We start from the raw sequence: 286,757 nt of genomic DNA, 5'->3' as shown, positions 1-286,757 counted from the left end.
CGTCCTCACTATAAACACATACTGTACATAACATCCTCACTATAAACACATACTGTACATAACGTCCTCACTATAAACACATACTGTACATAACGTCCTCACTATAAACACATACTGTACATAACATCCTCACTATAAACACATACTGTACATAACGTCCTATAAACACATACTGTACATAACACTATAAACACATACTGTACATAACGTCCTCACTATAAACACATACTGTACATAACGTCCTCACTATAAACACATACTGTACATAACGTCCTCACTATAAACACATACTGTACATAACGTCCTCACTATAAACACATACTGTACATAACGTCCTCACTATAAACACATACTGTACATAACGTCAAGAGCCAAAGGAAAATACACCTGTGAGCTGCACTGGACGGGAATATATGGAACACTTATTCAAAGCATTTTATTAACTTCACTGCACTTATTCAAAGCATTTTTCAAAGACAGAGACTGAGAGGAGCAGATGCATCTAAATGAGCTCCTGGTCCCTGAGGGCATTTATGAGCAAATAGTGTCTCAAAGAGAAGATCAGGATTGTTTTGGCTGTATGAATCAAAAGCTTCCCATGAATTGAATCCCAGTATTAACCCCCACCCTCTCTCTCTCGCCCTCTTTCTTTCAGGAACTCAAACACACACACCCACACATACACACACACTCACACAAACATACACACACTCCCCCACCCACACTCCCCCACCCATCTTCACAAACACACTGATCCTCTGTGTGTTATCCCTTAAACCAGTCTCTGAGCAGGCAGCAAGCAGCCTTCCACCAAACTTGTTGCGCCACACTGCCTGTGTCTATCTTACTCTGTATTGTAACTATTGTTATTTATCTTTCCCGTGTCTCCATCCTTCCCCTTTCAGTCTATGGGCATTATGTCTGTGATAAGAAGGTACTGTAGATTAACTATAACATTACCCAACCAATAAACCCCTGTGTAACTCTGGACCCCCCTGTGTTTCACTCCCTGCAGTCAAACTCAATTATCTCTCCAGGACACCAGTGACCACTCAACAGGCCATAAACCACTGCAACACCACCTCCCCTCAACCAGACTCAATCTGTCCCACTCCTCACTCTCCTTTCTCTAAGTTGCATGGTCTGGCTCCACATAAAACCCAATGGGGTTAGTGTGAGACAGTAGGTCAGGGTTAGAGAGTTCCGTTCATACACATCAAATTACAAATCATATATGTATACATATAGCTATAACAGATTTTCTCTGATATCACTAAGCCTTCCTGTTAAACACAGTGCCCTGTTAGTTGTGAGGGGGGATGGGTTGAGCTTCTCTGGTGTATAGAGAATATATGTCTGTATGTCTACAGTATATATATCACCTCAAATTAACCTGGGGGAAAGAGGGGTAGGATTTGAGTATAGCTGCTTTTCTCGTGTCTGCATTGTTGGGATCCTCCCAATAAAAACTGTGTGTTTAGCCTGATGGAGTTCTGAATGTTCCTTCTGGAAGGACCAGAGAAAGACTGTTTAAATGTGTTATTGATGGCTAAAAGGCCTGTATTGGTTGGGGGGAAGCTCTGTTTAAGTTGGCCGGTAGGGGACAAAAAGGTGGAGAGTCCAAAATGATAAACATATATGTAACCAGACATTCATCTGTTTATTTTAAACTCACTGCCCCATGATGTATGGATTCTCAGAACCACTTATGGTGCACATTTAAGTCCTTGCGTTTCATCTCATGCATAACCATGTGCCTGTGCTGTGGTGCAGATTTCACATTAGTTCACATTAATGCATGTAGCCTATATGCCTTTGTCAAACACTGTGTTATAGTGTGGAAAGTTTAGTATAGTGTAGTTCAGTGTAGTTAGTATAGTGTAGTTTAGTGTAGTGCGTATTAGGTGCAGCTTGTGTACTAGATCTATTCAGTTGATAGTGAAAAGATGGAATATTTGCTTTGATTCATTTAAACCTGTGTAAATCGACTGATTCAGTGCTTTCAGAGGCAGTTGGAATGGGCTTAGTTTTCTCTTTATCCCTGGTGTAAAGTGGAAATGTGAATACTTCTTGCAATGGAACCCTAGTAAAGAACCTGAGGTGTGGGGTGTGGACCTGAGAGAGAGATGAGGGAGGAGAGTTAGTTGCCAGGGAGGAAGAAGTATTGTTTGGTTGGAGAGTCGGGATAGATGTCAGAGTGGTGTGATGACAGAGAGTCGGAATAGATGTCAGAGTGGTGTGATGACAGAGAGTCGGGATAGATATCAGAGTGGTGTGATGACAGAGAGTCAGATGAGGTCGGAGATAGATGTCAGAGTGGTGTGATGACAGAGAGTCGGAATAGATGTCAGAGTGGTGTGATGACAGAGAGTCGGGATAGATGTCAGAGTGGTGTGATGACAGAGAGTCGGGATAGATGTCAGAGTGGTGTGATGACAGAGAGTCGGGATAGATGTCAGAGTGGTGTGATGACAGAGAGTCGGGATAGATGTCAGAGTGGTGTGATGACAGAGAGTCGGGATAGATATCAGAGTGGTGTGACGACAGAGAGTCGGGATAGATGTCAGAGTGGTGTGACGACAGAGCTTCGGAATAGATGTCAGAGTGGTGTGATGACAGAGAGTCGGGATAGATGTCAGAGTGGTGTGATGACAGAGCGTCGGAATAGATGTCAGAGTGGTGTGATGACAGAGAGTCGGGATAGATGTCAGAGTGATGTGATGACAGAGAGTCGGGATAGATGTCAGAGTGGTGTTCAGAGAGTTGGAAGAATGAAAGGGGAGAGAGGATATGGTTCTAGGTGCTGACTCACCTTACAACTGGGAACTGGGCTGTTCTGTGAAATCAATAAGTTGTTCATTGTGCAGACAGTACTTGGCCTCTCAGACAGTATGTTTGTAAGTGTGTGTGTTTATGGCTAGGATTGGTGTTTGGGTTTCAGAGTGATTAGGTTTACGTGTGTGTATGTGTCTGAAAGAGGGTATGCGTGTTTATAGCCAAAGCCCCATCCCCTGTCTCTTCCTCCTTCCCTATACTCCCAGCTACAGAAATAAACATCACCCACAGACTGACAGACTGCACGCTTTTGTCTGGAACTGAATTCCAAAGCCTCAGGGATGTGCTATTTCTATGGCCCTGAGCCAAACAGACAACCATATACTCTACCCCTTTCTGTCTCACACTGCGATGGAGTCCTGTACATGCTCTCTCCCCTCTCTCTCTCTCTGTCCCTCTCTCTCTCTGTCTCTCTGTCTCTCTCTCTCTCTCCTTCTCTCTCTCTCTCTCTCTCTCTCTCTCTCTCTGTCTCTCTCTTTCTCTCTCTCTCTCTTTCCCCCCTCTCCCTCTCTCTCTCTCTCCCCCCTCTCTCTCTCTCTCTCTCTCTCTCTCTCTCTCTCTCTCTCTCTCTGTCTCTGTCTCTCTCTCCCGTCTCTCTCTGTCCCTGTCTCTCTCTCACTCACTCTCTCTCTCTCTCTCTCTCTCTCTCTCTCTCTCTCTCACACACAGCCATGGAGTCCTGTACATGCTCTCTCCCCCTCTCTCTTGCTGTCTCTCTCTCTCTCTTTCTCTCATGTCTCATATGGATATAAACATACTTAGCGATAGGGCATTAATGTATATACACACACTAATTTGTATAAATAAAGTCAGGATTTACTGATCTCTCATAGGAGAGCCTTGGTTTGCTGTCTCTCTGTCTCTCTCCATCCTACAGCAGCCTTGGTAAATAAACAGCAACATGGCAGGAAGAAAACATCTCAGTGAGCTAGCCTGGGCCTGGGCTGGGCCCGAGGTGAGACAGGAAGAGAGAAAAAGTGGAATGTTAGTGTATGTATGCCTGTACGTGGGACTAGAGAACCATTTCCTTGTTTAGATTCGAGAGGATCTTCAATAGGCCTTTCTTTCTGTTTGCTCAGAATGGGTTGCATGTGTTTTACAATTCAAACCCCCTATTGTACGAACTCCACTCTGACGCAAGTGAGGTTTTCTCTTTCATTCCAATCAGCACCCCTCCCATCCCTCTTACCCCTCCCCTAAGTCTTAGATGGAATGGGAGAAGACAGAGACAGAAGTGTCTCTAGTGAACTGAGTGACCCCTTCCTCTATTTTGTTATTTGAGAAAGCCTTACTACTTTTATCTGAGTGGTTAAAAGTGAGCCACAACGACTGTGTTGAATAATGTACCCAGATCTGTGCATTCATTTAGTAGTATATGTTTTCTTAGATGAGCGTGGTTGTGTCTGCAGGTGTACCTGAAGGCCCCTATGATCCTGAATGGAGTGTGTGTGATCTGGAAGGGCTGGATAGACATGCTGCGCCTGGATGGGATGGGATGTCTGGAGTTCGATGAGGAGAGAGCACAGGTACTGTAGCACATCATTTATCACACCCCTGGTCCCCAAGCACCACCAACACAATACACACAACTAGATATAACAATTATCTACTATATATACACACATTTACATACAGTACACCTCTAGACGGACTACTTTTAAAATTGCTTAACTAGAACTAAACTTAACATGTTGTGCCCCTGCCCCTACATATACAACCAAAACAACCACTCACTGGTCCAAACAAACTGTGTGTCTCTCCCCCTCTGTGTGTGTTCAGCATGAGGATGCCCTGGCGCAGGCAGCCTTTGAGGATGCACGTAGGAGGACCCGGGACTTTGAGGACAGGGACCGCTCGCACAGAGAGGACCTGGAGGTGAGAGAAATTGGACAGACTGGGGATGGGGTGGGGTGGGCTGGTGGTTTGACAGATTCTGAATGTCCCCGTCACATGATTAGTGCTAACGAAAAATTGTGATGTTGGAAGGTTGTGATTGTTTGTGTCCCCTGTGTGCTGAGAGATTGTTACCATGAGAACCCTTGTAAGTTTCCCCTAAGGTAGCTGTAAATTACCATGACAGTTGTGTGAATAACCCGGTTTGTTTTAGATATTTAACTCTCGAACACAAATCTTGAACTTATTGTGTATTTGTCTGAGTTATCGGGTGTGTGTGTATTTTATTCCAAATGATTTGTTATGGTATCTACAGTAGGTTTAGTGCATGAAGAGTCTATTCATAATAAGAACACAAAGAAACGTATTCATTTATTCTCAGATTGATCCTAAATGCATCCTCCCTAAGATGAAAACCAAATTGTGTTTTTTAGGACCCTGTGGCATCAAAAATCTGGGACTGATGGCATTCAAGGACTAGGGTCTGTCTTCTTTGCTTTTCAATATCACTCTGTCATGCACTAAACCCTGTGTGTGGTATGTGTGTGTTGGATGCGTGAGTGTGTTTGTGTGCGTAGTGAGGTGTCTGTGTGTTTGTGAATCAACACGAGAGCATGTGCATGTATTTGAACAATTTCAAGTATCTGAGTCTGCCTGTTTTAGTGCCTGCATGTGAATGAGTGAAGAGAGAGAGAAAGAAAGTTACATGTCAACAGTATTTGTTGAGTTAACACACTGTGTAATGAATGCTTAGTGATAATGTGGGTTCCTTCTCTCTCATTCCCCAAAATCTCATGGTCAGTCATATGAATATGGTTTCTGGATTTAAAAAATGCATTTTCTGATTTTATGATAGTTTGATGTGTGCAGGCCAGGAAATCCTACCAGGGTATAAGCTAGAAGACAGACCCCCCACACACACTCTCCCCCCAGTGCCTAATGGAGAACAGACCTCCTCACACACACACCACCCACCCTCACCCTGCTGCCGGAGGAGTCCGCTGCAAGGCCTGCTGGGACATATCTGCCACAGCTTGGCAGCACATGATTCTGAAGAGAGGGAGAGAGAGGGAGAGAGGGAGGGAGGGGGAGAGCATCTGAAGGAGTGCTTTCATGTTCACGTCTAGTATTTCCTCCCTCAGTAACATACCCTCAAGCTCCCTCAGGAAGAATGGACTCCTTTCTTCTGAAAATCAATAAGCTATGGAGGTATTATTGGTCAAAGAAAAAGGAAAATGGACATCTCTGACATGGAGCCTGGAGGAGATAGTCTCAAACAGGATTGTGTGGAAGGTGTGCATGTAGTCAATGTATGACACATCTTCCAACTAAACCCTTTCCATGCCTTTCATTCTCAAATACTGACTGTGGTGGAAAAATGAAACCCCATAATCATTTTCTTCACGTTTTTTTCCATCCAAGTTATGTTGAAATAGCAGAAAGTCGTCTCCTGAACTGCTCTGATTCAGAATTTTCTGATTGGACTGTAGCATTTAGCAAATTCTCTAATTGTTGAATCCCCCTGCTCTGGAGTCCTCTCAAGGAGGGAGGAAGCTGATATTGTTGTTTTTATTTTAGATAAAAGATAATATTTGCATTTGGACAGCACAGGACCCTGTTTTTATGTGATGTGGGCGCCTGGCTCTAGAGGACATTCAACCATTACATTTCTGTGGTCTGAACTTGTGATCCTGTACTCAGTCCACCATAACTCAATAAAGGCCAGCAGCACAATGACAGTATGCCATAAAGTGGGAGCTAGGAGGCCTCTAAAGGGTTTAGAAACCTGTCATTTAGTTCCAGAATCACAGCTCTTTTCTAGCAAGGTTGTCAGTGTCAGCTTTGGGTATATGTGTGTCTAAGTAAAGCATATATGGGTAATTCCCATGTTGTGTGGCCTTTGCGTGTTTTGTTCATGTTCTTTGTTCAGGTATTGTGTTTTTCTTGGTGTCTGTGCATGTGTGTAGGAGCGATACAGGACAGGACAGTGATGGCCATCTAGATGATTGAGGAAGATTAGATGGATGAAGAATAAATAGTACATTTTTTATCAGCCTGGAGCCCCATTCTGCAGGTGGAATTAGAGGATTAATACTCTCCCTCCCCCTGTAATTACGGTAGCACTCCACTCAGGGTTGAGGCTTACTGTAATGTGTATCATCAAAACTGTAACTGGTGTGTTTTGGCTGAAAGGGGGAACCTTTACATAGACGTTCTTTCCTCTGACTCAAGGACACTTCAAATATTTATTTTCCTTCATTTTTTAACTAAGGGAGCAGAGCACATGTGTATGCGTGTGTATGCGTGCATGTGTGTGGTTGTTTTCAAAATCACTCTCCAACAACCTAGTAACACTGTGATCGGCCAGTTCATAAAATGTCCTAAATTGACAATATTGCAGTAATAAATAACTACGGTATAATATATATTATTAATTGTTTTGAAGACACTATTTCCATTAATGATTCTGAAGAGGAAGAATGGATGAGCGTTAGTGTCTCATTTAGGATTAGAGTAGTAGACTAAACCAGACCAGGTTTAAAAGAAGCTATTATGGTGAGTCATTTGGATGACGACTACATGCCATTTCAGCTCAGAGACTTGTACCAGCGTCTGCTTTCTCCCTCTGTCTGTCTGCCTGTCTGTCTGTCTTACATATATCTATGTTGGGAGAGATTTAGAAGTAGACGCATAAACATATGTATCTGTGACAGGCAGACAAGTCATTTTTTATTTTTAAAGCGTGTAATGTTGATGACTCCCCCCCTTAGCCTCAGCTGGAAACTCTCTGGTGCCCTCTGCTGAATGTACTGCACTCATTGATGCCCCATCTGAGGCCACTTTCAACACATTACACACACACAAACACACACACTCATTATGGTATTTTTGACTGTATTAAATATGTTCTCTCTCTCTCTCTCTCTCCCCCCCCCTCCGACACAGCCCAGGCGACAGCAGGACCCCAGCCCTGGCACCAACATGGGTAACAACGCTGATGATCACAAGATGCGCTAGAGGCCAGCGAGACACAGGGAGTGGGTCAGGGTGATCTGTCCATCATACTATGTCAGTCTCACACCCTGACATCAAGCTGTTAACTGGAGAGACCAAAGTCCACATTGCTGGGGATTTGGGGGTGGGGTGGGGTGGGATTCCTTTTAGTTTTAAAGTGTGGGTTAAGGGGATCGACCCAAACCTCGTTGTCTTCTGCGGGGTTTTGCACTATGTGATACATTCAGTTTAGTCCCCACTTCGCCTTCTGTATGCATGGAGCGCCTATCTATGTTTTCTTTTGTTCCCCTATGCAAAATATTTCGGAGGCACTTTCATTTACAATGCTTTATAAATAGGAAATGACTGGGTGATTATTAAATGGAACATTTTGTTCTTAAATAATAACTTATTTTCTAAATTGATATACTGTATTTCTAATGAATCCAAATGTCTGTTTCCATCTCCCTTATTATTTCCCAGAAATGTTATTTTCAAGGAGCACCTGAGGAGCACTGAACATACATTAGTTTTTGTTTTTCAAGTTTTGATTATTATTTATTATCAACTTCCATCAGGTAGTTTGGAAGTAGGCCATTAAGTTCAAATAGTTACTATTCAATCACCTATTTATTTTCTATTAATAAAGGACTGTAAACGATTGCCTAAAAGCTATCTCTTATCCTATTATAGCACTATTTTAATGAAATTGTATTTGTTATTATTTTATTCATGTTTCGTTTGAAAGTCATGATGTTTACTTTTTGTATTTCTTTTCTCTATATACATACTGTATTTGTCAGTCTTTCTGCTTTCGTATGGGATGTTAGTAGAATATAGAAAGTTGTGTTCTAGAAAAGTTACTTTTACAAAGAGGCACTTTCTGTCTTCCTGTCTCCTCTTTAATGTTGTTGTAACAGTCTTTGAACATGAGACTAGCAGCACAGAGCACACAATGAGGTCAGTGCTGAGCTCGCTCTCTATAAATTGAGGCAAATAGACTTTCTCCTCTGCATTGTTTTTTTATTTTTATTATTCTCTTTATTTCACGTTTCATCCAGATCAGGGTTTATAACGTCTAAGCAGTACATTTCTCCCAGAAAATGATGCAAAGGCACAGCAACATTGTCTCACTAACATACCCAACAGTTTTGTTTCGTATGTTTCAGGTTATCTGAATATCCTTGAGTTTGATCAATTATTTAGCTGTTGTCAGTGTTTCCTTCTCTTCCCCTAGCGGAATAGTTGTAACGGTTTATTCAAATAAAGTTGTCGGTCACACTTTATTTGAATAGTCCCGTATAGATGATATACAGATGGACATACGTTCAACAAGCTATCTGATGATAAGCAACTGCTTGCTAAAGTTATGGTTAAAGTTAGGTTTAGGTTAAGAATTTAAAATAAGGATTAGCGTTAAGGTTAGGGCTAGGGTTGGGGTTAGTGGATAGTTAGTTGAAATGTTGTTGACAGTTATTGAACATCTACGGACCATCTACTTAGGACTACCCAAATAAAGTGTTACCAAGTTGTTTGTACTAGAGATAAGAGAGAGTAAAATCTTTATAAGAGATAGAAGGCTTGCAATCCAACTCTGTTTCAACCAGTCATGAAATATTGGGATGAAATATGTAAAGAGTCAGTGAGGAGATGAAATAAGTAAGATAAATCACAGGAATACAGGTGTGTATGTTATTCAGTTTGAACAGTGATGGATTGTACAGTCTGAGGCTCAATATTTGAAATGAAAGGAGAAAGTTAAGGTCAAGTCTAGCAGCAGTAATGTACTGGTGGTTTTCCACCAGTCATTTGTAATGTATCAGCTCAGTATTTTATTCAAAGTTCATTTGCTTTAATTTGAATAAAGAGGAAAGGTGGAGGAAGTAGCCTATGTTTTGTAAAGGGATGAATGGTAGACATCAAGTTGTAAGATGTGGATGTGCAGGTCAGAAATAATGGGGTTTAGGTGGACAGTGGGAGAGGCATGAGTTTGTCACACTTTGCTGGGGAATCAAGTTCTAATTTCATACTGCATGTGATTGTATTTCCTTGGATTATGTTCTTAGGTTTTTATCCTAAATACTTTCATATCACATACTTGCATAATGTTTTACATCCCACTAATGATGCAGTTCTTTTGCATTTCTAGCTCATTAAAACAATGTGTATGGTCTTAGCCTGTTGCTTTAGTAAATCAAATCAAATGTATTTATGAAGCCCTTCTTAGATCATCTGATATCTCAAAGTGCTGTACAGAAACCCAGCCTAAAACCCCAAACAGCAAGCAATGCAGGTGTAGAAGCACGGTGTGTCACCTCAAGTTAGCATACCAATGTAGGTAGCAGGAACGAACAAGTATATGCTACCTTCCACAGTGATGTTTATGCAATGTGTACAGTATTTCACCATTTTCTGAGAGCTCTATTTCAAATGGTTTGTTTGATATCTACTCCAGTGTATAGGGTACCCGATTAAAGTATCAGTGCTCTTGAATAGAATTACAAAATGTATTGGACACTCAGAAACTAACTGGCCTACCTCCAGCTACAACCAAAAACAAATAGAAATATTGGGTATTTATTACTTCTCGATTTTGTGAACCTTTATTTGATTGAACTGTTGGTTAGATAGTACGATATGTTTGCAGGAGGTCAGGAATGTCCAAAAAAACACTGCAGTTATGACAAATCCCAGCCTTGATTTCCAATATAATTCATCTTTCCCTTCATGTGTAGGCCTACTCCCCTGAGTCCCAGTTAGCTGTAGCCCTGTCTGAGCTTCACCCTTCACTTAATGCTGGCATTAAGGCAAGTTACACACCAGAGACTATTTCCTAGTTTGCTCACTTAAAAAAAAAAAGGTTTATTTTCTTATTTGTTTTAAGTTATTGATACAGGTTGACCTTTGTTGTGTTCAGGTTATGCTATGAAGAACTGTGTATTTCTGTGTTTAATGGCCTACCTTTTAAGATTTTACTGAAGAATTTAGTTTAGTTCTTTCTGTTTTATGGTTTAGCTTGTTTAGCTTGTTTTGTTAAGGGGCAATTTAAATCTGAAGTGTTGAATTTGATGTGTTTCATAATAAACTTGTAACAAACGATTTACTAGGTCTTGTGCATTTTTTAAGAATCACCATTGCCAGAAACACTAATTTATCACTGACTTTATGACTGTCTATAATTTAAAGGCTGTCTGCCTCTCTTTGAGGTTATTTTGTCCTATGAATAATTACTATGCTCAACAAGTTGCTAGTCTCAGGTCTAGCCAGGTCGATGTATGCTCCGAACTTGAACTCAGATAATCTTTCAAGATGGCATTGTTCAGTCACAAGACTCTGAAGTTTGTAAACAAGTGAGATGGTAAACAGAACTCATCACCCGAGTCAGACACTCATAACAGGCAATCTTACAACCATGAACTACCAGCAAACATGATACCAGTGCACCATGAATAGGCTACACCTGTATGCTCATTGAAGTCAGCATAATAAGCATTTAAGTCGAATAGTTTAGTTTTATACTGTATCTGAATATTAATGAATAGTACTTAAATTGCACAATGTATATAGCCTGGCCATAGACAAGTTTTTGATTAGCATACAGTTTGATGAGAAATGATTCGTGTTAATTGCACTAATTATAGAAATGTGCAAACATAGACATGTTCACATAGATATTATAGCCTATAATTTAAACATGATAAGCGAGAAAAACATATTTTGAAGAAATATGTTGGTCAGCTGACCAGGAAGTGGCTGTTTCTTCACGACACACAGGAAGTTGAATAATCAGCTGATAGTGGTGGTGTTTTGTTGGAAGTTGCCGTTGTTTGTGAAGTGTTTATATTCCTGTCTCTTCAATTCACGATAAAGACACAACAAACGAAAAAAGGAATTCGATGGACATTTAATTATTAGTGATGTTATGAAAATTAGCTAAGTGACTCACTGTTACAATTTCAATTCATAGCTAGCTAGATTGCTGTTGAATCCTCGGGAAGAAAGAAAACAGCAACGTAACGTCAGTCAACGGGTTTGAGACGTTCTTTGTTTTTGTTTTGTCAGACAGAATTGCAGTATTTGGTTTCTTCTTTTTGAACATCGTTTTATATGTATTTATAATTGTGCGTGGATTTTGATAACAATAACTATACAGGAGAGCTAGCTAGCATAGTTACAAGTCGCCGATAATTGTTGTCAAGCTCCCGAGTTGTCTAATCAGAAGCGAGACAACAGAGCTGTTTAGATAGTGACGAGTGTGGAAAGATTTCTAGCTAGCTAGCTAGCTAGTTGTTGTGGTGTGACCGTCATTTGCACATCACTCAGTTATCTCAACTGCGACCTGTTCGTAGAGTTATAAGTCAGCCACCAACCTGTAATTATCAGTTAGCTTTGTGTGCAATTTAGCAAGTTTGTTGCGCAATTCCTGAATGCCAACGTTGTCAGCAAGGATCGCTGGTCCAAAAGTATGGTAACAGCAATGTGTCGTAACTAAGTGTTGGAGTGTCTTGGCCTCTGAGAAGGTGTCATTTGTCCCACTGTCAATATATTTCAGGGTGTTTTATGTAAACCCGTATTGTGTATGCCTATGAATTAAGTATTATTTTATTGTGTTAATAGCTTCATGTTGTGTAGAAACCGTGCAATTGAAAAGGAGTGATTTAAGAAGAGAAGGGTCAGGCAGTCTAATATTAAAGAACGGTCCAGTTCTGGGACAGGCACAGAACCTCCTTGAAAATCCTTCTCCCTACTTGCCAATGCTGGATCTGGAAGTTGTTCCTGAAAGATCTTTAGGACATGAGCAATGGGAATTTGCATTAGGTAAGCGACTCAGAAGATAATAGGTTATTTGGTATTTCTTCATCCGATCACACACCCTAAATGTTTTCCCTGTCCGTTATTTGACATATTTGTTTGTAATTTGTAAATGCGGGCTAAATCTATCTCGTATCTTCTCCATCTTTTTGTCACAGGGATGCCATTGGCCCAGGCCATTTCCATTTTACAGAAACACTGCCGCATCATCAAGAATGTCCAGGTTCTCTACAGTGAACAAGTAAGAGATGAGATGACTGCTCTTTGATATGATGTAGGGTGTGGGCTGTCAGATTAATGTCACAGATTCTTGATTGACTGTACCCTGTAATTACATGTTATCTTTCTGTGTTTCTAGATGCCACTCAGTCATGACCTCATACTCAACTTGACTCAGGATGGAATGAAACTGCTGTTTGATGCCTGTAACCAGAGACTGAAGGTGAGGGAGGGGTGCTCTCGTGACTTTAGACTTCATTCAGTAAATACTGTATGTTGAACACTAATCACGTCTCTTGTTGCTGTAATGTTTAGGTGATTGAAGTATACGACTTGAGCAAAGTGAAATTGAAATACTGGTGAGTGATCATCTGTTCCTAGTGTGAATAGCTGTGTGAGTATTAACAAATGTATATGTGAGCGAGGTGGGAATTTGTCAGACTGGAATTGTTTATTTTACTTAGTGAGAATAGTTTGTTTTGCACATTGTTCATCTTATGTTGGATGTGGGACTTTGTGCTACTACAAAAGTACGTGGACACCCCTTCAAATTAGTGGCACATCAAATGAGTGGACTCTGCTATTTTGCTATTTCAGCCACACCTGTTATTGACAGGTATATCAAATCTAGCACACAGCCATGCAATCTCCATCGAAACACTTTGTCAGTAGAATGGAAGAGCTCAGTGTCTTTCAATGTGGCACTGTCATAGGATGCCACCTTTCCAACACGTCAGTCTGTCAGATTTCTGCCATGCTAGAGCTGCCCCGGTCAACTGTAAGTGCTGTTATTGTGAAGTGGAAATAGGAGCCACAATAGCTCAGCTGCGAAGTGGTAGGCCACACAAGCTCACAGAGTGGGACCGCCGAGTGCTGAAGCGCTTAGTGCATAAAAATCATCGGTCCTCGGTTGCAACATTCACTATCGAGTTCCAAACCACCTCCTGAAGCACGCAAGCCTCAGATCACAATGCTAAGCGTCGGCTGGAGTGGTGTAAAACTCGCTGCCATTGGACTTTGGAGCAGTGGAAACGTGTTCTTTGGCGTGATGAATCACGCTTCACCAACTGGCAGTCTGACAGATTAATCTGTATTTGGCGGATGCCAGAAGAACGCTACCTGCCCTACCTGGTTCGGGCTAGGCCACTTACTTCCAGTGAAGGGAAATCTGAATGCTACAGCATACAGTGACAATTCTGTGCTTCCAACTTTGTGGCAACAGTTTGGGGAAGGCCCTTTCCTGTTTCAGCATGACAATGCCCTCAAGCACAAAGCGAGGTCCATACAGAAATGGTTTGTTGAGATCGGTGTGGAAGAACTTGACTGGCCTGCACAGAGCCCTTAACTCCATCGAACACCTTTGGGATGAATTGGAACGCCAACTTCGAGCCAGGTCTAATCACCCAACATCAGTGCCGACCTCACTAATGCTCTTGTGGCTAAATGGAAGCAAGTCCCCGCAGCAATGTTCCAATATTTAGGGGAAAGCCTTCCCAGAAGAGTGGAGGCTTTTTATAGCAGCAAACTGGTGACCAACTCCATATTAATGCCCATGATTTTGGAATGAGATGTTCGATGAGCAGGTGTCCACATACATTTGGTAATATATTGCAATAGTATCTAAGCCTAAATGGTGTCATTGTCTTGCAGTGGAGTACATTTCAACACTCAGGCTATAGCACCCACTATAGAGCAGATTGACCAGTCCTTTGGTGCCACACACCCTGGAGGTAAGGGAAAGACACTCACCAATCAGCAGATACAACTTGGTTTCTTATTGATAGTACTGTAGAATGCTGCAAGGTATGCTTGTGTTTGACCATGTTTTCCTCACTCCACAGTATACAATGCTGCAGAGCAACTGTTCCACTTGAACTTTCGGGGACTCTCCTTCTCCTTCCAGCTTGACTCATGGAATGAAGCTCCCAAGTATGAGGTGAGACTATTACCTGTTCCTGTTGTATTTATCCCTAGTATGCTGTTTCTATCTGACTGGCTTTATAATTTCCTTATAAACCCTGTTTGACATACAGTATCTGCCACACTGCAAATGTATTCCGTAACTTGCTCTTCTTGTTGTACCCTTAAAAGTTTCCCTCATCTATTTTTTCAAATGGACTTTACCTGGCTGACAACCCGTAATAGACCTTGTTAACCAGATAAAGTACTAGTCTTTTTGGCTTGGATTATTTGTTAAATAATGAAAACCCCTGTGTCTCATTTTGACCCCATGGGAATTAACAAACTAATTGCTACATCACCAATATGCTGCATGTGTATTTGGTTTTGAAGCATTTGATAATGCTGGAAATACAAAATAAATCTGCCAAAAATGGCTTATTATGTATTGTTTTGTGAAAGTGCATTGCTACAGTATAAAGCTGTTGATGTGAGTGCTTGTGTCTCTATATGATGAATGTGAGCTGTTGAAATGCACACGCCAATCTACTCCCAGTTGTTTTGCTTTGACAGCCTAACTTTGCCCATGGCTTGGCCTCCCTGCAGATTCCGCACGGGGCCACAGTGAAACGGATGTACATCTATACTGGGAACAACCTACAGGACACCAAGTAAGAACATAATGTATTCACAAGCACACCTGGAATAATGTATGAGCGTGGCAAGTTTATGGGGAGATTGAGGAAGCAGGTGGAGTATAAGGTGAAGGGGAAGATACTGTGTGTTTGGTGAGCTTGTTTACTCCAATGGAAATGCTTCAACTAACACCATCTTCTCCTTTGAATATGGTTAGGTTTAAAAGTATTGCGAGATGTGTGATCTTGGATTGCAGAAAAAAACATGACTGTGACTCACTCTGTCGCTCCTCAGGGCTCCAGTGATGCCCCTTGCCTGTTTCCTTGGCAACGTGTATGCAGAGTGTGTGGACGTGCTGAAGAATGGTGCGGGACCACTTGGTCTGAGACTTCGCATCCTCACTGCAGGTACATAGCAAAGGGACATCTCAACCCACTCATGTCTATGAGTACAACACCATCAGAACTGTGTAATTGAAGCTAATTCTGTTCGGGTTGATATTCATTTTGAGGCTCTCTGAACACATACCACTGACGGGACTGGAGGACGTAGGTGTTCTTTTTCCGTAGCTCAATCCATCCACAATTCTAATTGGATCAGGCTAGTATTCTCTCCCTTCCTTTAATTAATTCCTTCCTCCAGCTCTGTTGTTAGGACTGTAATAGAGCCTCCTGCTGGAGCTACAGAATAGTGCTTTCCTTCAAGTCCCTCAGTTCCATGCCCTCTCCAGTCCATATGTAAAGCCCTGCTGATCTCATCACCAGATATCACCTCTGACAGGCCCCTCCCCTGGAGAGGCTGAGCTAAACAAATAACCTACAGGAGGAGCCATGTACTCTACGCCCTTTAGTAGATGGGAAGAGGGCTGTCAAAATATGTTAAGTCATCTGAAAGTCTCTTGGAATCCCTCATCCAGTGTTTAGACGTGTGTCTTTTGACCAGCTGTTTTTGTTGTCTCTGGTTTGATGTATTATATGCATTTGTAATGAAATTATGTGCTCCAACAGTTTTGCAACATCAGGTCATATTCAGCTTGGATAATGAGTGTACTTGTGTCCTGTTGTCAGGCTGCGGGCCGGGGGTGATGGCTGATGCCAAGGTGCGTGCTGTGGAGAGGAACATCTACTTTGGAGACTCCTGTCAAGATGTGCTGAGCGCTCTGGGCTCGCCACACAAGGTCTTCTACAAGTCAGAGGACAAGGTAAGGCCCTTAACTCTCTTCCCTGTCTCCCTCTTTTACCCTGACCCCCTTTTCTCAGACTTGACTTGCTGCTCTCTGTTTATAAACAAGCTCTCTTCATGTTTTGGTTTCCTGTTTCAGATGAAGATCCACTCTCCGTCGCCTCACAAGCAGGTCCCGTCCAAATGCAATGACTACTTCTTCAACTACTTCACCCTGGGGGTGGTAGGTCTTGGTGTTATATGGGGGGGGGTAAAAAGGGGGCTTGTCTTTTTTATGTTGACATTAAAGCTCAATGTGCAGTTTTGACCTCTGATTGTTCCCTCTTCCTGTCGTTCCAGGACATACTCTTTGATTCCACCACACACCTGGTGAAGAAGTTTGTCCTTCATACCAACTTCCCTGGTCATTACAATTTCAACATGTAAGTCTCTCTGCCTCAGTTAAGACTGGCACTTTATTGGCCCTTGGCTCAAATATGCAATGTTCAGACATATGATTAATTTGAATGAATGATTTGCAGTAGAGCCATAAGAGGCTATTAACTCTTTAGTGGTTGAAGTAATGTAGTCGCAGGACTGAACGGCTCCCCACTCAGTAACATGTCAAATCTCTCAATACTAGATATCATCGATGCGATTTCAAGATTCCACTTGTCATTAAGAAAGGTGAGTTTCTAATCAGCTTTTGTATTGTATTTCCTGAGTTTTTTGGTGCTCCTTTTGTACTCTGCCTGTCTCCTCTCTGACCTATGTCAAGTCTCCTCATGTAATCTTGTCTGTGTCTTTCAGAAGCTGCTGATGCTCAGTGGGAGGACTGCATTCTCACTACCTACAGCAAGGTCAGATATGCCTGACCTGCTCAGTCTTTGCCTAACTGAATGTTTTCCTACAACATACTGTATATTTTTGATAAAGAGTTGTGAAAAACACCACACAAGCAACTATGTTTAAACTTTATAGGTATCTGTGACTTCAGAGAAGGTTTGTGTTCTCCTGACTGACTATGGTTGTGTCTCCCTTAGTGGGATCAGATTCAGGAGCTTCTTGGACACCCCATGGAGAAGCCTGTCGTGCTCCACAGGTAAGAGATATCTGGGTTAGAATATACATGACTACTTTCTGATGAAGTGTTTTCACTGACTGCTGGCTCTGCAGTTACCAAAAAGGTGTTCATTTTTTCTGTCTCACAGGTCATCCTCGGCAAATAATACCAATCCCTTCGGCTCTACGTTCTGTTTTGGACTACAGCGAATGATCTTTGAGGTAAGAACTTGGTGTGTTTCCTGAGTCGTGAGTGATGATGGCATTAGGTTGAGTAGTACAAAGGCCTGTATGTAAACTGTGTCCCAACTGTGCAAACTTGTCGTCCCAGGTGATGCAGAACAACCACATAGCTTCAGTGACTCTGTACGGTGCCCCCAGACCCAGCAGCCGGGTCCGAGCCGAGGCCAGCGCCCACTGAACAGCATCCTACTGCCAACCCAGGCTTGGCCTGAGGGCTGTCTCTCCCCTCCTCCAGGCCACACCACAGCACCCCTAGGCTGATCAGAGCAGTGTACTCTGTCTCACTCAATCTCTCACCCACTGCCATGTTCACACCAGAGAGGAGCTCCTCTGGACCCATCTGCCCCACTCTGACAGGCACCTCATCCAGAGGCCTGCTAGGAGCCTTACGTCAGTCTTCATCCCACCCCCCTCCCACCTCTGACTTACCCTGTCCCAATGGTCTTCATCATCAAAACACTCATTAGATGTGTTTCATCAATGCACATTTGTATGCCGGCATGCACAAACACATGCTCACCTGCATACACAAATGAGCACCTGCGTGCATGTTACAGTTTTTAAAATGACTTAATACATGCTTGACATGCACACATATATCATAAACTGATACCAAAATCATTTCAATCCTTTCTCCACTATATGTTCATGTTACCTGTTAATACACATGAATATGGATGCAGGCTCATCTCATATCTGCAGCACTAGCATAACAAGTACACCATTACATACACAGACAGTTACAGAAACAAACATGCATGCACACAGACAATTGCATGAATAGAGAAGTTGTTGTTTTTAAAAGGAGAGTGGTAAAAGATGACTAGCACAAACTGGCCTCCCCATGGAGGGTCCTAGTGCTCTGCATGCTTTGAGGGGGAACTGTCTTGGCACATGATCAAACACAGACACACATATACTGGTCCACATACACCACACACACATTCATACACTCGTGTCATGAACAAGTCCTCAGCATAAGCCACCTCCTATTGCAAGGCCGTAAATCACTAACTGCATTTGTAGTTAGTTTGTTTTGTGTTTATTTGCCAGGACCGATGGAAACATTTGAACATTTGCACTAAGATACACCCTATTTACTTTCTTGTTGTTTCCTATCCAGTGAGGAGTATTGTGCATTTTATTTCTATTAGTGATGGCAGAGGAAAGGCTCCAGCTCCTCTATCCCATGACTGACTTCCTTTCCTTCCACATGTACACTATCCCCTCCACTGTCCACTGCTACCCCTGTCTTTACAGCCTTCCTCCCCATGCTATCTCATGATTTCTCTCTTTCCCCCTCCATCTCTCTCTCTTCACAGGAGACACACAAATGAATCCCTCAGATTTACTTCATCATTGCTATCATTATTCATTTTTAAAAAGTGTTAAATTGCCAAAAGTTTTGCCAAAGATGGTTCAGCATGTTTTAAGTTATCCAGACATTTTAGTTTGTCAAAATTGGACCTTTTTCTAAGAAGAGCAGACATTCCCTCCTAAACAATATTTTTTTTAAATTGTAGGCCCCTGACCCATAATCTTAATCTCTCCTAAAGTACTTCTTGAGTATATAATCTTTATTATTTGTGCTTTTTAATGCAGATATTTTATCATTCAGTTTTTAGTCTCCTGAGACTCCTCCCTATGTGTAGCAGGTAGATTTGGGACTATGTGCAGCAGCAGTCTCTTCTGGTGTTTTGTACAGATTTGTAAATAGTGTGCTCTTTTTTTTTGTCATTTTAAGCTAATGGTACAATGTGGGTCTGAATTGTTTTAAGGTCAGAGCACACACCAGACGTGACACTTGTATTACTTAGGAATTCTGTTTGATGTCTCTCTCCCTAGTGGAGAGAACAGTGGCGCTCCTAAGCCCTGGGCCTGGAGGGTTCATTCATCTCTCTAGTTCAGCTTTAACCACTTAGTACTAGAGACCGATGCTGAAGATGGGTTAAAGCCGAGACAAGGAGGGGTTACTGTTGGATAGGGAAGGGAGCCCTGTACAGTCTATGATGTTTAGAACCCCTGGATGTGTGTGTGATCAGTGTTACAGTGGGTTGATCGTGTTCTGGTGCTAGATCAGAGGTGTGACTGAGGCTTATGTGTGTCCTCCCATCTTGTGTATCTATCTGCCATTATGTCAGCCCCTGTCAGACCAGCCCTCCAGGCCTCAGCTTTACAGCGTGTGATGCAGGCTTATTACATGGGCATTGTTCATTCTGTTACATTGACTTGTTTCATGAGTTGCGATTGGGGGGGGGGCCCTGTACTGTTGTTTTTAATTTTATCCCTTGCTTTGTGCAAGTTGAATAAAAGAAAAGGTAGAATGGCTTGTTAAAGTTGTGCCTCATCTCCCACCAAGCCTGTCTTGACTTCTCTCTGTAAATTAAACTAGGCTATAGAACTGCATTGTGTATGACTTGAGCATGAAAAGTTAACATGGTTGGCTGACTGTCACCCATAGTCATCATTGTCCTCTTGCTCCAGAAAACATAACAGTAAAGAGTAGATTAAAGACTTGGGTCACTATTCAATCTGTATCACTGAAGTGTTACAGCAAGCACGATAAATGTAAAGGTAATTCATTTTCAATTACTCTGTAACTCAACTTTCTCGATATGGATTGAATAGAGCCCTTGATGTAGAGGTCCTGAGCTCAGTCATGAAGGGCATCGCTGTCATCCTCATCACATATCCCCCTGGTATTCTGATTGGAAGATTTGCACAGTACACAATACATTGTTTTGTCTGGTCTTATGTTATCGTTGCAGGACACAGAAACATGTATATCACTCTGAACATCTCACAGCAAGACAATGGTTATAACATCAGTTTGAGCACTCACTGGCCAGCCCTTCATGACCTGAGATGGATACACAGACTGGTTGTGTTGGAATTCAAATACAATGCACACTCAGCTTTGAGCGAGAAAACAAATGCAACACCACCAATGTTGCAGTGATGTTTCTGGAATGTTACTGCTGAGAGTGAGTAGCTAGTGTGCTGGGCTGTGCTTGCCCAATCTCAGGTGGACATATCAGATATTTTTTTAATGCCAGGAGCAAGTGAATGCTTAATTTTCATCAGTTGGTTTTAGCTATTTTATTTCCTCTGAGGTAATCCTATTTTTCCATTGGAATGAATGAATGGTTGTCCTTAAGATTAGAAATGGACAACTTCAGTTTAGTGTAATACTCGTATTAATTCTATGTATTGTCTCCCTTTATATTGTGTGTTATCCTCCTCCCCCAAAGTAATTATTTTTGGTGGATTCAGTACAGTTAACCCATTTCTGGAAATGGGAATTATCCTTAATTAAACTTGTGAATCAAATTCATTGGAATGTGGTGTTTTATATTTTGGATACCTTTACTTCTGTACAATAAAGAACATGTATAGATCAACATTATCAAGCATGTCATAGAAAGCAATAACCATTACTGCGGTGAATCAGAACGGTCTGCTTAAAGCTTGCACAATGCTTCCGACTGAAACGATGCAAGATTGCTGTGATAAATTTAGATGAGCTCCTCATTAAATCTACTGAAACTCAACATTTATAATTTTATAACACTGCTCATTATGAATTCTGTTAATTAAAAATAATCCTGTTACTGTATGTACAAAAAGGATATGAACAAATGGATGTAATAAATATGACACAAAAAGTTTTGTTTTATTTATTTACTAAGAGCAAGAAAAAGCAGGACATGCAGTTTTTCCACCAGGGACAATTTCAGTGTTAACAGATTGCTTTCTATTTTCATATCAACAGCATGTCGTGTAAAGAAAGCATTTGGACTACAGTTGGAGGTGTAGCTGAACATACAAGTTTAAAAAGGAACACCATGTATGACGTCTGATTATCAGAAGTATTGTAAATGATAGCACACCACCCACCCACTCATGTTCAGGCTTTACTCTGAGCTTTGGTTTGTTGCTTGGTGATTGTCGTCTTCAGTGTCTAATTATGAACTAAAAAAAAAGAGGTTCTGTGCACATAACAAGGTGTGAACTGTTTCTTTGTGTTCATACCTCTGCTGGAACATTTCTAGGAAAGTTCCCCCAGAGTGTGGAACTATATAACGAGGTCCCTTGGGGACTTCCTACCACAGCTACAGTTATTTTTTATTGAACCTTTATTTAACTAGGCAAGTCAGTTAAGAACAAATTCTTATTTACAATGACGGCCTACCAAAAGGCAAAAGGCCTCCAGCGGGGACGGGGGCCTGGTATTTAAAAAAATATAAAAAAATACAATATAAATATAGGACAAAACACACAACGCTACATAGAGACCTAAGACAACAACATAGCAAGGCAGCAACACATAACCACACAGGATGGTAGCAACACAACATAACAACATGGTACAAACATTATTGGATACAGATAACAGCACAAAGGGCAAGAAGGTAGAGACAAGAATATATCACGTAAAGCAGCCACAACTGTCAGTAAGGGTGTCCATGATTGAGTCGTTGAATGACGAGATTGAGATAAAACTGTCCAGTTTGAGTGTTTGTTGCAGCTCATTCCTGTCGCTAGCTGCAGCGAACTGAAAAGAGGAGCGAACCAGGGATGTATTTGCTTTGGGGACCTTTAACAGAATGTGACTGGCAGAACGGGTGTTGTATGTGGAGGGGGGAGTTAGGCCTAAGAGGGTTTTATAAATAAGCATCAACCAGTGGGTCTTGCGACAGGTGTACAGAGATGACCAATTTACAGAGGAGTATAAAGTGCAGTGATGTGTCCTATACAGTTGATGCATTGAGCTTTGCCTCCCCTAACTTCCCTTTCAAGTTTATGTACATGTGTAATATGATGTGTTATCACACACAACAATTCATAATTGACAACACTGTAATGTACATTCAATTTCACAAAATCAACCTGGCACATGCTTCAGTCAATATTGACCTTATTGAGGCTCTGTGCAATAAAATACAAAAATGAATTCAGTCATACTGTACCTAAATGGAGCAGGGATATTTTAAACATTACCACCAGTATACAGACTGGTTTTACATCCAGGATGTTAATGAACAAGATAACATGTTTTTTTTCTTAGACAAGGAGTACATTTAAAATGGCTGTAAACTTTTAAGCAAAAACCTCAAAATAACTAGCAAACATTCAATCACAGCTTCCATATCCCAATGGCTTTCACAGTGTAGTCCCTCTGATCAACTTAAACCAAACCTCTCAATGCTTTACAAACACTGTAACATCATAGTCCTGTTCCACTGTAGTCTCTGAGTCCTTTTGTCCTGTTGTCCTGAGTACCTTGCCCCTCCACTTGAAGGGCCACAGGGTGGGGGTCGGGTTACTGTGACAGCTCAGTTGGGGGTCATGCAGCAGGTTCCACATGAGCCAGATCTGTGGCACTGTCAGGCTGTGTACCACCATCAGCTCCCTGCAGAAACAAGGGTCAAACACCTGGAGGTGGGGAGCAGCAGAGGGGCGCACAATGCCAAACGTACGAAAACCCTCATGGTGTGACGGTTTCACTCCCATTCTCTGTAAGCACATGCCTAAGAACACATCGTCGATAGGGAATAGTTCTACCTGCTGACACGCTTCACTCAGCCGCCTGGCGGTGTGACCAGACATCACAAAGCCTCCCCCTCCTGCATATGACGGATACATCGTCTGGCCGTACACAAACTCAGGCACAAAGTACTTGCTGCTGCGCCAGCGGATGGGGCAGGCATGGTGGATTATATCACCCACAAAGAGGTCCTTATCAGGCTTCTGACCCTTCACCATCTCCACAATGTTCTCAATATTCACATAGACATCAGCGTCACCTTTGAAGATGAACTGGACATTGGAGCAGCTGTCATTCACCCACTGGAGGAAGTGGGTCTCTTTAAGTGTCAAGTTGAAAAATGTGTCATCAAAGTCCCAGAGGAGAATGTCCCCAAAGGTGTGGCTCTCGTAGGCAAGGAGCCGGTCCCAGAAAGGCAGGGCGGTCTTGTTCCTGGGCACCCCAAGGAGGAATACAGTCTTTACTGTCTGCCCATCCTGGAGAACACCCTCTCTTCCCCAGGTGCGCCGCACTACCTGTCTCCTTTCAAAGTCTGCCACTACTGACTTGATAGCAATGAGCATGTAGGGCTCGCCTGAGCACTTCCCTAGCTGGTCCATCAGCAGTCTGAAGTCCCGGTTGTCCTTATCCCTCAGGTAACCCTCAAAGTCAAAAGGTGGTCGTGTGGGTAAAACCGGAACAGCCTTTGTCCCCTCATCTTTCTTTGACTTAGATTTGTTCTTGGTCTGAGGTTTGGATTTAGACTGAAGTTTAGACTTGGGGTATGTCTGAGACTTAGAATGGGACTGATGCGGAGACTGGCACTTTGTCTTGTCTGGGGGCGTAGAAGGGACCCGTTTAGTTACATGGCTCTCTGGTGGGGGCCCTAAAAGAGCGCGGGAGCTTGTACAGCCCTGCTCTAACTGCCAGGTGTCCCAGATGGAAGTGAAGCCTTGATGGGCATACAACATCAGACAGAGTAGCCCCAGCATGAGCAGGGTGCACAGAACATCTTTTATATGAATTCTCTTCATTGTGTCCGACTGAACATATTTCCCTCTGATTTTATTTACCACTCTTTTCCCATTTATCTTTATTTTCCTCTCCCTCAGGATCTGAGATCAGAAAGCGCCACACAGCATCCTGGGAGGATTTCATAATACTGATCATCCATGCAAAGGTTTTCCGGATGTTTTCCAACCGGATTGTTTCCATTCATTGAGTGAACATAATGACAGGGAACAGTTATGACCCTGAGGTCCTGACGATTTATTCTCCGTAACCCAACACTCTGCAGTCTTGATGTTTCTCCTGCAGTATGTGAGGGGTTTTCCCTTTAGTTCATGACACTCATTCCATCCCATCTCATTAGCAGGCTCTGCTCCTTGATATGAAGATATATCACGAGTATTAAACATAAAAGGAGAAAAACAAAAGTACATTTTATATTTTACTTTTATATTTACAGTTATTTACATTGTATAATTTATTTTCTGTTTTTCATTTAAGTTATTATTAATATATTATCTCTGCAGTTGCAATCGTTCAAACTAATTTCCCCAAATTCACAGAACTATTTGCAAGAATAAATCTTCCTATAGCAGACACGCCCCCTACGGTTTCCCGATTACGATTTAGGTTTAGGAGTGTTTTAATTATGCATATTTTGTACAACAGCCGAAGCTGTAACATGTGTTTACCAAAACAACATGCAGAGAGAACATTCACTAATTGCGTCTGAGGCATATGTCGATTCTGATACGCTCGCATGAAAGGCAGCGCTGCTCTCGGATCAGTATTCTCCCTTTCAAATATTTACCTACAAATCAGCTCCTAGAGAGATATCTCCTATGGCTACAAATATTGCGGCAGCTTATTCTAATGCTCACCCTAAAATAATGCACTAAATCAAGAGGTTCCACATCATTAAATATATTGAGGCAAAAATTACAGACAGTAACGTACAAATAGCTAAATAAAACTAAATTGAATAAACATGGCATTTGTTTTAATATAATTGAAAAACAGCATATTGGTATACGTAGCCAATCTGTATTCGAATAGACACCGCGGTTTTCATTTAATCATATTTGTATCCTTCGCATTTAGTAACAATTGCAAAGAAATTGGAAACCTTATATTTGTAGTCACAGTCTCTTTAAAGTTATCTGTAGTCACAGAAAGACAAATAAACATCTGGATTTTGTTTAGCGGAGATCTTCTGTGTATAAAGTGAGGCGGAAGGACAAAAAAACATCTAATGGACGACCCACTTAGCTGTTCTACGACTGTTCTGAGACAGTCGTTAAATAACGAGCGTTTTCAAGAGTAACTTTACTGATGTATGGTTTTGGGAAACGGATTTGACGATGTTCCTACGAAAGTTCTAACGATGAATTTAGCCTTAAAATACGTTTGGGAAAACGGACCCAGACCATCTCCCAGTTGTCTAGCATTCAAATGACACCTCAGAAGAAGCAATGGAAAAACGTGATTCCCCAAAAACACGCCACTTTCAATACAGCTACCACCGGAAATGACGTTTTCGTAGCAGGTTGGGAGAAATAACGTAGCAGTTTAGGATAATTAGGTTAAGGTTAGGAACTTGGGTACGGTTAGGTTAGATCAAACGCTCTCCTAACCTGCTACAAAAAGTCACTTCTGTAGCTGTGCTCCATCGAAGTGGGGTGTTTTTAAAATAAAATGTTCCAAAACATTTCGAAGAATGACTACATTGACATTCCCTCTTATAGGACGTAGCCCCAAATAGGAGGGGGAGTGTCGGATCTTATGTTAAACTGTACATAAGATTCCTAAATAGAAAAGCATGTCCTGTGTTCATTAGAACAGTGTTCCTAACGTAATGCTCATATTAATATCCTTCATAAATGTAACTATCGGTTAACCATGCAGTTTATAGCTTGAAAAAATGCATCTTTGAACAAAACAACTAAACGTATTTTACGCATTTTGCACATGCTTTTACCCTCAAAGGAATAATTGTGTTGCATATATTATATATCCTACCATGACGCATTACATTTACATGTAATTGCCAGACTGTTGCATATTTGCATATCACAGGGAGCCCTATATTGAATAACCGCGTTTGTATTGTAATCAGTATACGGTATGTGTACAAAGTATCCTGCACATCAGTCATCATACTTACCACGACAGATTAAAGTCACCAAAGCAATTATATAGCGCCACTGCCAAACCCGGGAACATCTGGTTTCTGTATGAAATCTGCAGTCTCAGACTGTAGGAAAGCTGGGGTCCAACATAAACGAGGTTTAAAATTGAGAGAAAACACATTAAATGAATACAGACGTACTTGGTTTGGAGGCTCTGTAAGAAGGAGTTAACTTTTGGAGAAATGTGCAAAACTGGCACGACACCGTTTTAACCGTGTTCTTTACACTGGCCACGTGACACGTGTGGGAGTCGCAGGTTCAGCTAACAGCTAAGCAACTGGAGACAGACTCCCAAGAATTTGGAGGAAGGGGAAGGGGGCATAATGATGAAGACCTAGCATACTTATTTGTCCGACGGTGTACTTTTATGGTGGTGATCGTTGCAATATGGGACAATCTGTTCTTTTAGCCCTTAGCGGTCTAAAATGGCTGCAATTTAGGAGCAGGACTCACTTCGCATGGTGAGACAGACATGAAATACATTTATTTAACCGAGAAGACTTGAATACAAATACTACAAAGAAAAACTCAAAACAGAGAAAAATTAACTTATAAGACAGTCATTTAATTTAGTTACATTTCTTTCTGCACACACATAATACAGTTCCCTGTCTATTTACAATCTACAAAAAGTAAACATGTATCTCACTCTGCTGGTCCCATTTAACATTCAAGGAGTATAGTTCTTTGGCTACAAAACAACATATACAAGTTGACAGTTACTCCCAACCACTGACTCCTCTAAAACATCACTTCTGCCCAATGGCACCTGGGGGTCCAGGTGAGGCCTGTTTCTTCTTCTGGCCAAGCCACTAGAGAACTAGTCTTTCTTCTCTCATGTAAAGCCTCCCCCCATTGCTCCCCCAGACTGGCCTCTCAGGGATTCCAATCCCTTCAGGATTTCAGGCAACCAGAGTGCGGTGCTCTCAGGAAGAGGCTGTGCCTGCTTTCATGATCTTGAACAGGACGTTGACATTGTTGTTTTTGATAGCGTCTCGGCAGGCTGTGATAACCTGATTCTTTGGCTTTCCCACTGAGAGAAACAAAGAGGAAGAGAGGTTTGCAGAGATCTGAAACCTTTAAAACACACATTAAATTCTCTTCAAACCTGATGCTTCACTAATCTCCGCCAACCCCTACTCACCTCTCAGTCTCCCTGCCCTCTGAATGGCCTGGTTGACAGACTTAAGGCAAGCGAGGAGAGCATTGTGATTGTTGGATCGGATCTTGTACTCATTGATCAGGTCTCTGTTCAGGTCATAGAGCTCAATGTAGCGCTTCTTCATGTTCCTTCTGTCAGGCACAAAGAAAGATGAAGGGATTAAAAAGAAAAACAGGTCATTATCACCTTATCGAACCATGCAAATGAATCCTACAGAAAAATCATGGAGCTGGTGGTTGGTGTGTTGTCACTCACATGTCACCCATGAGCCGTGCGTCCTCTGCCTGCACCAGCATGTTACGGATGTGATTAGAATGATCTGCTATGGCCGCCGTCAGCTTTTGGTGGACAGAGTGATAGTCATCTACCTGTTAAAACAATTGATTACAAAAATATGTTAGGCCTACCACACACAATAATGAGAGAAATGGTTGGTAATGAGATAAATACTATTGGTGTGGAGGCTGAGGTGGGGAGTTTACCTCAGTTAGGGTCGTTCGCAGCTCCCCAAAGTATGTGGGGAAGTCTGCCTCTGCCTGTAGGTCCTCTATGGCCAGGAAGGAGGCCAGTGATTGGACTAGATCCCCTGCCAGGTCTATGTCATCTGTGTTTAGTGTGATCTGATTGTAAAGAAAAGGGCAGGTGAAGGGTCCATTTTGAAATACTAGAGATATCCTGTGCACAGCGATACGTGTTAGGACATGTAGACATACCTCTCCACTAGTGCTTAGCATGCTGATGGTGAGTAGTCCTCCGCCACGTAGAGAGGTGAACGTCACGTCTGGGGTATCAATGCCCTCTAGTAGAAGGAAGTTCTGGTTCAGCCACATGACCACCTAATGACAGAGAATACAGCCATTTGATAGTGACAGTAACATTACTATGGAGCAGAACGCCAGAAGGGCTCGGAAGTCGCCACAGGTGACAGCACATGAAAGTGTGTGTGTGTATAAGAGTAAGTGAGAGAAAGCGATAGAGTTTGTGCTCACTCTCTGTGGCCTGTCGTTGATGGTGAAGGTAACTTTCCCAGTAGGTTGGGGGGCCTCAGGCTCAACATTAAGATCATACATGGAGAAGCGAGGCAGCTGACGTGTGATCTCAAAGACGTGGAACTGACTGCTGCAGGAAACAGAAGAAGCACAATCAAATGACAAAATAATGTTTTTTTTTTATTGGACAGAGCTAAAGTTCCACTGAAACTACAACGTTTGGATAATAAGAGTGAATTTCATTGGCAAATCAATACATTAACACATCTATGCAGAGAACACATCTATGTCTCTTTCATCATTGAAATATGTGTACCTGCTCTTGCCGCCAACAAAAGCTTTGATGTGTAGATCCACAGGGATATCTTTGGGGGGAATGATGGGAACACAGATAGAACCACATAGATTCTGGGCACTGGGATGTACCACATGACTTTCACCCTCAAAAATTCCCTCTGCAAAAATCAGCACGGCTCGAATTATGGTCTCTGTAGAAGGAATGCCAAGAGGTCAGTACCCAGCCCACTTACCACAGTAAGTCACATCAAATCAAAATCAAATAACATCACGTTACTGGTCGCATACACATATTTAGCAGATGTTATTGCAGGTGTAGCAAAATGATTGTGTTACTAGCTCCAACAGTGCAGTAATAAATACACGATGCTGAGAATTCTGGAATTATAGGATGGTGAGAGTCATTGGTTTCAATGTGGGACAGGCTGAGGTTTGGTCAGCTTGGTGAGTTTCTGTGTGGTTTTAGCTCTGTGTAAGTGAGCTGCTTACTGGGAATTGATGACAATGTAAATCTAGGGCATGAGTGTGTTAGTGGTCCGTGAAGATGGTAAGGAGGGTATCTGTGTGGGGTGATGGTGTTTACCATTGGGCGTGGAGATGCTGAGCTCTATGTGTGACCTCTGGGACTCCGTGGCAGCTCTGACAGAGAGGACAGTCTGGAGCTGGGTATTGGCTGGTATCACCCCCATCTGGGTGTCCCGTTCTGAAGCTCCTGGGACAGCCTGCTACAGAGACACAGTCACACAGAGGTATTTTACACTATGACACAATCACCATGGGTGTGTAGTCTGTACAGAGTTAAGAGGTGGGAGGATAGTAGTGTTCTCCTCACAGTAACTGAGAAAGTTTGTCTTTGAATGTTGGTCTGGGGTGTGGGTGTATGCTTGTACGTGTGGGCTTTAGCATTATATTCTTATAATATTAACTTCAGAGAGTTTCAGCACATCAATGAATGTAAAAGTGTGTTTGGTTGTAGCTTTATCCTCAAAGTTATTTCTGTGAAAGTGTTTGTCAGTGTGTGTTCTTAGAAACCTTGGCATTCTCCTCATAGTTGCGTAGTTCCAGTAGCAGGTTCTGCCTGCGCTGACTCAGCTCTCGGATCAGATCCTGCTCCACACTGGAGTCCATCAGATTCCCCTTCATCTCCTTACTGGCAGGCAGGTAGCCACGCACTGACAACCAGTACACAACATATTGGATGTCACTTACTGAAAACATACACACAAATAAACAATATTCAATAGCCATGGTGTTCCACATGTCTTTACCTTCTCCCTCCACAGAGGTACAGATTAGCTGTATCTGTCCATCCATGCGATAGTCCCCTTCCACCACTCCAGCCACAGAGGACGAGAAGTTGTCTTTGAAGATGACTTCACCTGTTCGATCGCTCCGTGCATCAATCTGTAAATGATGGTGAAGTCAAGGGGACTTACAACATTCCTTACACTTGGAGGAAAGGCTGGTGCCAAGTGCCAACCAGTTCCAGACAATGTGACAAAGTGAAGGATTTAGAGAACTTTGGAAGACTCTCCTTGATTTGCGCTGTACTCATTTTAACAAATAGGTGCTAAATTGATTATCGACTGACACATCAAGGTGGTTTACCTTTCCATTGGACCAGCCTGTGATGAGTTCTACAACACCGTCAGCGTTAAGGTCAAATGCATGGATGCTCATTGCATGGTTCTTAGACTGCAGGGAGAAGGGGTAACCTTTACTGGCACATCTTTAAACATAAAGCTGGTGCAAGTTTAATATGCTTTGTGTAAAGTGACAGGGATGCATTTAGACAGAAAACTACCTAATATTCAGCCAATTCAAAACTTGCAGTACCTTGATTCTCCAGTAGCGGGCAGTGCGGTCATATACACCCACAGTACCGTTGGCCAGAGCATAACCAAACCTGCTGCCATGCATATGACAGAGGGAGGTAACCGTCTGAATGACACAAAGAGAGAGCAATCAGCATACATTGTCTCTTTGCTGACACACAATGTACTATAAACATCAAGATCATAAAACATAATCAAATAGCATTAGAAACAACATGGCCTCATGTAAGATGAGCAATACCTCATTTTCAGCAATCTCAGACACAAGTTCGTCTTCTTTGAATACCCTAATGTCAAAGTCCTCTGATCCGACAAGAAGCTGTAAACACCAGACAAAAAAACACAATATATTACCCATTTTAGGATCTAGTATATGCCTATCTATTTAATAACACAACATCTGAAATTGTTGAGTTTTATATTGCAAAGTATTTGCTTTCATCTTTGGATAAAAAATTAAATGCAACACCTCATTTTTTCCATCACTAGTAAAATCACAGAGCACCAATGATCGCACATTATCCCCCGTGACCTGAAAATGAACCCATAGAAACAGACATCAACAGTTATCACTTTTCTATTGCATAAAATTATTTTAATTTCAATTTCATTTTTGCACAACAGTTCACATAATCAAGAGAGTAAGAGGAACGCGAGCCATACTGTCCAGAACTGGTCATTCCCCTCATAGTCAAATCCTTGCAAAGCGCAGTTTCCTCCGATGATGGCGAGGGGGGACTCAATGTTCCCCAATTTCCCTAAAACAATGGCATTGGCCCCATCTGTCACCTACAGAGAATATGATGTGAAAAAGGACATTACATCTTCATTTGCAACTTTGTATTCAGTTAATGATTCAGCAGGCAGATGGCTTATGTAATACTGCTGCTACAACATAATCATGAGGCTGTATTGATATGTTATAACATTGTGTCCAGTCCTTTGTATTGTCCTTGGTTCACCTCTCTGTAGAAGATGTCAGCATTGTCGTGTACGTCATAAGCCAGCAGGTTTGTCTGGGTGCCCACGAGGAGCGTGTCTCCAGTGGTGTTGGGTCCTAGTGTGCCAGCTGTCAGGCAGCTCACAGCCTGGTTGATATTGAGCAGAGAGATGTCCGAATCCTGGGCACTCTGACTCAGACGGTGGGCTGCCTGCCGCTGGCCACGTGTATGAGGGTTATGGATGAACACCTGATGGATAAGAGAAGATTGAATAACTTCACTGGAGTGCTATGCTCCAATGCATACTTCATGCATACATGTAAATGGAGAAACTATGAAAGAGAACTGAGTGAGGCCATACCTTCCCTGCTTGTGTAGCTGCAGTGAGGCATGGGTGGATCCCATCAAACTTGCCCATTGTAACCATGCGAGGGTTGATTTTATGGTTCAGCTTGAGGGTGAATATAGGCACCAACATGGTGGCACAATCCTACAACAATAATAACCAATCATGGTACATATGGTGTGTGTGTGTGTGTATGTGTTCTGCTGGTTGCTTGTTTTGAGACGAGTATGAAATCGAATCATTACTGCTGGAGAAACAAGGATGTTGTATCCCTCTTTCAATCTAGCAGATACTTGCAAACTACCCTAATGTTATAAACAGCTTACTCGTCGCCCGCTGGGTGTCCCGTTACCTAGCAACACTGGGCAGCTTGTCAAAGCTTTTCATCTACCTAATCCCTGTAGTTTGCTCTCTAGTTAGCTATGTTCATTGGCTCCTCATTATCTTCAAAACTTGCCAAAATTAGATAAACAGATAACTACAAAGATAGCATAGCTATGACCAATTAAAATAATGTTAGTACTCGAGTGCAAAATTTCAGTAGTTCACTTTCCCAATCATGAAGACATCCACGACTGGCACAAAACAGTCAGATTGATTGTAAACTCATCACAGCTATCTACGTTAACGTTAGCCAAATAGCTAGCATGCTAGCCACCATTTCCAGCTGCAACAAGACACGATATTTTTCAACAACATAAAAAGCATTGCATTTTACGCATATGAATGGAACATGTGATAAAGTGAAATGATATCTTACCGAAGTCCTCGATGTTTAGCTGTCTTTAACTGTCAACGTTTATGGGTTAGCTAGCTACAAGCATGCTATGCTAACGTCCGAATACAAGGCAACAAGATGCTTTCCCTCTTGCAAATGACGTAACTTGTCACTCAAATCTTCTGAAGTTACTGAGGGGGTTCGATGAATCTCGCCCGGGCGCTCGTGTAAGCGTGTTTTGCACCGGATGAAGGTTGATTGCGTTCGTTTTGTAACCGTGCCGCGTTCAACGAATCAGATAATCGAAACTTTCCGCGTTTCCTAATTCCGATTAGGATGTGAACGCAGTGATGTGAACGCGAAATCAGCTCAAAACAAAGTGATTTAGGAGCACGTGGAGTAATGAGTAGGATTCTGTTTCACATGCAAAAGTGATTGCTTTTGAGCTTTATTCCCAATTAAAACGAGTTAGAAAATTCAAACATGTATTTCATGGACAAAACGATGTTGGAGGCTTCTGAACGATACACCATGATGCCTTGTTGACAAAATGACAGAGCAAGGAGCAGATTTGAGAAAGGCGCTCCTCCCTCCCCGCTTTCGCCCGATGACGTGTGGGGTTTTGCCCGGTTCAACCTTGGTCAGTATAAAATAACTCCCTCACTTTATCGCGAGCGCAACACTACAGTACAAAGTGCTGCGAAGTAATCGTTGAATAAACAGGCTTCATTCAATTCTTCAACAATAAGTAAAAAAAGGTTTAAATTATTTTTACTCCAAAAAACAAGTTCCTCACCGGGAAAACATGTATTATATTTCATTATACTATATGCTTCTGTATTGACTATGATTCATATTATGGTAAAGTACATGCTTAACTTTAAAAAAAGTTAATATATCTTCATTTTATATGATGAAATATATATATTTTCATGATAGACTATCCTTGTTGTAGGCCAATGACAGTTCTGGTAGCATCACTGTTTTCATTACGGTCGTTTGTAATTAATTGTAGCTGGTACTGTCAGTGACTATTTGTATAACATTGCACAATGTTTGTGGTATGACACAGCTCAATTACTCAGGCAGCAGATTCTGGAAAAATACTAACACTCAGTCGACGAGCGCAAAAATACTAACACTCAGTCGACGAGCGCAAAGTGATTCATTCTCATTCGAATGTTGCTCACGAGTGCTGCCCGTGTGCAAATAAGGGAAGCATGGACATGGAAGCTCTCAACACAGCACCAATGACAGCAAATTCCCCCGGAAAAGTGACAAAAGAACAATTGCCCAACTGTTGTGTACCGTGTGCACTGCGCACAATAACGCCGACTGTCCAGTCGAAAACCAGTCAACAATGTAGTGATTTATAGCCTAAATCGTCGTTTAAATCTATTTGTCATACACACTATACATTCAAATGATTCACGACAAGTTTACATCTAGAATTACATACATTTCTCTCATTCTAATCTATAGCCTACTAGTCCTAGATTAGATATGCCTATAGGCTATAACACTTTAAATCATCATGAATTTGAACAATACATTTAGTGTGTCTGTAAAATAACAATATCTGGTAACTAAACGTTAACGAAAGTCCAGACCCAGTGGGTTATTTGAAGGCATTCATAAATAAATAAAAATACTAATACATGTTTGCATAGTAACATAATGGGTAGCCATATTTGAATGAATCAATTGTCAACATGGTAATTAGGCTATGTAGGCTATTGAAACAATAGGCTACTATTCCCTTGATGGGCATGTTTTCGCGCTAGATAATAAACCGTGTGCAAGCAAGCCTATTAATGATCTGTCTGCGTGAACGCGCGACTCTGTTCTGCACACGGCACCTGTCTGCCCCGGACCATATAAAGTCGAAGTCTCGCTAGTTAGAAATTAAAAGCTGACAACACACCACTGACACCCAGCCAAACTACTACGATCCATTCGGATAAAGAAGGGAACTCAAAAACTGGAAAATGGATCCTTGTGAATGCTCCAAAAGTAAGTTATGTATATTGATCAATTTATTAAGACTATAGGCTATGGATACGCCTTAAACGTATTTCTAAAATCTTAACAGGCTAATTACCAATTACCTAACTCAACTGTTTATTTATAGCTGGATCTTGCAACTGCGGTGGATCCTGCAAGTGCTCCAACTGCGCATGCACTAGTTGTAAGAAAGCAAGTAAGTGGTTCTATTCTAAATCCAACTAGTGTTATTAGGCCAATAGTATTTTTCTTATCGCTGGTGGCACTTTAAAGCCCCATGGTAAGCCTAATTAACCTCAATTGCCTCATTAGGTGGCAACTAAATAGTCTTTGGTCATCACTAATCGATTATTTTTCGGCCCATCAGGTTGCTGCGACTGCTGTCCCTCCGGCTGCAGCAAGTGTGCCTCAGGCTGCGTGTGCAAGGGCAAGACTTGTGATACCAGCTGTTGTCAGTGAGGCCTGTGTATGACATCACAATGCAGTCCATTCCCTATGACTATGAAGTTGTACCATGTTGAGCATAGCTTTTGTTCTTTGTCAAATGTAAGGAAATAAATTGCATGTAACTTATTCAAGTTTCTTTGACTAACTTGGGTTACTGGAGTTGGGCTTTGGGACATAAGAGGTCAATCATGTTGTCTGTGCTCCAAAAAGAGTGATTGCACACTCCTAGGAAACCAGTTTTTCATTTTACTAAAATGGTTCAGTTGAGGCACAATTGCAAGCTTGATCACCTTAACCAGCCAGCACAGCAGATGGCGTGACAGCTGACTACTACAAAGTGTAAGATCTTGTTGGAAAATGAGGCATGATCGCTGAGTGTTATAGTCCTTGGTGGAACCAGAACTCTTTAACATGAAAAAGCGTATCGGAAGCTATTGCTAAAGATGCCGCAGTGCTATTTCAAGTGGGATGCACTGATGGGTTCGTGCTGACTGTGACCGCCAGGTAAATGGCATCCTTGACTGCATGAACAAGATGTATGTCAAGTGGCATATAAGGAGATGTATACCTAAAATATGGAGGGTGAGGTAGGTTGGAAGGGGGTGAGCATGAGCCAAATGGGGGAGGGTTTGTTAAAGTGTGAATTGGAGGTGACGTTTTCAGGTCAGGATGAATAAGTGGACCCTTGCCTTTCGGCTGATCTATTTGTGGTTTCAGTGTGGGTGTAAAGTGTTTTGGTGCTGTGGATTCGGTGTGGGTAACCAGAAGTGGTCTTGAGAGTTTCTGCTGGTCAGAAGGAGCAGGCTCTCCAAATGGGGACAAAAGATATGAATTGTTTCAAGAAAGGTGCGCCATTGAAAGGAGTGATTACTGGGGTAGCAGTGAAAGTTAACCAACTGAAGGGGGAAGATTCTTGGTACGACGTGGAGTGAGTGGTGAAACGAGTTCAGTTCTTTTGCGTTTTGAGATTGAGTCTTTGCCCGACAAAGTGATAGAATGTTATCCTGTTCGAACCTTTGCCGAATACATTACGTTACAGGTGTCAAGCTTATGGGCATGAGACAAATGTGTAGCATTGGGGAAAGTAGTGGTACGTGTTAATTGTTGGGGTGGGGAAATGGGGATCTGAAATGTCCGGTGAGAGGCAGGTTGATGTTTCCAGGGTTATAGTGCAGAAGTTGTCATGCTGAGGAAGATGGGTCAAGGGGGAGGGATCCTGAGAGGAGTGGCGTGTAGTAGATCTGTACCAGTACAGATCGATAGGACAAGTGAGGTTTCAGTAAGATTAGATTTATAGCAATGGTTATCAATTGTATTGCAGGGATGGAACATCAAGGTGCAGAAAATGGAGGTTGTGGTGGCAGCTGCAGAGGTATTTTGGTGTGCAAGCTCTTGACGTCAGAAGAATTACAGGATGTGTTGAGTGGTAGGGTCCCACCCTTTCAAATGTTATTGGTCACGTGTTTAGCAGATGTTATTGCGAGTGTAACGAAATGCTTGTGCTTCAAGCTCCGACAGTGCAGTAATATCTAACAAGTAAGATCTAACAGTTTCGCAACATATACCCAAAATACACGTACATCGAAGGAATGGATTAAGACTTATTTTATTTAACATGAACTACACAAGTCAGTTAAGAACTAATTCTTATTTACAACGACGGCCCAGGAACAGTGGGTTAACTGTCTTGTTCTGGGGCAGAATGACAGATTTTTACCTCGTCAGCTCGGGGATTCGATCTAGCAATCGTTTGGTTACTGGCCCAACTCTCTAACCACTAGGCTTCCTGCCGCCCCTATACATACAGTGCAGTGAAAAAGTACTTGCCCCCTTCCTGATTTATTTTTTTTGCACTTTTGTCACACTTAAATATTTGAGATCAAACAAATGTAAATATTACACAGAGAAGCCAAGTAAACACAAAATGCAGTTTAAGTGAATTTATTAAGGGGGAAAAAAGCTATCCGAACCTTCATGGCCCTATGTGAAAAATTGTCCCCTAAACCTAAACTGATTGTGCCACCCTCAGCAGCAACAACTGCAATCAAGTATTTGTGATTACTGGCAATGAGTCTTTCACATCGCTATAGAGGAATTTTAGCCCATTCTTTGCAGAATTGTTTTAATTCAGCCACATTGGAGGGTTTGAGCATGAACCGCCTTTAAGTTCACGCCACAGCATCTCAATCAGATTCAAGTCCGGACTTTGACTAGGCCACTTAAGCCTTCATTTAGTTTTTTTAAAGCCATTCCGAGTTGGACTAGCTGGTGTGTTTTGGATCATTGTTCTGCTGCAGAACCCAAGTGCGCTTCAGCTTGAGGTCACGAACAGATGGCCTTCGGGATTTTTTGGTAGAGCAGAATTCATGGTTCCATCAATCACAGCAAGTGGTCCAGGTCCTGAAGCAGTAAACCAGCCCCAGACCATCACACTAACACCACCATTTTATTTTTTATTTTACCTTTAACTAGGCAAGTCAGTTAAGAACAAATTCTTATTTTCAATGACGGCCTAGGAACAGTGGGTTTAACTGCCTGTTCAGGGGCAGAACGACAGATTTGTACCTTGTCAGCTCAGGGGTTTGAACTTGTTTGAACCTTCCGGTTACTAGTCCATTGCTCTAACCACTAAGCTAACCTGCCGCCCCACCATATTTGACTGTTGGTATGTTTTTTTTCTGCAATGCTGTGTTACTTTTACACCAGATGTAACGGGACGCACACCTTCCAAAGAGTTCAGCTTTTGTCTCGTCAGTCCACAGAATATTTTCCCAAAAGTCTTGGGGATCATCAAGATGTTTTTTGCCAAAAGTGAGACGAGCCTTTGTTCTTTTTGGTCAGCAGTGATTTTCGCCTTGGAACTCTGCCATGGATGCCATTTTTGCCCAGTCTCTTATGGTTGAGTCATGAACACTGACCATAACTGAGGCAAGTGAGGCCTGCCGTTCTTTAGATGTTGTGGGTTCTTTTGTGACCTCTTGGATGAGTAGGCGCTGCGCTCTTGGGGTAATTTTGGTAGGCCGGCCACTCCTGGTAAGGTTCACCACTGTTCCAAATTTTCTCCATTTGTGGACAATGGCTCTCACCGTGGTTCGCTGGAGTCCCAACGCTTTAGAAATGGCTTTGTAACCCTTTCCAGACTGATAGATGTCAATTACTTTGTTTCATCTGTTCCTGAATTTCTTTGGATTGCGGCATGTCTTTCTTTTTGAGATATTTTGGCCTACTTCACTTCGTCAGACAGGTTCTATTTAAGTGATTTCTTGATTCCACAGGTCTGGCAGTAATCAGGCCTGGGTGTGGCTAGTGAAATTGAACTCTGCTTTCCAAAAAATGTGATTAACCACAGTAAATTAATGATTTAACAAGGGGGGGGAATTACTTTGTCACATAGGGCCATGAAGGTTCGGATAGCTTTTTTTCCCTCAATAAATAAAATGATCACTTAACTGCATTTTGTGTTTACTTGTGTAATATTAAAATGTTTGATGATCTGAAACATTTTAAGTGTGACATGCAAAAAAATACGAAATCAGATAGGGGGCAAATACTTTTTCACAGCAATGTATATGTCAGAGCGGCATTGGACTAAGACTCAGTGTATAGAGTACAGTATATACATATGAGATGGGTGATGCAATATGTACAAACAAGTAAAGTGACTAAGATACCATAGAATAGTATAGAGTACAGTTTACACATGAGATAAGTAATGCAAGATGGGAGACATTATTAAAGTGCCAAGTGTTTAATTTCCTTAAAGTGGCTAGTGATTCCTAATCTATGTCTATAGGCAGCAGCCTCTGATGTGCTGGAGATGGCTGTTTAATAGTCAGTGGTTTAGGATAGAATACACTATATACATATGTAACAGCATAGCTTCCGTCCCTCTCCTCACCCCTACCTGGGCTCGAACCAGGGACCCTCCGCACACAACAAGTGACACCCACGAAGCATCGTTATCCATTGCTCCACAAAAGCCGCGGCCCTTGCAGAGCAAGGGGAACAACTACTTCAAGGTCTCAGAGCAAGTGACGTCACCGATTGAAACACTATTAGCGCACAACCCGCTAACTAGCTAGCCATTTCACATCGGTTACACATATGAAATGGGTAATGCAATATGTAAACACAATGTAAAAGTGACTAAGATACCGTATAATAGTGTGAAGTGCAGTTTATACATATGAGATGAGTAATGCTGGATGTGGAACATTATTAAAGTGGCTAGTGATCCATTTCTAAAAGTGACCAGTGATTCCTAATCAGCCTCTGATGTACTAATGATGGCTGTTTAGCAGTCAGATGGCCTTGAGAAAGAAGCTGTTTTTTACACTCTCGGTCCCAGCTTTGATGCACCTGTACTCAAATCAAATCAAAATCAAATGTATTTATATAGCCCTTCGTACATAAGCTGATATCTCAAAGTGCTGTACAGAAGCCCAGCCTAAAACCCCAAACAGCAAGCAATGCAGGTGTAGAAGCACGGTGGCTAGGAAAAACTCCATAGAAAGGCCAAAACCTAGGAAGAAACCTAGAGAGGAACCAGGCTATGTGGGGTGGCCAGTCCTCTTCTGGCTGTGCCGGGTGGAGATTATAACAGAACATGGCCAAGATGTTCAAATGTTCATAAATGACCAGTATGGTCGAATAATAATAAGGCAGAACAGTTGAAACTGGAGCAGCAGCACGGCCAGGTGGACTGGGGACAGCAAGGAGTCATCATGTCAGGTAATCCTGGGGCATGGTCCTAGGGCTCAGGTCCTCCGAGAGAGAGAAAGAAAGAGAGAAGGAGAGAATTAGAGAACGCACACTTAGATTCACACAGGACACAGAATAGGACAGAAGTACTCCAGATATAACAAACTGACCCTAGCCCCCCGACACATAAACTACTGCAGCATAAATACTGGAGGTAGAGACAGGAGGGGTCAGGAGACACTGTGGCCCCATCCGAGGACACCCCCGGACAAGGCCAAACAGGAAGGATATAACCCCACCCACTTTGCCAAAGCACAGCTCCCACACCACTAGAGGGATATCTTCAACCACCAACTCCTCACCCCTACCTGGGCTCGAACTGACCTCGCCTTCTGGATGATAGCGGGGTGAACAGGCAGTGGCTCGGGTGGTTGATGTCCTTGATTATCCTTTTGGCCTTCCTATGGCATCGGGTGCTGTAGGTGTCCAGGAGGGTGGGAAGTTTGCCCCCAGTGATGCATTGGGCAGACCGCACCACCCTTTGGTGGTTATGGGCGGTGCAGTTGCCCTACCAGGCAGTGATACAGCCCAACAGGATTCTCTCAATTGTAAATCTGTAAAAGTTTGTGAGGGTTTTAGGTGTTAAGCCAAATTTCTTTAGACTCCTGAGATTGAAGAGGCGCTGTTGAGCCTTCTTCACTACACGGCCTGTGTGGGTGGATCATTTCAGTTTGTCAGTGATGTGTAAACCGAGGAACTTGAAGCTTCCACCTTCTCCACTGCGGTCCCATCGATGTGGATAAGGGGGTGCTCCTTCTGCTGTTTCCGGAAGTCCATGATCATCTCTTTAGTTTTTTAAAATGTTGAGTGAGAGGTTATTTTCCTGGCACCACACTCCCAGAGCCCTCACCTCCTCCCTGTAGGCTGTCTCATCATTGTTGGTAATACTGTTGTGTCGTCTGCAAACTTGATGATTGTGTTGGAAGTGTGCTTGGCCACACAGTCATGGGTGAACAGGGAGTACAGGAGGGGGCTGAGCACGCACCCTTGTGGGGCCCCAGTGTTGAGGATCAGCGAAGAGGTGTTTCCTACCTTCACCACCTGGGGTCGACCCGTCAGGAAGTCCAGGACCCAGTTGCACAGGGTGGGGTTCAGAACCAGGGTCTCGAGCTTGATGATGAGCTTGGAGGGTACTATGGTATTGAATGCTGAGCTATAGTCAATGAACAGCATTCTTACATAGGTATGCCTCTTGTCCAGATGGGACAGGGCAGTGTGGTGGCGATTGCATTGTCTGTGGATCTATTGGGGCGGTAAGCAAATTGAAGTCGGTCTAAGGTGGCAGGTAAGGTGGAGGTGATGTGATCCTTGACTAGTCTCTCAAAGCACTTCATGATGATAGAGGTGAGTGCTATGGGGCAATAGTCATTTAGTTCAATTACATTTGCTTTGTTAGGTACAGGGACAATGGTGGCCATCTTGAAACGTGGGGACAACAGACTGGGATAGGGAGAGACTGAATATATCTGTGAACACACCAGCCAGCTGGTCTACCAGCCGGCTGATCTGCCAGCCAGCTGGTTTGCGCATGCTCTGAGAACGCTGCGTTCTCAGAGCATGCGCAGACCAGCTGGCTGGTGTGTTCACAGATATTTTCAATCTCTCCCTATCCCAGTCTGTTGTCCCCACATGCTTCAAGATGGCCATCAGGGCTGGCAGCCTTGCGAGGGTTAACACACTTAAATGTCTTACGTCGGTCACGGAGAAGTCCTTGATAGCGGGCCACGTCGGTGGTACTGTATTATCCTCAAAGCGAGCGAAGAAGGTGTTCAGCCTGTCCGTGAGCAAGACGTCCCCAACATGACTGGTTTTCCTTTTATAATCTGTTATTGTTTGTAGACCCTGCCACATACGTCATGTGTCTGAGCCATTGAACTGGGACTCAACTTTGTCCCTATACCGATGTTTAGCCTGCTTGATTGCTTTGCGGAGGGAATAACTATACTGTTTGTATTCTTCCATATTTTATATTTATTTTCTAAACTTTATTTAACTAGGCAAGTCAGTTAAGAACAAATTCTTACTTACAATGACAGCCTAGGAACAGTGGGTTAACTGCCTTGTTCAGGGGCAGAACGACAAATCTTGACCTTATCAGCTCGGGGATTCGATCTACCAACCTTTTGGTTGCTGGCCCAACGCGCTAACCACTAGGCTACCTGCCGCCCCAGTCTTCTTGCCCTGCTTAAATGTGGTGGTTCGCGCTTTCAGTTTTGCACGAACGCTCCCATCCATCCACGGTTTCTGGTTGGGGTAGGTTTTAATAGTCACAATGGGTACAACATCTCCTATGCATGCACTTCCTGATAAACTCATTCACCGTATCGGTATATGTGTCAATATTATTTCCTCAAGCTACTCTGAACATATCCCAGTCCACGTGATAAAAACATTCTTGAAGCATGGTTTCCGATTGGTCAGACCAGTGTTGAAATAGTCCTTACCACGGGTGCTTCCTGTTTGAGTGTCTGCCTATAGGAGGGGAGGAGCAAGATGGAATCGTGGTCCGATTTGCTGAATGGAGGGCCGTATATGTATTCTGGAAGGTAGTATAGCAATGGTTGAGGGTTCTAGCAGCTCGAGTACAATAATCAATATGTTGATAGAATTTCGAGAGCCTTTTCCTCAAATTTGCTTTGTTAAAATCCCCAGCTACAATAAATGCAGCCTCGGGATATGTGGTTTCCAGTTTGCATAAAGTACAGTGAAATTCTTTGAGGGCAGTCATGGTATCCGCTGGGAGGAGACTTAAGTTTCTGTATATTATTACAGTTACACCATAAGTCGTTAATCATAAAATATATACCTCCACCCTTCTTCTTCCCAGAGATATATTTGTTCCTGTTGGCGCAATGTACTGAGAACCCAACTGGCTTTACAGAGTCAGACAGTGTATCTCGAGAGAGCCATGTTTCTGTGAAGGATAGTATTTTACAATCACTGGTGTCTCTCTGAAAAGCAACTCTCGCCTTGAGCTCATCAATTTTATTATCCAGAGATTGGACATTAGTGAGTAAAATACTCGGGAGCGGTGGGTGGTGTGCACGCTTACTAAATCGTATCAGAAGAACTACTCGAGTACCTCTTCTCCGCCGGTGTTGTTTTGGGTCAGCCTCTGGAATAAGTTAAATTGTTCTGGGGAGAGCAAACAAAGGATCCACTCCAGGGAAGTCGTAATCCTAGTCGTAATGCTGGAAGTTCTGGTCGGTTATCTTCCTGGCTGTATGTAATGACACAAAACAATTCCTGAGCCAATAACGTAAAAAATAGTACTAAAACAAACAAAATACTGCAGAGTTGCCTGTTGTTGGCCTGAACTAGGACTAAATAGATTAATAGTGGGATGGGGTTTTTAAAATATATTTTTTAGTGAGTTTACTGTTAGATCGTAGGGTATTTGTTTATTTGTCATGTATTTATTTCAAGCAATGTATAAGGGGTTTATACTCCAGTCTAGTAGGTGGCGGTATTAGATGCCAACCGCTATTAAACCTCATCGAAGAAGAATAAAACGAGGCCTCATCCAATCAGACTAGACCTCAGAAGTGCCGGGGTAAAATGTATGTCCGACTGGAAAACAAATGAGATGAGCACAAAAGAGTGAAAACAACTGTCAAAACGACTATTTGTGGAACAGGAAAGGATCATTTGCTATCTAGGATTAATGTAAGTTACCCAGCTAATACGCGTTACAACTAGTTATGAACCTGCCGTTGCATGTCACTAGCTTAGCTATAATGAACTTGCTAAAGTGCTAGCTTGCTTTGTACCTGTAAACGAACTGATTCTTAAATGTGTAATTCGTATTAGTGTTGTTAGCTTTGGGACACAATATCGGGAGTCTAATACACAGACTCCCGATGTTGTTGTGGGCAGTCATCAAAGTCAATTATTCTAGGCTTTCCACGCTAGTTAGCTAGCCAGCCTAGTTGCTCATCGTGCCAAGGGGGCATGCGCGCGCTGGTTTCGATTCAGCTGTCATTGCGTGGCTGCATGCATCTTGATGCAAGTAGTTCGCAGAAAAGTCACAACTAGGTGAAACGCTATGTCAGTTATTTACGCCGACATTGTGGATAACAGAGCAAAAGGCTCCAAACAGAAAAATGACAATTCACATGCTATGGCAGAATAATAAACACTGACCAGTCCATTTCGACAACACAATTATCATGTTATTTACAAAATGTACGTTTCGAAAGATACATACGACGCTCAACCGAACAATCAGGTTACATTTTGTGTAATACGCAATTAATTGGTAACGTAAACTCGTACATCGCCTTGGTCCGTACAATTGCCCTTATTTTAGCGCCCCCAAAACGTAATACTTCCAGATCAACTGTAATGTCAATACCATCGCAAAGCACAATTTCTCCCCTTTCCAACATAATCAATTACATGTCCTAAACGCTTCCCGTTTCTGCATAATTCATGCAGGCAATGAGCCCCGTCGTTAAAAAAAATGGCGGGTGGGGAAGCGAAACTAATGCTTGATGGTGATGTTGAGTGGGAAAATTGCTTTTTTTTTACTCGATCTGTCCAACTTTATCGCCTCTAAAATGTAAATAAAACACTATAAAGTGTTTTTATATAATGTGTCATTACATACCTATTTGAAGGTTTGTGTCGAATTTGAATCGGGATTTTAGGGCGGTGCTAAAGTGATCTTAGACGTAAGCGGCGGCTTTGAGAATGATGATCGCATGCAATGATGACGCAAAAAATGACTAGGTATCCCCCCTTACACCGTCATTGTCCAGTTCTTGTTTTTAAACGATGAGCGAAGTGCTACACCTGGTGGAGAGATTGTAAGACAGAAATAGTTGCTTTATGCGTGCTGTACATTACGATATGACACGTCCCGATGTAACGGAGGGTCCATTTTTTTCAACTTTTCTCCAATACTATAGAGGCATTACCATGTCGATCAACGCTTGAATAGAAACCTAGTTCACACCCCAGATTTTGAAGTCAACACAGTCGCTACAGTCACATTAGTTTTCTTTGTAGCCTCGTTTGAATGTCTCGGTTACGCATATTTGTACGTTTACGTTATATACAGGGTGAAACTAATGACAGCAAAATCGTCTAAATGTTACTTACAAGCCAGAATGTTTAATAAAATTACATTTGAACTTACTCTACCGGTTGTCCGGTGGTGTTGGTACTTCAGATGTTGAAATTTGAGACAAAATGTCCACAGGAAAGTATTGTTTACCAGACTTTTTCAAGTACGGGTACTGCAGTAGAAATTTCTGGCACATGCAAAATCATAGTCTTCTATGATATTGGCGATCCCCACAATTTAATGTGCATCCCACAACCTACTATGCGGGATGGAAATATGAGTCCCCCAAAACTGAACTCCCAAAAAAGAAATCCAACAACTTTCTGTTAAAAATCAATAAAACAGATCTGAATCCTACACAGACTCCAGCGGAACCTGGGAGGGCGGGTCTTCCGCCGCCAGTACTTCTTGCATGTCTTCCGATGTAAAATCCTTGAGTCCCAAAAACCTTTCTGCTGCAGCCACAATAATGTGCCGTTGACTTCTTTGAGACTTGTGCTGTACAGTTTGACTGGAAATGAACGCAACAAAATACACTTTAAATTTTTTTTTTATTTTTTATTATTCTACAACAATACAACACGGCAAGAGTAAGTACTACGAGAAAAGGTAAATCAACACCCCCCCCCTAAAAAAATACATTAAAACAATGGCAAAATACAAATGAGTTCAATTGGAATAGTAATAATAATAATAACTAAATAAGACTAATGACAAGAGATACCAACATATGCACAAAGCAATATAAACAGTACATTACAGAGAGACAATAGCTACATTGATCTACAAGCTCACATCCACCAACCTCAATGGAAGTGTTTCCATATAGTCCAGGAAAGGTTGCCATATTTTCAGAAAGTGGTTGAATTTATTTCTTAAAGCATAGGTAATTGTCTCCATAGGAATACACTTACTCATTTCAGAGAGACATCTTGTAATTAGGAGAGGGGAATCCGATTTCCATGTCAATGCAACACATTTTCTGGCAAGGGTGATTTTTCTGTAAATTTGATTTTGAAATTATTCCTCAAAATTACATTTGAAGTTATCCAGAATGCATATTTCAGGGTCAAGTGGGACAGGGACCTCTATAATAAAGGCCAGGGTGTCACAAACATCATGCCAGAAGGCTTGTCATTTAGTACACTGCCAAGTAGAATGCAAAAAAGCGCCTTCTGTTTTTCCACATCTAAAACACATTTCTGATATTTCAAGGTTATATCTACAGTGAGGCAAAAAATTATTTAGTCATACACCAATTGTGCAAGTTCTCCCACTTAAAAAGATTAGGCCTGTAATTTTCATCATAGGTACAGTTAAACTATGACAGACAAAATGAGAGAAAATCACATTGTAGGATTTTTAATTTATTTATTTGCATATTATGGTGGAAAGTATATAGGCACTTTACATCCAATAGTCAAAGGTATATGAAATACAAATGGTATAGAGAGATAGTCCTATAATTCCTATAATAACTACAACCTAAAACTTCTTAACTGGGAATATTAAAGACTCATGTTAAAAGGAACCACCAGCTTTCATATGTTCTCATGTTCTGAGCAAGGCACTTAAACTTTAGCTTTTTTACATGGCACATATTGCACTTACTTTCTTCTCCAACACTGTTTTTGCATTATTTAAACCAAATTGAACATGTTTCATTATTTATTTGAGACTAAATGGTTTTTATTTATGTATTATATTAAGTTTTAAAAAAGTTAATTGTTCATTCAGTATTGTTGTAATTGTCATTTATTACAAATATATATATATATATAATTGGTATCAGATTTTTTTTGGTCCTCCAATAATCGGTATCAGCTTTGAAAAATCATCAGTCGACCTCTACTCCCAACCTCTACATTAAGAGCAAACATTTCCATCTCAGTCGAAGATGGGGCTGGTTCATTTTCAAATAGTAATGAAATTAATCTAATTTGCGCTCCCCAATAATACATCTTGAAATTTGGTAGGCGTAGACCTCCTAGACTATAATCCCACGTTAATTTGTCCAGGCTCACCCTTGGGGTTTTGCTCTTCCATACAAATTGTCTTATGGTCTTGTTAAAGAAACTCTTTGGTAGGGATATGGGTAAAGATTGAAATAGGTAGAACGTTTGTCTTAATACAGCTAATTCTCCCAAATAATGTGAGAGCCAGATCTGTCCATCTATTCAAGTCATCCACCACCTTCTGACCCAAGACAGAGTAGTTAAGCTTGTACAAATTTCTTAAGTCATGATCTACTTTAATTCCTAGACATTTGAACCCCTGTGGCAACCATCTGAAGGGATCCATTTGTTCACAGATGCTATAGTCAAAGCGAGTCAGTGGAAGCATTTCACTTTTGTCCATGTTGACTTTGTAACCTGATATAGAGCTAGCTGTATGTACCCCAAAGCGTCTGTAGTTTTGATGGGTCGGGTCAGAGAGGAACAAAATAATGTAGTTTGCGAACAATGCGATCCTATGCGTTATCTGGCCCACCTGAAAGCCCTTTATGCCAGGATCCGTTCTTATGGCCTCCACCAGAGGTTCAATGGCTAGCACAAAAAGGAGTGGGGAAAGTGAACAGCCCTGTCTACTACCTCTAAAGATTGGGAATGTGGCTGACATCATGCCATTAGTTTTGATATTGGCTTGCGGTTTATAGTATAAAGTCTTAGCCCAGTTGACAAACAGAGGACCAAAGTTAAATTTAGCAAGTACCTTGAATAGGTATGGCCACTCCAGCCTATCAAAGGCCTTTTCAGCGTCTAGAGATACTGCTATACTAGGATCGCTCCTCACACTGGCCATGTCAATTACATTGAATAACCTTCGCAAATTATTGGTGGAGGATCTTTTCTGTATGAAGCCTGTTTGATCGGTATTAATCAGGTTGGCCAAATATGGTCCTAATCTATTAGCCATCGCCTTAGAAATCGATTTATAGTCATCATTGAGGAGCGAGATCGGCCTATAGGAAGAGCATTGTAGAGGATCTTTATTTTTGTATGTGTAACTGTTATAATAGCCGTGGAAAAGGAGTCCGGTAGGCTATGCGTCTCAGCTGCTAAAGTTAGAACATCCATCGAGTGGAATAAGCAAATACTTAACTCCTTAAAGCCATCGTCTCCTGGTGATTTGCTGGATTGTAGCAAAGAAATTGCCTTTTCAAGTTCTGTGAAGGGGCGTTCTAGTTCGTTTTGGTCTTCCTGTGTGAGGTACGGTAGATCAATAGTAGACAGAAATGTGTCTCATTGCTGGTTCCGTTCCATCAGAAGTGTATAACTTAGAATAGTATTGTTTAAATTAATCATTATCTTCCGGGTTGTGAGACACTTGACCGTTCTCTATTTCAATAGAGTTGATGGTTCTCAAATTCTCAGCTTTTCTGTCAGGCCAATACTTTGTGTGTGTTCTCCCCCAATTCATAATGTCTTTGCCTAGTTCTAAGAATAGCCTTTTCAGTTTTGTTATTATATTTTAGTTTTTTATTCACCAATGAGCGAGCGGTATGTTTCTTTAGAGACACATTTTTGGTGTTCTTTTTGTATTAATAAGATTTCATTCTCTAATTCATCCAATTCAGCAGTGCATTTCCTTTTAAGACCTTTGGTATAGGAAATTATTTGACCCCTAAGAAAGGCCTTTTGTGTATCCCAGAGTACAAAACTATTGGGAGAGGACAGTTTGTTTCACAGACAAACATAATTTGGTCTCTGATAAATTGACAAAATTCTGCCAGTTTCAAAAGAGTTGGGTTTAGGCACCATCTATAAGTCCCTTGAACTCTGCCTGGCATCCAAACAGAAAGTTTGAGGGGAGAATGATCTGAGATAGTTCTGGATAAATACTCAGTTTCCACAACTATGGGTTACCTGTGCTGATAGGAGAAAATAATCAATCCGGGTATAAGAGTTAGGTGGGCAAGAGTAGAATGAGTAATCCCTATCTTGTTGGTGGAGCTGTCTCCCTATGTCTTTCATAAATGATAGTGCATTTGGCGGACTTGGTCAATGAGGTTGCTTTAGTTGAGGATCTATCCAGAATCGTGTCCAGACAAAAATGAAAGTCGCCCCAAACTAAGTGTTCCCTGAAATTGCGCTACCTTGAGGAATATATCTTGAATAAAAGTACAATCATAATTAGGTGCATATGCATTAAGCAAGGTCCAATATTCAGAATGCATTCTGCCATGGACCCCTACATAACATCCCAGTGGATCAAAAATTGTTTTCGTAACACAGAAGAGTAAATTCTTATTAATCAACACAGCTACTCCCGGTGTCTTTGTGTTTTATGAAGAGGCAAAGACCTGTCCTACCCATTCCCTCTGTAACCTTTTATGTTCTGCCCCTGTCATTGCCTTCTTTGATCACTTTGAGGATGTGAGCTAGTCTAACTTCTTCCTGGGGTGTCATGGTGATATCTTGGGTTTCCGAGGAGGCCATGGTCAGAGGTTCTTTTTCCATTGTTTCTTGGTCTGTTTTGGTGCTTCCCTTTCCTTTCTATCTCGTAGGTATATCACCACTCATGGCTACAATGTAGTAAACTTTATCCATACTGATATCAAGTTTTAGGATAAGTTTGTTAAAGATTTATCTGGAGTTCTCGGTCACGCTTCTTTCTAGCTTTGCTGCATCACGTAATCCCCCAAAATACACCCTTTTAACACACCTTTTGTCTGGCAGTAAACATTTACTACAGGCTGTTGTGTATCCACTAGCATCACTTGTTTTCTCAATTTTTCACCTCCACATAGGATATTTGATTGAGCGCTCTAACTTTTGCCACCTCAATTTCCTTCACCCTTGCAAGGCACTCCGGATCATGATCCCCACCACAATTGCAACAACGTTGTCCTTCTACACTCCATTCTTCAGTATACTCTGTTTGTCTACACACACTTGAAACATGGCCAAATCCTTTACAATTCTTACACTGCAGTGGTTTGGGGTGAATGCTCTTCACATGCGTAGGTATTTGCTCTTTATCAAAAAACAACAGGACCGACAGACTTTCTTCTTTTCTCCATTCACCCAGCAGGTCAGACGCTGGGCACAAACCACGCCAGGAATTCTCTTCAGGTATTCAACGGGTGCTCTACTACAAAGTTCCAAACGCCAAACTAATGTTTTCTGGATTCTTTTGAGGCCCACTGCAATCTTCCTCTGCTCTTCAGAAATACAAATAATCAAAATAAGACCATTCCTGGCCACTCTGAAAGACTCTTTTCCAAGCACATACTTCACCATTTAACACCTCAAACAGGTTTCCCACATATACATTCTTACTCAACAAACACATCCCAAAAAGAAGTGATTCATTATAATTTACACACGTATCCTCCACTCCAATTTTAGGCAATTTCCTTTTTGTTCCAGTTTGCAATATTACTGTTGTCCATTCAGGACATTCGTCTTCACCAAATTTACTCGACGCGCTGCTTAATTCGAACTCAGCGTCCACTACCGCCATCTTCCCACTACAGCATTCTGTGCAAAATCAAATGCTTACATACTTCAGTTAATTTGCATGCACTTCAGTCTTGTGCACATGCCTTCGGTCATGAGCAAACTCATGTCTGAAGTCTGCAGGTATTTATACTAAACCAATATATGAACGCAACTATTTCAACGATTTTACTGTGTTCCAGTTCCTAATAAGGAAATCAGTAAATTGTCTAAAACTCATTAGGCCTTAATCTATAAATTTCACATGACTGGGCAGGGGCACAGCCGTGGGTGGGCCTGGGAGGGCATAGGCCCACACACTGGGGAGCTAGGCCCAGCCAATCAGAATGAGATTTAGGGCTTTATTACAGACAGAAATACTCCTCAGTTTCATCGGGTGTCTGGCCTCAGACGATCCCGCAGGTGAAGAAGCCGGATGTGTGGAGGTCCTGGGCTGGTGTGGTTCCACGTGGTCTGCGGTTGTGAAGCTGGTTGGACATACTGCCAAATTTTCTAAAATGACTGGTGGTGGCTTATGGTAGAGAAATAAACATTAAATTCTCTGGCAACAGCTCTGGTGGACATTCCTGCAGTCAGCTTGTCAATTGCATGCTATCTCAACTTGACACCTGTGGCATTGTGTTATGTGACAAAACTGCACATTTTAGGGTGGCCTTTTATTGTCCCCAGCACAAGGTGCACCTGTTTAATGATGCTGTTTAATCAGCTTCTTGATATGCCACACCTGTCAGGTGGATGGGTTATCTTGGCAAAGGATTTTGCACAACAACTCTAAATGCAATCGTGTGTTAAACAGTTTTGTAAAATAGTCATTTTTATTTCTCAACTGGTAATTGAACTGCACATCCCATTCAACATTCAAGTGCATAGGCAACAAGCTATCAGTGCTACACCCACCACTATACAATGCGGGCTGGAGGCATTATGTATTCCGAAACCTGAATGTTTTCTTTCATATTATGAGCCATGTCTTACCTTGCTTTAAAGTAGCCTATAGGCAAAATCTGACCATGGAAACTTGGAGGCAATTCTTCAAAGGAGGTACATGAGTTTCAAGTTTGGGGAGGAATACAATTTATTCTACCATTCTGCGTGCCAGTTGATTTTCATATGCGCATTTTTGTGGAACAGTTTCATATTGCTTTTGTTTCTCAATCATTTTCACATGGTTAATGATAAAAATCTGTTTTCATGTTATGAAAATCTAAAAGTTAAAGTCAACTAATGCGAGATCACCAGCCTCTGCCATACGGACACATTGATACACCGTGATCCATTGGCGGCTAAAGAAATAAGCTCGTGGAACTCAGCCTATAGACCAATGCAGTAGTAGGCCTATAACGTTGTTCTGTCACACAGTGGATTGGTTATTATAGAGGGGGATTGTTGGAAAGTTTTTCAAATAGTTGTGAGAAACTTTAGTTTTAATATATTGTCATTCACAATGGATGTTAAAAATAAACACTTTCCTACATTTCTGCACGGCAGGCCAAGGTACTTCTATGCTTGCTCAGGCGCGTGCACTCCCTCAACATTATCAGAACTCGCTCGACATTATCAGGACAGAGAAACAATTAAACAAGGAATGCGTAAGAATTGGCGGGAGACAGCTGAGAGACTCACTTATTTTGCCACACCTGCCCTTGTCTCAACATTTTACTCAAGAAACATCTTCACACGTTAGATGCCTTTCACTGACATTTGCAACTCAATCAGATAGGCCTATTGCCACCCGCCCTGCCCAAATGCCACAGCCCAGTCAAAACTGTTGCCCAAACTCCCTCACGACGCCAGGACAGCGGAGTCAATCACCACCTTCCCGGAGACACCTGGGAATACTTCCCAAAAATATTTAGATGCACTATTGTAAAGTGGCTGTTCCACTGGATGTCTTGTGATTTGAAACAATCCACATCAATTTTTTATAGAAATGAATGATCCTCGATTCCTCTGTGGCTCAGTCATGCTTTCTGTTGAAGTATTTTGAATTATTTTATTTATTGCTGTATAGGCAGGAGTAACTTTTTTATATAATTTTGACATTCATTTCCATTTACTTCCTTATTGGACCCACCATTATGCCATTTATCTCCTGTTCTATTGGTGCTCATATCAACTTTCTTTCATTGTCCAGAACCCAAAGGCACAATCCTGGTTGTTGCATCTTTAGAATCCCCCTCTTTCTAAGTTTCTAACAGATTTTCATCTCTGTCACGTATGAAATCGCTATCAGGTGCGCAGGTTTAGAATGGTGTTTTCCTGCGAATTGCATTTTGGTAAGTGTTTGAAAATAGTCCAAATGGGATTCATGTCATTCTGAGCACCGTGGATGGATGCCCTAATGGGTTATGCACCCAATGCATATGCTTACATTTCTCAAAGGGCCAGTAAATTAAAATCTTCCTGGTCACATTGTCCAGCGCCACATCTTCCTAATGGAAACTCTGGTACAGGCGCTCTAAAAAGTTGGATTAACAATACTTTCCTGTGGATTATTTGTCTCAAATTAAAAGCAGCTGAAGGACAAACCGCACAGACAAGCGGTAGAGTAAGTTCAAGTGTAATTTAATGTTGTAAGGAACATTGTGTTGTAAGGAACATTTACATGATTTTGCAGGCGGCATTCTGCCTTCTTCCTACATTTTTTAACCATTAGCTTAGCCCACGATCACCTCATGTGAACTACAATCCCAACGCTGTATTTTAACATTTACAAAACATCAATCATCATCACTTGCGATACAGCTTTCGTAACATTTAAAAATATATATATTTTTAAAATTAACCAGATCAGCCAGTTGAGAACAAGTTCTCATTTACAACTGCGACCTGGCCAAGATCAAGCAGTGCGACACAAACAATACAGTTACACATGGGATAAACAAACGTACAATAACACAATAGAAAAATCTATATACAGTGTTTACAAATGTAGTAACATTAGGAAGGTAAGGCAATAAATATGCCACAGTGGCGAAATAATTAGAATTTAGCATTAACACTGGAGTGATAGATGTGCAGAAGATGAATGTGGAAGTAGAGATAATGTGGTGCAAAAAAATAAATAACAATATGGGGATGAGGTAGTTGGGTGGACTATTTACAGATGGGCTGTGTACAGGTGCAATGATCAGTAAACTGCTCTGACAGCTGATGTTTAAAGTTAGTGAGGGAGATATAGGACTCAAGCTTCAGTGATTTTTGCAATTCGTTCCAGTCATTGGCAGCAGAGAACTGGAAGGAAAGGCGGCCAAAGGGGGAATAGGCTTTGGGGGTGACCAGTGAAATATACCGCTGCAGCGCGTGCTACGGGTGGGTGCTGCTATGGTGACCAGTGAGCTGAGATAAGGCGGGACTTTATCTAGCAAAGACTTATAGATTACCTGGAGCCAGTGGATTTGGCGACGAATATGAAGCATGGGCCAGCCAACGAGAGCATACAGGTCGCAGTGGTGGATAGTATATGGGGCTTTGGTGACAAAACGGATGGCACTGTGATAGACTACATCCAATTTGCTGAGTAGAGTGTTGGAGGCTATTTTGTAAATGACATCGCCGAAGTCAAGGATCGATAGGATGTTCAGTTTTACTAGGGTATGTTTGGCAGCATGAGTGAAGCATGCTTTGTTGTGTATGGCCCTTTTATCAATGAGAGAAAGAATCCTTCAAAAAAAATACACTTACTGTAGCAGTTTTGCACCAATCCATACAGCTATGGAGCATCCATCTGACGAAACTACACTTCCCGAGTTCCGCTTACACATAGGTGTTCGGAGCATACAAGATGGCTAATTATCACAGGTGGTTGCCTCTTGTAACATGGAGATAAGTCCGTGTGGGAACACTAACCTATCAAGGGGTATATCAATTTAACTTTTATTTTTTAAATAATTTCTCGTGATATGAAAGATAAGGTCCTTATGCTTCCAAAACTGTACCGCAAGTGACACGTGTTAATGTTCAGATTTGAGCGTAGGGGCTCTTAACAAAACTCCCCCGTACAGAACACGCCTTCGTCCATGACTCTTTTGTGTAATGTAATGGAACTAAGAGTCATGATCAAGGGCTCAGGCTGTATATACCAATGAATTGTGTATCTAAATTTGCTGCAACCACCGTCCAATCAACAATAACATTACATGCACTGACATTACGTACTGTGTACTTGGAAAGTATTCTTCCCACATTTTGTTACGTTACAGCCTTATTCTCAAATTGATGGGGGAAAAAATATTTAATCAATCTACACACACTACCTCATAACGACAAAGCAAAAACAGGTTTTTAAAAATGTTTGCAAATGTATAAAAAAATGAAATATTCTATTTACATAACTTGTACTCAGTACTTTGTTGAAGCACCTTTGGCAGCAAGTACAGCCTCGAGTATGACACTACAAGTTTGGCACACCTGTATTTGGGGAGTTTCTCCCATTCTTCTCTACAGATCCTCTCAAACTCTGTCAGGTTGGATTAGGAGCATCGCTGCACAGCTATTTTCAGGTGTCTCCTGAGATGTTTGATTGGGTTCTAGTCCAGGCTCTGGCTGGGGCACTCAATGACGTTCGGAGACTTGTCCCGAAGCCACTCCCGTGTTGTCTTGGCTGTGCTTAGGGTCATTGTCCTGTTGGAAGGTGAACCTTCGCCCCAGTCTGAAGTCCTGAGCGCTCTGGAGCAGGTTTTCATCAAGGATCTCTCTGTACTTTGCTCTGTTCATTTTTCCCTCAATTCTGACTCACAGTCCCTAGCGCTGAAAACATCCCCACAGCATGATGCTGCCACCAATATGCTTCACCGTAGTGATTGTGTTAGGTTTCCTCCAGACATGACGCTTGGCATTCAGGCCAAAGAGTTCAATCTTGGTTTCATCAGACCAGCGAATCTTGTTTCTCATGGTCTGTGAGTCCTTTAGGTGCCTTTTGGCAAACTTCAAGCAGGCTGTCATGTGCCTTTTACTGAGGAGTGGCTTTCGTCTAGCCACTCTACCATAAAGGCTTGATTGGTGGAGTACTGAAGAGATGGTTGTCCTTCTGAAAGGTTCTCCCACCTCCACAGAGGAAATCTGGAGCTCTGTCAGAGTGACCATTGGGTTCTTGGTCACCTCCCTGACCAAGGCCCTTCTCTCCCAATTGCTCAGTTTGGCCGGGGGAGCAAGCTCTAGAAAGAGTCTTGGTGGTTCCAAACTTATTCCATTTAAGAATGATGGAGGCCACTGTTTTTGGGGACCTTCAATCCTGCAGGAAATGTTTTGTTACCCTTCCCCAGATCTGTTCCTCGACACAATCCTGTCTTGGTGCTCTATGGACAATTCCTTCGACCTCATGGCTTTTTTTTTGCTCTGACATGCACTTTCAATTGTGGGACCTTATGTAGACAGCTGTGTGCCTCTCCAAATCATGTCCAATCAATTGAATTTACCACAGGTGGACTCCAAGTTGTAGAAACATCTAAAGGATGAACACTGTAAAAACGATGCACCTAATCTCAATTTTTAGTCTCATAGCAAAGTGTCTGAATACTTATGTAAATAATGTATTTCTGTTTTTTATTTTGAAAACATTTGCAAAATGTCTAAGAACCTGTTTTCAATTTGTCGTCATGGGGAATTGTGTGTAGATTGTTTAGGAACATTTTCTATTTAGTCCATTAGAATAAGGCTGTAACGTAACATAATGTGGAAAAAGTCTAGGAGTCTGAATACTTTCCGACTGCACTGTAACACACTATCATGTGATTCAATCTGTTAAGGCCATAAAGACTGCATGTAATTGAATCCAGAATAGTCATTGGTTTTTAACCCAGCCATTCTGTCCCTTAACTTCTAGTGGTTGCCATGGAAGCGGAGGGCTTTGGAGAGCTCCTGCAGCAGGCGGAGCAGCTTGCAGCGGAAACAGAGGCTGTGTCTGAGCTTCCCCATGTTGAGAGGAACCTTCAGGAGATCCAGCAGGCTGGAGAGAGGCTACGTTCCCGCACCTTAACCCGAACGTCGCAAGACGCTGCTGACGTAAAAGCGTATGTTCTCTCTTGTGTATCAGTCAGTCACAGATATTTATTTTATTTTAGAGATGACCCACACATTGAAATCACATGTGACGTGTAGGCCAGTTCCCTTTTTCTAGTAATATCTCATTATTTCCCCTGTAATGAATGAGGCTGATGGTAGTAAGATGTTGAAGTCATCTGCACAAAAGCTTATCATTATGATTGGTTATTTTTCAGATGTCAATATATCTGACTGCGTTTGGACTACTTGCAATTATGTGATCTTGTCACTATAGCGTGTGAAATAGAAGATAGATATGTTTCATCAGTATTTGTACTCTTGGACACCCAGTTTATTGGAGCTATTCTGTTATGGGAGATGTCTTTAAGAACTTATTTATGATGGCGGGTTAACCTCTTGCTCCTACTGAGACGCTTGCGTCCCATTTAGAGCTCTGGAAATGCAAATGCGCTACGCTAAATGCTAATAGTATTAGTTAAAACTCAAACGTTCATTAAAATACACATGCAGGGTATTGAATTAAAGCTACACTCATGGTGAATCCAGGCAACAAGTCAGATTTTTAAAATGCTTTTCGGCGAAAGCATGAGAAGCTATTATCTGATAGCATGTAACACCACAAAAGACCCGCAGGGGACGTAAACAAAATAATTAGCATATTCGGCGCTACACAAACCGCACAATAAAATAGAAAACATTCATTACCTTTGACCATCTTCTTTGTTGGCACTCCTAGATGTCCCATAATCACTATTGGGTCTTTTTTTCGATTAAATCGGTCCATATATAGCCTAGATATCGTTATATGTAGACTGTGTGATCAACGAAAAAAAACAGCGTTTCATAACGTAACGTCATTTTTTTAAATTCAAAAAGTCGACGATAAACTTTCACAAAACACTTCGAAATACTTTTGTAATGCAACTTTAGGTATTAGTACACGTTAATAAGCGATAAAATTGATCAGGAAGGCGATGTAAAATCCTTAGCTGTCGTCTGGAAAAAAATGTCCAGAGAAGGCTCGACAAAAATAGCTGGGCGGAGACTGGAGGGAAGTGGTTCCCTTGATTCGGTTCAACCAAGAATCAAAGCTGAATCAAATGACAAGACTCTAGACAACGTGTGGAAGCTGTAGGCGTTGAAATCTCGGTCTTATGTAATTCGGTTCACTTTGAACAATTGCTGGAAGTAGCGCAAGGATATTTATTTCCATTTTCAGTGATCAGGTTTTCCTGCGCTTTTCGATGAAACTCCCGTTCTGGTAAAGCCACATCCGTGATTTAACCAGTTTTATAAACGTCTAAGTGTTTTCTATCCACACATACTAATCATATGCATATACTATATTCCTGGCATGAGTAGCAGGGCGCTGAAATGTTGCGCGATTTTTAACAGAATGTTCGAAAAAGTAGGGGGTAGGCTTAATAGGTAGCTGCTCCCCACATTTCACTGGCATATGAAACGCAGTGTAGCTTTGTTATGTTCTGCATTGCAGTGAACTTACTTCATGCTCCTCATGCCCTCGAGCAGTGGTTTCCAAACTTTTTATAGTCCTGTACCCCCTTTAAACATTGAAACTCCAGCTGCGTACCCCCTCTAGCACCAGAGCACCACTCTCAAATGTTGTTTTTTTGCCATCATTGTAAGCCTGTCTCACACACACACACACACACACACACACACACACACACACACACACTATACGATACATTTATTCAACATAAGAATGAGTTTGAGTTTTTGTCACAACCCGGCTCGTGGTAAGTGACATATAGCTCTTCTAGGACCAGGGCACGAGTAATAATAATAAATAATTTAGCCCTTTTATTTAGCCATCTTACATATAAAAATGTATTTGTTCATCAAAAATGGTTAATAACTCAACACAGGTTAATGAGAAGGGTGTGCTTGAAAGGATGCACATAACTGCAATGGGTTGTATTGGAGAGGCTCTGTCTTAAATCCTTATCCACAAACAGTCTGTGCTTGTATTTAGTTTTCATGCTAGTGAGGGCTGAGAATCTATTCTCACATAGGTACGTGTTTGCAAAGGGCATCAGTGTCTTAACAGCACAATTTGCCAAGGCAGGATACTCTTGAGAGCAGCCCTATCCTGATTAAATACTATTTTCACAGAACCGTCTCTCTTGTTCAGATATCGGTATGTGGACTGGAGGCAAGGCATGAAAGGGATAACGAATCCAGTTGTTTGTGTCATCTGTTTTGGGAAAGTACCTGTGTAATTGCTCACCCAACTCACTCGATGCTTTGCTATATCACATTTGACATTGTCCATACGCTTGAGTTAATTTGCACACAAAAAAATCATACAATGATGGAAATACCTGTGTGTTTTCCTTGTTAATGCAGACAGAGAAGAGCTCCAACTTCTTAATCATAGCCTCAATTTTGTCCCGCACATTGAATCTAGTTGTGGAGAGTCCCTGTAATCCTAGATTCAGATCATTCAGGTGAGGAAAAAACATCACCCAGATAGGCCAGTCATGTGAGAAACTTGTCATCATGCAAGCGGTTAGACAAGTTAAAATTAAAGAACACTTTAAGCTTGTCTCTCAATTTAACAAACCTGTCAATACTCTACCCCTTGATAACCATCGCACTTCTGTATGTTATAAAAGTGTTACATGGTCGCTGCCCATATCATTGCATAGTGCAGAAAATACATGAGAGTTCAGGGGCCTTGCTTTAACCATTTTCACTGTAGTGTCCAAAACGTCTTTCAAGCTGTCAGGCATTCCTTTGGCAGCAAGAGCCTCTTGGTGGATGCTGCAGTGTACCCATGTGGTGTCGGGAGCAACTGCTTGCACGCACGTTACCACTCCACTATGTCTCCCTGTCATGGCTTTTGCACCATCAGTACAGATACAAACATGAGTAGCAGCTATGTTTGGCTACACACGGACCGTTAGTGGAATTCCCGCGAGAGAGTAATGGTTAATGTGATTGGATGTTAATTATTTGACTAGGCTACCTGTATTTGACATTGTGTTGTTATTTTGCTGAACATCTAGAAGGTTTAATTTGATTTTTTGACAGTGAAACTAGGCTACCCAGGCAAAGAAAAAACTCACCCACATCTATAGCCCCGTTGGAAAATATAAATGAACTGTTAAAATGTGAAGAAAAAAATGAATTAGTCAAATGTGAATCACATTTTTATTAGGCGTACCCCAGATTGGGAATACCTGCTCTAGAGGATACTATACTAAACAAACACAATCTACTCTTCCTCTGTTCCCTGTAGCTCTATCCTCCTGGGTTCCAGAGGTCTGGACATATTCCACATCTCCCAGCGTCTGGAGAGCTTGAGTGCTGCCACCACCTTTGAACCTCTGGAGCCAGTGAAAGACACTGACATCCAGGTATTCATTTCAGACTGTCTCTACGAGTGTAGGGCTACTTTTACATCCTTACCTGTTCTCTGGTATGTCACAACCTTCTCTTCTGCGTTTTTCAGAGGCAAAGGCAGCCGGGCAAGTGATGGTAATGAATGTTTTTGAGTTGGTAATGATGCTTTAGTCAAACTGGCAGTTTCATATCTGGTTCTGTTAATGTCACAGCTGAGGTTTACTGCGTAATGATTTTTTTATGCTAATAGGAAACAAGCTGACGGATTCTGTTGGAGGATCATTGCAGTTTCTTATTTTTGGAAGTATTAGAAATGTGTGTCTAGGAAAAGATGTCTGACGTGGATTGTGTCCAAATCTTTACTCATCATTCTGTATATCAAACCCACTGCCTGAAGTGCTGAGAGTTTGCAATTCAAACGCATGCACAAAAGTTAACCCAACGTCCTTTGATTGGATTTTAATTGTCTTTGGTAGATGTCTATGTGATTTACATGTGGGGGTATTGAACTGTCTCTGGTACAGTTGAAGTCTGAAGTTGATATACACCTTAGCCAAATACATTTAAACTCAGTTTTTCACAATTCCTGGCATTTAATCCCACATTTAATCATTTAACTTCGTAACTGATGTCTTGATGTTGCTTCAAAATATCCACATAATTTTCTTACCTCATGATGCCATCAATTTTGAGAAGTGCACCAGTCCCTCCTGCAGCAAAGCACCCCCATAACATGATGCTGCCACCCCTGTGCTTCACGGTTGGGATGGTGTTCTTCAGCTTGCAAGCCACCCCCTTTTTCTTCCAAACCTAACAATGGTCATTATGGCCAAACAGTTCTATTTTTGTTTCATCAGACCAGAGGACATTTCTCCAAAAAGTACGATCTTTGTCCCCACGTGCAGTTGCAGACTGTAGTCTGGCTTTTTTTTATGGTGGTTTTGGAGCAGTGGCTTCTTCCTTGCTGAGCAGCCTTTCAGGTTATGTCGATATAGGACTCGTTTTACTGTGGATATAGATACTTTTGTACCTGTTTCCTCCAGCATCTTCACAAGGTCCTTTGCTGTTGATTTGCACTTTTTTGCACCAAAGTACGTTCATCTCTAGGAGACAACACATCTCCTTCCTGAGCGGTATGACGGCTGCGTGGTCCCATGGTGTTTATACTTGCATACTATTGTTTGTACAGATGAACGTGGTATCTTCAGACATTTTGGAAATTGCTCCCAAGGATGAACCAGACTTGTGGAGGTCTCTCATTTTTTTTCTGAGGTCTTGGCTGATTTATTTTGATTTTCCCATGATGTCAAGCAAAGAGGCACTGAGTTTGAAGGTAGGCCTTGAAATACATCCACAGCTACACCTCCAATTGACTCAAATGATGTCAATTAGCCTATCAGAAGCTTCTATAGCCATGACATCATTTTCTGAATTTTTCCAAGCTCTTTAAAGGCACAGTCAATTTAGCGTATGTAAACTTCTGACCCACTGGAATTGTGATTCAGTTAAATAATCTGTCTGTAAACAACTGTTGGAAAAATTACTTGAGTCATGCAAAAAGTAGATGTCCTAACTGACTTGCCAAAACTATAGTTTGCTAAAACTTCTTCAGGATAGCCCCTTTTTTCCCCCCAATTTTCACCTAAAGGACATACCCAAATCTAACTGCCTGTAGCTCAGGCCCCGAAGCAAGGATATGCATATTCTTGTTACCATTTAAAAGGAAACACATGGAAGTTTGTGAATTGAATGTAGAAGAATATAACACACTAGATCTGATAGAAGAAAATACAAAGAATTAACCAACTAGTTTTTTTTTACCACCATCTTTGAAATGCAAGGGAAAGGCCACTGTTATAGCCATCACTCTTGTTGTAATTCCGATGGTGTCCACAAGACGGCAGCAGTGTGTGTGCAAAGTTTCAGATGGATAACTTGGAGTATGAGTGATCCTCAATACTTTTAGTGTGAAGTCCCCAGGTTCATTTGGGCAAATTGTGAAAAAGACATTCCTATTCCATTTTTCTGCAAGAATATCGTCAAATCTGTTTACTTGGACTTTGCTTAGCTTTTCAAGTATTAGTAGCCATATTATAAGTTCAACATTTGCAAAACAACCAGTTTTCATAACTTCATAACTCTGAATATCCTTATTTTTGTCCAAAATGAAAAGGCATGCAGTCGTACAAGGTTAGTACCTAAATTTTACGACATATACATGGTTTCCGGATACTCCCGGGAAGCCCAGCTCATTGGCTATCTAGTTAGCTTTGTTTGACCCGGCTTGGTGCCTATTTGACAAAGATGCATTCGTTCAAGTGATGGCCGCCCGCGTCATCGGTGTGCCATGAAGGTGTCGCTCTCTGACCAAATATGGTGCCCTATAGGATATACTACACCCCTAATGAAATGGTGAAGTCTTGTTACCTTCTAGGACCTCTGAGGAATAGGTATGAATGTGATTTGACTCGTTCAAACAACATTTAGGTTTTCAAAGATTATTTTCTTTGCAAATTGAAAGAGTGGAAATACAAAATCGATCGTGTGTGCTATATGGACCTTTTTAGGAAATAAAAATGATTTTATCTAACAAAACGACACTTCATGTTATCTCTGGGACCCTTTGGATGATAACTCGGAGCAAGATTTCAGAATGTAAGTACACATGTCACCTTCAGAGGTTAATTTATCAATTTATCAAACCTATTGCGTTGAAAAAAGTGTTTTGATGTTAGGAGCTCTCCTCAAACAATATCATGGCATTTTCTTGTAGTAATAGCTACTGTAAATTGGAAAGTGCAGTTATATTAACAAGAATTTAAGCTTTCAGCCCATATAAGACACTTATGTGCTGACGTTTGTTGTTTCTCTAAAATCTGCTATCTTGACATAACTCGTGCATGATTTACAACTGTCCCGTTGACGGAATGCCGATTCTTATTTAACAAGACATTTGTTATTGTTGAAAAGCAAGTTTTAATGACTCCAACCTATGTGTATGTAAACATGGGGCGGCAGGGTAGCCTAGTGGTTAGAGCGTTGGAGTAAGGTTGCAAGTTCGAATCCCCGAGCTGACAAGGTACAAATCTGTCGTTCTGCCCCTGAACAGGCAGTTAACCCACTGTTCCTAGGCCGTCATTGAAAATAAGAATTTGTTCTTTAACTGACATGCCTAGTTAAATAAATCTAGATGTCTATGTGATTTACATTTGGGGGGGTATTGCATTACAATACCCCTCAAATCAGAATTTGCCTAATTCCTCTGCCTTAACCAATGAAAAATAGCCCTTCATTAAATATATCCTAAATAAGAGACAGGACTATCACATGATAAATATCTGTATAATTTAAAATGGGTAAAATATAAATTTGCCTAATTTCTCAGAGCATTTCCAGTAGGAATTATGGTATTAAAAATTGCAGATCAAGATAGTTATTGCTTTCTGAACTTCTGCTCTTAGCCCTGACTCCTAATAATTTTTAAAAAGTTACATGGACAAATTTGTGGATATTTTCATAATAATCAGGGATCAGAAACAACCATACGCTGAGTATACAACATATTAAGAACACCTCTTTTCCTGACTTAGCTTTCACCTGGTCAGTCTATGATTCTTTATTGATGCCATCTGTTAAATCCACTCCAATCAGTGTAAAAGAAGGATTTTGAAGCATTGAGACATGGATTGTGTATGTGTGCTATTCAGAGGGTGAATGGGCAACACAAAAGATTGAAGTGCCTTTGAACGGCGTATGACAGGCGCACGCACTGGTTTGCACAAGTTTTGTGTCAAGAACTGCAACGCTTCTGTTTTTTTCACGCTCAACAGTTTCCTGTCTGTACCATGAATACATTTGGAAACCTGCATCCCTGTAGAACGCTATAGACACCTTGTACAGTCGTGGCCAAAAGTTTTGAGAATGACACAAATGTTAATTTTCACTAAGTCTGCTGCCTCAGTTTGTATGATGGTAATTTGCATATACTCCAGAATGTTATGAAGAGTGATCAGATGAATTGCAATTAATTGCAAAGTCCCTCTTTGCCATGCAAATTAACTGAATCCCCAAAAAACATTTACACTGCATTTCAGCCCTGACACAAAGGAACCGCTGACATCATGTCAGTGATTTTTCTCGTTAACACAGGTGTGAGTGTTGAGGACGAGGCTGGAGATCACTCTGTCATGCTGATTGAGTTCGAATAACAGACTGGAAGCTTAAAAAGGTGGGTGGTGCTTGGAATCATTGTTCTTCCTCTGTCAACCATGGTTACCTGCAAGGAAACACGTGCCAACATCATTGCTTTGCACATTAAGGGCTTCACAGGCAAGGATATTGCTGCCAGTAAGATTGCACCTAAATCAACCATTTATCGGATCATTAAGAACTTCAAGGAGAGCGGTTAAATTGTTGTGAAGAAGGCTTCAGGGCGCCCAAGAAAGTCCAGCAAGCACCAGGACCGTCTCCTAAAGTTGATTCAGCTGCGGGATCAGGGCACCACCAGTACAGAGCTTGCTCAGGAATGGCAGCAGGCAGGTGTGAGTGCATCTGCACGCACAGTGAGGTGAAGACTTTTGGAGGATGGCCTGGTGTCAAGAAGGGCAGCAAAGAAGCCACTTCTCTCCAGGAAAAACATCAGGGACAGACTGACATTCTGCAAAAGGCACAGGGATTGGACTGCTGAGGACTGGGGTAAAGTCATTTTCTCTGATGAATTCCCTTTCTGATTGTTTGGGGCATCTGGCTAAAAGCTTGTCCGGAGAAGACAAGGTGAGTGCTACCATCAGTCCTGTGTCATGCCAACAGTAAAGCATCCTGAGCCCATTCATGTGTGGGGTTGCTTCTCAGCCAAGGGAGTGGGCTCATTCACAATTTTGCCTAAGAACACAGCCATGAATAAAGAATGGTACCAACACATCCTCCAAGAGCAACTTCTCCCAACCATCCAGGAACAGTTTGGTGACAAACAATTCCTTTTCCCGCATGAAAGAGCACCTTGCCATAAGGCAAAAGGGATAACTAAGTGGCTCAGGGAACAAAACATCAATATTTTGGGTCCATGGCCAGGAAACTCCCCAGACCTTAATCCAATTGAGAACTTGTGGTCAATCCTCAGGAGGCGGGTGGACAAACATGAACCCACAAATTCTAACAAACTCCAAGCATTGATTATGCAAGAATGGGCTGCCATCAGTCAGGAAGTGGCCCAGAAGTTAATTGACAGCATGCCAGGGCGGATTGCAGAGGTCTTGAAAAAGAAGGGTCAACACTGCAAATATTGACTCTTTGCATCAACTTCATGTAATTGTCAATAAAATCTTTGACACTTATGAAATGCTTGTAATTATACTTCATTATTCCATAGTAACATCTGACAAAAATATCTAAAGATACTGAAGCAACCAACTTTGTGGAAATTAATATTTGTTTCATTCTCAAAACCTTTCTTCACAACTGTAGAGTCCATGTCCCGAAGAATATTGCAACTCAAAATTAGGAATGTGTTCCTAATGTTTGGTATACTTGTATTTTTACTAGCTATGGAATAACCAATTGATGATCAAGTGGTGCTGTAATCTGTTCAGAACCTAAATGGATACATGCCATATTATAGTGGGTTTCAAACTAGGGCCGAGAATTGCCGGGGACCTCCCAATACAATATTATCACAATACTTTGGCGCTGATACGATTCGTGTTGCGATTCGATGCTGTGAATTTATTGTAATGTTCCAAACATATTGCTCACCATATGTCTGCTGCAGAGGGACGAGAGAGCCTTGAGAACATTTTGTTTTGATCAGTCATGGAAATTAAAGTGCTGAAAACAAATTGGTACCCTATTTCAAAAGAAGTTGGAGAACAAGCTATGAATAGTGCTGAGCGGTTTACTGAAACGTTGGTTATTTTACTTTTTTAAAGAACTCATTGACCAACATCCGTTCAATTATTTGAATTCCATTTTGGAGTTTTTTTTTGTGTGACCTCATGAGTTTCTCTAGAGATGAATCATATCCAGCCCAAACTGTGCGATGTAGCAGTGAGTTAGTTTCCAACAGGACAATATTCTAGATAGTTTAGCTCATAAAACGTGTTAATTAACTACAATGACCATAATCCCGTGCACATCTACTTGTCCGGTCTGTTTCTTTTACACCTGCTATGGAAGAGGGGGGGATACAGAGAGCAGCTGTTTCTTTTACACCTGCTATGGAAGAGGGGGGGATACAGAGAGCAGCTGTTTCTTTTACACCTGCTATGAAAGAGGGGGGGATACAGAGAGCAGCTGTTTCTTTTACACCTGCTATGGAAGAGGGGGGATACAGAGAGCAGCTGTTTCTTTTACACCTGCTATGGAAGAGGGGGGGATACAGAGAAGCTGTTTATTTTACACCTGCTATGGAAGAGGGGGGATACAGAGCAGCTGTTTCTTTTACACCTGCTATGGAAGAGGGGGGGATACAGAGCAGCTGTTTCTTTTACACCTGCTATGGAAGAGGGGGGATACAGAGCAGCTGTTTCTTTTACACCTGCTATGGAAGAGGGGGGGATACAGAGCAGCTGTTTCTTCACGAGGTATCTCTATCTGAAAATACATGATCTAAGTGATTGATAGTTGGTATTCAGCAGTCATAAAAGTATTCCTTATTTACTTCAAAATAGTGATTTTTGTCAGGCAGCAGCTCTGCAGAGATGAGAAGACTTGGAATTAAATGTTAGAGTAATCAAATAATATACACCTGACATTTTTTATTAAAGTAAGGTGAATAAATTGTTACTTAACCTTTTTATTTAAACTAGGCAAGTCGCTACTAAGCAGTAATTGGCAGTTACAACCATCATGGGACTTTTTTTAATTGATAGTTTTATTCTGTGTTACAGCATTCAACCCACGTAATGCATAGTGCAAATAATCGAAACCGGAATCGAAAACCGTGATAACAAATCTAACCGAAACTGAACCACCCCACTGAAAAAGCACTAATTGCTCATCACTAGCTATGAAGTTTTGATGCAGTTACAGCCAACTAGCGCAAAAAATAATATTATAATATTGTCAAAACAATATGATGTATCATCAAAAATAATATCCCAACATGTAACTATGGATTATATTTCTTCCCCATCACTATTCCAAACTCTGTCCAGTGTCCCACCTGCGAGCTGTGGCTGTTTTACAAAAGTCAATATGGAGGCATTTTATTTGTTTTTCTTTTGTGTCTACACACTGGCTTTTCCCCATTCTCCATGTGTGCTGATGAATTGCAGCTGGGATGATGTTCCCTGGGTTTTTATGCAAGTCAATGAAATGTGAAATGCCTGCTAATCAGTTAATGGTAGCTCTTACTTTCTGCCAATTGTTACATCAACAGATGATGTTTCTGCAAATCTGAAGCCATTTAGTGGGAACAGTCTGAACTGTCTCAGATAAAGGGAAACGGGAAGAACCTCCAGTCAATGTGCAGTATGTTGAAAAAGAAGATTAGCACCAGTCTATACTGTTATTCCATTGTGTTAGTAGTCACATGTAAAAGCACATGAGAAAATGAGGCTTGAAGACAGAGTTCCATCCTCTGGCCACACCCAGACTGTCAAATGTTAACACACAATGTTCTCTTTTGCTCTTAACTGGTTTGACCCTACAATATTAATTTTAGCAGTGTGTAATAATATTGTTGCTGTATCAAATGCATTGATTAGCCTATTCTAGAAGAGGGTGTCGTCCACACATCAGGAAATGATCATAGAAATTAGGCCTATGACAGGGTTGTGGGGGATGGGAAGGCAGGAGATAGTCAGTGAATGATTGGGGTGTTATATTTCTGTATTGATCGCCTCATTTTTCTGATGAACCCAGTGCTACCTCTCCCACTCATAATCCCCAACCTTACATGTGGTGGGCCGGCCGGATGGAGCCTTGGTTTTACTGGAAGTGCACTTAGCCCTGTTGCAGGATTTAACAAGGCCTTTTTAGCTGGACTCAGTTGAGTGCGTGGGCCAGACACAGTGGGAAGTGGCTGGCCTTCTACTGTTCTGTACTTTTTATCCTCCCCCTCCACTGTGCATACCTTTGCATTCCTGTCCATTTTTTCACATGACAGTTTTCATGGGCAATTAATGGAACATTTATTTAGAAAAACTGTGTGACCTTGCTGTATAAAGCTAGTATTACTCTCACATTACTGGTGTCTCGTGTTATCCTTACGGGCAGGGAGCCTCTGTAGAGTTAAGTCAAGCCACAATGAAAAGCTATTGAAGATTTATCATCAAACTGTTGGACAATAAAATTCACTTTTCTTCAAATATCCTATGTTACAAACTGTGTGCCTTGATTGCTAAGTAATATTTTATAACTAGTCAATGGATTGCCACCCTTTTCAGCTATTTATTAGTCACGACAATTAGGCTAGTCCAGGAGATGATATTTGTATGTGGTAGCCTATGTGCAGTCAGTGAAACTGCATGGTATTTTCCCTATTGTCTGCACTGCATTCATAGCTTAGTCATTTCAGTAGCCTAGGCACTGGTAATAATATTGTGTGGTATTCTTTACATTGAGTGTGATTTCACTGTGTAGTACTGTATGTTCAAGTGCTCAAAGGGAAGCTTAAGAAGACAAAGGAAATGCTGGATGCTGATGAGGCGTAGCCGCTCTTATCTCTGTGGGTGGCTCACAGAGAGGAATTGGGGTGTGAATGATGTCTGTAGTATATTTGGGTGGTAATGCATTTGATTTCCCACATTTAAGTTGAAGGTATGTATATAGCCCACCGCTTTTACATTTGTTATATTTGTATGTGTTGAGGCATGGCTCACCAGTGAGGATGGAGATGAAGAAGGAATGAGAGTGAGAAAGGGGTGATAGACATATCCATGGGAAAAATACAGAGAAGGAAGAGAATTGACAATGTAACTGAAATGAAGATCGAATAGAGGCGAGAAAGGCATGGAAAGAGAGCTGGATCACAGTCCAATGATAAAATGGCGAAAAGGAGAAGTGTCTTTCTCTCTTTCCCAGTTTTTCAATTCCATATTTTTCTGTTCCTGCTTTCTCTCCCTCCCCCTCTTTCTCTCCCTCCCCCATCTTTCTCTGAGAGCAGCTATAGTGATGGCATGTATTCTCTGGACAGTCTGATAAGCGCAGCTGCTGCTACAGCAGACTTTGGTTAAATAGCTTCACATGTGCAGCATGTCTGGTCTGTGCAGCTGTGTACTCTGTATGCCCCCCTGAGAAGCCACTGCACCCTTCTCATTAACTAAACATGACTCCTTAAGAGGATTATTAGCCCAATTTCTGGACAGGATGTCGGAAGCCATCAGCAGAGGGGAGAAAAACCATTACCATAATTGCATTGCGCTAGGGGAGGAGGAAAAGGGGAAGGATGCATAGATGTATAAAAAAAAAAAGGGGGGAAGAAACGAGTGGCACTGAGAGAAGAGGACGGCAGGGATGCTGGAAAGAAGCAGGCGGCGGGGGAGGATCTGCTGATAGAGAGAGGAAGGCCTGTGAGGTTGAGCAATTACTCCTCCTTGATCTCCCCCCTGCGTCTGAGGGCTGACTTGGTATAGTCCTCCAACAATAAAACAGCCTACAGTAACCCTTCATGTGGCACATCTCTGGGTTCACACCGGTGGCCCACATTGAGTGAGGAAGGTGCAGCGTCTGCGATGCGGGCCTGTCAGAGGATGGTCCGAAAACGCCCCAGAATGGCGCCTGCTCAGTTCTTCAGATGGAGACGGGGCTGTGTGTTTAGTGTCAGGCATAGGTCTGTCTACACCTGGTTACCTGCACCTCTCCTCTCTCTCTCTCTCCCTGCCTGGCAGGCTGAGCCACAGCATGAGTGAGTATTGCCTCCACACACAGACACTCTGCGTTTCTACATCTGCTCTGTCTCTGTCACGATCTGTCTGTCACCTTCTCTTTCCTCTATCTCACTCTGTCACCATCTCTGTCTGTGACTATGAAGATGGTGATGGTCAGTTATATGAATGCTTATTCTCCACACAGGAAGTGGTGGAATAAGGGTGGGGTTTCACCTCCCCTGCTCCGCTCATTGTCACAGAGTAAATGAAGATGCAGGTTTTCAGCTACTGACCCATCACACTTTTTTCTTTGTATCTCTGTGGAACTGCTGAGCATCAGTACATTACATGCAGAACTAAGGGAAAAGGATGAAACATAGAATTCAACATGTAAATCCAGATGGTAGAGAATTGATTTTAAGATGTTCTAGAATGCTTTCTGCGTGTGATGTTGTAACTATGTACGGACACAGTAAAATCACTATGATTTGTGAACCTTTAGACTGCTCGTTTGACTGAGCCCTGGAAGAATTGCATGTATGTGACACGAATCAGCACTGTGATATGGCCCATGTGTTACATGTACATTTATTCCTATGCTGTCCTTTTTTTTCTTGAGTTCTACTAGTGAACTATAGTGAATGTTTTCTGTTCTTGCGAACATACGGCACACAAATTTTGAGGGACAATACAATTATGTAGGAGAAGGTTCTCGAGTCAGACCAGCTGGCTATATATGTTACATACTGCACATGTGTATTTGGCTGGATATATGCCAGGAATAAAAGATCCAGGGAGTTTACAGCTTCTTTGTCCGTTACTCAGGGAGTTTAGAACCTAAATATGAAATGATAGCCTAAAGTGTACGCTTTTTAAATAAAAAAAATGCGGATAAGTTCCCCCTCCCTTTTGACCCTTCACTTTCTGGAAACCATAGAATGAAACGCATAGCCTAATCTTGGTACTCTGTTATATTCTTCCACATAATGCCAGTTCACTAGGAAATATATACATTTATTCAGATGTATTCTCTGTGTGTCTTGCTGTGTTTGGAGACTTGACCTGAGCTCTCCTAGTATATAAATAGCTCCATTGTCAGCTCTTTGGGTGCAAACTGGGTAGAACCTGTTTCGTTTGGAGAGCAGAATCTCCTGAGGGGGGCGCTCCTTTCTCTGCCACAGACGATGGGAGGACCGAGCACAATGACTGAGCAAGAAATGTAATTGGCAAGATATAGCAGGAAATCTTCCTTTGATTTATCTTTTGAATAGAGGATAGGTACTGCTCTTATTGCTTGCGATACTGAAAAGCCTCAGCCTCCCCCCTCCTCCCGCACTCTCCGCACTGTTCATTTACACTTGTCATTTGACGGTCGGCTGCTGAAGTAATAAGTCAATGATAATTTCTAGCTGTCAGTCAAGATGCGGACTGCTGCCACTCTGATGTCTGGTGATGTGATGGATTCGACAGACTGGGGCAAGGGTTTGAGCCTGTGGGGAAGGTTTGAGCCTGTGGCGAAGGGGGAGGGGCTGAGGCAGGGAGAGGTGAGGTGGCGAGGGCTGGACGGGATGCTGCGTGGTCCGTCCTAGAGATGACAGGTGCCGAGAGACAGTCTGCAGGAAAAGGCCCATTATCTGAGAGAAGGGGATAGACTACTATATATATCATACTGACACCTGGAAAATTCGAAATCCATTAGGCTTCCATTTGCTCTTTTCTTTTTTTCGCCAGTTCTACCGTTTATTTAAATTTTTTACATATTTCAATAGTATCTCCTATTGCTGTGCGAGGAAGTGTAAATGTGTGCCATTGTGAATTGCAGGCCTTAATCGCAGACTAAAGTATGACATTACCCTTTTCAGCTTTAAAAATATCTTGTCTGCATAAAAGGAAATTCCACTCTAAAAGGCATGAGATTGTTTGTTGGTTATTCCACTGAAGCAGACATAATGGAAGGCAACGATAGACAAAATTATCAGATTTTTAAGGCATATAAATGTCCTCACATTGTAAAAGGGTGTGGCTGGCATTTAGCCTAGTTGTTAAAGCCAGTGTCCACGATCACAGAGAATGGGCGTAGTGAGAGTGACATCCATTGTGCTGACTATCAGGGTATCTGTGTCATTGTGGCAAGCTTGGTCACCACTGTGGTACCATTCATTCATGGCCTGGAATTTGGTTTCCTAACGATCCGCGATGGCTCTATGGACGATTCAGCACCACCATTTTTCATATAGTAGGCTATATCTTATTCTTAGCTTCTAACCCCACCCTGGTTTAGATGCATTGACCCCTCAACCACCGCCCTCTTTTACATTGCTGTATGTCTGGGTGGGTGAGTTTTATTCCCCCCACCCCTCCCTCACCTCGGGCTGGCTGGCTGCCTTGTGGCAACGTCCACTACGAGGGCGGTTCTGCCTGTTCTGGGTACAAAATGTTTTCTCTTCGGACATCGGAAGGAGTGGAGGCTGATGTTTCTCTGTGCGTGCCAAAGTGTACATTAATTCGCTTACTCTATGTGAGATGGTGAGCACAGTCTACGTGCACCTACACAGCTGTGTGCAAATTTGCTCATGAATTAAACCCATGACTAACATGACAAAATAAGATGTTCAATTTGAGTTCCTTGTATGTAGGTATTGCAATAGTAATGGCATTTTATTTTATTTTGGTACTGAAAGGTAGGCTTGTTATATCACCATTTTGACCCCTTAAGGAAGTGAGACAGCAGACAGACGAACATTTTAGTCTCTTCAAGATGCATCCATCCGTCTCTTTTATATCATGTTAGTCAGTTGAATGTAGATGCTGATGAATCTCAGCCCACTGTGGAGTTTGTTCCCTAAGGTAGGAAATTGAAGATGGGATGATACGAGGACAAAGGGCCAGGTGCGGTGCGTCTAATCGACTGGTGCTCATCATCAGTCAGGCTTCGTTGAATTAGCTGTAAAATGCCTTGAGATGGGCTCTGGGTTTGTGGGGATGGGATGGAGCATGAAAATGGCTTAACGCTTGACAAGATACGTAACAGGAGTTATTTTTGAGTGGTTAGAATGTCAGGTCAAGAAGAGGCTTCTACGGCTACTAAGAACATGAAGTTGCTATGCCCTGATTGCTGGCCTCATATTTAGCACAGCGTTCATGATGATAGTTCTTCTCCTTAGTTAGCCCTTGCAGCTAGCATTTTGCAGGGACCTGACTGTGGTCAAGTGGAATATTGGTTAAAGCCATTCTAACCTCCAGCATTTCTGTCTTTCCAGGGCTTTCTGAAGAATGAGAGGGACAATGCGCTGCTCTCTGCAATCGAGGACTCACGTCGCAGGGTAAGTGGCACTCTCTTGGCTGACTGGTTTGCCATGACCACACCCTCTCTGCACCCCATGTTCACATCTAATAATCCCATTTGGCTTTAACATACCTGGGGCTTCATTTATCAATATTGCGTTGAAACTATTCTAAAATACTACTTACGGAAGGAAATTAGATTGTTCGTACACAGAAAAAGTGTGATTTGTCAAACAATCCTATGAGCATCATACGTACACTGGTAGGAGATATGTTGACAAATACCAATTGTTTGCACAACCTAGGCTATTAGCATTTCGAAACACCCCTAATTAACCATATAGACAATCATCCCTTTAAACCTGTGGGAATATACAACGCTGTACCATGAAATGGCCTACAACGGCACAACCCAAAAAAGCTATTAAAAAAATAACTTTTCCGAGACTGAAATAGAGGTGCTAGTGTCAGAGATTGAATACAACAGAAAGGTTTTATTTCACTCGCCCAGTTGTGGTTTGACCAGTAAAATGTAATAAAGCTACAAAGAGAGGACCATTAGGACAGTTCTAAGTTGCTTTACCAATGGCAATATACTTCAAATCAGTAGGCAACACTCGCCAATAAGCCATTCATCCTCAACAGCACCCTCCTGTAGATGTGTAGACCAGCATGGCTGTTTTGCAAAATGAACGAGTTGTGCGTTCCACCTGGCTGACACATTCAGCAACGTTTTATTACGTATCACGTCACCTGCACATTGAGTGGAAGCCTTTTCTGTTCACATAGTTTTAACTCGTTTTGCGATGGCGATTATGGGTCCCGTCTATTGCGCCGTTCGTATTTGGGAACCCATTGGTGGCAAAGAAACCCCTGTTGTGCTGTGGTTTATGGAAATTGTATGTTGCGGTTTGTATGTTATTGCATACAAAACATTGGTTCATCAAGGGATGTGAGATGCCAATGGGCAAGCTCCCGCTGAAAAGTACCCGTTGCCAAAAACCTGAGGGTAGATAAACACTTTGAAGTGTACCGGACTGGCCTTTCTAAATGGGTTTTAAATCCACGCAAGGATCCTATAAGATTGGTTTTGGGAAACGATATCTGATGAGCCAATCTGTCGTTTCTGCAAAAATAGTCCTACCTGTTTCTAAAAACGCTCACTCTGCGAAATGCAGCGTGTGCTAAATCTTCCAACTGAGCAAAATCAGCCATCTCTCATTCCATTTCCCATTATCTCAGTCTTTTATAGTATTTCATAAAGTTTAACTTTCATATGTGCCACTAATTTAACAAATGACTGTACTTTATAGGGATTATTATTGTAACAAATGCACTGATATGGTCACAATGAAAATACAATTAACTCTCACATATATTTTCCGCATCCTACGCTTGACAAGCAGTTCCTTTTATTCCATCACTGGTCATGGCTATGCGTAAATCTACGCACTGGCTCAAGCAAACGTTCATATTGATAAATCTCACACTCTGCTCTTGTATAGCCAAAGGTTTCCCTCCATGACATCTTGACATACCAAATGTTCTCCTGAAAAGGCTGTAGTTGCAATCTGTCTCACACTTTTTAATAAAAAGAATAAACCCATACCCTGTGTTGTCAATCATGACTTGTTCACCTTGTACCAATATAAACCCTTTGCCTATTATCTTTCTAAAACGGTTTCCTCTGCATGAGTTCAGACCAGGTTTAATTAGGAACAGTTCTAATTAGTATCCACTGTCCCGGTGGGATTGAGATAGATAAGGTCTCTGGATTCTAATCGGTTCTTGGCTAAATCTGGACCAGCCATAAATGCAGACCCACTTTAGCGTCACAATCCCATCCCTCCACACACCCAGGCATCACAGGGCGTGAGCCAGTTTGAAGAGCCCGCATAGTCCCAGATCTCACTTTTACTGTGTGGGGCCCCAGGATGCCTGCATGGGTGATTGGAGGTGTTTATTGTGCACAGATAAAGTGCCTTCAGAAAGTATTCATACCCCTTGACTTATTGCACATTTTGTGTTACAGCCTGAATACTTTTTTTTTCTTTTTTTTTTCTAATTCATCTATACCCAATACCCCATAATGACAAAGTGAAAACATGTTTTTAGAAATGTTGGTACATTTATTGCAAATGAAATACAGAAATATCTCATTTACATAAGTATTCACACTCCTGAGTCAATACATCAATACATGTTAGAATCACATTTGGCAGCGATTACAGCTGAGTTTTTTTTGGTTAAGTCTCTAAAGCGTTTCACACCTGGATTGGACTATTAAAAAATTCTTCAAGTTCTGTCAAGTTGGTTGTTGATCATTGCTAGACAGCAAAGTCTTTTCATAGATTTACATGCTGATTTAAGTCAAAACTGTGACTAGGCCACTCAAGAACATTTCTCTTGGAAAGCAACTCAAGTGTATATTTGTCCTTGTTGTAGGTTAATGACCTGCTGAAAGGTGAACTTGAAAAACAGAACCAGGTTTCCCCTAGGATTTTGCCTGTGCTTAGCTCTATTCCAATTCGTTTTATCCTAAAACACTCCCTAGTCCTTGCCGATGACAGGCATATCCATAACATGATGCAGCCACCACCATGCTTGAAAATTAAGTGGTACTCAGTGGTATGTTGTTGGATTTTCCCCAAACATAACGCTTTGTATTCAGGACATAAAGTGAATTTCTTTGCCATATTTTTGTAGTTTTACTTTAGTGCCTTATTGCAAACAGGATGCGTGTTTTGAAAAGAAGGAAGCCTGTACAGAATAAAAATATTCCACTCTGTCATTTAGGTTAGTATTGTGGAGTAAGTACAATGTTGTTGATCCATCCTCAGAGTTTAAATCAAATCAAATCAAATGGCTGTGATTGGAGAAAACTAACTGTTTTAAGTCAACATTGGCCTCTTGGTGACATCGCTGAGCGGTTTCCTTCCTCTCCGGCAACTGAGTTAGGACGCCTGTATCTTTGTAGTGACAGGGTATATTGATACACCAACCAAAGTGTAATTAATAACTTTGAAATGCTCATATACAATGTCTGCTTTTTTTATCCATCTGCCAATATGTGCCACCCTTTGCGAGGCATTGGAAAACCTCCCTGGCCTTTGGTTGAATCTGGGTTTGAAATTCACTGCTTGACCAAGGGACCTTAGAATTTTACGTATGTGTGGGGTACAGAGATGAGGTAGTCATTTAAAGAATCTTGTTAAACACATTTGCACACAGTGAGTCCATGCAACTTATTATGTGACTTGTTAGGCAAGTTTTGACTCCTGAACGTATTTAAGCTTGTCTTAACAAAAGGGTTGAATACTTATTGACTCAAGACATTTCAGCTTTTCATTTTTTATTCATTTGCAATGATATCTAAAAACATAATTCCACTTTGACATTATGGATGGGGTATTGTGTGTAGGCCAGTCACACACAATCTCAATTTAACCAATTCAAAATGTGGAAGAAATCGAGGTGTGAATACTTTCCTCAGAAAGTATATCCCCCATGGCGAGAGTTTTTGCAGCGTTGGCTATTTTAAACAAATCATGTGGTTTCTAACCCATTTATGCAGCCTAGCCTGGTTCTCTCAATTATTTTCAAATTGGTCTGTCCAAATTAAATTGGTTCTCTCTCTCTCTTCATACTTACGTGTTCTCTTTTCTTGTTCTCTGTCAGACGTTCCTCCTGGCAGAGGAGTACCACCGTGAGTCCATGCTGGTTCAGTGGGAGCAGGTGAAGCAGAGAGTACTGCACACCTTGCTGGGAGCAGGGGAAGATGCTCTGGACTTCAGCCAAGACGTAGAGGTCAGTGTCTCCATCTGATGTTTATCATTGTCCTATAAACCCTATGAACTCCAGTGCATAAAGCACACATCCAGATATAATCTATATACATATAATATATGACTTGACCACATTGAGATAAATACGCACTAATCAAAAATGTTTACTAACCCAGATGGATGTTGCAGAATTCAATAGGCCCCTCCATTTGCAAGATTTTTCCTTAAATATTTTATTTTTCATAACTTAAATGGCAAGCACTCCTGTTTTTAATAATGGATAATGATCCAGCACATTCAGTTTGGTTCTCCCACAATGTTATCAGTCTTTACCAAAGCTATGTTTGTTTTATGTAACTGTTTAGATAACCTTCAGGGCTCCAGATATTTAGCACAGTAGGAAAACTTGCTGTGGTAATCACAATTTCCTAACTGTAGTTCTTAAACATTGTCCTGTGGAGTTTGTGTTAGAGTTGATTTGGATTTGTCTTTTCCTGTGCTTATTGAATTATTAACCAACAGTTACATTTTAAATTTGTGACCTGCTGTTCACTCTCTATGCCAGAAACGCACATCTTCTGTGTTCAGTTGTTGCTGTCTATACTCTCTTCTCTTATAATGCCATGTCTCATACAGCATTTATACTGCCCTATACATGGAATATACATTTATACTGCCCTATACATGGAATGTACATTTATACTGCCCTATACATGGAATGTACATTTATACTGCCCTATACATGGAATGTACATTTATACTGCCCTATACATGGAATGTACATTTATACTGCCCTATACATGGAATGTACATTTATACTGCCCTATACATGGAATGTACATTTATACTGCCCTATACATGGAATGTACATTTATACTTTATACTGCCCATGGAATACATGGAATGTACATTTATACTGCCCTATACATGGAATGTACATTTATACTGCCCTATACATGGAATGTACATTTATACTGCCCTATACATGGAATGTACATTTATACTGCCCTATACATGGAATGTACATTTATACTGCCCTATACATGGGAATGTACATTTATACTGCCCTATACATGGGAATGTACATTTATACTGCCCTATACATGGGAATGTACATTTATACTGCCCTATACATGGGATGTACATTTATACTGCCCTATACATGGAATGTACATTGTATGGGTATGTCCCTTTTGTTCTCAAGAATACATTGTTGATCTGGATAAATGTTTATGTGTATACGTGCGTGCATTTTATAATGCGAGTGCATTCAACCGTGAGCTTTGTTCACAATGGCTTTCACGCTACGTTGGTCACAACTACAATTATGAGCAACAAAGATTGAGGCGATAACCCTTCGTTTCTCTCGCCATCACATAACTACACACTTTTATTCACAATTTTTTTAGGTTTACCCTGTCCTCTCAGGGCAGCTTTCTATTTAACGTTCAGTGAAATGACTTGTATCGTCTCCTTGTCTGTTTGTGTTGCAGCCCAGCTTTGTGAGTGACGCAGGGGCTCCTGGGCGGAGTGCTCTTGACAGCGTGGAGGTAGCCTATGGACGACAGGTTAGTAATTTGGCCTGACGCTGATTGCAGTGCAGCACCACTTAACGTGAGATACCTACAGTACATAGCAAAAAAAGGGAAGTGCAGTCTGCAATTAGTCTCACTTAAAATGTTCAAAGATGTAAATCACCAAACCTGTTCTCTCTGGTGTATTTTATAAATTTCCCTATGTGACGATATTCGACTTTAATAGGCTGTAATACATCCAGTCAGCCTGAGGCTAAGTGCCCTGGAACCTCGTGGGCTGAAATGGATGCACAGCCTCAGTCAGGATGCAGCTGCACTGTAGTGCACTTCACTTCATAGTTATGGGGTCCTGCTAAACAAGGCAGCAATAGATCAAAGAATTGATTAGCTAGCAGAGCCAGTGCATGTTGGGTCATTTCTCTGCCCCATTTCACAGGGGTCAGCCTGTCTCTGTATCGTCCTCCCCAGTCACTCGATGAACACAGGAGTTTTAGTCCACTGGTTAAAGAGGACGGAATGTGTCGCCATATCGCCTGCGGTGTCATCATGCTGCTCTTTGTGATCTTCTTTGATGACCTGCTGAACGTTTTCATCCTTTTTGTCCTGTTTTTCATCATCCATCACTTCTCTATGCGGTCGTAGTGTTCCCTGGGGACGACTGGGACCGAGGTGCGGATCAGGGCCCCCTGGTCTTAGTGCTGAAACGGACAGCATTCAGTACCTCTCTGTCCTCTGACCCATCTGTAAGTGTTTCTCTGCTTTTGTTCCGCCTCAGATCTACGTCTTCAATGAGAAGATAGTGAACGGACACGTCCAGCCCAACCTGGGAGACCTCTGTGCCTCAGTGGTAGACAGCCTGGATGACAAGGTTAGCTTCACGGAACCATTCCACATTCCTTTGTCTCTGTCTACGTTTGTCTTCCGCAGGGTTGGTAAATTCTCCAATGGCCAGTTGTGGACATTTTGGATAACGAGTGTGTATATCTGAACGAGTATATATGTTTGTCTCTACAGAACGTGTCAGATATGTGGCTGATGGTGAAGCAGATGACAGACGTGCTGCTGGTCCCAGCCAAAGACACGCTGAAGAGCCGCACGTCCGTGGACATGCAGATGGCTTTCGTCACGCAGGCCCTGCAGTTCCTGGAGAACAGGTCAGAGGGGAGAGCCGTAGAAATAGAATGAGAACACTCCCTAAATGTATTGCAAAATACACTCATGTAGTTACCCCTCCACTAACGTTTCTCTTTGTGTTCCCTCTACGGCAGCTACAAGAACTACACCATGGTAACGGTGTTTGGGAACCTGCTCCAGGCCCAGCTGGGCGGAGTCCCTGGCACCTATCAGCTGGTGTGCAGCTTCCTCAACATCAAGCTACCAGGGCCTCTGCCAGGCATGCAGGTACTATTGCCCCTCCGCACTGCAGCACATTCTGCTAGAAACGACATTAGCACTGTGCCCAGCCTTACATAGCCCTGGACTATTCCAGTTGGCGCTTTTACTAAGTGTAGTGTAGAGACATGCAGGTTAACTCCGCTGTGTGTGTGTTTATCATAGGATGGTGAGGTGGAGGGTCACCCAGTCTGGGCTCTGATCTACTACTGCCTTCGCTGTGGGGACCTGGGGGCTGCCATGCAGGTGGTGAACCGGGCTCAGCACCAGCTAGGAGACTTCAAGACCTGGTTCCAGGAATATATGAACAGCCCTGACAGACGGTAGGAACCTCACACATAATGTACCTCCGCTGTGTTAGTAAACTGGTCAAGGCTGATTAGCTTTCTGTTTCACTTTCTCCTGGAATTTGACGTGCTGTAACTCTATGGCTCAGAACACCAAAGCACCAGTGTGATTTCTTTGCTCATATGAATCAAATCGAATCTCCTTAGTACTCGTTTTCTCTCCATCTCTTTCTGTCTACTGCTTTCTGTCTGACCTGTGCTGTGTCCTCTCCTCAGCTTGGCCCCTGCCACAGAGAACAAGCTGCGTCTCCACTACCGCAGAGTGCTGAGGAACAGCGCTGACCCCTACAAGAGGGCCGTCTACTGCCTCATTGGGAAGTGTGACATTGCAGACAACCATGGAGAGGTGGCCGACAAAACCGAGGACTACCTGTGGCTCAAGGTGCTTGCCTGATGACCAGTCTGTAGAGTCAGGATATTAATATTTTACCACTGTACATGATACGTAGCGCTAGTTGAGGGAGAATCAGGTCAAATAGGTTTGCCTATTGTAAATGAGCCCTCACATTAACGTAGACGTGTCCCTTCCTCCATGCCCACAGCTCAACCAGGTGTGCTTCGATGACGACGGCAGCAGTGCTCCTCAGGACAGACTGACACTGGCCCAGCTACAGAAACAGCTTCTAGAGGACTATGGTGAGTTCAGAACACTTCTGGGTACATGACAGCTAGACTACTAATTTGAACAAAAATAGACCTTCAATACTAATTCTGTTCTAAGAGAGAATACTGTCTAGGACATGAGGACTCTATTAAAGTAGAGTTTTGTAATATCACCACTTCTCAGTCCCCCCTGGGAACTGCTCTGCTCAGATAAAGAAGTGCTTCACTGTTCACTCTTAAGACTTAAACTTTTCTTAAGTTTTATCAGACATAAGGAGGCAAAGCTCTGCCACCTGAAGGATGAATCATGGCTTGTTATCTCGCTCATTTCAACACAGTGCAATACAAGGTGACTGTGACTCATAGATAAGCTTGCTGCCTTTCAAAATGGCTGATGTATTCATGTTTACTTCCTACTTAGTTGAAAATGAACTTTACTGAGAGGGATTAATGCAAGTTGATGACGAAGTAGTAGAAGTGGAATAGTTTTGGTTTGTTTGTAATTGTTTAGAATCTTTGTAATGCGGAGCAAATACATTTCTGACTTTATTAATATATATTCAATTAGCATGTTCTATTCCCTTTCCCATAATGTGATCCTAATAATTTAGAGTTTATCTGCAGGAGAGTCCCACTTCTCAGCCATCCAGCAGCCATTCCTGTACTTCCAGGTGCTGTTCCTCACGGCCCAGTTTGAGGCTGCTGTGGCCTTCCTGTTCCGGGTGGAGCGTCTACGCAGTCATGCTGTTCACGTGGCTCTGGTTCTCTACGAACTAGGGCTGCTGCTCAAGTCCTCTGGACAGAGCGCACAACTGTGTACGTCAGGCCCACGTGTTTGTCTTCCTCTACATTTGCTTAATGTCTAGTCACACACCTTTTGAAGCTGATGGCTACTGATAAGTGAATGTTTTTCTACGTTTCAGTGAGTCAGGAGGCTGGGGACCCCCCTATGGTCCGACGGCTCAACTTCATCCGTCTCCTCATGCTCTACACACGCAAGTTTGAGTCCACAGACCCCCGGGAAGCTCTACAGTACTTCTACTTCCTACGGTTCGTTAGGTTACATTGCAGCCATCCTCCTAAGAGATGCTGCTCTCAGTTGGGGAGACCTCTCCACCACTCCACTGTGTGTCAATAACACTTGGAGGCACGGCGGTATAAAGGGAAAATGAAGTCTTTGTTAGGGGATTTCTGGGTGATTGAAGAGATGAGGCCTCATGAATAAGCCAGTGGGCCATGAATCCAGTTCACCATGAATAATACAGAGGCTTTCACACATACCCTTGGTTAGGTCATTTACTCTTTCTATTGGGGTTAAGAGAATAAAGAGTTTTGATTAGAGCCTTCAGACCTCTATTGTTAATTAAACGCTGTAATGTGTATCAAATAATCGTTTTTTTATTTTTATATCAAATATGTGATTGTCTATCCTCTCTTCCTTTTGGGTACAGGAATGAAAAAAACAGCCAAGGAGAAAACATGTTTATGTGCTGTGTTAGCGAGCTGGTGATTGAGAGTCGAGAGTTTGACATGCTTCTGGGAAGACTGGAAAAAGATGGCAGCAGGAAGGTAATGGTCACACTTTTGTTCTCACTCATGATAAATGTATGTTTTAAGAGAAGAGACTCGGTTCAAACCCCTCTTTAAATGTTATTCACTTCATTGTGCATAATGATCCATTTTGTGAAAGCAATCATGGTGCTGCTGATTTTTCCATTGTGCTCGCGGCACCCGGGAATGTGTATTCGGGCTGTTCAAAGAGCTGATTGTGCCTTGTGCTTCTCCCCTAGCCTGGAGTAATTGATAAATTTGCCGGAGACACGCGAGCCATTATCACAAAAGTGGCGCTGGAGGCAGAGAACAAGGGCCTGTTTGAGGAAGCAGTCAAACTGTATGAGCTGACCAAGGTGAGCAGGGCTTTGGGTGGCAAACGTTGGGGTCAAGCAGTGTCAGTGGGTTTACTCTAGGTGAAGGAATGGGCCGCGTTGATAGAGACGAAGAGTAGAAAAAATCAAATGTCTCCTCACATTTCTCTATTTTCCTCCTCTGATCTGTAGAATTCAGACAGGGTCCTAGAGCTGATGAACAGGCTGCTGAGTCCTGTTATTGCCCAAGTGGGCTCCACCCAGTCCAATAAGGAGAGACTGAAGAACACCGCTGTTGCCATCGCTGAGCGGTAACATCCTGGCATCATCTACATTCTGTATTACCACTGAAATTAGAACTTGTTTGACATTGCATCTTATAGGCTTACTGAAAGCAATTGTGTTAGAAAAGATGAGTGGACCATTGAGGCTAAGTTCTCTAACTTTAGTGTGTGGTCTTGTTCTCTGTTTCAGGTACCGGACCCAGGGTGTTGCTGGAGAGAAGTCTGTGGACAGCACCTTCTACCTGTTGCTGGACCTCATGACCTTCTTTGATGAGTACCATGTTGGTCACATAGACCAAGCCTACGATGTGAGTCTGACACCCAGTTCTTCCTGCCTGATGGCTTACAATGCTGTTCATTCAGATGGAACTGATAGTAGTTATGATGACCTCTTCTTTAACTGTCCCTAACTTCTCCCCTGTATCTCTCTATTTGTGTCAGGTTATGGAGAGACTGAAGCTGGTCCCTCTGAGTCAGGACAGTGTGGAGGAGAGGGTCGCTGCATTCCGTAATTTCAGTGATGAGGTGAGATACTGCACTGTAATTACACTCGGTATGCAGCACCACACATCCAAAGTGTACATGTAATCTTTTATCCTTTTATTTTAATTTGATTGATTACATGCTCAGCAAACAACAGGTGTGGAGTAGCAATGAAATGGTTATTTATTGACCCTTCCCAACAAAAGTAAAACAAATAATAGATACAAATGCTATATACAGTACTGAGTCATTGTGCAGGGGTATGGGGTAACTGGCGTAGATATGTACATATAACTAGGAATAAAATTGACAGATAGTAAATGGTAGTATCAGCATATGAGATAAGTCAAAGTTAGTACAAAAGGGTCAATGCAGATAGTCCAGGTAGCTATTTAACTATTTAACAAACTATTTAGCAGTCTCATGGCTTGTGGGTAGAAGCTTTTCAGGGTCCTCCTGTTGGTTCCAGACATAGTGCATCTTGACTTCTTGCCGTGCAGTAGCAGAGGGAACAGTTTATGACATGGGTGGCTGGAGTCTTTGAGCATTTTTAGGTCCTTCCTCTGACATCGCCTGGTATAGAGGTTCCGGATAGCATGGAGCTCAGCCCAGTGATGTACTGGGCTGTAAGCACTGCCCTCTGTAAGCGCCTTGGATGCCAAGCAGTTGCCATACCAAGCGGTAATGCAGCCAGTCAAGATGCTGTCAATGGTGCAGATGTAGAACTTTTTGAGGACAACAGCCTGTTTGAGGAAGCAGTGAAACTAAATGAGCTGGCCAAGGTGAGCAGGGCTCTGGGTGGCAAAGGTCCCTGTCTTACCTGCGTTGTCCTTTGCATGTTGTTCCAGGTCAGGCATAATTTGTCGGAGGTTCTCCTGGCCACCATGAACATCCTGTTCATGCAGTACAAACGTCTGAAGGGCGCCACAGCAGGAGCCCCTGGTCGACCACAGAGATCCATGGAGGACAGAGACTCGGTGAGGAGATGGTGACCTCTCAGGGCAATACTTTCCATGGGATAAAAATGGAGGGACTGTGTTAAGTCTTTGAGGGACTTTTGGGGGCTGTGTGTTGTGATGGACTGGGCAGTAGAGACATGCCTCTGCTCTATTATGTGTTATTTCATTGAATAATGAGTACCGCACCGTCTTGTTTTGACACAGGGTTGATTTCACTGTCAACTCTAAGATGTTAACATGCCCTTTTGGCATTTTCTGTGTTTGTTAACAGCAACTGCGCAGCCAGGCTCGAGCACTGATCACGTTTGCTGGGATTATCCCATACCGCATGGCAGGCGACACCAATGCCCGGCTGGTGCAGATGGAGGTCCTAATGAACTGACTCCAGAATACCCCAAAGCCCCAGCCATACCCACCCTTCTCATCAACTGTCTGATTTATTTGATTTTTTTCAGCATTTTTCCCATTTCTTTGTCCTTATGTTGTTCCATATTTGTATTTTTTCACAAGTCGAAATAAAATGTCAGTTTAATTCATTCATTTAATTATAAACCCCACTATTTGATTCATTTTAATTTAGTTTGGCAGTTTGCTTATTGTTTTTTCCATTGTTATGCATCATGGATGGTCATCTATTAAATGATTAGTGGTGTGAGTACCTCCTGGATTTAAAGAAAACACTGAAAGAAATATTTTTACTCTTAGATTAATTTGGGATTATTAATTTAAAGAATTAATTGTGGCTTTTGATATTATTTTATGGTAAAAGGGATAGTTAACATTTTTGGCAATGAAGCCTCCCCCCAGAGTCAGATGAACTCATGGTGCTCAAACTGCAGGCAGAGACATAAAAATCGTATCCATCAGTATAGGAAATGTTTGCACTCACTGTAAATCGTTCTGGATAAGAGTATCTGCTGAATGACTAAAATGTCAAATCTGACTGGGTAAGTAGAAAAAAGGGCTTGGTTGCCAAAATCTCAAACTATCCTTGAGACACAGTCTATAACCTATAGTCAAGAAGCAACAGGGAATTGGGATTCATTGCACAAGCCATAATCCAGTGGTCCACGAAGAACAAAAGCTTGCAAAACATTTTAATTAAGGTATTCACAAGATGTGTGTTCTACATTAAAATACACCTCAACTGGCGATTTAAAAATATATATTTTGAGAACTCATTGATAATGAGATTTTGTGGGTGCTAGAACGAAAATTCAACATCCACTGTATACTCTTTGTTGATGGAACGGCACACAGAGACAAAATGTATCCCTGCTGGTGGCTTTCTATTAGGAATAAAATGATAATGATATGTCTCTTTGCTACTAGTCATACTGGATTGATTGCCTTAGAAAGGCCAATATGTTTCTTTTGATAATATACTTTTTTATAACTATGATAATATCACAGCAGCTGAAGAAATGACACCGAGTAGGTAATAACTGAATTGAAAGAACATTGTGATGGGTCTTGTCATGTGTGACACTGCTGCACTTATTGACAGATGGTTAGAAGGGAAGGAAATGCCCTGAGAGAACACAGAAGGGAGTCTTTGCTTCACTTGGCTGCACTAGATTGTTGAAGCTGTTCCCTCTCAAACTTAACACATTGTCACCACAGGGGACTTGTGTTCATTATGGAGAGAATCAAACTTGACTGTGCTATTTTACTGCTCTTTTACTGTAGTGCTTTAACTTTTCACTCACAGCCCTTCCCGTCATCATTGGATCTGTGCTGGAGTTCGTTACCTCCTCGGACTATGATCCTCTTTCCTTTGTTATTGAGACGGTGTTTTTACTTTGCACCACATCACAACCTGCTCTAGTGAAGATCAGTCTGTGTGTGGAGAAGACATGGACTGGGAGCTCCTTTTGCCACGGTGGATCCATTCTAAGGTGTGTGTGCTGCAGCTGGTGTTGTGAATCAGGCCGATGCCACACACCTGCTATAACCCGGCTATTTCACAACACCAGGGTGGCACTGCACCACTGCCAACGAGACGCCAAGGGCAAGCAACAAGCAGCTTCGAGGAGCCGAAGATTAAATGACCTACTAGAGTACCTACAGTTCATTTGATGAAATGTCTACTGTGATTTTGATTTCAATTACATGTACAAGCATTTGATTAAATGTGTTTTTACTTTTGTGTCAGATTTAATACAATTATTCCCCAATGAGGCAAAAACACTATACTTTGGAAGATTCCAGGAGGTATTTGATCATTTGTTAAAAATATATGTTTTCAGGATATTCATTTTGAAAAAGTTATATTTTGGAGCAAATGCAGTCAGGGGGATCAAGAGTTTAGAATAGCGAGGTTTCTGTACCAGGGCTTGTCTGCCGTGTCAGCTGTATTGTAGTATGCTCAACTGTGCACGTTAATGAGAGACTCGATGAAAGGACTGCTGGCACAACATCCCACTGTGCACACCTTTGTTGAATCAACGTTGTTACAACGTCATTTGTCAACGTATTGTGACGTGAAAACAACGTGGAAAATACATTGGATTTGAGAAAAGTCATCAACCAGTACCTGTGTATTGGGTGAACAGTCCGTGTAGTTTTTGGCCAATTAATATTTTCTATTAGATGACAAGATAAAAAACGAGTAAAGGGCTGTTCCTCATTTATTTTATTTGAATCCGAATTCAAACACATAAACAGTTTGTTTTGTGTTTTTTATTGTCTAACGGAAATGTTAAATAAAGATAAACGGAATAATGATTTGATTATTCAAATGTGTTTTTAATGGTCGGTTCTGGTTCAACCCATGCACTGTATGTTTTGGCAAATTGGTGTCTTCCTGACAACACAGAAAGTTATAAATGGGTCTTTGTTTTATGCATATATAATGGTTATATATATATATATATATATAAAAATGTTTCTCATTCCAATGATTTGATTATTGACTGTCACTGAAGTGGGTCATGTGACCAGTCCTGAGTCCAAAATTGGCCTAGGTCAGTGAGACAGTTACTTCCACCACCCTAACGACTAACATGTAACCTACATCATTGTGGATAGGCGCTATAACAAGCCACCGATCACCACACGCTTCAGTGCCTACGAACTTAGACAACATGACCGCAAGCGCAGTCAGCCACCGTGCTGTGAAATTCGCGCGTCTTGACCAATGATCTATACCCATGGAGAACAGTTTTTAGTTTAGCCTATGTCAGGATCTGGCCATTTGTGATGAGCCTATTAACGACATCAATAATACGGTATGAAATCAACTCTGACCACGGACCTATAGTGCTTTGAAACTCCGATGGGCAACCGTGCGGAAAGACCAGGGCCCGGTTTCACAAAATAATCTTGGTTCATAGTTAGAATGGTTCTAACGATTAACTAAGCCTTAAAATGCCTTTGGCAAACCAAGCCCCGTGCCCCGTTTTCCAGAGCCATCGTATAGCGTTAAAAATCTTCGTTAGAACCATCTTACGATGCATATTTAGCAGTCGAGGTGTTTCCCTGAGCCTTCGTTAGTAACGTGGCTCTTAAAACCCTTGCACACCTACGACCACTTATAGAGCAGCCAAAGTGCACGGTTAGGCTTTATCTTGTCGGTACAAATTGGAAACAACTGGAACACTATAAACGCCAAGTCATTGTCAGACGTCAGAACAACAATAATACAGCATATGGCTGCTATTCAGCAGATTGTTGCTCTCCGAGATAACCGGCGGGGCCGGTGGGTGTATTTAAATGCACGTATTCTCAACAAACTGAGCCCATTGCAGCCTCAATGATGGGGCAGAAATACAGGGTCCCACGAGACGAGATACTTAGACTGCTCGACCTTGTTTCTCCTTCAAACAGGTAGAGTTTTCTCCAGGTCCTTTGTGATAGACACGTCATCATAACGTTTAAAAAATCTAATAAACAAGATGTGTGCAATAGAGGTTTAGTTACTGTATATATACTGAACAAAAATATAAACGCAACATTCTTTAATACAGTTCATATAACTGGGAATGCAGATATGCATCTTTTGGTCACAGATACATAAAAAAAAGTTAGGGGCGTGGATCAGAAAAAACGTCAGTATCTGGTGTGACCACCATTTGCATGACCTTCGCATAGAGTTGATCAGGCTGTTGATTGTGGCCTGTGGAATGTTGTCCCACTTCAATGGCTGTGTGAAGTTGCTGAATATTGGCGGAACTAGAACACACTGTCGTACATGTCAATCCAGAGCTTCCCAAACATGCTCAATCGGTGACATGTCTGGTGAGAATACAGGCCATGGAAGAACTGGGACATTTTCAGCTTCCAGGAATTGTGTACAGATACTTGCAACATGGGCAGTGCATTATCATGCTGAAACATGAGGTAATGGCAGCGGATGAATGGCATGACAATGGAGCTCAGGATCTCGTCACGGTATCTCTATACATTCAAATTGTCATTGAGCAAATGCAGTTGTGTTCGTTGTCCGTAGCTTATGCCTGTCCATACCATAACCCCACCGCCACCATGAGGCACTCTGTTCACAACGTTGACATCAGCAAACGGCTTGCCCACACAATGCCATACACGTGGTCTGCGGTTGTGATGCCGGTTGGACATACTGCCAAATTCTCTAAAATTATGTTGGAGGTGGCTTTTGGTAGGGAAATTAACATTCAGTTCTCTGGCAACAGCTCTGGTGAACACTCCTGCAGTTAGCATGCCAATTGCACGCTCCCTCAAAATTTGAGATATTTGTTGCATTGTGGTATGTGACAAAACTGCACATTTTAGAGTGTCCTTTTACTGTCCCCCGCACAAGGTGTACCTGTGTAATGATCATGCTGTCTAGTCAGCTTCTTGATATCCCACACCTATCAGGTGGATTGGCAAAGGAGAAATGCTCACTAACTAGGATATAAACACATTTATACAGAACATTTGAGAGAAATAAGCATTTTGTGCATATGGAACATTTCTGGGATCTTTAACATGGGACCAACTCTTTACATGGTACAATTGAATAGGCCAAAAGAATAGCCAATCCATTTAGTGAAATGAATGATTGAGGCTGAACTCAAATGCTACATTGATTTAGGGCGTATGCCTGCTGAAGACAAGTCACATAGGCCTGCTGGCTATGTCATCGCTGGATGGGCTAAATAATGTAAAGCTATTTTTAACAATGTATTTTTGTTGCAAATTGCTATAGGCCTATACTTAAACCTAATTGCATTGAAACAAATTCATCGATCCAATGATCTATAGGACAAGGTGCAGGTATATGGTTTGATGCGGTTTTGTGGACTTCCCCACTGATAACCGGTAATCCCTTGTTAAATCGGAACAGCCTCGGCTCATATATTTAGGCATATACTAAGCTCCTATATGTCCTCACGTGATGACAGCTGCTGCTTATATGTGGAGGCGTTGCCTGAACAAAAGTGTGCACAATAGGCTTGCTTAATAACCAAGTTGTTTATCATCTCAGGCACTGGCCTCTGATTGACACAGCTGTTTTACCTGTATTCTGACAGGTTCAGGATCCTGGACAGCGTTGATAAAAAAAAATGTAAGTGCTGAGAGTTCAGGATGAGAGGTAACGGGCGAGACTATTATAGAATCTTTATTCAAAAGATCTAAAAGGCCTTCTGGCTCTCTTACATGTGGAACCTATTTCCTGACTTCTCATAGTCTGCGGGAAGATTTCAATTGCGTCCTCTCTACCTTGTCTCCTCAAAACCCATTTTTTATTTTACCTTTATTTAACCAGGTAAGCTAGTTGAGAAAAAGTTCTCATTTACAACTGCGAGCTGGCCAAGATAACGCAAAGCAGTGCGACACAAACAACAACAACACATGGAATAAACAAGTGTACAGTCAATAACACAATAGGGAATAAAAGAAAGTCAATATACAGTGTGTGCAAATGGCGTGAGGAGGTAAGGCAATAAATAGGCCATAGTAGCGAAGTAGCTGAGCCACACATGTCAATCCCTGATTGTGCATTAGCTGTACTTTTTGTATTCTATGCCGTTAACCTCTCTCTCTCTCTGCTACCCTGCTGTGCCAAAAGGGAGGGCCTTCTCCCTCAGCTGTGGACGCTGCCAGTAGCAACAGTCATGTGCCTCATCTCCATCGCTGCAGTAGTGAGATCTAGTAGAACAATGGTCTAGATCCAGTTAATCATGTGGTTCCATACTGCAGGATTTAATTAATGTGTTATAATTTATTCCCCCAGGGTGCAGGTTTGGTCAGATGTCCTCCTGATGTTGTTCAAAAGGAACTGGCATAAAATCAAATCAAAAATCAAATCTTATTGATCACATACACATGGTTAGCAGATGTTAATGCGAGTGTAGTGAAATGCTTGTACTTCTAGTTCCGACCATGCAGTAATATCTAACAAGTAATCTAACAATTTCACAACAACGACTTTATATACACAAGTGTAAAGGAATGAATAAGAATATGTACATATAAATAAATGGATGAGCGATGGCCGAACGGCATAGGCAAGATGCAGTAGATGGTATAGAGTACAGTATATACATATGAGATGCGTAATGTAGGGTATGTAAACATTATATAAAGTGGCATTGTTTAAAGTGACTAGTGATACATTTATTACATAAACAGTGGCTAGAGATTTGAGTCAGCAGCCACTCAATGTTAGTGATGGCTGTTTAACAGTCTGATGACCTTGAGATAGAAGCTGTTTTTCGGTCCCAGGTTTGATGCACCTGTGTTGACCTCGCCTTCTAGATGATAGAATCATCCAAGATGGCGTAGCAGTCGGACGTGTGTTTTGTCTTGTCCCGTCCTGTATAGTGTAAATATAGTTTTTTTCCTCTTTTTTTCCGTATATATTTCGTACATATTTTAATCTCACTTCCCAACCACAGGCTGAATATACTCTCCTGCAACCCGCATCACCCAATGTGGTACGGATCTGCTTTTTCTATGCTTTAGAATCGGAACCCTCATCAGAAGCTAGCCGCTAACTAGCTACTAGCTAGCCACTGCTAGCGGTCTTCAACGCTAACTAGGACACCAGCGCGACATCTACCCAAAGCATATCAGACTGCTTTTTCTCTACCACATCTCCGGATTCCTACCGCAAGCTCTGAAGCTTTATACCGGATCATCGTAAATAGCTAGCTGCAATCCGAGTGGCTACTCCTGGCTAACGTCTCTGTCCCAGAGCAAGCACCAGTTAGCCTGGAGCTAGCCTCGAGCTAAACCCATCTCCCGACTACCCGAAGAGGTCCAAAATACCTAATTTGCCAATTGGCCTGGACCCTCGACTGACCCTCTACTGCCGACACGGAGCCCCGCCGATCCATCACGACTGGTCCGCCGACATAATCGTCCGAGGGGTTTCAACAGGCTTCTCCGCTGCGACATCGCCAAAGATCCATCTACTGGCCAAGGCCCGCGAGCTTTCTGAATCGCTGTATCTCCAGCTCACCGCATGAAGAGGAATAAATAAACAGACTCACCCCATCGCGACGTCCCCCAAAGGTTAACTCTCTAGCCCTCGCTATCTCCCTGCTTGCTAATTCGGCCTGCTAACGGCTAGCTTGTCAAGCTCCGGTCCGCTAACTGCTACCTTGTCTAGCTCGGGCCTACGAACTGTTAGCTTGTTAGCACAGGCCTGCTAACCGTCTGTACCACCGCGTCCCAATCACTCTCTGACCCCATTTACTTTCTATCTCTTTTTGATTTTTAATTTGTTTATACCTTCCGGAAACCTGCCTCACCCAATGTGATACGGAATCGCTATTACTTTTACTCTTATTTTTATTTTTATGACACTCAAGAACCTCCAGACGCTAACCAGCTAACTAGCTACAAGCTAGTTAGTCATTGTTAGTTAAAAAAAAAAAAAAAAAAAAAACCTGAATCACTCGCCAGCCCCCCTGCCCATCCACCGCTGCCCCCTGGACACTGATCTCTTGGCTACATAGCTGACTCACGCTGGACTGTCCATTAATCACGGTACTCCTTTCTGCTTGTTTGTCTTACCTGTCGGCCCCGTTGCCTAGTCAACGCCATTTTACCTGCTGTTTGTTGTGCTAGCGGATTAGCCTCGCCTACTGTTTTTAGCTAGCTTTCCAAATTCAACACCTGTGATTACTGTATGCCTCGCTGTATGTCTCTCTCAGATGTCAATATGCCTTGTATACTGTTGTTCAGGTTAGTTATAATTGTTTTAGTTCACAATGGAGCCCCTAGACCCACTCTGCATACCCCTGTTACCTCCTTTGTCCCACCTCCCACACATGCGGTGACCTCACCCATTACAACCAGCATGTCCAGAGATACAACCTGTCTCATCATCACCCAGTGCCTGGGCTTACCTCCGCTGTACCCGCACCCCACCATACCCCTGTCTGTGCATTATGCCCTGAATATATTCTACCATGCCCAGAAACCTGCTCCTCTTATCCTCTGCCCCCAACGCTCTAGGCGACCAGTTTTGATAGCCTTTAGCCGCACCCTCATACTACTCCTTCTCTGTTCCGCGGGTGATGTGGAGGTAAACCCAGGCCCTGCATGTCCCCAGGTACCCTCATTTGTTGACTTCTGTGATCGAAAAGCCTTGGTTTTATGCATGTCAACATCAGAAGCCTCCTCCCTAAGTTTGTTTTACTCACTGCTTTAGCACACTCTGCTAACCCTGATGTCCTTGCCGTGTCTGAATCCTGGCTCAGGAAGGCCACCAAAATTCAGAGATTTCCATACCCAACTATAACATCTTCCGTCAAGATAGAACTACCAAAGGGGGCGGAGTTGCAGTCTACTGCAGAGATAGCCTGCAAAGTAATGTCATACTTTCCAGGTCCATACCCAAACAGTTCGAACTACTAATTTTGAAAATTACCCTCTCCAGAAATAAGTCTCTCACTGTTGCCGCCTGCTACCGGCCACCCTCAGCTCCCAGCTGTGCCCTGGACACCATTTGTGAATTGATCGCCCCCATCTAGCTTCAGAGTTTGTTCTGTTAGGTGACCTAAACTGGGATATGCTTAACACCCCGGCAGTCCTACAATGTAAGCTAGATGCCCTCAATCTCACTCAAATCATCAAGGAACCCACCAGGTACAACCCTAACTCTGTAAACAAGGGCACCCTCATAGACGTCATCCTGACCAACTGGCCCTCCAAATACACCTCCGCTGTCTTCAACCAGGATCTCAGCGATCATTGCCTCATTGCCTGTATCCGCCACGGAGCCGCAGTCAAACGACCACCCCTCATCACTGTCAAACGCTCCCTAAAACACTTCTGTGAGCAGGCCTTTCTAATCGACCTGGCCCGGGTATCCTGGAAGGACATTGACCTCATCCCGTCAGTTGAGGATGCCTGGTCATTCTTTAAAAGTAACTTCCTCACCATTTTAGATAAGCATGCTCCGTTCAAAAATGCAGAACCAAGAACAGATACAGCCCTTGGTTCACTCCAGACCTGACTGCCCTCGACCAGCACAAAAACATCCTGTGGCGGACTGCAATAGCATCGAATAGCCCCCGTGATATGCAACTGTTCAGGGAAGTCAGGAACCAATACACGCAGTCAGTCAGGAAAGCTAAGGCCAGCTTCTTCAGGCAGAAGTTTGCATCCTGTAGCTCCAACTCCAAAAAGTTCTGGGACACTGTGAAGTCCATGGAGAACAAGAGTACCTCCTCCCAGCTGCCCACTGCACTGAGGCTAGGTAACACGGTCTCCACCGATAAATCCACGATTATCGAAAGCTTCAATAAGCACTTCTCAACGGCTGGCCATGCCTTCCGCCTGGCTACTCCAACCTCGGCCAACAGCTCCGCCCCCCGCAGCTCCTCGCCCAAGCCTCTCCAGGTTCTCCTTTACCCAAATCCAGATAGCAGATGTTCTGAAAGAGCTGCAAAACCTAGATCCGTACAAATCAGCTGGGCTTGACAATCTGGACCCTCTATTTCTGAAACTATCTGCCGCCATTGTCGCAACCCCTATTACCAGCCTGTTCAACCTCTCTTTCATATCGTCTGAGATCCCCAAGGATTGGAAAGCTGCCGCAGTCATCCCCCTCTTCAAAGGGGGAGACACCCTGGACCCAAACTGCTATAGACCTATATCCATCCTGCCCTGCCTATCTAAGGTCTTCGAAAGCCAAGTCAACAAACAGGTCACTGACCATCTCGAATCCCACCGTACCTTCTCCGCTGTGCAATCTGGTTTCCGAGCCGGTCACGGGTGCACCTCAGCCACGCTCAAGGTACTAAACGATATCATAACCGCCATCGATAAAAGACAGTACTGTGCAGCCGTCTTCATCGACCTCGCCAAGGCTTTCGACTCTGTCAATCACCATATTCTTATCGGCAGACTCAATAGCCTCGGTTTCTCGGATGACTGCCTTGCCTGGTTCACCAATTATTTTGCAGACAGAGTTCAGTGTGTCAAATCGGAGGGCATGCTGTCCGGTCCTCTGGCAGTCTCTATGGGGGTGCCACAGGGTTCAATTCTCGGGCCGACTCTTTTCTCTGTATATATCAATGATGTTGCTCTTGCTGCGGGCGATTCCCTGATCCACCTCTACGCAGACGACACCATTCTATATACTTTCGGCCCGTCATTGGACACTGTGCTATCTAACCTCCAAACGAGCTTCAATGCCATACAGCACTCCTTCCGTGGCCTCCAACTGCTCTTAAACGCGAGTAAAACCAAATGCATGCTTTTCAACCGATCGCTGCCTGCACCCGCATGCCCGACTAGCATCACCACCCTGGATGGTTCCGACCTTGAATATGTGGACATCTATAAGTACCTAGGTGTCTGGCTAGACTGCAAACTCTCCTTCCAGACTCACATCAAACATCTCCAATCGAAAATCAAATCAAGAGTCGGCTTTCTATTCCGCAACAAAGCCTCCTTCACTCACGCCGCCAAGCTTACCCTAGTAAAACTGACTATCCTACCGATCCTCGATTTCGGCGATGTCATCTACAAAATGGCTTCCAACACTCTACTCAGCAAACTGGATGCAGTCTATCATAGTGCCATCCGTTTTGTCACCAAAGCACCTTATACCACCCACCACTGCGACTTGTATGCTCTAGTCGGCTGGCCCTCGCTACATATTCGTGCCAGACCCACTGGCTCCAGGTCATCTACAAGTCCATGCTAGGTAAAGCTCCGCCTTATCTCAGTTCACTGGTCACGATGGCAACACCCATCCGTAGCACACGCTCCAGCAGGTGTATCTCACTGATCATCCCTAAAGCCAACACCTCATTTGGCCGCCTCTCGTTCCAGTACTCTGCTGCCTGTGACTGGAATGAACTGCAAAATCGCTGAAGTTGGAGACTTTTATCTCCCTCACCAACTTCAAACATCAGCTATCCGAGCAGCTAACCGATCGCTGCAGCTGTACATAGTCTATTGGTAAATAGCCCACCCATTTTCACCTACCTCATCCCCATACTGTTTTTATACTGTTTTTTTATTTTATTTATTTATTTACCTTTCTGCTCTTTTGCACACCAATATCTCTACCTGTACATGACCATCTGATCATTTATCACCCCAGTGTTAATCTGCAAAATTGTATTATTCGCCTACCTCATGCCTTTTGCACACATTGTATATAGACTGCCCATTTTTTTTTTTTCTACTGTGTTATTGACTTGTTAATTGCTTACTCCATGTGTAACTCTGTGTTGTCTGTTCACACTGCTATGCTTTATCTTGGCCAGGTCGCAGTTGCAAATGAGAACTTGTTCTCAACTAGCCTACCTGGTTAAATAAAGGTGAAATAAAAAAAATTAAAAAAAATAGCGGGGTGAACAGGCAGTGGCTCGGGTGGTTGTTGTCCATTTCAGTTTGTCCGTGATGTGTACGCCGAGGAACTTAAAACTTCCCACCTTCTCCACTACTGTCCCTTCCATGTGGATAGAGGGGTGCTCCCTCTGCTGTTTCCTGAAGTCCACGATCATCTCCTTTGTTTTGTTGACGTTGTGTGAGGTTATTTTCCTGACACCACACTCCAAGGGCCCTCACCTCCTCCCTGTAGGCCGTCTCGTCGTTGTTGGTAATCAAGCCTACCACTGTTGTGTCGTCTGCAAACTTGATGATTGAGTTGGAGGACAGAGCAGACCATCCTGCATTGACAACTACATTGGCATTATACAGTGAGTGAATCACTGTCAAATCAGAAAGATGAGTTCCTTATGGATGTGTTAGTGAGAATGAAGTTTAATGTGTCTTTGTGGCTGTTTTTCAGTGACTCATTTGACCTGCAGTATGAAGTGTGTGGGCTGCGGATGAGGGCGTTAACCCTGGGTTTGAGGCCCAGAAAGGGGTGTCGACACCTGTGTGCACACCTGCAAATGTTTTATGATGTATGTATGATACCATTCAGAGTATACAGTTTGTGGTCTATGACGTTCATTCTTTTTTTAATTGTATTGACAGAGGGATGTTGTCTTGGTTACAGTAGACCCTGATGCCTCATACTGTGTTTCAGTCCAAGCACAGTATGAAAATCAAAATACCATTGATGTGTACTGGCTGTTCGATGATGGAGGTGAGTTTATTGTTGTGAATCGGATTATGCCCATGCACAAATCTCAAAATGTACAACATAATCAGACTGATAATGTGGCGTCATAAATCATACAATGTTGTTAAATGTCAAGTACCACAAGTCAGAGAGATAACATAGGAGAGAATTATGTCACGGCCATATCAGGCAAAGGGGTCAATGTTATGTGTGAAAGGTAAAAGTGAAGGCTGTTGAGACGTTGCTAATTCCCTACTTGCTCACACGTAAGAAGCGCTGGGTAAGGTGCAAGGTACTCGTCTTTGTGGGCGGAGACATCCTAGCGAAGGGAGGAGCAAAGGAAAGAGTCAACTCACCATCAGTACGACCAAGAATATGATTTTCGCGAAGCGGATCCTGTGTTCTGCCTTTCAACCAGGACAACGGAATGGATCCCAGCCGGCGACCCCCCCCCCAAAAAAAAAACGACTCCGTAAAAGAGGGAAACGAGGCGGTCTTCTGGTCAGACTCCGGAGACGGGCACATCGTGCACCACTCCCTAGCATTCTTCTCGCCAATGTCCAGTCTCTTGACAACAAGGTTGATGAAATCCGAGCAAGGGTAGCATTCCAGAAGGACATCGGAGACTGTAACGTTCTTTGCTTCACGGAAACATGGCTCACTGGAGAGACGCTATCGGAGGCGGGGCAGCCAGCGGGTTTCTCCACGCATCGCGCCGACAGAAACAAACATCTTTCTGGTAAGAAGAGGGGCGGGGCGTATGCCTTATCGCTAACGAGACGTGGTGTGATCAAAGAAACATACAGGAACTCAAATCCTTCTGTTCACCTGATTTAGAATTCCTCACAATCAAATGTCGACCGCATTATCTACCAAGAGAATTCTCTTCGATTATAATCACACCCGTATATATTCCCCCCCAAGCAGACACATCGATGGCTCTGAACGAACTTTATTTGACTCTTTGCAAACTGGAATCCATACATCCTGAGGCTGCATTCATTGTAGCTGGGGATTTTAACAAGGCTAATCTGAAAACAAGACTCCCTAAATTGTATCAGCATATCGATTGCGCAACCAGGGCTGGAAAAACCTTGGATCATTGTTACTCTAACTTCCGCGATGCATATAAGGCCCTGCCCCGCCCTCCTTTCGGAAAAGCTGACCACGACTCCATTTTGTTGATCCCTCCCTACAGACAGAAACTAAAACAAGAAGCTCCCACGCTGAGGTATGTCCAACGCTGGTCCGACCAAGCTGATTCCACACTCCAAGACTGCTTCCATCACGTGGACTGGGATATGTTTCGTATTGCGTCAGATAACAACATTGACGAATACGCTGATTCGGTGTGCGAGTTCATTAGAACGTGCGTTGAAGATGTCGTTCCCATAGCAACGATTAAAACATTCCCTAACCAGAAACCGTGGATTGATGGCAGCATTCGTGTGAAACTGAAAGCACGAACCACTGCTTTTAATCAGGGCAAGGTGACTGGTAACATGACCGAATACAAACAGTGCTGCTATTCCCTCCGCAAGGCTATCAAACAAGCTAAGCGTCAGTATAGAGACAAAGTAGAATCTCAATTCAACGGCTCAGACACAAGAGGTATGTGGCAGGGTCTACAGTCCCAGTCACGGACCAGGATGTCTTGCTCCCAGGCAGACTAAATAACTTTTTTGCCCGCTTTGAGGACAATACAGTGCCACTGACACGGCCTGCAACGAAAACATGCGGACTCTCCTTCACTGCAGCCGAGGTGAGTAAAACATTGAAACGTGTTAACCCTCGCAAGGCTGCAGGCCCAGACGGCATCCCCAGCCGCGCCCTCAGAGCATGCGCAGACCAGCTGGCCGGTGTGTTTACGGACATATTCAATCAATCCCTATACCAGTCTGCTGTTCCCACATGCTTCAAGAGGGCCACCATTGTTCCTGTTCCCAAGAAAGCTAAGGTAACTGAGCTAAACGACTACCGCCCCGTAGCACTCACTTCCGTCATCATGAAGTGCTTTGAGAGACTAGTCAAGGACCATATCACCTCCACCCTACCTGACACCCTAGACCCACTCCAATTTGCTTACCGCCCAAATAGGTCCACAGACGATGCAATCTCAACCACACTGCACACTGCCCTAACCCATCTGGACAAGAGGAATACCTATGTGAGAATGCTGTTCATCGACTACAGCTCGGCATTCAACACCATAGTACCCTCCAAGCTCGTCATCAAGCTCGAGACCCTGGGTCTCGACCCCGCCCTGTGCAACTGGGTACTGGACTTCCTGACGGGCCGCCCCCAGGTGGTGAGGGTAGGCAACAACATCTCCACCCCGCTGATCCTCAACACGGGGGCCCCACAAGGGTGCGTTCTGAGCCCTCTCCTGTACTCCCTGTTCACCCATGACTGCGTGGCCACACACGCCTCCAACTCAATCATCAAGTTTGCGGACGACACAACAGTGGTAGGCTTGATTACCAACAATGACGAGACGGCCTACAGGGAGGAGGTGAGGGCCCTCGGAGTGTGGTGTCAGGAAAATAACCTCACACTCAACGTCAACAAAACTAAGGAGATGATTGTGGACTTCAGGAAACAGCAGAGGGAACACCCCCCTATCCACATCGATGGAACAGTAGTGGAGAGGGTAGTAAGTTTTAAGTTCCTCGGCATACACATCACAGACAAACTGAATTGGTCCACTCACACAGACAGCATCGTGAAGAAGGCGCAGCAGCGCCTCTTCAACCTCAGGAGGCTGAAGAAATTTGGCTTGTCACCAAAAGCACTCACAAACTTCTACAGATGCACAATCGAGAGCATCCTGGCGGGCTGTATCACCGCCTGGTACGGCAAATGCTCCGCCCACAACCGTAAGGCTCTCCAGAGGGTAGTGAGGTCTGCACAACGCATCACCGGGGGCAAACTACCTGCCCTCCAGGACACCTACACCACCCGATGTTACAGGAAGGCCATAAAGATCATCAAATCAAATCAAATTTATTTATATAGCCCTTCGTACATCAGCTGATATCTCAAAGTGCTGTACAGAAACCCAGCCTAAAACCCCAAACAGCAAGCAATGCAGGTGTAGAAGCACGGTGGCTAGGAAAAACTCCCTAGAAAGGCCAAAACCTAGGAAGAAACCTAGAGAGGAACCAGGCTATGTGGGGTGGCCAGTCCTCTTCTGGCTGTGCCGGGTGGAGATTATAACAGAACATGGCCAAGATGTTCAAATGTTCATAAATGACCAGCATTGTCGAATAATAATAAGGCAGAACAGTTGAAACTGGAGCAGCAGCACAGTCAGGTGGAAGTTGAAACTGGAGCAGCAGCATGGCCAGGTGGACTGGGGACAGCAAGGAGTCATCAGGTTAGGTAGTCCTGGGGCATGGTCCTAGGGCTCAGGTCCTCCGAGAGAGAGAAAGAAAGAAGGAGAGAATTAGAGAACGCACACTTAGATTCACACAGGACACCGAATAGGACAGGAGAAGTACTCCAGATATAACAAACTGACCCCAGCCCCCCGACACATAAACTACTGCAGCAGATCTAAACCAGGCCAGAACATGTCCGTGTAGACCAATTTGGGTTTCCAATCTCTCCAAAAGAATGTGGTGATCGATGGTATCAAAAGCAGCACTAAGGTCTAGGAGCACGAGGACAGATGCAGAGCCTCGGTCCGATGCCATTAAAATGTAATTTACCACCTTCACAAGTGCCGTCTCAGTGCTATGATGGGGTCTAAAACCAGACTGAAGCATTTCGTATACATTGTTTGTCTTCAGGAAGGCAGTGAGTTGCTGCGCAACAGCCTTCTCTAAAATTTTTGAGAGGAATGGAAGATTCGATATAGGCCGATAGTTTTTTATATTTTCTGGGTCAAGGTTTGGCTTTTTCAAGAGAGGCTTTATTACTGCCACTTTTAGTGAGTTTGGTACACATCCAGTTGAATATTATCTGCTATGACTACAAGGTCCGATAGGAATTCAGGGAACTGTATATGGCCCAGGAGGCCTGTAAACAGTAGCTATAAAAAGTGATTGAGTAGGCTGCATAGATTTCATGACTAGAAGCTCAAAAGACGAAAACGTCATTTTTTTTTTGTAAATTGAAATTTGCTATCGTAAATGTTAGCAACACCTCCGCCTTTGCGGGATGCACGGGGGATATGGTCACTAGTGTAGCCAGGAGGTGAGGCCTCATTTAAAACAGTAAATTCATCAGGCTTAAGCCATGTTTCAGTCAGGCCAATCACATCAAGATTATGATCAGTTCATTGACTATAATTGCCTTTGAAGTAAGGGATCTAACATTAAGTAGCCCTATTTTGAGATGTGAGGTATCATGATCTCTTTCAGTAATGACAGGAATGGAGGTGGTCTTTATCCTAGTGAGATTGCTAAGGCGAATACCGCCATGTTTAGTTTTGCCCAACCTAGGTCGAGGCACAGACACGGTCGCAATGGTGATAGCTGAGCTGACTACACTGACTGTGCTAGTGGCAGACTCCACTATGCTGGCAGGCTGGCTAACAGCCTGCTGCCTGGCCTGCACCCTATTTCATTGTGGAGCTAGAGGAGTTAGAGCCCTGTCTATGTTGGTAGATAAGATGAGAGCACCCCTCCAGCTAGGATGGAGTCCGTCACTCCTCAGCAGGTCAGGCTTGGTCCTGTTTGTGGGTGAGTCACAGAAAGAGGGCCAATTATCTACAAATTCTATCTTTTGGGAGGGGCAGAAAACAGTTTTCAACCAGCGATTGAGTTGTGAGACTCTGCTGTAGAGCTCATCACTCCCCCTAACTGGGAGGGGGCCAGAGACAATTACTCGATGCCGACACATCTTTCTAGCTGATATGCACGCAGAAGCTATGTTGCGCTTGGTGATCTCTGACTGTTTCATCCTAACATCGTTGGTGCCGACGTGGATAACAATATCTCTATACTCTCTACACTCGCCAGTTTTAGCTTTAGCCAGCACTATCTTCAGATTAGCCTTAACGTCGGTAGCCCTGCCCCCGGGTAAACAGTGTATGATAGCTGGACGATTCGCTTTAAGTCTAATACTGAGGGTAATGGAGTCGCCAATGACTAAAGTTTTCAATTTGTCAGAGCTAATGGTGGGAAGCTTCGGTGTCTCAGACCCCGTAACGGGAGGAGTAGAGACCAGAGAAGAATCGGCCTCTGACTCCGACCCGCTGCTTAATGGGGAAAACCGGTTGAAAGTTTCTGTCGGCTGAATGAGCGACACCGGTTGAGCGCTCCTACAGCATTTCCTTCCAGAAACCGTGAGAAAGTTGTCCGGCTGCGGGGACTGTGCCAGGGGATTTATACTACTATCTGTATTTACTGGTGGCACAGACGCTGTTTCATCCTTTCCTACACTGAAATTACCCTTGCCTAACGATTGCGTCTGAAGCTGGGCTTGCAGCACAGCTATCCTCGCCGTAAGGCGAGTACAGCGGCTACAATTAGAAGGCATCATGTTAATGTTACTACTTAGCTTCGGCTGTTGGAGGTCCTGACGAATCGTGTCCAGATAAAGCGTCCGGAGTGAAAAAGTTGAGGAAAAAATAAATAAATATATGAACGGTAATTAAAAAGTGAAAACCGTAAAGTTGTCAGGTAGCAAAATAGGTTGGCAACAAAACGCACAGCAACTCGAAAACAAGCCTGCAAGTTGTGACCGGAAATGACGTAGAACAGGTACAAAGAGAGAGCAACAACCACCCGAGCCACTGCCTGTTCACCCCGCTATCATCCAGAAGGCGAGGTCAGTACAGGTGCATCAAAGCTGGGACCGAGAGACTGAAAAACAGCTTCTATCTCAAGGCCATCAGACTGTTAAACAGCCACCACTAACATTGAGTGGCTGCTGCCAACACACGGACTCAACTCCAGCCACTTTAATAATGGGAATTGATGGGAAATGGTGTAAAATATATCACTAGCCACTTTAAACAATGCTACCTAATATAATGTTTACATACCCTACATTATTCATCTCATATGTATACGTATATACTGTACTCTATATCATCTATTGCATCTTTATGTAATACATGTATCACTAGCCACTTTAACTATGCCACTTTGTTTACATACTCATCTCATATGTATATACTGTACTCGATACCATCTACTGTATCTTGCCTATGCTGCTCTGTACCATCACTCATTCATATATCTTTATGTACATATTCTTTATCCCCTTACACTGTGTATAAGACAGTAGTTTTGGAATTGTTAGTTAGCTTACTTGTTGGTTTTTACTGCATTGTCGGAACTAGAAGCACAAGCATTTCGCTACACTCGCATTAACATCTGCTAACCATGTGTATGTGACAAATAAAATTTGATTTGATTTGATTTTGAGTGAGTGTAGCATGTTTAGGGCCATACTGGGCGGTAGAGACATTATGTAATGTTGTCAGAAAAGCCCCTTGCCTTTCCCCTCCTTTGAATAGTTAAACTGAGCATGTCCTTTGTGTCCCATTTATAGTCATGGCCCTCATCGCCAAGTTCTGCCTTGGTTTCCATGACGTCAAAGTGCTGCCTGATATCAATGGACGACCACAACATGAACAGTATGGTTCCCTGTCACTCACTCTATGATTGTGTCTTATTCAGCTGTGTATTGTCTCGTTCTTATGTAAGGGTTCAGTTGATAACATTTGAACATCTTGGCCATGTTCTGTTAATCTCCACCCAGCACAGCCAGAAGAGGACTGGCTACCCCTCATAACCTGGTTCCTCTATAGGTTTCTTCCTAGGTTCTGGCCTTTCTAGGGAGTTTTTCCTAGCCATGTGCTTCTACACCTGCATTGCTTGCTGTTTGGGGTTTTAGGCTGGGTTTCTGTACAGCACTTTGAGATATCATCTGATGTAAGAAGGGCTTTATAAATAAATTTGATTGAGTTGCACAGTGATTAAACCCTATGAATTTCATCTTCATCGATTTAAATTGTAAATCTACATCTATTTACAATTTATGATAATAGGATAATGGAGTGATAACTGAGCTATGTTCTCTTATTGACAGAGTTATAAAAATAGAGTTGCACGCTCCATATATAAACTCCCAGTAATTTATTGGGTAAAACACCAACGTTTCGGTGTGTCTTCTTCAAGGTGCCTTCTTCAAGGTAAAGTCATGAGTGCTTGAACCAGGTTATGTAGACAAACAGTGCAATTAGTGCAACCAATGACAATAATGAGTAGTGTGTCATAATGATTAAGTTAATAATAATGAATTGAGTGAAACTGTTTTAAAGAATGTGTTTATAGCATATTGAATATATTAGGCTATTGTTATCATATGGAAACATAATTAAATAGTGTACATAATATTAGCATCAACATACATTATTGTTTAATTAAATTTGACATAATATTTAATTGTTTCCTATTTCATTAAAACATTTTGTTACGTGTCATTTTTTGGTTCAACCATAATGCATAATAAGCGTCATCAACAGGGGGAACATATTAGGTGTATGCTGATAAATTGTAGAAAGAATATATCAATTTATAAGACTGGTTCATTAAAGAGAGAATTGTTCACAAAGAAGGACCTGAGATCAAAAGTCAATATTCAGTCCACTAAGGGACAATGTTTTTAGACAGGATATCCAGTAAGCCTCCCTTTGTAGTAGTAGGAACTCAATGTTACCTCTCCTTGATAGAGCAACATGCTCAATGCCTGTATATTTGAGGGAGGAGATAGGATGGTTAGCTTCAACAAAGTGAGCTGCTAATGGATAATCAATGTTCTTACATGTGATTGAGCCGCGGTGTTCAGCTATGCGTTGTTTTAATTATCTTTTTGTTTGTCCTACGTATACTTTCCCACATGAACAGGTGATGAGATTGATTACTCTCTTGGTCTTGCATGAGATGATACCCCTAACTGGGATTTTTCAACCTGTATGCAGGTGTTTGAAGAAGGGTGTTTTTGTAATGCTGTTGCACTGTGCGCATGAGTCACATTTGTAGTTCCCATTTGGAATGGGTGTCAAGAGTGGGCTTATTGACAGAACCATGCGAGTGGGCAGGAGAGGGCGATATCCCAGTGCTCTGTGCATGGCTTGGCTGGAGACTTGTGACTTGCCCCCCACTTAATGGTGAGGGGAAACCAAGAGCATATGCTCACCTTCTAATGTCAGTGATCCCTGTTCTAACTATGTTTCATGAAATCACCCAATAACCAAGGAAAATAGTATTGTTATAGCCCTGGTGATAATAAATCAGATTTTCTCTGGTAGAAGTGCTCTGGTCATGACAATTCACTTATTTCATTATCATCAGCAGACTCCTTAGCCATCTGTGAAATATGTGATTACATTTAACGTCATCATCAGTAGCAGAAGCATTATTGTCATTATCATCACTATATAGTAGAATATAACATTTTGTTGATGGTATGCTTGACGATAGACTGTTTTGAAGTGTAACACAGGTGTGTATTTGTGATTGTCAGTAAAAATAAATCCTGTGCTTTTATAAAAATGTTTGACTTGTAAACCAAGATTAAAGTTCCATATGGAACCCTTCTTGTATTGTGTAATCCCTTGAACACCAATATCATAATGCTCGTTTCAATGTTCATTCTAAGAAGCCTAACTTTCAAAATAAAGTTATTTTTGGTTCAACCAGAACCCACAAAATGTTTGTTTGATAAGTATAGTATAGAGCACAATTATATAATGAAATGTTTCTGTCTTTTGCATGTGGAAAATAATTTGGACAGGCCAAGGAAAAATCTTAAAATATGACTGATGTAACTTGGTGAACTGTAGCTTCGAAGCTGGTATCATAATCTTTGCACAGCATGCGCAGTACAGCATGCTCCACGAGCCTCCACGTTTGATCACGAGCCTGGTTAGCCAATCACGTCAAGCCACAATGTGTTTCCAAACAACACTCCTTTTCACTCGATAGGCTGCGTCAACCACTTCCTCATTTCAACTAAAAAGTTTTCGGGTGAAGAAATTGATTGCTACTTTGTATCTCTGACATTTCAGATGATCAGATACTGTAGTTACTCACTCCGTTGATATTATTACTTGATAGCTAAGAGGCTACATTGTAGCTACTACTTAATCGCGTTGGAAGAGGTCACAAGAAAATAAACATGGACAATACTGGTTTTCCTAAACAAAAAACAATCAAGCTTGTGATAAAAACACCTAATCAAGCCCACGGGGATCAAACGATTGAAGGAGTTGACATGGACTGGTCAGTGAAAGAGTTGAAGACACATTTGTCGAGAATGTACCCAAACAACCCGGTGAGTGAATGTAATAGTTAACTTAGCTAGCTAACGTTACCAGAGCAAGCTAGCAAGTCCTTGCCAAGTTTATATAGGTCAAGGAAGCTTGTCAGCTAATGTGACGCTAGCTACTGTCAATAACAATCATTCAAGCCAAACAGCTAAGTTAGCTAGCTAGGCTATGCATAGTTGTGTGTATTAATCGTGGTTGCTGTCAGTGTGTGTCTTGTGTTGACATCTGTCCCACTTTCCCCCACAGGCTGAAAGTGATCAGAGACTAATTTACTCTGGCAAGTTGCTCCCAGACCACCTGCATGTAAGAGATATTTTCAGAAAGGTAGGTGTGTGTGCTTGTTCACCTATCTAACAATTAGACATATTCTCAGAACTCTATCTATATACTGAGTTATGTTTCAAGCATCTGGTCAGATTGCAGGCATCATCTGTCAAAAATATAATGTTACTGATTCAACATAATGTGTCTAGATCAGGGATTCAGTCAGCCCACACAAATACCTTAACTCCGGTAATTGCGAAACATGTCTTCGTTGTTTTAGTATTACTGCCGTGACTTAAAACTGTGCAGGACAGTTTGTATATTTCATCTTTTTGGTCAATTAATCACAATACTAGAATCATTATTGTTGAACAAAACCCAGACTGAAAACTGGACTTTGACAACCTTGGAGTTCAAGCCTATTATAAGCCCCTCATAACCCCTTTTCTAAACTTCAGATCAGATGTTGATCACTCAGTTCACTAGTTTTCTTACAGGATTTTTCAATAGCCATTTTTTGTTAATTTTTTTATTTAGAAGGTTGAATGGGTGTCCCTCTATGTCCAGTGCCAAGAATGGATGTCATGTATATTACTGTGGTTTATGTTGTCTGGTGTATCTTATCATGTATGTATATGACTTCACAGACGGACCTAACACCCACTGTGCACCTGGTGTGTGCAGTAAGGACTCAGCCTATAGGTCCACTAGGAGCAAGACCAAAGGTAAAGTACCCCATATGGAACCCTATCTGAAACTGTGACACTGGATTCTATGTGAAGGTTATGATGTAGTCCTAGGTGAAGCTATTTTAAATCTACTCATTAAATAGCATCAGTCAACAATGTCTCGGTTGTTGCTCCCCAAGATATTGTGCCAAACCATGATGAAACTTTTTAGTTCTGCTGTGCCAGTGATTCCCTCATGTTCTGCTTTAGAAACCATGCACACCTCATGAATATTAACTAGTAGCAATAATTGGGAGCTCCCGGAGCTGACAAAGGACAGTCAAAGCCAGAAATGCAGCTTAGGAAAAAGCCACCTCACACAGTTGATAGGGCGTTTTGGCTTATCAAATGACTCCTTATCAGCCAAAATCGTCTCAATTATACCCCCATTCAGTGGTTGAGAATGTGTCAGCAGAGTCTGTTCTGTTCTCTGGAAAGAGGAGTCCCAGCTCAGTGGGTAGCAGGAGACAGGTGCACAAATGCTCTCATTAGGATTCTCTGGAGACCATAACTTTGCATCTCTGAAACTTTACTGCAGCTTATAGCTATGCAGCTAGATCTAAAGATAGCTAGGTTAGGGGTTTCACATAACTTTTTTTTTTTAAATGTGTGAGAGTATATTCCTGTATTTTAGTGCCAAATGGGTCTAGACATGTCTGTGAGGGATTGTAAAAAGCTTTTTTTTCAGATTGGGAATGGTATGCAAACAATCATACAATACATATTCAGGTGCAGTTTAAGGAACCAGGACCAAGTACCTTTCATGTTAGAACAATTGAAAACAAAGGACAAGCAAGATACTGTCCAAACATGTTATTTTGAATCCTCTAGTCTACTGTGATGGTTTCTGTTGTCACTTTGTCCGTATCGTTTAAGATGAGGGAAGACGGTATTTTTTTGAATGAGCATGGCCTTATTTCAGCATATTGGATGATTGTCATTCATTTTCTGTCATTCATATTCCATTCACCAAGCTTAATGTAATATCGATAGCTTTAGACTACTACATCATACTTAAATTTTCCCTACACCCATCATGAAGTTGCTACAACCTATCCTATGAATGAAGGTTAAGAATGTAGGTGTTTGAGTAGTCAAGGTGACACACAGTGACACATTTAATACCACCTTGCACACACTTGCCTGCATCTAGCTTTTCTAGGGTGTAATCATTAGTCCAACAGTTGCAAACGAGAGTTTATTTTGGACAAATTCAGATATGTTTATCACCGTTCTGTTTGCTTCCGTTTAAGGGTTTCATCAGAATTGGTGGAAAGAAAACACCCCTGATCACACGCAAACACAGTTCACTTTCATAGTAGCCACATACCAACAGCATGATGACTTTGCTCGTTATATTCCTTCTCGCATCAACACACTCTCCTCCTCTCACCTTTTCCCTTCGCTTGTGGACTTAAGTGCACAACACATCAGCTGTCTGTGAACAGAGGAAAAAATCTTTCCTTGACAATTTTTTTAAAATTAATACTTTTTATTTTTCAGAAATTCACTGAGGATGGTCCTCCTCTGAGGAGCATCCACTGATGTCCACACCTGTGGTGTAACACCATTTCTCACTTTTGATTCAGGTCAGGGAATCAGAGCAGCAAGAGGCACAAACATCGGCCATGCCTACCGGTCAGAACACAGAGGGTGCCTCCCGAGCCCCATCTGTGCCCACTGAACTAGAACTGAGACAGCGCAGGCCCCCTGCCCCCTCTCACACCCCACCAGCAACTGCATGGCCTGACACTACAACGTGAGTTAACAAGACTGGTGCATTCTTTGCATAAGGCTGGTGGTATTAGTACTGTATATATTACTTGTGTTGCTTTATGAAGAGTTATATTGCTTGGAGAGATTATTTGCAATACATTGGTCTATCCTTCAGTCGGACATGACATGTAATTCACACTGCTATTATCCTGTGTTTCTAGGCTAGTGGCAGCAGAGATGACAAACCCAACCTTCCCCACTTACTCCCTCTACAGCCCTCAACAGCTTCTCTGGCTGCAGCACATGTATGCTCGCCAGTACTACATGCAGTAGTAAGTATTCAATCACAAGCATTTTATCACATTTAGTTATGTGACTTCCTACTGTTCTGCCATAGCATATTATTAACCCTCTAGAGCAGGGTTCCCAAACTTCTGGGTGGTTTTATTTGGTTTTCTGATCCAAAAATAAATAAATAATAAGCTAACATATGAAAGTGTTTTAAGATGGTCATACCAAGGATTATTTAGATGTTTGATTTTGAATTTTAAGACCCATTAAGTTATCAAAACATATATACAAAAATGATTCGATGGAACATTGAATTTGGCATTACTGCTATTAGCCAATAGAAACGCATTGAAAAACAGATTCACTACATGGAATAATAGTCCCCCAAAAAATGTAAAAGGAAGTTTGTTTTGAACTGTCTGTCCTATATCTGAGAGATATAAGAAAGTTTAGTACCTAAAATATGGGGATAAATCTATGTACAGCACCAGTCAAAAGTTTGGGCACACCTACACATTCCAGGGTTTTTCTTTATTATTAACAATTTTCTACATTTTAGAATAATAGTGAAGACATCAAAACTATGAAATGACATAAATGGAATCATGTAGTAACCTAAAGTGTTAAACAAATCTAAATATATTTGAGATTCTTCAAAGTAGCTACCCTTTGCCTTGATTACGGCAGGTAGGTAGCCTACTGGTTAGAGCGTTGGACTAGTAACCGAAAGATCGAATCCCCGAGCTTATCGAAGATCGAATCCCCGAGCTGACAAGGTAATAATCTGTCGTTCTGCCCCTGAACAAGGCAGTTAACCCACTGTTCCTAGGCCATCATTGAAAATAAGAATTTGTTCTTAACTGACTTGCCTAGTAAAATAAAGGTAAAATGTAAAAAAAATTACAGCTTTGCACACTCTTGACGTTATCTCAACCAGCTTCATGATGTAGTCACCTGGAACATAGCCCTATTTGGTAAAATAAGTCCATATTATGGCAAGAACAGCTCAAATAAGCAAAGAGAAACGACAGTCCATCATTACTTTAAGACATGATGGTCAGTAATCTGGAAGAAATTCAAGAATATTGAACGTTTTTTCAAGTGCAGTTGTAAATCCATCAAGCGCTATGATGAAACTAGCTCTCATGAGGACCCCCACGGGAAAGAATGACCCAGAGTTACCTCTGCTGCAGAGGATAAGTTCATTAGAGTTAACTGCACCTCAGATTGCAGCCACTCTGCTTCAGAGTTCAAATAACAGACACATCTCAACATCAACTGTTCAGAGGAGACTGTGTGAATCAGGCCATCATGGTCAAATCGCTGCAATTAAACCACTCTAAAGAACACCAATAATATGAAGAGCCTTGCTTGGGCCAAGAAACACGAGCAATGGACATTAGACCAGTGGAAATCTGTCCTTTGGTCTGATGAGTCCAAATTTTAGATTTTTGGTTCCAACTGCCGTGTCTTTGTGAGATGCAGAGTAGGTGAACGTGGAATCTCTGCATGTGTGGTTCCCCACCATGAAGCATGTAGGAGGAGGTGTGGGGGTGCTTTGTGACACTGTCTGTGATTTATTTAGAATTCAAGGCAGACTTAACCGGCATGGCTACCACAGCATTCTGCAGCGATATGCACTCCCATCTGGTTTGCGCTTAGTGGGACTATCATTTGTTTTTCAACAGAACAATGACCCCACACACCTCCAGGCTGTGTAAGGGCTATTTGACCAAGAAGGAGAGTGATGGAGTGCTGCATCAGATGACCTGGCCTCCACAATCACCCAACCTCAACCCAATTGAGATGGTTTTGTATGAGTTAGACCACAGAGTGAAGGAAAAGCCAACAAGTGCTCAGCATATGTGGGAACTCCTTCAAGACTGTTGGGAAATCATTCATCATGAAGCTGGCTGAGAGAATGCCAAGAGTATGCAAAGCTGTCATCAAGGCAAAGGATGGCTGCTTTGAAGAATATATAAAATATATTTAGATTTGTTGAACATCTGATTCCATATGTGTTCATGGTTTTGATACCTTCACTATTATTCTACAATGTAGAAAATATTAAAAATCAAGAAAAACCCTACCGGGGACCTTCACGCGAGTCTTGTGATACTTGTGGGCGTCCTAGAGCAAAACGCAGAACACCATCGTGTTCGTAGGAGTCAGCTTTCCACTGAGACGTCATATTAGTGTGTAGCCCAAACCGTTTGGAGGCTACAGACAGAAGTTGGCAGAAGAGGCTGTACCAACTTCAGATGAGTCTTGTGAAGTTTGTGGGTGTCTTTAGAACTGTCGTTTTCGTGAGGGTATCATCTTTCAATAGAATAGTTTGTAGGCCAAACTGTGCTGACGCTACGGACATTTTCTTAAGAAGAACGATTTTCGGGATGTGTCATGGTCTGACATATACCAGTCTAGGGTGATATTGGCAGATGGGGTGGATTGAGAAGCAGCCCATGCAAAAAAACATCTCTAGCTTAGACACATTTTCTTGGGGATTTTAATTAGATTTTTGCGGGGGCACGGAAATTGTAGGCAAGGGTTAAGCAGGGAAAATACTTGAAGTGTGTTTTGCTTAGACTGTGTCTGTCTTTTGTCCCAAAGCCATGCAGCCTACGCAGCAGCAGCAGCCTCTGCCCCCTTTGCCCCAGCCGCCGGCCCATCCCTGCCTGTCGCACCCCACCAAGCCGCTATCCCAGCAGCCCTGCCAGCCAATCAGAATGCACAGGATGCCGCATTCATCAACCCGGGAGCAGCCAATCAGAACCTGCGGATGAACGCCCAGGGCGGACCTGTGATGGAGGATGAGGAGGATATCAATCGGGATTGGCTTGACTGGGTGTACACGGCTGCACGTCTGGGTGTCTTCCTCAGCATCGTCTACTTCTACTCCAGCCTGAGCCGCTTCGTCCTGGTCATGAGCAGCCTCCTCCTTATGTACCTGTGAGTTTGCTGTTTTTGTGGCTGTTTGTTTGTTCTCAAAAGTTTGGGGTCACGTAGAAATGTCCTTGTTTTTGAAAGAAAATATTTGTTTTTGTCCATTTAAAATAACATCAAATTGATCAGAAATGCAGTGTAGACATTGTCAATGTTGTAAATTACTATTGTAGCTGGAAACGGCAGATTTTTATGGAAAATCTACATAGGCGTACAGAGGCCCATTGTCAGCCACCATCTCTCCTGTGTTCCAGTGGCAAGTTGTTAGCTAATCCAAGTTTATCATTTTAAAAGGCTAATTGATCATTAGAAAACCCTTTTGCAATAATGTTAGTACAGCTGAAAACTGTTGTTCTGATTTAAAGAAGCAATAAAACTGTCCTTCTTTAGACTAGTTGAGTATCTGGAGCATCAGCATTTGTGGGTTCGATTACAGGCTCAAAATGGCCAGAAACAAAGAACTTTCTTCTGAAACTTGTCAGTCTATTCTTGTTTTGAGAAAATATGGCTATTCCATGCGACAAATTGCCAAGAAACTGAAGATCTTGTACAACGCTGTGTACTACTCCCTTCACAGATCAGCGCAAACTGGCTCTAACCAGAATAGAAAAAAGGATGAAAAGAACATTTTCATTATCTGTTAGTTGTACTGGTCCTGGGAATGTAAACAGAGTTTCCATTATTATCATATCAGTGAGTTGGTACTGCCTCTTTTTTTGCACTTCCTGTTCTTAACCATTAATAACATGAAATTCACCACCACGTGAATAAGATGTACTCACAAATAACATGTATCCTGTGTACTTTGACTGTATGCTATGACTCTGTAATAAACACACAGTTTAAGAAAAATCATGCAGATCTACTTTATTAATCCCTGTTGTCTTCCACTCAGGCACACAGCAGGCTGGTTCCCCTTCAGGAGAAGGCCCCTGGTCAGAGGTCCCAACAACCAGGTCCCCGAGGTCATCCAGGACAGGAACCCAGTTCCACCTGTAAGACACATTCACTCTGGCGGTGGAAAACAGAGATGGCTTTATTAACAAGGCATTTAGCTACTGCCCTTATGTAGTAACATTCCTCACACAGCATGTAGCGTTTCAGTAACAGTTTTGAATAAATACAGTCTGTTTATATCTCAACTCTGGCGGTGGGGCTAACAGTTTCTCCTCTTCTCTCAGATGGAGGACCCTGCAGGAGAAGAGGGGGCCGGGGCGGAGGCTGAGGTTGATGAACCACACCCCCTGACTGCAGTGCTGGTGCCTCCACACAGGGTGTCCATCGTTTGGACTGCCTGGATCTTTTTCAAAGCTTTCTTTGCCTCCCTCGTCCCAGAGGCCCTAGCAGTGGCTAACTGAATTATCAACTTTTCCAGCAGGGGGCACACTGGTGCTGAATTTACCCAGAGTGTTAGACTTGCCTCTGTCACGGGAAGTCCTCACTCTTTGGACCTCTGGATAGTAGATGCCTGGACTATTTGTGAGAAATCCTGAATGATTTAGGGCTTCAATGCATACAAATCCCTGCCTGTAGTCTGTTGTGTGTGTTTAGGGATATGGTGGTTCATTCGGCACTTCCTGCCTTATGATAGTGACCAAATGGTTGTATATGCAGTATAGTACATACACTTCTCGCTGCCAAATGGTTGTATATACTGTAAATGACTATTGGAACAAAAAATGTAAATATTATTCTATTGTCTGTGTAACAGGGTTGGTTATGTTTCCACTTGACACTGCAGAAACCTGTATTTTGATTGTGTATTCCTATTGGTTGGTTAAATTTACATATCAGTAAGTTGTTATGCCATTGGTCATGCTTGCAGATAGGGAGAGATCGCAAACTTCAATTCTTTCCAGTCTGTTATTGACATTCAGGTGGTAGGCCACGTTCTGAAATGACTGTATTCATATTTACAATGTTTAGGAGTTCACTATGTACAGTACCTGTCAAAAGGTGAGGCACACCTACTCATACAAGGGTTTTTTATTTTTGATATTTTCTACATTTTAGAATAATAGTGAAGACATCAAAATTATGAAATAAGACACATGGAAACATTTAGTGACCAAAAAAGTGTAAAACAAATCAAAATATATTTCATGTGAGACTTCAAAGTAGCCACCCTTTGCCTTGATGATAGCTTTGCATGCTCTTGGCATTCTTTCAACCAGCTTCATGAGGTAGTCACTGGGAATGCATTTCAATTAATTTGCCTTGTTAATTTCTGGAATTTCTTATTTTAATGTGTTTGAGCCAAGCAGTTGTGTTGTGACAAGGTAGGGTTGGTACACAGAAGATAGCCCTATTTGGTAAAATAACAAGTCCATATTAGGGCAAGAACAGCTCAAATAAGCGAAGAGAAATGACAGTCCATCATTACTTTAAGACATGAAGGTCAGTCAATCTGGAAATGTAAGAACTTTGAAAGTTTTTCAAGTGCAGCTGAAAAACCAGCAAGCACTATGATGAAACTAGCTCTCATGAGGACCGCCACAGGAAGAAAAGACCCAGAGTTACCTCTGCTGCAGAGTATAAGTTCATATAGAGTTACCAGCCTCAGAAATGGGCAATTAACGGCCCCTCAGATTGCACCTCACAGAGTCTAAGTAAGAGACATCTCAACATTGTTGAGAGGAGACTGCGTGAATCAGGCCTTCACGGTCGAATTGCTGCAAAGAACCACTACTAAAGAACACCAATAATAAGAGACTTGCTTGGGCCAAGAAACATGAGCAATGGACATTAGACTGGTGGAAATCTGTCTGATGAGTCCAAATTTGAGTTTTTTGATTACAACTGCAGTGTCTTTGTGAGACATGGAGTAGGTGAACAGATGATCTCCGCATGTGTGGTTCCCACCATGAAGCATGGAGGGGGATGTGTGATGTTGTGGTGGTGCTTTGCTGGTGACACTGTCAGTGATTTATTTAGAATTCAAGGCACGCTCAACCAGCATGGCTACCACAGCATTCTGCAGGAATACACCCTCTCATCTGGTTTGCGTTTAGTGGGACTATCCAGGCTGTGTAAGGGCTATTTGACCAAGAAGGAGAGTGATGGAGTGCTGTATCAGAAGACCTGGCCTCCACAATCACCAAACCTCAACCCAATTGAGATGGTTTGGGATGAGTTGGACTGCAGAGTGCAGGAAAAGCAGCCACAAGTGCTCAGCATATGTGGGAACTCCTTCAAGACTGTTGGAAAAGCATTTCAGGTGAAGCTGGTTGATAGAAGGCCAAGAATGTGCAAAGCTGTCAAAGGCAAAGGGTGGCTACTTCGAAGAATTTCAAATATAAAATAAATGTAGAATTGTTTTACACTTTTTTGGTTACATGATTCGATGTGTGTTATTTCATAGTTTTGATGTCTTCACTATTATTTTACAATGTAGAACATAGTAAAAATAAAGGAAAACCCAAACTTGACTGGTACTGTATGTGTACGCTACCTGTTAGATATTGGTCATGTTATTGCTGTAAGAGCGAGTTAGCTAGCATGCTCTAATTTTAATGGTCGCTTTAGCTCCCTGCTATTTTCAGATGAGTCACAAATCTACAGCCATCAACATACTGTTGTCTTACACATCTAACGTGCTTCCTTGTTTCTATCGTCAGGTACCGTCACATTTATTGTATTTTGTACTATTTTTGTCATTGTAAAGATGTTTGATTAAAAAAAATACCCAGTCTGATATTAAAATGCAAGCGATCAATCACGGATCTGCAGCCATCAACCTATAGTGGTCCTGCACGTCGAATGTGCTTCCTTGTGTCTATTGTCAGAATAAACACCAATCAACTGGAACCGCTGGCTGGCCATTCCTTTCTTTTTAAAAATATAACAATGCAAGAGTTACCAAGTACGATCACATCTGCACACTTTACAAAACATATCTTATTATGCAAGCTTGCTTTCATCTGGGTTTAATTCTGGGATGCCCATAGTGCTATATGACTAACAAGTTTGTATTGCTCTTGCTCAGAGATGGATGTGCTATACAGGGTTGTGTGTGAGTATCGCATGCTTTTCTGGTTGTCTCAGATGTGAAATAGAAAGCAATGTCAACATAGTGTGGTTTTAATTCATTAGAAAGGTGAATGAACTGAAAACTGAATTATGGTAAACACAGGAACATACAGTTGTGTGGGGCTTAGGCCAGACTGCTGTATTCGTCTAAAAACTAAATTGAATCATGCATAGCGAACTTGCTCCCTTGTTATACAGATGACAAAAATATGTATTCAGACCCTTTGACTTTTTCCACATTTTGTTACAGCCTTATTCTAAAATGGATTCAATTGTCAATTGTCTTTGTCCTGTTGGAAGGTGAACCTTCGCCCCCAGTCTGAGGTCCTGAGTGCTCTGGAGCAGATTTTCATCAAAGAAATCTCTGTACTTTGCACCGTTCATCTTTCCCTCGATCTTGACTAGTCTCCCAGTTCCCAATAAGGCTGTAACATAGCAAAATGTGGAAAAAGGCAGGGGGTCTGAATACTTTCCTAATGCACTGTATACACTAATTGTAATTTCCCTCTAGTAAGTTCCCAATTTGATTTGTCTTTTTGTTTTTATTTTGGTAACAGCTGTTTAGGGGATGCTACTGTATCATAAATATTTTGTGGAGACTTGCATTAATAGATGCAATTAATGTACTTATTTAAAAGGATTGCCTCTTAAGAAATAATAATTTACTAGTCAACTAACAGAACAAATACTATATCACATCTACAGTACTCAATAACACAAGCTTGTTTCAGATAAATATGTTTTCAATTTTCATAGCATATCTCATGCAAATGTTTTAAGTTCAAAGGGGTAACCCTCCTCCACTCCAACTCTACAGCTTTTGCAATCCAAAGTTCATTGACCTGTTGGAGAAATGTGGGGTTTGCAAACTGCATTCTGTGTTTACTGTGTGGGGTTGTAGTACATTTCACTCTTTTTCCCCATTGCTTCCTCTGAGTTGTCCAGGCAGGCTAGAGAATTCAGCTAGTACTTCTGGTCCATAGAATCTTGCTCCCTCTGACCCAGTCCACTATGGGGGTACATCTCTGTTATGTACTGTCCTATAATAACCCTACCTCACATGTACAAAAGTAGCTGCCTAGGGACAGAAAGACCACGCAACAAAAAACACCCCCAAATCCTCGGACTTCAACTCTGGCCTGGTTGAGGCCCAATTATAGCCTACTGGGGCAGTTTTGTGATGTTAAATTTATCAAAAGTTAGCCTCAATCCATCCCCCATCTCCCTGGAGGTGTCTTCTGTTCCCTCCCTCTTCCTCCGCTTGTCTGTTCGGCTCAACACAGCCTGGATCAGTGGCAGGTTTCTGAGGAGACACTACACAGCTCTGGGATTCAGTTTGAAGTCAGTATTAATTTAGCTTCTTGTGTGATGGATAAGTGTTTGATGACACTCCCAGTCCTGCTGCTGTTCCTGGGCCTGGTTGGGTTATCCCGCTCCTGTCTGAATCCTGTCTCTGCATACAGATTCACTGGGGCTGTCTGTAGGCTGACCTACTCTGCAGCAGTGGTCTGTGAGTATGACTACTCTATTCCCGTCTCTTTCTCTCTCTCTCTCTCTCTCTCTCTCTCTCTCTCTCTCTCTCTCTCTCTCTCTCTCTCTCTATGGTGTTCTCTAGAATCTCTCTCAGCTGATGCTGAAGGTGCTTTATAGCTTCATTATTGCGTTGTTTTTGTTTGAATAAAAACATTCGATTTTACTGACTTATTTTGTCTTCAGTAAATGAGAAGACCACCAAGGTGATACAGGCTGATCCAGGCTGTTCAAGCATGAACAGTGAGAAGTCTATTCTCTTTGTTGGAAAGGTTAAATATGGGCTTACCAAGTGAGTGGACCTCTCTCCTTCCACAGTCAGCACACCAGCACCACATGTACGTGCATTTCCTTTCATTCTCCTCCATTTCCTCACTTGCAATCATTTAGTCCTGCATTCGCTAATCATAGATAGGTGAAGTATATGGCACATGTTTGGATGAATGCATAAGCACTTATTTTTAAATCACAAACAGATTGAACGTCAACTCTGTTGCCAGTGCTTTCTTGGTTGGCTCTTTTAAGGAACAACCAATAATATTGTCCTCTCCTGATCTTTGCCCTCTCAGTCTGGAGATCCATAACCTGTCGATTGGGCGGAGTGAGTTTGAGCTGAAGCCAGGTAAAGGCATTGAGATTGCTATCGCCAAAGTGTCTGCTGTTTCCTAGGGAACCATCCAGTATGAAAATGGCAGTTGGCTGTGAGACCTTCCATCAATCACTGTAACCGGGGAGGATGACACTGAGCAGGAAAAAGATGGAACTAGTGTTGATCAGTTTATGTTCAGATTTTTAATATACATTTCTGTGAGTTTTAATGTTATGTTGTATTTTAACCAAATATCCTGGTATGTAGGCTACTACTAAGGCTTGTATGTTGACCTTAGATAACTGTGTGCTTGTGACACTGCCATGTGTCACTGTTTGCAGTGTCAACGTGGGACATTCAGTAGATTTTGAAATTGAGTCACATATTGATCTCGGCATTAACCCCAAACTTTGTAAGTAGATTTTTCTGTCCATTGTTTTTGTAGTTTTCAATGTTCACTCTCATTCTCATTCTCCTCAAGAGTTGAAAGGAATCTTATAAACAGAGTTTTATTGTGATGTGTTGTAATGTATTTCTTGGCACTGACCAGTCTTTCTATGTCTCAGATTGTGGAAAAGAGAATGTTGCCGCAGACACCTCAGTCTGTTACCTTACCATCCACAAGCTCAATCTCCTGCTGCTGGGAGACAGAGTGAGTGAACATGAACATGAAACCTAGAGAAAATTGTGCAATATATTACACTTGTCAACTGCTCTCTGTTTTTCGACAAGAAAAGTAAAACTGCTGCATAAAATACAAAACCTCTGCTTTACATTCTGTCTGTAGACCTGGCTGGCTGAAGAGGCTGTTTACAGACTTTATCACCTTCACAGTGAAGTTGGTTATTAAAAGCCAGGTGAGTGACATAAGAGGGAAGTTTAGGATAAGACCAATTTACAGTTGGAATAATAGTATATGCAAATATTTTTATAACTAAACCAAGATAGACCACACCCTGTTGTTTGGAATGGGAACAAATAATGGGAAGAACAAGCAAGGAGGTGGGCAGAGCCAAGCACGAGCTAGTGAGATCCTATTGGGCCTATAGCACACATCTGCATATTTCCGTTAGGGAACGCTTACTTGGGAAGTGCGCGTGTGCAATAACTCTATTAACCTTTGCACTCCTTCTAAACAAAACAATTTTTTAAGACTTTGGCAAAGGATAAAGTCTACAAAACGTAGTCCTCTCTGCTCACAACAGACTAGTTTTGGGAACATAAAACTGTATTGAGATCAAATGTTTAATCGATGAGAACATTTGCAGAATGTCTGTCAAAAATCCAACTCCTGCCATCTTCTCCCACTGCGTCCACTGGGCTTCCTCTCACTACCATATTTGGTAGTGAGTGGAAAGCCAAGCGGATGCTTCACATTTATAAATCAAGTGAAATATCTGTCTCATTGTTCTATCTGTGCTATATGTCTCATTGGCCTTTACTCAATTAGATTTGCTCAACTCCTGCATCCTCTCACCTCCTTTTGAAAAAGGTCAAAGGTAATCGAGGAGAGGCAGCGAGGAGAGTGAATGTGGGCAAAGATGTGCTTGTATGAAATTAAAAGGCTTAGGGATTCAAGCTTAGGTTGATTTTAAATGGAATTTTAATAATAAATGTGTTGGATTCACATCTCCATCTCAACCAAAAATAATAGTTAAAAATTAGGATTAAATCAAATCAAACTGTATTTAAAGTGAATTTAAAGTTTGATTTGATTTAGTCCTTTTCTTTAACTTTTGGTTGAAATTGAGATGTGAATACAACATATCAATTATTCATTTGTAGACAAACTGCAATTAAAGCCAGACTCAGTGGCACAGATGGAGCTATCCAAGCAGAAGATATATCTCCTTAAAAATTTGATATTTGGATGACTTAACAACCAAACACAATTCTATATCACTTTTGCAATACGATAAATAGCCTCTTAACTTGTCGACAAGTTAATAAATTATATGTTGGATTCTCATCTCCATCTCAACCAAAATAAAAGTTAAAGAATGGGATTAAGCCAGTGGCTCAGATGGAACTATACAAGCAGTAGATACATCTCCTTTAAATGTTCATGTTGTAGTTGTCAACCAAACACAATTCAATATTTATTTTGTAAGACTGTAAGTCACCTAATATTAAGGCTATCTTACAAACTAATGTAACAGTATTCAACATTAAAATGAGTAACTCATCCATGAACACATTGAGGTTACTGTAACAATAAATGTCTTATGTAATCATAGAAAGTGTGCATGTTCAGGGTCCCAGGTGTGTGGAAATCTTCACAATTACTATAATAATCTGCACAGAATCTCAAACAGTATTGATCACTTGCACCATGTGCTTTAATGTAATCTCTACAAATTGCAACCCAGGTAATTTAGTTGTGATATTAGATCAAGCAAATTGTTGACTCATTAAGTTGTTGTATAAATAAACAAAATATCTGACATTGTATTCCCATTTGAACTTTGGTGTGCTTTGAAATGGTTGAAAGTGCACTGATAACATATTTAGGGGACAACTAAACGAAAAATCAGACATTGATTTATCTTTGGAATTTGGTTGAGCTTTTAGATGGTTGAAGCAGTGATAACACATTCGGGAATTCAACAAACTTTTTGAGTGGGTGAAAATAAGTTGGAATCTCATTGATCAACATAGGCTATCTACCAAATATTAACCAATTCTCCATGTTGAAATGTTTATATTTATTTTTTATATCACCTTTATTTTAACCAGGTAGGCTAGTTGAGAACAAGTTCTCATTTGCAACTGAAATGACATGGTGTACCCAGTGGGACAACCTGGTCTAAGAGCATTTTGTGTTGTTCTGTATTTACATTTTACGAATTACAGTTCCTATTATATATTCAGAATTTGCAAAACGTACAATATGTTATGAATTTGCAAAATGTACAATATGTTACGAATTTGCAAAACGTATATGATATGCTACGAATTTGAGCTAGTTGGCTAATGTTAGCTAGCTCGCTAATGTTAGCTAAGCTAGGGGTTAAGGAGTTCATATGCTTCCCAGCCGAAACAGTTCAGAAGAGTTTGTGCATATATTATGACAACATTTGGTGACCTTTTGGTTCATTTTGGACTTCAGTGAGGGTTTTTTTGGCTTTTCGGGAGCACAATGCTTTTTCAGGAGGCAAGCCGAAGTTTGGAGCTGAAGTCTAAACCCCTTTGTCGGTGATTGCTCAACAGTAGGCATTCTTCAACAGTAGGCATTCTTCAAAACTCGTTTTCATGCAATTATTTTATTGAGAAATACTGCACCAAACATCTTAGTTAAATGCAAAATTGCGCAACTAAGATCTCCTCTGCAAAAACTTCAAATTAATGACAGATTTCTTGAGTATCTTAGATTAATTCAGACTATTTTGAGGAAGTGTATACTGGCTACGGCGTCTCAAGATGGACAAACAGTACTATTGCTGACATTTTCTCGTTTTTCAAGTAAATGTCTTTTAAGGGAGTATGCGAGCAGCCGAACTGAAGCATGCTGATGCCTTTAGGGTTAAGGTTAGGGTTAAGTTTAGGAGTTAGGTTAAAGGGTTAAGGTTAGGGAAAGGTTAGCTAAAAGGGTTAAGGTTAGTGTTAGGGAAGGGTTAGCTAACATGCCTAGTAGTTTCAAAGTAGCTAAAAAGTAGCAAAGAGTTGAAAAGTTGCTAATTAGCTAAAGTTGTCCATGATGAGATTTGAAATCACAACCTTTGGGTTGCTAGACATTCACGTTATCTGACCAACCACCCCACTTAAGTGACCATAAAAGAGTGTCTTGGACTTACGTACAGAAAAATACAAAATACTCTGAGACCACATTGTTATATGTGATCCAGTACTGAAATGCATCCCAAAAGGTTTTAGTAGCTTATTCCTTCAGGTTGAGTGGGAAGTTTATTGTGTAAGACATTTAATAGATAAAGGATAAGTAGCATATTTAAAAAAAATGTGTGTATGATTTTCTCCTCCGACAATACAACAGCTGATACCAAAACTCTTCTGCGGTAGGATACACCAAAAGGTGTGTGGCCACTGCTCATTCTCTCAAAGTGACAGCGCCCAGAGAAGACACGTTTCCAAGGAGAGAATGACCATTATGAGATGTTATGTAGGGATTTCATCCGGCCGCAAGCAAAGTCCGGAGAAGAGGAATATTGGGACAGGGACACAGGAAGGTGGATTTCTGAGGAGGAATGTAGGGGGAAAAAAGAGGAAGAAGAGGTTAAAGAAAATGAGAAAAACTGAGGTTGGAACTGAATTTGAGGAAATGGCGATAAAAATGGAGATTGGGTGTTGAAGAAGAGTCAAGTGCAAACAAAGTGACCTGTGCTCCAGATCAAGTTCTGGAGGTGAAATGAAAGTGAAGGAGAGCGAGTTAAGTGAGATGGAAAGTGTAGTGCATCAATGGACATGATGAAGAGGAATCTGGTCCAGTAGGGGTGACATTTTTGAAGAAAATGGATCCTTGCCTTTTGGCAGATCCATTTGTGGTTTCAGGGTTGGTGAGAAAGGAGTTGGGTACAGTTGAATTAGTGAAGGTAACCTGTAGTGATATTTGTGTGTGTTTCTTCCGATCAAAGGGAGCGGGAGCTTCGTGTCACGCAACTTGGGTCGAGATCTGTTTCTTGCTTTGCTCTTCGGAAAAGGGCACAATTGAAAGGAGTGATTTCTAGGTAAGCATTAAGTGTGGAGGTGGAGCAATTGAAGTTAAAGATTCCTGGTATTTGTGATGCCCGCTGTTTGGTGCAACACAGACCCAGTGGGGAGCGTGGTGATACAGAAGTGACACAGTCTGTCCTTTTGAGTTTTGAGTCTTTACCTGGCAAAGTCATGTTAGGATATATCAGTTATGCTGTTAGAGCTTTTGTGCCGAACCCACTGTGGTGTTTCAGGTGTTATGTTTATGATCATGTTGCAGCAGTTTGTAGGAGGGAGATTCCAAGATGTGGGAAGTGTGCAGGAGGGCATGGGATAGAGGATTGTGTAGTTTGAAAAGTTGTGTGTGTCAACTGTAGGGGTGTTGACACACACAACTGTAGGGGTGCCCATGTTGCTGGGGATCGGAAGTGTCCGATGCGAGAGAGGCAGGTTGAGGTGGCTAGAGTCAGAGTAGTGCAGAAGGTGTTGTATGCTGAGGCAGTGAAGAAAGTAGAAGAGGATGGGTCAGGATCCCTGTGAGTAGTACATCTGTGCCAGCACAGAGGGATAGGCCAACGAGTGATCAATCAATCAAACAAATGTATTTATAAAGCCCTTCTTACATCAGCTGGGGCACAAAGTACTGTACAGAAACCCAGCCTAAAACCCCAAATAGCAAGCAAGTGATTTAAGCTTCAGTAATGTTGACTTCTTAGCGTTCATAGCAATGGTCATCAACTGTACCGCAGAAATGGAACGTAAATCACAGAAAATAGATGTTGTGGTGGCAGCTACAGAGAAGTATTTGGGTATATGAGATTTGACTTCAGAAGAGTTAAGTGTTGAGTGGTGGTGTCCCAGGCCATTGGCATGGTGCAAGAGTAGATAGGATCAAGTAGTGGAATGGTGTCATGATTTTAATGGGTATACGTTTTTTTTGTATATATCTATATATCTATATTATTATTATTATTTGAATTGTATTTCGTATTACAAAGAATAATGGATTTATATGATAGTCCAGTTGGGGGCGGTAAAGCAACATTTTGGATGCCAACCGCTGTTAAACTCCGAAGAAGAAGAAGGAGAAGGATACACCAAAAGGAGGCTATCGAGGAGGGGAGAACCAAAGATTTTTATAACTAAACCAAGATAGACCACAGCCCGTTGTTTCAAACATGAACAAATGAGTCAGTTGTCAGAAGAAGCAAGGAAGTGGGCAGAGCCAAGTACGAGCTAGCATTGCCGCGTTCTAGCAAATCATATTTCTGTTAGAGAAGGCCTACTCTGTGAAGTGCGAGTGTGCAATAACTCAATTCGCTTTTGCACTCCTTCTAAACAACCCCATTATTTTTTACTTTGGCAAAGGGTAAATTCTACAAAACTTAGTCCACTATGTTCGTAACATATTCTAGTTTTGGGAACAGAAAATGTATATTGAGGTAAAAAAGTTTAATCGATGAGAAAATTAGCAGAATGTCGGCCAAAATCGATCTCGCTTTATCTTCTCTCGCTGCCGGCCAGTGGTCTTCCATATTTGGTAGTGAGTTGAAACGCCAAGCGGATGCTTCACATTTACATATTCGGTGAAATATCTTTCTCATCTGACCGTCTCCATTTGCCTATTGACAGATTATCCTTTGCTTAGCTAGCCAACATCGCCATGACATCACTTACAAGTGTGGTCGCGGATTTCTATTGGAGAATGAATGCATATCTTCATACTGTACTGTCTTTGACAGAGAGAGGACGGAGAACACACTTTTGACAAAAAAGGCCAATGTGTTGGAAAGAGGACTAACTGACAGCTCAACTCTGCCCTCTATTGTTTGGTTAATACGACCCTGCTGACACATGATCTCATCAGCTGCAACAAATAATGAAACAATGTTATTCATAGGGAACGTATTTGCCTAATTGCAGATCTGCAAGGAGATTAATAATGTGGCAAACATACTGGCTGACTTCATACAGGAACGAGCAGGTATGGTCACGTTTGTGGAGTTTGGGTAGATGATGACTTATGAAGCCTACAACAAAACGTTGTGTTATTTATGTCTGTCATCTATATACATATGTTTACATTTCCCCTTTGATTCCCACAGAGCAATTCCTTAGTGATGGTGACATCAGCATGAATATTGGTGTAACTTCTGCCCCTGTCATCACATCACAGTACATTGAATCATATCACAAGGTGCAGTGTATACCCCTTCATTATTTTTGTTTAGCATCCATTTATATGGTAGATGATGATGCACAATATCAACTGTTATTGTATATGTTAGGGTATCTATGTGCAGAGTTTTACCTGCTGTTCTGACTTCTCAATGTCCAGGGTCTGGCCAAATACAACAATGTGACAGCTGTCATCAATGCCTCTGTATTCCACCCCAGCCAGCTGACAGAGGACCGCATGCTTTACTTTTGGATCTCTGATGAGGTCTTCAACCCCTTAATTACAGCTTCCCACCAAGATGGACGTTTTGTCCTCAACATCTCTGGCCTGGAGCTCACAGTAGGTGTCGACCTGACTAGTGGAAGTCACTCTAACATGATCCTGTGTGGCGCAGTTGGTAGAACATGGCACTTGCCACGCCAGGGTTGTGGGTTTGATTCCCACGGGGGACCGTTATGAAAATGTATATACTCACAACTGTAAGTTGTTCTGGATAAGAGCGACTGCTACTGACGTTAAGGTAGAAAGGCATCCTTTAAGTAATCAGGAGTTGTTGTTGGGGGTTATGTTATATTATGTTATGTTATGAAACACTTATCTCCCTCACTAGCTTTAAGCACCAACTGTCAGAGCAGCTCACAGATTACTGCACCTGTACATAGCCCACCTATAATTTAGCCCAAACAACTACCTCTTTCCCAACTGTATTTAATTTATTTATTTATTTTGCTCCTTTGCACCCCATTATTTTTATTTCTACTTTGCACATTCTTCCATTGCAAAACTACCATTCCAGTGTTTTACTTGCTATATTGTATTTACTTTGCCACCATGACCTTTTTTTGCCTTTACCTCCCTTCTCACCTCATTTGCTCACATTGTATATAGACTTGTTTATACTGTATTATTGACTGTATGTTTGTTTTACTCCATGTGTAACTCTGTGTCGTTGTATCTGTCGAACTGCTTTGCTTTATCTTGGCCAGGTCGCAATTGTAAATGAGAACTTGTTCTCAACTTGCCTACCTGGTTAAATAAAGGTGAAATAAAATAAATAAATAAATATGTTAGAGACAGGGCAATGCACTGTAATAGCGTGATGAAGCAGCAAAAGCAATGTTTCCAACAGATGTCTACAATTATGATGTGGCAAGTAAACACTATCTTACATGGTGACTTCAAGCTGATTTGTGTATTTAATTTGTGCTATTAACATGGTCAACTTAATTACAGGAACTTTTCAAAGTGTATTTGTCAACCGAAATGCCAGAGTTCCTAAACCAGGTAATGTGACAAACCCAGTCGGTACAATCCTCAGACTCCTATCAGCTCCACAGACCATGTGACCTATCTTGGCATCTGCGCTACTATGACTATGGATCAATGCACATTTTGTGGTGTCTTTATCTTACATTGTGTTATAAATAATCCTAGCAGATTAATGCAATGTGTATACATATGTGTGTATACAGGTAAATGTGTGTGTCTCTCTGAGCCTGTGTGACATACTGTATTTGTTTGTTATCCCCTGTCAGCTACTGTCCTCTGAGGAGCCATTTCTGAGGGTGTGGAGTGTGTCAGTGCCTCAACTGTGGACGACCCCACTGGGCATCTCTGTTAGAGCTTTGGCTGCAGTGAAGCTGACCAGCGGAGCTGAGGACATCCCAGGACTTTACTTTGAGACGGTCAGCCAACCAAACATATGTCGTTTTCATGATTTAAATAACATAGCATCAGACAACCTTTTCTCCCAGATTAGTAGCTAAATTAAGTTTGTCGCTGTCTCTGAGGTGGAGGTTGTTGTGAGAACTTCATACTCTGAGAAGTAATTGATCCTAAACGCTATAGCGCCACAGTGAGTCTTATTCCATTTTCATGCCTATTCTGTGAGCATGTACATAGGCCTTCATGTCTGTAACTGTTATTGTGATGAATTCACTGTGCCTCCATAATGGTTACAGTGACTAACGGTTCAGTTCTTGATTGCAACCTTCCTGGTTGCATGTTCACTAACAAGTTCATGTTCACTAACAAGTACCACTGCTGTCGACATCTGTGCAAGTAAAAAAAAGAAGGCTGTTTCTTTCCACAAAATAATTTCCATAATGAAGGAATCACTGTCCAAACACACACTGCAGGTGAGAATTAAGTAGACTCATTGAATCACTATCTAAGTGACATGTAACGTTGGTAGATTGCTTCTTTCTTATTTTCTTTTGCTCTCCAGATGGTTGAAGCTCACATTGAATATTTAAAAGGAGCAGTGGAAAAAAATAGGTGTCCCAAAAGTAATATCTGGTGAGTTCTGTTTCATCCTGTCCCGTTTAGTAAATTGAGATATCCCACTGGGCATACCATGCATTTTCAACATGGGAGAATTGGGTAATATTGAGCAGATACATTGATCAAGGAGATTCCAAACTATTTTAACCCACTCAAAAAGACAGCCAAAAGTTTGTTGAATTCCCAATGTTCTCACTATGCTTTCAACCATCTAAAAGCACAACCAGATTCCAATGGAAAAGCAATGTCTTGTTTGTGGTTTAGTTGTCACGTAAATGTGTTATCACTGTGCTTTAGAACATTTAAACACACAACAAAGTTCAAATTGGAATGCAATGTCAGATATTTGGTTTATTTATACAACAACTTTGTCACACCCTGACCTTAGAGATCCTTATTTATTCTCTATGTTTGGTTAGGTCAGGGTGTGACTCGGGTGGGAAAATCTATGTTTTCTATTTCTTTGTTGTTTTTGCAGAGTGTGGTTCCCAATCAGAGGCAGCTGTCTATCGTTGGCTCTGATTGGGGATCATATATAAATAGGTATTTTGTTTGTGTTTTGTGGGGTGTTATTTTCTGTTTAGTGTCTGTGCCTGACGGAACTGTTCGTTTTTGAGTTGTTATTTTTGTTTGAGTGTTTCTTGAAAATAAATATCATGAACACTTTCCACGCTGCGCTTTGACCACTCTTCCTTCAACCAACGAAAGGCGATACAAACTTAATATTTTATTACTCTACTTCATCTAATACCACAACCAAATGACCTGGTTTGCAGTTGAGATTACATGAAAGTATACGTTGCAATTGATCAATGTCGTTTGAGATTATGTGCAGATTATTATAGTAATTGTGAAGATTTCCACACACCTGGGACCCTGAACATGCACACTTTCTATGATTACATAAGACATTTATTGTTACAGTAACCTCAATGTGTTCATGTATGAGTTACTCATTTTAAGGTTGAATAAATACTGTTACATTTACACAAAAGTAATATTGAATTTTGTTTGGTTGACAACACAACCAAATATCAACATTTTAAAGGAGATGTATCTACTGCTTGTATAGTTCCATCTGAGCCACTGGCTTAATCTTATTCTTTAACTTTTATTTTTGTTTGAGATGGAGATGTGAATCCAACATCTAATTTATTAACAACTTAATAGGCTATTTGCCATTTTGCAAAAGTGCTATTGACTTGTTTAGTTGTCAACGCAACCAAATATCAACTTTTTGAAGGAGATGCATCTTCTGCTTGGATAGCTCCATCTGTGCCACTGAGTCTGGCTTTAATTCCAGTTTATCTACTAATTAATGATTGATATGTTGTATTCACATCTCCATTTTAACAAAACATTCTAGGACTAAAACAAAAAAACCTAGGACTAAATCAAATCTAACTTTAAATGCACTAACTTTAAATACAGTTAGAAAAATTATCCTATTCTTTAACTGATTTTGGGTTAAGATGGAGAAGTGAATCCAACATATTTATTATTAACTTGTAGATTCCATTTGAAATCAACAGAAGCTTGAAACCCTAGGCCTCCATGTATTGTCTGTTTATTGTTGAATCCTGGGCTGAATTTAAACAATAGCTGTTGATGACTTCCCAAGTGCTACATTACCTGGCCAAAAGTATGTGGACACCTGCTCGTCAAACATCTCATTCCAAAATCATGGGCATGAATTGGTCTCCCCCATTTGCTGCTATAACAGCTTCCACTCTTTTGGGAAGGTTATCCACTAGATGTTGGAACATTGCTGCAGGGACTTGCTTCCATTCAGCCACAAGCATTAGTGAGGTTGGGCACTGATGTTGGGCCATTAGACCTGGGGTCGCAGTCGGCGTTACAATTCATCCCAAAGGTGTTCATTGGGGCGAGGTCAGGGCTCTGTGCAGGCCAGTCAAGTTCTTCCACACCGATATCAACAAACCATTTCTGTATGGACCTCGCTTTGTGCAGGGGGCATTGTCATGCTGAAACAGGAAAGGGCCTTCGCCAAACTGCTGCCACAAAATTGGAAGCACAGAATTATCTAGAATGTAATTGTGTGCTGTAGTGTCAAGATTTCCCTTCACTAGAACTAAGGGGCTTTGCCCCAAACCATGGATAACAGCCCCAGACCATTATTCCTCCTCTACCAAACTTTACAGATGGCACTATGCATTCAGGCAGGTAGCGTTCTCCTGGCATCTGCCAAACCCAGATTTATCCTTCAGACTGCCAGATGGTGAAGCGTGATTCATCACTCCAGTGAAAGCGTGTCCACTGCTCCAGAGTCCAATGGTGGTGAGCTTTACACCACCCCAGCCGACGCTCGGCATTGCGGATGGTGATCTTAGGCTTGTGTGTGGCTGCTCGGCCACGAAAACCCATTTCATGAAGTTCCCGACTAACAGTTTTTATGCTGACGGTGCTTCCAGCGGCAATTTGGAACTCTGTAGTCAGTGTTGCATCCACTTCGCAGCTGAGCCGTTGTTGCTCCTAGACGTTTCCACTTCATAATAACAGCGCTTACATTTGACCGGGGCAACACTAGCAGGGCAGAAATTTGACGAACTGACTTTATGAAAAGGTGGCATCCTTTGACGGTGCCATGTTGAAAGTCACTGAGCTCTTCAGTATGGGCCATTGTATTGCCAATGTTTGTCTATGGAGATTGCATGACTGCGTGCTCGATTTTATACAACTGTCAGCAACGGTTGTGGCTGAAATAGCCAAATCTACTAATATGAAGGGGTGGCCACATACGTTTGGCCATATTGTGTGTATAGGCCTAAATAATCATTGATGATATGACTGAAAAGATATGGTTACATTTAATTTGCTCTGTTGAATGTATCTGTTGGAATGACTTCAATAACAACAGTGAATCTATTACTGTAAGTGGATATTTCATAACAATCATTGTCACAATAGCACATTGGTAATAGTCAGTGACAAACATCAAAGCAAAGCAGGGCTGGGCTTGGTTAAAACCCTGGATGGGAGACCAAAATGGATACCTGTAGATAGATCAACTCTCCAGTAGGAGGTGCTGCCCAGATGTTTTTTCTTCTTGTAGTGGATATTACATTGAAGACCTGATGTTTTTTTCAAAGGTACAAATTCAACCCATTTTATATCAAGGTTTGTCTTGTTGAAAATGGATTACCATGACATAATCCTGTGGTTGAAATGTTACCCTCAACAACAGTTGATTATTTTTTTATTTTTATCAAATGAATTTTCCACGTCACAATACATTGACAAATTACATTGAAACAATGTTCAGTTAACCAGTTTGTGACCTGGGGGATGTGTGTGTGTTGCTTTGAACAATGTGTTTCTTCTCGTCTTGTTATCTTAGAACTAGAACCAGGTTTAACTGCACTCATGGACAAACTGGGAGCAAATCTGTTTGATATCATCAAGCCCCAGGTTGTTTCTCAGGATGTGAGTACTCATAACCCTGTACTTCACTCTTACTTATCATAAACTCCAAATATAATGTATACACAAACTATAGGACTAAATAAATTCATTATTTTCTGTCTGTAGGGTCAAAGCTCCTCCCTCTTGAGACACATTTACATTACATTACATTTAAGTCATTTAGCAGACACTCTTATCCAGAGCGACTTACAAATTGGTGCGTTCACCTTATGACATCCAGTGGAACAGCCACTTTACAATAGTGCATCTAAATCTTTTAAGGGGGGTGAGAAGGATTACTTTATCCTATCCTAGGTATTCCTTAAAGAGGTGGGGTTTCAGGTGTCTCCGGAAGGTGGTGATTGACTCTGCTGTCCTGGCGTCGTGAGGGAGTTTGTTCCACCATTGGGGGGCCAGAGCAGCGAACAGTTTTGACTGGGCTGAGCGGGAACTGTACTTCCTCAGTGGTAGGGAGGCGAGCAGGCCAGAGGTGGATGAACGCAGTGCCCTTGTTTGGGTGTAGGGCCTGATCAGAGCCTGGAGGTACTGAGGTGCCGTTCCCCTCACAGCTCCGTAGGCAAGCACCATGGTCTTGTAGCGGATGCGAGCTTCAACTGGAAGCCAGTGGAGAGAGCGGAGGAGCGGGGTGACGTGAGAGAACTTGGGAAGGTTGAACACCAGACGGGCTGCGGCATTCTGGATGAGTTGTAGGGGTTTAATGGCACAGGCAGGGAGCCCAACCAACAGCGAGTTGCAGTAATCCAGACGGGAGATGACAAGTGCCTGGATTAGGACCTGCGCCGCTTCCTGTGTGAGGCAGGGTCGTACTCTGCGGATGTTGTAGAGCATGAACCTACAGGAACGGGCCACCGCCTTGATGTTAGTTGAGAACGACAGGGTGTTGTCCAGGATCACACCGAGGTTCTTAGCGCTCTGGGAGGAGGACACAATGGAGTTGTCAACCGTGATGGCAAGACACAGTTATAATGTGCTCCGATGTGCAATGTTTTCAATGACTCTATTAGCGGAAATGTTGATCAACTTTAGACTTGGGAGTACAATTACTAATTGTAATTGCACCTGGACCAGGTGCACATAGCAAATCAGGCACTGTGTATAAGGTATGTGTGTTTGTAAAAATGTAACTTATTTTTCACCTAATTTGAAATGGCATTGTCTTTGTACACTCATTATGAACTTTTACATTGACATGGTTGATTCTGTCTCTTAAACTAGTCCCTAAAGCTGAAATAGACATTAGACTTATAACATGATGAATTTGCATACTGTAACCAAAGGGACCATGGCAGTAGGGTATTTCCGCTTATGTCTTATGATTGGATTGGTTAATCTGGCACCAGTGGTGGCAAAAGTATCCAATTGTCATACTTGAGTAAAAGTAAAGATAACTCAACTCAATAAAAAAATTACTCAAGTAAAAGTCACCCAGTAAAATACTCCTTGTTTTTAAATAGATAAGTATTAAAAGTAAATGTAATTTCTAAAATGTACTCAAGTGTCAAAAGTAAAAGTATAAATCATTAGGAATTCCTTTTTAAGCAAACCAGATGGGACAATGAGCTTTTTTTTTTAAATAATTTTTGGGGGATAGCCAGGAGCACACTCCAACACATAATTTACAACAAAGCATGTGTTTAGTGAGTCTGCCAGGTCAGAAGCAGTAGGGATGACCAGGGATGTTCTCAATCGTGGACCCTTTTCCTGTCCTGCTAAGCATTCAAAATGTAACAAGTGCTTCTGGGTGTCAGGGAAATTGTATGGAGTAAAAAGTACATTTTCTTTCTTTAGGAATGTAAAAGTTGTAAAAAATCGAAATAGTAAAGTACCGATACTAGTACTTCAATGTATTTACTCTTGGTTACAGAGCAAGTAGAACTGGTTCCTCTGCCAACTTCCCTGGTCTACCAGGTGTCCATCTGCCCTCTGGGAAGACAGCCATTTGGCAAATGAAGATGGCTTCAGAATGGAAACATTACCAACTTGTTTTGTCTCTGTAATGTCCCAGTGAATTTTGCATTTTTGGAAATAAAGTAATAAATGGTTGATGGTTAGTCTCCTAGTTATGTGTAGGTTGTGCTAAGGATTTACATAATGAGAGGAGGATGTTGATATCCTCCTAACCAGGCATGTGCACAGATAGGACTCTACCTTTGCAGAGCACATGCCCCATTGCCCTTCCAGTCCCCAAAGTGCCCTTTTGGGTGGTGGTATAATTTCCCCCAAAATATTTTTCAGTTGTTGTTTGGCTCCAAAGACATTAAAACCAGTGATAGCATTGACGTCATCCACGTATTCCCATGGAAAATTCCCAATGGCACATGAAGCAGGATATATTTGAATTTGAAGTACGCCATATTGCTGAATAGGGCTGAATGCAAGGGGCCAGTGTTCTGGGCTATATTTAGTATGTTTTTATGTTCTGGAACATTCAATTGAACAGAAACGGTGCTGTACTGAATGACCAGTTGTAAAATGAGGAGGTTGTGGGTTGGGGAACGCTATCAGCATGGTCACGTCACTCTTTGCCTCAAGCCACACCCACCAAATGGGAGCAAACATAACTCAAAGTCTGTGCAAGAACTTACAAGAATGTTTTGGAGAAACATGTCATTCAGTACAAACCATTCCGCAACGTAGCAAACTTCCTAATAAGACACTTTAGTTATCAAATCAAGCTTTATTTATACAGCACATTTCAGACATGGAATACTTCACAGGATAAAACAAACAATGAAAATAAAAACACATGTACTACACAACAAACATAAGTGTATAAAAAAACAATAACAAAAACTGAAGGACTAAAAAGCACCCTAAGGAAAAGCAAAGCTAAAAAGGTGTGTTATAAGATGTCTTTTAAAAATGTCCACAGTTTTTGCCCACCTCAAGTTCTCTGGCAGGCTATTCCAGAGGCTGGGGGCATAGTAACTAAAGGCTGTCTCTCCATACTTCTTGGTCCTAAGCTTTAGGATAGTTAAAATGCCAGTGCCAGAGGACCTGAGGGACATAGTGGGTACATAACTTAAAAGCATGTCTGACATGTATTGGGGTGCACAATCCTGTATTTAAAAACCAATAGAAACTTTAAAACCGGTTTAATGTGGGCTCTCCATTTGGTCTTGGTCAGTTCCTGTGCTGCACCATTCTGTATATTTTGCAGTTGACCAATGGTGTTCTTGGGTGGACCAGACATGAAAGCATTACAGTAGTCAAGCCTGCTTGTAATAAAATCATGGATGAGTCTCTCTGTATCAGCTTGAGAGAGAAACGGCCACACCGCGGCAATGTTCCTCATGTGGGAAAAAGCTATTTTGGTCACATTCCAAATGTGTGATTCGAAATGGAGTTCAGAATCTAAAATAACACCTTGGTTTTTTACCTGGTGTTTATTTTTATTGCCCGTGAACTAAAATGTGCAGCCAGATTCTCTCTCTGTGCTTTGGCTCCAACAATAGTACCTCGGTCTTGTCTTGATTTAGCTGGAGGAAGTTGTGAGTCATCCAAGTATTTAAATCACTAATACAGTCTAATAATTTATCCAGAAATGTAAAGTTGTGTGTCGTCTGTGTAGCAGTGAAAATAAATGTTTTGCTTTCTGATAACGCTGCCATGACATCAGTGTTTGACATGACATCAAATAAAAATGCCAGGGAGGATTTATTGTGACAGGGTAGGAACAAAAATGTTGACTAGGGGACCCTTCAATCTTTAGCTACATTTAATATTTTATCTTAGCTACTTCATAGTTAACATGTTCTTGCTTCACGTATTCCTCTTTGATTTAGAAGATACTGTATTGTTGCACAAAAAAATGCAGATGCAGATCTACACCATCACTGGTATAATCAGGCTATATAGCTAGTTATGTTTGCTCTGACTCAGTACATTTATTAGCTAGCGATTAGCATTAGCAGCTAACAAGTTAAGGACGACTTACTAAGAACATACGAACTAGCTGTTTGCAGATGTAAGAAACACAAACAAAATGTGTAATTATAGGAGGCTAGTGGATTTATATTATGAAACAAAGGTAAAATAGCATTGTTGTCATCAACATTGTTGTAGGTGGTGCATTGACCATGCAGAGACTGAACGCAAGTGTCTCGTGGTCAGAGGACAATAAATGCGCTCCTTGAATGACAGGGGCGAGGCTAGGTATGTGGGGAAAGCGGCATGGAGAGAGAGCGATGACTCAAGTAGTGAAGTAAACTATAAAAATGGACGTTACACACGGCGTATCACATTTAACAAATACCATTATTCAAATACCATTATAGAAGGTAAAGTAAAAATCCAAACCTGTCCGTGCCCCAATACCGCCCAGCCCTATTGTCAACAGTGTCGAAGGCAGCACTTAAATCCAATAGCACAAGGACAGAGAGTTGTTTGGCATCTGTGTTGGCTCTAAGACCATTTACCCCTTTAACTTAGGCTGTCTCTGTGATGTGGTCGTCCCAAAGACAAGATTGGAATTTTTCAAAAATACAGATGGCACTTAAAAAACAAGTTAGCTGTTTGAAAACCAATTTCTCAAATTTTTTGCCTAAAAATGGAAGGTTGGAGATTGACCGAAAATTTCTAAAAACTGAAGAATCTAGATTACTTTTCTTCAGAAGGGGTTTCACCATAGCAGTTTTTATTTCGGTGGGGAAAGTGCCTGGGAGTGATTAACAATAACTTTCACTTCTTCGGATTTGCAATTAAAAACCGTTTTGAAGAAGATGGTGGGGATAGGAGCGAGGAGGAGATTCAGGAGATACAAACAAAATGTACTTTTTTGAATTACCTTGTTATATACAGTGGGGCAAAAAAGTATTTAGTCAGCCACCAATTGTGCAAGTTCCCCGACTTAAAAAGATGAGAGAGGCCTGTAATTTTCATCATAGGTACACTTCAACTATGATGACTAAAATCCCGAAAATCACATTGTAGGATTTTTAATGAATTTATTTGCAAATGATGGTGGAAAATAAGTATTTGGTCAATAACAAAAGTTTATCTCAATACTTTGTTATATACCCTTTGTTGGCAATGACAGAGGTCAAACGTTTTCTGTAAGTCTTCACAAGGTTTTCACACACTGTTGCTGGTATTTTGGCCCATTCCTCCATGCAGATCTCCTCTAGAGCATGATGTTTGGGGCTGTTGCTGGGCAACACGGACTTTCAACTCCCTCCAAAGATTTTCTATGGGGTTGAGATCTGGAGACTGGCTAGGCCACTCCAGGACCTTGAAATGCTTCTTACGAAGCCACTCCTTCGTTGCCCAGGGGGTGTGTTTGGGATCATTGTCATGCTGAAAGACCCAGCCACGTTTCATCTTCAATGCCCTTGCTGATGGAAGGAGGTTTTCACTCAAAATCTCACAATATATGGCACCATTCATTCTTTCCTTTACACGGATCAGTCGTCCTGGTCCCTTTGCAGAAAAACAGCCCCAAAGCATGATGTTTCCACCCCCATGCTTCACAGTAGGTATGGTGTTCTTTGGATGCAACTCAGCATTCTTTGTCCTCCAAACATGACGAGTTGAGTTTTTACCAAAAAGGTCTATTTTGGTTTCATCCGACCATATGACATTCCCCCAATCTTCTTCTGGATCATCCAAATGCTCTCTAGCAAACTTCAGACGGGCCTGGACATGTACTGGCTTAAGCAGGGGGACATGTCTGGCACTGCAGGATTTGAGTCCCTGGCGGCGTAGTGTGTTACTGATGGTAGGCTTTGTTACTTTGGTCCCAGCTCTCTGCAGGTCATTCAATAGGTCCCCCCGTGTGGTTCTGGGATTTTTGCTCACCGTTCTTGTGATCATTTTGACCCCCCGGGGTGAGATCTTGCGTGGAGCCCCAGATCGAGGGAGATTATCAGTGGTCTTGTATGTCTTCCATTTCCTAATAATTGCTCCCACAGTTGATTTCTTCAAACCAAGCTGCTTACCTATTGCAGATTCAGTCTTCCCAGCCTGGTGCAGGTCTATAATTTTGTTTCTGGTGTCCTTTGACAGCTCTTTGGTCTTGGCCATAGTGGAGTTTGGAGTGTGACTGTTTGAGGTTGTGGACAGGTGTCTTTTATACTGATAACAAGTTCAAACAGGTGCCATTAATAAAGGTAACGAGTGGAGGACAGAGGAGCCTCTTAAAGAAGAAGTTACAGGTCTGTAAGAGCCAGAAATCTTGCTTGTTGTAGGTGACCAAATACTTATTTTCCACCATAATTTGCAAATAAATTCATAAAAAATCCTACAATGTGATTTTCTGGATTTTTTTCTTCTCATTTTGTCTATCATAGTTGAAGTGTACCTATGATGGCCTCATCTTTTTAAGTGGGAGAACTTGCACAAGTGGTGGCTGACTAAATACTTTTTTCACATTCACAAAGCCTCGGGGCAAGATGGATTACAAGGACGTTTACTCAATGCATGCGCGGACCAACTGGCAAGTGTCTTCACTGACATTTTCAACCTCTCCCTGGCTGTCTGTAATACCTACATGTTTCAAGCAGACCACCATAGTCCCTGTGCCCAAGGAATCGAAGGTAACCTGCCTAAATGATAACCGCGCCGTAGCACTCACGTCGGTAGCCATGAAGTGCTTTGAAAGGCTGGTCATGGCTCACATCAACAGCTTCTTACTGGATACCCTAGACCCACTCTAATTCGCATACCGCCCCAACAGATCCACAGATGATGCAATCTCAATCGCACTCCACACTGCCCTTTCCCACCTGGACAAAAGCATCCTGACTGGTTACATCACCACCTGGTATGGCAACTGCTTGGCATCTGACAGTAAGACACTACAGAGGGTAGTACGTACGGCCCAGTACATCACTGGGGCCAAGCTTCCTGCAATCCAGGACCTATATAATAGGCAGTGTCAGAGGAAAGCCCATAAAATTGTTAGAGACTCCAGTCACCCAAATCATAGACTGTTTTCTTTGCTACCGCACGGCAAGCGGTACCGGAGCGCCAAGTCTAGGACCAAAAGGCCCCCTTAACAGCTTCTACCCTTGAGCCATAAGACTGCTGAACAATTAATCAAATGGTCTATTATGTTGACACCCCCCCAGAATTTGTTTTGTACACTGCTGCTACTCGCTGTTTGTTATCTATGCATAGTCACTTCACCCCTACCTACATGTACACAAATTACCTCTAACCTGTACCCCTGCACACTGACTCGGTACCTGTATCCCCTAGTCATTATTACATTATTGTGTATTTATTATATTTTACTATTTATTTGGTAAATATTTTCTTAACTCTTCTTGAACTGCACTGTTGGTCAAGGGCTTGTAAATAAGCATTTCACGGTAAGGTCTGCAATTGTTGTATTAGGCGCATTAAACAAATAAAGTTTGATTTGATTTGTACTTATCGAAAGGAAAGAAGAAAAAATAATGTATTGTGTTATCACCTGCCCCTCCCACGGGCCCAACCCCTCTTCGCGCAATACGCTCACAACTTTGGGCTATATTCAGTCTACATACGGTACACTGAGTTTACAAAACATTAGGAACACCTTCCTAATATTGAGTGGCACCCCATTTGCCCCCAAAACAGCCTTAATTCTTCGGCCATGGACGCTACAAGGTGTCGAAAGCGTTCCACAGGGATGCTGGCCAATGTTGACTCCAGTGCTTCCCACAGTTGTGTCAAATTGGCTGATGTCACACTGTTTTGTACACTCAGTGTTTCTTCTTAACTCTTTATAACGTCTGTTTTAAAAATGTATAGTTTATTCGTATAAGGGTCATAATACCATAGCCTAATTAACACTCTTCAAAAACTAAACGAAAGTAAAAGCATCTTCCCTATGCCCCATTCACATGATTTGAGTTTCACTTTATTGTAGGCTGCTCTGCAGGGATGCGACAAGCAGCGAAATTTGGCAAGTTATTATTTTGCTGTGCATTTTATAACACTTACATTCGTCATTTTAAAATAAGTCTAGGCTATACTTGACGCAGCAGACTAACGCGCGACACAAGGTCACAGGACACAGGTCCTCCTCACCTTATCTTGCATGAGCTTTCCGTGTGAAGCAAGAGGGGCAATAGCGGAACACATTCTCATTCACAGCAACAACCTGGGGAATAGTTACAGTGGCTTGCGAAAGTATTCACCCCCCTTGGCATTTTTCCTATTTTGTTGCCTTACAACCTGGAAATAAAATATATATATGTTTTATATCATTTGATTTACACAAACATGCCTACCAATTTGAAGATGCAAAATATTTTTTAATTGTGAGACAAACAAGAAATAAGACAAAAAGACAAACTTGAGCGTGCATAATTATTCACTCCCCCAAAGTTAATACTTTGTAGAGCCACCTTTTGCAGCAATTACAGCTGCAAGTCTCTTGGGTTATGTCTCTATAAGTTTGGCACATTTAGCCACTGGGATTTTTTCCCATTCTTCAAGGCAAATCTGCTACAGCTCCTTCAAGTTGGATGGGTTCCGCTGGTGTACAGCAATCTTTAAGTCATACCACAGATTCTCAATTGGATTGAGGTCTGGGCTTTGACTAGGGCATTCCAATACATTTCAATGTTTCCCCTTAAACCACTCGAGTATTGCTTTAGCAGTATTGTTAGGGTCATTGTCCTGCTGGTAGGTGAACCTCCGTCCCAGTCTATAATCTCTGGAAAACTGAAACAGGTTTCCCTCAAGAATTTCCCCGTATTTAGCACCATCCATCATTCCTTTAATTCGGACCAGTTTCCCAGTCCCTGCCGATGAAAAACATCCCCACGGCATGATGCGGGATGAAGTTTTCGGGGTGATGAGAGGTGTTGGGTTTGCGCCAGACATAGCGTTTTCCTTGATGGTCAAAAAGCTACATTTTAGTCTCATCTGACCAGAGTACCTTCTTCCATATGTTTGGGGAGTCTCCCACATGCCTTTTGGCAAACACCAAACGTGTTTTCTTATTTCTTTCTTTAAGCAATGGCTTTTGTCTAGCCACTCTTCCATAAAGCCCAGCTCTGTGGAGTGTACGGGCTTAAAGTGGTCCTATGGACAGATACTCTCTTATTAATTCCCTCCTTGCCTTTGGTGGGCGGCCCTCTCTTGGCAGGTTTGTTGTGGTGCCATATTCTTTCCATTTTATATAATGGACATAATGGTGCTCCGTGGGATGTTCAAAGTTTCGGATATTTTTTGTAACACAAACCTGATCTGTACTTCTCCACAACTTTGTCCCTGACCTGTTTGGAGAGCTCCTTGGTCTTCATGGTGCCGCTTGCTTGGTGGTGCCCCTTGCTTCGTGGTGTTGCATACTCTGGAGCCTTTCAGAACAGGTGTATATATACTGAGATCATGTGACAGATCATGTGACACAGATTGCACACAGGTGGACTTTATTGAACTAATTATGTGACTTCTGAAGCTAATTGGTTGCACCAGATCTTATTTAGGGGCTTCATAGCAAGGGGGGGGGGGATACATATGCACGCACCACCAGCCCTTCATGTTTATTAAGTGTAGCTTATTTCTATATTTGAGCAAGCTTGCATTTCTGTTAAGAAGCCTGTGTGTGTTGTATGTTTCCAGGCTGGGGAAGAATGGCTGCTCTCTGGAGATTATCTACACCCTTCTAGAGAAGATGACTTCCTGCCCCTCCATCCAGGAAGTCTATACTGAGTATGTTTTTAGACTTGACAATACCCACTGGGCACAGACGTCAATTCAACGTTCATTCCACATTGGTTAAACGTGATATCATTGAAATGACGTGGAAACAACATTGATTCAACAAGTGTATGCCCAGTGGGTAGAGACTTTGTGTGTTCACAAATAGAACCTCCAGTTAACTGACTGTAGTACTGAGAAGAAATGTGCATACTTTATCAGAAATGAAGAAAAAAAACAAGTATTGGGTAGTATATACCGGTAAACTATGTTTTATCTCTCTTTGCAGTGGAATGAAGGACATCAACGTCCTGTTTTTCCCAAGCTCAGACATATAAGGGTGAGTTTTGTGTTTTAGTGAAGGAAAATAAAATAATGTGCAACTTTCATTTATTTTTTCAGTGTTTGGTGTACCAACAGGCCCATGCAAATCAAGCTAATGTTTCATGTTCTTGTTGAGAGAATGTTGCTTTTGTTTCATTGTTTTATCTATACCACATAGGGAAATCTACTGTACTGTATCAATCAGCCTCTCTCTTATCCATTTTTCTCCCTTTCTATTTGTCTCAAGTTCTAAGAAAAACATTGGACTGACTGTCAGGTATGATATTCTCTGTTTGGTTCTTATAAAGAGCTTTTGAATACCAGGAGTAACATTGCTCTTGTTTCTTCCCTCTCTTTATGTGTCATACAGCCTATTAAACTGCAGTTTGAGTACCGATCAGATGACTAGACTGTCAGTTGTTAGCGAGAAGTCCTGGCCTCACTCCTAGAGTAAGTACAAATGTACCCAGTGTTCTTGAGCAAGTCACATCACACTGTGGGTAAAGGACACGAAATATGTCAAGAGAATCTGACTTTCTGTTTGGTGTTATGTTGTGTCCCCTGCAGTCTGTCAGAAGACGACATCAAGGCCGGTACTCTCAAGGCCCTGACTGACTCTCTACAGAAGCTGAACGTCTCCAAACAGATTGTGTAAGACTGATATTTTATTTGAAGAGTCATGATCTTGTGCCTGCCCCGTATTATGTTTTAAACTAGTTATGCTGCTTAATACGGTTATTGTCTGTGTCTTGACAGTCTGAATGACAGCCACATATCTGTTGATGGGCTGATGATTCTGACCAGTTTCCTGTCTGTATGTCCTGATGTGGTTCAAGTGGACATCAGGTATGTTGTGCATAACACCCTTTATTTTCTTAGATAAGGCCAATATAGACAGCACCCTTGTTGTGTGCGTAAACTGCAACCAGACTAAAACCACCACACTACCCCATCACTTCCTGGTGGCTTCACTATTCAGAGGGTGTCTCCTCTGTCAAGGAGTTTGCTGTAGGCCCAAACCAGACGTTTTAATCATGTAAGAAATTATGATACTACTGTGGTCCCTATTATACATCTTTTTTTAGAATGTTCTGTAAATTCCTTTCAGACCCTTCCCACTGGGCTCAAACGTCAATTCAATGTCTATTACGTTAGTTAAACGTAATTTCATTGAAATGACATAGAAACAACATCGATTCAACCAGTCTGTGCCCTGTGGGTTACCACTCACTGTTGTGCATTTTCCCCATACATCCCCATGACAGGCTGCACGACCCTGTTCTTGTGTCCATGCTTTTTTTCTAGGGGATAGAGAAACACCAGATTTCTAAGAGACTTTGGTGTGTACAATATTGTGGATAATGATAATGATATGGATAATGTTTTCTACTGTAGTTGGTATGACATTGTCTCTGCTTTCCATCCTCTTTTCCCATGGTCCCTGTGTGCAGTCTGACGGGCTGTGCTCTTCGTCTCCCTCACTTGGACCGTCTGTGTGAGAATCTGAGGGACTGCTCTGCTCTGACTATGCTGGAGTAAGTGTTCTCAGGGAGAGGCTTTGGAGTGTGAAATAGCAATAAGGATAATTGTTGGAATGCACATATACAAGGACCTGTTTGTTTTTGTTCATAACCCCCCCACCGTTGTCAGTATTTCCAACAATGCTTTGGAAAACAAAGGTCTGAAGAAGTTGTTGGACCTCTTGCCTCAGCTTAGCAACATACAGGAAATCAAGTGAGAATTTCTATAGCAACTCAAATGTCTTTTCCTTTTCTTCCTTTTTTGTCCGTTTTTCTTTTCTGCTCACACAGGAACATGAGTGAAGTGAATATCAGGTATTCACATCCCATTACTGTCTTATACAGACCAACACTTTTGTAAACAAACAGACATGCTTGAAACCGGCATGGTAGAAAGTGTTTGAATTCATGTCTAGTAATATGTTTGCATTTGTGATGATTATTAACTATAAAATGGTTATATTTATCAGTCATGGGGGGAATAAGAAGCTGTTTCTGAAATTCCTCTCCAGTAAAATGTAATAGAGCAACAGAGTAATAGCAATATACTGTATAATAACACCTCTTTCTGATGATGTTGCTTTCAAAATACCAATTCTATGACTCAGTAAGATGTTGTAGTCCTAATAACCGTTCACTGAATCTCTGTCATTTCAGAATACAATCAACAGGATTGGAACAGTGTAAGAAACTCAGGTAGGACACAGAACGATATGTAACTTTTTGGGCGACCCGACCAAATTCACATAGAAATGTGAGTTATAGATCTGTCATTCTCAATTAGAGCTTTCGGTGGCGCGAATGCATAGTGCAAAAAAGCCACAACATTTACTACTAGAGTTCTGCGTGGTTAAGATAAAATCATGCATCAAATTATCTTGAGTACCTGTGGCGGTCCTGCGGGTGGGTGGTTGGGTGGATGCAACTGTTCTGTGGGGGAGGGGTGGGTGGGAGTAGTGGTCCTGTGGGGGAGCTATTCTACTTTACACTTTTTCTCTTGTAGTTGTTCTGCATCTTATTGAATGTGTGAGTGGGCGGGGCTCGGGCTGAGGGAAATTGGGATGAGGGAGGGGATGGGTGAGGGTGAGGGTAAAGGTCTAGCATCCTGCTCTTTTATTTTTTATTTAAGTTCCTCTGTCAATATAAATAAAATAAAAATGTTTTCACAAAAATTGTACCTATCATTCTCATTGAAAGATCAAGTCTAAGAAGCGGTAGATCTGTTCTATGTGCTCTATTTCTATGCTTCCCGTGTTTAAGATTAGTTTTTGTGCCTTTTACTTTTGGTTTTGTACACCAACTTCAAACAGCTGAAAATACAATATTTTGGGTTATGGAAAATATATTTCAGAGGTTTAGATGGTACAATGATTCTCTACACTATACTTGCTTGTTTTGTCACATAAACTGAAATTAGACAAACTATTAGAGTTTTAGCAACCAGGAACCATAGAGCATCTTTAACTGAATTTATGTCCCATTCACTTAACCCTGAAATATAATCCCAAACATGTTTTTGTTTTAGTCTAACTCACAGTGATATCCATCCCACTGACATGAATAAGCTATGTAGAAGACTGGTACAGTGTCCCAGCCTACTTGAGCTAGAGTGAGTTCTACTGTTACCTCTATCTCTGTCAGTGTTCTGTCTCTGTCTTTCAGGGTTTACTACAGTATCTGGGGCTGTGTTCTCTTCTCTCTTTATTTCTTACCAGGTTATACGTTTTCCTCCTTCCCAATTGTCTGAAAATATTCTGCCTGTTGTCTGTTGTAGTTCTTTTCTCAGCAGTCTTCAAACATAATATTGTGATATTATCAGTTTCTCCCATGGATCCCTGAAAGACGACGCTATTGAAAATCTATTGAAGATCCTGCCTAAGATGAAATCTCTTCAGCTGCTTAAGTAAGAACACTTCACCCTGCTCAGTAATGATAATCTCAGGGTCACAACACTGGTAAAGTTAGAAAGTGAATGATATTAATTTCTCATCATTCTCCTTCGCCTCCCCCCTGCCTCCCACAGTATGAGCCATGTCCAGATGTCTACGGATGGAGCATTGTTATTGGTCAGATCTCTGATAGACTGCCATCGTGTCAGAGCTGTGGAACTCCGGTATGTATGGCTCAGGATGCTCAGGTCACCGCTCATTCACGTGGTTCATAAATTTGGTTTTATATAATATATATATATATATATATATATATATATATATATATATATATATATTAACTGTGTTTACATTAATACCTTAAATATTGATGTGCTTTTAAGGGCACAATGAGAAGCCTTCATCAAGTTTGTCAACATGAATGCAGAACAAGCAACTTGCAGGTGAATGTGTTCTATCTGCTCATGCTGTTCCCACATATAGAAATGCCATATTACATTACATTACAGAAATGAGGTTGTAGGATAATTGACAGTTAAAAAAAAAAAAATTGGTCACATCTTATATTGAGCTCTTTCAAAACTCATGTATGTCTGCCTGTCTGCCTGTCTGCCTGTCTGCCTGTCTCCTCTGCAGACTCTCTGAGTACACACTGAGCAGTGGGGATGTGGAGATACTCTCTGGGATCCTGGAGCAGTGTCCTCATCTGTCTGTCCTGGAGTGAGTGCCTGTGTCCTCTCTCCTCAAACACATCCCTGTACCTCGGTCACACTGCCCACATTTTAGCAAAAAGAACAGTGTTTATAAATGATGATGTAATCACAACTACTGCACTGTATTCACAGAAATACTTTACACTACTAGTGTATATGACTTCCTCAATGATCGAACTGTGTTTTCCCTCGCTGAAAATTAGGGTTACAGTATCTTGGCAGTTTTTCAACACATTGTCTACCAACTTTTCTCGTTATGGATATTAACCCATTCTTTTAAACGGTGAAGTTTATCCAGTAACCTTCTGAGAGACAAGGGAGTGAAGAGATTTGTGGATTCTCTGTCAAGGCTGCGGATTGCTAGCTCAGTGAAGTAAGACTCATTACAATGGCCTATCTTCCTTCAGTCCGTACAGTGAAATCCATTACGGCTAGCGCTGTCTTGTTTCACCAAGATAAACGTCCGTCAATTTACCTCCTCTGGTTAGCCCCTAAACAAACCTTATACAATACTGTTTTATCAGTGGAAGAAGATGCATCTGTTCTATCTTTGTGGGGGTTAGTTGTGCTTTCTTGTACAGCTGTGTTCTGTTTTAATCTGCAGTCTCGATGATAACAGACTCACTCAGATGGGGGCTCTCTACAAACAGACTCACTCAGATGGGGGCTCTCTACATTCTGAACACAGTGATGACCTGTGAAAAAGTGGTTGAAGTGGATGTAAGGTAAAAATCTGTTGAACAATGCCATATTGGCAAAGTTAACATTTACTTGTCTAGAACCCCCATATAGCAGTGTTCCCCAAGTGAGAGCGCGTGGTGAGGAGACAGATTCTCGCCACGCCACCTGGTAGGAGCGACCTGTCAGGTAGGACGCAATCCAAGCGTGGGCCGCGCCGGAGATGCCCAACTCGGAGAGGGTGGAGAGGAGGATCTGATGGTTCACAGTATCGAAGGCAGCCGATAGGTCTAGAAGGATGACAGAGGAGAGAGAGTTAGCTTTAGCAGTGCGGAGGGCCTCCGTGATACAGAGAAGAGCAGTCTCAGTTGAATGACTAGTCTTGAAACTTTACAATTGATGGTGAGATCCTGACTGATTTGGATCAAGAAGGTCATTCTGAGAGAGATAGCGGGAGAGCTGGCCATTGACGGCACGTTCAAGAGTTTTGGAGAGAAAAGAAAGAAGGGATACTGGTCTGTGTTGTTGACATCGGAGGGATCGAGTGTAGGTTTTTCAGAAGGGTGCAACTCTCGCTCTCTTGAAGACAGAAGGGACGTAGCCAGCGGTCAGGGATGAGTTGATGAGCGAGGTGAGGTAAGGGAGAAGGTCTCCGGAAATGGTCTGGAGAAGAGAGGAGGGAATAGGGTCAAGCGGGCAGGTTGTTGGGCGGCGGCCGTCACAAGACGCGAGATTTCATCTGGAGAGAGGGAGAAAGAGGTCAGAGCACAGGGTAGGGCAGTGTGAGCAGAACCAGCGGTGTCGTTTGACTTAGCAAACGAGGATCGGATGTCGTCGACCTTCTTTTCAAAATGGTTGACGAAGTCATCTGCAGAGAGGGAGGGGGGGGAGGGGGAGGAGGATTCAGGAGGGAGGAGAAGGTGGCAAAGAGCTTCCTAGGGTTAGAGGCAGATGCTTGGACTTTAGAGTGGTAGAAAGTGGCTTTAGCAGCAGAGACAGAAGAGGAAAATGTAGAGAGGAGGGAGTGAAAGGATGCCAGGTCCGCAGGGAGGCGAGTTTTCCTCCATTTCCGCTCGGCTGCCCGGAGCCCTGTTCTGTGAGCTCGCAATGAGTCGTCGAGCCACGGAGCAGGAGGGGAGGACCGAGCCGGCCTGGAGGATAGGGGACATAGAGAATCAAGGGATGCAGAAAGGGAGGAGAGGAGGGTTGAGGAGGCAGAATCAGGAGATAGGTTGGAGAAGGTTTGAGCAGAGGGAAGAGATGATAGGATGGAAGAGGAGAGAGTAGCGGGGGAGAGAGAGCGAAGATTGGGACGGCGCGATACCATCCGAGTAGGGGCAGTGTGGGAAGTGTAATTTTATTTGTCTGAAGTTTTTTGAGCACATATTATTTTAAAATATTTTTTGCTGTAGTACATAAAAGATTGTAAAATCACCAGGAAATCAGCTCAAAGTGATTTTAATTTAGGAAATCTGTTCCAAATGATTCCGACACATAAATAGAGAGGCATATGTGATTGTATCCCAATCTAATCAAGGTTTGAAATGATTCTGTTTTTGTCAAATACTATATCTGTTTGGGATGCTGGTACTAAGACTGCACTCAACGAGCTGTATACAGCCATAAGCAAACAGGAAAACGCTCATCCAGAGGGGGCGCTCCTAGTGGCCGGGGACTTTAATGCAGGGAACCTTAAATCCGTTTTACCTAATTTCTACCAGCATGTTAAATGTGCAACCAGAGGGAAAAAAACTCCAGACCACCGTTACTCCACACACAGAGACGCATACAAAGCTCTCCCTCGCCTTCCATTTGGCAAATCTGACCATAACTCTATCCTCCTGATTCCTGCTTACAAGAAAAAACTAAAGCAGGACGCGCTCAATAAGGAAGTGGTCAGATGAAGCAGGTGCTAAGCTACAGGACTGTTTTGCTAGAACAGACTGGAATATGTTCTGTGATTCTTCCGATGGCATTAAGGAGTACACCACATCAGTCACTGGCTTCATCAATAAGTGCATCGATGATGTCATCCTCACAGTGACCGTACATACATACCCCATCCAGAAGCCATGGATTACAGGCAACATCCGCACTGAGCTAAAGGGTAGAGCTGCCGCTTTCAAGAAGCGGGACTTTAACCCGGAGGCTTATAAGAAATCCTGCTATGCCCTCAGACAAACCATCAAACAGGCAAAGCGTCAATACAGGACTAAGATTGAATTGTACTACACCGGCTCCGACGCTCGTCAGATGTGGCAGGGCTTGCAAACTATTATGGACTACAAAGGGAAGCAAAGCCATGAGCTGCCCAGTGACACGAGCCTACCTGGATAAAAGGAACACCGACGTGAGAATACTATTCATCGACTACAGCTCAGAGATCAACACCATAGTGCCATCGAAGCTCATCACTATGCTCAGGACCCTGAGACTAAACACCTCCCTCTGCAACTGAATCGTGGACTGCCTGACTGGCCACCCCCAGGGGGTAAGGGTAGGTAACAACACATCTGCCACTCTGATCCTCAACACGGGGGCCCCTCAGGGGTGCATGCTCAGTCCCCTCCTGTAGTCCCTGTTCACCCATGACTGCATGGCCAAGCACGAGTCCAACACCATCATTAAGTTTGCAGACGACACAACAGTGGTAGGTCTGATCACCGAGAACGATGAGACAGCCTATAGGGAGGAGGTCAGAGACCTGATATTGTGGTGCCAGGATAACAACCTCTCCCTCAATGTGATCAAGACAAAGGTGATGATTGTGGACTACGGGGCTATAGTGGATCAGGTTGAGAGCTTCAAGTTCCTTGGTGTCCACATCACCAGCAAACTATTGTGGTCCAAACACACCAAGACAGTTGTGAAGAGGATACAACAACTCCTATTCCCCCTCAGGAGACTTAAATGATTTGGCATGGGTCCTCAGATCCTCAAAAAGTTCTACAGCTGCATCATCGAGAGCATCCTGACTGGTTGCATCACCGCCTGGTATGGCAACTGCTCGGCCTTCGACCGCAAGGCACTACAGAGGGTAGTGTGAACAGCCCAGTACATCACTGGGGCCAAGCTTCCTGCCATCCAGGACCTCTATACCAGGCGGTGAGGAAGGCCCATCAAATTGTTAGAGACACCAGTCACCCTAGTCATAGACTGTTCTCTCTGCTACCGCACGGCAAGCAGTACTGGAGCGCCAAGTATAGGTGAATACGGACGTAAGAGGTCCACAAGACTCCTGAAGCGCTAATCAAATGGCTACCCGGACTATTCGTATTGTCCGCCCCCCCACCCCCATTTTTACACTGCAGCTACTCTGTTTATTATCCATGCATAGTCACTTTACCTCTACCCACATGTACATATTACCTCAATTACCTCGACTAACCGGTGCCCCCGCACATTGACTCTGTACTGGTACCCCCTGTATATAGCCTCCACATTGACTCTGTACTGGTACCCCCTGTATATAGCCTCCACATTGACTCTGTACTGGTACCCCCTGTATATAGCCTCCACATTGACTCTGTACTGGTACCCCCTGTATATAGCCTCCACATTGACTCTGTACTGGTACCCCCTGTATATAGCCTCCACATTGACTCTGTACTGGTACCCCCTGTATATAGCCTCCACATTGACTCTGTACTGGTACCCCTGTATATAGCCTCCACATTGACTCTGTACTGGTACCCCCTGTATATAGCCTCCACATTGACTCTGTACTGGTACCCCCTGTATATAGCCTCCACATTGACTCTGTACTGGTACCCCCTGTATATAGCCTCCACATTGACTCTGTACTGGTACCCCTGTATATAGCCTCCACATTGACTCTGTACTGGTACTCCCTGTATATAGCCTCCACATTGACTCTGTACTGGTACCCCCTGTATATAGCCTCCACATTGACTCTGTACCGGTACCCCCTGTATATAGCCTCCACATTGACTCTGTACTGGTACCCCCTGTATATAGCCTCCACATTGGCCACGTTCTTGGCCACGTTCTGTTATAATCTCCACCCGGCACAGCCAGAAGAGGACTGGCCACCCCACATATGCTCTCTCTAATTCTCTCTTTCTTTCTCTCTCTCTCGGAGGACCTGAGCCCTAGGACCGTGCCCCAGGACTACCTGACATGATGACTCCTTGCTGTCCCCAGTCCACCTGACTGTGCTGCTGCTCCAGTTTCAACTGTTCTGCCTTATTATTATTCGACCATGCTGGTCATTTATGAACATTTGAACATCTTGGTCATGTTCTGTTATAATCTCTACCCGGCACAGCCAGAAGAGGACTGGCCACCCCACATAGCCTGGTTCCTCTCTAGGTTTCTTCCTAGGTTTTGGCCTTTCTAGGGAGTTTTTCCTAGCCACCGTGCTTTTACACCTGCATTGTTTGCTGTTTGGGGTTTTAGGCTGGGTTTCTGTACAGCACTTTGAGATATCAGCTGATGTACGAAGGGCTATATAAATAAATTTGATTTGATTTGATTTGACATTGACTCTGTACTGGTACCCCCTGTATATAGTCTCCACATTGACTCTGTACTGGTACCCCCTGTATATAGCCTCCACATTGACTCTGTACTGGTACCCCCTGTATATAGCCTCCACATTGACTCTGTACTGCTACCCCCTGTATATAGCCTCCACATTGACTCTGTACTGGTACCCCCTGGTACCCCCTCTGCTCAAACCTTCTCCAACCTATCTCCTGATTCTGCCTCCTCAACCCTCCTCTCCTCCCTTTCTGCATCCTTTGACTCTCTATGTCCCCTATCCTCCAGGCCGGCTCGGTCCTCCCTCCCGCTCCGTGGCTCGACGACTCATTGCGAGCTCACAGAACAGGGCTCCCGGGCAGCCGGCGGAAATGGAGAAAACTCTGCCTCCCTGCGGACCTGACATCCTTTCACTCCCTCCTCTCTACATTTTCCTCTTCTCTCTCTGCTGCTAAAGCCACTTTCTACCACTCTAAATTCCAAGCATCTGCCTCTAACCCTAGGAAGCTCTTTGCAACCTTCTCCTCCCTCCTGAATCCTCCTCCCCCTCCCCCTCCTCCCTCTCTGCAGATGACTTCGTCAACCATTTTGAAAAGAAGGTCGACGACATCCGATCCTCGTTTGCTAAGTCAAACGACACCGCTGGTTCTGCTCACACTGCCCTACCCTGTGCTCTGACCTCTTTCTCCCCTCTCTCTCCAGATGAAATCTCGCGTCTTGTGACGGCCGGCCGCCCTACAACCTGCCCGCTTGACCCTATCCCCTCCTCTCTTCTCCAGACCATTTCCGGAGACCTCCTCCCTTACCTCACCTCGCTCATCAACTCATCCCTGACCGCTGGCTACGTCCCTTCCGTCTTCAAGAGAGCGAGAGTTGCACCCCTTCTGAAAAACCACCTACACTCGATCCCTCCGATGTCAACAACTACAGACCAGTATCCCTTCTTTCTTTTCTCTCCAAAACTCTTGAACGTGCCGTCCTTGGCCAGCTCTCCCGCTATCTCTCTCAGAATGACCTTCTTGATCCAAATCAGTCAGGTTTCAAGACTAGTCATTCAACTGAGACTGCTCTTCTCTGTATCACGGAGGCGCTCCGCACTGCTAAAGCTAACTCTCTCTCTCTGCTCTCATCCTTCTAGACCTATCGGCTGCCTTCGATACTGTGAACCATCAGATCCTCCTCTCCACCCTCTCCGAGTTGGGCATCTCCCGGCGCGGCCCACGCTTGATTGCGTCCTACCTGACAGGTCGCTCCTACCAGGTGGCGTGGCGAGAATCCGTCTCCACACCACGTGCTCTCACCACTGGTGTCCCCCAGGGCTCTGTTCTAGGCCCTCTCCTATTCTCGCTATACACCAAGTCACTTGGCTCTGTCATAACCTCACATGGTCTCTCCTATCATTGCTATGCAGACGACACACAATTAATCTTCTCCTTTCCCCTTCTGATGACCAGGTGGCGAATCGCATCTCTGCATGTCTGGCAGACATATCCGTGTGGATGACGGATCACCACCTCAAGCTGAACCTCGGCAAGACGGAGCTGCTCTTCCTCCCGGGAAGGACTGCCCGTTCCATGATCTCGCCATCACGGTTGACAACTCCATTGTGTCCTCCTCCCAGAGCGCTAAGAACCTTGGCGTGATCCTGGACAACACCCTGTCGTTCTCAACTAACATCAAGGCGGTGGCCCGTTCCTGTAGGTTCATGCTCTACAACATCCGCAGAGTACGACCCTGCCTCACACAGGAAGCGGCGCAGGTCCTAATCCAGGCACTTGTCATCTCCCGTCTGGATTACTGCAACTCGCTGTTGGCTGGGCTCCCTGCCTGTGCCATTAAACCCCTACAACTCATCCAGAACGCCGCAGCCCGTCTGGTGTTCAACCTTCCCAAGTTCTCTCACGTCACCCCGCTCCTCCGCTCCCTCCACTGGCTTCCAGTTGAAGCTCGCATCCGCTACAAGACCATGGTGCTTGCCTACGGGCTGTGAGGGAACGGCACCTCAGTACCTCCAGGCTCTGATCAGGCCCTACACCCAAACAAGGGCACTGCGTTCATCCACCTCTGGCCTGCTCGCCTCCCTACCACTGAGGAAGTACAGTTCCCGCTCAGCCCAGTCAAAACTGTTCGCTGCTCTGGCCCCCCAATGGTGGAACAAACTCCCTCACGACGCCAGGACAGCGGAGTCAATCACCACCTTCCGGAGACACCTGAAACCCCACCTCTTTAAGGAATACCTAGGATAGGATAAAGTAATCCCTCTCACCCCCTCCCCTGAAAAGATTTAGATGCACTACTGTTCCACTGGAGGTCATAAGGTGAATGCACCAATTTGTAAGTCGCTCTGGATAAGAGCGTCTGCTAAATGACTTAAATGTAAATGTAAATATAGCCTCCACATTGACTCTGTACTGGTACCCCCTGTATATAGCCTCCACATTGACTCTGTACTGCTACCCCCTGTATATAGCCTCCACATTGACTCTGTACTGGTACCCCTGTATATGGCCCCCACATTGACTCTGTACTGGTACCCCTGTATATAGCCTCCACATTGACTCTGTACTGGTACCCCCTGTATATAGCCTCCACATTGACTCTGTACTGCTACCCCCTGTATATAGCCTCCACATTGACTCTGTACTGGTACCCCCTGTATATAGCCTCCACATTGACTCTGTACTGGTACCCCCTGTATATAGCCTCCACATTGACTCTGTACTGGTACCCCTGTATATAGCCTCCACATTGACTCTGTACTGGTACCCCCTGTATATAGCCTCCACATTGACTCTGTACTGGTACCCCCTGTATATAGCCTCCACATTGACTCTGTACTGGTACCCCCTGTATATAGCCTCCACATTGACTCTGTACTGGTACCCCTGTATATAGCCTCCACATTGACTCTGTACTGGTACCCCCTGTATATAGTCTCCACATTGACTCTGTACCGGTACCCCCTGTATATAGCCTCCACATTGACTCTGTACTGGTACCCCTGTATATAGCCTCCACATTGACTCTGTACTGGTACCCCTGTATATAGCCTCCACATTGACTCTGTACTGGTACCCCCTGTATATAGCCTCCACATTGACTCTGTACTGGTACCCCTGTATATAGCCTCCACATTGACTCTGTACTGGTACCCCCTGTATATAGCCTCCACATTGACTCTGTACTGGTACCCCCTGTATATAGCCTCCACATTGACTCTGTACTGGTACCCCTGTATATAGCCTCCACATTGACTCTGTACTGGTACCCCTGTATATAGCCTCCATATTGACTCTGTACTGGTACCCCCTGTATATAGCCTCCATATTGACTCTGTACTGGTACCCCCTGTATATAGCCTCCACATTGACTCTGTACTGGTACCCCCTGTATATAGCCTCCACATTGACTCTGTACTGGTACCCCCTGTATATAGCCTCCACATTGACTCTGTACTGGTACCCCCTGTATATAGCCTCCATATTGACTCTGTACTGGTACCCCCTGTATATAGCCTCCACATTGACTCTGTACTGGTACCCCCTGTATATAGCCTCCACATTGACTCTGTACTGGTACCCCCTGTATATAGCCTCCATATTGACTCTGTACTGGTACCCCCTGTATATAGCCTCCATATTGACTCTGTACTGGTACCCCCTGTATATAGCCTCCTGTACATTGACTCTGTGACTCTGGTACCCCCTGTATATAGCCTCCACATTGACTCTGTACTGGTACCCCCTGTATATAGCCTCCACATTGACTCTGTACTGGTACCCCTGTATATAGCCTCCACATTGACTCTGTACTGGTACCCCCTGTATATAGCCTCCACATTGACTCTGTACTGGTACCCCTGTATATAGCCTCCACATTGACTCTGTACTGGTACCCCCTGTATATAGCCTCCACATTGACTCTGTACTGGTACCCCCTGTATATAGCCTCCACATTGACTCTGTACTGGTACCCCCTGTATATAGCCTCCACATTGACTCTGTACTGGTACCCCCTGTATATAGCCTCGCTACTGTTATTTTATTGTTGCTCCTTATTTATTTGTTATTTGATTTGTTTAATTTTCACTTCAGTTTATTTGAGTAAATACTTTTTCTTCTTAAAACTGCAATGTTGGTTAAGGGCTTAAGTAAGCATTTCACTGTAAGGTGAATTCTGAACATCTGTTGCGTTCGGCGCATGTGACAAATACAATTTGATTTGATTTTGATTCTTGCCGTCAATTTGTACAAAGTATTTATTACTATGTTCCGGCTCCCCGACCATCCGCTCAAGGAAAAATCGTCCAACAGCTGAATGTAACTGGGGACCCCCGCCATATAGTTTGTGTTGTAAGTCTGTGTATTGTTTTGTCTGTCTGTAGTTTGGGAACTGAGAAGAGGTCGCTCATCCGCTTTGAACTGGACAGTGACTGTGGCAAAACTCTGAGGTAAGACAACAAAAAGGCTACTTTCTGCTCATCAATTGAAGTAACAACACAAATACCATACTGTGAACTCATTTAGCTAGGCAAACAGGAAGCATTGTTTATTTTGTTCTCGGAAAAATAACATATCGAAACTGGAAGGATTGCCAGTATAAATGATATCAGACCTCTTCCATAACTCATAGACATGACATCTATCTCCCCACAGCTTCAGTCTCTCACCTTCTTTTTCTGCTTCATGTTCCCTGGATCCTTCAGTCTGAGAGTGTCATTTTGGGGCTGACCATCTGCAGAAACTAGCAGAGATTCTGAAGAGCTGTGCTGCTCAGTTGGTCAAACTGAGGTGAGAATGGGACTGGGAAAACTGCCTGACCTTTGAGATAATGAACCTGAAACTCATCAAATTTGAAAAAGTTAAAATAACACCACTGAATTTGAAAGAATCACAGAAGTACAGCATGATTGGCAGTAGAAGGATGATAATACACTGAACAAAGATATAAATGCAACATGCAACAATTTCAACTATTTTATTGAGTTTATAAGGAAATCAGTCAATTGAAATCAATGAATTTAGGCCATAATCTATGGATTTGACATGTCTGGGCAGGGGTGTAGCCATGGGTGGGCAAGGGAAGGTATAGGCCCACCAACTGGGGAGCTAGGCCCAGTCAATCAGAATGACTGTTTTCATACAAAAGGGCTATATTACAGACATAAATATTCCTCAGCCCCCTCTCCCCTCAGACGATCCCGCAGGTGAAGAAACCGGATGTGGAGGTCCTGGGCCGGTGTGGTTACACCTGGTCTGCGGTTGTGAGACCAAATTCTCTAAAACTAAGTTGGAAGCGGCTTATGGTAGAGAAATGGACATTCAATTCTCTGGTAGGCATTCCTGTAGTCAGCATGCCCATTGCATGCTCCCTCAACTTCAGACATCTGTGGCATTGTGTTGTGTGACAAAACTGCACATGTTAGAATGGCTTTTTATTGTCCCCAGCACAAGGTGCACCTGTGTGGTGATCATGCTGTTTAATCTGCTTCTTGATATGCCACATCTGTTAGGTGGATGGATTATCTTGGCAAAGGAGAAATGCTCACTAACAGGGATGTAAAAATAATGTGCAAAGAATATGAGAGAAATAAGCTTTTTGTGTGTATGGAACATTTCTGGTATCTTTTATTTCAGCTCATGAAACATGGGACCAACACTTTATAGTATTTTTTCCTCTATGATTCTGGGGAACACTGTTTTCTCTTGTGTATGTAGGTTATCCTGTAACACCATGCAGAGAGAAGGCCTTTTGGCTCTACAGAACAGCCTGACTGCCCTGTCCTCATTACACACCCTGAAGTGAGCACGCACGCACGCACTCACGCAAGCACACACACACACACACAGACACACACAGACACACATATACACACATACACTGGTGATTGACTCTGCAAGTTATTGGAAGTGAAATTACTGACTTTTTCCCTTCAGTATAAGAAACAACGGACTGAATGTTCAGGTGATTGAAGACTTGGTGAAGCAGCTGAGGTGTGGTCATGTCCAACACTATATCAGGTGAGGAGGATATGGGAATAGCATTTGTGTGTGGGATCTCTTGTGTGAGTGTGTATGATTCAGGTTAACAGGCTGTGTGTATTTCCCATCAGTATTGAGGAGACGTGGATCACAGCAGAAGCAGCTGTTAACCTGGTCTCCTGCTGCTTGAACCTGAACCACAACATACACACCATCAGGTGAGAATTCATGTTGGCATTGGGGTAATATTTAGAAGTATAGTAAAATAGAACATGATATTCATAATGTATGTGTGAACTTATTTTGCAGGGTAAACCACACCACTGTACACATTACTTTGGAAAAACGCACAAATCACACTCCTACCAGGTAAAGCTAAAATACATTTTCGTTGTCTATTTGCAAAATATTTTTAGATGTGAAGATAAAGATAACAGCTCTTTCTGTTTTAACTGAGCTGGCTTCATTTGTGTTTCAGTGGTGATTCTGCAGACACGGCTAGCTCTTTGTCTACCGTGACCATCAGGTGAAAGCAGAGTCCTCTGTTATTCCTACATCAACAGGAATGTGTGTAAGATGGCTCACAATTGGTTACTGCATATTCTCCCTGTTGTATGTTCCTGCCTCTTGTGTTTCAGCCTAGTAGACTGTGCAGTACAAGGGCACCACCTAGTGTCTCTGCAGACTGTGCAGTACAAGGGCACCACCTAGTGTCTCTGCAGACTGTGCTCCAGAGATGCCCTCTTTGCTGCAGGACCTAGAGTAAGTATCTGCGAGAAGGGACCTGGGAATACTTTGGAAGTGGTTAAAGTGTTTGTAATGTCTCATTTAATTTAGTTTTATTAAGTTATACCTATTTCTTATTTTCCTCTAGTTTGCCACACAACAGCATTGGTAGAGTGGGAGCAGAGTTGCTCTGCTCTGTCCTACCATCCTTAGTTAGTCTGAGGAAACTCTGGTGAGGCTTATGTTGTTGTGAATTTGGGGGTTGGAAGAGCTTTACATGGGTTTTGTAGGCCAAAGATGAATATCTTAGGCTGCACATGAAAAATATAAACATGTTTATATTTTTCTGTAGTCTTGAGTCAAAGGAAACATCTGAAGATGTGGTATTGCTCCTTGCCGAGGGGTTGTTGCAGGCTAAAAGCATTGAGAGCTTCAAGTAAGTGATTGTCAATTCTCTCTATTCCTACTTATGTTTCATTTCTGGCCCTGACTCTGACCTTTCACCACTCCCTCCCCCTTAGTTCTTCTGGTGATGTGATCAGTGACAGAGGAGCTGTAGATCTGACCAGAACACTCCAGAACCTACCTAATATCAGAACAATCAAGTAATAACTGACACGCTTTGTTTCTCTACATACCACCCCTACCTGTATTCCCCCACCTGGCCAGTGACACAACAATACTTATGCGGATCCCTCTGTCCCCCAGTCTGTCCCTGTGCTCTGGTTGGACAGCTGAAGGAGCATTGGACCTGGTCAAAGGGCTTGGACAGTGTCTCTCTCTGGAGGGGATCAGGTAAAAAACTTTCGCTCTTGAGATTCCCTCACCAACTCTGACCTCCCACTGCAGCACAGCATGACCACCATGACTGACAGCTATTCCTATGATATACTGTGTGTCCTGGGGTAAGGGTATGAGCTAAATACCTGTATCCTGTCCACAGCCTTGACTCTGCACAGCTGGATCAAGAGAGCACAGCCTCCTTGGCACAGGGACTATGACCTTCTTGAAGAGGCTAAAGTGAGTAGAGCTTCCTGATAGAGAATGTAGTGGGCTTTGCCATGCCTGGGACAAATGTGGTGTAGAGTTATCTTTGCCAATGATTTGTGATCTGTCCGTAGTCTGAATAAGTATGTAACCATGGTGACTGGATCCCCAGGGGAGGGGACCACACTGGTCCTACTGGCCTCTCTGGAGGGGCTCAGAGCAATGGAGGAGATTGAGTGAGTAGAATAATGATAACACGCATGTCAAGTAGTATCTGACTTCTGCATGAACTAGCCATCACTTCTGATGTGGTATTGTCCATGTGTGTCTGGCCTGCAGGTTGGAGGGGATGAGGATGTCAGATAAAGGAGTGGAGGAGCTTATCAAACACCTGCCCACATGGACAGGCCTGAGGAAGATCAGGTAGGCTCCAGGGATTTTTGAACTGGAGGAATGGCTAGGGAACAGACTTGGACAAAAAAATAGTCAACATAATTGAATGTGTCAAATTAAGCTAAGACATGCATCAGCAATCTGTCAAATGATCCAATGTTAGAACCTGTCAAAGTACCAGGTAATATTCCAATGGGCTTCCTGGGTACAACTTTGGTGTGTTTAGGATTAAGGCAGACATTTTAAATTTGTCATCATGAAAGAGGTACAGTGTATTCGGAAAGTATTCAGACCCCTTGACTTTTTTCACATTTTGTTACGTTACAGCCTTATTCTAATATGAATTCATTTTTGCCCCCCTCGTCAATCTACACAAAATACCCCATAATGACAAAGCAATGTCACATTTACATAAGTATTCAGACCCTTTACTCAGTACTTTGTTGAAGCACCTTTGGAAGCTATTACAGCCTAGAGTTTTCTTGGGTATGACGCTACAAGCTTGGAACACCTGTATTTGGAGTGTTTCTCCCATTCTACTCTGCAGATCCTCTCAAACTCTGTCAGATTTGATAGGGAGCGTCGCTGCACAACTATTATTCTACATTTGCACACACTATACATAGATTTTTATGTTGTGTTATTGACTTGACGTTTGTTTATGTGTAACTCTGTTATTGTTTTTGTCGCACTGCCTTGCTTTATCTTGGCCAGGTCGTAGTTGTAAATGAAAACTTGTTCTCAACTGGCTGACCTGGTTGGTGAAATAAAAAAAATACAATTTTTAAATGTTCAGGTCTCTCCAGAGATGTTCGATCCGGTTCAAGTCCAAGCTCTGTCTGGGCCACTCAAGGACGTTCAGAGACTTGTCCTGAAGCCACTCCTGCATTGTCTTGGCTGTGTGCTTAGGGTCGTTGTCCAGTCTGAGGTCCTGAGCGCTCTGGAGCAGGTTTTCATCAAGGATCTCTCTGTACTTTGCTCCATTCATCTTTCCCTCGATCCTGACTAGTCCCCACAGCTTGATGCTGCCACCACCATGCTTCACCATAGGGATGGTGCCAAGTTTCTCCAGACGTGACCCTTGTCATTCAGGCCAGAGAATCTTGTTTCTTATGGTGAGAGTCCTTTAGGTGCCTTTTGGCCTACTCTAAGCGGGCTGTCATGTGCCTTTTACTGAGGAGTGGCTTCCGTCTGGCCACTCTACCATAAAGGCCTGCTTGGTGGAGTGCTGCAGAGATGATTGTCCTTCTGGAAGGTTCTCCCATCTCAACAGAGGAACTCTGGAGCTCTGTCAGAGTGACCATCGGGTTCTTGGTCACCTCCCTGACCAAGGCCCTTCTCCACCGATTGCTCAGTTTGGCCGGGCGACCAGCTCGGTTCCAAACTTTTTTCATTTGAGAATGATGGATGCCACTGTGTTCTTGGGGACCTTCAATGCTGCAAAAATGTTTTGGTATACTTCCCCAGATCTGTGCCTCGACACAAGCTCCTGTCTCAGAGCTCTACGGACAATTCTTTTGAACTCTTGGTTTTTGCTCTGACATGCACTGTCAACTGTGGGACCTTATATAGACAAGTGTGTGACTTTCTAAATCATGTCCAATCAATTGAATTCACCACAGATGGACTCTAATCAAGTTGTAGAAACATCTCAAGGATGATCAATGGGAACAGGATGCACCTGAGCTCAAGTTCAAGTCGCATAGAAAAGAGTCTGAATACTTGTGTAAATAAGGTATTTCTGTTCATAATTTGTATTAAATTTGCTAAAATGTATAAAAAAACTATTTTTGATTTGTCAGTATTGTGTGTGGATTGATGAGGGAAAAAATGATTTAATCCAATTTAGAATAAGGCTGTAACGTAACATATGTAACAATAAGTCAAGGGGTCTGAATACTTTCCGAAAGCACTGTATAGAGAGGGTTCAAAGTGCTGATTGGTTTGTAAAGACACCTTTATTATATTGTCCTCACAAAGTTCAGCTTATTCTACTTCCTGAACTGGTTCAGAGGAAACATACTGATGAAACATACTGATATCATGAGCTATGATATGAAGTGAACCTGTTTCTCTCTCAATCATTAGAAGAGGAGAGTGTTGACCCAGATTTCTGTGTAAAACACAGACTGGGACATCATTTAACTTCTTTATCTTTGTGTGTCAGCCTGTCAGATAACTATATTGGTGACCAAGCAGGAGAGAGGCTGATCCAGACCCTGGGTAAGACTGAGATGTCTTATTTGAGATAATATTTGAAGAGGTAGGGTTTCAGACATTTTCGGAAGACGGGCAGGGATTCTCCTGTAGGGGTGGAATGGCCAAGAGACCAGAGGTGGCTTGGAAAAGTAGCTGGAAAATGTTTAGTTGATTTCTGTCAATCGTATTAATGTACTTATGCTGACTATCAATCAGCAATTGGGTACTATCTTTGTGTACAATGCTAGTAATACTCCTTTCCTCTCCCTGTTTGACCAGACTGTGGAGGAATAGTATCTCTGCCAGTGATGCCCAGAGGGAGAAGAGGTTCAACTTCTTCTCCACATAGCCTATCTACTATCTACTCATTCAGCAGAACAGTCAACTTGCACTTTTATTTTTATAATATTTTATGCACTTAGAGACCACATTTCCTTAAAATTACAGCAGGTCATCAAATCAAACAATAAAATGATCCTTGTAGGGGGGGCAGTGAACCTTTATTCCAACCCTGGGAACTGGTCTCTATCTCTCTTTCTTCCTCTTCCTGGAAAGGTCTGTATGTTGTCTCTATCCACTCTCATATTTATTTCTGCATTGATTTTGAGTCTGGGATTCATTGATTGCTTAAGGTTTGCAGAATGATTTATTTTTCACATCTGACTAAAAGGGTCGGTGAGACCAAGTCAATTTGTACTCTTGAACTGCTGGATTCTAATTCTGTCATTGCTCATGTTTCAAATCAAAGTTTATTTGTCACGTGCGCCGAATAAAACAGGTGTAAACCTTACAGTGAAATGCTGACTTACAGGCTCTAACCAATGGTGCATTTTATCTGCTAATTTATTCCTTACACTTGTTGTGTTTTGTTTTGTGTGGCATATTTCTTGTTTACTTGTTTTTGTAATGTCCATTTTGATGTTTTATTATGACATGCACTGGTCTAATAAAGTGGGAGACGAGTCTTCTTCATATTCTATGCTATGTAAATAGGGATTTTCTTTATCTGAACTTACCTCTAGATGGCAATACAATTTCACAATATAAGGTTCTATTCTGAATCAAGAAAAAATAACCTCCAGTCATCTCAATTTGAAATGTTTACACAATTAATATTTGTTTTTGTCTTCTTTATTTGACAAAATAACCAATACTCACTGATGTAAATGATGAGCTGTTTGACTATATTGTACCTTGTAAATTGAGTGTTTTGGCAAATGAGACAGCAGTGCACCAGATTCAATCAAACACTGGGGTATATTCTCCCACCACCCCAACAAAAAGTTGAGTGACCTTCAACTATGTCATGTGATGTAATATACTGTACTTCTGTGTCAAACATATTGGCACTGAGATGTACAGAATTTGTCCCTATTTGAGTGATACCTGATTACACAAAAAGCCTATATGTTAAGAAAATATGTAGCTTAGTCTATGTATTACCAAACCAGAGCATTTATATTTTCATTTTGCTGAAGGCAATTATCCCAGAATAGAGCGCGTGTGATTCGGGCGGAGTTCAGAGCAATGCGCGACTACTAGTATCGCTCCTCTACACCACTCGGCTAGAGACTGTCACAGCGCAGAATGACCTGCCCCCGTGGCGAACTACAACAATTTGTTTTCCCCTGATGATATTTTTTGACATCATGAAAATAACTTCAATTTGTGCATAGGGAGAAAAGTGTTTGAGCTATCAAGAAATAAGGAATCTTCAGAGAAGAGAAGTGGGTAGAGTAGTACTTAAATCACGTTTACTAAGGTAAGTGAATATTGGGGCTCTTGGGCAGTGTATTTTTGTCATATGCTATTAACGGTATGCATATTATGTCTGGAAATATGTACATTAAGTAAATTAATGACTCTGAAATTAAAATGCAAGGTGTTCAAAGGTGTGCTGCAAATTCAAATATTACCAGTGAATTTGGGATATTGATATATTGTAATTCTCAATGTACTACTTCTGAAACTGTAAACTGATGTAAATATTTAGGCTTGCACACAGGATATGTCAGAGGTTATTGTGAACATAGTGTTTGTGTCACATACAGATCTACAGAAAACCCTCACAAAGCTCAAGCTGTCAAGCACAAGAGTAAACAGAGACAGTTGTCACTAGCTCTAAAGCAGAAATGTCACAGTCTTCTCAGAGACCCATGTCTTTACTTCTCTGGTTCTCTCCTGTCTATTAAAATGGGGACGTAGCTTATCTCTGTTGGTCTCTTGCTCTCTGCATTGCTCCATCTCTCTCTGGATATTTTGGTTGTTAAAATATATTCTGAAATCTATACAATTTCTATTGTACGCCACCATCAAAGGTGGAGAAACTCTGTTCCCTTCTCACCCACTCTCATAAGTATTCTCCAGTGACATTTGCGCTCTCACAGTAGAGCAGATGATGCAGTCAGCCTGGTCCTTAAGCACTGAGATTAGTGAAGATGGGAATTCAATTTACATCATGGGTTGAAAATGGTCTTGATAGATAATAATCTTGATAAATAGCAATCTATGCATATTTCTCACAGTTTATGTGTTGATTTAGCCTGGACCATTTGCACATGTAGCATTATTACTGGCACAAGAGCCAATTGAATATTTTTACCATCTGAATGAATGGTCTGAGAAAAGGTTGCCCAAGGGGCATCTGGGGGGGGACTTTAGGTTTGCAGACAACCAGCCTTGTATTTACCTGTGGGGAGGCCACTTCCTCTGCCACACAGACAGGAAGACAACATGACACTGAGGGTGGTGACCTGGGTCTGTAACTCACAGATCGCCAGTCTTTAAGGTTGCCTACTGTATTCAACTCAGTTTTCGGTAAAGTATCAAAGTTCCTATTTGAACTTCAATACACAAACAGTATGTGGCATTGTCTTTTGACATTCCAATCACTGACAGTTCTAGGCTTCCTTAAAATTGCAGTGTCTGCCTCTCCTCTGTAGCCACTTACTTATATCCCATAGCGATGTTTCCATTATATTTTCCCCCTACATGTTTCCCCAGCATCCATTTAAAAGCGAGACACGCTTTGGCTCAATAACTGGAAGTCTATGGGAACAGCTAGCATGTCATTGTATTAATGCTAGTAGCAATGCAGCCCCCTCCCAACCCGTTACCGTTACCACCAATACTGAAAAAATTCCTAGGGAAAACACTACATAGTATTGCCCCATTCCCCTATTCCCCACAAATATGCTTATTGTATCCTGGGAAAATTCCTAGGGAAAACACTGCATAGTATTGCCCCATTCCCCTATTCCCCACAAATATGCTTATTGTACCCTGGGAAAATTCCTAGGGAAAACACTGCATAGTATTGCCCCATTCCCCTATTCCCCACAAATATGCTTATTGTATCCTGGGAAAATTCCTAGGGAAAACACTGCATAGTATTGCCCCATTCCCCTATTCCCCACAAATATGCTTATTGTACCCTGGGAAAGAAAATGCTCAATTTCTGCCACTTGTCAGCATACACTAGGGCAGACAGGTAATTAGAGTGTTAGAGTAAATGACCATGTACATTGTGTTTACTGTGCTATTAAGGTGAGTGAGGCACAGTTTCCAGTTTGAGCGATAAGGGGTTGTTGGTGTGTGTGTGTGTGTGTGTGTGTGTGTGTTTGGATTGTCGATCTCTCTGTTTGTATAAGGATAAGGATGATTATGCTGTTGATTTGGTAACAATACAAGTTTTCCATGACATCATCAGCCATCAGAAGTGAACAAATAGAATGTGGCTATTATGCTAAAAATGGCCCTTATGGTCAGGTTATATATGGCCAATGCTTTGCCTTAGGTGTGAAGAGTGTTTTAGTCACTCCAGTGACTGTAATGTTGGATGGACTGAACCTGAGGGGCTGTTTAGGGATATGGGGTGAGTTATCCCCCTTTTTACTTTAGGTATGTGAGCAATACTATGCTGATGTCTTCAGTATAATATTTTTACGGATACCAAAACAACATTTAACCGTTTACATTATACAAGCGAATGAGAATATGATACTTTACTTTTGCGCACTTGCGCACTTGCTTGCGCATACATACATCCATGAAGATTGATTATGATTTGGTTGGCAGTGTGTGATGTGTGTGTGTGTGTGTGTGTGTGTGTGTGTGTGTGTGTGTGTGTGTGTGTGTGTGTGTGTGTGTGTGTGTGTGTGTGTGTGTGTGTGTGTGTGTGTGGTGTGTGTGTGTGTGTGTGTGTGATGTGTGTGTTTGTGTGACGGAACACGTCCGTATGCTCCCTTTGTACACTTTTTCCATTTGTTTTGGTTGAAGCTAATTATTGGTAATGGAAGACCTTTATATGGTAAGAGCTTCATAGAGAGCCTTATCTATAGTGCTTATATAAAAAAGTCCATTAACCATATCAGAAAATGACAATGTAGGTAAATAATCATTTTGGTTTTAGTTGTATTTACAGTGGTTTTATTATAACCTTATATTGAATTACTTAAGTTAATAAATGATGCTATAACATATGCAGTTGCACATCTGTGATCTCTAGGGAATATAACCAATTTCCTGGTTCCACTAGCAGTGGAAGGAGGGTCTTCCACAATGGCACATCAGTATCTTAGCAACAAGAGCTCTCACCATACTCATCATGTCCTTACAAATGACATTACCTGTGCATGAATGTTTGACAGAGTACATATCTCATGAGTTATTCTCTCATATGACACATGATGGACCACTGTACTAGATCAATTATTCTGTGTGTGGCCCGGACCTTTGTTTTTCTTGCAGCTGAATTGATTTAGGCAACTCTATGGATACTGCACATGGATAAAATGACATTTTTATGTTCTATTGAATATGGAATATGAGGTCTCTGTAGGTCTCAAATGTTCTGTCATTAACCACCCTGCATTAAGGATCCCCATGTTTTTGTCAGTCTCTCTACCTTATTTTGAATCTATGAGTCTACAGAACACTCAGCGCTACAGTAATGTCATTCATAGTGCTGTTTCTCTTTGCTGTGTATGTTCCCAGGCTGTGGGAGGGCTGACAATCCTGCCGGCATGGCCTACACGCTAGGCACGGGGCCCGACTCTGGGCCAACCGTGAGTCCCCAGCACTGCATCACCAGGGTGGAGCTGTCTGTGTGCTGCGGCAACCTGCTGGACAGAGATGTGACCTCCAAGTCAGACCCCTTCTGTGTGCTATTCAATGAGGTGGACAGCAGCTGGGTTGAGGTGATGAGGGGAGGGGTGGACATGGGGGGAAAAGGGTGGATGAATAATGATTCATGGCGAGAGAAGGGAAATGGTTGCTGGAAAAGTAGAAGGAATGGGTGACTGACTGGAGGGTAGTATAGAGGTAAAAAAGAAATGAAGAATTTGTGGTTATGATGAAAGTTGGAACAAAGATGATACTGAGAGATGCTAAACGAGAGAGTTAAAAAGTAAAAGCAAACTACTTGAGAGGGTGAAATAAACATTACGAAGAAATTTCCTCTCACTGTTGAATGCTCTCAATGTTTTATCACTTACTAGTCAAGTTTGCAATAACACTGAGTGTTCTGTATAAACCAGGGAAATTGTGGATTTTTTTTAACCTTTATTTAACTAGGCAAGTCAGTTAAGAACAAATTCTAGGAACACTGCCTTGTTCAGGGGCAGAATGACAGATTTGTACCTTGCCAGCTTGGGGATTTGAACTTGCATCCTTTCAGTTACTAGCCCAATGCTCTAACCACTAGGCTACCCTGCCATCCACCTTTCTGCACCTATCAATATACTATGGAGAAACATTCATCCACAGCTGTCTTTGAAGCCGTGTTGCCTAACACAGTTACAAAGTCATATTGGCTATATTGTAAAAATGCATGAAAAAAGAAGCTTTCTGGCCTTACTATAAGGTTAGGGTTAGCAGTGTGGTTAGGGTTAGGTTTAAAATCACATTATAAGAAGAGAAATTGTAGAACTAGGCAGGGCTCATGACTGTGTGTGTGTGTGTGTGTGTGTGTGTGTGTGTGTGTGTGTGTGTGTGTGTGTGTGTGTGTGTGTGTGTGTGTGTGTGTGTGTGTGTGTGTGTGTGCGCGCTCTGGGTACCCTCTCAGTGCCAGGGAAAAACATGCCTGCCTGCCTGGGTAGTGTTCTGTTGAGGCAGGCTGAGTGTGTTCCTGCAGGCCTGAGCTGTCGGTCAACAGGGCAGGCTCCAACATGAAACCAGCATAGCGGTTGCTGCAGTAACCATGGAAACATGGATGGAAGCAAAGGAATCATGATGTTCTTAATGTGTGGAAAGAGAAATGTGGAATGGAACTAACAGGCAAACAGGGAAGGGACATGGAATATACACAGTGGGTTTTGAAAACGGGTAGCCTATGTATAAAAAGTACGTGTGTGCTATTCCGGAGGTGTAAAATAGTCATCATCACAATGGTTTCTCTTTGGATCATGATGAAAGCTACAGCATATGAAACACAAAATAATACACACACAGCCAGAAAACATACGGCAGAGCAGGCATTGAGAAGTGAAGGATTTTTCTCCCTGTCCGTCTAGGCGTGAGAGAGGGGTTCACTCTGGGTAGAGTGGCCATCTGTTCTGTGGGGGTAAAGAGGGACGTGTGATAACACAGAAAGGGGAGGGGGTAACGATCAGAAGGTGCGGGGAGAGACACAGAGACGCGGGGTTCCAGTCAAACAGACAAAGCAGAGAAGAAACATATACAGTCTGCTCCGCTCTAGGCTCAGCGATGGGAGAACAAGAGGGGGTGATGAGTATGTGTACATCTTCTATCAGTCTGAGTCAGACATACACTGTGTTAGTCACCACCACCTGGTTTTATCTTTCACATGAACAAGACCTTATCAACCTTCAACACCCCCACATGTCCACCCTCCACCTCCGCTGTGTGTGTGTGCGCGGTGGTTGTGTGTGAGTACAGTACTTGTTTGAGAAAAACATAGTGTATTCCTGTGTATTATTTTCAGATTGGTCGAACAGAGACTGCAGTGAATAACCTGAATCCAGTGTTTGGGGTGAAGTTTAAGGTGGACTACCATTTTGAGGAGGTCCAGAAGCTCAAGTTTGCCCTGTTTGATGAGGACAAGTGCAGCAGCCAGCTGTATGAGCATGACTTCCTGGGAGAGTACATCTGTACACTGGGGGTGGTATGCTACATGTCACACTGTTCTTGGAGTCTGTCTGTGACCCCTTTCTGCATCTGTTTATCACTTGCTTATGTTTATCTGCAGTTGGGCATTTCACTCCTCACTCACTTCTCTCTCTGGTCTGTGACCTTTAGATTGTGTCCAATAAGAAACTTCACCGACCACTAACCTTGGCCAATAGCAAGCCAGCTGGGAAAGGAACCATCACAGTGAGAACATCATGCTTATATGCCTCATTCCCACAAAGAAATCCAAGAACCATAAACATGTCCCCACACACACACACACACGCACACACACACACACACACACACACACACACACACACACACACACACACACACACACACACACACACACACACACACACACACACACACACACACACACACACACACACAGTAACAGTTTGTCTTGTATGCAGATAACTGCGCTGGAACTGTCAGACAATAGAATAATCACATTGACATTGTGTGGGAGAAAGCTTGACAAGAAGGTAAGAGTTACTGCTACTATGTTACCATCTCTGTTAAAAGGTTCTTACTTAATATATGGAACAACAATAATATTTTGTCCATTTATATTTTACATTTGAGTCAGTTAGCAGATGCTCTTATCCAGAGCTACTTTAATTAGTGCATTCATCTTAAAGTTGCAAAGTCAGAGATAGTAAGAGGAAAAAAACAGTCAAGTGCAAGAGTTAGTTCACACAAGTGTATTTGTATTTTTATAGTGGTATGCTGGCAGCTTTGTGGGCCATTGTCAAAACAGATTGTTTTGTTTTGTAGGATTTCTTTGGTAAATCAGACCCCTACCTAGAGTTCCATAAGCAAGGAGATGATGGGAAATGGATGTTAGTCCACAGGACAGAGGTGAGTTGGTCGGGGGTGGCTGTTTAAACTATTTAAATGTCAATACTGCAGAACTGAGTGTGTTATATCACCAAACAAGGTGTCTTACCACCTGCTGACAACAGTAACTGGATAGGCTTGGATTTGCTTCTGAGTTCTGTATTCCAAGTAACATGGAAGAAGTGTTCTCACAGTACCTGTTTTTGTGCTGCAGGTGATAAAGAACACTCTGGACCCGGTGTGGAAGCCCTTCACAGTACCACTCATCTCCCTCTGTAACGGGGACGTGGACAGGAGCATCAAGGTGAGTAAGGTTTATCAACGTGTACATTCATCTGAGGGCGATGGTATGAAAATGGAATCCCCTTTAGATACAGTATGTAAATAGCCAAATACATTTTAAGAAGTTATTTATTGTGGTATTACTGCATGGTGTCTCGTATTTTAGGTACTGTGCTATGATTACGACAACGATGGAGGCCATGACTTCATTGGAGAGTTTCAGACCACTGTCAACAAGATGAGTGAAGCCCAAAATTCACTGGAGGTGAGGGATGGATTTGAGAGCTACTCCAGTTTATCTATGGGGGTTTGTTCTGCATGCTTTAGTCATGCTGTGGTGTGGATCAAACACAATTTTTACATTGTCTCAACTCTCAGTGTTCTCCACACTGTGAGTGGATGACTCACTTAAGACACTGCAGTTAACACAGCAGTTAACACAGCTCACCATTTCTGAATGGAAGACACCTGTTCATTTGGATATTCACAAGAGCTTATTTACGCCTTGTTTTTAACCTCCTTAATACATGTTGGGTTATGCTTTATTTTACAGCCCGGCCACACCTGGAGAGAGAAGTATAGGAACAGCTCTGTATTTGACGTTTTTCGCTCCTGACTTCCTGTTGAAAACCTTGTGTCATTAGCTAATGGCAGAAATGCAAATACAGCCGATGTGAGAGTGTACATTGTGTGGATGTGCAGAGGGGTCCCAGTGGTAATTTCTTACTCTGTGTTCTTCTGCTCCAGATCGAATTTGAATGCATTAATCCCAAGAAACAGAAGAAGAAAAAGAGCTACAAAAACTCTGGAATCATCATTCTGAAGTCATGCAAGGTGAACCAAAACACATAGAGTCTAATAGATATAGTGTACACTATCCCTCTTAATGACTAATTAGTCAACCCACTATGGCAACTGCAAAATGCATATTAAGTCTAAAAGGAGACTGCCTTTTAATTAAATTATGAATGCACATTAAATCCTTATGCACACAGCTAATGACTTTCCTTCATAATATGTTTTTTATTACAAACAAAATGCCTGTAATTTTGGTTTTGCTGCAGGCAGGGATTAGAGTAATGGCTCAAATCGCTATTAAATGTATTTATTAATATCAGCACAAAACACCTGTCAGTCTCACACAGTCAACCAGGGGCTGCTGCAGTAATCACCTTTGTTCAGGCAGCCAATTACTGAGTATGGAGACTACTCAATCCTATCAAAGTGCCACTTCCGTGCCTTCTCCAATTATTTATCTATAGGAAAAATAATTTGAACTTGCTACAGTATGGATGGAATGGTATGAGCAGAGTGAGAATAATCGTTGAATACTGTATCCTCAGGTTGAAAGGGACTATACCTTCCTGGACTATATTTTAGGTGGATGCCAAATCATGTTCACTGTGAGTATGTCATCACTTACTTCAATGTGTCTCCCACGTTTTACCTTTAAACTCTGACCCTGTACTCCCACTCTCTACCTGTAAATTCTGACCCTGTACTCCCACTTTCTACCTGTAAACTCTGACCCTTTACTCCCACTCTCTACCTGTAAACTCTGACCCTGTACTCCCACTCTCTACCTGTAAACTCTGACCCTGTACTACCACTTTCTACCTGTAAACTCTGACCCTTTACTCCCACTCTCTACCTGTAAACTCTGACCCTGTACTCCCACTCTCTACCTGTAAACTCTGACCCTGTACTCCCACTTTCTACCTGTAAACTCTGACCCTTTACTCCCACTCTCTACCTGTAAACTCTGACCCTGTGCTCTAACACTCTACCTGTAAACCTGTAAACTGTGACCCTTTACTCCCACTTTCTACCTGTAAACTCTGACCCTGTGCTCTAACACTCTACCTGTAAACCTGTAAACTGTGACCCTGTACTCCCACTCTCTACCTGTAAACTCTGACCCTGTACTCCCACTTTCTACCTGTAAACTCTGACCCTTTACTCCCACTCTCTACCTGTAAACTCTGACCCTGTGCTCTAACACTTTACCTGTAAACCTGTAAACTGTGACCCTGTACTCCCACTCTCTACCTGTAAACTCTGACCCTGTGCTCTAACACTCTACCTGTAAACCTGTAAACTGTGACCCTGTACTCCAACTTTCTACCTGTAAACTCTGACCCTTTACTCCCACTCGCTACCTGTAAACTCTGACCCTGTACTCTCACTCTCCTAGTGGTATATACTGCACTCAATACCATCTACTGTATCTTGCCTATGCCGCTCTGTACCATCACTCATTCATATATCTTTATGTACATATTCTTTATCCCCTTACACTTGTGTCTATAAGGTAGTAGTTTTGGAATTGTTAGCTAGATTACTTGTTGGTTATTACTGCATTGTCGGAACTAGAAGCACAAGCATTTCGCTACACTCGCATTAACATCTGCTAACCATGTGTATGTGACAAATAACATTTGATTTGATTTGATTTGGCCGGTTATTTAATGCAGGAAAACTGAAATCCGTTTTATCTCATTTCTACCAGCATGTCACCTGTGCAACTAGAGGCTAAAAACTATAGATAACCTTTACTCCACAAACAGAGATGCATACAAAGCTCTCCCTCACCTTCCATTTGGAAAATATATCCTCCTGATTCCCGCTTACAAGCAAAATCTCAAACAGGAAGTATCAGTGACTCGCTCAATATGGAAGTGGTCCAATGCTAATCTACAGGACTTTCGCTAGCACTGCCTGGAATATGTTCCGGAACTCATCCGATGGCATTGAGGAGTTTACCACATCAGTCACCGGCTTTATTAATATGTGCATTGATGACGTCGTCCCCACAGTGACTGTACGTACATATCCAAACCAGAAGCCATGGATTACAAGCAACATCCGCACTGGGGCTGAAGGCTAGAGCTGCTGCTTCAAAGGAGCTGGACACTAACCCCGACTCTTATAAGATATCTCGCCAAATCATAACCACAAACCATCAAATAGGCAAAGTGTCAATACAGGACTAAGATCGAATCCTACTACACCGGCTCTGATGCTCGTCGGATGTGGCAGGGCTTCAAAAATATCACGGATTACAAAAGGAAACCCAGTCATGAGCTGCCGAGTGACGCACGTCTACCAGTCGAGCTAAAAATGCCTTCTATGCTCGCTTCGAGACAAGCAACACTAAATTACATTTACATTTACATTTAAGTCATTTAGCAGACGCTCTTATCCAGAGCGACTTACAAATTGGTGCGTTCACCTTAAGACATCCAGTGGAACAGCCACTTTACAATAGTGCATCTAAATCTTTTAAGGGGGGTGAGAAGGATTACTTTATCCTATCCTAGGTATTCCTGAAAGAGGTGGGGTTTCAGGTGTCTCCGGAAGGTGGTGATTGACTCCGCTGTCCTGGCGTCGTGAGGGAGTTTGTTCCACCATTGGGGGGCCAGAGCAGCGAACAGTTTTGACTGGGCTGCGCGGGAACTGTACTTCCTCAGTGGTAGGGAGGCGAGCAGGCCAGAGGTGGATGAACGCAGTGCCCTTGTTTGGGTGTAGGGCCTGATCAGAGCCTGGAGGTACTGAGGTGCCGTTCCCCTCACAGCTCCGTAGGCAAGCACCATGGTCTTGTAGCGGATGCGAGCTTCAACTGGAAGCTAGTGGAGAGAGCGGAGGAGCGGGGTGACGTGAGAGAACTTGGGAAGGTTGAACACCAGACGGGCTGCGGCGTTCTGGATGAGTTGTAGGGGTTTAATGGCACAGGCAGGGAGCCCAGCCAACAGCGAGTTGCAGTAATCCAGACGGGAGATGACAAGTGCCTGGATTAGGACCTGCGCTGCTTCCTGTGTGAGGCAGGGTCGTACTCTGCGGATGTTGTAGAGCATGAACCTACAGGAACGGGCCACCGCCTTGATGTTAGTTGAGAACGACAGGGTGTTGTCCAGGATCACGCCAAGGTTCTTAGCGCTCTGGGAGGAGGACACAATGGAGTTGTCAACCGTGATGGCGAGATCATGGAATGGGCAGTCCTTCCCCGGGAGGAAGAGCAGCTCCGTCTTGCAGAGGTTCAGCTTGAGGTGGTGATCCGTCATCCACACTGATATGTCTGCCAGACATGCAGAGATGCGATTCGCCACCACGCCACCTGGTAGGAAATCATGTGTGAGTGCACCAGCTATTCCAGATGACTGTGTGATCACGCTCTCCATAGTCGTGTGAGCAAGACCTTTAAACAGGTTAACATTTACAAGGCATGTCGAATTACCAGTACGTGCACTCAGAGCATGTGCTGACCAGCTGGCAAGTGTCGTCACTGACATTTTCAACATCTCCCTGACCAGTCTGTAATACCTATATCTTTGAAGTGGACCACCATCCCTGTGCCCAAGAACGCCAAGGTAACCTGTCTAAATGATTATCGCCCGATAACATTCACATCTGTAGCCATTAAGTGCTTTGAAAGGCTGGTCAGGACTCACATCAACACCATCATCCCAGACACCCTGGACCCACTACAATTCACATACTGCCCCAACAGATCCACAGATAACGCAATCTCTACTGCTCTCCACACTGCCCTTTCCCAACTGGACAAAAGGAACACCTACAGTACGTGAGGATGCTGTTCATTGACTACAGCTCAGTGTTCAACACCATAGTGCCCTCCAAGCTCATCACTATGCTAAGGACCCTGAGACTGAACACCTCCCTCTGCAACTACTCCAACTAGATCCTGGACTTCTTGACGCCCCCAGGTGGTGAGGTTAGGCATCAACACGTCAGCCACGCTGACCCTCAACATGGGGGCCCCTCAGGAGTGGGTGCTTAGTCCCCTCCTGTCACTAGCATAGCGCAGTTTCTCTGGGCCTCCGCAAGGTTGAAGTATAGACTACCGATCTCTGTCCATGGTGCTGAAATTTAGACATGTCTATGCGGCTTCATGCCTATCGAATCGATGATATGCTTTCTGTGGTGCCAGGGCTTAGCTTAGCTTTAACTAAAGGATACATGCTTATTGGTAGGCCTATTTGATCATAATTTTCTCATGTTATGCCTAACATTTCACGAAGCTATACACATTGTTGCAATGCTGCCATTTTTAGACTGCTGGCTGACTTGTTCAGTAATTAATGTTGGATATTCGAACATTGCAGATTGTAAAATAAATGTTAGATGCAACAGCATACATTTAAAAAATATATATAATCAACTGTCCTCTATAGGCTACCTGAATCTGCATGACATGAGCCGTCCTTGCGCTCTCTCCCAGCTTGGATAGAAAGTTGTGCGTAAAACCAGTCTATTAATGCCAAATAATACATTCAGTCCACGCTCAAAACACTAGCTTACTAGGGATTGTTTCATTATGCAGTGTACTGTCTATAGCTATGTACCGTATTTAGCTGCTACTTATAAACGTTTTATACAAATGTACACATTAAATAGCCAAACAATGAGGAACAAAGTAGTTGACTTGAGGATAAATTCAGACACTATTTATCGTTGAACGGGTTTTGTCTAGCTGATAGCCTACACAAATGGGCTGCAATATTCAAGGTAAATTAAATTCCATTTGAGAGTCTCCCCTGGTGTTTTGTGTGCAAATGCTTTCCCCACGGCCTGTAGTCCAGGTTGCGGGCCTGACTGTTTTCTGTATTGACAACCCACACAGTCTTTCCTGAGATATTGTGCATTATATGTCGGTTGCGCTGCATTTAAACCTAGTCTTGAGTGATGCAAGCCAAGATAGACCAGATTCCGGTTCACCGGTTCACCAGTATGAACGAAATCGCAAACAGCTTTTTTTGTTGTTCTTTTTTTTGCCCTCGAGAACTGTTTCAACTGCTTCCTATACTGTTAAACTCTTTCCGTAATGTATTTAGGCCGGCAATTGAGGAGAATGAGAGGCTCAATTAAAGATGTTACAGAACGGCTGTATTTGAAGGGCAACTCCCTTCTGCCCTGATGTTGCTACGGCAATCATGCTGTTTTTTTACCATCCCTATGTCGCTTCTGCAGAGAGATCATTTCTAAACTAAATCTCCCTAAGAAGCATTAGGCTCTCGGTCTGATATGCACTTTTGAACACCTGAGTAAGCTCCACTCACTATACTGGCTCCGTCATAGCCTTGACTATGGCATTTGTCCACTGATTTGTCCAGGCTGTATCACATCCGGCCATGATTGTGAGTCCCATGGGGTGGCCCAGCATCGTCCGGATTTGGCCGGGGTAGGCCGTCGTTGTAAATAAGAATTTGTTCTTAATTGACTTGCCTAATTAAATAAAGGTAAATAAAATAAATAAATAAAAACATCCCTGCATACTTAATTTTTTATATATCACTTTTTTTAGTCACATTCCTGAAGAAACAAACACTTACTTATGGAAATGTGTATGAATTACTTTTTGGAGGGTTACTGTCAAAATGATTTATTAAATTAATAAAAAATAGACATCTGTGAAAGGCACATTGGCCCCCAGAACTCGTGAGCCCCTCCGCCTTCCGCGGGCTGTCGGGTACGCCAGTGCCTCCTGTACTCCCTGTTCACCCACGACTGCACCCAGGCCTAATCACTGTTGACTATTAGACAGTGATGAGACAGCCTAAAGGGAGGAGTTCAGAGGCCTGGCAGTGAGGTGCCAATACAACAACCTCTCCCTCAACATCAGCAAGACAAAGAAGCTGATCGTGGACTAAAGGAAATGGAGGGCCCAGCACATCCCCATTAACATCGGCAGGGCTGTAGTGGAGCACGTTGAGAGCTTCAGGTTCCTCAGAGTGCTTGGCATCAACTGTAAGGCGCTACAGAGATTAGTGCGTACGACCCAGGACATCACTGGGGCCGAGCTCCCTGCCAACCAGGACCTCTATACCAGGCGGTGTCAGAAAAGTACCTTAAAAACTGTCAGACTCCAGCCACCCAAGTCATAGACTACATGGCAAGCGGTACCGATGCGGTACGACAAGTCTGTAACCAACAGGACCCTGAACAGCTTCTACCCCCAAGCTACAAACCTGCTTAATAATTAGTCCAGGTAGCTATTTCTTAACTATCCGCATTGACCCTTTTTGCACTAACTTGTATATAGCCAAGTTGTTGTTACTCATTGTGCGTCTATTATTACTTTTATTATTATTACAGGTTTTATTGTTCTATTATTTCTCTATTTCTTTGTCTCTGCATTGTCAGGAAAGGCTTGTGAGTAACCATTTCACTGTTAGTCCACACCTGTTGCTTACGAAGCATGGGCGTCATGTGACGAATACAATTTTAGTTTCTTTTTTGACATACACCAACAACAAAAAAACAAACACACTTGCATATGTTACTTCATTCATTGAATGCACACTATAGTACTGTAAATATTTGGAAACATGGTACAGGTGTAGGATCTTCAAGGTTTAAAAAGGCTTCCAAAGTTTATAATTTCCACTTTAAAATGTCAGACTTGATTTGCACTAACTATAAATGTATAATCCACACAACATTTCAAATGTCCTGTTGCTGAAGGATTATTTTCCTGCTGTGAGAAACTGGTCAAATTAAGATCTTGTAGGTTCAGATTTCTCCATAGGAGTGTAACGTTCGTCTTCGTCCTCCTCTGATGAGGAGTAAGAAATGTCAGACCAATGCACAGCGTGGTAAGTGTTCATCCTTTTAATAAACTGAACTGAACACTAAATACAAAGTAACAAAAGAGAACAAACGAAACAGCTCCATCAGGTGCAACACACAGAAAATCACCCACGAAACACAATAGAAAACAGGCTACCTAAATATGGTTCTCAATCAGGGACAACGATTGAGAGCTGCCTCTGATTGAGAACCATACCAGGCCAAACACAGAAATAGCAAATCATAGAAAAACTAACATAGACAACCCACCCAACTCACGCACTGACCATACTAAAACAAAGACATAATAAAAGAACTAAGGTCAGAATGTGACAAGTAGGAGAAAATCGTCATTGGTCTATTTTTGGCTGAGGCTGATGAGAGAAACATTGTGCGTCCCTGGTGATGTCACACCTTTGTGTCAGAGCTCTATTATTGGCCAGCCAGTGTATTTATCTCCAATTGTGCTGAAACATTGTCTACCACCATTTACGTATCCATGCTACCGTGAAATACTCGGAGGATCTGTTCCCTTTGTGGTGCCAAAATATGTGCATGATCTATTTTCTCAGCAAAATAGCTCCACCTGTATTTGATTATTTCCTGAATGGCAACATTAACTTTCCATGAATGTTTTATTCTGCCACACCTCTTTAGTTACTTGTATGTGACCAGATGTGTTTATTTATGTGGTTGTGGACCACAGACATTGTTCTGATTAGCAGGCTCTATGTGTGGTCCTGTTCAAGAAATGATTTTCTCCCCATGTTATTGTCAGAAAAATGTTTAAAGCAAATGGAACATTTGTGTTGCCATAGTTACTGTGATTTGTGCCGAAGCCAGACTATGTCTTTGCAGGAATAAACGAGGGAGAGACTGAAAACAATAATAGGAACATGACTGGAGACTATCTCCATGGTTTGGCTTTTGTGTTTGTAATGTATCCATAATGTTTTTGTCCTTTTAGTTTACATTTTCTAAAAACCTAGCTGCTAGGCAGGACATTTGAAATTAATCATGACAGTTTTACTAAATGTTTCCCATTTTAAAAGAGGAGGTACTACAATTTATACTGGGACAATTATATTTGTATTAAAAAAACATATTCAAAACACCAGTAGTCACACCTTAATCATCTACCTTAATCCAATATGATAATTTAAATGATTTAAAGAGTTCACACCTGCATGTTATAATTCAGTCAAGATCAGTGTCTGAGAAAGAATGTGAATCTAAATCCTCAAAGGTGCATCCTGCAGTTCTCGTAACCTGCTCTCTGAGTCCTTTGATTTGTCTCACAGAGAAAGATGTTCTCTCTCTCTGTTCCACTGCATTCAATCAGATTTAGCATGCACCTAATCCTAATCTGTTAGAGGGGAAATCTTCTCTACAGAGATGCAGATGAGAACCCTGCTCATATATAGACTGGAACTAGAGACTACAATGTTTGCAGTAGTTGCATGGGAAAACATATTGACTATATAACACAGTAGTATAGCATTGTATTAAAAGCAGCTTTAGAGTATTTGTCAAACTAGCCTAGAGGTCAGACCTGCGGTGTGGAGTGGTGCTTAGTAGACCAGTGTTAAGACTTGTAGTCATTCATGAGGTCATCTGATTGTACATTAGGTTGTTATCACAGCACCGGCCACCCCTTCAGAACCCTGTACCCATCTTTAAAGGTATGTTTAAGAAACATGGTCATTCATCTGGACTAAATTGAGATAAAGCTAAAGATTTGAGTCAGTTCCCTGCTCATGCAGAGTAGCAGCACACTCATCACATTGCCTAGGGCTTGATTGAGATGCAGGGGATTGGGCATATGAAGTGGCACCCTGATTCTGTCAGATCGCATCTCTCTCTCCCTTTCCCTCTCTTTCTGTCTTTCTCACCCTCTCTTTCTCTCTCTCTCTCTCTCTCTCAGCCACAACTTCGGTAGGAACTGGAGGAGATCTGAGTAGAAGCCATGCTCTCTGATAGGATTGTTGGTTAAAGGCATTAGCATGGACTGAATGAAGATGTGGGTTTGGGAGGGCTTGTTGAAATCTTTGAGTTAATGACCATGTTTATATTGTAACCATCTTTGCCCGAGGACAGGATCCTGAAATAAGGCTCTGTAGGATTCACTGGATTCTTTTTATATGCTCCACACCTTTGTTCATATTTAAGCTGATTTATAGGCTTTGTTTGTGTTTGTGAGCATGTCTGTCTCCTGTCTTGCTATTCCTGTAGGTTGGCATTGATTTCACAGCGTCTAATGGGAACCCTCGGGAGGCCTCCTCTCTTCACTTCATCAACCCTCTGGGCAGCAATGAGTACTTGTCCGCCATCCTGGCTGTGGGCCAGATCATCCAGGACTATGACACGTGAGTCCCATTAGTGTAAACAGTAATAACAGGACTCAATATGATCAAATCACAGATAAATAAAGTATTATATTTTATACATCACAGTCACTAAAAGGTCCCTTCAACTCTTCTAATTCTGTCTACTCAGTCATATTCTTTGTCACTCATTGTTTCTGATAAAGTACCAATCCGAGTTTATTGAGAAATTCCATAATGCAAAATTGCATGTTGAATTCTGATGAAGTTGCTTTTTACTCATCCCTGTCAATCTGTTGCCCTCCTTCCTCAGTGACAAAATGTTTCCTGCTCTGGGATTTGGGGCTCAACTCCCTCCAGACTGGAAAGTAAGTGTATAAACTGTCTACATGTGAGGGTGTGTCTTCACGGCACACTACATATGATAGACGTAGAGCCAAAAGTAATGCTAAAGAGAAGAGGGAGACTGGAAGACAGCGGCATCCCAGAGTATGTATAAAACAGACATATTCCAATAATTATGCAACTGTAATCCCATCTGCGTTGCCATGGCACTGCACTGATGTAAAGGACAACTGAATAAGGAGGCTGAGCAACAGAAATGGACAGAATATTTAGCCTTGCGTTCAGATACTTTATGGGAAGTGTTTAGGGAGGATAAATCCATCAGTGGTCGGAGAGGACTAGAGGAAGAAGAGAGGGAGAGGTTGAAACAATTGGAATGGAAGGGCAGTGCAGGGATGGGAATGTATGTAATGGATTTGGAGAGGAGGAAAGCAAGAAAGAACAGATCATGTGAAGCAGGGGGAATGGAGGAAGAGAAAATGCTTGTCACACAATTCACTGCTTTTCCCACCTGCTACAATCATACAATGGAAATGCATATTTCTAGTGCTCCCACATTCCTCTACAGTCTCTTACAGCCATTGGAAATTCTCAATGTACAATTTCTGCACCTGAGGAGACCTATTTTTGTCTCCTGTACCTGCAGGTGTCTCATGAATTTGCCATCAACTTTGACCCCACCAATCCCTTCTGCCAAGGTGGGCAACTATTATGTTTTCTGTAACCCCTGTTAAAAACCTTATTACAATGTACTCACTGCAGGCTGCACTTATTAGGGTTTGTTTCTTGCTTTATCCATGGAGTGGGTGTTATTTCTCATTTATTTGAGAACTACCATACTTAGCCCTCTGTCTGCTGGTGAGGGTGCTGGTTTGTGCTGGTTTCCATGTGTGATTCCTGTTTCCTATGGTCAGGCGTGGAGGGGATTGCCCAGGCCTACTCTGTCTGCCTGCCTCACATCCGTTTCTACGGCCCCACCAACTTCTCCCCCATCATCACCCATGTGGCCCGCTTTGCCACCCAGGCCCTTCAACAGGAGACTGCTGCGGTGAGGATTGCTTGTTATCAGTATTAGGATTTCTAGTTTCATTCTTTTATTGCTTATCCATTTTCATTTGATTGAATCTGTCATTTTCCTGTTAAAGATGTCCATCCGACTCATGTTATTAGTATGGGTCAACATTACCAGTTCCAAATGATATGTAAATCCCCCCACATGACCAATGCTTATTAACTTTAAAGGCGGGTGCACTTTGTAGTAAACACAAGCACTGTTCCACTGCCCAGGGCCAGATGTGGTAGCACATGCTGATCATGTGATGATGGTTTGCCAACAGTAACCCAGAGCTCCTGAAGTCACAGAACCTTTAAACATGCACAAGGTTGAAGAGGTATATAGGGTACTAAGGGGGTAACTGCCCCCACCCCATATAATTCACATTAAGACCACAAGATGTCACCAAATAATTTTTTCAACACTTTCCTTGGCTGCCACTGCTCTTGCTCAACAACAAAAAATCTTCTGTCATCACAACTTTTGGAGATATTTCAACAAAACGATTTTGTGGTAAGTTAATACAATTTTCTTACATTTAGAAAAAGTTGTAGATATATTCCAATGAAGTTAGATCTATAATTGTTTTAAATATACAAGTAGGAAAGCCTTAAGATAAATAATCCACTTGTTTAGAGATAAAGAGATATTTAGAGATAAAAAATTCTCGAAAAGTAGTAATATGTTGGATGAGTGTGTTGGGGGCAACAAGCCCCCCATTTATAGTTATGAATGTGTTTCTACTAGTCATTTAGACAATGACTAGCCTAGTTAGTGCTAGTTTATGCTAACTTTCTAGCTAGAAACTTCCCTAGCAGTAAATGCTAGCCAGCTAGCAAGTTAGCATAAGCTGCTAGAAGTGCTAGCTAGCAACCTTACTACCAGATAGTTTGACGTAACATACATAAAAAAATCGAACGTAACATAATTGCAGTTGTCAATGTGTCCACAAGTGACTGATAGCTTTACAGTTAATGTTACTTTATAGCCTTTTGCATTTCATGTCATATAGCTAGATACGTAGCTAGCTATGTTTTTAAGAGAGAGCTTTTCAATTGGCATCTCTCCCCTTGTTTTCAGTCACAGGTGGGGACATGGATTAGGTGTGAGCAGTGCAGGAGGTGGACTCATGAGTTGTGCTCCAATTTGACTGGGGATAGCTTGTTTTGTGACCTATGTACAAGTTAGAATTGTGCAATGGCAGAGCATAAGAGAGTTGCCTCCAATGTTACGCTGAATGAATTAGTTAAGTTATTATTATGAATTATTCAATTCCAATGTTATTTAATGTCATTAGTTATATTCCATTCCAATATTATATTCTAATTAATATTTTTTGAATTAATTAAAAACAACTATTGAAACCCTTGCTGCTGAATGTAATTTTAAAGACTGCTGGGATTGAAAATCTTGCATTATATAAATCATATTTAGTGTAATTGTACAAAATGGATTGTATGGAAAAGGAACAACAAAGAAAGAACAAATAAAATGAATATGCAGGTCAGTTAAAACAAGGGACTTAACATCAAATCTCCTCATAGTGCGGATGACATGTGCAACGCCATTCCCCCTCCCCATATTTTATTTAAATAATACAAATAAGACATCTAGACTTCGCTTATAAGTATTACATACTAAAGAATTTTAAGATAAAACTGATTAAATGGATTTTAACACCCTATGCCATAATCTTCTACCGGGGTAAATGACACCCGGGGCAGTTACCCAGGTACTTTTTTAAAGCCCCTTTTCTAAAACAACATTTTATGAAATTACAAAAAAGTGTAAACTGTAGTAATTTATTTCCCCTTATAGTTTATTTGCCTAAGTATGACCTTCATCCACATACCAATTTTTTTCCCAAATGTTGCTTTTTTTGTGTCAGCAATTAGACATTGCTGGTTACTCCCAGGTACCCTACCACTGAGCCATTACATGACGTCTTCTTGGTAGAGGTTTTTATAGAAAACCAGGTAGAGGTTTTTATAGAAAGATTCCGTATCCATGGAAACTTACCCTTGCTGAAGCAACTCAAAAAACATATTTAACAATATTGGAAATAGCTGGAGCGATGTCTACATCATCAACTCTATACGCAACCTATTCAAACACTTTGTACTCATGCCTGTTTTTACAACAATAGTGCTCTGTATTCTGCCTCTCATGCATAATGAGACATAACAGGCTCTAGCTTATTGGTAAAGTCATAACAGTTACAGAGTAAAAAGTCCATCTCATTGGACAGCCTTCCTTGTACGAATAATTGTTTTCTGTGTCCATCAGACAGGCTTGTTTCCCTCAGAGCTGCTCAGCATGCTGTAATTAGAAAATAATGAGTCCCCTTACTGCTGTTCACACGGGCCTATCAGCAAGCTGTGTGTTTTCTGTTTTGTGTGTGTGTGTGTGTGTGTGCGTGCGTGTGTGTGTGCGTGCGTGTGTGTGTGTGTGTGCGTGCGTGCGTGTGTGCGTGCGTGCGTGCGTGTGTGCGTGCGTGCGTGTGTGTGTGTGTGTGTGTGCGTGTGTGTGCGTGCGTGCGTGCGTGCGTGCGTGCGTGCGTGTGTGTGTGTGTGTGCGTGCGTTTTGGACTCAGGGTATGTAAGACTGGGAATTGGATCTAGCACTAACAGATCCTAATTGCTGTGTGGAAAAACCTCAAAACTCTGATTCTGGTTGTCAGTTCAAAGTCAGCAGAGGCATTTTGAAAATCGCTCTTATTACCAGCCCAGAGGAGAAGAGAGCAGCTATTAAAACCCCCCTTTCAATTCTAGTTATTTATAGAAGGTGATTCAGTGAACAAATGTTCCCTCTTTTCCTTTTGTTGTTCATGGGTTTTAATGACTAATGAGGCGAAGGCTAAGAGTTCTGCTCCATTCTGTTGCCGTCTGTCTGTCTCTGCTACAGGAGAGGTTCTGACTCTAGACAGAGATGCAGCACTGGAGAATGTGACAGTAAGGATGTGACAGTGGCCACGTTCGAGGAGATCACTTTTGTCAAGTCGGGTACCATCGTTGGTTACCGTCTTTCAAAGTGTGTTGCATTATGGGGATAGAAATGGTGTGACTTGTGCCTGCATGTTATCAAAAATCATATGATCAAAAATCATGTGATCAAAGGTCATAAAGTTTCGGCTGCAGTCTTCTGCGCATTTCTACAGTTGCTCTTCACCAATTCATCCTGGAGCATCACCTGCAATGTGGGAGGCTCTATTGTCAACCAATCATTAGGGTGTTTTTGTTTGACACACACGAACGTGACACTCATGTTCATGAGTGTGTGAAATGGGGATTGGAGACATGTTTATTTCAACATTTTAAAGAGCAACTTTTATAAACAATGGCAACGCTGGCATGTTGCACCGAGCCTTGCTGTTGGAAAACCACCTCAGCTTTAGTCTACAGTCTGTTGCTTTCTCCTTACCACTCAAACAAGCCCAGTGACTCTTACATTTTGTCATTTAACAGATGCTCTGGATTTACAGTAGTGAGTGCATAAATGTTACTACTTTTCCCCCTTGGGAATCAAACCCACAATCCTGACATTACAAGCGCCATTCTCTACCAACTGAGACACAAGAGACTCTAGTGTAAACAGACTAGAATGAGACTGTTAAAGAGTATTTTCCTCCAGGGAAAGAAGACTGACCAGGACATAATGTGCAAAGTTAAGGATATACAGTAGCTAACATTCTTATACCCTAAGAATAGTGAAAATACAGCCCAGACCCCTCATTGGACCTTCTATTTCCTGGCTTCACATTCAGATGTACACAGCATGTGGGTTTGACAAGTAATAGCTTGTTATTATTAAGCATTCTTCAGAGGCTCCTGGGAGCTTTATGTCCCTAATTGCACCCTGTCACCCCAGAGAAATAGGAGAGAAATAGAGAAAGACCAAGGAGAATTTCACTGCAATTTGCTGGTATATTAACTGTAAAAAGAAAGATAAATTAGCTATTGTGTTCACTTCACAAGGTTTTAGAAATGGAAGAGATAAATACCTTGGTGTGTGCATGTGTGCACTCGCAAATCACCTGCTAGGCACTGTAAATGTCTGTCCCTGTCCCTGCCTTTGATAATGATTTTGGCTGTGTGTGAGTGTGTGCAAAACGTCTGCGCTTCAGCGTGGTAGCTGTGTCTGTCTCTTAGATAATGATTCACTAATGAGCGTGCCTGTAAGTACATTAAAGGAGCAGACTTCACAGTGTCCACAGGAGCGGGGGCTTCTATCAAACATAGGCCAGCTCTGGTGGCCCTTCTGACGGGAAGCAGGCAGGAGCAAGGGGGCGCAACAGCAAGTATATCTGTGGGACTGTGTTTGTGTGGGAGGAAACTACTGACAAGACTACAGAGATGACCAGAGAGCAGTCAGTACAGACAATAGCCAAGCCGTGTGTGTGTTGCGGTGTTTGTGAACTTGTCAAGGTATATCTGTCTGTGTGTATTTGAGTAAAACCATGTATATTTGTGCACAGTTTTGGGTTTGTTACCTTCTAATGTAATCCATTACAGTTAGATTACATTACAGTCAGTTAGAGTTACTTGTCCAAATTGTTTATCAATAATGTAACTTTTGGATTACCCGAACTCAGTAACATAATCTGATTACTTTCAGTTACTGTTAGATTGCTTTCCCCTTCAGAGGCATTAAACGAAGACAAAAATGACTATTACCAATTGAACAACACCTATTGCAAGATAAATCAATGACAGTTTACATAGTGTGAGCTCCAAAATATTGGGACAGCGATAATTTTTTGTTGTTGTTTTGGCTCTGTACTCCAGCACTTTGAATTTGAAATGATACAATGACTATGTAGCTGAAACATCAGCTGCTAAACTGGACCTTGATAAGCTCAGGTGTGTTTCATGGCTGGATGAAAAGCAAGCACACCCAGTAGCTATCCACATTTATGCTGACCTTTTGTATGTAGGTTACATAGAGACCACACCAATTATTGGTCATGGAAATGTGGTTGTCATGGAGAAGTCATGAAATTCCATCTGTCAAAATGTGTTAACCCTTTATTTAGTGAATAACCAGAGGTCTCTATAGAATACTCTATTCTGGTATTTCTAGCATTCTAATGGACCTACTTGAAAAAAGACAGCTCCTGCACCTTTGTCATGCCAATTCAAGCACTGGGTAGCATCCACATTAGTGTAGAAGTGTTTACAAACATATTCTATTCTTATTTACAATAAAAGTTACTCCAAAATGACACCATTTATTTCTATTGGGCACAAAAGAATGATAAACACAACCAAAACAAACAGCAAGTGCACCCAACAAGTTTGTACTGTCACAAACTTAATGTAGTCATTGCGTGCTAGGAATATGGGACCAAATACTTAACTTTTTACTACTTTAATACACATAAGTGAATTTGTCCCAATACTTTTGTATTGTACAAAACGTGCAGTAATTTCTAAATGGTTCCCCGATATGGATGAAAATACCCTCAAATTAAAGCTGACAGTACAGAGCCAAAACAACAACAAAATATGTCACTGTCAAAATACTTCTGGAGCTCACTGTAGCTGGCCGTAAACAAATGTAGCATTTTACTTTAGGGATTATGTAGGCTTCTAACACATTGCTTCCTACTTCATAATAAAGACATAATAAAAACATAATAAAATGATTAGGCTATATATTTACATTAAAAACCAAAGTCTGTCAGATTTCCAGTCATTCCAATGAATTAAATACTCCTTGATCTTCAAGAATAGGACTTGGAAATAAACTCAGCAAAAAAAGAAACGTCCCTTTTCCAGGACCCTGTCTTTCAAAGATGATTCGTAAAAATCCAAATAACTTCACAATCTTTATTGTAAAGGGTTTTAACACTGTTTCCCATGCTTGTTCAATGAACCATAAACAATTAATGAACATGCACCTGTGGATCGGTTGTTAAGACACTAACAGCTTACTGTCACGCCCTGGCCATAGAGAGGCTTTTTATTCTCTATTTTTGTTAGGCCAGGGTATGACTAGGGTGGGCATTCTATGTCCTTTTTTCTATGTTTTGTATTTCTATGTCTTGGCCTGGTATGGTTCTCAATCAGGGACAGCTGTCTATCGTTGTCTCTGATTGAGAACCATACTTAGGTACCCTTTTCCCCCACCTGTTTTGTGGGAAGTTAACTTTGACTTTGTTCAGGACGCATAGCCCAAAGCTTCACGGTTTGGTGTTGTTCTTTGTTTTGTCAGCGTCATTTTTAATAAAAAGAAAATGTACGCTTACCATGCTGCACCTTGGTCCAGTCCTTCAGCCAGCCGTGACACTTACAGACGGTAGGCAATTAAGGTCACAGTTATGAAAACTTAGGACACTAAAGAGGCCTTTCTACTGATTCTGAAAAACACCAAAAGAATGCGCAGGGTCCCTGCTCATCTGCGTGAACGTGCCTTAGGCATGCTGCAAGGAGGCATGAGGACTGCAGATGTGGCCAGGGCAATAAATTGCAATGACCGTACTGTGAGATGCCTAAGACAGCACTACAGGGAGACAGGATAGACAGCTGATCATCCTCGCAGTGGCAGACCACGTGTAACAACACCTGCACAGGATCGGTACATCCAAACATCACACCTGCGGGACAGGTACAGGATGACAATAACAACTGCCGGAGTTACAACAATCCCTCCATCAGTGATCAGCCTGTCCACAATAGGCTGAGAGAGGCTGAACTGAGGGCTTGGACAGGACTGGCAAAAAGTGCTCTTCACTGACGAGTCGCGGTTTTGTCTCACCAGGGGTGATGGTCGGATTCGTGTTTATCATCGAAGGAATGAGTGTTATACCGAGGCCTGTACTCTGGAGCGGGATCGATTTGGAGGTGGAGGGTCCGTCATGGTCTGGGGTGGTGTGTCACAGCATCGTCAGACTGAGCTTGTTGTCATTGCAGGCAATCTCAACGCTGTGCGTTACAGGGAAGACATCCTCCTCCCTCATGTGGTACCCTTCCTGCAGGCTCATCCTGACATGACCCTCCAGCATGACAATGCCACCAGACATACTGCTCATTCTATGTGTGATTTCCTGCAAGACAGGAATGTCAGTGTTCTGCCATATCCAGCAAAGAGCCCGGATCTCAATCCTATTGAGCACGTCTGGAACCTGTTGGATCAGAGGTTGAGGGCTTGGGCCATTCCCCCCAGAAATGTCCGGAAATTTGCAGGTGCCTTGGTGGAAGAGTGTGGTAACATCTCACAGCAAGAACTGGCAAATCTGGTGCAGTCCATGAGGAGGAGATGCACTGCAGTACTTAATGCAGCTGGTGGCCACACCAGATACTGACTGTTACTTTTGATTTTGTCACATTATTCCATTTCTGTTAGTCACATGTCTGTGGAACTTGTTCAGTTTGTCTCAGTTGTTGAATCTTGTTATGTTCATACAAATATTTACACGTGAGAGGACGTTTCTTTTTTTGCTGAGTTTATACATTAGTCTATTTGTTTTACCTGAACAAAACCCCAAAACAAAGGATATATTAGCCTATTCTGTTGTTTATGTTTTTCTCATGGAGGACTGATTGGGCTCATTGCTTCAAAACATGGTTGAAAAATAAATGCTGCTCTCATTGAATGGCATGCTTTGAGCACCACAGATAAGTGCTATTTGCACAGTGGTGGAAAAAGTACCCAATTGTCATACTTGAGTAAAAGTATATATACCTTAATCGTCAGCCAGTAAAATACTATTTGAGTAAAAGTCTAAAAGTATTTGTTTTTAAATATACTTAAGTATCAAAAGTAAATGTAATTGCTCAAATATACTTAAGTATTAAAAGTCAGAGTACTTTTGGTTGTCAGGAAAAATGTATGAACTAAAAAGTACAATATTTTCTTTAGGAATGTGATGAAGTAAAAGTGGTCAAAAATATAAATAGTAAAATAAAGTACAGATACACCCAAAAACTCGTACTTTAAAGTATTTTTACTTAAGTACTTTACACCACTGTATTTGTATGACGTGAAGAATTAATGCCATATGCTGCATTTGCTATACAGTAGGCCAATTGTTTACATTTTTGTTGGTGACACCCTAGAATAGGAATTAGAATACTTAATTAATTTAATAGGATCTCTGGGTGAAGTCTATCAAAATTGAGTTTAAGCATGTGTCCCAGCGGAGGCCGCTGATTGGCTGAATACCCAGGGCGCGAGGTGGTTGGAGTTATCAACAAAGTAGCATGACAGAAATATGATGTCAAGTTTTCGAAAACTAACAGTAGTTTCTTTGAGAAAATATAATGCATAAAGTGATCTGTGCATTTGATGATTTGCATGTCAACAAAATGGATGACCACTGATACACATGCTGCCACTGTTTTGAACAGATTAGATTATACTATTTAGAATGAGCAGCCAGCTCACGGACGAACAAGTGCACCAGGGAGAATGCAACAAGCAGCATAAAGATGCAATACGTGAAAACACATTATTTAACTGGGGATATCTAGCTAACATAATGTCACAAAGCACTATATGCTAGCTAGTCAAAGGTGCAATATGCATAAATCGCTCCACCATTTCCTAGTTTCTAAAATTCTAGTAGTTCACCTAATTTCAGTTTATGTGACAAAACAAGCAAGTGTAGAGAATCATTGTACCATTAATCCACTGTGAACTGTATTTTCAATAACCAAATACATTGTACTTTCAGCTGTTTGAAGTTGGTGTACAAACCAAAAGTAAAAGACGCAAAAACTAACCTTAAGAACTGGAACAATAGAAATAGCTTACATAGAATAGATCTGCCGCTTCTTAGACTAGCTTTCAATGAGAATGACAGATAACTCACATTTCTATGTGAATTTGGTCAGTCACCAAAAAATGTACGTATTGCAGCTTTAACATTCATTCTGAAATAACTTCATATTTAAGTTAGTCAGATATTAGTTTAGAAAAACTTGAGATTGGAGCTGGGAGCTAACTAGCTAGCTAGCTGCTTCTCAAATTTAGATCATAGTTCATTTGACCCAGAAAATGTGCTAAACTATTTTTCAATGTTTCTCAATTCATTTGATCATGCTTTGTGATACACCTGGTTTTATGGTGTTTTAGTCCACACCACATTGCCTCATCACCTACAATAGATCCTGATGAACAACATGGGGAGAAACAATTGGCCATTTTTGTCCTACCAGATCTGCATTGAGACGGTTCCAGCTCGTGTATCCCTCTGTCCTTCAACTGTTGTTGGGTGTAGTTGTCCGGTTTATCAGGTCCCAGGCTCCCATGACTGTTATGATTATTTATTTACATGTTAATTACAATTAGCTTCTTGCTTTAGCGCCATCGGTACCTGATAGAGCAGATTTAGTCTCACATGAGGTAAGCTGTCTGGCGCCAGCAGTGGGGATTTTAGCATGTAAATCTTGGGGGGGAACTTCAACCGATTTTTTTAGATGCATGCCAGCAAAGCCACTACACTACACAACACTAAACAATACATTAATTGCACTATAACAGTGACAAACGGTGCCCACAAACTGTTAGGGTCTACATAAAGCTGTTCTGACAGCAGAGCTTTCCTTCAGCACCATGGAGAAAATCCTTATCACTGCTACACCTGGTTATCAACGGAGCCTCCTTTGCAGCAAAAACGTTAATTCAGCCTCATTTACTGCCTCTTTAAAAACCATTGTTGACATGGCTGACTTTAAATAAATTTGGTTTCTACTGACTCCTTGACTCCTTCAACAATAACTGATGCCGACATGAGTTTAGACTTTTGAATCGTACACAAACCTTTTTACATTTATGTTCAGTAAATTCATAATGTTTATTCTTATATCATTAACACTTAGCTGTAAGTATAAGCAAGTGCAAGCAAACGAGCTGCAATAAGGTAGGTCTTCATTCAGCACTTTCAAAATGGACACAGACGGAATTTAAATAGGTGTTAGTTTAGATCAATTCAGCAGATGTTGAGGCCTTCACTTTACCCTTCTTTAAGTCACCAGAGAGAGAGAGATGTGGTTAGCTTACCATATGGAGTATTTTATTAGGCCTCTGTGGTCTAATAGACAAAACAACCTTCGCAATATAATCTGGAATTCTATGGGTCAATAACTGGACTTTCACTGGGAAACATGGTTACGGACCCAACAACATTATAGTATCCCCTTGTTGTGGAGAAAAGCAATAAGCTAATTATAATACACAAAGTAAGCAAAACAAAGAAATGCATCATTCCAACATTGACTAAAATTATTAATAAGTTACTAATGAGATATACCTATATAAGCAATATAACAATTGAGATGTACAAACTATAGCATAATGGAATGGTGAGTGGATAAGAGGCAAGCCGTAATTTTGAATTAAGACATGAACTAGCAAGCTTTTGTTCAGCATTTTGAAATGGACAGCGACATAATACAGAAGATGGGCAGTTGTTACAGTATTCTCCCTGTACAGTTATGGCCAAAGGTTTTGAGAATGACACAAATATTCATTTCCACAAAGTTTGCTGCTTCAGTGTTTTTAGATATTTTTGCCAGATGTTACTATGGAATACTGAAGTATAATTACAAGCATTTCATAAATGTCAAAGGCTTCTATTGACAATTACATGAAGATGCAGAGTCAATATTTGCAGTGTTGACCCTTCTTTTTCAAGACCTCTGCAAACCACCCTGGCATGCATGTAAAGCTCACCATCATTGGACTCTGGAGCAGTGGAAACGCGTTATCTGGAGGGATGAATCACGCTTCACCATCTGGCAGTCCGACAGACAAATCTGGGTTTGGCGGATGCCAGGAGAACACTATCTGCCCCAATGCATAGTGCCAACTGTAAAGTTTGGTGGTGGAGGAATAATGGTCTGGGGCTGTTTTCCATGGTTTGGGCTAGACCCCTTAGTTCCAGTGACGGGAAACATTAACACTACAGCATGAAATGACATTCTAGACTATTCTGTGCTTCCAACTTTGGGGAAATAGTTTGGGGAATGCCCTTTCCTGTTTCAGCATGACAATACCCCTGTGCACAAAGCGAGGTCCATACAGAAATGGTTTGTCGAGATCAGTGTGCCTAATCGCCCAACATCAGTGCCCAACCTCACTAATGCTCTTGTGGCTGAATGGAAGCAAGTCCCCGCAGAAATGGTCCAACATCTAGTGATAGCCTTCCTAGAAGAGTGGACTCTGTTATAGCAGCAAAGAGGGGACCAACTCCATATTTAATCCCATGATTTTGGAATGAGATGTTCGACGAGCAGGTGTCCACATACTTTTGGTCATGTAGTGTATCTCCATGGAATATTACATCATTTATGCAGCAGCATACAAGACAGAGGCCTATTTTTAGACTCCTCGTTGTTGTGCTTCGCTCACTCGAACAGAAAGGTGGTGCAGTGGTCCTTCTTGTGGGCAAACTTTGACATCAAACTTTGTTATCAAAATCTGGCATTCTCTGGATTTATGGTTGAATCATGATGTCAGGGATCCTCAGGTTGGAAAGTCGGAGCTCTAGAAGAGACCCGAGTTCCTGACTTGGAATTCCGAGTTGGATGACCATTCAAAACGTATTTTCCCAGTTGTCTTGAACGCACTGATGTCGGAAATGTCTAATTTCTGAGTTTCCAGTTGTTTTGAACTCAGCATGAGTCATGCTGGATTAACAGCATAGCCACTGTATTCAACCTTTTCTGGCCCATGGTGTTCCGTGAGGATGTTTATCCATTTAAGCTTGGAAAAGTGACCCTTTCACACAGACGTTTTAAATCCTTAAACCCAGACTTGGATTCCCGACTTGTTGTATAATGTTTATGTCCAATAGCCAATGAGCACCGATACGTTTTATCTACAGTTTCTCTTCATATGACAAGGACTGAAAAGGATTTGCCAGTAGATTGTCAACATGATTCATGGTGATGACTGCTTGTTTAGCTAGCTAGCTAAGATTTTGAAAGTATGATGTTGACATTATCAGTCCAATCAAATCTATGGTAGATATAGAATGATTTGATGTCATTTTATCTGTGGCCAATGACCTTGAGCCTTCCTGGATGGGCGCTTCTAATGTAAATCTGTGGCTGCACCCAAGGGGGCTTGAACTGCCTAGCTCTACTTGAAGATTCTGTGGCGACGTAGTGTCCCCATGAGTGACAGAACACTGAGACAATCCCGGCGCAACTAGAGAAAATTACCAACGTCTAAGCGCTGTGCTTTTGCTGGCTGCCCCTCCACTACTGAAAGCACTGTTCTAGGCTGAAACAGCTGCATTTTACTCAAGAGACCATGTTTGTATGCAGCTTTATTAACTCAAGAATGATAAAAAAAAATGTTTTACATTGTTTGAAAACTGGTATGTAGCACAAATGAATGCCAAAATAAAATGCAAAATAGGCCAATTATTACAAATAAATAAATGCTAAACAGGTAGGGCTCGAAACCTGAATGACAGGTCACCACTGGGTAGGAGAGACTCATTGGGAGGAGGGGACTAAAGAATACCCAGAAGTTCTGACTGAATGCACATTTGAGCGCCCCAGGACTGTCCATTTACTTTGTAAAGCAATCCAAGCAATGTTCGCATTGCCTGTTCGTCCATGGAGCTGCCAGTGACTGAGGCACAGAGTATTAAGTAACTGAACGGCTTGTTTTGAACAATATATTTTTTTAACAGGAAAATGTACACTTTTACTGCACTTTTATGAGCATTTAAAACATAATCCATGAATTATATAATATTTTTAAATACAAAAAAATACCACCCCTAATGCCCTAACGGGTGGGGTACCACCCCTAACGCCCTAACGGGTGGGGTACCACCCCTAACGCCCTAACGGGTGGGGTACCACCCCTGGTACCACCCCTAACGCCCTAACGGGTGGGGTACCACCCCTAACGCCCTAACGGGTGGGGTACCACCCCTAACGCCCTAACGGGTGGGGTACCACCCCTAACGCCCTAACGGGTGGGGTACCACCCCTAACGCCCTAACGGGTGGGGTACCACCCCTAACGCCCTAACGGGTGGGGTACCACCCCTAATGCCCTAACGGGTGGGCCACCGCTGATGGTTCCATTAGGCCTTTGAATTATTTTTTAAATCAGCATGAAATAGATTGAGCAATAAAAGCTCTACTCATGGGTCTTCTTAAATTAAACTTGTTTCCACAGTATGTGTGGAGCACAATACCACAGAGGAGGAGGAACTCCCTCAAACTGTTATTCCATTGGCTGGGATCTGCACACAGCTGTTGCAAGAGCTCATTTTTCACTGGCTGTCCAAAATCGAATTAAAGTTTATTGGTCGCGTACACAAATTTGCAGATGTTATCGCAGGTGCAGTGAAATACTTGTGTTTCTAGCTCCAACAGTGCATTTATACCTAGCAATACAAATAAATGCACACATAATCTAAAAAGTTAAAAGAAAGATATTAAGAAATATCAGAAGAAGCAATGTCAGACTTGAGTTTAAAAGTATTCCGAAAGTATCTGTAATCTGATTTCAATATTTTATCTTATAACGTAATGGATTACAGCCACCAGGTTTTTTGTAATCAGTTACATCAAATCAAATGTATTTGTCACATCCACATGGTTAGCAGATGTTAATGCGAGTGTAGCGAAATGCTTGTGCTTCTAGTTCCGACCATGCAGTAATATTTAACAAGTAATATAACCTAACAATTTCACAACAACTACCTTATACACACAAGTGTAAAGGGATGAAGAATATGTACATAAAAATATATGAATGCGTGATGGTACAGAACAGTATAGGCAAGATGCAGTAGATGGTATTGAGTACAGTATATACATATGAGATGAGTAATGTAGTGTACGAAAACATTATATAAAGTGACATTGTTAAAAGTGGCTTGTGATACATTACATCAAGATGGCAAGATGCAGTAGATGGTTTAGCATACAGTATATACCTATGAGATGTGCAATGTAGGGTATATAAGCATTATATAAAGTGGCTAGTGATAAATTGATTACATCAATTTTTCCATTATTAAAGTGGCTAGAGTTGAGTCAGTATGTTGGCAGCAGCCACTCAATGTTAGGGATGGCTGTTTAACAGTCTGATGGCCTTGAGATAGAAGCTGTTTTTCAGTCTCTCGGTCCCAGCTTTGATGCACCTGTACTGACCTCACCTTCTGGATGATATTGGGGTGAACAGGCAGTGGCTCGGGTGGTTGTTGTCCTTGGCCTTCCTGTGACATCGGGTGGTGTAGGTGTCCTGGAGGGCAGGTAGTTTGCACCCGGTGATTGCATTGTGCAGACCTCACTACCCTCTGGAGAGCCTTCCGGTTATGGGCGGAGCAGCTGCTGTACCAGGTGGTGATACAGCCCGACAGGATGTTCTCTCGATTGTGCATCTGTGTTTTTGGTGACAAGCAGAATTTCTTCAGCCTCCTGAGGTTGAAGAGGCGCTGCTGCGCCTTCTTCACCACGCTGTCTGTGTGGGTTCACAATTTCAGTTTGTCCGTGAGGTGTACGCCGAGGAACTTAAAACTTTCCACCCGCTCCACTACTACACATCAATGTAGATAGGGGGCTGCTCCCTCTGCTGTTTCCTGAAGTCCACGATCATCTCCTTTGTTTTGTTGACATTGAGTGTAAGGTTATTTTCCTGACACCACACTCCGAGGGCCCTCACCTCCTCCCTGTAGGCCGTCTCGTCATTGTTGGTAATCAAGCCTACCACTGTAGTGTCGTCTGCAAACTTGGTGATTGAGTTGGAGGCATGCATGGCCATGCAGCCGTGGGTGAACAGGGAGTACAGGAGAGGGCTGAGAACGCATCCTTGTGGGGACCCAGTGTTGAGGATCAGCGGGGTGGAGATGTTGTTACCTACCCACACCACCTGGGGGCGGCCCGTCAGGAAGTCCAGGACCCAGTTGCACAGGGCGTGGTCGAGACCCAGGGTCTCGAGGTTAATGACGAGTTTGGAGGGTACTATGGTGTTAAATGCTGAGCTGTAATCGATGAACAGCATTCTTACATAGGTATTCCTCTTGTCCAGATGGGTTAGGGCAGTGTGCAGTGTGATGGCGATTGCGTCATCTGTGGACCTATTGGGGCGGTAAGCAAATTGGAGTGGGTCTAGGGTGTCAGGTAGGGTGGAGGTGATATGGTCCTTGACTAGTCTCTCAAAGCATTTCAGGATGACAGAAGTGAGCGCTACAGGGCGGTAGTCATTTAGCTCAGTTACCTTAGCTTTCTTGGGAACAGGAACAATGGTGGCCCTCTTGAAGCATGTGGGAACAGCAGACTGGGATAAGGATTGATTGAATATGTCTGTAAACACACCAGTCAGCTGGTCTGCGCATGCTCTGAGGATGCAGCCGGGGATTCCGTCTGGGCCTGCAACCTTGCGAGGGTTAACACGTTTAAATGTTTTACTCACGTTGGCTACAATGAAGGAGAGCCTGCAGGTTTTGGTAGCGGGCCGTGTCAGTGGCACTGTATTGTCCTCAAAGCGAGCAAAAAAGTTATTTAATCTGTCTGGGAGCAAGGCATCGTGGTCCGCGACGGGGCTGGTTTTTCTTTTGTAGTCCGTGATTGACTGTAGACCCTGCCACATACCTCTTCATGTCTGAGCCGTTGAATTGCGACTCATCTTTGTCTCTATACTGGCGCTTAGCTTGTTTGATTGCCTTGTGGAGGGATTAGCTACACTGTTTGTATTCGGTCATGTTTCTGGTCACCTTGTCCTGATTAAAAACAGTGGTCCGTGCTTTCAGTTTTGTGCGAATGCTGCCATCAATCCATGGTTTCTGGTTGGGGAATGTTTTAATAGACGCTGTGGGTACAACATCACCGATGCACTTGCTAATATGCACTTGCTAGTAAACTCGCTCACCGAATCAGCGTATTCGTCAATGTTGTTGTTCGACGTTATGCGGAACATATCCCTGTCCACGTGATCGAAGCAATCTTGAAGCATGGAATCCGATTGGTCGGACCAGCGTTGAACAGACCTGAGCGCGGGTGCTTCCTGTTTTAGTTTCTGTCTATAGGCTGAAGGCAACAAAATGGAGTCGTGGTCAGCTTTTCCCGAAGGGATGGCGGGGGAGGGCCTTATATGCGTCGCGGAAGTTAGAATAAAAATGATCTAGGGTTTTGCCAGCCCTGGTAGCACAATCAATATGCTGATAGAATTTGGGGAGCCTTGTTTTCAGATTAGCCTTGTTAAAATCCCCAGCTACAATAAATGCAGCCCCAGGATATGTGGTTTCCAGTTTACATAGAGTCGAATGAAGTTCTTTCAAGCCCGTCGATGTGTCTGCTTGGGGAGGAATATACACAACTGTGAACTCTCTTGGTAGATAATGCGGTCGGCATTTGATTGTGAGGAATTCTAAGTCAGGTGAACAAAAGGACTTGAGTTCCTGTATGTTGTTATGATCACACCACGTCTCGTTAATCATAAGGCATACACCCCCGCCCTTCTTCTTACGAGAGAGATGCTTGTTTCTGTCGGCGCGATGCGTGAAAAAAACAGGTGGCTGTACCGACTCAGATACCGTGTCTCGAGTCAGCCATGTTTCCGTGAAACAAAGAACATTACAATCTCTGATGTCTCTCTGGAAGGCAACTCTTTCTCGGATTTCGTCTACCTCCAGAGACTGGACATTGGCTAGTAGTATACTCAGGAGTGGTGAGCGATGTGCCCGTCTACGGAGCCTGACCAGAAGACCGCTCCATCTGCCCCTTCTGCAGCATCGTTGTTTTGGGTCGCCTGCTGGGTTCTGATCCATTATCCTGGGTGGTGGACCAAACAGAGGATCCGCTTCGGAAAAGTCGTATTCCTGGTCGTAATGTTGGTGAGTTGACGTTGCTCTTATATCCAATAGTTCCTCCCGACTGTATGTAATAAAACCTACGATTTTCTGGGGTACCAATGTAAGAAATAACACAAACAAAATACTACATAGTTTCCTAGGAACGCGAAGCAAGGCGGCCATCTCTGTCGGCACCGGAGGTGTTCCACATGCAATGGATTACATGCAATCCGTTCCTCCCCAACCCTGTTTGTGCATGTTTAGTGCGATTGAGAGTGAATGTGTGCGTTTGCATTTGTGAGCACACATGCATGTGCTTCTGTATGAACTTAGTGTGTGTGAGCTTCTGTGTGTATTTTTTTTGTGTGTGTTTGCAATGTGAAAATAAGTCAGCCCCCCTTCTCTTCTTTGCCCAGTGCCCTTGATAAGTGTGAGGATGGTGGGGAGCTGTGACACATTGGCCCGCAGAGCTTGACGTCACAGCATCACATCAACCATGCCAGAAGGCCAGGAGAGTTAATCATGGTCGCCGAATGTGTGTATTCCACACTTTATGTCTCAATGTCTGTATTCCACACTTAAAGCACTTATTACCAAGCAGTAATAGAGCTTTTTTTCACAGAGAGGGATATGTTTGTGTGGTCTGTTACACTGACAAATGAATTTGCATGGCCAGAGATGGACAAAAAAACAGGGTATTTTATTAACATAGGTCTAGCCCTCCCATTTGGATGATTACCAGGACTGGAAGGGAGGCTATTTGATGTGTCAGATTGCTATGTTTCCTTTCGAGAACAGAAAGAAGCAGTGGGTTGGAAGAAAGAGAGAGACACCATTTAGGGAGGGGGGTAAAATTGTGTTTATTTTAGTTTTTGTTATGCAAGGCATGTTTGAAGTACTCTACATACATACAAGTTCTCTGTGTGAGTATGGAACGTGGGAACTGCTGAGGGTCTGTGTGTCAGTGGCTGTTTGCTGTGTTCAGAAAGTCAGCTCGAGACCCTCTCATCCTGTACAAGTGCTGCTCTCTCCGACCCTCATGGTTTGGACCTGGCCATAATAAACCCACAGGACTGAATGAAGCTCAACAGACCATTGCTTTACACTGACTCACACCGTTGACCATCACACACAGACATGATTTTACTGCTTGTGTTCTGCTTACCAGAGTATGATTAAGAAATCTGTGGATTCCTTAAGACCAGTACAGCCTTTGACATTTGTACATATGGGACTGGGTCTTTCTTGGGCTCCAGTCAGTTAATTCTCCTGGTCATGTGTGAGATCGTTCAGTGTAAATATGCTGCTGTCTGCTCTCTAACCAGCCTTACATGATGCAACACTGAGCAAATGTAAATCTCCATTCTAAATATGACAATCAGCAAACTGCAGCAGAATTAAGAACAGGAGACAGGGATTGTGTGACTATATAAATCCTTCTTCCCCCACCCTCCTCTTTTGCAGGAGTGGAATGGGATAGTATTGGAGCTCCTTCTTTCTCCTTCTCATCTTCACATGTACAACAATATCTCCGCAATGTAATGCAATCATCACTAATCTGACTGTGCTGTTCTAGGGTGTTTGGAGTTAATGTGCATAAAAAGCAATTAAAGAAATGTGTGTCTACTGAGCACTGTGCAAGTTCACAGTGAGGACACAGCTTGGACATTAATTGCATTCATTTGAATGTATTCCAGTGACACCTCCGAGGTGTGGTGGTAGCCATCATACCTACACAGTAATCCATGTGTCTAAACCGAACAGTTGAATAGATTGTGGCTAAACGTAATTTCTGTTTGAACAATTTGTCCAGTCTTTTCTGCTCTGTCCCAACGTGATTATATTCCCTTCAAGTCTCCTTCACATCATCCCCAAAGCTTAATCCCCGTTCTCTCTCCCCCCCCCCTCCCCCCCCTCTCTTCTTCTCTCTCTTTTTCTTTCTCGCCCTGCAGCAATACTTCACTCTGCTGATCATCACAGATGGGGTGATCAGTGACATGGATGAGACCCGCCACGCCATTGTTCAGGCAGCCAAGCTCCCCATGTCAATCATCATTATTGGAGTGGGCAATGCAGACTTTGCTGCCATGGAGTTCCTGGATGGGGACAGCAGCGTGTTACGCTCTTACACAGGAGAGGAAGCAGTCAGAGACATCGTGCAGTTTGTTCCCTTCAGGGACTTCCGAAATGTGAGTGTCTCATATGTTTAATACACTTAGGGGAAACAAAAGTGGTGTATAAATGAGTCTTGTTTGTATTTCCCTGTAGTCTAAAATACATTGTGGTTGACTGTTTAACGTTATGATGTCAACCTGTTGCACTATACTCAGATATAACGACAGGTTGTTGTTGCAGGACATATTAGAGATGACACATCCTGATATGGATTGACTTTGTGAGTGTAAACAGCCTTGGGAGTGGGTGATCTGTAGGCCATGTGACTTTCTCAACAGTAGGAGAGAGCACATCCTAGCTTCAGTCCATCTGCTGAAAATGAGAAATGTTTTCCATACACAGAGTATGGAGAGCCATATCTTACTTCTATCTTATCTTACCATTAACTGGATGAAAGTTGATTCTAATGCATTCTTATTGTAAAAGCACTGATATTTAGAGATCTCAATGTGACTTTTACTTTTATGTCTTGTTCTCACAGGCTCCAAAGGAAACTTTAGCCAAATCAGTATTGGCTGAGCTGCCGCAACAGGTCACACAGTACTTCAAACAGAGGAACCTGTCACCTAGCAACACAGCATCGGAGTGAAATCCCAAGGCCTTGGTTCATCATCATGCATGTTGCAAATGTCTATTCACTGTTTACAAGAAAAACACAATGAAAAAGTGCATGAAAAGGTTTTTTAATATGTATTCATCTGATTTTTTAACCTTATCTGAAAGCAAGACTTTGTGGAAGAGAAATACAGTATGTGTCAAAGAATACTACTTTGCAGTCCCCTGAAGAGAAAATGAGAAATGCAGATACTCTACCCTGAATGTAAATTTATACAATGTTCTGTTTTCAAAAGAAACTGTTTATGAAAAGTTTTTCTGTACCTTTTATGCAGTGAATTGTAATTTGTTGTACTTGTACTGTACCTTGAAGACGTTATTGATTTTATAATGTTCACCATGTATTCGTTACCACTCAGGTCAATAAACATACAGAAATGTCACTGTGCTGTGTGCTTGACTGAAACATAAGGTCGAGGCAACACAATGAATTAATTCTGCTTGAACATTTCAAAAAGTTACAGTTTGAAACAATCAGTACAACCTTATCCTGGATATGCCTGGTTAAATCAACTTTTCACTTTATCCAATTGAGAGGATTTTCTTAAGATGTGTATGCAATACCAACAAGGCTTCCTACAAAGAGCACCCTGAGGAACGTATTCCTACATTCTATTCTTATTGGTTAAAGACTGCACGTGAATGAGTACAAACAGAAATCACTTCCATTTTATTCAAACTGTATTTCATTCCATTTATCATTCATTCATTATTCAACTCGTCACACCAAATACACAAAGAAAACGCTTTACTTTCTTCTCCCCAAGCCTCGACCTTCCAATGAAGAGAAGTCCATTCAAATCCAGAATTATTTGCACTGACGCATTCAAAAATACACAAAAATAAAAGGAAAAATATTTCCACATACATTGCATCTGAGACTGCCCACAAAGCTCAGGCTTGCTTTCTTGATGTTTTCTAAGGTTTGGTATGAATGTGATGTGGCAGTCCTGTCCTTGATCCCAAGCTGTCAGTCACTGTTCCCTTGGCCAATAGCACAGCTTGCAGCCGCAGGGGGATGTCGTCAGGTTAGGCTGCCAGGGATTTAAACTGTGTGAGATGTCATATTGGGAGGAAGGGAGGGGGGGTCATATTTGGATGCACAACATCAAAACCACAATGACATTGAAGTTCATTTAAGGGGTTTTAATTATTTAGTGATTATGAAGAAAGTAAATCACAACTAATTATGCAGCTTTGGGCTGGAAAACACTTGATAGAAACGCTGCAAAATGACAGAAGAAGTGTTGGCAGACTGTGTGAATGTGTGTGTCTATCTGCAGACTCTCTCTTTATAGGTCAGATGCTCCTGTCCACGCTACCTTCGCTGTCGCTACTGGACTCAGAGTCACTGCTGCCGGAGTAGGCTCCCAGGCCCGGCAGGATGCCCACACACACGGCGGCCGATGGCAGGTGGAGGATGCCTGTCGTCTTTACTGTGGAGGTCTGCTTACCCGCATCTCCGCCCGCCTCCTGCTCTGAGAGCACAACACACTGTCAGTCACACTTACTGATACCAGTGAACACATAATGTGTGAGGCATAGGACTTTGTGTTATTACTGCATTAAGTTGTGACATTATGAGTAGCCGTGATACGAGATGCTTCCAGCCCACCTGTCTGGCCCCCATTCCATGCTGCAGACTCCTCAACCTTCTGTTTCTTGCTATTGTCTGAGGACTGTGAGGAGCTGCAGGAGAGAGAAAGGTAAGACAAGGCACAGAAACCTACAGATCAATTCACTGTTTTCCATAATGAAAGTCATCATGAAACTCCACCACTCCCCCATAATTGTGACCTCCTCTAACACAGGTATTCCCAAACTAGGGTATGCGCAATTCCGTCTGGGGTACACAAAAATGTAAAAAGAAAATCTATTTATATTTTCTAACGGGGCTACACATTTGGGTGAGTTTTTCCCCCCTTCCCCCTCGCCTCATTTCTCTGCCAAAAATAAAATGAAACCATCCAGTGTTCAGCGAAATATCAATGTCAATTACAGGTAGTCAAATAATGAACCGTTACTCTCGTGGGAATTCCACGACTGGCCCGTGTGTAGCCAAACGTAGCTGCTGTTCATTCCGTTTGCTCTAAAAAAGTAAGGCCCGCGTCCATAGAGACACATACCAACTCTACTGGGGCGGCAGGTAGCCTAGTGGTTACAGCGTTAGACTTGTAACCGAAAGGTTGCACGATCGAATCCCCGAGCAGACAAGGTAAAAATCTGTCATTCTGCCTCTGAACAAGGCAGTTAACCCACTGTTCCTAGGCAGTCATTGAAAATAAGAATTTGTTCTTAACTGGACTTGCCTAGTTAAATAAAGGTTTAAAAAAATATTACAAAAATTAAATACTGGTAGTCCTTTTACTACCAGCAGTACGACACCTGCACCTGTCGACGACACAAGTTGTTCTGCTTCTACGAGCACATCCAATGCTAGCATCAGTAATTCTACATTTGTTGTCAGCCCAGCTAGCATGGACACTGACAGATATGAATCTGATGCAGCCGAAGAGCTACTGCCTCCTTACCCAGGAAAGCACTGAACAAAAGACAGGGACGTTGAACCATCGAAGAGGCTCTAATATGAGGAGAAATACATTGATATGGGGTTCAATTATATTGAGAGTAGTGCCTTTCTTCAGCCACGGTGTGTTATATGTGCAAAAGTACTATCTCACAACTCAATGAAACCTTCACTCTTACGCAGACATTTAGAAACATGCCCATTTGAAAAATAAGACGTTTTTGAGTAGTAAGACATGAATAAAAGCAACAGATACCATTAATAAGAAGGGGCTAGAAGAGTCTTACATGGTGAGCTACCGAGTGGCTAGGACAGGCAAGCCCCATACGATTGTGGAGGACTTAATTCTTCCTGCCGCCGCAAATATGGCTGGGACAATGTTGGGGAAAAAGGTTAAAAAAAAATATACAGACAATGTCTCCACCAAACAAAACCGTTTCACGATGCATCAGTGACATGGCAGGAGATGTTTTGAAACAATTACTGCTTTGCATACAAGCCATTTGACATCAAATGGACTTTGGTGGTCAAGATGTATTGGTATCTGTACCGATGGCGCAAAAGCCACGACAGGGAGACATAGTGGAGTGGTAACGCGCGTGCAAGCAGTTGCTCCCGACACCACATGGGTACACTGCAGCATCCACCGAGAGGCTCTTGCTGCCAAAGGAATGCCTGACAGCTTGAAAGACGTTTTGGACACTACAGTGAAAATGGTTAACTGTTAAAGCGAGGCCACTGAACTCTCTTGTATTTTCTGCATTATGCAATGATGTGGGCAGCGACCATGTAACACTTTTACAACATACAGAAGTGCGCTGGTTATCAAGGGGTAAAGTATTGACACTTTTTTTTAATTGAGAGACGAGCTTAAAAGTTCTTTACTGACCATGATGATGAGTTTCTCACCTGACTGGCCTGTCTGGGTGATGTTTTTTCTCACCAGAATGATCTGAATCTAGAATTACAGGGACTCTCCGCAACTATAGTCAATGTTAGGTACAAAATTGTGGCTATGATTAAGAAGTTGGAGCTCTTCTCTGTCTGCATTAACAAGGAAAACACACAGGTCTTTCCATCATTGATTGATTTTTTTGTGTGCAAATTAACTCAAGCGTATGGACAATGTCAAATGTGATATAGCAAAGCATCGAGTGAGTTGGGTGCGCAATTCATTTCTCAAAACAGATGGCACAAACAACTGGATTCATTACCCCTTTCATGCCCTGTCTCCAGTCCACTTACCGATACCTGAACAAGAGAGCCTCATCGAAATTGCAACAAGCGATTCTGTGAACATTTTATTTAAATCAGATGCCACTGCCAGATTTCTGGATAGGGCTGCTCTCAGAGTATCCTGCCTTGGCAAATCGTGCTGTTAAGACACTAATACCGTTTGCAACCACGTACCTACTTAAGAGTGGATTCTCAGCCCTCACTAGCATGAAAACTAAATACAGGCATAGACTGTGTGTGGAAAATGATTGAAGACAGACTCCAATACAACCCAATACTGCAGAGTTATGTGCATCCTTTCATTAACCTGTGGTGAGTTATTCACAATTTTCGATGAACAAAAAGTTATATGCAAGATGGATAAATAAAGAGCAAAATTATTGATTATTATTTGTGCCCTGGTCCTATAAGCACTCTTTGTCACTTCCTGCAAGACAGGTTGTGACAAAAACTCACACTCATTCTTATGTTTAATAAATGTACCATATAGTGTGTGTGTGTGTGGCAGGCAGTGTGCTGACCCTGGTGCTAGAGGGGGTACACAGCTGGAGGTTTAATGTTTGAACTGGTATGGGACTATAAAAAGTTTGGGAACCACTGCTCTAATAGTATATTCAGATGCAGTAAAAACTGTGACCTAGGTCTAAAAGGTATTGTGGCACCTGGCCTCACCTGCGTCGCTTGACTGCCCCGGCCAACAGATGGGCCTGGGACAGGTGACTGGTCTTGACCTCAGCTGGTCTCGGTCCCACTCTCCTCTCTGGCTCCTTCCGACTCTCACTGGATGCCAGCTTTTTCAGAGCACTGTGAGATCCTGGAGTTAAGGAGGAAATGGAGAACACACAGACGTGCAGATCCTAGATGTGACAAACTGCTGATTGGAGTGATGGGGACACCAGCTGACTCACAATTAATTCACATCTCACTTGACTCAAGCAGGATACTGCCCACTGGGCTGGCACTGACTGTCAGAATGGAATTTCCAATAGGCTTGGGTGAGTGAGTACAGGAAAACAAAATGGTACACAGAGCTCTAGCCACAGTCCAGGTGTGTCCTCATAAACCCAGCCTGTTCCTTCCACTTACTAGTCTATGGGCCTCAATCACTGCCCTAGAAAAGTGACACACTTTGGAGCTAAGAAAAACCTGTGACACTGGTGGGAAAACTATCTTAGGACAAATGACTATATTACGAAAGAGGGCTTGATGGAGGTTCTCAGCGGTAGGCGCTTCAACTGCCTCCCATCAGCGTACAAGCCAGCCCTCTGTAGGATTTGGTTGCCACGACAACACATCCTCCTCCATCTGCAGACAAACCTGATTGTCAGTGGAAAGAGAGAGGCAACATGTATCTTCTTGCTTACATGTAAGCATCATGTTCTGAACATGCCCCCTGCATCATGTTACATGACAGCCTAACCGAGACAAAGGAAGGCTATCAAGTCATTGACGTTATTAGCTATGGCTGAATTTAGAATGACTCAACACAGGACCACAGCTCAGAGCAGTGCTGAGATATCTGACATGAGAGTGGCTTTGCATACATTAACATACATTCATATCAGTTAAGTGGACACGCAAAGCATACAGCACACTTTAGAATAGATGCATTAAAATCACTACAAGTCAAGAGAAAAGACCATACTTTGCTTAACAAAATGACATGCTACCAGTGTCCTTCCTGAGGAACAAACCAACAAAAATCAAGTTGCAAAGCGACTTCAACAAGAAACAGTGTCAACTTAGTGACTAATCATCTCCTCGCTGTGAGGAGGTCATGATCAAGTTCTCACTAGTCACTACCTGTCTGTCACGGTCTATGCAGGCATCTTTGAACTATAATCTTACCCATACTGTATATTGTTTGATCTAATGGTTTCTCATCATGTAGAATGTGGTTCTGTGTGTTTCAGTGTTTGAGGTGTGCTGTAAGTCATGTTTGAGAACATGAGCACTAACAAGGTGGAAGAACACCCATTCTGACCTGAAGTCTGCAGACTGACAACTCCTGGCTATCAACCTAACTAAGGTGAAAGTGGGAGTAGAGGGGTAGGACAAGCCTACATCTACTGCTATAGAGCAAAAAGCTCAACACCAAAAAACTGTGACGGAGAAAGAAACACATGGAGAGTATGAGAGTAGCTGGATCACACATACAGTGCATTTGGATAGTATTCAGACCCCCTTGACTTTTTCCACATTTTGACAAGTTACAGCCTTATTCTAAAATGGATTAAATACAAAATGTTGCTCATCAATCTACACACAAAACCCCATAATTACAAAGCCAATACAAGTTTTCAAATTTAGTTTAAAAAAAACACAAAAAAAAACAAACACCTTGACATAAGTATTCAGACCCTTTGCTATGAGACTCAAAATTGAGCTCAAGTGCATCCTGTTTCCATTGATCATCCTTGAGCTGTTCCTATAACCACCTGTGGTAAATTCAACTGATTGGACATCTTTTGGAAAGGCCCACACCTCTCTATATAAGGTCCCACAGTTGACAGTGCATGTCAGAGCAAAAATCAAGCCGTGAGGTCGAAGGAATTGTCTGTAGAGCTCTGAGACAGGATTGTGTCGAGGCACAGTTCTGGGGAAGGGTACCAAAAAAATGTCTTCAGCATTGAAGGTCCCCAAGAACACAGTGGCCTCCATTATTCTTTTTATTTCATCTTTATTTAACCAGGTAGGCTAGTTGAGAACAAGTTCTCATTTGCAACTGCGACCTGGCCAAGCTAAAGCAAAGCAGTTCGACACATACAGAGTTACACATGGAATAAACAAACATACAATCAAAAATACAGTAGAAAAATCTATATACAGCATGTGCAAATGAGGTAGGATAAGAGAGGTAAGGTAATAAATAGGCCATGGTGGTGAAGTAATTACAATATAGCAATTAAACACTGGAATGGTAGGATGTACAGAAGATGAATGTGCAAGTAGAGATACTGGGGTGCAAAGGAGCAAGATAAATAAATAAATACAGTATGGGGATGAGGTAGATTGGATGGGCTAATTACAGATGAGCTATGTACAGGTGCAGTGATCTGTGAGCTGCTCTGACAGCTGGTGCGTAAAGCTAGTGAGGGAGGTAAGAGTCTCCAGCTTCAGAGATATTTGCAGTTCATTACAGTCATTGGCAGCAGAGAACTGGAAGGAGAGGCGGCCAAAAGGAGGAATTGGCTTTGGGGGTGACCAGTGAGATATACCTGCTGGAGCTCGTGCTACAGGTGGGTGCTGCTATGGTGACCAATGAGCTGAGATAAGGCGGGGCTTTACCTATCATAGACTTGTAGATGACCTGGAACCAGTGGGTTTGGCTTCCATACGAAGCCTCTGACTACATTTTCGGATCAAGCATGAATTGGCTTGTAATGTTGCCATATTGACAGAAATGTTCTACCAATAAATGACATGAAAATGGATACACTGTTTTTGCTCTGTGTGTGTGATAAAGAATTACAGTGATGGAGTGAGTATACAGCTGAAACTGAAAGGATATTCTGTACTCTTTTAGCTCATGCTGCTCCTCATCTCTGCGTTGTTTCTCCACCAGGCTCTGTTGCCTGGAGACCTCATCCAAGAAGTGAGACTCATCCTCATCCAGGCCTTTGACCATGTTCTCTGTGGTGAAAAGACATTTCTATGGAAAAAATATCTAAGCACTATAGTACCAATACAACAATACTCTCTGATCATTTCAACTTAAGTCAAGCGGAGTTGGGGAAGGGTTATGCCATATGAAAATACAAAACAAAGCTCTTTCTAGTTTCCTGAAATGGCCTTACTTAAAGAGCATACAACTTTACAAGACACATTCGGCCACAAGGGTAACTACTAATAGTAGGCTGGTCACCAGGGAAACTGAAGCGCAGGGAAGCTGCTATGCCAGGAAGCAGGTTTGAGTCATTTCCAAGACTAGATCATATTTTCCTCTTCTGATGTATTACATAGTTCCATCTGTTCACATAAACAGGTTCATAATATAAACATGTGCACATATACACACAACCAGAACATGAAATACTTTGTCCTCAACGGGTCCAGACTCTGACCCGTGTTCAAAATGCCTAAAATATTAATTTAGAAGCAGCGCCCCACTGCTGCTAAATCGTTTCCACCACTCCAATAAATGTTTATTATACATACAGTACCAGTCAAAAGTTTACACACCTACTCATTCAAGGGTTTTTCTTTAGCAGCAGACTGGGGTGGCTGGAGTCTGACAATTTTATGGGCTTTCCTCTGACACTGAATGGTACAGAGGTCCTGGATGGCAGGAATCTTGGCCCCAGTGATGTACTGGGCCACTCTACCCTCTGTAGCGCCTTGCGGTCAGAGGCCGAGCAGTTGCCATACCAGGCAGCGATGCAACCAGTCAGATGCTCTCGATGGTGCAGCTGTAGAACGTTTTAAGGATCTGAGGACCCATGCCAAATATTTTCAGTCTCCTGAGGGGGAATAGGTTTTGTCGTGCTCTCTTCGCGACTGTCTCAGTGTGCTTGGACCATGTTAGTTTGTTGGTGATGTGGACACCAAGGATCTTGAAGCTTTCAACCTGCTCCACTGCAGCGCATGCTCGGAGTATAAGTCCTGGTAATCCGTCTGGCCCTGCGGCCTTCTGAATGTTGATCTGTTTAAGGGTCTTACTCACATCGGCTATGGAGAGTGTGATCACACAGTCATTCGGAACAGCTGATGCTCTCATGCATGTTTCAGTGTTACTTGCCTCGAAGCGAGCATGGAAGTAATTTAACTCGTCTGGTAGGCTTGTGTCAATGGGCAGCTCATGGCTGTGCTTCCCTTTGTAGTCTAATAGTTTGCAAGCCCTGCCATGTCCGACAATGGCATAGCGGGATTTCTTATAAGCTTCCGAGTCCTGCTCCTTGAAAGTGGCAGCTCTACCCTTTAGCTCTGTGCGGATGTTGCCTGTAATCCATGGCTTCTGGTTGGGGTATGTACTGTTGGATTCTGGATTAAACTTGGAACATTGTTATACTCAGAAGTATAGGAACATTACTTACAAAAGAGACATGAGGGGTGCCATAATGAAGCTTGGGAGGGGCTGAGTGCAGGGAACACGATCACATGTGGCAGTACTGGTAAGGGGAGAAACCGTTTAAGGCTCATATCACTTAGCTCCCTGCCTAGCAATAATGATGCAATGCTTACGGATAAGGAGGAGACTCCACCCAAAGTGGGGTATGAATACTACCACGGTGGAAGCCATGTCTGTGTCTGAATTACAGCTGTATCGACCCTTTGGGAAGAATTAAACTTGGTTAAGCTTCTCTAGTGTCCGTGAGTTATTTACTCTGAAAATTAGAACCTAACAGTACGTACAGTCACTGTGAGGACAACGTCATTGAGGCACTTATTGATGAAGCCAGTAACTGATGTGGTGTACTCCTCAATGCCATCTGAAGAATCCCGGAACATATTCCAATCTGTTCTAGCAAAACAGTCCTGTAGCTTAGCATCTGCTTCATCTGACCACTTTCTTATTGACCGAGTCGCTGGTGCGTCCTGCTTTAATTTTTGCTTGTAAGCAGGAATCAGGAGGATAGAATTATGGTAAGATTTGCGAAATGGAGGGTGTGGGAGAGCTTTGTATGCATCTCTGTAAGTGGAGTAAAGGTGGCCTAGAGTTTTTTTCCCCTCTGGTTGCACAGTTAACATGCTGGTAGAAATGAGCTAAAACTGAATTAAGTTTCCCTCCATTAAAGTACCCGGCCACTAGGAGTGCCACCTCTGGATGAGCGTTTTCCTGTTTGCTTATGGCTGTATACAGCTCATTGAGTGCGGTCTTAGTGCCAGCATCGGTTTGTGGTGGTTAATATACAGCTACGAAGAATATATATAAACTCTCTTGGTAAATAGTGTGGTCTACAGCTTATCATGAGATACTCTACCTCAGGCGAGCAAAACTTTGAGAATTCCTTAGATTTCGTGCACCAGCTGTTGTTTACAAATATACATAGATCTTCACCCCTTGTCTTATCAGAGGCCGCTGTTCTATCCTGTCGAAAAAGCATAAAACCCGCCAGCTGCATGTTATTCAAGTCGTCGTTCAGCAACTGAGATATTACAGTTTGTAGTGTCCCGTTGGTAGGATATACTTGATTGTAGTTTGTCTATTTTATTTCCATTGATTGTACGTTGGCTAATAGGACCGATGGTAGAGGCAGATTACACGCTCAACATCGGATCCTTACAAGGCACCCAGACCTTCGTCCCCGATATCGCTATCTCTTTCTTCTGTGAATGATGGGCATTATTGGGCGACTGAAGTACATCATTCCCGTTCGACTCGTAAACAAAAAAAGTATTCCTCCAGTACGGGGTGAGTAAACGCTGTTTTCAGAAGCTCTTTTCAGTCATAAGACACGGTGGCAGAAACATTATGTACAAAATAAGTTACAAATAAATGCGAAAAAACACACAATAGCACAATTGGTTCGGGGATTGTAAAAATGGCAGCCATCTCCTCCGGCACCATTAAGACATCAAAACTATGAAATAACACATATGGAATCATGTAGTAAATAAAAAAGTGTTAAACAAATCAAATATAGTTTATATTTGAGATTCTTCAAAGTAGCTACCCTTGCGCTTACGACAGCTGTGCACACTCTTGGCATTCACTCAATCCCCCCATTCCATAGATGCCAGTTTAATCTGAGAAAGCCAATGTGACATCCCAGAATGTGATAGGAACAAAAGTGGAGAAGGACAAAGAAACGAGAGAGGAACCCTTACTGAATTTAAACTGCTCATCATACTCCTCCTGCTTCTTGTCCTTCTGCTCCTGTAGCTGCTCAAAGAGTGAACGCCCATCATACTCTTCCTCAGGAGCCTCTGTATCAGGGAGACATCACAAACACACAGAAACAAGAGGCATGCAGATGTTTAGAAGAGACAAGTGCACAGGCATGATGTAAGATATTGCTTGTCTGTGTGCATGTTTTGCGGAAGAGAGGAGTTAATGGCAGATGGCTTACCCTCTGGGTCCTCTGGCTTCCTAACTTTTTCCCATTCCTCCTGGATTTGCTTCCTCTTCTCCTCGATCACAGTCTCTGACACAAATTTCCGACTGAGGTCTACGCCCCCGGCCGCTGGCACTGCCATCTCCCTCCTTGAAAAGTAAAGGTGCATGCACAAATCTGAGCTTTAACAGCAGCAAGTAGCATCCACAATAGACTAACCAATTTTTTTTTTTTTTACAAATCTATACTAAGAAATAGTTTCTATCATTGATCAAAGTGGGTTTTTTTTATCCAGCAAAATAGAGGTATACAGTGGAGATTGAGAACTTACTTTATTTGTCTCAACTCAACCAAGTAGACAACAGACACCAAGTCAAGAAATCATCTGTTGAATAGAAAATAACTCAGAGTGATGTGTTGAAAAATGTAAAGCATATGAATGCAAAGGAAAAGGGAGACATGAAGGAAGTCAGATTAACAATTAGAGTATAAGAGTCTAAAAAAATGCTACACACAACACTCTACATGGTTGGTTAGAGTATAAACCTTGTAAAAAATTAAGTAAAAACATTGCAGCCTGTTGACAATGGATAAGGCTATGCCTCCCTCTAGTGGTCGATTCAATAAATGTGTTTGTAGCAAGTGTAATTAAATAGCGGTCTACTATCAAATTATATTTTAGCTAGCTTTTACCAATCATACAACATCAAACAAATGACTGAAGTATGGGTTGTTTTTATTATGGTTGATAGTCATTCTATTTTTGTAACTTGCGTTTCCAAATAAGTATCTCGGTATAACATTACCTACTAAACAAGTCGTTCCCTGGGGTACTTGGCCTATCCATAGGGGTGGTACTGGAGAATACTTATGTCATGAGACCATAGGTTTACTGGTAAAATACACGGGGGGAGGGGTACTTCAGGGGTACTCCGGGCAGATCAAAATTCTGTGGGTGGTAGAGTAACCGTTAGGCCTAAATTGATACATAATGGCTAGGTTTTCTATATCCTAACTGGTCACTCAATAATTATTACTGGCTCAAATCAAGATAATTGATTAGCTAACCAATTAGAAACGAAACACGAAGACATTACACGTTAGCTAACATATGGGACACATTGACAGACACTGATAACAGAAAAAACAGCGAGAAAAAAAACATTGTTGTGTAGCTAGAGAGCTTTCTAGTAGCCGACTCCAAACATACTAGCTACATTTTAAACCGCTGTGCCAACACCATTAGCTAAACTAGCCAGCACGAAACACCGTGATAAATCGTGGCAATACCGCTTCGATCATGTCCTAACAAAACCTCATGAGGTTCGAAAATGATTGAAATAGTTTAACTTAACCAATGATGTTACATTATGTCATTTCTTTTTAACGTAATAGTTAGTACAAAAACAACAACATAGCTAGCTGGCTATGTTAATTTTACCTAATCCACGGAGCCTCGTCGTGTCACAGTAAATATGCTCCGCGCATACTATAGTTTGTGAAGGACCAAGGGCGATAGTTTAATCCGATCTTCGATGGGCTGAATAATTGTAGCAATATATGATAATACATACTTATATAGTGTCCAAAATAGTGTAACTCCAACGAACCATTATTTTAACTGCAGTATACATTTTCAGAGTAAAATAACTACCGGTATGCTGATAAAACAACTGAAGGCTGTGGTTGAATGGACGCACATACTTTATTGTCATTTAGGCTACCTGTAAAACAATATCGTTTCCACATACAATATTACACATTCTAAATTATAAAACCGTAATTTACTGGTTGTAGAAGAATGCTGGATGTCGTGTTGAATGTTGAGAACTTCCATTGGCATTGACATCAGCACCACCCATTACATTTGAAGACAGCTGATCGTTGGGGGGTGGGGGGGTAGCTGACGCTACGGAACTAGGCTAGTTAGTTATCAGTACAGCCGTACACAACATTAAATAAATGGGTTTGAGGGCGTTATACCCGCTTGAATCAATAAAGAGCAGATTAAATGGGATTGTTAACCATCTAACGTTACACTAACTAGTTTGTGCTTGCAAGCGCCCCTTTTTGTTTAGTTAGCTACCTAGCTAGCTTGGCTAACAGGTAGACAGCTAGTTTAAAGTAAAAGCGTTTCTCGTAAAGCTTTTCAGGGGCCTATTCATCTTCATGATTGTCGTAACTCGTTAACTATCAGAGGACATTACCAGCTATTTTGCAAGGTAAGTAGCTAGCTCACGCCCATATAGAACCAACAAGCATCTCATGAGAGCAAACATTAGCTAGTTTAGCCACATTTTAATGTTGTCATGTAACATGGGGGTCTGAAAAATGGCTAATGTTAGCTATTAAGTTAGCTAGCTATCTGACTAACAGTCAGCAGGTTAGCTTACTCATTTGGTAACGTTCAAATAATTGTAGTTAGCTACAGTTCAATAAAACGTCTCATTATATACAATAAATAGCTTCAAGTGGGGTCACCACATACTGGTATATAGCTAACCCTTTTGTATCTTTGGTGTAACGTAAACGTTAGCTGCTAACCAGACAACTAACTCGCATTAGCAGTTTCAACATGGCTGTTGTTTTAGCTATTTACCATTATTTTGTGTAACGTTAGCACTAGCTAACTCTCATTATCCTTTTCAACATGGATGTTGTTACAGCCAGTCAATTTAGCCTTGGCATAAATTAGTCATAACAAGCTTATCTAACTAACGTTAGCTAGCCAGGTAAATTTGACTGAAATCTAACAACTAAACTGTACCAAATAGCCGTATATAATGTTAGCTAACTAGTATATTCTGTAATGTTAATCAACAACACTAGCTAACTACATATTTTAATTTCTCAGTGCATTTTGTTTATCTTGAACATGTATTCTTTTCATCAATGTTATTTTACACGGGACAGAGTTTGGAAAGTGTACGTGGACTTCCTTCCTGTATGACGATTATTGTTCACTGTAACACTGCCAATCTGTGCCACTCCTCCTAGTTGCCATCCATCTGCAGAGTAGTAGCACCATGATTGACGTCCCCACCCGGATCGTCATGAGACGCCTCCACGAGTGCTCCAAATGATATGATAGTAGCTTCTTGGATTGCATTCTGTGCTAGCAGGAGCCTTGAACAGGTTCTACTGCTCTCTTTGGAGCAGTAACATTCACTACGGGTTTGGAAAGCCTTGGGACAACCAGAACCATGGGAAACAGCTGTGTTTGTAGAGAAGACAGCGATGTGGATGATGGATCGGCAACTCGCGGGCAGCTCAGGCGAGTTGATCACACCGCTGCTGATCACCCGGAGGCACGAAGCAGTCGGCCCCGGGACCCAGTCAGACCGCCCCGCCGTGGACGGGGACCCCATGAACCTCGCCGGAAGAAACAAAATGTGGACGGGCTGGTGCTGGACACACTTGCTGTCATCAGGACTCTAGTTGACAAGTAAGTGTTTGCAATATAATTTCCAACTAAGCAAGTGGCCATGGCATGCATAATAAACATTGCTTCCCTTCACAAGTGTAGTTGAATATTATGTGTCAGGACTCTAGTACAGTTTGTTCAGATTATGCACTCCCTTTTGTTGGCACTTCAGGCACTAACATGGTCTTGAGGTTTCTATTTTTGTTCAGTGAGTGTTTATGTATGTATGCATACATATACACTACTAGTCAAAAACGTTTTAGAACACCCCCATTTTTCAATTTTTTATTGAAATTGAAGCAGATCAAGTCCAGGTAATAACCTGATATGGTACAAAGGTAAGCGGTAAACTGCCAGAGGTTAAATATATAAAATACAAGTTTGTTACCAAAAACTGAAAAATAATGTACATTTCAGAGTTGTATATTTTTTAAAGGCCTTTTTCAGGGAACAAGTAATGGGTTAACAACTTACAGCTGTTCTGCAGCAATGGATGTAAATTGGGCCTTGATACTAACAATTCCTACAGGTGTCCCAACTTTTGTTGATTACTTACAAAAACCTTCTGTCTGTATAAAAGCAGTGTTGGAACAGACTGTTACTACACCCTCTTAAGCATTATTGTACAGCAGGAAGTACTATATTGCTATCATAATGGTGAGGAAAAGGCATTAACAAAAGGAGACACACAGACCATTATAACCCCTAAAAGTGTAGTTCTTTTCTTTAGAGAAATTGCAAAGAAAGCCAAGGTGTCAGTGAGTACAGTTTCCTACACCATCAAAAGGCACTTGGAGACGCACGGAGGTCTGGCAGACCCAAAGCCACAACAGAATCAGAAGACAAGTTTCTGATAGTCAACAGCTTGCGTGATAGGTGGCTCACAGGACAACGGCTTCAAGCACAGCTAAACACTGGTCGAAGTAAGCAAGTTCCAACTGTGAAGAGAAGACTTCAAGCTGCAGGTTTGACAGGTTGAGTGGCAGTAAGAAAGCCATTGCTAAGATGGCAAAATAAGAAAGAGGCTTGCCTGGGCTATGAAGCACTGCCAGTGGACTACTCAAAATGTTAAATCTTTGTTTCATCACACAGGTTTTCGTATGCTGTCGAGTAGGCAAAAGGATGGTTCCTCAGTGTGTGACACCAACTGTCAAACATGGAGGAGGATGTGTGATGGTCTGGGGCTCATTGGCTGGATCCTGAGTCGGCACCCTCAACCAAAACGGCTACCACAGCATTTTGCAGTGCCATGCCATACCCTCTGGTGTATGCCTAGTTGGTCAGGGGTCCATCCTACAGCAAGATAATGACCCAAAACATACCTCTAGGCTATGTCACAACTACCTTAGAAGAAAAGAACAACACGATAGGCTTCAAATCATGGAATGGCCAGCACAGTTTCCAGACTTAAACCCCATCGAGCTGGTTTGGGATGAACTGGGCACAAAGGTGAAAGTAAAGCAACCTACAAGTGCAACACATTTGTGGGAACTTCTGGACCAGTGTTGGGAAGAACTTTCCAAACAATATTTGATTTCCATTGTAGAAAGAATGCCTTGAGTGTGTTCGGCTGTTAAAACTGCAAAAGTTGACCACTTTGAGTAAAAAATGTAGATAACATTTTGTTAAACAAAACTATTACATTGTTTGTTGGGGTCCCCAATTGTTTATTTGTCCTATGATTTAATATCAGAGTACATTAAGACATTAAAATGTGAATTTCATTAAAAACTGGAATAATGGAGATAACTTTTGACCGTGTATATATTATATTATTATATATTATAATATATTATACACACAGTACCAGTCAAAAGTTTGGACACACCTGCTCATTCAAGGGTTTTTCTTTATTTTTACTTTTGTAGAATAATAGTGAAACTATTAAATAACACATGGAAATCATGTAGTAAACAAATCAAAATATATGTTATATTTGAGATTCTTTAAAGTAGCCACTCTTTGCCTTGACAGATTTGCACACTCTTGGCATTCTCTCAACCAGCTTCATGAGGTAGTCACCTGGAATGCATTTCAATTAAGTTAATTTGTGGAATTTATTTTCCTAATGTGTTTGAGCCAATCAGTTGTGTTGTGACAAGGTAGGGGTGGTATACAGAATATGGCCCTATTTGGTAAAAAACCAAGTCCATATAATGGCAAGAACAGCTCACATAAGCAAAGAGAAATGACATCAAGCGCTTTGATGAAACTGGCTCTCATGAGGACTGCCACAGGAAAGGAAGACCCAGAGTTACCTCTGCTGCAGAGGATAAGTTCAGTCAAGTTACCAGCCTCAGAAATTGCAGCCCAAATAAATCCTTCAGAGTTCAAGTAACAGACACATCTCACCATCAACTGTTCAGAGGAGACGGCATGAATTGGGCCTTCATGGTCGAATTGCTGCAAAGAAACCACTAAGGTAAATAATAAGAAGAGACTTGCTTGGGCCAAGAAACACGAGCAATGCTCACCTTTTGAGCAATGCTCATGGACATTAGACCGGTGGAAATCTGTCCTTTGGTCTGATGAGTCCAAATTTGAGATTTTTGGTTCCAACCGACGAGTCTGTGAGACTCGGAAGGTGAGCGGGCGATCTCCGCATGTGTGGTTCCCACCGTGAAGCATGTAGGAGGAGGTGTGATGGTGTGGGGGTGCTTTGTGACACTGTGATTTATTTAGAATTCAAGGCACACTTATCCGGCATGGCTACCACAGCATTCTACAGCGATACGCCATACCATCTGTTTTGTGCTTAGTCCCACTATCATTTGTTTTTCAAGAGGACAATGACCCAACACACCTCCAGGTTGTGAAAGGGCTATTTGATCAAGAAGGAGAGTGATGCAGTGCTGCATCAGATAACCTGGCCTCCACAATCACCCAACTTCAACCCAATTGAGATGGTTTGGGATGAGTTGGACCGCAGAGTGAAGGAAAAACAGCCAACAAGTGCATATGTGGGAACTACTTCAAGATTGTTGGAAAAGTATTCCTCATAAAGCTGGATGAATGCAAAGAGAGCAAAGCTGTCATCAAGGCAAAGGGTGGCTACTTTGAAGAATCTCAAATATATTTTGATTTGTTTAACCCTTTTTTTTTGGTTTCCACATGATTCCATATGTGTTATTTCATAGTTTTGACGTCTTCACTATTATTCTACAGTGTAGAAAATAGTCAAATAAAGAAAAACCCTTGAATGAGTAGGTGTGTGAACCTTTGAATAGTACTGTATATTCCGGACTAATTATTTGTGTGTATTGTCTATTACTGCACTGTTGGAGCTAGAAACAAGCATTGCACCTGTGATGACAGCAGAAAAATGTGTATGCAACCAATAAGATTGGATTTGAAGACAGATTCTTGTCTTGGGTTATCCAGGAGGGGTTCCCCAGGGATCAGTATGACTGCTGTTAGTGGTCAGATTTACGGGCAGGGTGAGGGAGGCCGGTGGGCCAGTCTCGCTCGCAGACAAAATGACAAACGTCGCACGCCCATCCATCACACTGCTCCACTCTCCCTGCCTCCGACTTGTCATCTGCTTAGACCAGACGTAACCAATAATTGAACTTCATTGTTACAAGATTCTCTATTCACCATCACATTTTTTAATATATTTTTTTCCAGTGACCAAGAGCCTCCCTACTCCATGATCACGCTGCATGAGATGGCAGAAACGGGTAAGACGGATGTACTTATGATTGCTCATATACAGTACCATGATGTAATACATGGATTTCAGGCCAGATTTCTTAAGAAAGATACTGTAATTTTCTTCAGTAAGAGGAACTCTGTCCTCTGATGCTTTATCTCCTCTGTGTTAAATGAAATAATTAGTGAGTCTTCTTGTCAGCTGTAACCTACGGATATCGATGACTAGTGGATCTTAAGGTTGTTCAAGGCTTCTAGCCGACATAATGATGCTAATGCTGGCTGCCCAGTCAGTCCCTGTCCTCAGGCCATAATGTGCCTTTCTGCCTGCCTATTAGTCAGTCTCATCTGGTCCTTCAGCTAGAATGTGTTCATTCTACATTAATGAGCCTTTTATTTTTGATGTAACCTTTATTTAACTAGTCAAGTCAGTTAAGAACAAATTCTTATTTATAATGACGGCCTACCAAAAGGCTAAAGGCCAGCTGTGGGGACGGGGGCTGGGATTAAAAATAAATCAAATAAATAAGTAAAATGAAAACCCACATCACGACAAGAGACAACACTACATAAAGTGAGACTGAAGAGCCTTGTTTGTAACCTTTTACTGTTCCCTGTTAAGGCTATTCATTTTTAGAACAAGACCCATGCTTCCAGAGCATTATGCTAGTGAGTGGCAGGTCTGAGCCTTTCTTTGGCTGGTATCTAAGAGGTGGATTTAGCATGGCCTAACTGGGTCTTAACTACTGTATCCTGCTCGCCAGCATGTCTCGTCCCCTCTCATTGCCACAAATGTGTGCTGTTTACTTTAAGTGCATCTCTTCCTTTGATGGTTGAGAGAGTTGTAGGTTTGGGGCAGGGCAGTCTGGTGTTGACTCTCCGCTATGGAAAGTGAAGAATGGAGTTATTCCTGGACCTTGTATCAGGGATAGGAGTGGGGTAGCTGGTGGTGGGATATAAAGGGTCACTAGTATTTTATTCACCGCATTTCAGATTTTCTTATGTTCACCAATGATGTTGTGGATATCTGTAAAAGACATCAATCTGCCTTAAGAGGGAAATACACAGTAGGTTGCATCATCTGATTACAGGGAAAGGTTAGAAATTAGTCAATTCTTTTGAATTGAGGATGGCCAGGAGGAAGAGAAACCCCAAACAATTCCTCCCTTTCAACGGTATTCAACCGTAAATGAGTTTCGGTTTCTGACCAGTTGAGTGATGATGCACAAGAAAGCCCCCAAGCAGACATGCTTAAACAACCTCAAAGACTGCACATCTGCATCAAGTGTGACAACTAACTACAAAGAGCAATGGGGCTGTTAATTACCAGTTTTGCTCTCCCCTGCTAACCTCCACTCCCTCCCCTGCCCCATCCCCTAAGATGACGGCTGGTTGGAGGTGGTCCAGTCTCTGATTCGGGTGATACCACTGGACGACCCATTGGGACCAGCTGTGATCACCCTGCTGCTTGACGAGTGCCCACTGCCCACAAAAGTAAGTTCTGGGTCTCTAGTTCCCTCTAGGGCCTGATAAAACCTGCGTTCTTGAGAATGTGAACAAAATCCAGACATTTTAAAAAGGAATTCAACAATGTTAAAAAATGTATTGAAATGTAGGAAATCAACTAAATGTATTCAAGTTATTAGAAAATGCGTTCATTTGCCCACGATTTTCACAAGACAAATACATCAGTCACTTGTTTTTTCCCTAAAACGTTCCTTGTATTTTTTACACCCTTTTTCTCCCCAATTTCGTGATATCCAATTACAATCTTGTTTCATCACTGCAACTCCCCAACGGGATCGGGAGAGGCGAAGGTCGAGTCATGCTTCCTCCGAAACATGACTCGCCAAACCCCGCTTCTTAACACCCACTCGCTTAAATCAGAAGCCAGCCACACCAATGTCTTGGAGGAAACACTTGTGGTGGGCCTGCAGGCGCCCAGCCCGCCACAAGGAGTCGCTAGAGCGTAATGAGCCAGGTAGAGCCCCCTAACCCAGATGACAGTGGGCCAATTGTGCTCCGCCCTATGGGACTCCCAGTCACATATGGTTGTGACACAGCCTGGGATCGAACCCGGGTCTGTAGTGCTTTAGACCGCTGCACCACTCGGGAGACATCCCTAAAACTTTCTGAAGAGGCAACGGCACAGGAATGCCCCTCTGTGTGTGTTTGTCTACCATTTTGTGTAGCTGTTAGCTATGATGCTAATGTAATGACAACCGTACTGGAGGACTTATCATTAGGCAGACGAGGCAATTGCCTTAGGCCTCACATCATCAAGGGGCGTCATGAGCTGGGCATAAAAATGTTTTATGTGCTTGATGCCCACCAAGCTCTGCTCGAGGTATAATAAATGCTAAAAAAATCTGCATGTTAAGCTAGAGATGTTTTTCTTGTTGCATGGGCTGCGTCTCTATCCACCGCATCAGCCGATGTCGGTCTTCCGGAATCCGTGGTGGAAGGTGGCAATGCTACAGCACTGTTTGTCAGACCTGGAGATGTCTCAAAAATAAATGTCTTCTCACGGAAACGTCTGTAGTGTCCAAACGGTTTGGCCTACAAATTAGTATTACTATTGAAAGATGAGACTCCCACGAACACTATGGTGTACTCCGTTTTGTTCTACACACACACACACACAAGTGTCACGGGGACTCTGAAGGTAACCCGGTACCTAGACGAAAAATGTATGGAATTTATAGTCAAAGGTATACAGGTAATTCCACAGTTAAAAGATTTAGGCTAATAGCAGTAAGACCAAACTCAATGTTTCTTCATGTTTCCTTTATACAGGGGTCCTAAAATTCCAAATCAAATACCTAAATTATCCTTGGTATGACCATCTTAAAAAATTGCATATGTTAGTTTAGTAGTAGTCTCATGTCGGCAATCACATACCTAAAAATCATGTTGCTGTCACGCCTCTTGGAGGTCTGGAGGATTTTGTATTGTAAAAATGGTTTGAATGGTTCGCTGGCTGCAAGCGGCAAGATTTTGATTGGATGTTACATTTCAAGAACCCTCCCCCCACATGCCTGTTGTTGCTACATGTTATGTTCATCGCTGTTTTCAGATCGGGAAGGACACATTTTGCAGAGTGGTTCCGTATGCTAGTTTGCAACATTGCATTCTGTTATGAGGTGTCCTCTTTACACAATCGACATCAACCTATTTTGATTGGGTTTTAATCAGCGATTTCCTGACCATCTTTACCATAGACTGTAAAAATAATCATCACACACTGTTGCACCTAAGACACTAATCTAGTGAGCACTATTGGAGCACCACCTGCTTTCTGGCCAAAAAGAGTACGGCAATGAATCCGATACACGTTCTACATATACTTAGTGTACAAAACATTAGGAACACCTTCCTAATAATGCTTTGCACCCCCTTTTGCCCTCATAACAGCCTTAATTCATTGGGTCATGGACTCTACAAGTTGTCAAGTGTTCCACAGTGATGCTGGCTCATGTTGACTCCAATGCTTCCCACAGTTGTCTGATTTTGGCTGGATGTCCTTTGGGTGGTGGACTATTATTGATAAACACGGGAAACTGTTGAGTGTGAAAAACCTGCACTGTTTCAGTTCTTCACACACTCAAACCGGTGTGCCTGGCACCTACTACCATACCCCGTTCTACAGTGTCTTGCAAAAGTATTCATCCCACTTGACATTTTACCTATTTTGTTGCATTACAACCTGGCATTGAAATTTATATATATTTGGATTTCATGTAATTGACCTACACAAAATAGTCCAAATTGGTGAAATTAAATGGGGGAAAAAACCTTGTTTAAAAAATAAATAAAAAATAGAAAAGTGGTGCATGCATATGTATTCAACCCCTTTGCTATGAGCTCCCCTAAATAAGATCTGGTGCAACCAATTACCTTCAGAAGTCACATAATTAGTTAGATTGCACACAGGTGGACTTTTTTTAAGGGTCACATGATCTCAGTATACATACACCTGTTCTGAAAGGCCCTAGTGTCTGCAACATCACTAAGCAAGGGACACCACCAAGCAAGCAGCACCATGAAGACCAGGGAGCTCTCTAAACAGGTCAGGGACTAAGTTGTGGAGAAGTACAGATCAGGGTTGGGTTATAAAAAAAAAAAAATATCTGAAACTTTGAACATCCCACGGAGCACTATTAAATCCATTATTAAAAACTCGAAAGAATATGGCACCACAACAAACCTGCCAAGAGAGGGCCGCCCACCAAAACTCACGGACCAGGCAAGGAGGGCATTAATCAGAGAGGCAACAAAGAGACCAAAGATAACTTTGAAGGAACTGCAAAGCTCCACAGCGGAGATTGGATTATCTGTCCATAGGACCACTTTAAGCCGTACACTCCACAGAGCTGGGCTTTGCAGAAGAGTGGCCAGACAAAAGTCATTGCTTAAAGAAAAAAATAAGCAAACATGTTTGATGTTCGCCAAAGGCATGTGGGAGACTCCCCAAACATATGGAAGATGGTACTCTGGTCAGATGAAACTAAAATTGAGCTTTTTGGCCATCAAGGAAAACGCTATGTCTGGCGCAAACCCAACACCGACTCCTAACCCCCCTGAGAACACCATTCCCACAGTGAAGCATGGTGATGGCAGCATCATGCTGTGAGGCTCTTTTTCATCGGCAGGGACTGGGAAACTGGTCAGAATTGAAGGAATGATGGATGGTGCTAAATACAGGGAAATTCTTGAGGGAAACCTGTTTGTCCCAGTCTCAAATCTCTGAAAGGCAGAGGTTCACCTTCCAGCAGGACAATGACCCTAAGCATACTGATAAAGCAACACTCGAGTGGTTTAGGGGGAAACATTTAAATGTCTTGGAATGGCCTAGTCAAATCCAGACATCAATCCCATTGAGAATCTGTGGTATGATTGCAGTACACCAGTGGAACCCATCCAACTTGAAGGAGCTGGAGCAGTTTTGCTTTGAAGAATGGGCAACGATCCCAGTGGCTAGATGTGCCAAGCTTATAGAAACATACTCCAAGAGACTTGCAGCTGTAATTGCTGCAAAAGGTGGCAAAATATTGACTTTTTGCGGGGGGGAATAGTTATGCACACTCAAGTGGTAGGCATGTTGTGTTAATCAAATGATACAAACCCCCCCAAAAAAAAAAAATCTAATTTAATTCCAGGTTGTTAGGCAACGAAATAGGAAAAATGCCAAGGGAGGTGAATACTTTCGCAAGCCACTAAGTCACTTAAATTTTCTGTCTTGCCCATTCACCCTCTGAATGGCTGACATGCACAATCCATGTCTCAAGGCTTAAAAAATCTTTCTTTAACCTTTCTCCCCTTCATCTACACTGACTTGAAGTGGATTTAACAGGTGACATCAATAAGGGATCATAGACTGACCAGGTGAAAGCTATGTCATGGAAAAAGCAGTGTTTTGTACTCCTTGTATAGTAAGACAGAGGGGCGCTGTTTCGCTCGCTCGGGTACTTTCTCCAGTGAGAGAGTTTTTGCTAGAAAGTTAGTGAGTGCGCTGTTCAGATGCTGAAATTATTTTGGATGAATGTGCAAACTTAACCTACTTTTTGAAGTGATTTGTTTTGACAATCCGATGAAAACATGACTGGTTGTGTTCATGGCACATTTAAAAGGGTAATACATTTGTACAGTTAAAGTACGTCTTTACTACAGAAACATCGCTAACAAACGATTGTCTCTGGCTGGTGCGCATTTGGATTAAAGGGTAAATAATTATATTTTTTCCAGACCTCTAAAGAGGTCTCCGGATGTGGTATAATCATTGTTGTGGACTTAGAACATCCACTTGAGTTTTTCTATAAACTAAGTGTGATTTTGAGCGAAAACCTGAAAAAATGGGAAAAACCGATACCTGGAAAATCAGAAAGGAGATAACGGAATTTGGAGGAAAACTAAATGGAATTCTGTTTTTTTTGTTTTGTTTTTTTAAACAGATTTTATAGGGCCCTACCTGTAATGTCGCTACAATCCATCTTCCTTGCCTAATGCCGTCACAGTACTTTTAATTCAAAGCGCAAATTCCCAAAGCATGATTGTCCACTCCTACGCACTCCTTGAGAGGAGCTGATCACAACAAGCCAATCTTATTGTCAAGTACAGGGTTTTTCTGCTGGAGTCCACCTTTTTTAGTTTATTTCTCTGCTTTGAGTCAGCACTGTACTTTTGTCTCTTAAAGATTCTTCTTTTGAAAAAGAAAAACCCACAGTCTTGGCTCAGAATTTTTACTCTCTATTGAGAGGGATTCAGTGTTTTTGTTAATCTAGTCAGTGTAGCCTGTTGCTTTACCTGTTGTATTCCATATAGGCTTGCAGAGAAAGTGGGTATTAAGTAGATTTGAACATTGCAGATCTAAAGGTTTTTCTGTGTTGTGCTTTCATAACAGTGCTTGTTTCCCTTACTTTGTTAGGACGCTCTACAAAAGCTGTCCGGGATGCTGAGCCTGAGTTCCACTGTGGCCCGCCAGGATGCTGTCATCCCTTCCAAGCACCGCAACACTACAGCTGTACTGGGCTGCCTGGCTGAGAAACTGGCTGGTGAGTGTGGATGCAACCTGATCTCCCTCATTCTCTTACACACACACACCAACTCACAGAATATACAGTGTGAATATGTATGAAAATGCTCCAGGTTATTTGACCCTAGCTGCTCAACCAGTTTTTAGCATATCAAGTGGTCAGTGTGAACTGAAAGCGCTGATCCTGCAAGTTTGAGTTGGTCTGTCATGACATGGCCAAAGTGCTCTGCCTTTGCTCTGACAGCTCTGCTGAGCCTGCAGCACTGGGCTGTGGAGGGTGGTCAGGGTGAAACGATTTAGTCTGTCTGACATACTCAACAGGGGTTGCCTCTACTAATTAATGTAGGGGCGGCAAGTAGCCTCGTGGTTAGAGCATTGGGCCAGTAACCGAAAGGTTGCTAGATCGAATCCCCGAGCTGAATAGGTACAAATCTGTCATTCTGTCCCTGAACAAGGCAGTTTAAAAATATATTTATTTATTTCACCTTTATTTAACTAGGTAGGCCAGTTCAGAGCAAGTTCTCATTTTCAACTGTGACCTGGCCAAGATAAAGTAAAGCAGTGCGACAAAAACAACAGAGTTATTAACCCACAACACAGTTAACCCACTGTTCCTAGTCCATCATTGTAAATAAGAATTTGTTCTTGACTGACTTGCCTAGTTAAATTTAAAAAATGTCTGTTTACAACCCAAACTGCGAACTACACCTTTTCTTTCTCTGGAAGATCTGAAGTAGCCTTGGTGCAATCCTGTGCTTTTACTCTGGCCCTGAGCATTGTTTCTCCTCCTAACACCCACTCCACATGTCTCATCTCTCAGGTCCAGCGAGCATTGGACTCCTGAGCCCTGGAACCCTGGAGTACCTGCTGGAGAGCCTGGTGAGAGAACACACAGATCTAGAAGATCATAAATTCTGTTACAAGCAGTCAATAGTCATGTACTTGTGTTGCATGTTGTTTTTCTGTAGAGTGAGGATGAGACCTTGTCTAATTTATGTCAATCTCTGTTCCCAGAGTTCTGAGGCACATCCTACTGTCATGCTCTTTGCCCTCATAGCCTTGGAGAAGTTCTCACAGACCAGTAAGTTTGTCCCCATCTCCTGTACAATGGCCATGAAACGGACAACTAACTGTCATATTTCACTGTTGCAGGTGAGAACAAGCTAACGGTGTCCGAGTCGTGTATAGGTGACCGGCTGGGGATTCTGGAATCGTGGGCTGACCACACAGACTACCTGAAGCGCCAGGTCGGCTTCTGTTCACAATGGAGCCTGGATAACCTCTGTGAGTAGTAGACTACATCATGTTATTGAGGACAGTTCTCATCCACATTTCCCCACACAACAGATTTCCCCACAGTGCTCTTGGCTTTAGCAGCAGTCCATTGTTCATTGTGTGAAGAGGCTTTAAGCTCCTTGCAGGGTGTGATGTGCCTTCAGAATATGCACTTAGCAGCACAGTTGAGGAGACAGAGGAGACTTTTCACGTGTGTGTGTGAGACTGACTTATACCATTCCCTCTCCTCAGTCCTGAAAGATGGTCGTCAGTTCACCTATGAGAAGGTGAACCTGAGCAACATCAATGCCATGCTGAACAGCAACGACGTCAGCGAGTATCTTAAGATCTCTCCTAGTGGACTCGAGGTGAGGGGTGTCTATGTAGAAGGGCCGGGACAATACCAGTATCTCGATACTCATTAGTATCGTGGCAAGAAAACAAAACACGAAGCGGATGTAACTTCTTTAGGAAAACAGCCCCGATGTTGGAAACAAACATTATGTTGTCATCCAGAGTCACATATATTTATTTTCAAAGCTATAACACAATATTTTACATACAGCAGGTTTTTAAAGGACCAAAGAGTTTGTTCTGCTTCCTGTTTTAATTTTTGCCATGGAAAGAATATTGTGATCCTGGTATTGTCCCAGCCTTACTATCTAACAAGCCTAACAGAGGAGTGGTCTTGTGACTAGAATGATCCAAACTCAACTTTCTGTAGGGGCACTGTGTTGCACACACAAGGAATGATTATATTTTATGTTCCAGTCATGGGAAAGGCCAGCATTACACTGTAGCCAGTTTATTAGGTACACCCATCTAGTACCAGGTCAGACACCCCTTTGCCTCCAGAACAGCCTAAATACCTAATAAACTCAGTCGTGGCCAAAAGTTTTGAGAATGAATATTAATTTAACAAATATTTCCACAAAGTTTTCTGCTTCAGTGGCTAGATATTTTTGTCAGATGTTACTATGGAATACTGAAATATAATTACAAGCATTTCATAAGGGTCAAAGGCTTCTATTCACAATTACATGAAGTTGATGCAAAGAGTCAATATTTGACTTTTTCAAGACCTCTGCAATCTGCCCTGGCATGCTGTCAATTAACTTCTGGGCCACATCTGATGGCAGCCCATTCTTGCATAATCAATGCTTGGAGTTTGTCAGAATTTGTGGGTTTTTGTTTGTCCACCCGCCTCTTGAGGATTGACCACAAGTTCTCAATGGGATTAAGGTCTGGGGAGTTTCCTGGCCATGGACCCAAAATATCGATGTTTTGTTCCCCGAACCACTTAGTTATCACTTTTGCCTTATGGAAAGGTGCTCCATCATGCTGGAAAAGGCATTGTTCGTCACCAAACTGTTCCTGGATGGTTGGGAGAAGTTGCTCTTGGAGGATGTGTTGGTACCATTCTTTATTCATGGCTGTGTTCTTAGGCAAAATTTGAGTGAGCCCACTCCCTTGGCTGAGAAGCAACCCCACACATGAATGGTCTCAGGATGCTTTACTGTTGGCATGACACAGGACTGATGGTAGCACTCACCTTGTCTTCTCCGGACAAGCTTTTTTCCGAATGCCCCAAACAATCGGAAAGGGGATTCATCAGAGAAAAGGACTTTACCCCAGTCCTCAGCAGTCCAATCCCTGTACCTTTTGCAGAATATCAGTCTGTCCCTGATGTTTTTCCTGGAGAGAAGTGGCTTCTTTGCTGCCCTTCTTGACACCAGGCCATCCTCCAAAAGTCTTCACCTCACTGTGCGTGCAGATGCACTCACACCTGCCTGCTGCCATTCCTGAGCAAGCTCTGTACTGGTGGTGCCCCGATCCTGCAGCTGAATCAACTTTAGGAGATGGTGCTGGCGCTTGCTGGACTTTCCTGGCCACCCTGAAGCCTTCTTCACAACAATTGAACTGCTCTCCTTGAAGTTCTTGATGATCCGATAAATGGTTGATTTAGATGCAATCTTACTGGCAGCAATATCCTTGCCTGTGAAGCCCTTTTTGTGCAAAGCAATGATGACTGCACGTGTTTCTTTGCAGGTAACCATGGTTGACAGAGGAAGAACAATGATTCCAATACCACCCTCCTTTTTAAGCTTCCAGTCTGTTATTCGAACTCAATCAGTGATCTCCAGCCTTGTTCAAGTAACACGCACACCTGTGTTAACGAGAGAATCACTGACTTGATGTCAGCTGGTCTTTTTGTGACAGGGCTGAAATGCAGTGGAAATGTTTTGGGGGGATTCAGTTAATTTGTATGGCAAATAGGGATTTTGTAATGAATTTCAATTCATCTGATCACTCTTCATAACATTCTGGAGTATATCCAAATTGCCATCATACAAACTGAGGCAGCAGACTTTGTGACACAAATATTAATTTTCATTCTCAACTTTTGGCCATGACTGTACACTGCCGGGTATAATACTTGTGTTCTATAGAGATAATGGATCTGCCCTTTTCTCCCCTCCCAAGGCACGCTGTGACGCGTCCTCCTTCGAGAGTGTCCGCTGTACCTTTTGTGTGGACTCAGGCGTGTGGTACTATGAGGTCACTGTGGTCACCTCAGGGGTCATGCAGATTGGCTGGGCCACCAAGGATAGCAAGTTCCTCAACCATGTAAGTGTTCACATTCTTTACTGATACACACAGCAAGCAGTGTTTATTCATGCTAGACTGAATGCCATAATGTGTGTGTTTCAGGAGGGCTATGGGATAGGAGATGATGAATATTCATGTGCATATGATGGCTGCAGGCAGCTAATCTGGTACAATGCTCGCAGTAAGCCACACTCCCACCCTTGCTGGAAAGAGGGTAAGTTCAACCTGAACTTTGGATTCATGTAGCTCAGAGAGGCAGGCTGTAATGGGAGATGACTGTTGGGGCCTCAACTTACACACATTTGTTACTGAGCTAATGGCCCTTACAAGCCTATCCTTAAGCTTTACACTCATGTTGATCTGTAGGAGATGTCATCGGTTTCCTACTGGACCTCGGTAAGAAGCAGATGCTTTTCTTCCTGAATGGACATGAACTTCCCCCAGAGAAGCAGGTGTTCTCCTCAGCAACGTGAGTATACACACCCTACTGCTCGCTCCCTTCTATGGACATAATCCACCCCACACAAGTATTCACATGCTGTACATTTCACTAACTCACTGCCACATCCAATGTCCTCCCTATTCTTCCACTTACCTTAGTCTCTCTACTTCATCTCTTTCTCAGGTCTGGCTTCTTTGCAGCAGCAAGTTTCATGTCCTACCAACAATGTGAGTTTAACTTTGGGGCGAAGCCCTTCCGCCACCCCCCATCTGTTAAATTCAGCACCTTCAATGACTTTGCCTCGCTGGCGTCTGATGAGAAGATTATCCTTCCCAGGTAAGTCTGAGGCAATGGAGCCTTGAGGGAAATGGTTAGGTTCTAAATGATCACTCTGGTTGAACAACTGCACATTATGTGAACTCCTATGTAGCTTTTCATGACTGTGCTTGTGTGTTTCCCTCAGACACCGGCGCCTGGCTCTGCTGAAGCAGGTGAGCATCAGAGACAACTGCTGCACCCTCTGCTGTGACCAGATGGCCGATACGGAGCTGAGACCCTGCGGACACAGGTACAACAACTTCCCTCTCTTTTTCACCACTTGTACCTATCTAGCCATTTGCCTATCTGTTACAGCTCCTTACTTGGCCTCTGTGTGTTTGTCTCTGTCTCCTTAGTGGGATGTGTATGGAGTGTGCCTTACAGTTGGAGACATGCCCACTGTGTCGCCAGGACATTCAGACACGTGTCAGACTCATCTCACACGTGTCCTGACACTTCGCCTCCAAACCAGGACATGAACACTCCTCCCCAACCATCCCCTCCTCCAATCCCAACCAATAGGACAATGGGGCTGAGCTAGGATTTGTGATCGGACCCTGGGCCTAATTTGAGGAGGGAGTGGTGGGACCTGACGAAGACCCCAGGAGAGAGACTGTAAGGAGAATAGAACAAGGAGGGGGAACCTTTCCTTTATCTGCACTCCATGGAGCGTTCTCTCTGTGAGGAGATGGGCCCCTCACCAGTCTGAGAGCAAGAAAGTGCTGAGAGAGTGAGAGGGCAGGAAGGCAATTTTGAGATATTAGCAGCCAGCAGCATTTCCAGAATTGCCTCATCAATCTTAATTCATAAACTCCCACAGTATCTGCACATGGATCTGCCTAATGTTCCCTCAGGCTCTGGTCAATGTGTCCTGTGTATCTCTGCTCAAACGTTTTAAATGTATCTGTGATTCTCTTGTTTTCTGACTAAACGTAAAGGCACAACAACAAAAAGACTATGTTAACTCCCTGCTCAAACATACAATACCAACTGAGCACAGATTTGTCTATTACTCTCCATCTCCGCTCTCTCCTTTACTTGAAGCATTTCTGAGTTGATTGAATAATCATTCTGTTATAAATGAGATTGCAAAATTTACAGAACTCTGATTCAAAAAGTACCATATTTGTGTACGTACAATTAAAACTAAATTGAGTTGATTGAAATTAAGTTATTGAAATCACAGTTAACTGGGATAGTTTTGATTCCCAGGATAGCCTGAAGTGGTTGTGGAAAATCATTCAGAATCAGAGGATGTTGTCAGAAGATATTACACATCTCTGTTAGTATGAATGACTACAAATTGCTCAAATTTGGAGGGCCAATTGTCTCCATTCCAGAAAATTAGTCATGGAAGAAATTAAGAAAGTGAAATTGTATCTTAACGTCTTAATGGAGTAGCCCCATGGGTCCCAAAGATGTGATTTACTGATTGATCATTGTTTTCTGAGTTGTGATATTTGTAATAATAAATATTCAAGTAACTGTCCAGTGTTTCCAGATTTCTATGAAATATGACTAATTAAAAACAATGAGTGAAATAGTTTTCCTTCCAAAAAATGTTAAGTAATGATCTTAAAAAGCAGCTTTTTAGTGTTTGAATGTTGTGGGAGTGCCCCAACAACAGAATGGTGTGGGTGTAAACCGGTCATTAAAACTATTCATGGGAGCTCATCCCACAGAAAGCGTTTCTGAAACAAGTCTGTTTTTTCTCCAATGTATGCTTTGACTACAAATACGATTATAGGAGGATGAGTCAACATTATTTGGAAATATTAACTTTTAAAAGTGAGATTTTCCCTGGATAGTTACTTTAATGTTATGTTGCTTGTCAAAGATGCCATTATTATTGACATGATTTAGCCATGGGCTACATTCACAACTAAACCCATCAGTCAGAATGAATTACATGATATGTACTCTGCATTATCATGGGACAGAAAAGGGAAAATTAATTTACAGTCCATGATTGCAATAAAGGACTTAAACGCACTTAACATTAATTTCAGTTTACACGATGTTAGTGCCTGACCCATAGAGGTGCTATCAAATTATTATAATTCTCAATTCTATGGCCTGACCGTACTGTACTCTACTGTACTTCCGGAACTAATCAGCTGGGATCTGTTTCTTTACCGGACTGAATTTACTGAAGGGAGCGTTTTTTTGTTGTTGCCTTGGTAGCGATTACAGAAAATCAATCAGCTAGACAGCCACGTAGTTTGCTAACTAAATAGATTAAGAATGGACGTTAAAGAGCGAAGTGAGTTCTTGACTGATTTTAAATCATACGAAAATAGCCAGAGAAATATAGCAATGATTGCTCAGCTAGGCTAGCTAGCATGAAATGCTATCGTTATCTAATGTATTATGCAATGTCTTGTCTTTTTGAAAGATCTGCTGGGTGGTGGCGAGAACATCGTTGAAATGGTGGATTTGGATGAGGAGAATTTTGCTGTTTCAAAGTATGTATGTATGTATGCATGCATGTATGTATGTGTGCATACGAGTCAGTATGTCTATGAGGAAGTGAGTGAGTGAAGTAACGTTAATTTAGAAGAGAATGATTAATGTTTATATGTTTGGTTGCTGACTGATTTATCCTCCCCAGCTCATCAGATTCAGATGCAGCCTTTGATGCTGTCATTGGGAGTATTGAAGACATCATCATGGGTAAATTGGACCAAAAAACGTTTTTTTTGTGTTCTAGACATGTTTTAGTGTATCAACGTTAAATGGATAGCTCGCTAATGCTACTCAATTTTCTCCTCAGAGGACGACTTCCAGCACATGCAACAGAGCTTCATGGAGAAACACTACCTGGAGTTTGATGACTCTGAGGAGAACAAACTCACCTATACACCCATCTTCAACGAATATGTAAGGCACTATACTCTGTTCATCTGCCTGCCTCATCATCAACTGTCAAGGTAGAAGGTCTGAAAAAACGATCTATGTGAACGTGTCATACATATTCTGATGTTTACTTCTACCTCTTCAGATTGAGCTGCTTGAGAAACAACTTGAGCAGCAGCTGATGGAGAGAATTCCCGGTTTCAACATGAGCACATTTACTCAGTTACTCAAGTATGTAAACCATTTCCACTCAGGAGTAACCTTTTTCAGTTACAGTACCACCAGCTCTTTTGTTCTTCCAGTAAGCCTATGGTCTCATGAGTCTTCACGAATACACCCAGGGGTCCTAGCACCCACTGCACTCTGACACATTAGGCCAGTAGGTGGCACACCAGGCGGCACATTGCCCCTTGTAAACCAAATATATCTAACTGCAGAGTGCAACGTTTGTTTCTCATTTCACAAAAATACATTTTCACTCTCTTTTCTGTTTCAGGCAGCACAAAGACGAAGTGTCAGGAGACATCTTCGACATGTTGCTTACTTTTACAGACTTCATGACCTTCAAGGAAATGTTCATTGATTACAGAGCAGTGAGTAAAAACTCAATGTCTGGAATTGGATGTACATTATATGACAGTATATTTTAGGATGTGTACTAGTGATTTGTTGAGAGAAATGTGTTGAGGATTCTGTCTCTTTGTGGTTGTGTGATGTTGTGTCACAGCACCCATACCTCCTCTGTCTGCAGGAGAGGGAGGGCCGAGGGCTTGACCTCAGTGATGGCCTAGTGGTGAGGTCTCTCACCTCTACATCCTCCAAATCCATCACCTCCAGAACAACAACAAAACTGAAGTAACTAATGAAGAGTCATCCCCAAACACATGAACATACACATGACCAATAGTGCACTGTGCTGCTGACAACAGAACAGAATAGTTTGTCTAGCCCATGCCCTCCAGTCACAGGGGACCACAGGGAACATCCGTCTTTCCCCCAGCTTTTGTATTTCAACTGTTGTAGGTTTGCAATGGGAATGGTATCAGTCAGGTTGGTCTTTGTTTTACAATATTTTACAAATAGCCTTTCTCTGGTTAAGATATACACCTTTGTCCTCAGGGTGGGGTACAGCGTTTTTTATTAAATTTGTGCTCAATGACTTGAGTTTTGTGCCTGTTACATTATTAACACGTCTGCCAGAAGGTGTTTGTAGGTCAAGCATTTTAGACAGACTAAACAGTAGCCTAGTTGCTCAGCCCTTGGCATTGGTGGTTAAGAGAACTATATGCACCAGCAATGGGAAAACACTTTAGAAATGTTTTTATTATTATTGTACTCATAGCCCTCCACAACAAACCGTATATGAAGCCTGAAAGAAGAAACCTGGTACATTCAGTCCTAGGCTGTTTGGTCAATGGTGCTTTCTCAGATCCTTCTTTCTCATTTGAACCAATGGAATCCCTTTCTGTAAAATAATTTCAATAATATTAGTACAACATTTGTCCTACAGTGGGGAGAACAAGTATTTGATACGCTGCAGATTTAGCAGGTTTTCCTACTTACAAAGCATGTAGAGGTTTGTAATTTTTATCATAGGTACACTTCAACTGTGAGAGATGTGATTTTCTGGATTTTTGTTTTAGATTCCATTGTATGACTTAAGTAATTAATTTGCATTTTATTGCATGACATAAGTATTTGATAAATCAGAAAAGCAGAACTTAATATTTGGCACAGAAACCTTTGTTTGCAATTACAGAGAACATACGTTTCCTGTAGTTCTTGACCAGGTTTGCACACACTGCAGCAGGGATTTTGGCCCACTCCTCCATACAGACCTTCTCCAGATCATTCAGGTTTCGGGGCTGTCGCTGGGCAATACGGACTTTCAGCTCCCTCCAAAGATTTTCTATTGGGTTCTATTGGGTTCAGGTCTGGAGACTGGCTAGGCCACTCCAGGACTTTGAGATGCTTCTTACGGAGCCACTCCTTAGTTGCCCTGGCTGTGAGTTTCGGGTCATTGTCATGCTGGAAGACCCAGCCACGACCCATCTTCAATGCTCTTACTGAGGGAAGGAGGTTGTTGGCCAAGATCTCACGATACATGGCCCCATCCATCCTCCCCTCAATACGGTGCAGTCGTCCTGTCCCCTTTGCAGAAAAGCATCCTCAAAGAATGATGTTTCCACCTCCATGCTTCACGGTTGGGATGGTGTTCTTGGTGTTGTACTCATCCTTCTTCCTCCAAACACAGCGAGTGGAGTTTAGACCAAAAAGCTATTTTTGTCTCATCAGACCACATGACCTTCTCCCATTCCTCCTCTGGATCATCCAGATGGTCATTAGCAAACTTCAGACGGGCCTGGACATGCGCTGGCTTGAGCAGGGGGACCTTGCGTGCGCTGCAGGAACTTAATCCATGACGGCGTAGTGTGTTAGTAATGGTTTTCTTTGAGACTGTGGTCCCAGCTCTCTTCAGGTCATTGACCAGGTCCTGCTGTGTAGTTCTGGGCTGATCCCTCACCTTCCTCGTGATCATTGATGCCCCACTAGGTGAGATCTTGCATGGAGCCCCAGACCGAGGGTGATTGACCGTCATCTTGAATTTCTTCTATTTTCTAATAATTGCGCCAACAGTTGTTGCCTTCTCACCAAGCTGCTTGCCTATTGTCCTGTAGCCCATCCCAGCCTTGTGCAGGCCTACAATTTTATCCCTGATGCCCTTACACAGCTCTCTGGTCTTGGCCATTGTGGAGAGGTTGGAGTCTGTTTGATTGAGTGTGTGGACAGGTGTCTTACAGGTAATGAGGTGTAATACAGGTAATGAGTTCAAACAGGTGCAGTTAATACAGGTAATGAGTGGAGAACAGGAGGGCTTCTTAAAGAAAAACTAACAGGTCTGTGAGAGCCGGAAGTCTTACTGGTTGTTAGGTGATCAAATACATGTCATGCAATAAAATGCTAATTAATTACTTAAAAATCATACAATGTGATTTTCTGGATTTTTGTTTTAGATTCCGTCTCTCACAGTTGAAGTGTACCTATGATAAAAATTAGACCTCTACATGCTTTGTAAGTAGGGAAAACCTGCAAAAGCGGCAGTGTATGTAATACTTGTTCTCCCCACTGTATGTAGCAGTCTTTACTGAGAATAATATGTTAAGTGTTTTAATTAAATGTATTTATTTCACTGGTTTGTACATAGTCTTGTGTCCCATTGCCTGTAAATAAGTGTTTCAAATAAAGACATGAAATAATTTTGTAAAATCACAATCTACTTTATTTGAAAAGGTGTACTGATATGGATAAACAGTACACATGATTCTCTTGGTCTTCACAATGGTGAAAAAAATAATATATAAAAATATGTTTCTGAACGTGTGTTGCACACAGACCGTGTAACCCATTGGGATTCCTGTGTATCTACAAGTATAATAATTAGGTGGGTGCTTACATTTGTCCTATTTCACACATACACAAATGTGTATTATACACATGTGAATTAGAAATTTGTTTTTTGCATATCACCACCCCCACATCAGCCGATTTATCACCTAGTTGGATCAGGGATTCGAAACAGCGACCTTTCGGTTACTGGCCCAACACACTTAACCTCTAGGCTACCTACCTCCTTTATTACAGTATAAATAGATGTATCATTCATTACACTTTCCTACAGTATGTGATCATAGTGGTTATGTTATGTATGGGAGCATGTATGTGAGTGAGTCATGATGAGTGAGTGTACTGATGGATGTGCAGTGGTAGGGTTACCATAGCAACACACTTTGTAAGGGTCTGCAAAATGCTTCCAATCTTCACTCCAGTCAACATATTGACATAAAAAAGGCTATTGATGTCCTGCTTCTTTAAAAAAAGTATACCATATATAAAAACACTCGTCCTTTGATGAACAGGTTTGGAATCTCCTCTACTTGTCACACTGTTCGGTTCACACTGTCCAAGTCTCTCTGTATGGAGAGGGTTTATCAGGACAGATAGTAGAGTAGTCCTATGCAGGACCAGAGTTGCTGGCTGCATTACCTCCATCCCCCTTCCATGCCAAATAGGAAAAGAAGGTGCTGGCTCCATATAACAAAGTCACCACAATGCCAAAAAACTGAACAAGAGACAAACACATAGTAAGAGACAATCAGATGAGAGAAGAATGTTATTATCATAAGATACAGTACATGCCTGCGCTAATTATTCTTCCTCGAATGTCAGTTAATTGAGATTGTTGAATCTTTGACTAGCGATGTTGATGATATGCAGGCAGGCTGCCAGTACTAGGTGCCAGATCTCTTTGGGCTGTAGCCAACTCCTCTGTCATCATTTGTTGTCATGCCATATGCCTTGCAACAAAAATGACACAAACATACAGTACCAGTTAAAAGTTTGGACACACCTACTCATTCAAGGGTTTTTCTTTATTTTTTCTACATTGTAGAATAATAGTGAAAACATCAGAACAAATAACACATATGGATTGATTCACATACAAATCCAAATATATTTTATATCTGAGATTCTTCCAAGTAGCCACCCTTTGCCTTGATGACAGCTTCGCACACTCTTGACATTCTCTCAACCAGCTTGACCTGGAATGCTTTTCTAACAGTCTTAAAGGAGTTTCCACATATGCTGAGCCCTTGTTGGCTGCTTTTCCTTCAATTCATCCCAAACCATCTCAATTGGGTTGAGGCCGGGTGATTGTGGAGGCAAGGTCATGTGATGCAGCACTCCATCACTCTCCTTCTTGGTCAAATAGCCCTTACACAGCCTGGAGGTGTGTTGGGTCATTGTCCTGTTGAAAACCAAATGATAGTCCCACGAAGTACGAACCAGATGGGATGGCGTATCGCTGCAGAATGCTGTGGTAGCCATGCCGGTTAAGTGTGCCTTAAATTCTAAATAAATCACTGACAGTGTCACCAGCAAAGCACCCCCACACCATCACACCTCCTCTTCCATGCATCATGGTGGGAACCAATCATGCGGAGGACATCCGTTCACCTACTCTGTCTCACAAAGACAAGTCGGTTGGAACAAAAAATCTCAAATTTGGACTCATTAGACCAAATGACAAATTTCCACTGGTCTAATGTCCATTGCTCGTGTTTCTTGGCCCAAGCAAGTCTTTTCTTATTGTTGGTGTCCTTTAGTAGTGGTTTCTTTGCAGCAATTTAACCACGAAGACCTGATTCACGCAGTCTCCTCTGAACAGTTGATGTTGAAATGTGTCTGTTACTTGAACTATGTGAAGCATTTATTTGGGCTGAAATTTCTGAGGCTGGTAACTCTAATGAACTTATCCTCTGCAGCAGAAGTAACTCTGGGTCTTTCTTTCCTGTGGCGGTCCTCATGAGAGCCAGTTTCATCATTGTGCTTGATGGTTTTTGTGACTGCACTTGAAGAAACTTTCAAAGTTCTTGACATTTTCCAGATTGACTGACCTTCATGTCTTAAAGTAAAGATGGACTGTCGTTTCTCTTTGCTTATTTGAGCTGTTCTTGCCATAATTTTTAGTCTTTTACCAAATAGGGATATCTTCTGTATACCACCCCTACCTAGTCTCAAAACAATTGATTGGCTCAAATGCATTAATTAAGAAGGAAAGAAATTACACAAATTAACTTTTAACAAGCCACACCTGTTAATTGAAACGCATTCCAGGCAACCACCCCACGAAGCTGGTTGAAAGAATGCAGTGTGCGCAAAGCTGTCATCAAGGCAAAGGGTGACTACTTTGAAGAATCTTAAATAAAACATTTAACACTTTTTTCATTACTACATGATTCCATATGTGTTATTTCATAGTTTTGATGTCTTCACTAGTATTCTGTAGAAAATAGTAAAAATAGAAAAACCCTTGAATGAGTAGATGTGTCCAAACTATTGACTGGTACTGTATATTGTAGCTACATTCTCCCCAAAGCAAAAATAAAATATTTGATCTACATACACATAAATACTGATCCCTGACCTACATCAAACTGTGATGTTTGTGAAAATAGGAGGAAAATCTTTATTGGCTAGAGTCACCTGGCTACTGTTTTCCTGGGTTGTGAAAGGAAGGAGATACAAGTCTTTGAACACGCTATGATGTAGGATCTTAATTTGATCACTTTGTTGTAGGAGAACTGTAGTGTATTTGAGGTGTAAAAAGGCTTGTGAAGTTTTTAATATCCATTTAGATTTTGTTTTTCTTCCGAAAAATGTATCAACCCCAGAAAAAAATGTCAATTCTTATAATAATAATAATAATTCACATTTCCTGTTGCAGTAGGATTATTTTCCTGCTGTATCAAACTGGCTCAAATTAAGATCCTACATATGTATGCATGGTGAAACATTAACATGTTAGTAATTTAGCAGACACTCTTATCCAGAGCGACTTACAGGAGCAATTACTGTTGACAAACCCTGTTAGATATACTCTAATAGCCCTGGGTCTTGTGCAACAGGGCCAACGTTATGGTGACTGGCTTGTTCCTCCCAGGAAGATCAACGGGCTTGGTCATGTGCCTCATTGTAAATAGCAAATGGACTCTGGCCAGGATTGCCATGGAGAGAGACCACACCATAAAAGCACATCTACCTTACATTTTTTCTAGCTCCCTCTCTCTTTATCTTTGAACCTGTCACAGTCAGGTGTGCACATGACACATCAGTCCTGCCTCTTTAGTCAAACATTTAGGAGTGCCAGAAAGTGGAAGGGCCAGAAACACACTTTTGTGTTTTCTATTCATCCTACCCAGAACATAGATATCAGCACATCCTGTTGAAGGTTATCTTGTGACTATACGAAAATGTGCAAGTATCAAACGTAATGTACTCATTCTCAATCTATGTGGCCCTATGTAAGGGAGTGCTTGTTTAAACAAGGGCTTCTCATGTGTTTCTGTCGCTCATCAACTGATCAGAACTGGTCAACCAATTAACAAGTAAGCTAGCCTACATGTGCCTATGTTTCAGTCTAGTGTCTGCATGTCTTTGTATATCTGTAGATATTAAGTTGTCTGTTCTAGACTTACCGCAGCAGCTGCCATATGGCCGTAGAAGTATGTTGAAATGTAAGGAGCGACTGATGCAGCATTGGCCAGAAATGCTGTGAGGTACAAAACGGTTGCCATAGCATTATACACCATAACCTACAAGATAGAAAACAGATGTTGATGAATACAGCCTAAATTTTATTTCAAAGTTACTTTACATTGAATAACTATTACAAAATAACTTTGAAATGAATGTATAGCAAAAATGCAGCATAGCAGAGACGACACGGGTCATTCTACGACAATGGTGACTTTCCTGTCCCCTGCCTTAACCACCAGGAAAAACAATTTTAAAAAGGCAGATATTTGTTTAAGTTTTAATTGAAGTGTTTTATTGTTAATGAAACATATGTCAGACAGTTATATTGCAAAAATCTAATCTAATCAAATATATTTCAAATCAAATCAAATGTTTATGTGCCGAATACAATAGGTGTGTAGACCTTAGAGTGAAATGCTTACACAGAAGCCCTAACCAACAATGCTTTAAGAAGTTTTAAGAAAACAAATGAAAACAAGTGGAAGGAATCTTATGGCTTAGGGGTAGAAGCTGTTAAGAAGCCTTTTGGTACCAACACTTGGCGCTCCGGTACCGCTTGCCGTGCGGTAGCAGAGAGAAGAGTCGATGTCTAGGGTGGCTGGAGTCTTTGACAATTTTTAGGGCCTTACTCTGACACCACCTGGTATAGAGGTCCTGGATGGCAGGAAGCTTGGCCCCAGTGATGTACTGAGCTGTACGCACTACCCTCTGTAGTGCCTTGCGGTCTGAGGCCGAGCAGTTGCCATACCAGGCAGTGATGCAACCAGTCAGGATGCTCTCGATGATGCAGCTGTAGAATCGTTTGAGGATCTGAGGACCCATGCCAAATATTTTCAGTCTCCTGATGGGGAATAGGCTTTGTCGTGCCCTCTTCACGACTGTCTTAGTGTGTTTGGACCATGATCGTTTTTTGATGATGTGGACACCAAGGAACTTGAAGCTCTCAACCTGTTCCACTACAGCCCTGTCGATGAGAATGGGAGCACAATCATCTCCTTTGTCTTGATCACATTGAGGGAGAGGTTGTTGTCCTGGCACCACACTGCCAGGTCGCTGACCTCCTCCCTATAGGCTGTCTCATCGTTGTCGGTAATCAGGCCTACCCCTGTTGTGTCATCGGCAAACTTGATGATAGTGTTGGAGTCGTGCCTGGCCATGCAGTCATGAGTGAACAGGGAGTACAGGAGGGGACTGAGCACTCACCACAGACAGGCCCCCGTGTTGAGGATAAGCGTGGTGGATGTGTTGTTCCCTACCCTTACCACCTGGGGGCGGCACATCAGGAAGTCCAGGATCCAGTTGCAGAGGGAGGTGTTTAGTCCCAGGGTTCTTAGCTTAGTGATGAGCTTTGAGAGCACTATGGTGTTGAACGCTGAGCTGTAATCAATGAATAGCATTCTCACATAGGTGTTCCTTTTGTCCAGGTGGGAAAGGGAAGTGTTGAGTGCAATAGAGATTGCATCATCTGTGGATCTGTTGAGGCGGTATGCAAATTGGAGTGGGTCTTGGGTTTCTGGGATAATTGTGTTGATGTGAGCCATGACCAGCCTTTCAAAGCACTTCATGGCCACAGACGTGAGTGCTACGGGTCGGTAGTCATTTAGGCAGGTTGCCTTAGTGTTCTTGGGCACAGGGATTATGGTGGTCTGCTTGAAACATGTTGGTATTACAGACTCAGTCAAGGACAGGTTGAAAATGTCAGTGAAGACAGTTGCCAGTTGGTCAGCGCATGCTCAGAGTACACGTCCTGGTAATCCGTCTGGCCCTGCGGCCTTGTGAATGTTATTTGCCTTGAAGCGAACATAGAAGTAATTTAGCTTGTCTGGTAGGTTCGTGTCACTGGTCAGTTCGCAGCTGTGCTTCCCTTTGTAGTCTGTAATAGTTTGCAAGCCCTGCTACATCCAACGAGCGTCGAAGCCGGTGTAGTACGATTCAATCTTAGTCCTGTATTGACACTTTGCCTGTTTGATGGTTTGTCGGAGGGCATAGCGGGATTTCTTATAAGCTTCCGGGTTAGAGTCCCGCTCCTTGAATGCGGCAGCTCTACCCTTTAGCTCAGTTCGGATGTTGCCTGTAATCCATGGCTTCTGGTGTGGGTGTGTACGTGCAGTCACTGTGGGGACGACGTAATCGATGCACTTATTGATGAAGCCAGTGACTGATGTGGTGTACTCCTCCATGCCATCGGAAGAATCCCGGAACATATTCCAGTATGTGCTAGCAAAAACAGTCATCTGCTTCATCTGACTACTTTCTTGTTGACCGAGTAACTGGTGCTTCCTGCTTTAGTTTTTGCTTGTAAACAGGAATTAGGAGGATATAGTTATGGCCAAATTTTCCAAATTGAGAACGAGGGAGTGCTTTGTATACGTCTCTGTGTGTGGAGTAAAGTTTGTCTAGAGTTTTTTCCCTCTGGTTGCACATTTAACACTGTTAGAAATGAGAATCCCGTAACATATTCCAGTATGTGCTAGCAAAAACAGTAATCTGCTTCATCTGACTACTTTCTTGTTGACCGAGTAACTGGCGCTTCCTGCTTTAGTTTTTGCTTGTAAGCAGGAATTAGGAGGATATAGTTATGGTCAAATTTTCCAAATTGAGAACGAGGGAGTGCTTTGTATACGTCTCTGTGTGTGGAGTAAAGTTGGTCTAGAGTTTTTTCCCTCTGGTTGCACATTTAACACTGTTAGAAATGAGGTAAAACGGATTTGAGTTTCCCTGCATTAAAGTCCCCGGCCACTAGGAGTGCCCCCTCTGGATGAGCATTTTCCTGTTTGCTTATAGCTGTATACAGCTCATTGAGTGTGGTCTTAGTGCCAGCATCAGTCTGCGGTGGTATATAGACAGCTACGAAAAATATAGATGTAAATAGTGTGGTCTACAGCTTATCATGAGATACTCTACCTCAGACGAGCAAAACCTAGAGAACAACACCAGATGTTGTTTACAAATATACGTAGGCCGCCGCCCCTTGTCTTACCAGAGGTCGCTGTTCTACCCTGCCGAAAAAGCTTAAAACCTGCCAGCTGCATGTTAATCATGTCGTCGTTCAGCCACGACTCGGTGAAACATAAGATATGACAGATTTTAATGTACCGTTAGTAGGATATACGTGCTCGTAGTTTGTCTATTTTATTATCGATTGATTGTACGTTAGCTAATAGAACCGATGGTAAAGGTAAATGACCCTCTCGGTGACAAGGTATTCGGACTTTCGTCCCCGATATCTCCATCTTTTCCTCCTGCGAATGATGGGGATGAGGGCCCTGTCAGGCATCCAAAGGTAATCCTTCCAGTCCGACTCCATGAAGAAGAAGAATTCCTCCAGTACGGGGTGAATAATTACTGCCCTGATATCAAGAAGCTCTTTTCGGTCATAAGACACCTTATATACAAAATAAGTTAGAAATAACACAAAAAATATATACACAATAGCACAATTGCTATTGCTATAACATGGGTCCTGAGATCCTCAAAAGGTTCAACAGCTGCCACATCGAGAGCATCCTGACTGGTTGCATCACTGCCTGGTACGGCAACAGAGGGTAGTGCGTACGGCCCAGTACATCACTGGAGCTAAGCTGCCTGCCATCCAGGACCTCTACACCAGGCGGTGTCAGAGGAAGGCCCTAAAAATGGTCAAAGACCCCTGCCACCCCTACCTCAATTGGGCCGACCAACCAGTGCTCCCGCACAGTGGCTAACCGGGCTTTCTGCATTGTGTCCCACCCACCACCTGCCAACGCCTCTTTTACGCTACTGCTACTCTCTGTTCATCATATATGCATAGTCACTTTAACCATATCTACATGTACATACTACCTCAATCAGCCTGACTAACCGGTGTCTGTATGTAGCCTCGCTACTTTTATAGCCTCGCTACTGTATATAGCCTGCCTTTTTACTGTTGTTTTATTTCTTTACCTACCTATTGTTCACCTAATACCTTTTTTGCACTTTTGGTTAGAGCCTGTAAGTAAGCATTTCACTGTAAGGTCTACACCTGTTGTATTCAGCGCACGTGACAAATAAACTTTGATTTGATTTGATTTGGAATTGGTTACGGGATCGTAAAACGGCAGCCATCTACTTCGGCGCCATTATATACACAGATTTGTCACTGGTGTTGTCGTCACTGGTGTTACCGTCACTGGTGTTATTATTTTAATTATTTTTATTTTCTTTAATGTCAATTATTACTAATCAAAAACATTTCTTAATATTATTATTAACGCTTTATGTCTTTGATTATATATGGAAATGAAATAGTCAAATTACATTCTGTAAAGCCTGAATCGTCATTAAAATATAGGTAACGCTAGTGACAAAAAAGCAACACAAGCATTTTTGTTTTATTTAATGTAGTAAAAATACCAAAATACATAAAGCTGTTAAAAAAGCCACAATTTTCATAGAACAACCCACTTCGACATAAGCCTGAGGTCAGGTCAGCAATCACACCAGAGGTTAGTGGATTAGGACACTCACCAACATTGGCCAGGGCACAGAGCTGAGTTTGTGATAGGCGCCAAAGAAGAGCATGAAGAAGAGGATAATGGTGAGCAGCCACAGTGTAACGGCTACAAACATCACCCAGCCATAGGCAGGAATAAGGGAGGAGGCACTGGCAATTAGAGCCCATTGCAGCAGGCCCAGACCCTGAGGAGAGTGAGACAGAACAAGGTACATGTTCACAAACATTTAGCTGACATTTGAACAGGTGAACCTTCTATTGAGTCTCTAATCCAAGTCTTCACGCCAGATCAAGTCAGTGTCCTCTTGAAGAGCAGTGTAGAATACCTGGTAGTAATCTACACTACCCACTGAGCATTAATCAGCAGCACAGACAGGAATATAATAGTTCTGTCAAATAACCTTGACAGTATTACTTAGTACCCTAGACAAGATCAGGAGGGCAAACAGAATCAAACAGGATCAAGTTTTGATCTGCAGGTTAACCCACATACCTGGTAAACGTGTCAAAGATTGATAATGGTAAGCATAACATCCTCATTCTTATACCCTCTCATATTGTCATACCTCTCATACCTCTAACTTTAACCACTCAATATGACAACATTCAAATGAATTGAGTTTTAATAGTTGTTCTGTTTTTTCAATATTTGCATAAATCTACTTCCATGAAGTTTTGTCACATCGAATGTATTAATAATGAAACATCGGGTGCCATAAAATATAGATAACGCTGAGGTCAGGTCAGCAATCACACCAGAGGTTAGTGGATTAGGACACTCACCAACATTGGCCAGGGCACAGAGCAAAACATTGATATATCTCATAAATTGTCAATTACTTTTTCTCCTCTCACTATTGAGTTTCAGAGGAGTGTGAACGTGTTAATATACACACAAATATCTAATATTAAAGCTTTAACCTTTTACTGCAGTGGGCTAAATTAGTGAGGGCCAAACAGAGTGATTCTTAGTAGTCTTTTAATTTTTTTTATTTTACCTTTATTTAACTAGGCAAGTCAGTTAAGAAAAATTCTTATTTTCAATGACAGGCTAGGAACAGTGGGTTAACTGTTCAGAACGACAGATTTGTACCTTGTCAGCTCGGGGTTTGAGCTTTCAACCTTCCAGTTACTAGTCCAAAGCTCTAACCACTAGGCTACCCTGCCACCCCAGTAGTCTTTAACAAATCTACTTCAAAACAGAAGTATACACCTCACACACATGGTTATGAGCTTAAATAAAAGAAGACACCTGTACCATGTCGGATATAGAGTTGAAATGTATTCAATTTTGAGTTTGCATACCAATATTACACTTTCTACACATCACAGAAGATTGAAATATAACAAAACTGTTTGACATTGAAACACCAGGTTTTCATCAGCTTAAATAAAGAAATCTTAATTATGAAATTCGGAGAAATATTAATAACATTCCACCCGTGAGGCAAAATAGGTCGCTTTTGGTCATTGTCAGCTGGAAAGGACTACAGTGTACTGTCATGTAGGCCTACGTTTGTCTACAGTGTACACGAGGACATAATATTGCCAAAGTATAGGCCTACATTCAGGATAATTTCTACTTTCATACAGTATATGACTTAATTTAGCATGATCACTTCCTAAACAAATGTTTTTCAAACTAACCCCTTTTCAGGTAGTCCCTCGATTAAATTCTCTTCGCTCAGGACAGACTGGTATTGTGAAAGGCTTTATTAGGAGTAAATCTGAGGCCTAAGGCAGGTTTGTTTAAGTTGTGTCAATTTAAGGTGTGTGTGTTTGAGTGTACCTGCCTGGTTTTGTGTAGGGTGTGTGGGCGTATATCCGTGAACTGTTAACAGTCAACTGCAGTAAACCTATAATGAATATAGAAGATCCAAGATATGGGCTCACAAAATCATCAGGGTTCAAAATATCTGGCTGAGTTGACATGATTGAACAATACCATCACAGGGTCCAGCAATTCATATTAATGTTATTGGTAATGCTCAATTATAGTAGGAATGTGATGTCTTGTGTTATGAGATGTCTATAATCATGGGTAATGGCTGTTTGACACACACATTTAACAAGTATGTACCACTATACTCAAGTGGAACAGTGTGAGTCCTGATATTTCTTTCTCATGTAATTATTGAAATGGCTATGAAGGGTCTGAAATAAAGCCTATTGCAGTGACCCACCTAGCCGGGTCAGTCACATGTACTACAGGTTCAAAGGGAGTGGCATCATATTGAAATATGTGCTTTATATATGACTCTCTGAATGTACTGTTAATTATCAATACATTATGTAAATATGTAAACATAAAACATATTCAAGACACAGGACGTTTTGCATAAAACAATTCTTAATTTATGTTATGTTCAAATAAAACAAGCTGTCACCTGATTAATGTCCCAGTGTGTGTCCATTACTACAACTCTTAGCAACCACTAGGTATAACTCAAGCCCATACAAAACAATAAGATAGAGGAAAACAGGGATTCTGAAAAGATACATAGATATAGATTGGCCTAGAAGATGAGGAGTAGGACAGAAAAAGAAGGAAAAATGAACTGGGTACAGAAGACAAAAACATTTATTGCTAGGTTTACTGCACTGTTGGAACTAGAAACACAAGCTGCACCTGCGATAACAACTGCAAATCTGTGTACGTGACCGATAAACTTGATTTGATGATGGATAAAGTAAATACAAAGGTGAAACTGGTATTTGTCACTCACTATCTCAGCCAACATCAGGATTCCAGGAATGCTCTTGATCAAGCCCAGGTCCATGGAAATACTGGCAAGCTGAAAGCTGGACCCTCCCTGTTGGGACTGGGTTGAGCTGGTCTCAGTGGCCACATTATCTGGAAAGTCTGACATCACTCCCTCAAATCCACACAATAATGGTCAACAATAACAAACTAACTTTCCTTTTGTCCCTAGTCAGAGAATAGAACCCTTCCAGAGCAAATATACAGATCTGGGGAATGCAGCCGTTGTTACCACCTGGGTTGCTTTTCTAGACTGGCAGGTGTCTTGTGTTTTTTTTTTCTCTCTCTCTCTCTCTCTCTCTCTCTCTCTCTCTCTCTCTCTCTCTCTCTCTCTCTCTCTCTCTCTCAGTGACACATTAACAGCAGCCACCAGTTTGAGTACAGGTAGGTAGGTATATACAGTTGAAGTCAGAAGTTTACGTACACCTTAGCCAAATACATTTAAAGTTTTTCACAATTCCTGACATTCAATCCCAGTAAAAAATTCCATGTTTTGGGTCAGTTAGGATCACCAATTTATTTTAAGAATATGAAATGTCAGAATAATAGTAGAGAGAATGATTTATTTCAGCTTTTATTTATTTCATCACATTCCCAGTGGGTCAGAAGTTAACATACACTCAATTAGTATTTGGTAGCATTGCCTTTAAATTGTTTAACTTGGGTCAAATGTTGTTTCAGGTAGCCTTCCTCAAGCTTCCCACAATAAGTTGGGTGAATTTTGGCCCATTCCTCCTGACAGCTGGTCAGGTTTGTAGGCCTCCTTGACTTTGTTGTCCTTAAGCCATTTTGCCACAATTTAGAAGTATGCTTGGGTTCATTGTCCATTTGGAGCCACAGCCAGAAGAGGACTGGCCACCCCACATAGCCTGGTTCTTCTCTAGGTTTCTTCCTAGGTTTTGGCCTTTCTAGGGAGTTTTTCCTAGCCACCATGCTTCTACACCTGCATTGCTTGCTGTTTGGGATTTTAGGCTGGGTTTCTGTACAGCACTTTGAGATATCAGCCGATGTACGAAGGGCTATATAAATACATTTGATTTGATTTAGTCTGGCTTTTTTATGACGGATTTGGAGCTGTGGTTTCTTCCTTGCTGAGCAGCCTTTCAGGTTATGTCGATATAGGACTTGTTTTACTGTGGATATAGATACTTTGTACCTGTTTCCTCCAGCATCTTCACAAGGTCCTTTGCTGTTGTTCTGGGATTGATTTGCACTTTTCACACCAAAGTACGTTCATCTCTAGGAGACAGAACGTGTCTCCTTCCTGAGCGGTATGACGGCTGCATGGTCCCATGGTGTTTATACTTGCGTACTATTGTTTGTACAGATGAACGTGGTACCTTCAGGCATTTGGAAATTGCTCCCAAGGATGAACCATACTTGTGGAGGTCTGCAATTTTTTTCTGAGGTCTTGGCTGATTTCCTTTGATTTTCCCATGATGTCAAGCAAAGAGGCACTGAGTTTGAAGGTAGGCCTTGAAATACAGTGGGGCAAAAAGTATTTAGTCAGCCACCAATTGTGCAAGTTCTCCCACTTAAAAATATGAGAGAGGCCTGTAATTTTCATCATAGGTACACTTCAACTATGACAGACAAAATGAGAAAAAAAATCCAGAAAATCACATTGTAGGATTTTTCATGAATTTGCAAATAAATTCATAAAAAATCCTACAATGTGATTTCCTGGATTTTTTTTCTTCTCATTTTGTCTGTCATAGTTTAAGTGTACCTATGATGAAAATTAACCATTTGTTAAGGCTACACCTTGTTCAGTCAACAACGTGCCGCGTTCAGCGGGATGCAGTATTTTGGAACGTTCAGATAGAAATATGCTATGTAGAACATACTGAATAAGGAATAACGTGAGAAGGGTGCAATTGTGGCCTGTAATTCCGGGCGTTCCTGCATGTTGGCATTCCTGCATCTGCAGGAACCCCTCTTAATACTTCTATTGGTGAATTGATAAACTAAATCCAACAGAAGAAGGGGAGGGGGTGACAATGGTAGCTAGTTAGCCTTACACCGGTAGACATTGTCCTTTGTCCCCGGCTGTAAGACACTGTTTTCCCACAGTTCTGTTAACGACTGCGAGGGCAAGTGTTTGGCAGGCGGTAGAAAAGGAGACTGTGTGCTAGTTTAGCCAGCTAGTCCAGTACACAGCAGGCGGGAGAGGGTGGCGACGCATGGTGTCCCTAACAAGCAAGCTAGCTAGTTAACTAACACACGTGTCGCTCCAGCCTCCCTCCCTCCTGCTGTGCTAGCTGGAGGCGGGGGCGACTGGTAGACAGTGTCCTTCGCCTCCACCTGTCGGGCACGGTTTTCTCGGTTCATGCAAAAACCAATGGGATACAGGAATGCCCACATGCAGGAACGCCCTGAATTGCACACTATTGAATGTCAGCTCTATTCATGGAATTTCTATCTGCAATGTTTGAGAATGTTTTTGGTGGCACATTTGGTGGCACAGAAAGAAAGGATAAGGGATAGCAAACAATTTGTTGACTAAGTCCCTCTTGCCACAACACTATCTCTGACTGGATAAATAACTTTATTTTGAGTTAATGTGGACCCAGTGACTCAGACTTGAGTATTTGAACCAAAACTCGAGCACTTGGATATTGGACTAGTCATAGGGACTTGTGACTCAACCATTGGTGACTCGGACTTGGACTCGAGCACAGGGGACTTGGGACCTGGGCTAAACAGATATTAGCTCACGTTATAAGTCATTAGCCCTATTCTATGCTGGCTGGCTGCAACCTTGACAAAGGGGTAGACGTAACATAGTAAATGTAAATTATAGTATGATATGTTACATTCGTATGGTACTGCCACATTCAAAACAACTTGTCTGAATTATCTGACTTCAGTGCTTTCAAGACAACTGGGAACAAGCTCCTTATGGGAAAAATAATTTAGAACGTTCATCCAACTCGGATACTCTGACATCTTTCTAGAGCTTCGACTTTGACCTAGTTTTTGACCTGTTTTTCCCCCCAGTTGTCTTGAATTCACCACAAGTATTAATTTGTGGATGTCCGTCATCCATTTAAAATGATCTGTTACGAATTACAATTTGTACAATATGTTACAAATTCCAATTTGTTGTGGCTAACATTAGCTAGGTGGCTAATGCTAAAATTAGCTTCTTTTTTTTTTTACCTTTATTTAACTAGGCAAATCAGTTACAATGACAACCTACTCCAGTGAAACCCAGATGACACTGGGCCAATTGTGCACCGTCCTATTGGACTCCCAATCACGGTGTGATACAGCCAGGATTCAAACCCGGTACTATAGCGATCACCTCTTGCACTGAGATGCAGTGCCTTAGACCGCTGAGCCACTCAGGAGCCAAGGGTTAGTTAGGAGTTAGGTTAACGGATTAAGGTTTGGGGAAGTGTTAGCTAACATGCTAAGTAGTTGCAAAGTAGCAAACAAATAGTAAGTTGTTGCAAAGTTGCTAATTAGCTAAAATGCTAAAGTGGTCAGTGATGAGATTCAAACACGCAACCTTTGGGTTACTAGACGTTCGTGTTATAGGTCGTGTTATAGCCTATATTTGGTCAGTACTTTATAAAGTAATGTGTGGAGATACACATCTACCCCCAAATACATTTTTACATTGGTGTTTGATTACTATCATAATTAACTCTCTTGAAAATCCATTATATGTGCATAAACATCTTTCATATCCAACTGTGACAACGTTGATCTATATCTACTTTGGCTAACCTGATGTCAGCTTTACTTTTGTTGCTCGACATGCCTTTTTGCTGCTGTGCTTTCAGGTGGACCTTTCACCTGAGAGCAGTGTTGCCAACTCATTTTCAGGGGAAGTTGCTAGAGGCAGGTCGATTTGTTGCTAAAAGTTGCAAAATGGCGTTGTGATGTCATTGCGTGATGACGTCATTATGTAATAACGTAAAACTGCGTCATTACGTAGAATACACAATAACGTTACTCAAATTGACTGGCCATCTCGGAAAACAATATGATTTGACATTTGTTAGTTTAGATTTGTTTGCTTATTATCATATATTTTTATTTGTAAAAGTAATATAAACACAACACATTTTTATATGATCACATTTTTATTTTTAAACAACACATTGAATTATTGAACAATAACACATTATTGCACAATTACATTTTATTATTTTATTTTTAACTACATTCTGAACATTATAGTTTTAAGCAGTGTATTGGTAGTTAATTGATCGTGTATTTGCATATTAGGGTACCTAAGGTTTGATTATAAACGTTGATCGACTTGTTTGGATAAGTTTATTGGTAACGTTTGGGATTAATTTTGTATGCATTTTTAAGGAGGAAACCGAGTGGATTATTGACTGAAGCGCTCCAGCTAAACTGAGTTTTAAAGGATATAAAGAAGGACTTTATCAAACAAAAGGATCATTTGTAATGTAACTGGGACCGTTTGGAGTGCCAACAGAAGAAGATCTTCAAAGGTAAGGCATATATTATATCACTATTTCTGACTTTCGTGTCGCAACTGCCTGGTTGAAAATGATTTGTTATGCATTTGTGTGCTGGGCGCTGTCCTCAGATAATCGCATGGTTTGCTTTCACCGTAAAGCATTTTGAAATCTGACATGGCAGCTGGATTAACAACAAGTTAAGATTTATTTTGATGTATTGCACTTGTGATTTCATGAAAGTTAAATATTTATAGTAATTTTATTTGAATTTCGCTCTCTGCAATTTCACCGGATGTTGGCCAGATGGGACGCTAGCGTCCCAATGATCCGCAAGAAGTTTTAAACCTGTATGCTGCTATGGTGCCAAACTGATGCAGAACTTTACTCGGTAGTTTATGCTGGTAACAGGTATCACCAGCCACTTCAGTCCATACCGCACCAGGAGAATGGAGTTGAGAGAGTGCAGTGACATTCTATTTGTTAATTTTGACTCGACCACACTCATTAGGCTGAACAGCCGTTCAACCTACTTATTTTAGTGTGGCAAGGAGAGGACAGCGAGTGTAGCTTTGCACAGTTTTTCAAATGGATTTGACCCGGAAGAGTCCGTGTAGTTATTGACTTCATTCCAAAATTCAACTGTATTTTGAGTTGAGTCCCACCTAAACAGATGGATGTTTCTCCATTAGGAAACACTGAAATACCGAATCACCACACACAGGTATTTCGAGACACTGCCATCAGTGGACTCATCCAAAAGGAGACTGAACTTCTCATCCCCACATCTGATGTTACCCTTTTGAGAAAATAAGGAGCCAGTACTCCCCTAATCATTTCTGTGCACTTGGTGCAGTGTATTTGGAAGTTTGTTGCTGCCACAGAATCTGAAAAGGCAGCTTTGCAAGCCATATACCTAAATGGTTGCATGCTAGCAGCGAACAATGCTCTGCAGTGGCCATTGCCATAGTAGCTTCTGCGCTTTTGCAGTCATCCACTTTTTTAACCAACTGTGGTAATGTAGACTGCGTTGTGGGGTTGTACGGTTTTAATTTATTTATATGCTTTGCTGTTGCATAATGTTTTTTGATGTCATACATTTTTGCAAGCATGTCTGATCTGCAGTACGCACAGTATGCCTGACAATCATCCCCAATTACTGGCTTCAGCCACCCTTTAAATTCAGGTACAGACTCCCACTCTTTTCTTTACTTCTGGCTATACAATTTTTATTGAGACATGTTGATTGATGTTTTAAATTCTGTTGAAGATCAAACATTTGTGACCAACTATATTCATTGGGTTTGTTTTAGTCGAACGCATATTACTGCTGCTGCAGTCAGTCAACAATGATTTTTAATTTGCTGAAAGGACATGTCCCTCTGTAAAGAAGGTGTGCTCAGGTGAGGGATTGTAAGTGACCTCTACTGCCCAGTACCACTCCCCCTGCCTTGCGAAGAATTTGCACAAAGCCTTAAGAACCTCTCTGACATTGGAAGCACATTCATGAACTCCAGCACATCAGCCAAAGTGTACCCTCGCAGTATAGTGATCTGCCTTGACATATCAGACTCTCAATGTGCCAGAGCCCACCTCCACTGATGATTACCCCACCTTTCCACTGCCTCCACAGCCCAGTAGCTTTACAACTGTTCTGAATCAAGATGAGGTGGACCTTTACAGTGGTATGGAGACGGTCTGATTCAGAACATGTCAAGAGGGAAACTAGAGTGCAAAGTAACTATAAAGTCTGTCATCGTGTGCGCTCTCAGCGCATTACCTCATCTATACTGTACAAAAATATAAATATAAATGCAACATGTAAAGTGTTGGTCCAATATTTCATGAGCTAAAATAAAACATCCCAGAAATGTTCCATATACACAAAATGCTTATTTGTCTCAAATTTTGTGCACAAATGTGTTTACAATCCCTGTTAGTTAGCATTTCTCCTTTGCCAAAATAATTCATCCACCTGACAGGTGTGGCATATCAAGAAGCTGATTTCATGATCATTACACAGGTGGACCTTGTGCGGTTTTGTCCCACAACACAATGCCACAGATGCCTCAAGTTTCGTCGGAGTTTGCAATTGGCATGCTGACTGCAGGGATGTACACCAAAGCTGTTACCAGAGAATTTAATTTTAATTTCTCTACCATAAGTATTTCATTCAGTACAGTCCAGTATTACTCTGGTATGTGGGGATGTGTTCCTGAAACAGAGGGGCATCAGCTCATTAACAGTTACACTTTAGAGCCAAATTGGAAGGGATCCTAGCATGAAGTAAAGGTAGTTTACCCAGGTGACACACTCTACCCAGGTGACTGTGGAGTGTGATACATTGAAACAAACAGCTAAATCCACTCCAAGGAGGCCCTGTCTAACACGGCACAGAAAGAGGAAGAACTGATCCATTAGGGTTAAGCTTTAAAGCCAACTCTAAGTGGGTATTCATCTGTTTTGTTTAAGCACTAGACCTGACTCCATCTATCCACAGTCTCTGATGTTGGCTGTAAAGCCAGAAAAACAGCTTTATAGTACTGTAGTCTCTAAATTCAGTGTAAATATGTTTTTCTTTTTTTCACACTGGAAGCATAGAAGGAGGAACTGGTTTGCCTGAAGCTTCGTAATAATAGACAACTACCTTAGCTCATCTGGCTCCTCTGCAGGTGCAGCCTCACTGTAACACAGACAAATGCATTACAGTTGATTAACGAGTCTACCTGACAAGTGGTACAATTGAGCAATAAGGCACGGGGGGTGGTATATGGCCAATATACCACGGCTAAGGGCTGTTCTTATGCACCACAAACCCCCGAGGTGCCTTATTGCTATTATAAACTGGTTACCAAAATAATTGGTAACTGCCCCCAGGTGGTGAAGGTAGGAAACTACATCTCCACTTCACTGATCCTCAAAACTGGGGCCCCAAAAGGGTGCGTGCTCAGACCCCTCCTGTACTCCCTGTTCACCCATGACTGCGTGGCCATGCACGCCATCAACTCAATCATCAGGTTTGCAGATGACACAACAGTAGTGGGCTTGATTACCAGCAATGACGAGACAGCCTACTGGGAGGAGGTGAGGGCACTCGAAGTGAGTGTGGTGTCAGGAAAACAACCTCTCACTCAACGTCAACAAAACAAAGGAGATGATTGTGGACTTCAGGAAACAGCAGAGGGAGCACCCCCTTATCCACATCGATGGGACAGCAGTGGAGAAGGTGGAACGTTTTAAGTTCCTCAGCATACACATCAGACAAACTGAAATGGTCCACCCAGACAGACAGGAGGCTGAAGAAATTTGTTTTGTTACCTAACATCCTCACAAACTTTTACAGATGCACAATTGAGAGCATCCTGTTGGGATGTATCACCACCTAGTACGGCAACTGCACCGCCCACAACTGCAAGGCTCTCCAGAGGGTGGTGCGGTCTGCACAACGCATCACCGGGGGCAAGCTACTTGCCCTCCAGGACACTTGCAGCATCCGATGTCACATCAAGGACAACAACCACCCGAGCCACTGCCTGTTCACCCCGCTAACAACCAGAAGGCGAGTCAATGCAGCTGCATCAAAGCGGGGACCGAGAGACTGAAAAACAGCTTCTATATCAAGGCCATCAGACTGTTAAACAACCATCACTAACACAGAGAGGCTGCAGCCTACAGTACATACAAACTTGAAGTCATTGGCCACTTTAATAAATGGATCACTTTAATAATGCCACTTTAATAATGTTTACATATCTTGCATTACTCATCTCATATGTACAGTTGAAGTCTGAAGTTTACATACACTTAGGTTGGAGTCATTAAAACTAGTTTTTCAACCACTCCATAAATTTCTTGTTAACAAACCAGTTTTGGCAAGTCGGTTAGGAGATCTACTTTGTGCATGACATGACAAGTATTTTTTCCAACAATTGTTTACAGACAGATTATTTCACTGTATCACAATTCCAGTGGGTCAGAAGTTTACATACACTAAGTTGACTATGCCTTTATACAGCTTGGAAAATTCCAGAAAATTATGTCATGGTTTTAGAATCTTCTGATAGGCTAATTGACATCATTTGAGTCAATTGGAGGTGTACCTGTGGATATATTTCAAGGCCTACCTTCAAACTCAGTCCCTCTTTGCTTGACATCATGGGAAAATCTAAAGAAATCAGCCAAGACCTCAGAAAAAAAATTGTAGACCTCCACAAGTCTGGTTCATCCTTGGGAGTAATTTCCAAATGCCTGAAGGTACCACGTTCATCTGTAAAAACAATAGTATGCAAGTATAAACACCAGGGGACCACGCAGCCGTCATACCGCTCAGGAAGGAGACACGTTCTGTCTCCTAGAGAAGAACGTACTTTGGTGTGAAAAGTGCAAATCAATCCCAGAACAACAGCAAAGGACCTTGTGAAGATGCTGGAGGAAACAGGTACAAAAGTATCTATATCCACAGTAAAACGAGTCCTATATCGGCATAACCTGAAAGGCCGCGCAGAAAGGAAGAAGCCACTGCTCCAAATCCGCCATAATAAGCCAGACTACGGTTTGCAACTGCACATGGAGACAAAGATCGTACTTTTTGGAGAAATGTCTAAATCTTAACTGAGTATACTGATAGTTCGTCCTTCTGTTAGCCTTCTACATATCTGCACATCAAATTCAGGAATGTAAACGCCTGCTCCTGTGTGCGCACTATCTGGGTCTTTGGATCCATCTGTGAAAAGCATAAAAACTTCTACCAATGTAATTGTCAACCAGTTTCCCTATATCACTGACCTCTGACCAATCTTTACTTTCTCTACCAAGGTTAGATCAACAACATGATCAGGGAGTAACCATGGATGCACATTCCCTATCACTACAGAAGGGCCAACCTCTAACTACCTCAAACCACTCTCATTAGCAAGCTTTCCAACTGTCCAACCAAAACCACTGCCTTGTCTACTAGTATATTCCCAACAGTCATCTAGAACAGTAGCAGTGGGATGCTCAACCTCACAGCTTTTCAACCTAACCCAATAACCTAACCCATTTTTATACCGTATATCCAAAGACATCTCACCTGCCTCCAGTAGTAAGGCACATACAGATGTTGATTTAAATGCACCAATACATATCCTTAAATCTACAAAGTGGATTCTGCCCAGCTCTGAAGCCAAGTCTTCAACGCTGTTCATAAACTATACACCTGTAATCAATTGTCTGTCAGCACCCCATTCGTAACAAGAGACCGAGTGCATAAGATTCACTACCTTCTTACACTTTGTTTAAACATTTAGGACATGATTTTCCCATGTATATCGCTCATTGAACCATAGACCCAAACATTTGTCCTTAACTCTCCCCATAGGCTGTCCATACAGAAACAACTGTATATTATCAGCAACTTTCTTCTTCTTCGAGAACATAAAACACGTCTTTGCCACTGACAATTTAAAACCCCAGTCAATCGACCATCTTTCAACATCCACTATAGCTTGTTGTATAGATTTGATCACATGAGAGACATTCCTTCCCCTCTTCCAAATAGGTCCATCATCAGCATATAGGAAAGCCCCCTACCTACATTCAAAAACACATCTTTAATCATAATGTTGAACATTATGAAATTGGACTGATAGCACTGCCTTGAGGAGTACCATTGTCAACTCCATAGGCATCAGATAAAATTGATTTTAACTCAAAAAGAGCGTTTGAATTAGTAGGTCAAAACCCAGTTATATAATCTCCCACCAATACCAAGTCTTTCCGTCTTAATCAGTAGGCTTTCTCTCCACATACTGTAGTGTCATAAGCCTTTTCAATGTGAAAAAAAGACAGTAGCCATTACTTCCTTTGTGATCAGAGATTTTTCAACTTCATTACTCACCTTTACTAATCCATCCAAAGTAGAACAACCTTCACGGAATCCACTTTGAGATTGACTCAATAAACCTCTATGTTCCAGGAAATATGACTGTCTATTGACTGTCGTCTTTTCCATCAGTTTACACAGGTTAGAGGTATTGGTCTATAACTGTCCGCTCATGAAGAGTCCTTACCAGGTCTCCAAATCTTATTAAATAATCCTAGAAGAACATGTATGACCTCATCAGGTAGATGCTAAAACATTACATGGCACAACCAATCATGACCTGGGGCAGTATATCCCACAGCCTAAAGGCTGAACGCATCTCATATACAGTAAAATCAGTATCCAAAGAAGAGTCAGCAGTATCCCTTTTCTTATTAACATGAGCATTTAAAATCTCACACCTGCGTTGCTTATATACTTGATCCAAAGTAACCCCACTATGTACCCTAGCAAATGTCTTCCCCAACAAGTCAGCTTTTGCTTTATCAGTTACGGCCATTTTTTGACCCACAACCAAAACTGGAATGCAAGTTGACTTGCTTCTTTCAGTCATTTTCTTCAACATAGACCATACACCCCCCAGCTCAGTACCCCTGCCCATTGTAGAGCAGAACTGTCTCCAAGCATTTCTCTTGACAGACTTAATGACCCTGCGTACTAAAGCTATCTTCCTTTGGAAATCAACTAGATTCTCAGGAGTAATATTCCTATGCAACACTCTGTAAGCCCTATTACTGTCTTGAATAGCTGCTGTGCACTCTTCAGTACACCAAGGAACCCCCTTCCCTTTCTCACCCACTTCACTCACTGGTACATATACACTTGCAGCACTCAAAATCAGAGGTTACAGAGGCCTCTCTAAAGACAACTGTCCAACAGACTTTAAGCAACGATCACCATCTTCTGAATGGTACCCTACCTGGAATAGTAACATCACAGTTCATGGTACAGCAAATTGGGAAATGATCGCTTCCAACAGTAGAATCATTAATTCCATTCCATTCACACATAGATGCAATAGAGTACGAAGCCATTGTGAGGTCCAGGCAGGATGTAACCCCTCTAACAACATCAACTCTTGTATCACATCCATCGTTAAGACATACACCACCACCTACTGTACTGGAGTGTGAGGCCAGTTACGGCCTAACTATATACATTAAATGATCTTCATTAGTCCTGTTCCTCCAAAAAAAGTGAAATTGAGCCCCAGACAACACTTCCCTCCCACCCCCACCCCCCCACTACACCACCCAAACCCCAACCCTGTCCAGCCTCTCTAACCCTTACACACAATCTCTCCCTATCTAAGTCATACAGTTCACAAAATATCAACACATGCTCCACCATTTTCTCCACTAAACACTCATCACATGGGCCTGTTTCATGTCTCTCTATCATCATTGCCATGTCGCAGTTGTAAATGAGAACTTGTTCTCAACTAGCCTACCTGGTTAAATAAAGGTGAAATAAAATAAAATAAAAAATCCACAACATCCTAACCCCCCATGCTAGAGACAAATCTTCCACAACTCCCACAGCTTCTTGTAAATTTGTCATCACATATTTCACATTCCCACCTCTCTTCCATACAGCCCTCAATGCCATCAACGGCATACAAGGCCACACCCACTCCCTGTCCCCCCTCAAATATGTAATCTATCATCAGGGTGAACAACACTGGACTAACCACACTTCCATGAGGAGTACACTGTTCACATCAAACCACATTGACAATTCTGACCTCACCCTCACCCGTATGACTCGATCGAACAGAAAGTCCATGATCCAATTATACAGAATCCATCAATGCCAAACAGAAGTCCATGAGAGACGTGAAAAAATCTTTAATCTTTTATTAATTTTCTCGAAATCTAAAGGCACAAATTAGATTTGATACAATGTCTTAAGTAGTTGAACATGTTATTGCTCCAACCTCGTGAAAGTGACAAACTGACATGTTTTCATTTTGATCAAAAACAACTTGAAATCGGAAGTGCCTTTGATTTGACGACATGCACATGCGCAGGTCGGCGAGATACGACCGTCATGGCTCGAAGGGATCTAGCTTTTGTCAAATTAATGTCGAACCTAACCCTTTTCCTAACCTTAAACTATTCTCCTAACTCAAGATGTTAATTCTCCTTCCCTGCTATGAAGCATCAAATCTGACGTTAGTTTGACAAAAACTGGATCCCTTCTAGCCATGACCCCGTTAGACCTGATGACGTATTTCTATGCATGAGTTCAGCTAGCCAATGTCACCATGACACCGCCTACAAGTGTGATTGGGGATTTCTATTGTAGAAGCAGTTTAAGTCTATCTTCATACTGTACTGTGTTTGCTACTTTGACATTACCTTTGGTGCTTTCAAGACATTTGGTGACGCGTTCAGAACAACTTGGAACTGGGCCGACTTCAGTGCGTTCTAAACAACTGGGAACCCGGGAAAAAACTATTTGAATGGTAATCCAACTCGTAATTCCAACTCGGGAACTCTGGCATCTTTCTACTCTTTCTAGAGCTCTGACTTTCTGACCTGAAGATCTCTGACTTCATGATTTGACCTCGTATTTTTTTAGAATTCCCAGTAGTTTTGAACACGGCATGGGAACTTTGAAAAAAATCATGACGTCGGTCCGAGTTTCCGACTTGGAATTCCGAGTTGGATGACTGTTCAAAATGATTTTTCCCAGTCGGAGCTAGTTTTTCCACAGTTGTCTGTCACGCGCACATAGGGCCAAATCTAACGTTGAGACAAAATAACAAATAGCCTAGTACCACATGTAACTAGTGAGTGTAGATTAACTTCTGGTTAGTTAATTTCTTGACGCTACCCATCCCTTAAGAGGGATAATTGTCATCAGCAACCGCTGAATAGCATAGTGCCTCGGTCAAATAATATTACTAAAAAATATTCATATTCATGAAATCACAAGTGCAATATTGTAAAACACAGCTTAGCCTTTTGTTAACAGTATATTTTCTGATACCTACAATATTACAATTACATTTCCTAAAAGTAATGTCAGAAGTGGGATTTGAACCCACGCCTCCAGGGGAGACTACAACCTGAACGCAGCGGCTTAGACCAGTCGCCCATCCTGATGTTCATTTATCAGAAGATTATAACATATATGAACACAGTTTTCGGACTAGCAATTGTCTAATAAGACAGTTGAAAAGATAGTTAGTGATAATAGTATGGCGAATAACAACTGAATAAATAATGAAACAAGGAAGTTTATCTGCGAGCAAGCAAGCAAATGAGCAGCTAGCTATCATGCATAATTCCTAGCAGCTAGCTAATGTTAGCACGAGGTTTCAAACTCTGGGCAGAGGTTTCTGTCTCCTGATGTGACCTCCTGGCATCACTGCAGCACGCACTCAGCCTGTGTTGATGGAGATGTCTCCAGGTGCCACTGCTGCATACTTGGGGGAAGGAAGGAGCAAGAACAAGACCTCCTGAGGACCATAGACAACTTTAAATATCTTATTCATAGTCTGTGTACATGTTGACAGAGGTGTCTGACTCGCTGTCTTTACTTCAGTGTTACTGTTGTAGTGAAAGAGGGGATTCATGACTCACCTGAAGTGTAATTTCAGGGAGTCACTCGATCTGGGTTGTCCCTGCCCTGTGTGTCTACACAACCAGCCTACAGGCAGCAATGCTTCCTAAGGTAGGATGGGCTATGCTCCAAAACTACTCCCGCTCTGTCAGGAGAAGAGTATTTATGTCTCAGCGTTTGCACAAGCATGAGAGAAAAATAAGATGAAGGATGCATTGTTTCAGTGACGGTCTGAGGAGAGTTAAATCAAATCAAATCAAATGTATTTATATAGACCTTCGTACATCAGCTGATATCTCAAAGTGCTGTACAGAAACCCAGCCTAAAACCCCAAACAGCAAGCAATGCAGGTGTTGAAGCAAGTTGGCTGGGAAAAACTCCCTAGAAAGGCCAAAACCTAGGAAGAAACCAAGAGATGAACCAGGCTATGAGGGGTGGCCAGTCCTCTTCTGGCTGTGCCGGGTGGAGATTATAACAAAACATGGCCAAGATGTTAAAATGTTCACAAATGACCAGCATGGTCAAATAATAATAATCACAGTAGTTGTCGAGGGTGCAGCAAGTCAGCACCTCAGGAGTAAATGTTGAGTGGCTTTTCATAGCCGATCATTAAAAGTATCTCTACCACTCCTGCTGTCTCTAGCAGGTCTGGGACAAGTAGCACGTCCGGGGAACAGGTCAGGATTCCATAGCCGCAGGCAGAATAGTTGAAACTGGAGCAGCAGCACGGCCAGGTGGACTGGGGACAGCAAGGAGTCATCATGCCAGGTAGTCCTGAGGCATGGTCCTAGGGCTCTGGTCCTCCGAGAGAGAGAAAGAAAGAGAGAAAGGGAGAATTAGAGAGAGCATACTTAAATTAACACAGGACACCGGATAAGACAGGAGAAGTACTCCAGATATAACAAACTGACCCTAGCCCCCCGACACACTACTGCAGCATAAATACTGGAGGCTGAGACAGGAAGGGTCAGGAGACACTGTGGCCCCATCCGATGATACCCCCGGACAGGGCCAAACAGGAAGGATATAACCCCACCCACTTTGCCAAAGCACAGCCCCCACACCACTATAGGGATATCTTCAACCACCAACTTACCATCCTGAGACAAGTCCCGAGTATAGCCCACAAAGATCTCCGCCACGGCACAACCCAAGGGGGGGGGCGCCAACCCAGAAAGGAAGATCACATCAGTGACTCAACCCACTCAAGTGACGCACCCCTCCTAGGGACGTCATAAAAGAGCACCAGTAAGCCAGTGACTCAGCCCCTGTAATAGGGTTAGAGGCAGAGAATCCCAGAGGAAAGAGGGGAACTGGCCAGGCAGAGACAGCAAGGGCGGTTCGTTGCTCCAGAGCCTTTCCATTCACCTTCACACTCCAGGGCCAGACTACACTCAATCATATGACCCACTGAAGAGATGAGTCTTCAGTTAAGACTTAAAGGTTGAGACCGAGTCTGCGTCTCTCACATGGGTAGGTAAGACCATTCCATAAAAATGGAGCTCTATAGGAGAAAGCCCTGCCTCCAGCTGTTTGCTTAGAAATTCTAGTGACAATTAAGAGGCCTGCGTCTTGTGACCGTAGCGTACGTGTAGGTATGTATGGCAGGACCAAATCAGAGAGATAGGTAGGAGCAAGCCCATGTAATGCTTTGTAGGTTAGCAGTAAAAACCTTGAAATCAGCCCTTGCCTTGTCAAGAAGCCAGTGTAGAGAGGCTAGCACTGGAGTAATATGATCAAAGTTTTTGGTTCTAATCAGGATTCTAGCAGCCTTATTTAGCACTAACTGAAGTTTATTTAGTGCTTTATCCGGGTAGCCGGAAAGTAGAGCATTGCAGTAGTCTAACCTAGAAGTAATCATGGATGAATTTTTCTGCCAAATTTTTAGACAGAAAGATTCTGATTTTTGCAATGTTACGTCGATGGAAAAACGCTGTCCTTGAAACAGTCTTGATATGTTCGTCAAAAGAGAGATCAGGGTCCAGAGTAACGCCGAGGTCCTTTACAGTTTTATTTGAGATGACTGTACAACCATTAAGATTAATTGTCAGATTCAACAGAAGATCTCTTTGTTTCTTGGGACCTAGAACAAGCATCTCTGTTTTGTCTGAGTTTAAAAGTACAAAGTTTGCAGCCATCCACTTCCTTATGTCTGAAACACAGGCTTCTAGCAAGGGCAATTTTGGGGCTTCACCACGTTTCATTGAAATGTACAGCTGTGTGTCATCCGCATAGCAGTGAAAGTTAACATTATGTTTTCAAATGACATCCCCAAGAGTTCAAATATATAGTGAAAACAATAGTGGTCCTAAAACGGAACCTTGAGGAACACCAAAATGTACAGTTGATTTGTCAGAGGACAAACCATTCACAGAGACAAACTGATATCTTTCCGACAGATAAAATCTAAACCAGGCCAGAACTTGTCCGTGTAGACCAATTTGGGTTTCCAATCTCTCCAAAAGAATGTGGTGATCGATGGTATCAAAAGCAGCACTATGGTCTAGGAGCACGAGGACAGATGCAGAGCCTCGGTCTGATGCCAATAAAAGGTAATTTACCACCTTCACAAGTGCAGAGTTAATAGCTCCCCCTGGTGTGAACACTTGGACCAGTGATTATTTTATTAAAACGTGGCTTATCCACTCACTGACTGTATATCACTATACACCAGACTTGACCTTTACAGCCTGCCATGTTGTTTTCATATCCTCTCTGACCTCCCAAAAAGGGAGTCACATAGTAGTGGTGTGTGACTAGTCATACTGGTCAACTGTCATCGTCACCTAGGTGCTATGTGGAAGAAGTTCTGTGAGCGGTGGACACCCCATTTTCCCGAAATCTTACCGTCACAGCATTCCTCAGTCTTTCTTTTGGGTGGGGCAGAATGATCACCGGGTTGTTTGCCCCCTGTGTCAGCAGGACAGAGGGGCTTCTGTGTGTCAGCAAAAGCAAGCACCACCCTAGCGACGTAACAGCACAGTGAGAATCTGCTACCATCAGAGTGATTAGAGATGTTATTGTTAGAGATGTTATTGTTCCCTCCACTTTCCACTCACGCAATTCCATAGGGCTCATTTCCTATTTATAGTCACTGAGAATTAACCAAATATGTCACACACTGTAGCAAGGAGGCTCGGTGCTGTCATGGTGATGAAGACATTTCCCTCATATTGTTTCTCTTGTAGTGTGTCTCCTTACTCCAATATTGGAATATGACTTCCTGACACATGGTCTGGCTGGCAAACACACGTACCTCTTGCACACTCACCATTCAATTACTCCTAAATTGTAACTTCACACAGCCTAATAAGTACAACTGATAGTGAGCATGTACACACTCAAAAAGTACTCTATTATATTTTATTACTATATTGTAAATTAGTAGTAGAATGGTGGACTTGAATCCTATGACTTGGACTTAAGTTGAGTCTCACAAATGTAATAACGACTTGAACTTGGAGCGTTGACCCTCATGACATGACATTGAACGACAGATGATACATGAGCTGATATTTCAACAGCATGCGTTCCAGTATAAACATTTCCCTTCTTGCTTTTACTATTATTCTTTAACATTGGGACATAGAGACATCATATGGATAGGTAAAAAGATCACCGTTATGATATTTCAACACAATGTATTTTAGTAGAAGTACCCTTCCCACTTTTCACATAATTTCAGTATAAATACACTTTCAGCTTTTTAATTAACTAAGCAAGTTAGTTAAGAACAAATAATTTTTTACAATGACAGCCTACCCCAGCCAAACCATAACCTGGACAACACTGGGGCAATTGTGCCTCACCCTATGGACTCTATGGGACTCCCAATCACAGCCAGTTGTGATACAGCCTGGAACTGAGTGCCTCTAGCACTGAGATGCAGTGCTTTAGACCGCTGAGCCACTCAGGAGCCCCAGATTTCACTGTATTGGATGTGTAATCGATGTCCTATAGTTGATGTTAAATGTTTGTTTAAATGGATGTTGAACTTTTTAAAATTTAAAACCAGCTTGGGTTTGATTGTTTTGCTTCACCATGTGCCAGGAAAAATAGCTCCAGTCAATGTCCTGGACTGCAATTCAGCTGAACAAAATTTTATTTTCCTTCTCAAGTATATCATGCTGTAAACTTATTCAACTTGTATATTTTGTAATTGGTGACTTTCAGGCTTTATACATAAAGAATAAAAGTGGCCATGTATGCAAAGCATTTACTGGAAAACTGTTGGATTAGTAAAAGTGTGCCCTATGCCCTGAACCCTTTATCCGCTTAACAGAGAACACTTAGATCACAGTGGGAGAAAAAGGTTCCCGCACACGGCTGACACAAACTATAGTAAATATTTGGGCTCTCATGCTTTTTTCAGTAGAAGTAAAATATTGAAGTAGGCAGAGCTTGTGCTTCCCAATTCAAGCTTGTACACACACGCACGCATCCAATCACGCACGTACACACACACACACACACACGCACGCATGGGCACGCATCCAATCACGCACGTACACACACACACACACACACACACGCACGCACGCACGCATGGGCACGCATCCAATCACGCACGTACACACACACACACGCGCACGCACGCATGGGCACGCACCAATCACGCACGCACGCACGCATGGGCACGCACGCACGTACAATCACACACACACGCACGCACGTACCAATCACGCACACACACACACACACACACACACGCACGCACGCATGGGCACGCATCCAATCACGCACGTACACACACACATGCATGCACGCATGGGCACGCATCCAATCAAGCACGTACACACACACACACGCACGCACGCGCGCACAGATTGTGGGTACACCTCTGTTCTAGATCTTCACAGAGTGTGATGTCAGAGGTCAGGGAGAACAGTGAACGGGAGGTGTGTATGGGTGAACATGTGTGTTTGAGCACTAGGACAGGGCCGTTCCTCTCCAGTATAAATACTGGGTGCTGGTGGAGACGGCTAGAAAAGTGATGCATACACCTTCAGGACTGTGTGAAAAGACAAAAGAGGAGTCAAACTTACCATAAAAGGAGGTTACACGGCAGAGAAGAGAAGATTCACAGAGGAGTTATTCACCACAAAGAGTGGAGAATGACTGACCAAAACGGTAAGGGATTTACCGTTATTTCACATATTTTTTAAACCATTGGTAGTGCCCTCCGAAGTAGAGGAGACAAATATTACAAGCAATTTCTATGTCTGTGAAAAATGTGCTGCCGGATGAATTCACAGCCGTGTGTTAAGGTCACTCATTCTAATTTAAGCAATGCATACCAGGAGAGCATGAGACCAACAGGCTCACATGCGCTAATCATACAAATATGAGGATGGAGCAGAGGTGTTATCTGACAAAGTTTATTCTCAAATGTGTACATTTCTAAATTTAAACAGAATATACAGTAGATCTGTGTTTCTCCTTGTCAAAAATGAAAGTTGGTCTGTTTCTGTCTGTGTCTCTGTGTGTGATCATAGTATATGGCACACAAGTGTGTCTAACCTCAGGAATGGCTGAAGGATGACTTCAGTTTGATGGCTTAGATTTCTTTTGTGCCAATCCGACCTGGCAAACCAGGTCTATACTTACATATTACTTGATGGTTTATAAAGAACATTGCAAAAAGCATCAAACTTTGTTATTCACCTCTGTTCTTTAAAAAAAGCTTTCTCCCGCGCTACTGTTACAATATAGGATTAACATACATTTCTGGCAATCATTGTCATAACCCTTTAATATCAAAACAGCAATATGAATGTTTTCACACAGTGCCACATGCTTGAGTGGAGTTGTCTACGGACGGTCCTTGATTTTATGACTCACACTGATAGTCAGGCTCAACAAGATGACTTGTCTGACCTTTCTGTGGTTTGACCTGTACAACATGGGACAATTGTGATTGATACGACTAAACTAGAGATCTCTCTATAAATATGAATATCTACAAGAGTAATAGTACAAGTGTGGTCTGGTTAACCCCTAAAACATCCTCTTGAACTCATTATTTGTAACTATACAGTAGAATAGTTTTTTTTTAGAAGTGACTGAACCCTATGCTTTTTATTTCTTTGTGTTCCAGGTGTATTTATGGGGATGGACCTGCTTTGCCAGGTGAACAGCCATGCCCATCGTACAGAGGAGATGGACGTGGAAAGGCTGCTGGTTCGTCGGGGGCAGCCCTTCTCCCTTGCCTTGCAGTGCCACACAACCCTGCCCCCTAAACACAAACTAGCCATAATCTTGCATCTAGGTAAGCAACTCAAGGACAAGGACCATAAACTTAAGTCAGCAATAGAGTGGATACTACTGCACAGTGGGAGGAGGAGTTAGTTATGATTGACAGATACAAAAAATAAAATGGTCTGGTAAAACAGCTTTGACTGCCAGTATATGTGTGGTTTTGTTTGTGTGTTTAGGTAAGGAGGGTGAGATGGTGGTGAAGGTGTTGGATGCCCGTGCTGGCAGGGACAAGTGGTGGTTCCGCCAGCAGGGGGCTCAGAGTGAGGTGCTGCTGACGATCCACAGCCCAGCAGATGCCCCTGTGGGACTCTACAGCGTGACAGTGCTGCTCCTCTCCCCTGACGGACACATCCTGGAGAAGACAACACCAGAGACGTTCTACCTGCTCTTCAACCCCTGGTGCAAAGGTGAGCTCACACATGCATGTCCTGCGTGCATATGCACACACACACTAGTTGAATCAGTAAAGAAGTATTGAAAGTGCTCAGTGTTGCGGCACTGCACCCTGTCCTGTTTTATTTGCTCTTTTGGCAAGGTGGAGGGCTCAGGGAGGTGCCACTCTCAGAAGGTCAGAGTCAGGGAAGATACTGTCTTCAGTTGTGTATTTGTGCCTGTCCCTGTGATTACTTTGAAATACATTTGAGCCGAACATGAAATTATAACAACATATAGAAAAATATGAAATTAGTGGAACAGATTGCTTATATGAAAGTTGTCAGTTGTGTGATATCACTACAACAAGAATGCCTCACTCTTCTCTGAGTCTTTATTTTTCTCCCTCCCAGCTGACTCTGTGTACCTCCCTGACGAGGAGCTGCTAGAGGAGTACATCCTGAATGAAAATGGCCTCCTTTACCAGGGTTCCTGGGACCAGATTTCCTCACTACCCTGGAACTTTGGACAGGTAGCAAATAAACAGCACAGCCAAAACAGCTGAGATAGAATAGAGAGCCCAAACCTGTTGATCCCATTATCAACCTATCGATCCAATGAGAACCAGATCTCAGTGATGTGCAGCCTGAATCACAGTTCTAGCTGAGGCATTCCAAACAGAAAGATTAACAACGGGGCATGTGGGTGGGTGTTGGCAGCCAGTGGTTTCTGTCAAGTCTGTAGGCTTGATGGTGGCCTGTGTGAATTGTCACAGCTTGGTGTCGTTTGGAGACACCATGCACCAGCTGGCAGAGGAAATGTCTCTGGTGGATGTAAGACATTTTTACACTGGATGTGTGAAAATGCCAACCACTCAAACGTGGGTTTTTCTCATCTGAGAGAGACAGAGACATAGTCACATAGACATTGAGAAAGAGATAGACAAACAACCTGCATGGCTTATTGTCTCCATCCAGTGAGGAGAAAGTACATAGTCACAGTCATAATCAACAATTCTATGTATGTATTTTTAACACTGGTTTGAGATGTGTATCTACGTCATCATGAGCTCACCTAATGCATTCTCATAATATTTTTCCGTATAATCCCTCATTTTTCATAGTTTGAACAAGATGTGGTGGACATCTGTTTTGAAATCCTGGACAATTCACCTGCTGCACTGACAAACCCAGAGATGGACACAGCCAACCGAGCAGACCCAGTGTACGTGAGCAGGACAATTACTGCCATGGTAAGGTTCACCCTATAACTTCATTATTTCTACACATTGGGAATAGTTCTAATCTCACAGTAATTAACCTGCCTGCTCTACACCTGTGCAGGTGAACGCTAATGATGACCTTGGCGTGGTGTCGGGCCGTTGGGACGGGAAGTACGATGACGGGGTGCCGCCAACACGTTGGACTGGCAGTGTGCCCATCCTCAGGCGCTGGAGTGAGGCCGGGGCACAGAGGGTGCGCTACGGACAGTGCTGGGTGTTTTCAGGCGTAGCCTGTACAGGTGAGAGACACATATGTGGACAATTACAAATACCTAGGTATCTGGTTAGATTGTAAACTCTCCTTCCAGACTCACATTAAGCATCTCCAATCCAAAATTAAATCTAAAATCGGCTTCCTATTTTTGCAACAAAGGATCCTTCACTCATGCTGGCAAACATACCCTCGTAAAACTGACTATCCTACCGATCCTTGACTTCGGCGATGTCATTTATAAAATAGCCTCCAACACTCTACTCAGCAAATTGGATGCAGTCTATCACAGTGCCATCCGTTTTGTCACCAAAGCCCCATATACTACCCACCACTGCGACCTGTATGCTGGCTGCGACCTCGTTGGCTGGCTCTCGTTGGCTGGCCCTCGCTTCATATTCGTTGCCAAACCCACTGGCTCCAGGTCATCTATAAGTCTTTGCTAGGTAAAGCCCCGCCTTATCTCAGCTCACTGGTCACCACAGCAGCACCCACCCGTAGCACGCGCTCCAGCGGTATATTTCACTGGTCACCCCCAAAGCCTATTCCCCCTTTGGCCGCCTTTCCTTCCAGTTCTCTGCTGCCAATGACTGGAACGAATTGCAAAAATCACTGAAGCTTGAGACTCTATTCTCCCTCACTAACTTTAGGCATTAGCTGTCAGAGCAGCTCACAGATCACTGCACCTGTACATAGCCCATCTGTAAATAGCCCATCTGTAAATAGTCCATCCAACTACCTCATCCCCATATTATTTATTATTATTATTTTGCTCCTTTGCACCCCAGTATCTCTACTTCCACATTCATCTTCTGCACATCTATCACTCCAGTGTTTAATTGCTAAATTGTAATTACTTCACCACTATGGCCTATTTATTACCTTACCTCCCTAATCTTACCTCATTTGCACACACTGTATATAGATTGTTTTCCTATTGTGTTATTGACTGTACATTTGTTTATTCCATGTGTAACTCTGTGTTGTTGTTTGTGTCGCAATGCTTTGCCTTATCTTGGCCAAGTCGCAGTTGTAAATGAGAACTTGTTCTCAACTGGCCTACCTGGTTAAATAAAGGTGAAATTAAAAATAAATAAAAACATAGGAGACAACACACTGACACAAGATGGCTCTCTCGTTTTGGCTCTCTCTCAGCTAATTTCCTAACACTCTCTGGTTCTATATTTGCACTATCAAATATTTCATTCAGCTACAGTATATTAAGCTATAAACAGACTATATGCTGTTTGCTGATTGGTTCCTTTCTCTCACCCATCACACAGTTCTTCGCTGTCTGGGCATACCCACTCGCCCAGTTACAAACTACTCTTCTGCCCATGACACTGATGGCAACCTGAATGTGGACTATCTGTATGATGAGCAGCTGGAGAGTGTGTCTGAAGGCAGGAAGGACATGATCTGGTAAGGCTCACAACCTACACTTCTATAGTTTTCATGTTGCTTTCATTTCTAGATATCAGCTTAGAATTATGCAGAATCAGCACTGTATGATTGTGTGTGTGGGTGTAGGAACTACCATTGCTGGGTGGAGTCCTGGATGGACAGGGAAGATCTTCCTAAAGGCTATGATGGGTGGCAGGCTCTGGATCCCACCCCACAGGAGAGGAGTGATGGTACGGTCCCACTTCATATTCATGACCAGTCTTGGTTTACTATTCCCTTTAAAAATCTATTTTTTTTTATGGTTGGGCTACTACAGGAAGTTACATTTCATACATGTTTTTCTGTAAAGTAGTTTTTCTTGCCCTCATCCCTATCTCCTCCTTCTCAGGGGTGTACTGTTGTGGGCCCTGCCCAGTCAAGGCGGTGAGGGACGGTGATGTGGGGATGAAGTATGATGCAGCCTTCGTGTTCTCTGAGGTGAACGCAGACCTGGTCACCTGGATCGTCTACCCAGATGGCCAACGCTCACAAGTTTCCCTCAACCAGAATACAGTGGGCCAAAACATCAGCACCAAGAGTGTGTACGGAGACTACAGAGAGGACATCACTAAACATTACAAATACCCCGAAGGTATTCACTTCCTTCCCTTAAACAAACATACTGTAATGTTCACACCTGCACAAATACTAGCACAGATGGGAAGAGAACCTAAAGAGGACAGTAGACTGTTACACACTACAAATACCCCCAAGGGAAGGGTGTCACTTTGGACACATACCACACGAACACACCGTTAATTTAACAGTATGACATCCTCCTTCCTTTCTACCAGGTTCAGTGAAGGAGCGTGAGGTGTATGAGAAGGCAGGACGTCGGGTAACGCAGCCAAATGGAGCACCAGGGCAGCTGGAGCTGAAGATCAAACACGCCCAGGCCATCCTGGGGACAGACTTTGATGTGATAGTGGAGGTGCACAACGTCGGTGGAGAGGACACCCCAGCCCAGCTGACTGTGACGTCCAACGCTGTCACCTACAACAGCCTCCACCGGGGGGAGTGCCATAGGAAGACTGCCAGCCTGACCGTGCCAGCCCAGAAAGGTGGGCCTCAACTGCCATCACACAATCAAACTTTTGAACTAGTGTGAGATCCTGTGTTTGATTTATTTTTTAGCGGCACTGGGTCAGTCTGACCCCTGGTGTTCTTGTATGTTTAGGAACCAAGTTAACAGTGCAAAACTATACCATGGAAAAAGTGTGAAACAATACAATAACATACTTTCTCCTCTCATCCCTATTATTCTCACAGCTCATAAGGAAGTGCTGCGGCTACGGTACGATCACTACGGGGCATGTGTATCTGAGCATAACCTGATCAGGGTCACAGCACTACTCCAGGTCAGCGGCCAGCCCGAAGTCATCTTACAAGAGGTCAACATCCAACTGAGCATGCCTCAGCTCCATGTCAAGGTACTGTCTGGAACTGGAAATGGCTCTGGTGAAGCAATGCTTAAATTGAGTACTATTGGTCATGAGAATGGATATGTTCAAGTGCAAACAGTGGTTTATAGTATATTGATTTAAGGTTGTTTGTTACTGAAATGATCATTTCTGATGATGCCTGCATTGTCCATGTTCTTTCTCCAGGTAGTGGGAGATGCAGTTGTATCTCGGAAATTGATTGCCCACATCAGCTTCACCAATCCACTGCCTATTACCCTCAGAGGGGGCGTGTTTACTGTGGAGGGGGCAGGTCTGACAGCAGCGCGGGAGATCCAAGCACCGTAAGTATCTCTGCGTGTTGTATGTGAGAGAGGAGATCCAATCTTCATTGAATTTGTATTCGCTTTTTCAGCAATGGGAGAATGTATGTAGACCTGAAACTCTTTAAAACCCAGGGCTCTTTAAGATCTCACACCCTGTGCAGCAGCTGCAGATTTAGAGAGGGTAGCATCTCAGAGAGCTTTTGGCTGCCACTGTAAATTCCTCAGCAAGGACATAGTCTGACCGCATTGCATGAGTAAAAATAACAAGATCTGCTTTTCTCTCGCTCCACCTCCCTTAAAAACACAAAGAGAGAGCCTGACATATCCTCCTCATCCCAGGCCAACGATGATTAAACCGGCCTAGTGTGGCTCTCCAGGACCACAGGCCAAATGTTACCACACATAACCTCCAAAATGAGATGCCAGTGTAAACATATGCCCTCAGACTAAACACAGGATAATATCTCTGCTGGAATTTAACATTCTTTGACAAAACATCACACTTCCTGGAAGGACCTAGCCTACCTCATTTTTTGGTCATCTCATGTAGCTCAAGTGTGAAAAAAAAAAATCCTAATTTTCATAGCAGCACTAGGGTTGGGCAGTCATATCGTTTCTGTACCATACTGGGGTATACGGTATTACCAAAGATGTTTTATAAATAACCCAAGATAGACCAGAACTTAATCATAGTGGGCCAAACAAGCAAGGTGGGCAGAGCCAAGCATGAGCTAGTGAGATCCTATTGGTGTGTTCTAGCATTTATTTGCATATTACCATTAGGGAATACCGACTCTGTGAAATGGGCGTGTGAAATACTCAATTCGCCCTTGCACGCTTTCTAAACAATGGCATTTTTAAAACTTTGGCAAAGGGTAAAGTCTACAAAATGCAGTCCACTCGGTTTGTTACACATAGTTTTGGAAACAGAAAACTGTATGGAGATCAAATGTTTTATAGATGAGAAAATGTACAGAATGTCGGCAAAAATCCATCTCGCTCCATCTTCTCCCACTGCCGGCCACTGGGCTTCCTCTCATCACCATATTTGGTAATGAGTGGAAACACCAACCGGATGCTTCACATTTATACATCCGGTGAAATATGCTGCTCATTGTTCCATCCGTGGTATTACCGAATGTGCATGCACACAAGGGGCGGTATTTAAAAAAACACAAAAAATACAAATGTAGGCAGCAGGGATCTTGATCCAGGAGGGGATTGAATGTCTCTGCTGTAAACAAGAAGCTTGACTAGTTGCCAGTTAGCAAACAAAATGCATAGCTGGTGCCCTGAGATTAATTATTTATTTGACACATCTTAGATTTCTTATAGTCATACTTAATTTATAAGCAGTGGCGTATGAGTTTCCCCAAACCCAATAAACACTTTTTCAAGGGAGTATTGAAAATCATAATCTGTATTTTGAAATACCCCGGCATACGGTATAAAAGGTACAGTATATCACCCAAGCCTAAGCAGCACATAGGCACAACTGTAATTTCTGGCAGCTAATCGAGTTTACAATTCCAGCAGACCTGAATGTTAAACAATTTGTGTGGTCTTTCCCAGAAATATATGACTACAAAAAAGTTTCTATTACCAGATAATGTTTCTGAATGAGCTGGTTTTTGGCTTGTTAAAATACACTGAACAAAAATATAAACGCAACATGCAACAATTTAAAGGATTTTACTGTTACAGTTAGTTAATTTAAAGAAATCAGTCAAATGAAATAAATAAATTAGGCCCTAATCTCTGGACTTCACATGACTAGCCAGGGGCACAGCCATTGGTGGCTTGGGAGGACAGAGGCCCACCCACTTGGGAGCCAGGCCCACCCACTGGGAAACCAGGCCCAGCCAATCAGAATGAGTTTTTACCCACAAAAGTGCTTTATTACAGACGGAAACACTCCTCAGTTCAATCAGCTGTCCAGGTGGCTGGTCTCAGTCGATCACACAGGTGAAGGAGCCGGATGTGGAGGTCCTGGGCTGGCGTGGTTACATGTGGTCTGCGGTTGTGAGGCCGGTTGGAAGTACTGCCAAATTCTCTAAAAAGACGGAGGCAGTTTATGGTAAAGAAATTAACATTAAATTCTCTAGCAACAGCTCTGGTGGACATTCCTGCAGTCAGCATGCCAATTCCACCCTCCCTCAAAACTTGAGGCATCTGTGGCATTGTGTTGTGTGACAAAACTGCACATTTTAGTGCCTTTTATTGTCCCCAGCACAAAGCGCACATGTGTAATGATCCTGATGTTTAATCATGTTTTTGATATTCCACACCTGTCAGGTAGATTATCTGGACAAAGGCCAAATGTTCACTAACAGTTATATAAACAAATTAGAGCCCCAAAATTTGAGAGAAATAAGCTTTTTGTGCATATGGAAAAATGCTGGGATCTTTTATTTCAGCTCATGAAACATGGGACCAACACTTTCCATGTTGCGTTTATATTTTTGTTCAGTATAGCGCGACATGTTTGACAAGGCCTCATTGAACACAGCAGGAGACCTCCGTTAGTATTTTAACCGTTAGTGGAACAGAGCAAGACTGACTTGAAAGAACTATGTGTGCATGTAGTGAAACAATCTCTTTTCTCCTACAGAGATGACATTGGACCAGGTCAAGAGGTCAAGGTCAAGTTGTCCTTCAAGCCCACCCGAGCAGGTCTGAGAAAACTGATGGTCGACTTTGATGCAGACAGAATAAGGGATGTTAAAGGCATTGTCACTTTGATTGTGAGAAACAAGTGAACTGTCAATTAACAACGTATATCATATCATGTATATTTCTATATAAAAAAATTACCCTGTAAATGCAATATGAAAATGAGTTGCAAAATCATGTGTTGTTATTTTCTATTGTTCTTGGTGATCTTATGAAGGGATTTACAAGCCTTGGCAAAGAAAGGTGGGTCTCTGAATCCAAAATTATTGCTAGAGTCCAGAGACTAAATCTATTTGTGAGACAAATGTAACCATAACCTTTGTCACATAGAGTAGGCCAGAAGGCTAAACTGAAAAACCTAACCTCTATCAAATAAAAATATGGCGGAGCCGCAAAAGTACTTCTGTGCGTGTGGGTGTTTATTTATATAGTGAATCCGGTGCCAGGTTTCCTCCAGACGTGACACTTGGCATTTAGGCCAAAGAGTTCAATCTTGGTTTCATCCGGCCTGAGAATCTTCTTTCTCATGGTCTAAGAGTCCTTTAGGTTCCTTTTGGCAAACTACAAGCAGGCTGTCATGTGCCTTTTACTGAGGAGAGACTTCCGTCTGGCCATTCTACCATAAAGGCCTGATTGGTGAAGTGCTGCAGAGATGGTTGTCCTTCTGGAAGGTTCTCTCATCTCCACAGAGGAACTCTGCAGCTCTGTCAGAGTGACCATCGTCACCTCCCTGACCAAGGCCCTTCTCCCCGATTGCTCAGTTTGGTTGGGCGGCCAGCTCTAGGAAGAGTCTTGGTGGTTCCAAACTTCTTCCATTTTAAGAATGGAAGAACCTTCAATGCTGCAGAAACGTTTTTTTTTGGTACCCTTCCCCAGGTCTGGGCCATGACACAATCCTGTCTCGGAGCTCTATGGACAATTCCTTCGATCTCATGTCTTGGTTTTTGCTCTGACATGCACTATCACCAGTGGGACTTTATATAGACCGGTGTGTGACTTTCTAAATCATGTCCAATCTATTACATTTACCACAGGTGGACTCCAATCAAGTTGTAGAAACATCTCAAGGATGATCAATGGAAACAGGATGCACCTGAGCTCAATTTTGAGTCTCATAGCAAAGCGTTTGAATATACTTATGTTAATAGGGTATTTCTGTTTTAGTTTTAAAAATGTGCAAAAAAAAAAAACTGTTTTCGCTTTGTCATGATGGGTTATTGTGTGTAGATTGATGAGGAAAACATTTTATTTAATCCATTTTAGAATAAAGCTGTTACGTAACAAAATGTGGAAAAAGGGAAGGGTTCTGAATTCTTTCTGAATGCACTGTAAGTCCAATTTGGATATGTTTGGCTGTTTTCGTTGCATAACATGTAGAAGCGGGCTCTATTCAGGTTAAGAAGAAGTGACTACTAAATGCTAACTCCCGTTCACATAAGCTGGTTAGCACAGCTAGCATACCGAAATCAGTGGCTGTAATCAAATTAGTTTTTAACTGTAATTCAGTTGATTGGTAACGATGGCAAGAACATGTGTTAGGGTTGACATCCCCATACAATCATTATACTCTGATTTTTACCTCAACATAGTGTGAAATACACATATAAACAATAGCCTAAATGTCATCTAATTTTGCAGGGGGGCAATGAGGAGACTCAGGATCGTTCCCCCCCACAGCTCTTTCCCCCACGTGTTTCCATGGCAATTCCATTGTTTTGGTCGAGTTCAATTGACTTCTCCACCGCAACAATGCGTAGAACGCGTCATTGGGTCGAACGTTCATCTAGCGCCAAACTGTGCATGTGCAGGTCCTCAAATCCAAGGCACTCCTTCGATACAAGGTTATTTTGGACAAAACTGAATACGTTTGTCACTCACGTGGTTGGAGTAATAAAAATGTTCAACTGCTTAAGACATTGGCTCGAATCTAGGTTGTGCCTTTAGTTTAGAGAAATTGAACAACTAAGGAAGAATTTTTCACTTCTCTTATTGACTTCTCAAATCCCGGCCTGGTCTCTTTTGAACAGTCACAATTATTTTTTGTATTTTTTTCATGGTGCACAAGACACCTGTCTGATTATTCCTGTCTCAGTGGACTTATCTATTGCGGAGGCCACGGTGATGGCACTGTCTATCACTCTTAAGACATGATACTGAAATGGTATATGGTTTTTATGTAAAAAATAATGGTGCAACACTAATAAATAGAATATTTAGGGAGGCACGATATATAGGTGAACATATCAGAATCGGCCGATATTAGCTATAAATGCCAACATTGGCATTGGCCCGATGTCTAGTTTAACGCCAATGTGCAAAACCAATGTCAAAGCTGACGTGCATACCTACAGTTGAAGACGGAAGTTTACATACACCTTAGCCAAATACATTTAAACTCAGTTTTTCACAATTCCTGACATTTAATCCAAGTAAAAATTCCCTGTTTTAGGTCAGTTAGAATCACCAATTTATTTTAAGAATGTGAAATGTCAGAATAATAGTACAGAAAATGATTTATTTCAGCTTTAATTTCTCTTCATCACGTTCCCAGTGGGTCAGAAGTTTACATACACTCAATTAGTATTTGGTAGCATTGCCTTTACATTGTTTAACTTGGATCAAACGTTTCAGTTAGCATTTCACGAGCATACCACAATAAGTTGGGTGAATTTTGGCCCATTCCTCCTGACAGAGCTGGTGTAACTGAGTCAGGTTTGTAGGACTCCTTGTTCGCACACGCTTTTTCAGTTCAGCCCACCAATTTTCAATGGGATTGAGCTCAGGGCTTTGTGATGGCCACTCCAATACCTTGACTTTGTTGTCCTTAAGCCATTTTGCCACAACTTTGTTTTTGTTTCATCAGTTCAGAGAACATTTCTCCAAAAAGTACGATATTTGTCCCCATGTTCAGTTGCAAACCGTAGTCTGGCTTTTTTATGGCGATTTTTGAGCAGTGTTTTTTTCCTGGCTGAGGGGCCTTTCAGGTTATGTCGACTCGTTTTACTGTGGACATATATACTTTTGTACCTGTTTCTACCAGCATCTTCACAAGGTCCTTTGCTGTTGTTCTGGGATTGATTTGTAATTTTCGCACCAATGTACGTTCATCTCTAGGAGACAGAACGCGTTTCCTTCCTTAGCGGTATGACGACTGCGAGGTCCCATGGTGTTTATACTTGCGTATTATTGTTTGTACAGATGAACGTGGTACCTTCAGGCATTTAGAAATTGCTCCCAAGGATGAAGCAGACTTGTGGAGGTCTACCATTTTTTCCCCAAGCTGTTTAAAGGCACAGTCAACTTAGTGTATGTAAACTTCTGACCCACTGGAATTGTGATACAGTGAATTCTATGTGAAATAATCTGTCTGTAAACAATTGCTGGAAAAATTACTTGCATGCACAAAGTAGATGTCCTAACCGACTTGGAAAAACTATAGTTTGTTAACAATATATTTGTGGAATGGTTGAAAAACAAGTTTTAATGACTCCAACCTAAGTGTATGTAAACTGTATGGTTTGCATTAAAGTGTATAATATCAAAGGGAGTTCAATGAATTTATAGCTGCCTAGCCAGCTGTAAAACATGAAGAGTCAGTGGTGAAGGTAATGGGTCTATTCTAAAGGCCGAGACAGACCCTGATGGTATTTTCTCAAGATTGAGAATGAGGCCAAACCTGCCATAAACATGATTTTTATACAAGGATGTCCTAGTGGAAGGAAGATTCCATTGGTGTTTTATTAGCCCAGACAAGGGATGTGCTGTAACATTGTTTTTGCATGAATTTTAATGAAACTTACTAATTTTGCCAGAAGCAGATTAATGTTGTGTAGGGCCATTTTTTCACTTCCTATTTGATGGCAATATATTGCTTCAGCATTTGCAATGGAAGCAAGGATCAATAACATTTTAATTGGAACTTAAGCTTATTAGGTGCAGTGTTCACACCTGCCTACTTGAGCTGGGCGATGTGGAGAAAGATCCTTGCGCGATAATTTGCCTGAATTATAAATACGATAAGTTTATTACATGAATCAGCTTTTTTTGTTTAAATGATCCTTTAAAGTACTACTACTAGTTTGATGGTTGTAGCCATCAATTGCCCCATTAACAACCACCCATATTAGCAAAGAAGGTGTGGTGGTACACACAGAAGTGCATCTGCACTGGGGGCTAGCACAATGACTTGGATGATTTGGGCAAGGACGTGTACCACCACACCTTCTTTGAGATGCTGGGCTCCTGGTCCTTCGGAGACTACTTTAAGGTAAACCAGGCAGACCAACCAACCGCCTGTTAGATAGTGTTGTCATCTGACCTGTTTTGATGTCAATGTGGATGCGGGTTAGAAAGATGAATTGCTTTCTCTCATTTTCTTTCCTGCTGACTCCTCTCCCTGCAGCACCTTGCCTGCACCATGGCCCTGGAGTTGCAGACTAAGGAGTTTGGGATTCCCATCGAGTGCTTGTATGTCACCTACTTCGGGGGTCATGAAGAAGCTGGGCTGGAGCCGTATCTGTAGTGTAAACAGATCTGTCTGGACCTCTGGTGAGTGAGTTTCACGAGTAGGAAATTCTGGTCAGAACTAATAGGGCTATTAGGTATCAAAATCTACCTGAATGATAGAAATATCCTGACCCCTTTCTACTCTTGTTAATGTGGTTAGTAACACTATGTGTTGGTTGATAAGTCTCTCAGGTAGAGGTCGACCGATTAATCGGCTTGGTTGGATGCGTGCTGTGTTAAGAAGCAGTGTGGCTTGGTTGGGTTGTGTTTTGGAGGACGTGTGGCTTTCGACCTTCGTCTCTCCCGAACCCGTATGGGATTTGTAGGATGAGACAAGATAGTAACTACAAACAATTGGATACCACAAAATTGGGGAGAAAAGGGGGTAAAATTAAAAAGGCTATCAACTCTCGAGATTAGGCTGGCAATACTAAAGTGCCTATAAGATCATCAAATAGTCAAGGTATATGAAATACAAATGGTATAGAGAGAAATAGTCCTATAATTCCTATAATAACTACAACCTAAAACTTCTCAACTGGGAATATTGAAGACTCATGTTAAAAGGAACCACCAGCTTTCATATGTTCTGAGTAAGGCACTTAAACGTTAGCTTTTTTACGTGGCACATATTGCACCTTTACTTTCTTCTCCAACACTGTCTTTTTGCATTATTTAAACCAAATTGAACATGTTTCATTATTTATTTGAGACTAAATTGATTTTATTTATGTGTTATATTAAGTTCAAATAAAAGTGTTCATTGTTCATTCAGTATTGTTGTAATTGTCATTATTTCAAATATATATCTAAAAATTGGCTGAATAACCGGTATCAGCTTTTTTTTGGGGTCCTCCAATAATCGGCATCGGTATCGGCATTAAAGAAAATCATAATTGGTCGACCTCTACTCTCAGGGTACGGTAGCCTTTTCAAACCTAAAGACGGCACTCTACTGGTTACAAAAACAGTCATTCCCTCCTTTGGGTCTCACCTGTTTTACCTGTGTGTCCTCTCTGGGTGACAGGCTCACATTCTGCCAGGCAGCATGAAGGATAACTTCTGGGAGATGGGGACACAGGTCCTTGTGGGCCCTGCAGTGAGATTCACTTTGACCGAATCGGGGGGAGAGATGCTACCTGCCTGGTCAATATGGACGACCCCAACGTGCAGGAGATCTGGAAGCTGGTGTTCACCCAGTTCAACAGGTAAAACATGGAAAATAAGTGGCTTGCAATAAGCTGTCTTATGTGTAATAAACGTATGCACACATGGTGCCCTACTCCTGTTCAGGTTCATACAGTTCAAGTCCTGTATAATACATATGCAGATGCCCACATAGTCACATACAAGCATTATGATGTCACTGAACCTGTTTCCCCCTCCTCACCAGGGAGTCTGAGACAGAGCTGAATCCCCTGCCTATGAAGTGTTGATACAGGCATGGGTCTGGAGCGTCTGGTCCAACTATGACACAGACCTGTTCATGCCCTACTTCCAGGCCATTCCAGGCAATCACCACTGCCAGTCATTATTTATTGAATCGTGTGTTCTCTGTCCTGTGAATGACCTCGCTGACTGTACCACTGTGGTTGTTCCAAACAGGGCACAGGAGCCAGGGACTACACAGGAACGGTTGGTGCTGAGGACATAAATGGCATTGACATGGCCTACTGTGTCCTGGCTGACCACGCCCACACCATCACCATCGCCCTCTGTGATGAGGGCAGGCCAGACAACACAGGGAGAGGGTGCCCTTTTAACTGTCTGGCGGTCTTTGATCTATGCTTGTCTGAACATCAGTCTGTTAATGTGGACATGTTAACCCTCTCCCACTGTTTGTGTGCAGTTGTGTTGCTCTCACGAGAAGCTGGGTGCTCAGAGAGGCTTCTTTGCCACCTTAGTTGATGTGGTGGTAGAGTCCCTAGTATGAAATCTCATCCCACTCCTACTCTTCATGTTATTAGCTATCTATATCTCTCTCTCCCTCTTAGTCATCCTCCCATACCTGTCTTCCTCTGCTGTCCCCTCTCTCCAAGGTGATGACTTCCCTGAGCTGAAGAAGGACCATGACATGGTGAAGGATATCGTCAATGAGGAGGAGTAGCAGTTCCTCAAGACACTCAGCAGGGGGCGAAAGATCCTGGACAGAAAGATCCAGAGCCTGGGAGAGAGCAAGACCATTCCTGGTACTGAAGGGCCACATTAGAATATGGGATCAATTAGAAACATTTAAGTTGTTGTCAAAACAGAATGTTTCTGAACTCGTTTCTCTCCTCTTTCTCTCCCTGTGTAGGTGACACAGCCTGGTTGCTGTATAACACAAACGGTTTCCCCAGTGGATCTCACGGCGCTCTTCGCTGAGGAGAGCGGGATGATGGTGGACGTTACAGAGGGGGATGTTGGAGAAATGGTGACCAGTAGAAAAGATAAACTCCCATGCTAATCCAAGGCTCTATGTGAATTTCTGCATTTGCCTGTCTTGAGTACTGATTTGCGGATGTACAAAGACAGGAATGCTTTCCTCTCTGTCAACATTTCTCAGTCAGCATTGCCCTATTAAGTGAGAAGTGCCTTGCTCTGCTGATTAGATAAATCAGTATTTGCAGTACATTACAGATCCATCACATTGCAATGGTAATTCATACTGAAAAGCTCCTTTCCACATAGGATTGAAGGTCAAAATCACTTCAATAAAGCCATATGATATCAGTGCTAAATATGTAAGTTGGCTTTCTATCTAAAGAATGAGTATGATGCTTCAGCATAATGAATGACTGATCCAGCATTAGAGTAAAGTTAGTTGCAGGTTTTTTGCAATGGAAATAGATCTGAGATTGGGGATTTGGGCTAAGGCTTTCTCCTCCATGTCCCAGGGAAGGGCTCTGGGGAAGAGGACCACATCATGCTGGGCATCTATGCCACCGAGGACCTATGCAATCAGGGCATCGCTGCTACTGACAGCTACAGTGCTGACGACTCACCCAAGTACAGCTACAGTGCTGACGACTCACCCAAGTACAGCTACAGTGCTGACGACTCACCCAAGTACAGCTACAGTGCTGACGACTCACCCAAGTACAGCTACAGTGCTGACGACTCAGTGTGGGGTTCTGCTGGACCATACCTCCTTCTATGCTCCTTCTATGCTGAGCAGGGAGGACAGAGCTTTAATGGGGGCTACATGCTGAGGAAGGACGACTCTGGAGATGACGTAAGGACAGGACAATCAAACTATGGCCGTTATTGTATCAAGCATATCAAACCTTTGAAACAATGTAAGGTCAAGCCACAGTGAGGAGAGGTCCATATCACACTCAGGTTCATGGTGGATACGTGCTGCTTGTAGGAATGGTTTGTGGCACTCTGGAGGTGGGCGACTGCGTCATCCTGCACGTGTACGAGGTAATACATCACTCAAATGTACATTTTATGACTCAGTTTTGAGATATTTTCTCAACTGACTTGGTATTGAAAGAAATTCATTACATGTCTCTCTTTTGTCCATCCTCCACCGCCTCTCTCCCAGGCTGGTCATAGGCCCACTGCCACCCACATCCTGAACTTTACCCTGCGGGGGGTCCTGGGAGAGGCTGACCAGTGTGGCTTCCTGGTGGCTCCTGACCGCCTGCACTTTGACTTCACCGCCAAGGGTGCTCTGTGCACAGGAGCGGTGCGACGCACAGAGAAGATTGATTCATGACGCAAAGGTGAGAGGTCATAGGCCACTGAAAGTATGAATAGGGGTATGTTATTTTCTGTTTGATCAAGTTTGTATTTACACAGATCTATGGTTTCAGGTGTTATTGATCTCAGGCCTTTAGTCTATTGTTTAATTTTCACATTCCTGGGCTGCTTTGCTTCTTCTTTGGCAAACAACACCATTGCGCCTTAACATTCTGCCTATCTCCCTTTTACTGTTATACAATATGTCACCCCAAGGCGCCTGTCATTATTTTCTCCTCCTCACAGAATGCAATGTTTTCAAGCACGTATTACCAAGTCACTGTGTTGTTGCAGTCTCTGGGCATAGCGGTGATCTCCCAGTGGGAGAAAGATGAGATGAGGGAGGCTTTGAAGGGACTGAAGAAGACCATGGATGACCTGGACCGTTCCAACAAGGCTGATGTCCAGAAGAGGGTGAGAGAGCGCGGGGGGCCAGGTCTAGGCTAAGAGGGGTTGATAGAGGTTTTATGACCGTGTGAAGGGATTAGTACATGTCAGAAAATTGATTGCAGGGCCATTCTATAAGTATTGTTTTTCATGGTTGAGCTGGTATTTCATTGCTATGTGCTCTCCTCCCCCAGGTTCTTGAAAAGACCAAGGAGATGATTTACAGCAGTCCTAACCAGCCGCTGGTAGTCATGGAGATGGAAAATGGAGTCTCTGCCAAGGTAACAATAGCATCCTTTCTAAGGCAACCCAAAAACTACAATACCACAACACAGCACAGAGATCCCTCGATTCTAATCAGAACCCAGTCCCCCCAGACTGCTGCTATGCTCTTCACAGTAGACAACGAAGCTGAAAAGATCGTCTCTTTATGCCAGGTTCCCCAGGTAAGCCATGCATCTAACCTACATGTGTATTTGCATCCATTCACACCATAATTCACAGATGAGCTCCTTATTTGTGCTTAATGCAATAACTTGCATATTTTGTTGGGACAGTATCTTATCTGTTTACTCTCTCCTCTACCAGGATGTTGCCAACTGAGGTCTGAAGGCCAATGAGGGTGTGCAGGAGCTTAGCCCTCTGATGGATGGCAAGGGTGGTGGCAAGGATATATCTGCCCAGGGCACTGGCAGGAACACACACTGTAGCAAAAACACCACAAATGGCCAACCAGTTTGCCTGCCTTATTAAACTGGGTGAAAACGAATATGGAGGAGACGGGTGTGATGAAGGATTGTAGGGAAAACCCTTACCACCCCACTGGAATGTTCCAGCTGTTCTCTGTGACTCTGGACATTCCAGGCAGGAAATTGTAAAGGAACATTCACCCATCTAATGGTTAGAAAGGGAAGAAGATGCACGAGCCCTCTGTCTCTTTCTCTGAAAGGGAGATGCACCTGCAATTTAAGGAGGATGTTAAGGTTTGAGCCGATGCACAATTCTGATGGATCCTTCAATGGTCTGTGTGCTCAAAGGATGCCAATCACTTTGATTGGGTAACTGAATGATGATCGGTGTATGCAAGATGCTAACCCGACAGCCTGATCTGTCCTCTAGTAGTCAAAGCCCAACAACTATCCTCTTAAACCATCCCTTTTAAACTAATGATGGAAATACTCAATGGTAAACTGCTTCTGTTCATTGCCTGTTCCTCTCTATTCCAGTGGTCTCTCCATGTCATTGTGTCTCACTTCCCTGCCCTGACTGTGAGGAGATTGTAATGTAGATTGACACCTACTACAGTAGCCATGAAAGGCAGAAGCAACCTTAGCATCTGTCAGTGCCGCTAGCTTTGTAACAGTCTTGTTGTCTCTTTCATATGTAGTGTCCAATAAATATTTGTCAATTAATTAAGTGGATGACATGACACTGTCAAATCTGTGAAATGCATTTTATTGCCACTTCCTAGGAATGCATTGTGATTGGTCCATGTCTGATGCATTGCATGTTGTGGAATGAAAATACTGGTAACGCTTGATTTCTGTTGCATTCTTTCCACGAATACTAGTAGTTAGATCTCTCTTCTCCTGTAGTTTATGGGCAATGGTACTGTAAGATGACCTGTTTGACTGGTCAGTCAGAATCTAGGTAAAGATGTCAAGCTTTAGTACAGGGAAGATGTTGTCACTGCTCCTACTACCCCACTTAAGAAAAGATCCGAAAGCCACATTTGTTTCATTTTGTTTTTATTTTACAATAGCATATGATAAAAACAGTCCATCATATAGATCGAGTTTTAAAATAGAGATGGAGTACTGACTGACCCAATGATAGTCATAACACCAATGAGGATACGATTGGTAATAGTAGTAATACGATAGTAACACTATGTACACTGTTGTCGGCGAATACTGTTGTTGTGCACAAGAGAACTCTAATGAAGAGCTGGAGATGCAGACCACCAAAACAATGCAACAGAATGGATACAGTATGTGTCATAAGTAACCATTTAGGTAACGCTACAAACCAGAACCAATATACATGAAAAAAACGATCCATTATCCAACGATACACTCGGGGAACAGCAGAGTGGAAAGGGATCTCACCTTTGACACAGTCAACTTCCCAGAAGGTACACTGCAATTGAACAACATAATAGGGGAAATACTGTGTCCTTACTGTGTGAAAACAAAATGATGCAAGTTGAGCTAGGACGTAGCATTAAGCATCAGTGGGCTAGCTTTATTGATATATTACATATGGGCCTTATATACTGTTGAATAAACATTTATAGAGTTACAAAAGTGATAGGGAGTAATGGAATTAAAGATATAGATGTCATTAGAACAATGTTAATTATGTTTGATACTCTTTGGTGAAGTATTGCACATTCTATTTCTGGCACGGACAGCACCACCCAGAAAAGTGGTGGGAATATTTAGAGACTTTCCATGTGAAACAGGGTGGAGATGTGTTTTAAGCACTAGACACATCGCCATTGGCTGTCATCTTGGAACACGTTAGCTCACCGACAACGGCAAAACACAGATTGAGCAAATTCATTCAGCCATTGTCATATCACCCAAAACTAGTCGTCACAGATAGAGTTCATGTCAAGGTAATGTGTTCTGTATAAAAAGTAACATAAAGAAGCCTTTCTACGTGGCTCCTAGAGAAAGGCAGAGTGAAACGTATGTGTGTGGGTCCAGAAGGCACAGCTCTCAGCCAAGCCGAGACCAGGGGGTGTGTATAATGTACGTGTGTGTGATCTAAATCAGGGAAAAGAAGCCATTTGAATCCCTCAGAATGTGCATGTGTAAGAGACATGACTAATAAACAGTAAGATTTGAATAGCACATGCAGGTATTTATAGTAGGTGTGTGAATGTGCACGACTACCAAAACTTAAAGATAGCACTGTACTGTAGCTGAGGTTGATGGTGCACTACAGGAAAGGTACTGTATGTCCAACAATGGGAAAAGGCACGTAAGCATGGACGTGTGTGTTGTCACATGGCTGTAAATAATTGATATGGGTCTTTGTTATGAGGGCTCTTCCTGAAAAATCAAACTAAGAGAATCACATTTCTTTCTTCAGCTCTCGCTCACACACACACGCATGCACAACAATGGCTGAGATGGTCATGGCATTTTGGATGACGGCTATTGGTCAGCCAAATGACCATGGTCAACTAGCCGACACATCTTCAGTCAGATTTTTTTTTTTTTCCCCAGAGTTCCTAAACTCTTACTAGCAGTCGGTTTAGTTATGTTAAGCCATATTACTCTCAGCTATCAAGTGGTCATCATTAGACTCAGAAGAGGCAGCCTTCAGTTTGTCCTATGCATGCATAATGTCTGGGCTTCAGAGTGATGCAGTATCCCTTAACAAGCAGAAGGAGGCAGCAGGCCATCTTAGTAAGGGCTCTTTATAGTCTTATTCTTAGTGTTATTATCTTGAATTTACCAAGAACATCGTGTGAACCCGTGTATGTGTGGGAGAGTGTGTGTGTACCCGTGTATGTGTGGGAGAGTGTGTGTGTACCCGTGTATGTGTGGGAGAGTGTGTGGGAGAGTGTGTGTGTGTACCCGTGTATGTGTGGGAGAGTGTGTGTGAACCCGTGTATGTGTGGGAGAGTGTGTGTGTACCCGTGTATGTGTGGGAGAGTGTGTGTGTACCCGTGTATGTGTGGGAGAGTGTGTGTGTACCCGTGTATGTGTGGGAGAGTGTGTGTGAACCCGTGTGTGTGTGAACCCGTGTATGTGTGGGAGAGTGTGTGTGTACCCGTGTATGTGTGGGAGAGTGTGTGTGAACCCGTGTATGTGTGGGAGAGTGTGTGTGTACCCGTGTATGTGTGGGAGAGTGTATGTGTACCCGTGTATGTGTGGGAGAGTGGGTGTGTACCTTCAGAAAGTATTCACACCCATGGACTTTTTCCACAGTTTGTTGTGTTACAGGCTGAATTTAAAATGTATTACATTTGGATTTTTTGTCACTGGCCTAAACACAATAAATACCCCAAAATATAAAAATGGAATGACGTTTTCTGATATTTTTAGAAATGAATAAAAAATGTAAAGCTGAAATGTTTTGAGTCAATAAGTATACAACCCCTCTGTTATGGCAAGCCTAAATAAGTTCAGAAGTTAAAATGTGCCTATCAAGTCACATAACACAGTAAGTTGCATGGACTCACTTGTGTGCAATAATAGTGTTCAACATGATTTTTGAACGACTACCTCATCTCTGTACCCCACACACACAATTATCTGTAAGGTACCTCAGTTGAGGAGTGAATTTAAAAAAAGATTCAACCATAAAGACCAGGGAGGTTTTCCAATGCCTCGCAAAGAAGGGCACCTATTGGTAGATGGGTAAAAAGAGAAGAAGAAAAAAGACATTGAATATCCCTTTGTGGTGAACTTATTAATTATACTTTGGATGGTGTATCAATACACCCAGTCACTACAAAGATACAAGCGTCCTTCCTAACTCAGTTTCCGGAGAGGAAGGAAACCACTCAGGGATCTCACCATGAGGCTAGTTACAGAGTTTAATCGCTGTGACAGGAGAAAACTGAGGATGGAGCAACAACATTGTAGTTACTCTACAATACGAACCTAAATGACAGAGTGAAAAGAAGGAATCCTGTACAGAATGTTCCAAAACATGCACCCTGTTTACAACAAGGCACTGAAGTAATACTGAAAAGAATTTGGCAAAGCAATTCCCTTTTTGTCCTGAATACAAAGTATTATGTTTAGAGCAAATCCAAC

At 42.4% G+C, this 286,757-nt stretch overlaps 15 protein-coding genes and 1 pseudogene across 35 annotated transcripts in view; 12 read left to right on the top strand and 4 right to left on the bottom strand.

Annotated features, from left to right (window-relative positions):
- The window catches only part of LOC115109370 (core-binding factor subunit beta), a 36,843-nt gene extending 26,022 nt beyond the window's left edge, over nucleotides 1-10,821 (top strand). For 3 of the 6 annotated variants that reach the window (XM_029634191.2, XM_029634190.2, XM_065009734.1), the window contains 3 exons: nucleotides 4,245-4,361; nucleotides 4,615-4,710; nucleotides 7,675-10,821. In XM_029634191.2, the coding sequence (XP_029490051.1) occupies nucleotides 4,245-4,361; nucleotides 4,615-4,710; nucleotides 7,675-7,746 (285 nt within the window). In that variant the 3' untranslated portion in view covers nucleotides 7,747-10,821. Of the gene's footprint in view, nucleotides 1-4,244; nucleotides 4,362-4,614; nucleotides 4,711-5,162; nucleotides 5,211-7,674 lie in introns of all 6 variants that reach the window. The other 3 variants (XM_029634194.2, XM_029634193.2, XM_029634192.2) reach the window with 3 other exon arrangements.
- A 680-nt stretch (nucleotides 10,822-11,501) lies between these two features.
- On the top strand, nucleotides 11,502-21,088 carry phaf1 (phagosome assembly factor 1). Of its 3 annotated transcripts, none has more exons than XM_029634189.2 (16): nucleotides 11,502-12,540; nucleotides 12,693-12,775; nucleotides 12,893-12,976; nucleotides 13,069-13,112; nucleotides 14,404-14,483; nucleotides 14,595-14,689; nucleotides 15,259-15,323; nucleotides 15,583-15,695; nucleotides 16,356-16,489; nucleotides 16,610-16,693; nucleotides 16,810-16,892; nucleotides 17,093-17,136; nucleotides 17,260-17,309; nucleotides 17,493-17,551; nucleotides 17,661-17,733; nucleotides 17,843-21,088. In XM_029634189.2, the coding sequence occupies exons 1-16, from the start codon at nucleotides 12,477-12,479 to the stop codon at nucleotides 17,930-17,932; spliced, it is 1,245 nt and encodes a 414-aa protein (XP_029490049.1). In that variant the 5' UTR covers nucleotides 11,502-12,476; the 3' UTR covers nucleotides 17,933-21,088. The 3 variants fall into 3 exon arrangements, with proteins under 3 accessions (XP_029490049.1, XP_029490048.1, XP_029490047.1); XM_029634188.2 differs by having other exon boundaries at nucleotides 15,226-15,323; nucleotides 17,263-17,309; XM_029634187.2 differs by having other exon boundaries at nucleotides 15,226-15,323.
- A 323-nt stretch (nucleotides 21,089-21,411) lies between these two features.
- LOC115108906 (UDP-GlcNAc:betaGal beta-1,3-N-acetylglucosaminyltransferase 9-like) lies at nucleotides 21,412-26,677 on the bottom strand. The gene is made up of 2 exons (XM_029633467.2): nucleotides 26,454-26,677; nucleotides 21,412-24,665 (listed from the first exon to the last, which is right to left on the bottom strand). Exon 2 carries the CDS (start codon nucleotides 24,313-24,315, stop codon nucleotides 22,957-22,959), a length of 1,359 nt encoding a protein of 452 aa, XP_029489327.1. The 5' UTR covers nucleotides 24,316-24,665; nucleotides 26,454-26,677; the 3' UTR covers nucleotides 21,412-22,956.
- Nucleotides 26,678-27,022: 345 nt separating this feature from the next.
- bbs2 (Bardet-Biedl syndrome 2) lies at nucleotides 27,023-33,316 on the bottom strand. Of its 2 annotated transcripts, none has more exons than XM_029634184.2 (18): nucleotides 32,809-33,316; nucleotides 32,064-32,192; nucleotides 31,724-31,951; nucleotides 31,425-31,550; nucleotides 31,231-31,293; nucleotides 31,003-31,080; nucleotides 30,763-30,867; nucleotides 30,535-30,621; nucleotides 30,195-30,330; nucleotides 29,959-30,098; nucleotides 29,510-29,651; nucleotides 28,946-29,117; nucleotides 28,630-28,756; nucleotides 28,354-28,476; nucleotides 28,123-28,260; nucleotides 27,896-28,008; nucleotides 27,623-27,771; nucleotides 27,023-27,511 (listed from the first exon to the last, which is right to left on the bottom strand). In XM_029634184.2, the coding sequence occupies exons 2-18, from the start codon at nucleotides 32,178-32,180 to the stop codon at nucleotides 27,405-27,407; spliced, it is 2,151 nt and encodes a 716-aa protein (XP_029490044.1). In that variant the 5' UTR covers nucleotides 32,181-32,192; nucleotides 32,809-33,316; the 3' UTR covers nucleotides 27,023-27,404. The 2 variants fall into 2 exon arrangements, with proteins under 2 accessions (XP_029490044.1, XP_029490043.1); XM_029634183.2 differs by having other exon boundaries at nucleotides 28,630-28,759; nucleotides 32,809-33,315.
- Nucleotides 33,317-34,663: 1,347 nt separating this feature from the next.
- Nucleotides 34,664-35,343, top strand: LOC115109368 (metallothionein A). Its single transcript, XM_029634185.2, has 3 exons — nucleotides 34,664-34,779; nucleotides 34,898-34,966; nucleotides 35,138-35,343. The coding sequence occupies exons 1-3, from the start codon at nucleotides 34,755-34,757 to the stop codon at nucleotides 35,227-35,229; spliced, it is 186 nt and encodes a 61-aa protein (XP_029490045.1). The 5' UTR covers nucleotides 34,664-34,754; the 3' UTR covers nucleotides 35,230-35,343.
- An 8,148-nt stretch (nucleotides 35,344-43,491) lies between these two features.
- On the top strand, nucleotides 43,492-84,769 carry LOC115109365 (nuclear pore complex protein Nup93-like). 3 transcript variants are annotated; one of them, XM_029634180.2, is made up of 22 exons: nucleotides 43,492-43,644; nucleotides 50,081-50,121; nucleotides 56,333-56,519; nucleotides 59,777-59,894; nucleotides 72,947-73,009; nucleotides 76,650-76,778; nucleotides 78,250-78,324; nucleotides 79,067-79,159; nucleotides 79,306-79,445; nucleotides 79,560-79,692; nucleotides 79,849-80,006; nucleotides 80,247-80,412; nucleotides 80,573-80,666; nucleotides 81,258-81,449; nucleotides 81,557-81,683; nucleotides 82,085-82,202; nucleotides 82,424-82,540; nucleotides 82,691-82,809; nucleotides 82,973-83,090; nucleotides 83,224-83,307; nucleotides 84,114-84,242; nucleotides 84,496-84,769. In XM_029634180.2, coding segments are annotated over exons 1-22 (2,514 nt in total). In that variant the 5' UTR covers nucleotides 43,492-43,642; the 3' UTR covers nucleotides 84,607-84,769. The 3 variants fall into 3 exon arrangements, with proteins under 3 accessions (XP_029490040.1, XP_029490042.1, XP_029490041.1); XM_029634182.2 differs by having other exon boundaries at nucleotides 43,493-43,644; nucleotides 50,078-50,121; XM_029634181.2 differs by lacking the exon at nucleotides 50,081-50,121 and having other exon boundaries at nucleotides 43,493-43,644.
- A 20,880-nt stretch (nucleotides 84,770-105,649) lies between these two features.
- LOC115109364 (homocysteine-responsive endoplasmic reticulum-resident ubiquitin-like domain member 1 protein) lies at nucleotides 105,650-115,764 on the top strand. The gene is made up of 8 exons (XM_029634179.2): nucleotides 105,650-106,020; nucleotides 106,262-106,339; nucleotides 106,927-107,004; nucleotides 108,597-108,766; nucleotides 108,945-109,055; nucleotides 111,625-111,963; nucleotides 112,853-112,952; nucleotides 113,139-115,764. The coding sequence occupies exons 1-8, from the start codon at nucleotides 105,865-105,867 to the stop codon at nucleotides 113,313-113,315; spliced, it is 1,209 nt and encodes a 402-aa protein (XP_029490039.1). The 5' UTR covers nucleotides 105,650-105,864; the 3' UTR covers nucleotides 113,316-115,764.
- A 1,501-nt stretch (nucleotides 115,765-117,265) lies between these two features.
- Nucleotides 117,266-130,913, top strand: LOC115109363 (cholesteryl ester transfer protein-like). The gene is made up of 13 exons (XM_029634178.2): nucleotides 117,266-117,496; nucleotides 117,703-117,854; nucleotides 118,086-118,138; nucleotides 118,447-118,517; nucleotides 118,672-118,757; nucleotides 118,893-118,962; nucleotides 124,676-124,736; nucleotides 124,858-124,949; nucleotides 125,091-125,270; nucleotides 126,165-126,215; nucleotides 126,467-126,616; nucleotides 127,159-127,229; nucleotides 130,573-130,913. Coding segments are annotated over exons 5-13 (747 nt in total). The 5' UTR covers nucleotides 117,266-117,496; nucleotides 117,703-117,854; nucleotides 118,086-118,138; nucleotides 118,447-118,517; nucleotides 118,672-118,686; the 3' UTR covers nucleotides 130,574-130,913.
- A 9,300-nt stretch (nucleotides 130,914-140,213) lies between these two features.
- Nucleotides 140,214-161,183, top strand: LOC115108902 (protein NLRC5-like). Of its 6 annotated transcripts, XM_065009732.1 has the most exons (22): nucleotides 144,407-144,467; nucleotides 144,661-144,744; nucleotides 145,027-145,110; nucleotides 145,342-145,462; nucleotides 154,303-154,368; nucleotides 154,624-154,708; nucleotides 155,113-155,250; nucleotides 155,636-155,719; nucleotides 155,855-155,938; nucleotides 156,031-156,117; nucleotides 156,209-156,268; nucleotides 156,378-156,425; nucleotides 156,538-156,661; nucleotides 156,774-156,857; nucleotides 156,978-157,061; nucleotides 157,147-157,230; nucleotides 157,334-157,420; nucleotides 157,569-157,645; nucleotides 157,747-157,848; nucleotides 157,952-158,035; nucleotides 160,173-160,228; nucleotides 160,484-161,183. In XM_065009732.1, exons 8-13 carry the CDS (start codon nucleotides 155,652-155,654, stop codon nucleotides 156,608-156,610), a joined length of 420 nt encoding a protein of 139 aa, XP_064865804.1. In that variant the 5' UTR covers nucleotides 144,407-144,467; nucleotides 144,661-144,744; nucleotides 145,027-145,110; nucleotides 145,342-145,462; nucleotides 154,303-154,368; nucleotides 154,624-154,708; nucleotides 155,113-155,250; nucleotides 155,636-155,651; the 3' UTR covers nucleotides 156,611-156,661; nucleotides 156,774-156,857; nucleotides 156,978-157,061; nucleotides 157,147-157,230; nucleotides 157,334-157,420; nucleotides 157,569-157,645; nucleotides 157,747-157,848; nucleotides 157,952-158,035; nucleotides 160,173-160,228; nucleotides 160,484-161,183. The 6 variants fall into 6 exon arrangements, with proteins under 6 accessions (XP_064865802.1, XP_064865801.1, XP_064865803.1 ...); XM_065009733.1 differs by lacking the exon at nucleotides 155,113-155,250 and having other exon boundaries at nucleotides 157,785-157,848; XM_029633465.2 differs by lacking the exon at nucleotides 155,113-155,250.
- A 601-nt stretch (nucleotides 161,184-161,784) lies between these two features.
- On the top strand, nucleotides 161,785-199,707 carry LOC115109359 (copine-2-like). The gene is made up of 16 exons (XM_029634168.2): nucleotides 161,785-161,966; nucleotides 165,200-165,402; nucleotides 167,148-167,327; nucleotides 167,462-167,536; nucleotides 167,752-167,823; nucleotides 168,116-168,199; nucleotides 168,393-168,482; nucleotides 168,627-168,725; nucleotides 169,208-169,294; nucleotides 169,804-169,863; nucleotides 178,280-178,413; nucleotides 178,685-178,739; nucleotides 179,363-179,414; nucleotides 179,631-179,764; nucleotides 198,487-198,723; nucleotides 199,191-199,707. The coding sequence occupies exons 2-16, from the start codon at nucleotides 165,229-165,231 to the stop codon at nucleotides 199,296-199,298; spliced, it is 1,641 nt and encodes a 546-aa protein (XP_029490028.1). The 5' UTR covers nucleotides 161,785-161,966; nucleotides 165,200-165,228; the 3' UTR covers nucleotides 199,299-199,707.
- Nucleotides 199,708-199,967: 260 nt separating this feature from the next.
- On the bottom strand, nucleotides 199,968-211,960 carry LOC115109362 (PSME3-interacting protein-like). 5 transcript variants are annotated; one of them, XM_029634171.2, is made up of 9 exons: nucleotides 211,524-211,619; nucleotides 210,414-210,467; nucleotides 210,098-210,231; nucleotides 209,856-209,954; nucleotides 206,599-206,720; nucleotides 203,760-203,893; nucleotides 200,940-201,013; nucleotides 200,647-200,802; nucleotides 199,968-200,374 (listed from the first exon to the last, which is right to left on the bottom strand). In XM_029634171.2, the coding sequence occupies exons 3-9, from the start codon at nucleotides 210,222-210,224 to the stop codon at nucleotides 200,370-200,372; spliced, it is 717 nt and encodes a 238-aa protein (XP_029490031.1). In that variant the 5' UTR covers nucleotides 210,225-210,231; nucleotides 210,414-210,467; nucleotides 211,524-211,619; the 3' UTR covers nucleotides 199,968-200,369. The 5 variants fall into 5 exon arrangements, with proteins under 5 accessions (XP_029490031.1, XP_064865799.1, XP_064865798.1 ...); XM_065009727.1 differs by lacking the exon at nucleotides 206,599-206,720 and adding an exon at nucleotides 210,889-211,031 and having other exon boundaries at nucleotides 203,760-203,901; nucleotides 211,524-211,613; XM_065009726.1 differs by lacking the exons at nucleotides 206,599-206,720; nucleotides 211,524-211,619 and adding an exon at nucleotides 211,871-211,960 and having other exon boundaries at nucleotides 203,760-203,901.
- A 38-nt stretch (nucleotides 211,961-211,998) lies between these two features.
- On the top strand, nucleotides 211,999-229,823 carry LOC115109361 (RING finger and SPRY domain-containing protein 1-like). Its single transcript, XM_029634169.2, has 15 exons — nucleotides 211,999-212,304; nucleotides 213,080-213,527; nucleotides 217,134-217,186; nucleotides 218,539-218,651; nucleotides 223,582-223,708; nucleotides 224,510-224,568; nucleotides 224,704-224,770; nucleotides 224,842-224,973; nucleotides 225,217-225,332; nucleotides 227,449-227,592; nucleotides 227,677-227,788; nucleotides 227,941-228,043; nucleotides 228,200-228,352; nucleotides 228,480-228,584; nucleotides 228,691-229,823. Exons 2-15 carry the CDS (start codon nucleotides 213,286-213,288, stop codon nucleotides 228,785-228,787), a joined length of 1,623 nt encoding a protein of 540 aa, XP_029490029.1. The 5' UTR covers nucleotides 211,999-212,304; nucleotides 213,080-213,285; the 3' UTR covers nucleotides 228,788-229,823.
- A 634-nt stretch (nucleotides 229,824-230,457) lies between these two features.
- arl2bp (ADP-ribosylation factor-like 2 binding protein) lies at nucleotides 230,458-232,354 on the top strand. 2 transcript variants are annotated; one of them, XM_029633464.2, is made up of 7 exons: nucleotides 230,458-230,597; nucleotides 230,730-230,799; nucleotides 230,946-231,007; nucleotides 231,108-231,214; nucleotides 231,336-231,421; nucleotides 231,687-231,783; nucleotides 231,942-232,354. In XM_029633464.2, exons 1-7 carry the CDS (start codon nucleotides 230,579-230,581, stop codon nucleotides 232,047-232,049), a joined length of 549 nt encoding a protein of 182 aa, XP_029489324.1. In that variant the 5' UTR covers nucleotides 230,458-230,578; the 3' UTR covers nucleotides 232,050-232,354. The 2 variants fall into 2 exon arrangements, with proteins under 2 accessions (XP_029489324.1, XP_029489323.1); XM_029633463.2 differs by having other exon boundaries at nucleotides 231,918-232,354.
- A 2,090-nt stretch (nucleotides 232,355-234,444) lies between these two features.
- On the bottom strand, nucleotides 234,445-245,793 carry pllp (plasmolipin). Its single transcript, XM_029634167.2, has 4 exons — nucleotides 245,489-245,793; nucleotides 242,777-242,947; nucleotides 238,228-238,344; nucleotides 234,445-235,310 (listed from the first exon to the last, which is right to left on the bottom strand). Exons 1-4 carry the CDS (start codon nucleotides 245,630-245,632, stop codon nucleotides 235,203-235,205), a joined length of 540 nt encoding a protein of 179 aa, XP_029490027.1. The 5' UTR covers nucleotides 245,633-245,793; the 3' UTR covers nucleotides 234,445-235,202.
- Nucleotides 245,794-264,298: 18,505 nt separating this feature from the next.
- Nucleotides 264,299-273,746, top strand: LOC115108900 (protein-glutamine gamma-glutamyltransferase 2-like). Its single transcript, XM_029633462.1, has 13 exons — nucleotides 264,299-264,525; nucleotides 265,493-265,663; nucleotides 265,830-266,060; nucleotides 266,439-266,557; nucleotides 267,149-267,277; nucleotides 267,369-267,546; nucleotides 268,802-268,940; nucleotides 269,049-269,152; nucleotides 269,311-269,553; nucleotides 269,756-270,022; nucleotides 270,231-270,391; nucleotides 270,569-270,705; nucleotides 273,299-273,746. The coding sequence occupies exons 1-13, from the start codon at nucleotides 264,510-264,512 to the stop codon at nucleotides 273,444-273,446; spliced, it is 2,043 nt and encodes a 680-aa protein (XP_029489322.1). The 5' UTR covers nucleotides 264,299-264,509; the 3' UTR covers nucleotides 273,447-273,746.
- A 3,199-nt stretch (nucleotides 273,747-276,945) lies between these two features.
- LOC115109787 (alanine--tRNA ligase, cytoplasmic-like) lies at nucleotides 276,946-282,781 on the top strand (annotated as a pseudogene).
- Nucleotides 282,782-286,757: the final 3,976 nt, after the last annotated feature.

The sequence above is a fragment of the Oncorhynchus nerka genome, linkage group LG25, assembly GCF_034236695.1.
Source record: "Oncorhynchus nerka isolate Pitt River linkage group LG25, Oner_Uvic_2.0, whole genome shotgun sequence".
Taxonomy (NCBI): Eukaryota; Metazoa; Chordata; class Actinopteri; order Salmoniformes; family Salmonidae; genus Oncorhynchus; species Oncorhynchus nerka.
This window is presented reverse-complemented; position numbering and strand designations above follow the sequence as displayed.

Excerpts from the sequence above, each read along its gene's own strand:
- phaf1 (XM_029634187.2), top strand. The coding sequence starts at position 12,477 with ATGCTGGATCTGGAAGTTGTTCCTGAAAGATCTTTAGGACATGAGCAA. Across the intron at positions 17,552-17,660 it reads AAGCCTGTCGTGCTCCACAG|GTCATCCTCGGCAAATAATA; the intron begins GTAAGAGATATC and ends TCTGTCTCACAG. Across the intron at positions 17,734-17,842 it reads TACAGCGAATGATCTTTGAG|GTGATGCAGAACAACCACAT; the intron begins GTAAGAACTTGG and ends TTGTCGTCCCAG.
- LOC115108906 (XM_029633467.2), bottom strand. The coding sequence starts at position 24,315 with ATGAAGAGAATTCATATAAAAGATGTTCTGTGCACCCTGCTCATGCTG.
- bbs2 (XM_029634183.2), bottom strand. The coding sequence starts at position 32,180 with ATGTTGGTGCCTATATTCACCCTCAAGCTGAACCATAAAATCAACCCT. Across the intron at positions 30,868-31,002 it reads CTGAGATTGCTGAAAATGAG|ACGGTTACCTCCCTCTGTCA; the intron begins GTATTGCTCATC and ends TGTGTCATTCAG. Across the intron at positions 30,331-30,534 it reads CAGGCTGGTCCAATGGAAAG|ATTGATGCACGGAGCGATCG; the intron begins GTAAACCACCTT and ends CATCATTTACAG.
- LOC115109368 (XM_029634185.2), top strand. The coding sequence starts at position 34,755 with ATGGATCCTTGTGAATGCTCCAAAA. Across the intron at positions 34,780-34,897 it reads TCCTTGTGAATGCTCCAAAA|CTGGATCTTGCAACTGCGGT; the intron begins GTAAGTTATGTA and ends GTTTATTTATAG. Across the intron at positions 34,967-35,137 it reads CACTAGTTGTAAGAAAGCAA|GTTGCTGCGACTGCTGTCCC; the intron begins GTAAGTGGTTCT and ends TCGGCCCATCAG.
- LOC115109365 (XM_029634180.2), top strand. Across the intron at positions 80,413-80,572 it reads AGGACTACCTGTGGCTCAAG|CTCAACCAGGTGTGCTTCGA; the intron begins GTGCTTGCCTGA and ends CCATGCCCACAG. Across the intron at positions 81,684-82,084 it reads CAGTACTTCTACTTCCTACG|GAATGAAAAAAACAGCCAAG; the intron begins GTTCGTTAGGTT and ends TTTTGGGTACAG.
- LOC115109364 (XM_029634179.2), top strand. The coding sequence starts at position 105,865 with ATGGACAATACTGGTTTTCCTAAACAAAAAACAATCAAGCTTGTGATA. Across the intron at positions 106,021-106,261 it reads GAATGTACCCAAACAACCCG|GCTGAAAGTGATCAGAGACT; the intron begins GTGAGTGAATGT and ends TTTCCCCCACAG. Across the intron at positions 107,005-108,596 it reads CACTAGGAGCAAGACCAAAG|GTCAGGGAATCAGAGCAGCA; the intron begins GTAAAGTACCCC and ends CTTTTGATTCAG.
- LOC115109363 (XM_029634178.2), top strand. The coding sequence starts at position 118,687 with ATGTTGCCGCAGACACCTCAGTCTGTTACCTTACCATCCACAAGCTCA. Across the intron at positions 118,758-118,892 it reads TCCTGCTGCTGGGAGACAGA|ACCTGGCTGGCTGAAGAGGC; the intron begins GTGAGTGAACAT and ends TTCTGTCTGTAG. Across the intron at positions 126,617-127,158 it reads CAGGACTTTACTTTGAGACG|ATGGTTGAAGCTCACATTGA; the intron begins GTCAGCCAACCA and ends TTTGCTCTCCAG.
- LOC115108902 (XM_065009730.1), top strand. The coding sequence starts at position 141,406 with ATGATTCTGACCAGTTTCCTGTCTGTATGTCCTGATGTGGTTCAAGTG. Across the intron at positions 141,462-142,066 it reads GTGGTTCAAGTGGACATCAG|TCTGACGGGCTGTGCTCTTC; the intron begins GTATGTTGTGCA and ends CCCTGTGTGCAG. Across the intron at positions 142,451-142,792 it reads ATGAGTGAAGTGAATATCAG|AATACAATCAACAGGATTGG; the intron begins GTATTCACATCC and ends CTGTCATTTCAG.
- LOC115109359 (XM_029634168.2), top strand. The coding sequence starts at position 165,229 with ATGGCCTACACGCTAGGCACGGGGCCCGACTCTGGGCCAACCGTGAGT. Across the intron at positions 167,328-167,461 it reads ACATCTGTACACTGGGGGTG|ATTGTGTCCAATAAGAAACT; the intron begins GTATGCTACATG and ends TGTGACCTTTAG. Across the intron at positions 167,537-167,751 it reads CTGGGAAAGGAACCATCACA|ATAACTGCGCTGGAACTGTC; the intron begins GTGAGAACATCA and ends TCTTGTATGCAG.
- LOC115109362 (XM_029634171.2), bottom strand. The coding sequence starts at position 210,224 with ATGGCAGTGCCAGCGGCCGGGGGCGTAGACCTCAGTCGGAAATTTGTG. Across the intron at positions 206,721-209,855 it reads TGATGAGCAGTTTAAATTCA|AGAACATGGTCAAAGGCCTG; the intron begins GTAAGGGTTCCT and ends TTTTCACCACAG. Across the intron at positions 200,803-200,939 it reads ATGGAATGGGGGCCAGACAG|AGCAGGAGGCGGGCGGAGAT; the intron begins GTGGGCTGGAAG and ends TTGTGCTCTCAG.
- LOC115109361 (XM_029634169.2), top strand. The coding sequence starts at position 213,286 with ATGGGAAACAGCTGTGTTTGTAGAGAAGACAGCGATGTGGATGATGGA. Across the intron at positions 217,187-218,538 it reads GCATGAGATGGCAGAAACGG|ATGACGGCTGGTTGGAGGTG; the intron begins GTAAGACGGATG and ends CCATCCCCTAAG. Across the intron at positions 218,652-223,581 it reads AGTGCCCACTGCCCACAAAA|GACGCTCTACAAAAGCTGTC; the intron begins GTAAGTTCTGGG and ends TTACTTTGTTAG.
- arl2bp (XM_029633463.2), top strand. Across the intron at positions 231,008-231,107 it reads TATTGAAGACATCATCATGG|AGGACGACTTCCAGCACATG; the intron begins GTAAATTGGACC and ends TTTTCTCCTCAG. Across the intron at positions 231,784-231,917 it reads TGTTCATTGATTACAGAGCA|CACCCATACCTCCTCTGTCT; the intron begins GTGAGTAAAAAC and ends GTTGTGTCACAG.
- pllp (XM_029634167.2), bottom strand. The coding sequence starts at position 245,632 with ATGTCAGACTTTCCAGATAATGTGGCCACTGAGACCAGCTCAACCCAG. Across the intron at positions 238,345-242,776 it reads CTGTGCCCTGGCCAATGTTG|GTTATGGTGTATAATGCTAT; the intron begins GTGAGTGTCCTA and ends TCTATCTTGTAG. Across the intron at positions 235,311-238,227 it reads GCCATATGGCAGCTGCTGCG|TTTTTTGGCATTGTGGTGAC; the intron begins GTAAGTCTAGAA and ends TCTCTTGTTCAG.
- LOC115108900 (XM_029633462.1), top strand. Across the intron at positions 265,664-265,829 it reads AGCCATAATCTTGCATCTAG|GTAAGGAGGGTGAGATGGTG; the intron begins GTAAGCAACTCA and ends TTGTGTGTTTAG. Across the intron at positions 267,547-268,801 it reads TTCAGGCGTAGCCTGTACAG|TTCTTCGCTGTCTGGGCATA; the intron begins GTGAGAGACACA and ends CCCATCACACAG.